This window comes from Hemitrygon akajei, chromosome 10, assembly GCF_048418815.1.
Source record: "Hemitrygon akajei chromosome 10, sHemAka1.3, whole genome shotgun sequence".
NCBI classification, from domain to species: Eukaryota; Metazoa; Chordata; class Chondrichthyes; order Myliobatiformes; family Dasyatidae; genus Hemitrygon; species Hemitrygon akajei.
Window position 1 is genome coordinate 13,011,007 of NC_133133.1, and position 261,593 is coordinate 13,272,599.

Sequence of the window (261,593 nt, forward strand, 5' to 3'; positions counted from 1 at the left end):
GAGGTTAAAAAAATACCAATTTTAATCATAAATGTTCACTTATGACTTGTAGTACAGCTATATTATCAAAACAAATGTAAATAATTACAGGATTAAATTTGTTCCTGCAATAGACATCTCTTCTTTTGCCAGCAGGGGTCAGGGTCAGGAAGCATTGCTGTCATTCACCACACTCAAGTTGACTGTGGGGACCTCAAAAGCAGCTTAAACGAGTAAAAATAGTTACAAGTGAGTCCGAGATGGCGTTTTACAAAATACCATATGTCTCCAATGCTGACAATTGCAAGTACTTAAAACATCAGTGGATCGTCATGTTCGATGCTTGCAAACTCAACTCAAAAAAGTAGAAATCAACAATTGTCCACGTTCTGCCTATTACATCCTTTAGATCAAATTAGGAATAGCTACATTGATTTTTATGTTGTCCTACGTGGCCCCCAAATTAAATCTGGCTCTCTGTCTAAACAATCCAGTCAATCCCATTACCCAAAAGTTCAACTTTTTTTAAATCTCCATTATCTGTATGGTCCACCATTCAATGCCCCAAACAGTCCTTCCAGGTGAGGCAACACTTCACTTGTGAATCTATTTGGGTTATCTATTGCATCCGGTGCTCCTGGTGTGGCCTCCTCCACATTGGCGAGACCCAACGCAGATTGGGGGACCACTTCGTCGAGCACCTCCGCTCCGTCCGCCACAACAGACAGGATCTCCTGGTTGCCACCCACTTCAAATCTGCTTCACATTCCCATTTGGATACGTACATACATGGCCTCCTCTACTGCCATGATGAGGCCAAACTCAGGTTGGAGGAGCAACACCTCATATACCGTCTGGGTAGTCTCCAGCGCCTTGGTATGAACATCGAATTCTCCAGCTTCCGGTAATTCCCTCCCTCTCCCTTCCCCCATCCCGCTTTCACTCTGCCTCCTCTTCCAGCTGCCTATCACCTCTCTCATGATTCTGCCTTCTTCTACTACCCATAGTGCTTTCCCCTTACATTCCATCTTCACCTCTTCTGCCTATCCCCTCCCTGCTTCCCCTCCCCCACCCTTTGATCTTTCCTCTGATTGGTTTTTCACCTGGCACCTTCCACCCTCCCCCCACCTTCTTTATGGGGCCCCTGCCCCCTCCTTCTTCAGTCCTGATGAAGGGTCTCGACCCGAAACGTTGACTGCTCCTTTCAACGGATGCTGCCTGACCCATTGAGTTCATCCAGCTTGTTTGTACATGTTGATTTGTCTGTATGGTCCCATTTGGGAAACAAAAACAAGTGAATCTTTTCTTTCCCACGCCTCTTTAAAGGTATAAATTCTGATCACGATGATCCTTAAATGGATTGCTGTCTCTATATTGGTGACCCCCTGGATCTTCTATGCCTCTGGTTATTAAACATCCTGTCTGTGGGGACAAATTCTTTCGTTGTTGCTCGATATTCCATATTTCTATACTTAGTGGCAAGTTTATTAGGTACAAGAGTAGAACCCGGTTTGGTCCTCTCCTACCTTTGCCTTTCTACCTCAAGGTTCAATGTGCTGTGCATTCAGAGGTGCTCTTCCACACACCACTATTCTACTGCGTGGTTATTTGAGTTACTGTTGCCTTCCTGTCAGCTTGAACCAGTCTGGCCATTCTCCTCTGACCCCTCTCATTAACAAGACATTTTTGCCCACAGAACAGCTGCTTGCTGTTTTTTGTTTTACGCACCATTTTCTGTAAACTCTAGAGAAGGGGTTCCCAACCTTTTTGTGCCAGGGACCAATACCATTAAACAAGGGGTCCGTGAACCACACATTGGGAACTCCAGCACTAGAGACCGTCAAGCATGAAAATCCCAGGAGATCAACAGTTTGTGAAGTACTCAAACCACCAACATTCATTCCACAGTCAGTCACTTCGATCACATTTCACCATTCTGATGTTTGATCTAAGCAACAACTGAACCTCTGACCACCTCTGCATGCTTTTATGCATTGAGTTGCTGTCACATGATTGGCTGATAAGGTATTTGCATTAATGAGCAGGTGTATGGGTGTACCTAATAAAATGGCCGGTGTACTTAACTTAGGAGACTGGCCAGGAGTCTCAAAATATTTATATTCCCCATGAAATTTTCTTATAATCTATTCTTCTCATACTTCCATCAAGTCTCTCCACCCCCCCCCCCCACCCCGGGTCTATATCACATTTCCTGTATATTCAAGAACAATCTGCAGAGGACAATTAATCAAATATACAGAATGTCACAGGAAGAGGAAGCTCATGCAGTCACAGGCAGAAAATCCAAACGCAACACATACAGTGGCAGGTTAGGCCTGAAACTGGATCAGCCCCACTAGCTACATCATTTCCCCTGCTCAACCTTGGCTCCAACCAGGACGGTTCTTGGTTCTCTGCGGACCTGGCCTTGATTCCTTCTAGCTGTTGGAAGGAGTCTGTACGTTCTCCCTATGTCTGCCACTCCACCCCCCCCCCCCCACATTCCAAATATGAATGGGTTAGATTTAGTATGTTGTGGGCACGCTGGAAGCGTGTGACATTTACGGGCTCCCTAGCACAATTGTCACTGATTTGATTTGACACATACAACACACTTCACTGTATGGTTCAATGTACATGTGACACAGTTTGTAGCCAGGGGTGAGTCTGGGGGTGGGGGGGTGGTATTGGAGATAAGCTCTATCTATTAAATGCTCCCACTGGTGTGTGCCTCCAATTGCCTCCTGGCCTTCACGTATGGCTAAGCAACTAAGCCCAGCAGAACCTTTTCCACTGGCAGGAGAAGGGGAAAATATGGGTTACTGGCACCTTAAAACCAGTTGCTCCAGGCAGATAAGGCACATCAGCCATGGTTGGCAGTTCATTGAAGAGGAGGAAGAAAATTCTTGATCTCAAACCTCCACTGTTTTGCAGCAAGAAGGAGGGTTTTGGGAGTAAACATAGAGGGAAAAATCCAGAGCTGGAGTCCATAAGGCAGTCCTACATTGAGTCCAACACTGACTGGCAACTCCTGCAATGCAGCTGGTGCCAAACTTTTTCAATCTCTTGTTACGTACCCGTGGGTATTTTGTACTTGTCACGTGACAGTGGTGTTGAAGCTATACTGGACTTAAGATAGTGGTCTTGTGATGATGGAGTGACATCATTTTCCCACCAGTAGAGGTCATGTGACAGGTTTTCTTTTAATAAACAAGGTATAAAAGGAGGACCCCTCCCTGTGAGGAGGAGCAATTCGTGGCTGGATTTGCCATTTTGACTCCATGCCACTGCGTGATTTAATGTTATGATGCAGTTTAGTTGAAAGATGGAGTTTTATTTAATGCCTAAAGTTTAAAAGGTCATTGCCAGCAGTTTCTTTATAATACAGCTAGTTGAGAATCAGTGGAGAGTGAAGATCGGAGTTCGGGAGTTAAAAGATCGAGGAAAGTCGATTTTGACGGTAAAACAGGTTCGACCTTGTTTGATCCTCAATCGGAAGGAATTTGTTGGCTGTCCCTGTGTTAATCCCTGTGAAATATAGCAGAAAGGATTGGGGTACAGTTTTTTAAAGGAAAGGTCAGTGCCTTTAAGCCGTTTCATTTTCATCTTCGTAAATTCTCCAGGGAAATGTATAGTTCGACTGGGAACTGCAACAACACAACGTGAAAGAGAATTTAAATTGTCTAAAAAGTCTCTCCTTTAATGGACTGTAAGCATTTTGAACTTTTGCAGTACTACTTTGAAGAACTGTTTTTGCAACATCGCTTTAAGAACTGTTCAAGCTGCCGCACAGCAGCTGATTTCCGGTTACGTTAGTGGTTTGTTTACTTTTGGGGGTTTGTTTTTCAGTTTTTAATAAATGTTTTATTTGTTATAAAAACCCCTGCCTCACTTATATATTTGTTGTTGCTGAATCCGTAACATAAATATGGGGGCTGTATCCGGGATGAACAATTTTTGAGTTTAAATGCTTGTTAAATTTTGAATCGGTGTTTTGGAAAAGGGGAATACTCGATTCTTTTGTTTGATTGGCTTGTGAGTGGTATTCCACAGCAATGAATATTGATGAGTTTCTGGCTTCGCCAGACGCGGAGTTGTTAGCGAAGGTGAAAAAACCTGAGGTTTCTGAGATAGCTAGTAGATTGCAACTTAAAGGTATTTCGAAGTCTACATCAAAGGCTCTAATACAGAGAAAAATCGCGTCACACTATGTGGATTCGGGTGATTTTGAAGAATCAATTTTAGAGTCGTTTCCAATAAGTAATCTGGAGATGCAGTTGCAAATCGAACAAATGAAGTTGGAACAAAGTAAAACAGAATTGGAGTGTTGTAGGTTAGAAGCTGATAATTAAAAAAGGGAATTTGAATATGCAATGGCGGAATTAAGGTCTGGGAATCAGTCTTCTGGTTCTAGAAAACCATTTGTTGTTAGTCAAGAAATTAAATTAGTCCCTCCATTTAGTGAAACAGAAGTGGAAAGATATTTCCAATATTTTGAAACAATTGCTCAGATTTCAGAGTGGCCGAAAGATAAATGGTCAGTGTTGTTACAAAGTGTAATTAAAGGCAAAACACAACAAGTTTATACAGCTTTAACTGCTGCGCAAGCACTTGATTATGATATTGTGAAACAGCAGATTTTGAAAGCATACAAATTGGTCCCAGAAGCGTATAGAGAAAGATTCAGAAGTTTGAAGAAGTCTGTGGAAAAAACGTATGTGGAATTTGCCTATGATAAAGCTGTGTGTTTTGAGAGATGGGTTTCCTCTGAAAATATAAATGGGGACTATGATACATTGAAAGAGCTGATTTTAATGGAGGAATTTAACAGAAGCATCCCTGTTGAAGTAAGGACCTACTTAAATGAGAGGGATACTGATACATTGCAGGACTGTGCTAGGTTAGCTGATGAGTATGTTTTAATCCATAAGAATAAATTTCCTCAGGGCAGAATTTTTAAGAGGAAAAATAACACAGAGACTCAAGGTAAATCAGAAATTAAATCAGAAGTTAATGAGAAAGGTAAGGAGGAAGGAAAACCTGTGAAGGAAAGAGAGTTTGGTCCTATTTGTAACTATTGTAAGAAACCTGGCCATGTAATAGCTAACTGTTTCCGATTGAAAAAGAAAGAGAAGGAAGCAGTCCCAGATGCTTGTGTGCAACATACTGAAGCACCTGTAAAATTACAGGGTTCGATAAACAGGTTTTGTTAAGAGTCTGACCAAGTTAAAAAGGGATATGATCATTTTATAACTGAAGGGTTTGTATCCTTGAAAGAAGGATCTACTCCGGTGCCAATAAAAATCCTTAGAGATACTGGAGCTTCTCAATCACTGATGTTAGACAATGTACTGAAGTTTAATGAAGAGTCTGATACTGGTGAGGTAAATTATATACAAGGTGTTGGGAGTGCTTTTATGCCTGTACATTTGCATAAAGTAAATTTAAAGTCAGGGTTAGTTACAGGATTTGTTAAAGTAGGATTACAGCCTAGCTTACCTGTGAAGGATATTTCTTTATTGTTAGGTAATGACTTGGCAGGTGGACAAGTTTTTCCTGAAGTGCATTTGACAGTGGAGTCAGAGGAACCAGAGATGAATTCTAACACAGATTCTTCCTGTGTTGTGATTAGAGCTATGGCTAAAAAGATTGATGCGCAGAATGAGGTTGTTACTCATGACTGTTCAACTCAGGATTCGAGTTTTGAGGATGTGTCAGAGACTTTCTTACCTTCGTTGTTTGAACAAGATTCTTGGAGTAAGTCTGACTATGAAGATTTATCTCTGTCTCGGAAGGAGATGATAGCAGAGCAGAATAGAGACCCTGAGATTATAAAATTAAGAGACCAAGCTCTACTAGATAGTGAAATTGAGAAGGTGCCAGTAGGATATTACTTGGAAAAAGGAGTGCTGATGAGGAAGTGGAGATCACCTACAATTCCTGCAAGTGAGGACTGGAATATTGTTTACCAGGTAGTTGTCTCTAAAGTTTATCAAAATGAGATTTTGACTTTAGCTCATAGTGTGCCCTTAGGTGGACATCAAGGGGTAAGGAAAACTGTGGACAAGATTTTAAAACATTTTTACTGGCCTGGTCTAAGAAAAGATGTGGCGATGTTTTGTGAAACGTGCCATACTTATCAAACTGTGGGTAAACCAAATCAAGTTACACCAGTGGCTCCATTACAACCTATTCCAGCAATTGGTGAACCATTTTCTAAAGTTATTATAGATTGTGTCGGTCCATTACCAAAAACAAAAACTGGTTATCAGTATTTGTTGACTATCATGTGTACTTCGTCTAGGTTTCCAGAGGCAGTACCACTTAGGAATATAACAGCTAAAACTGTGACAAGGCTCTTATAAAATTCTTTAATTATTTTGGATTACCTAAGGAAATTCAAACTGATCAAGGCAGTAATTTTATGTCTGGATTGTTTCAACAGATGGTTTATAAATTGGGAGCTAAGCAAATCACTTTGTCTGCATACCATCCAGAATCGCAAGGTGCCTTGGAGAGGTTTCATTCTACCCTCAAGAATATGAATAGGACATATTGTGTGGAAAATGAAAGTGATTGGGATGAGGGTATAAACTTACTTTTATTTGCAGTAAGGGAATCGGTACAAAAATCTTTAGGTTTCAGTCCATTTGAACTTGTATTTGGGCATAGAATTAGAGGACCTTTAGCTTTATTAAAAGAACAGTGGATTAGTAAGGAAGTACACACTAATTTGTAGGACTATGTTTTGAAATTTAAGGACAGGTTACATAAAGCTTGTAGCTTAGTCAAGGAAAATTTTAAATTGGCTCAGGAGAAAATGAAAACTTGGTATGATAAAGAAGCTAGGATGAGGATGTTTAAGCCTGGAGATAAGGTGCTGGTTTTTCCCCCAGTGCAAACGAATCCTTTACAAGCTAGATTTCATGGTCCTTATGAAATTGTGTCTAAAATCAATGATGTGGATTACGTGATAAAAACTCCAGATCATATAAGGCCAACACAACTTTGCCATATAAATATGATAAAACCATATTATGAGAAACAATCTGATACTGTGACTGTTGTGGTTAATGATAACGAATTTGATTTAGCTAGGAACATGATAGATGATTCATCTGAATTTCATTCTAAATCTAACATTGTTTCTGTCAGGTTACCAAATTCAACCATTCTGGGAAATATTGATGAGAAACTAGCATATTTACAGCTAGAACAGAAACAGCAGATGAAGGAATTAATTTTTAAATATAAGGATTTGTTTCCAGATGTTCCGAGAAGGACTACTATAGCTTCACATGATGTAGATGTTGGAGATGCCAAACCTATTAAACAACATCCATATAGGATGAACATAGAAAAATGTGAACTTGCTGAGAAAGAAATTAAATATATGTCAGAGAATAATATTATTAGACCTTCTAACTCGAATTGGAGTTCACCCTGTGTTATGGTGCCAAAACCAGATGGTAGTATTAGGTTTTGTACGGACTATAGGAAGGTGAATACTGTAATGAGAACAGATGCATATCCAATTCCTAGAGTAGATGATTGTGTAGATAAAGTTGGAAAAGCAAAGTTCCTTACAAAGATTGATTTATTGAAAGGGTATTGGTGTGTTCCACTAACGGACAGAGGTAGAGAGATTTCTGCATTTGTAACTCCATCTGGGTTATATGAATATAATGTTCTTCCATCTGGGATGAAGAATGCCCCAGGTATTTTCCAGAGGATGATTAACTCTGTGATTCAAGGATTGAAAGATACAGATGCTTATATTGATGAATTAGTGACAGGAAATGATACTTGGGAAGCACACATTATTGCGGTGTAGACATTCTTTGAAAGGCTTTCAAAAGTTAACTTAACTATTAATTTAGCTAAGAGTGAATTTGGACATGCCACTGTGACTTACCTTGGTTATGTTGTGGGTCAAGGTAAGGTAGCTCCTGTTCAGGCAAAAGTTCGGGCAATTTTAGAGATTCCCACTCCAACGGGGAAAAAACTCTCAGAAGATTCTTGGGAATGGTAGGATATTATCGAAAATTTTGTAAGAATTTTGCTAATGTTGCCCTTCCATTAACTAACCTTTTGCAGAAGAATGTGAAGTTTGTGTGGACAGTGCCTTGTCAAGAAGCATTTGAAAAATTGAAAACTATGATATGTCAACAACCTGTGCTTAAGGCACCTGACTTTGAAAAACCTTTTTCATTAGCTGTAGATGCTAGTGATGAGGCTGGAGGAGCAGTATTAATGCAAAGGAATGAGGGTGATGAGGTTGATCATCCAGTAGCTTACTTTTCTAAGACATTTAATAAGCATCAAAGAGACTATTCAACAATAGAGAAGGAATTGTTATCTCTTGTTTTAGCTTTAGAATATCTTGACGTATATGTTGGTACAACTCAAAAACCACTTATTGTTTACACTGATCATAATCTGTTAGTGTTTCTGAGTAAGATGGAAAACAAAAACAGAAGGTTATTAAATTGGAATTTGATGTTACAAGAGTACAATATTGTGATAACTCATATTAAAGGTAATGTGGTTGCTGATTGTCTATCTCGATGTTGAATGTACAATGTAATTTTTTTTATGGAGTGATTTTTTTTTACAATTGTAACACTCCTACTGTGTTGTAAGATGTTATATGATGATACTATGTATACTGTGTATGCTATAAAATTTATACATTTGGTTTTTTTTCTTGTAAATAATTGTTAAAATTTTGTTCTTGACAGACCAATTTTTTTTTGGAGGGAGGTGTTACGTACCCATGGGTATTTTGTACTTATGACGTGACAGTGGTGTTGAAGCTATACTAGACTTAAGATAGTGGTCTTGTGATGGTGGAGTGACATCATTTTCCCACCAGTAGAGGTCATGTGACAGGTTTTCTTTTAATAAACAAGGTATAAAAGGAGGACCCCTCCCTGTGAGGAGGAGCAGTTCGTGGCTGGATTTGCCATTTTGACTCCATGCCACTGCGTGGTCCAATATTATGATGCAGTTTGGTTGAAAGGTGGAGTTTTATTTAATGCCTAAAGTTTAAAAGGTCATTGCCAGCAGTTTCTTTATAATACTGCCAGTTAAAAATCAGTGGAGAGTGAAGATCGGAGTTCGGGAGCTAAAAGATCGAGGAAAGTCGATTTCCACTGTGAAACAGGTTCGACCTTGTTTGATCCTCAATCAGAAGGAATTTGTTGGCTGTCCCTGTGTTAATCCCTGTGAAATACAGCAGAAAGGATCGGGGTACAGTTTTTTAAAGGAAAGGTCAGTGCCTTTAAGCCGTTTCATTTTCATTTTCGTAAATTCTCCGGGGAAAAGTATAGTTCGACTGGGAACCGCAGCAACACGACGTGAAAGAGAATTTAAATCGTCTAAAAAATCTCTCCTTTAATGGACTGTAAGCATTTTGAACTTTTGCAGTACTACTTTGAAGAACTGTTTAAGCTTCATTGCTTTAAGAACTGTTTAAGCTGCTGCACAGCAGCTGATTTCCGATGACGTTAGTGATTTGTTTACTTTTGGGGGTTTGTTTCTCAGTGTTTAATAAATGTTTTATTTGTTATAAAAACCCTGCCTCACTTATATATTTGTTGTTGCTGAATCCGTAACACTCTGCCATTCCTTTGGATTCATCGGGGGAGCCTGCTGTATGGGCAACAGCTTGCCCTCCACATCACACTGTCCTGGCTTGCGTATCACTAGGACAGCTAGGACACAACGACCATGCTCGACCCCAACCAACGGATGGCCTTGGGCCTCAACATGTGACAAATAAAGCTATTCTTCATCTTTAGTGTATCCATGTAACTGAAACTGCACAGCGCTTTAAACAATCTGCTTTGCACCATCAGTCCTTCCCAGTCCATTGAGGACATTTGAAAGAAACGTCAGTTTAACCACAAAGAACTTTCCCTTAGTGAAATATTAGGCAGTGCACAGTTCCCAGCTCAGTCACAGTCCTGCTCCTAATGGTCAAGCAACAAACCTTATTCAATAGTCAAGTAACAAACAGTGCGAAGTGAAAATGGTGGATACACCCCAGCCTGTTGCAGGCAAAGCCTGCCCCCTCCTGGACTGCTGCCACAAGAAAGGAGCATCCCTCATCAAGTACACCCACCATCCGAGGCAATGCTACAAGTCAGCAGGAGGCGCAAGAGTCTTAGGTCCCACACTATCAGGTTCAGTCACAGTTATTACCCTTCAACCGTTAGGCTCCTGAACCAGCGTGGATAACTTCAATCACCTAAACTCTAAACTGATTTCACAATTTACAAACTCACTATCAAGGACTCTACAACTCATGTTCTCAGTGTTATTTATTATTTTTATTTGTACCATTTGCCTTCTTTTACACATCGGCTATTTATGTCTAGTTTTTTCCAAAATATCTATTGTATTTATTTATTTTCTTGCAAATGTCTGCAAGAAAATGAATTTCAAAGTAGTATATGGTGACACACTGTACACATACATACGTTGATAATACATTTGCTTTGACTTTGGATCTGTCCTGCACCTCCTCAATGTTCCTCAGTCAGTGCATCTGATCCATCAGCCTGAGAGGAGCTGTAGCTGGACACAAGTCCTCCAGACATGGTCACCAGGGGCACTTGACCACTCCCTGATCAATAGGAGGAGCAAAGTTCAGGAACAGCTATTGCTCCTCAACCATTAGGCTCTTGAACCAGAGGGGATAACTTCACTCAACTCGCCACTGAACTGTTCCTGCAACCGATGGACTCATTGAACATAGAACACAAGAGATCTACAACACATTACAGGCTCTTCAGCCCACAATGTTGTGCCAACCATATAACCCTTTCTAGAAACTGCCTAGAATTGTGTGTAAAATAAAGTGTGCATAATGCCACCATATACTACCCTGAGATTCATTTTCTTGCAGGCATTCACAGTAAATACAAATAAATACAATAGGATCAATGAAAAACTACAAACCAGGCAAAGAACCAAACTGCAAAAGACAACAAACTGTGTAAATACAGAAACAGCGCATAAAATAATAATAAAAATAAAGTAATAAATAATATCAAGAACATGAGATGAAGAGTCCTTGAAAATGACACAGCTATATAGGACTCTGGTCAGCCCCCACTTGGAGTACTGATTTCAGTTCTGATCACATCACTACAGGAAGGATGTGGATACTATAGAAAGAGTGCAGAGGAGTTTTATAAGGATGTTGCTTGGGGGGGGGGGGGCGTCACGTGATGACGTAGGATCGAGACGTTGGGAAATCCAGCTCCCTTGTAAAAAGTAATGAAACAAAGTTTAAGTGAAGAAGAGTTAATAAATACCTACTAGAAACTACTTATAAGCAACTCAGGATTACTTTTAGATATGGCTCCTAAACTGAAAAAGAAGAAAGCTACTACTTTGAAGACTGTGCGAGTCAGTGGGGAAAAAGGCCCAACCGTCTCGGCGAAGCCTCGTACTCAAGTTAGATCTCCTCCCGGCGAAGTACATGACACTTCCGATGATGCAGGACAGGAAGTTGCGGCAATATCAACGGTCTCTAAGAAGAAATGGCAAGAACAACGCATGCACGAAGAAACAAGTATGCATGAACAGGTACAAATAAAACTACAAGTCCCAACTACAACTAGAAGTGAAATTGAAAGTGAACTGGAAGTAGAATCAGATTCTCCGGAAAACACAGATGAAGAAATAGACGAAGAAGAAGAAGAAAAGGAGGAGATTAAAGGAGACATAAAAGAAGTCCTGATATACATGAAGTGCGAATTAAAAGCTATAAGAATAGATATTAGAAAGATACAGGTTATGCTCGCTAATGTGGTGGAAAAACAAAAAAAGACGGATAAGAAAGTTAAAAAGATGGAAGAAAAAATGGGAGAAAACACTAAAAGAATAGATAAGATAGAAGATCATAATCTTGCATGGACAACAGAAAGAAAACAGATGTTGGAAAAAATGGATGTGCTTGAAAATTTTAACAGACGAAATAATATTAAAATTGTTGGTCTTAGAGAAGGTATAGAGGGAGATGATCCAATAAAATTCTTCCAAGAATGGATTCCGAAAACTTTGGAAATGGGAGAGGGAAGTCAGGTAATTGAAATTGAAGGAGCCCACAGAACTTTAAGATCAAAACCTCAACAAGATCAAAATCCAAGATCAATTTTGATAAAATGCTTAAGATACCAAGATAAAGAAAAGATCTTGAAGGCAGCTACTCAGGGTGCCAGAAAGAGAAATGGGCCATTAATGATAGAAGGGAAAGGAGTTTTTTTTTATCCAGACATAAGCTACGATCTTTTGAAGAGGCGGAAGGAATTTAATCCAGTGAAAAAATCCTTATGGGAAAAGGGCTATAATTTTTTATTGAGTTACCCAGCAAAATTGATAATTCTCCTGGATAATGAAGAAAGAAGATTTTTCATTGACCATCAGAAAGCAGAGAAATTTGTACAAGAACTACCTGATACTTGGGAGATGGAGTAAAGAATTGTAGAAATGAAATGGACTAAAGATGAAGATTGAGATAAGGTTAGACTTGACGGACATTTATAAGGAATAAGAAAAAAGAAAATAATTGAGGAATATTAACTGGGAGTAGAGACATTAACTTTTTTTTCTTCACATATATTTTCTTTATTTTTTTTGCGGGGGAGCTGGAGGAGCTTCTGATCGATGGCTGCGAGTTTCACGTGTACAATCATGGCGATTGCCATGACCCATAAAATGGGGGGTGTAATGTTGTGTTTCTTTTTATTCACAACATTAGTGGGGGGGAATTTTGTTATTTTTTTCTTATATATAGTTACCTTTCTTCTATTTTTGCCTGGATGATTGGGGAGAGACACATAGCAACATGCAGAATTTTAAAGAGATTTCCCAAGGTATTATGAATGATTAATTTACTTAATTTTTTAAGTTTTAATGTCAATGGACTTAATGGACCTGTGAAAAGAAAAAGAGTTTTAACATATATTAAGAAAATGAAAGGAGATATAGCTTTTCTTCAAGAAACACATTTAACAGAAATAGAACATAAGAAGAAATTAAAGAGAGATTGGGTTGGAAATGTTATTGCAGCCTCATTTAATTCAAAATCAAGGTGAGTCGCAATTTTGGTTAATAAAACCTTACCAATTAAAATACAAAATGTAGTAATTGATTCTGTGGGGAGATATGTGATTATACATTGCCAATTTTTTTCAGAATTATGGACTCTTATGAACATTTATGCACCAAATAAAAATGATGCAAAATTCATACAAGAAGTTTTTTGAACTTGGCTGATGCACATGATAAAATATTAATAGGTGGAGACTTTAATTTTTGTTTAGACCCAGTTTGAGATAGGTCAACTAAAGTTGTTACAAAATCAAAAGTAATAAAGTTAACTTTATCATTAATGAAAGATTTAAACCTGATTGATATATGGAGAAAAATTAATCCAAGAGAAAGAGACTATTCATTTTATTCAAATAGACATAAAACTTATTCAAGGATTGATTTTTTTTATTATCAAAAAATATTCAGGGTAGAGTGAAAAGTGTGGAATATAAAGCAAGAATACTGTCAGATCATTCCCCCTTGATAATGACAATGATAATGATGGATAAGTTGGAATCGATCTATAGATGGAGATTTAATTCAATTTTATTAAAACGTCAAGATTTTTGTGATTTTATGAAAAAACAGATTCAATTTTTTTTGGCTACAAATTCACACTCAGTTGAGGATAAATTTGTATTATGGGAAGCGATGAAAGCATACTTGAGGGGTCAGATCGTAAGTTATACATCTAAAATTAAGGAATACATGGCAGAAATAGATCAATTAGAAAAAGATATTACAAAGTTAGAAAAAGAATCTCAAAGATATACGACAGAAGAAAAACGAAGACAACTTGTTAATAAAAAATTACAATATAATACTCCAGACATATCGAACAGAAAAAGTAATTATGAGAACTAAACAGAGATATTATGAATTAGGTGAAAGATTACACAAGATTCTTGCTTGGCAGTTGAAAACAGAACAGGCTTCTAAAACAATAAATGCAATTAGAACAAGTGCAAATAAGATTACTTATAAACCTTTAGAAATTAATGAAACTTTAAAAAAAATTATACTGAATTATATCAATCAGAATCACAAAATAAGATTGCTGAGATAGATAAATTTTTATCACAAATAACTCTTCCAAAATTAAATTTGGAAGAAAAGAAAGGATTAGATATGCCCTTTACATTAAAAGAGGTTGAAGAAGCTTTAGGATCACTTCAGAGTAATAAATCCCCAGGAGAAGATGGTTTTCCGCCTGATTTTATAAAAAATTTAAAGATTTACTAATTCCTCCTTTTATGGAATTAATATATCAAGTGGAAAGAATGCACAAACTCCCACAATCTTTTTCAACAGCGATCATAACTGTATTGCCAAAAAAAGATAGAGATCCTTTAAAACCAACATCATATAGGCCTATTTCTTTGTTGGATTATAAAATCTTAGCAAAAATTTTATCTAATAGAATATCTAAATATTTACCAAAATTCATACATATGGATCAAACAGGCTTTATTAAAAATAGACAATCAACGGATAATATAACTCGGTTACTTAGCATAATTCATTTGGCACAAAAAAGAGAGGAAATGAGTGTGGCAGTTACCCAGGCTGCAGAAAAAGCATTTGATAGATTGGAATGGGATTTTTTATTTAAGGTATTGGAAAAATATGAGTTAGGAAAATCTTTTATAAAACGGATTAAAACCTTAAATATTAATCCTCAAGCTAAAGTAGTTACAAATGGTCAGATTTCAACACCATTTCGCTTAACAAGGTCAACTAGACAAGGCTGCCCAATATCACCTGCTTTATTTGCATTGGCGATAGAACCATTAGCGGAAATAATTAGAACAGATTCAGATATTGTCGGCTTTAGAGTTAACCAAGAAGAATATAAGATTAATTTATTTGCTGATGATGTTTTGATTTATTTAACAAACCCTTTGCAATCGCTGCAAAAATTATCTTTTAGATTGTAAGAACATGGGAAAATAGATAGATAGATAGATACTTTATTCATCCCCATGGGGAAATTCAACATTTTTTCCAATGTCCCATACACTTGTTGTAGCAAAACTAATTTCATACAATACTTAACTCAGTAAAAATATGATATGCCTCTAAATCACTCTCTCAAAAAGCATTAATAATAGCTTTTAAAAAGTTCTTAAGTAGTTTACTTAAATACATTAAATACAATCAACCCCGGCACTTTCAATATCAGGGTATAAAGTAAATTGGGTTAAAAGTGAAATTTTACCCCTTACCAACAGAGATTATAATCAATGTCGATTAGTAACTCAATTTCGATGGCCAATAAATGGGATAAAATATTTAGGTATAAGAGTCGATAATGATGTAAAAAATTTATATAAACAAAACTATTTGCCATTATTAAAAAAATAAAAGAAGATCTTGATAAATGGATGATGTTACCAATAACATTACGGTAATAGGTAGAGTTAATGCTGTAAAAATGAATATATTTCCTAGATTGCAATATTTATTCCAAACTTTACTAATACAATTGCCTCAGAAGTTCTTTCAAGAATTGAATAAATATGTGAGGAAATTTCTTTGGAAAGGAAAGAGGTCAAGAATATCATTGGAAAAACTGACATGTAAATTTGATTTAGGAGGGTTACAACTTCCAAATTTTAAGAATTATTATAAAGCAAATCAACTTAGATTTATTGCATCTTTTTTTGATGAAGAAAAACCGGCATGGATTAGAATAGAATTAGATAAGATAGGAGAAAACATACCAGTAGATTTTATATATAAATGGGAATCCAAATGGATACGGGAAAAAAAAGAATCTCTTATATTAAGACATTTGATTGATTTATGGAATAAGGTAAATATGGACGATGAGATAAAGAAATCTTTATTAGCAAGAAGAACTTTAATTCAAAATAGGCTTATTCCTTTTAGAATAGATAATAAACTTTTACATAATTGGTTTCAAAAGGGGATTAAATACATAGGTGATTATTTTGAAGGAGGTATATTGATGTCGTTTGATCAATTAAAAAACAATTATAAAATATCAAATAACATCCTTTTCTGTTATTTTCAATTAAAGGCCTATTTACGATATAAGCTGGGTCAAACAATGTTAATGCCAAAACCTAATGAAATAGAAATATTAATTTAAAAAGGAAAAATTAAAACATTTACATCTTGTATGTACAATTTGATTCAAAAACAGACAATTAAATCAGGAATTCATAAATCAAGACAAAAATGGGAATCTGATTTGAATATTAAAATTGATGGAAAAAATTGGTCAAGATTATGTTTTGATGGCATGATAAATACAATAAATGTCCGACTTAGATTAGTACAATATAATTTTTTGCATCAATTATATATAACACCACAGAAAATAAATAGATTAAATTCAAATATGTCTGACCAATGTTTTCAATGTAATCAAGAAATTGGTACTTTTTTTACATTCTACTTGGTCTTGTTTTAAAATTCAACCATTTTGGATAAATCTAAGACTTTTATTGGAACAAATTACTGGAGTACAACTCCCACATAGTCCAATATTATTTTTATTAGGAGACATTGCAGGGACAATACTGAAACTTAAATTGAATAAGTATCAGAAAAAATTTATAAAAATTGCATTGGCAGTAGCCAAAAAAGTTATCGCAGTTACTTGGAAATCTGACTTATATTTAACTATGGATCGTTGGAATAATGAAATAAATAGCTGTATTCCATTTGAAAAAACTACTTATAATCTAAGAAATGAATATGATATATTTTTGAAAATTTGGCACCCATATCTACAAAAGATAGGACTAAATATATAGGTCCTTTGAAGATAAAATTACAAAGTAATTGGGAAAAATAAAAATAAAAATTATTTTGAACTCCATGGAGCATGTGGGGATCCTCAGATATTCAGGCAATCTTTCTCTCTTTTCTTTCCTTTTTTTCTCTCTTTAGATAAGGGTTTAAGGGGGGGGGGAGGGGGAGGGTCAATATAATTTTTTTTTCATTATTCTAATATTTTCATTTTCTATGTAATTCTCTAAAAATGTAATAAATTGTTTTTAAAAAAGGATGTTGCTTGGATTGGAGGGCGTACCTTACAAGAATGGGTTGAGTGAACTTGGCCTTTTCTCCTTGGAGTGAAGGAGGATGAGAGGTGACCTGATAGAGGTGTACAGGATAATGAGAGACAGTGATCATGTGGTTGGCTAGAGGCTTTTTCCCAGGGCTGAAATGGCTAACACGAGAGGGCACAGTTTTAAGGTGCTACGACGTAGGTACAGAGGGGATGTCAGGGGTTATTTTTTCCACACAGAGAGTGGTGAATGTGTGGAATGCACTGCCAGTGACGGTGGTGGAAGTGGATACAATAGGGTCTTTTAAGAGTCTCTTAGATAGGTACAAGGAGCTTAGAAAAATAGAGGGCTACGCAGTAGGGCAATTCTAGGCAGTTTCTAGAAAAGGTTATATGGTCGGCATAACATTGTGTGCCGAAGAGCCTGTAATGTGCTGTAGATCTCTTATGTTCAATGAGTCCATCGGTTGCAGGAACAGTTCAGTGGCGAGTTGAGTGAAGTTATCCCCTCTGGTTCAAGAGCCTAATGGTTGAGGAGCAATAACTGTTCTTGAACCTGGTGCTGTGGGACCAGAGATCCTGTACCTTCTTCCAGATGGCAGCAGTGAGAAGAAAGTATCGCCTGGATGGTGAGAGTCTTTGATGTTAGATGCTGCTTTCTTGTGGTAGTGCTCTGTGTAGATTTTCTCAAACATGGGGAGAGCTTTTCCTGTGCAAACACTCCATTGATTGTTGTTAATAAACTAACTGACAGGAGGAGGACAAAAATCTAACCCTCTCTTAATGCTGCTCATCCTCCTCACTGAAACCTGATGTCCAATAAAACTCACAGCAGCACTTTGACCTGGAAGTAGTTCTTCTCAGAATGGCCAACAGCTGCTCTACCAAAGAACATCTCCCTTTTATTTTCTGCAAAGCCTGTCGGAAGGAAGGTTCTCAGCAATTCAGTGTTTAAACTCCTGCTATTCATCCTCATCACTTGATGAGCCTGTTGTAATTTTTTTTATATACATCTAGAGATACAACAAAAGACTTTGCTGCCCAACAAGCTCATGTCACTAATTACACCTATGTGACCAATTAACCTACCAGCCAATACATCTTTGAAATATAGGTGGAATCCAAAGCACGTATCGGAATAAAAAATACCAAATTTAATCATAACAGTCCCAAGCCCGGCTGCAAAAGGAGGAGGGTTGGTCATGGGCTGTAAAACCCCATCCCATAAAATCCCAGAGCTGCAGAAAAGCCAACACAGAAGCTGTAAAGGCCTCGGACCTGGGAGCGGAAGGATCTTCGCCTAGAAGACATACAAAGTCGTAGCTGAAAGCACAAGCCACATGGCCGATGAACTTTCTATAGGCCCAGGACAGGGAACTTTGGTGAAATTCTGTTAGTAGCCCACGCCCTTGCAGGGAGGGATGGGCTCAAGCAGTAGCAGCAATCCTCAGGTTTTAATTAAGGCTGAAAATTTGCGGACCACCCCAGCAAATTTTGCATCGTTGTACACGTTGTGGTCTTGTCCAGGGTCAGTTTTATAAAAATAGAGCTCTCCAGCATGAACATCACTGAGATTGGCTCTGAAAGTGGAGGGGTTATAGCTGACCCACAGGGTGTACCTGTAGTCAAGAGAGCGGATGGAGTATCCCATGATTCGAATGTCCTTCAGCAGAGGGAGGTCGGAGTTCAGCTGGGGTTTGTCTGCTGGCCGGGGATATTGGGTGAAGGCAAATGATTCTCCCTTACTTCCAGTGGCCTCAGCGTTTAAACGACTGGCCAGACCCCATCCTTCGGTGCAGAAGTCCACGTGAAAGGAAGACGAAGGACACGCAGGTGGTACAGGTAATCCAAGGAGTTCACAGAGCGTTGGGAAAAGGTCAACCAACTCCACATTGGTTTCCACCATTGAGACTGCAACACAGTTCAAACACTTCAGTTACTCACATTAAAAATGGGTCTTAAAGGAAATGAAACTTTATTCATAATAAAAATTATTTACAAGAATAAACCGTTCAATGCCTTTTCATTCCTTTCATTCATAGTCAAAGCTTTCCGTACCATTCTATTGCACTCATACACATCAACAGCACTGCTGCCATTCAGGTGGCACTCTGAGGTGGTATACTGCTACCAGCCCCTCCTTCTCAAAGTTCAATGTAAATTTATTATCAAAGTACAGAGCAGTGGCTGACTGGCAGGAGGCAAACAGTGAGAACATAGGGAGCCTTTTCAGGTTGGCTTCCAATGACTAGTAGTGCTCTACAGCGGTCTGTGTTGAGACCGCTTTTTACGTTATACGTCACTGACTTGGATGACAGAATTGATGGCTTTGTGGCCAAGTTTGTGAACGATAGGAACGTAGGCAAAAGGCCATGTAGTTTTGAAGAAGTAGAGAGGCTACAGAAAGAGAATGGGCAAAGAAATGGCAAATGGGACAGTGTTGGGAAGTGCACAGTCATGCTCTTTTGGTAGAAGAAATGAAAGGGTAGACTATTTTCTAAATGGAGAGAAAATACAAAAAATTGAGACACAAAGGGACTCGGGAGTCGTTGTGCAGGATTCCCTGAGGTTAATTTACAGGTTCAATTGATGGTGAGGAAGGCAAATGCGATGTTAGCATTCAATTTGAGAAGACTAGAATATAAAAGCAAGGATGTAATGTTGAGGCTTTATAAAGCACTGGTGAGGCCTCACTTGGAGTAGCGTGAGCAGTTTTGGGCTGCTTATCCAAGAAAGGATGTGCTGACATTGGACAGAGCTCAAAGTAGGTTCACAGAAATGATTCTGGGACTGAAAGGCATGTCATATGAGAAGCATTTGATGGCTCTGTCTCCCTACTCACTGGAATTCAGAAGTACGAGGAGAGACCTCATTGAAACCTACCAAATATTGAAAGGCCTCCATCCAGTGGATGTGGAGAGGATGTTTCCTATGATGGGGGGAGTCTAAGATCAGAGGACACAGCCTCAGAATAAAGTGGCGTCCTTTTAAAACAGAGGAATTTCTTTAGCCAGAGAGTGGTGAATCTGTGGAGTTTGTTGCCACAGGGAGCCGCGGAGGCCAAGTCATTGGGTGTATTTACTGGAAAAGAGTCTCGGACCGAAAAGACTGTTCATTCTTTTCCATAGATTCTGCCTGGCCTGCTGAGTTCTTCCAGCATTGAGTGTGTGGTACCTACCTCTTGGCAGCTTCCCCACTTTACTGGTAAGAGGACTGATAAAGGGAAATATCCTTCGCTTCGGTAGAGGTAAAGTTGCAGTCAGCCCCGGGACGTAAAGCATCAAAGGGACGCGAGTTGCCACGTCAAAATTGCTGTACTTGGCCCATTCGCCATGCTCACCCAGTGACCAACCTAATGGAGACGAGAAAAATATCAGAAAGAATTCTAGAACTTATAGGTCTTGAGTAGTGAGCATTGCAAAGTAAATTATCGAAGTATGTATATGTCATTGTATAATACATTGAGATGCATTTTTGCAGGCATTCACAGAGAAAAAACAGAATTTATGAAAAACTAAAGATCAAGTTTAATTATCATTCAATCATCCATTTTCAACCAAATGAAACCGTTTCTCTGGGATCAGGGTGCAAACTACACCATCAGCAGCACACAGCACATATAGTTATGACAACAGAAAAAAATGCAATCACATAAAAAAATGAGATAGCTCAAATCCCAGAATAGCAGGGTATGTAGACTGGTGTTGTCCTGGTCCAGCTTGTTCTTCCACCGAGTGAATGCTGGAGAGCGGCCAACTCCCATCTGAAAAGATTCCTACACACCCAGAGGCCTCTGCTCTCTCCCACACCTCCTCGGCATCTTCTTTTCTGGATGGCTGCAACAGGTGACTCTACAGCATGAGGGCCAGGTGACTGCACAACAACTAAGGCTCTCTCGCCGGCCTCGCCAATGAACCAATGAACTGGACATGCAGTACTCTATATTATCAATGTCCAACAGGGTCTTACAATCACCTGGAAAACATCCAAGACTGGTACCATTTGTTGGAATATGCACTCCCTTGGCACAACCGTACTTAGCAAGTCCAGGAGACAACACAACAACTTGTGCAATAAGTCCAGCTCCACTGTTATCAATGGGGTGGACCTGCAGTACTTAATATTCTTAATATCCAGCAGTGTCTTGTGATCATAAAAAAGGACAAAAGAATGAACAATTACACCTTTGGTTGGATGGGACAGGCCGCTGCAGCCAAGAACGTCACCATCTTCCCAGAGATTCAGAAAGACCGACAAACATCCAACGTGCAAAAGATGACAAACTGTGGTAAGTGGCTAAGTAATCCTTGGCAAGTTAACAAACATAATTCTGAGGAAGTTCTTCCAAGTTGTTTTCCAAATTTCTCTGCTTGATTTGCTTTCCTTTGCCTAAGCTCTCTAATGCCCCTGAGGAATTCCTTCATCACAGGAATTCCATTCACATTCATTCTATCCTCCCTGAGCAGTCTCATACAATTTCTGGAAATCAGAGTTCCTAACCTGATTTCCACTGACCCCTCGGTTAACGGTAGGGGTTTCATAGCATAAAAGAGGTTGGGAACCCCTGGGTCAGACACACTCATCAATTTCACATGCCAGATGTTCCCCTACATCCCATCTCAATCAGATTCTTGTGACATTACAGATGAGACAACCAGGCTCTCTGTCTAGGTACCTCCTTAGTCTGACAAGCATTCAAGCCTGAAGGGTATTACTGAAACACAAAATGAACACAAGTCCCCATTTTTCTAATCTCCAGTATTGTACCTGATATCACATTCTTTCCCACGTCTTAATGCTGGAGCCAGTTTAAGTAAACCCAGATATTTAGATTGTGTTGCAACAAAACTTCAATTAATTATTTCACTATCCAATCTCATAGTGAAGTTTACAAAGACTTGTTTTCACTTCTTTTATATACTGGATGTTGTTAAAGCAAAGTCCTTCCATGTTATATGCCAAGTTCAAGACTCTCCAGGAAATTTGCACTTACCCTGTCTGCGCTCATGATAATTTTATGTCTATCAAATCTCCCCTCATTTTCTTATGCTCCAGGGAATAAAGTCAAAACCGATTTAACCTTTCCCTATCACTCAGATCCTCAAGTTCCGGCAACATCCTTGAAAATTTTCTCCATATTACAGTCACAGAACACTGCAGCACAGAAACAAGCCCTTCTGCCATCTAGTCTGCAGCAAACCATTAACCTGCCTAGTCCCACTGACCTGCAGCCAGACCATCATCCTCCGTACCCCTCCCATCCACGTATCTGTGCCAAATTTCTCTTAAATATTGAAATCGACCCCGCATCCACCACTTCTGCAGGTAGGTCGTTCCACATACTCACCACCTTCTGAGTGAAGAAATTCCCCTCATATTTCCCTTGAACCTTTCATCCTTCACCCTTAACCCATGAACTTTAGCTGTAGTCTCACCCAACCTCAGTGGAAAAAGCTTGCATTTCCCTGTCTGTAAACCTCAATTTTATATATCTCTATCAAATCTCCCCTCATTCTTCCATGATCTGGGGAATAAAGTCTTAACCTATTCAACCTTTCCCTATAACTCACATCCTCAAGTCTAGTCAATATCCTTGTGAATTTTCTCTGCACCCTTTCAACCTTATTTACACCTTTCCTGTAGTTAGGTGAAGGAAACTGCACACAATACTCCAAATTAAGCCTAACAAAAGTCTTATATAAACATAAAATCCCAAATCAACATGACATGCCAACTCCTGTACTCAATACATTGACTTATGAAGGCGAATACGCCAAAATCTTTCTTTACGATCCTATCTACTTGTGAAGACACTTTCAATGAATCATGGATCAGTATTCCCAGGTCACACTGTTCTACTTCATTCCTCAGTGCCCTGCTGCTCACTGTGTAAGACCTACCCTGATTGGTCCCCCCATTTGGCAACACCTCACACTTCTCTGCATTCAATTCCATCTGCCATTTTTCAGCCCATTTTTCCAGCTGGTCTGGATCCCGCAACAAGCTTTGATAATCTTAAATTTGATACTTGGTAGTTAGTCACTCTTGATCGTTTTAACATCTTCCATGCTGGCAGGTGACTAGAACTACACATGATACTCCAAATTAGGTTAGGCCTCATCAACGTCTGATGAAATTATTTAACCTGTATGCAATATCACCAAACATACAAGTGGCTGAGTAGACCCAGTAGCTCCTCACCGTGGTCAGACGTGAACACGATGATTGTATTTTTGGCCAGCCCTTCTTCCTCCAACGCATTCAACAGTCGGCCCACTTCACCGTCCACATAAGAGACTGCAGCAAAGTAACTCTGGCGGATCAGCACCTACGAAATACGGAGGGCACACTGGGGTAAACTTGTGAATGATGCCCAGACTGGAGGACAGCAAGGAAGGATATCAAAACTTCCAGTGGGATCTGGACCGCCTGGGAAAATGGGCTGAAAAATAGCAGTTGGAATTTACTGCAGACAAGTGTGAGGTGTCGCACTTTGGGAGGACAAACTAGGTCTTACACAATGAGCGACAGGGCACTGGGGAATACAGAACAGAAAGATCTGCGAGTGTAGATCCATTATTCTTTACAAGGAGAATGGGGTTGAGAGTGACATGGATCAGCCATGACAAAATGGCGGAGCAGATATGATGGGCCAAATGACCTAATTCAGCTCCTATGTCTTATGAAAAGTGGTATTACAGGTAGATGAGGTTGTAAAGGTAGCTTTTGGCACAGTTGCCTTCATAAATTAAAGTACTGAGATGGCATGTTATGTTGAACTTACAACATACAAGACATTGGTCAGGCCTAATTTGCAGTATTGTGTGCAGTTCTGATCACCTGCCTACAGGAACGGTATTAATAAGATTGAATGAGTGCAAAGAATATTTAGAAGAATGTTGCCAAAACTTGAGGATCTGACTTATAGGGAAAGGCTCAATAGGTTAGGAGTTTATTCCCTCCAAAGTAGAAGATTGAAGAGAGATTTGATAGAGGTAAACAAAATTATTAGGGGTATAGATAGGGTAAAGGGTGACAGGGTGGAGATACGTCTCTACCAAAGGAGGTGCAAGGCACTCATTCCCTCTGCTAGCCTGCAGGTCACCCTTGGGCAAGGTGTGACACCTGCTTAGTCACCCACCACACCCCCATCCGCACCAAACCGATCATGGGTCTCATGAAGCATTGGCAGCTGATGGTCGTATGAGCAGCTGATGCATTTCTCGAGTCCTGGCTATGCGACCACTGATGCCAGGAAGACAATCTCTGAAGAGTATTGATAGTGACTGGGGTCCCTCATCTTGTAAAGACGCTGCCCAGAAGATGGCAATGGTAAATCGCTTCTGTCGAAAAATTTGTCAAGAACAATCACGATCGTGGAAAGACGACGATGGCCTACGTCATACAACGCAGCACGTAACAAGCACAGAGAAGGTAAATGCAAGCAGGCTTTCCCCACTGTGTTTGGGTGGCACTACAACTAGAGGTTATGGGTTAAGGATGCAAGCTGAAATGTTTATGGGCAACATGGAGGGCAGTTTCTTCACTCAGAGTGGTGAGAATGTGGAACAAGCTGCCAGCAAAGTGGTAGATGCAATTTTGATTTCGACATTTGGATAGGTACATGGATGGGACAGGTATGGAAGGGTGCAGCTTGGTAAGACTTGTGATATTAATAGTTTGAGACTGGATGGGCCACAGGGCCTGTTTCTGTGCTGTACTGCTCTCTGACTCAAATGACATGGACTTATAGCCTCACCCTCCCTCCACCACTGATGTGTGGTCACGGGGACCAAATCTTGAATTGCCCACCACACAAGGTGGTGAGTCACCTCTCCTGTCAGACTTTTCCCAAACAATTGAGCAATGTTATAAAAGCAAAGGAAGCAAGTGTTTCTATAAACATTTGACATTTAAGAGGTTCGTTTTCCTCTACTTACTGACTCCAGAAAGAACCAAGCTCAGACAAATGTAAGATGACGTTCTAGAAGCTAGAGAGGAAATGAGCAGATCAGACAGTATCAGTGGAGGAAAATTTACAGCCAACATTTCCTGTAGACTGCAAAGAGGCGAGGTAGCTGGTATCGAAAGGTAGGTGAAGGAGTGGAGGATGTCAGTTGGATCAGGTGAGGGGGCTGATAGGGAGGCAAAGGTGAAGGGAGGGAATTATGTCAGAAGTTTGAAGGTAATGAGTGGAGATCACTGCCACAAACGGCTGTGGTGAGCAAGTCATTGGGTATATTTAATCATAAGTTTATAGAGCACTTTTCATACAGATGATGTAGTTCAAAGTGCTTTACAATAGGATAAAAGTATAAACATGAAAATAAAAATAAGAAATATAAAAATTAACATGAAAATAAAAGACAAGGAGAGGTTAGTTAAAAGCAAGCTTAAGTAAATGGGTTTCAAGCTGGCATTTAAAAGTGTCAAATGAGTCTGCATCTCTTGCAGTTTTGGGTACTGAGTTCCACAGTTCAAAAAAGCTGACCTGCCAATTATCTTTCATGGGAAATAGCTTAAATTTAAGAGACTGGAGGAGGACCTGTGAGCTCCAGTAGGGTTATAAAACAAAAGAGACTCTGTGTTGTACTTTGGTCCCAGACCACTGAGAGCTTTAAAAGCAAGTAAGAGATCATTAAAATCAAATTCTAACAGATACAGGAAGCCAATGCAGAGTAGCTAGCACAGGAGTGATATGTTCCTTAACCTGGTGTTAGTTAGAAGTCTAGTACCGGTGTTCTGAATGAGTTGGTTAGTCAATAGATTGCTTTGGAAGGCCAATAAGAAAGTGCATTGGGGTAATCTCATCTATTCAATCATCATCATCGTAGCTTGTCACACCAGACAGCCAGCCACTCTAGTGTTGTTTGGTTGATGTTGAGCCGATCAGTGTCAGCTAAATCAGGTGAGATTGGGCAGTTGCGCAGAACGTGTTCAATATTCTGCACCCTTTCACCACACTCACAGGATTCGCTGGCCTTTAAACCCCATAAAAAGGCGTGAATTCGTTTTTCAACATCATTATCTGACAGAAAGGGACGCATCTTTGCAATATTTCTCATGTAGAAATGCTGCTCTGGTCACTTTCTTTATGTGGGATTTAAAAATCAAATATGAATGAAGGGTAACACCCTGGTTAGTACCTTCTGATTTTACAAGGGGAGCTAGGTTCCCAAGTTTAACAAGAAGTTTATCTCTTTTGGATTTGGGACCTATCAAAAGGATTTCAGCTTTATCTTCACTTAGTTTTCAGAAATTGTTGCTTATCTAGTTGTTCACTGTAGCCATACCAGAAGTCGAAAAAGATTCTCGTTATAATTCTCGACACAGGAGCAGAATTAGGCCATCGAGTCTGCTCCACCATTCCATAATGGCTGATTATGTCGGGCTTTGTTATAACAACAAAGACAGACAAGTCAGAGCAAGGTGGAAAGGTGAATTAGTGTGGCAGGACCGTACTGGGAAGCTCAGGATCAATGTTTGGTTTCTCCAATGTAGAAAGAGACCGCATGAATGCAGTTCACTGGACTGGAAGATGTGCAAGAGAATCACTGCTTCACCTGATTTTTTGGGGTTCCTGGATGGTGACAAGGAAGCAACAAAAAGGTATTGCATTTGCTGTGGTTATGTATCTGTGGAATGGGAGCAGTGGGTAGACAATGGAAGAGCAGACCAGGGAGTTACGAAAGAAACACTTCCCTCAAAACCCTGAAAGGGAAGGCGAACCCCACCCAAGGCTTTTCTGTTCCTTTGTTCATGTTCGCCCTTTCTAACTGCTCCCATCAACTTACCAACTAGATGATCTTGATTACAGCACATCCTCAGGGCAATGCCGGGCTCAACTCATTAAAGATATTTTCTATCCTTCCCTCACCCAATTTCAACTTAAAACCAACCTATCCTCTCTCTCCCAGCCCTGATAAAGGTTATTTGAACTGAAACATTAAGTACCTATCTTTCCACAGATGCTGCCTGAACTTTTAAGTGCTTCCAGCATTTTCTGTTTATCCATCTCTAACAACATATTGTGGAATTATTTTTCTCCAAAATGAGAGTTTTAAAACTAAAGTAACACACACAAAATGCTGGAGGAACTAAGCCAGTCAGACAATGTCTAGGGAGAGGACTAAACACCAACATTTCAGCTGAACACGTACAAACAAACTGGATGAACTCAGCAGGTCGGGCAGCATCCGTTGAAATGAACAGTCAATGTTTCGGGTCGAGACCCTTCGTCAGGACTGAAGGAGGGGGCGGGGCCCTATAAAGAAGGTGGGGGGAGGGTGGAAAACCAATCAGAGGAAAGAACATCGAACATCGAATTCTCCAACTTCTGGTAATTCCCTCCCTCTCCCTTCCCCCATCCCACTTTCACTCTGTCTCCTCTTCTAGCTGCCTATCACCTCTCACGATTCTGTCTTCTTCTACTACCCATAGTGCTTTCCCCTTAGATTTCTTCTTCACCTTTCCTGCCTATCCCCTCCCCCACCCCTTGATCTTTCCTCTGATTGGTTTTCCACCCTCCCCCCACCTTTTTTATGGGGCCCCTGCCCCCTCCTTCTTCAGTCCTGACGAAGGGTCTCGGCCCAAAATGCTGACTGCTCATTTCAACCTGACCTGCTGAGTTCATCCAGCTTGTTTGTACGTGTTTATTTGACCACAGCATCTGCAGTGTACTTTGTGTTAACACTTCAGCTGAGACTCTTTTCTGGACTGCAAAGGAAGGGGTAAAGTCGCCAGAGTAAAAAGGTGGGGGAGGAGAAGTAGGATAGCTAGAAGGTGATAGGTGGGTGGGAAGATAAAAGGGCTGGAGAGGAAGGAATCTGGTAAGAGAGGAGAGTAGACCATAGGAGAAAGGGAAGGAGGAGGTGATAGGCAAGTGGGAAGAGGCCAGAGACCAGAATGGCAAATAAAAGAAGAGGAGAGGGAGAGGGAAAAAAATTACTGGAAGGAGAAATCGATATTCATCCCATCAAGTTAGAGGATACCCAGATGGAATACAAGGTGCTGGTCCTCCACCCCGAGGATGGTCTCATTTTGGCACAAGAGGAGACCATGGACCAACATGTCGGAATAAGGATCAAAAGTAGAATGTTTGGCTATTGGGAAATACCGCTTCTAGCTGATGGAGTGACCCTCAACAAAGCAGTCCCCCAATTTACGACGGGTCTCACTAGTGTTGTGGAGGCATCATCGGGAACACCGGACAAAATAGACGACCCCGGCAGACTCGCTGGTGAAGTGTTGTTCACCTGGAGGAACCGTTTGCAGCCCTGAATGGAGGAGAGGGAGGAGGGGAATAGGCAGCTGTAGCACTTCGGCTGCTTGCAGGGATAAATGCCGGGAGGGAGATTAGCGGCAAGGGAAGACTGGACAAGGGAATCACAGATGGAGCAATCCCTGCGGAAGGTGGGGGGGGGGGGGGTGGTAAAGTTATGCTTAATGATAGAATCCCTTTGGAGATGGTGGAAGTTGTAGAGGATGATGTGTTGCTGTGGAGGCTCCTGGGTGGTAGGCAGTTAAAAATGTTCAGACATTTCTGCCTTGTTATTCAGAATGTCCCTCCAAATTCTTTCAGATTTAAGATGGGGTGTTATCATCATCAACCCCATCCTAGGTATACAATTGTGTGTTATCTGCATAACTAGAAATCTCTAACGATGTCTCCTAAGGGGAGCACATACAAAGACAAGGGTAAGGGACCGAGGCAGCTTTCCGGAGAAACACCAGAAGATGTATTGTATCTCTTAGAAAACTGGACTCTAAGACAGACAAAAAAAATTCTCCAAGCTGTATGAATGAAATCAATTAAGGGCACCACCAGAAAAGCCAACCCAGTTCTCAAAGCAATCTAGGGTAATGCTGTGATCAATTGTGTCGAAGGTAGCACTTAGATCTAGAAGAATTATTTATACGGTCTCCTTCAGTTTTCTGTGTTTTCTTTCTTGTTGCCAATTGGGGGCTGGGCAATATGTTAGTTTTTGTGCGAGGGAAAGCTGTGAGAGTTTAGAATCTGTAATTTACACTTTACTAGTGTCTTTTTGGACCGATAGAGTGATCCGGTGCTTTGCCATCTCCGAGTGAATTCGGTGAGATTTGGAGCAGAGTGTGCAACATGGAAGCCTGGCAGCCGGAAAAAGACCACCAGCCCATAATCGACTCCTCTCCTTCTCTCCGATTGAGGGATTGAGCTCATAATCGACTCCCCTCTTTCTCTCCGATTGAGGAATTGAGCTCATAATCGACTCCTCTCCTTCTCTCCAATTGAGGGATTGAGCACATAATCGACTCCTCTCCTTCTCTCCGATTGAGGGATTGAGCCCATGATCGACTCCTCTCCTTCTCTCCGATTGAGGGATTGAGCCCATAATCAACTCCTCTCTTTCTCTCCAATTGAGGGATTGAGCCATGATCGGCTCCTCTCTTTCTCTCCGATTGAGGGATTGAGCCTATGATCGACTGCTCTCCTTCTCTCCAATTGAGGGATTGAGCCCATGATCGGCTCCGTTGCTTCTCTCCAACTGAGGCGTTGAGCAAGGTTGGTGTCGATGAGGATGAGGGCGGAGGACAGGCAGGTGTTCGGCGCCGCCTACCCGTGTTGGACTGGTCTTCCTTGCCCTGTCGCTAACTGCTGCCAGAGGGAAGTCTTGGGATCAATGTTGCCAGGATTGATCGTTTTAGGGAGACTCTGAGATTCATGTTGCCTGTGTTCCTGGATTCTGGTTACTCACTTTTTTGCTGTTCTCGAGCGGTTTGATTGGTGTGATTGATGCGGACTGGGGCAATTTGGCAAAGAAGGGCCCCGTGGTCTGCATTGGCTTGTGGTGTGGCAAAGAACTGAACGGAACTGAATACGACTGATTTGATGTTTGATATTGTTATGAAGGATGAACAGCTCTGATGGGCAGAAGGGTGCAGAGTTGCCCATGTTCCCCCCCCCCCCCAGGAGAATCACAAACCATTATTGTTGCTATGCTGCTCATGAGAGAGAGAGAGAAATGGAAAAAGAAAACATGCAAGAACATCTGCAACAGATGAGAGATAAGAGAGGGGAGAGAGTCTTGTTGATTTACCATATTTTGACTTCTGAGAGGGTTATTTATCTTGTACCATTCTGTTCACTAACATTCCTCGGTGGACAGCTGGAGTGGGCTGGTTTGATGGACACAGCCATTCAAAATTGATTGATAGCCAAGACCCCGTGAGTAGGGATAAAAGTGAGGTCTGGGGAGACACCCCTCAGACACACCAGGAGACACACTAGTGGACACTGATTGAGTGTTGGAACCCACGGGAAGGTGTGGGGCATCGGAGACCGGACCAGGAGACCGGTCAGTTAAACTCACAGTGTTATAGCAGGGCCAGTGGGGACGTGTGTGTGTCCACTCATGCCAGAGTGATGAGTCCACCACAGAAGAACGGTCTAACTGAAGGACAGAGGGGTCATAACTGAATGGCCACAACGATACGACGGATCAAGAACGCAAAAGAAGGTTTGCCTGACTGTAGCTGTTACTTCTCGCTCACTCTCTCGCTCTCTCTCCAACAATTACAACACAACAACCAATATCTACCTCAGCACGTATGAACTGAACTGAACTTTATACTTTTATACAACAATTCATTATCCCCTAGACATCAATAGAGCTTGTTTATTATTGCTTATTATTATTCCCACACTTTTAGGTTTATTATTGCCTACGTGTGTTATCTATATATTTGCATTATTGGTATTGATTTGCTTATTTTACTAATAAACACTTTTGAATATAGTACCACCAGACTCCAACGGATTCTTCTTTCTTTGCTAGTTAGACACCCAGTTACGGGGTACATAACAATATTCTATGTGCCGCTCTCTTGCTTTTTGTCACTTGTGCAATTTGTTGTTTTTTTTCCTCCGCATGTTGGGTGTTTGATGTTTTCTTTGAATGGGTTCCATTGTGTTTCTTTGTTTAGTGTCTGCCCACGGGAGGACGAATCTCAGAGTTGTATTCTGTATACATACTTTGATAATAAATGTACTTGAATCCTTGAAACAGCTGTTAAACAACAACAACGGCAGGCTTTCAGTCTCCACTTATGATGCCATGGTTTGATTAAAAGGTTAGAGTATTTTACTTTTTTTTTAAGGTTTATAAAAACAATCAGCTTTGCAAACTTCTTCTGGTGTTAGATTTTCATCAGTGACAATCTTGGCAACCTCAACAACTAATGCCTCTGCTGCTTTGTGTTCAGCAGACACTTTATCACCACAAATCTTTAATAATGTAATGCCGTGCCTTTTCTTAAATTTCTGCAACAAGCCTGCTGCTTATTCACTGTTACCTTCAATTTTCAATTTGTTGTGATAGATCTTTGCTTGTCTCATGATCAGCATACTGTTAAGTGGCATATGTTCACTCCAACGCTTACAAATCCACTCTTTCAGAACACGACTGAGATCTTCATTTTTTTGTCTTGTGCAGTCTTTTTTCTATTTTTCATTAATTTTTGTTAATTCCATTTGAGAGGTCACTTCTAACTGTCTGTGGTGCACAGAGAACTCCACGTCGCCTGAGAACCTTCGAGCGCATTGTGGAATTTTCCATTTGTCAGTGCCGAAAAAAATCTTGATTACACAGGTTTTCGAACTTCGGATTTTCAGGTAGGGGGTATTCAACTTGCACTTGTAGATTTTCACATGGTTGCCATCTTTTTAAAAAGTCGGCTAAAGAGGTATGGAAGTAATTCTGTTGATTTTTAAAAATTGCAGATTCCTCACATATTGTGGAAGATGCTTGACTGAGGACATCATAGGTTGGGGCAGGGTTCCACAGTCGATTTATAGTTGAGAACAGGATTCATGAATGCCTGCTATTCGCTGTAAAAATCAGGGGAAAATGGACTATTCTTGCAGAGCATATAGCAATGTTATAGGAGCCTAGATTTTCCTTAAGAAAATATTACAGTGGACTTTTAGCCCAGTTTCCCTCCATTTTCACTCTGCTATTCTGCATGATCTCAAGTTTGCAGACAGAATTACTTAACCATGGCGAATTTTTACCAAGTGATTTCCTTTAAACAATTAGAAAAGCCACTGCATTTAATATATTTGTCTAGTTATTGTTGAATCAACCATTTCATTTACTGAGCAGTTTCAGTCATATGGGTCGAATAAACAAGCCAGCTTAGAGAACTTAAGTGGTGCTGCAGGACATTGATAGTTTCTTGATTAGTAAGGGCATCAAAGTTTATGGAGAGAAGGCAGGAGAATGGGGTTGAGAAGGAAACAAAAAAAAATCAGCCATGATTGAATGGCAAAGCAGACTCAATGGAACAAATGGCCTAATTCCGCTTAAGACCAAACGTCGTATCAGTAGTGTTACAATAGTGCTAGAAAGTTTGTGAACCCTTTAGGATTTTCTCTATTTCTGCACAATTATGACCTAAAATGTTATCACATCTTCACACAAGTCCTAAAACTAGATAAAGAGAACCCAATTAAATAAATAACATGAAAAATTATACTTGCTCATTTATTTATTGAGAAAAATGATCCAATATTATATGTATTTGTGGAAAAATTGTGTGAACCTTTGCTTTCAGGAGATGGTGTGACCCCCTTGTACAGCAGTAACTTCAACCGAACATTTCCAGTAACTGCTGATCAGTCCGGCACTCAGCTTGGAGGAATTGTAGACCATTCCACCACATAAAATTGTTTCAGTTCATCAATATTTCTGGGGTACTTTGCATGAACAACCCTCATGTCACAGCATCTCAATTGGATTAAGATCCATACTCAACTTGGCCATTTCAAAACACGAATTGTCTTCTTTTTAAACCATTCAGTTGTAGATTTACTCCCGTGTTTTAGATCATTGTCTTTTCTTGATACAATTTTCAATTCATTGTTCCCTCAATGATTGCAAACCATCCGGGACCTGAGGCAGCAAAACAGCTCAAAAACATGATGCTCCTTCCACCATGAGTCACAGTTAGGATGAGGTTTTGGTGTTGGTGTGCAGTGTCCTTTTTCCTCCTAACATAACAATGTGGATTTCTGCCAAAAAGTTCAACTTTTATCTCATCTGCCCACAGAATATTGTCCCAGAAGCACGGTGGAACATCCAGGTGGTCTTTGCAAACTTGAGACACGCAGCAAAGTTTTTTTTTGGAGCAAAAGTTTTCTCCGTGGTGTCCTCCCATGAACACCATTCTTGTTCAGTGTTTTTCTGATAGTAGACACATGAACAGAGACTTTAGTAAATTCTAGAGATTTCTGCAGGTCTTTTGCTGTTACCTTTCTGTTCTTTTTCACCTCCTTCAGCATTGCACATTGTGCTCTTGGTATAATCTTTACAGAATGTCTCCTCCTAGGGAGAGCAGCAACAGTACTGAATTTCCTCCATTTGGAAACAATTTCTCTTACCGTGGACTGAGGAACACTCGGATCTATAGAAATGCTTATGCAGCCTTTTCCAGCTTCATGCATCTCTACGATTCTTCTTCTAAGGTCCTCTGAAAGTTGTTTTGATTGAGGTATGGTGCACATAATGAGATTTCTTGAAAAGCACAGGCTCTGTCAGTAACCTGACCTTGTGTGTCTTTTTAAGGGCAGATCACCTCTAAAAACACACCCCCCCCAATGTCAACTCATTGATTGGAACACCTGACTCCAAATAGCTTTTGTAGAAGGCATTACCCCAGAGATCACATACTTTTTTGAACCGAGACTGTGATTGTTTAAATGGAGTACTCAGTAATGACAAGATGTAGTACAATTGTTTGTGTGCTATTAGTTTAGGCAAACTGTGTTTGTCTATTATTGTGACTTAGATGAAGATCCGACCACATTTTATGAGTAATAAATGCAAAAAAAAAACAGGTAAATAGAAAGGGTTCACAAACTTTTTCTTGCAACTGTAGGCCATTTGGCTCAGAGTCTGCTTCACCATTCAATGGTTATTTATTATCCCCCACTACCCCATTCTCTTGCCTTCTCCCTGTAACCTTTGACACCCATACTAATCAAGAGCCAATCAACTTCCTCCTTAAATATACTCAATGACTTGGCCTCCACAGCCGTCCGTGGCAATAAATTCCACAGATTCACCACCCTCTGTCTCATGAAATTCCTCATCTCTGTTCTAAAGAGACAACCTCGTATTCTGATGCTGCGCTCTCAGATCCTAGACTCTTCCACTACCGTAAATAGCCTTTCCACATCCACTCTATCTAGGTCTTCCAACATTTGATAGGTTTCAACTAGATCCTCCCTCATTCTTCTAAACTCCAGTTAATAAAGACACAGAGCCATAAAACTCTCTTCACACATTAACCCTTTTATTCCTGGGATCGTTCTCGTGAACCTCCTCTAGACCCTCTCTAATGCAAATGGAGATGAAATGTGTACCTGAAAGTCATCAGGAATCGGTCCATATGGAAAACTGATGTTGAGTGCCTGGACATCATGCCTTGATCTCACGTCAGTCCATGGATTATACGCCACTGGAGGTAATTTCAATGGGACTTTAGGATCAGGTGCAAGGTGGATCTCTTCACGTGGATACAATTTTAAAAACTCCTAAACAGAACAAAATCTAGAAATTAAATTCAGAGTTCTAGTGACAGAAAAAAAAAAACTGTCTGGCAAAATACATTTAATGATGCCTGAAAGATGCATATCCTCAAACCCCAGTTCTTTATTCACAGTTTTTAAAAGGTCACATTAATGAACTTCAAGAATTGTTGTAACATAACAAGACTAGCCTGCAAAGTTCCACTAAATTTCTTCTTCTTAAACCCGTCACCTCTACTGGGGCATAGGCCTCCAACAGCAGCTCAACAGAGTCCCGGACCAGAATTTCAAATTGCCAGAGGTGTAGCGTATCTTCTTGGTGTGTTCTTACTCTCCTTTCTTTAAGGAAAATGGAGGAGTCCCACTGATTATTTAATCAACTTTTTATCTTTGATTTTTAAGTTTGCATTTTATCACATTGTAAAGCACTTGGATCTACATCATCTGTATGAAAAATATATACAGTTGACCTTCACTAATCCGACTACCTGTAATCCGGTTCCTTCGATAATCCAGCACAGATTTAAAATTCTCCGCGCAACTGTAATTTCAAATTTTCTGGGCCACCGTACCAATCTGCTGCGCACTGCTTTGGATGCGCTAGACCTGTTCATATTTTGGCGCACTCTTGTAAGCACAGACAGGTGATTCCTGCTTGTTTTCCTGCATTTATTAATATCATTTGCGTGAGGCGCAGCCACCTGGCACCTGCCCGTCTCACCCGCGAGCGGCGGGGGAGCTGCCGTGTGCTGGGTCGGTCTGCCTTCTCGCCCGCCTGCCAGCAGTCGCGCACTGCCCTCCAGTGTCGCCCGGCCGTTGCTCCGTTCTCCTCTGCCTACGACCTCACGTCAGATGTGGCGACCCACTGAATTTAAGTATATTACTAAGCGGAGGAAAAGAATCTAACGAGGACTCCCTCAGTAACTGTGAAGAGGGAAGAGCCCAGTGCCGAATCCCCGGTTCCCTGGCAGTTGCGTGAAATGTGTCGTATAGAAGACCTCCTTTCTCCGACTTCTGCTTCTGCTCACCCAGGTGTGCTGCCACCAACATCAGGAGTTTTTGAAGAAACTGTTGTGCCAGTTTCAGCACCAGTTCTTGATGCTTCACTCAGTTCTCAAGATGAAGATGTTGATGATCCTGACAACCCCACACTTGCAAACATGTAACTTTGCCTGAAGGTATATTAAACGTCTCTCTTTAGAAGCGGAAGTGCTCAACTGCTCTGTATAAGTTAATTCCTGTACATTTACCTGTACCTTTTATTTTATCTGTGCCTGTACAGTATATTATTTTATTAAAATTTCACTTGCTACTCACTTAATATTTGTTTCATTATTATCTAACTTGTACTGATTTACATGATATATTTTAAAGGAATGATGAGGCGGTTAGCTATTGCTTAATGTGATCTTTCTGTAATTCTGCATTTTCACTAATACAGCACTCTTCAGGTCCCAATGGTGCCGGATTAGTGAAGGTCAACCTGTAAACAAATTATTATGTGAAATAAACAAGATCTTAGAAAACATTTTCAAATATTAATACTAATACTAATCTTTTAAGATGATAATTGAAAAATAAAATTCATGGAGGTGCTAAACTACATACAGTGTTTACTGTTATCACTAAATATCCAGTGCTTGCTCACAAATGACAAAAGAATAAATATAAATGATGAAGCTATTGCCAACTGGCCCAACCATTTCTATCTGGCGCGTACACCAGATCTGTGAGGATTTTAAAACGTATCATTCAATGTAACAGGTTCTCACAACTAACTAGCTGGCAGCAAGCCCTATTGATACATTTCCTGTGAAAACACCTCACTGCTCTCACATTGTAAAAAAAAATTTGCTGCTTCATTTGGCAGTGAAGATAATGCCGATGCGGCTTTTTATCATGGGTAGGGCATAAAGATTTAAGGGGCAGCATTGCAGGCTGTGTGCCAACATTTTTGATCGTGCCATCTTAGGCACCTGTGCCATAGATCTGCCACCCCTGTTTTAGGCAATAATGTGCAAACACAACAGTACTTTTAACTTGATACCTGTGGATATTTGAGTGGAATGTGTGGTTTATGATAACCAACGGCTAAAAAGAATGGGCTTCCGGTGTTTTTTGTCTTTTTCAGTAAACGAATTGCTTCATCGGTGCTCTGGATGTCAGGCAGTGTGCGTTCCGGCATCTCCTCCACGTCCACTGGACAGACCAGGTTTGCGTATCTTTTACCATCTGGTCCTCTGCACACCTAATTGGAGATAAACCACAGGTGAAAAAGGTTTGCAGCCCGAAACATTGAACATTTACTCCTTTCCATAGATGATGCCTGATCTGTGGAGGTACAAAAGCCTGAAGACCAACAACAGCTTCTTCCCTGTCAACATCAGGTTCTTGAACTGACCTGTAAAGCCAAAACACTATCTCAAACAATACTTCTTTTCCACCCTCTCAATCTTGTGCCAGTGTCATTATGTTTCTTTTGTTGTTTATTTTTGCACAAGTTTAGTTAATTTGATGTTAATTTATGCTTTGATATACTGTACTGCTACAGCAGTAAGCTGATCTTCATGGCACTTGTAACCGACGTCTGCACATTCAGTGGCCACTTTATTAGGTACAGTTCCTCATTAATGCAAAATACAATCAGCCAATCATGAAGGTCTTCAGACTTTTCTCTGAAGTAAATCACCACAAGCAATGAAGAGTTAAACGAAGGCAAAGCAGACTCGCAAAATGTGCCCTGATGGTACATTTGGAGTTGGAGCCACACTGGTTGGAGTGAACGATTCGGAGAGGAAAAGGTGAGACAGGGGAGTTCCAATGCACGTCCAACTAACCCGGGTGCGAGGGTAGATCGCTCTAAGCACAAAGCTGATTTGGAGGGGGTCAAGAATGGCTCTTCGGCAGCGAAATCTTGACCTGAAACATATCACTGGGTGGCGTGCTCTAATCCTGAAGCAACCCACCAGGGCGGAGTCCAGGTCTTAATGCAAAGCACGATTCTCTGTTTGAACAATTTAAACGCCAGTCCAGATAGACTGGAAAGGCAAAGTGTTGAGTGTTGGGTGAAATCTAGGCCCAGAGCCATTTGCTCTGGCAGAGCTCGGGTCCTAATGCAAGATACGATCTGCTGTTTGGGCAATTTAATCTCCAGCCCAGAGAGTGAGGGGAGCTCTCTCCACGATGCTACGGCAATGAGACTGCCCCCAGCTGCTGTGCTTGCAAACTTTGCAGCGATTTGTCCTGCTAATGTGATTAACTAAATACCAAAGCTTTGGGCCTACTCCAGGCTGTTCCAGGAATTTGAATCTAAGGACTCTATTTGGTTTGAAATGCTGTAATTGCTTAAATTAGTTTTTTTTCCCTCTATCTCTATAAGTACTGGGGTTAGTCTGTTCTTTTTTTTTTTAAATTGGGTTCTTTAAGGTTCCTTGCTTTGCAACTGCCTGTAAGCAAAAAAATTTCAAGGTTGTATAATTTTTACATTCTTTGAAAATAAATGTACTTTGAATCTTTGAATGTGCAGCAAATTAATGCACAAAAGCATGCAGACATAGTCAAGAGGTTCAGTTGTTGCTCAGTCCAAACATCAGAAGAAATGTGATCTAAGTGACTTTGACTATGGGATGATTGTTGGTGCCAGAAAGGGTGGTTAGCATCTCAGAAACTGCTGATCTCCTGGGATTTTCACACACAGCGGGCTTTAGAGTTTACAGAGAATGCTGCAAAAAGCAAAAAAAAAACCTGCGAGTAGCAGTTCTGTGAGTGAAAACACTTTTTTAATGAGAGGTCAAAGGGGAATGGCTGACAGGAAGGCGACTGTAACTCAAACAACCACACGTTACAACACTGATGTACGGAAGAGTAGCTCCAAACGCACAACTTTGAAGTGGATGAGCTACAGCAGCAGAAGACTATGAACATACATTCCAAGTGGCCACTTTTAGGTACTTCCTATCTCCTGTATCTAATAAAGAGGGCACTGAGCGTAGGTCTATGACAATAAGCTTCAACTTGGACTTGCCTTGGCATTTTTATATTTCTGTGTTGAAGGATGAAATGGAGGGAATGACCAGCTGTACGGGTAGTCATCGGTATGATTGGACACAATTCCTAAAAGATGAAGAACACCAGTTAAGCCTCAGTGCCACAGATCACAATCTGGGGTTTATCTCAGACTGAAGTGTTATCAAAAAGGTGTAAACATTGATCAAAGGTTCAAACGTTCTTCACAATCAGAATCAGGTCCACTATTGTTGACACGTCATGAAATTTGCCACTTGCAGCAGCCGCACAGTACAATACCTAAAAATTACTATAAATTAAAATAAACTATAAAATAAATAAATAGTGTGAAAAGAGAGCAATAGAGTGAGGTAGCATTCATGGACCATTCAAAAATCTGACGGCAGAGGGGAAAAACTGTTCCTGAAATGTTGAGTGTGTGCCTTCAGGCTCCTGAATTATGACTAGATAACCACCCAATGATTAGGTCATAGGGCACTACACCACAGACACAGGCTGTCTGTGCTGCAAATGGAGCACAGCCTTCCATACACTTCCCTTCCATGTAGCCATCCAAATTTCTCTTAAACATTGAAATCAAACGCACATCCACCACTTCCACTGGCAGCTTGTTCCACACTCCTACCACCCTGAGTGAATTAGTTGTCTTATTCTGACACATGTAACAAGAATGTTGACCAAAGAATGTGCAAAGGTTTACGGGGTGTAAAATACACAGCAAATTAACAGATAGGACAGTTATCTTCACACAAACTACCATCAGCTTAACTCTGCACCCAACTCAATGCTTCGACCTTCTGGGAGAAGATACAGGAGCTTGAAATCCCCCATGTCTATGGAATAACGGCTTGTTCCCCACTGCTGTCACAGACTCCTCAAGCAACCCCTTTGTCACATTCCCTTTCAGTGGTGCTGCCATGTTGTTGCACTCTATTCGACCTCTCAGTTATTCCGTTGTTGCCACTTCAGCATTTCTTTTTGCACCATTTTACTGCTCTGCATTTGTCACTGCATTTACTCGAACAACGCACACAATGAGCAGAGATTTCAGATTTATCACATGTACATTGAAAACAAACAAACCCATGCCGTTGTTAGAGACCACGCACGGGAAATTATCCTGTATGACCTGCCCGCTGATCCAATCCAGTAATAATGTTCAAAAAGTCAAAAAAAATGTATTGGATCCTTTACTAGTAACCAGCAAAACAAACAATCTTGAAGTGATGAAACTAACAAAACTAAAACCAGCGATATGAAATGTACTTAATCGAAGTTAAATGGTCAGTAAAAGATATCACACCCAGCAGACCCCAGCTCGAAACTCCCCTAGACAAAGTGTGAATATGTAACTAAACCCTCAGCTTCTACCGCGCCCCCCCCCCACCCAAATGACTAGCTACCATAATCAATACACAACAGAGAACACAATGCAGATTGAAAACAGATGCATGGCTCCTACACATGCAGTGAAATGCACCGTTTGTATTAACAACCAACACAATCTAAAGACGTGCTGGGGGCAGCCTGCGGTGTTGAGCAGCAGTTCTGTGGGCGAAAATACCTTGCTAATGAGAGAGGTCAGAGGAGAATGACCAGACTAGTTCAAGCTGCCAGGAAGGCGACAGTAACTTAAATAACCACACATTACAACAGTGGTGTGCAGAAGAGCATAACACATTGAACCTTGAAGTTAGTGGGCCACACCAGAAGACCACATTGAGTTCCACTCCTATGGCCACTTTATTATGCACACTCCTGTACCTAATAAAGCCGCCACTGAATGTAACTGTGATCCTGCAGACAACAGCACGCAAAGAAAGCACAGCAACACCTTTATGTTCTTAGAAGTTGGCGAAGATTTGGCATGACATCTAAAACTTTGACAAACTTCTACAGACGTGTGGTGGTGAAGGTATTAACTGGTTGCATCATGGCCTGGTATGGAAACACCAATGTCCTTGTATGGAAAAGCCTATAAAAAGTAGTGGATACAGCCCAGTCTATCATGAGAAAATCACTCCCCATCACGGAACACATCTGCAAGAAGCACTGTTGCAGGAAAGCAGCATCCATCATCAAGGACTCCCAGCACCTAGGTCATGCTCTCTTCTCGTTGTTGCCATTAGAAAGGAGTTACAGGACCCTCAGGACTCTCACCACCAGGTTCAGGAACAATTATTACCCCTCAACCACCAGGCTCTTGAACCAAAGGGGATAACCTCACTCAACCCCATCAAGGACTCTTCATCTCATGTTCTCTATATTTATTTCTTATTTATTTTTATTTGTTCTTTTTCTGTTTGTATTTGCAGAGTTTGTTGCCTTTTGCATATTAGTCATTTGTCTGTCTGGTTGTGTGCGGTCTTTTATTGGTTATTGTGTTTCGTTTGTATTTACTGTGATGGCCATACCATCTCAGTTTCCTCTTCTTTACTGTGGGACAGTAGATCTTCATAGTGTCTCATGTGTTACTGGGTGATGGTTCTTCATACTTCGTTGTTTGAGACCTGATCTGTATAGGAGATGCTGGGGAGCCTTCTGAAGCATTTCTTCTGTTTCAATCTTCTTTTGCAGTTCTGCTGTCAAAGTCCATGACTCACATACATACAAGAAGATGGAGGGCACAAGTGCATGAAGGAGTTTCAACTTGTATCCGAAAGCAATGTTATTGTCTCTCAGGACTGGTTTCAGCCTTCTTGATTAATGATGCACTAAGATACCTGAAACGTTTGACAGTGACAGTCTCCAGTTCTTGTCCACTGAATCTGATTTTTATCGTGATTGGCTCCTCACTGCTTCTCATCGGTTTGGTTTTCTCTGTGCTGATCCCCATGCCGTATCTGGTAGATGTATCATCCAGATAGTTCACGAGGTTGGCTAATTCACCCTCACTTCCTGCCAGCCTATCGGTGTCATCGGCGAACCTGTGATTGGTTATGATCTCTCCTCCGATGCTGACTGTGTCGATATGGCCTTACAGGGCATCTCTTACTATTTGCTCCAGGAAAATGTTGAACAGCATGAGTGAAAAGAGGCAGCCTTGTTGGGACTCCAACTGATGTGTGGAACGATTCTCCAACTGCGACTTGAATAAGTACCACAATGCTAGCTTTGGTATAGTGCTGTTTGATGGTTTGGAACAGCTTCTGGCCCATGTTGTATCTATTCATCGCGGCCCAGACTGCTTCATGCCACACCTTCTTGAAGTCTATGAACATGTGGACGATGTCCTGTTGATGTGAGTTAATATTTGGAAAACGCCACTGGAAAACCCAACCTTGGGTAACAGGCGAGATCCTGGAAATGTATGACACCAGAAGAGACATGAAGAAAACGAAGAACACAACGACAGGAGCTGTAGTGTACAGAGAGATCAGCAAGACCAGGAAAAACATGGTCAAGACCCAGGAAGAATGGATTGAGAGACAGTGAACAGAGATAAAAGATAGACTGACCAAGAACAGGAGCAGGCGAGCATTTCAAATTGAGAAGGACCTCACTAAACAGAGACAGTCATGAGTCAGCACCATCCAAGACAAAGAAGGAAACTGTCTCACGGAAGATGAAGACATTCTCAACAGATGGACTGAGTATTGTTTGGACCTTTACAATCGTCAGACCCAACGAGACCCCAGCATACTGCAGAATTGGTCTAACGACGACAACTTTCCAATTCTGTGGTAAGAAGTGGAAGCAGCCATAAGATGGCTAAAGAATGAGACAGCTGCAGGAATAGACAACATCTCAACAGAGCTAACAAAAAAATGGAGGAGAAACAGCGATAGACATTCTCACCGATATCTGTACCAAATTCTGGCAGGCCGGGGAATGGCCAACACACTAGACGAAATCACTCATCACTCTCCCCGAGAAAAGCAACTTACAGCAGTGCCAGAATTATAGCCATGCAAGCACAGTGATGTTGAAAGTCATCTTGAACAGACTGAAACCACGGGCAGAAGAAATAATTGCCAAAAAACAGTCTGAATTCAGAAGTGGAAGTAGTACAACATAACCAATATTCAACCTCCAAGTACTGTGCAAACGTATATGTACTTTGAATATAAAGTTACTTTGAACTTTGAATTTAATAAGAAATATACCAAAAAGTAAATCTGGGAATTTCCTCTTGAACTTATGTACTGATCAATTAGTCCAGGGTCCCTATAGCTCTGTTAGAGGTGGTGCCTGTCCCTAACTCTGATAACATTCACCCTATCCCACAGACTCTCTGGACAGAATCACTCTCAGACCTAGTCTTGCAAAATCTTCACTGGAAGGAACATAGTTCAATACAATAGCTCATTGCCCTATCAAAGCCAGTTGGCAAATGTCAACGATTTGGAGCATGTCAGCAATGCCCATAAAGTCGATGCTGCTTTGCCTTACTTCTATAGACTCCGTGTCCATCACCTGAACAAATACAGATGAAAAAAAACATTTAAGATCATCCCCATCTTGCAATCCTTTTGCTCTTAACCCATCTGTATAATCCCTTAGGATTCTCCTTATCTTGTCTGCTAGGGCAACCTCATGCCTTCTTTTAGCCCTCCTCATTTCTTTCTTAAGTGTTCTCTTGCATTTCTTATACTCCATAAGCATCTTAATTGGTCCTACTTGCCTATACCTCCTATGGACCTCATTTTTCTTAACCAGGCCTCAATATCTCTTGAAAACCAAGGTTCCCTAAACCTGTTATCTTTACCTTTTGTTCTGACAGGCACATACAAGCTTTGTGTTCTCAAACCCCCCCCCCCCCCCTTTGACAGCCTCCCCCTTACCAAGTAAACCTTTGGCAGAAAACAGCCTGTCCCAATCCACACTTGCCAGATCCTTTCTGATACCATCTAAATTCACCCTACTTCAACTTAGAATCTTAATCCAAAGCCAGACCCATCTTTTTTCCCCATTTGTACTTTGAAACTAATGGCATTATGATTACTAGATGCAAAATGTTCCACTACACAAACTTCTGTCATCTGCCCTGTCTCATTCCCTAACAGCCAAACAAATAACACATACTCTCTTGTTGGGACTTGTACGTACTGATTAAGTAACTTTTTCTGAACACATTCAACAAACTCTATCCCACTTAGTCCTTTTACAGTATCGGAGTCCCAGTCAATACTATATGAACCCTTATGTTTTTTGCAGCGGTCTGCAATCTTGTTCGTCTAAATCCCACGGACTGTTGGGTGATCTGTAATATAGCCCCATTAATGGGGTCATATCTTTCTTATTCCTCAGTTCCACCCATTACGCCTCAGTGTACAATTCTCGAGTCTGTCCTGACTGAGCACTGCCGTGACATTTTCTCTGACTAGTAACACTATCCCTCCTTTAACCCCTCCCACTCTATTGTGTCTAAAAACAACAGAAACAGAGAATATTGAGCTGCCAGTCCTGCCCCTCCTACAACCATTTGTCATATCTTATTGTATAATACACCATTTTTTTATGTATTGCAATGTACTGCTGCTACAAAACACAAACAAACTTCACACATCAGTGATAATAAACCTGATTCTGAGTGGAGGGTCTAAATGTCATCCTGTGGTTCCTGGACCGGACAGAAACTAAGAGCTTACCTGGATGAAAGACTTTACCCACTGACATGGTCAGGAAGCCATTCATCTTCAGGTACTGAGGCAGCGTAGTGTAGTTCCCTGCGTGAGTCCTCCAGTAGGAATTGTGATCATAAAGACGAGTAGTGTCGGGGCGCCTGCTGGTCAGGAACGAAGTTCTGCTCGGTCCACAGAGGGCTTGCTGCACAAGGAAAGCAACAGTGGTAAATGGCGATCCAAAGGGATCAAACTTTTCCCCAACCTACTATAAAACTCTGTTAGCGTCACAGAGTTTGGTGGTGCTGGATCAACATGTTTTCCAGATGGCCCAGTCCAACACGGGTAAAGCCCTCTCCACTACTGAGCACATCTACAAGGAGAGCAGATGCAGGAAAGCAGCATCCATCATCGGGCACCACCACCATCCAGGCCAAGCTCTCTTTTTGCTGCTGCCATCAGGAAGGTGGTACAGGAGCCTCAGGACTCTCGTCACCAGGTTCAGGAACAATTATAACCCTTCAACCATCAGGCTCTTGAACCAGAGGGGAAAACTTCACTGGCCACATCATTGAACTGCTCCCACAACCTATGCACTCACTTTCAAGGATTCTTCACCTCAGATTCTTGATTTTTTTTTCTTTCTTGTTTGCACAGTTTGTTGACTCTTGCACACTAGCTGTCTGCCCTTTTACGTGTGGTCTTGCATTGATTCTATTATGGTTTTTGGATTTACTGGGTATGTTCACAAGAAAACTAATCTCAGGGATGTATATGGTGACATATATATACTTTGATAATAAATTTGCTTTGGACTTTGGGATTCTTGAATATTATTTTTGTTAAATATGAATACCCATTGACCTTCACCAATTTTTATCCAAGGCACCACAGAAAGCATCCCATCATGGCTTGGTATGACAAGTGCTCTGCCTCTGACTACAAGAAACTGAGACCTTCATCAACACAGATCAGCACATCACAGAAACCAGCCTGTTTTATGGACTCTGTCAACGCTTCTCGCTGCATCGTTGGAGCAGCCAGCATAATCAAATACCCGACCCACCCCATAAAATCGCTCCCCTCTTCCGTCAGGCAAAAGACACAAAAGTCTAAAAGCACATACCACCAGGCTCAAGCACAGCTTCTAACCCACTGTTACCAGACTCTCGAACAGACCTATTGTACAATAAGGTGGACGTTTAGCTTCACAATCTATCTCGCAATGATCTTGCACTTTATCATTCACCTGCACTATATTATTTCTGTAGCTTTTTACACTTTATTCTACATTGTTATTGTTTTACCTTATTCTAGCTCAATGCATTGTGTAATGATTCAATCTGTAAGAACAGTACAAAAGTTCAGTATTGACAGTTTTACCTATCTCTCCAGAGAAGCAGCCTAACCTGCTGATCTTCCAGCATTGTGTGTGTGTGTGTGTTGCTCCAAATTTCCAGCATCTGCGGAATCTCAGGTTTATGTAGATCTCACAGTTCCAGAGACCCAAGTTCAATCCTGACATCTGCTGTCTGTGTGGAGATGGCATGCTCTCCACGACCAGATGGGACTCTCCCGGCTGTCCTGGTTTCCTTCCACATCCTAATTTTCCTTAAGGCTAATTGGCCCCATAAATACACCTCACGTGATTGGCCGTCAGGAGAATCAGGGTGGAACTGATAGGCGAGTGAGGGAGAATACACTCAGTGGCCACTACGTTAGGTAAAACTGCACACTTGCTCATTATTGCATAAATATCATCAGCCAATCATGTGGCAGAGTATCCACATATGGTTAGATGACACATACACTTGAATTATTATCCTTCTCAACTCCATTCTCCTGCCTTCTCCCTGTAACCTTTTGCACCCTGACTAATCAAGAACCTATCAACCTCCTCTTTAAATATACCCAATGACGGCCTCCACAGCCACCTGGGATAATAAATTCCACAGACTCACCATGCACTGGCTACAGAAATTCCTCCTTATCTCTGTTCTAAAGGGCCATGCTTCTATTCTGAGGCTGCGCTCTCTGGTTCTAGACTCCCAGAGTACAGGAAACATCCTCTCCATCTCCACTTTCCCCAGACCATTCATTGAAGTGTAGGTAATACCAATACATCACAGGATTCAGAGGTATATTTTTTATATACTGGAATTATTTAACTTACTTGGGCAAACGCATTTTTGAAAACAAAGCTCTTGGATGCAAGTTGGTCGATGTTTGGTGATATGACAGTAGTGTCTCCATAGCATCCCAGACTGGTGCGCAGATCATCAGCAATGATGAAGAGGACATTCATTTTTCCTGATGGGAGAAATAAAATTATAAATTCTAGAAAAAGAGTGAACTTATGCTTGAATTTAGAAGCACTGAAAATGACAGATTGGATCAGTTAACGTCATTCTATTCGAGAAGGTTCATGAGATGTGTGGCTTTCCCACTCTTGTCGTAGGCAGTACTCTCTTTCCACCAGTGACTAAAGGGGTTGATTCTAAAAAGGTTTAGAGCAGGGGTTCTCAACCTGGGGTCCATGGACCCCTTGATTACCAGCATTGGTTCAAAGTTCAAAGTACAAAGTACATTTACTGTCAATGTATACAACATACAACCTTGATTTATCGTCTAACAGGCAGCCACCAAACAAAAAAACCCAAAAGAACCAATAGAAAAAAAGCGTCAAACACCCAGTGTGCAGACAGAGAAAAAAAAAAACAAATCATGCAAACATTAAATGCAAGCAAACAGCATTCGGAACTGGAGTCCACAAAAGAGAGTCCATCCACAGATCCTTAGATCTGCGCAGGGTAGAGCAGCGAGCTGAACCAAACCATCCCTCGCCTCAGGCCATGACACCCTGACATTTTCAATCTGGCGCTGCGCCTAAATCAGCATCCAAACATCGGGTTCAGTCACTTCGATACTCTCTGGGACACTGCTTCAATTTGGCCTGTACCCAATCTTTCCCATTCAACGCAGCGCTTAAATCGATCAAACCTCAGGTCTTAAAGAATTGCCTCCAAGTCCAAAGGGAAGTTACAGGCTATTGTTTGTGATGATTGTTTTCCAGAAAAAGTGTTTAACAAAGTATTTAGTTGTTTTCTTTGATTCATCGGCCACCAGCCAGAAGTCACTGAGATTCACCAGTGCCATCTTAAACAGGAAACTGGCATAAAAAAAGGAGAGGAACCCTGTCTTAGAGGGATATGCGCCAAACACAGGAAAATAGTGTAACTGTACCAGGCAACCTAGTAGGCATGCAAGGGCTGGTCCAAAGGGCCTTCTTCTGTGCTGTATCACTGTACCCCATATCTGGGCCACCAACGTGTGGTGACACAGGAAACTGTAGATGTTGGAACAAAGAAACAAATTGCTGAAAGAACTGAGCCAGTCAGGCAGTGTCTGTGGACACAGGGGACAGTCAGTGTTTTAGATCAAGGCCCCAAATCAGTAGACTGAGTGCACCCAGTCTTTTGCACAGGATTGGGAAAATCAAACCCTTGAGGCCACAGGCTTAGGGTGAAAGGGAAAGGATTCAATAGGAACTTTTGGCTTTACATAAATGGTGTTTTGTATGTGGAATGAGCTGCCAGAGGAAGTGGTTAAAGCAGGAACATGAAAGGCCTATTCCCATGCTGCATAATTCTGGGACCTCTAAATACAAAGAATGGAGGGTGATCTGTGGTGCATCTTATGGTGTCGTGTCTACAATGGAACTGCTGAAATTCATCATCATTGTGACATACACTCAATGGCCACTTTATTAGGTACACCTAGACATTAACGGAAATATCTAATCAGTCAATCATGAGGAAGCAACCCAGTGCATAAAACTATGCATTCATGGCAAGAGGTTCAGTTGTTGTTCAGACCAAACATCAGAATGGGGAAGAAATATGACCTAAGTAACTTTGACCGTGGAATGACTGTTGGTGCCATAATATGGGGTGGTTTAAGCATCTCAGAAACTACTGATCTGGGATTTTATTGCACAAAAGACTCGAGAGTTTCCAGAGATCAGTGTGAATAATTTTAAAAACAACATCCAATTTCGCCTTCAGTCTGTCAGTAAAACCTGCCAATCAATCGATGGGCTGTATTTACGTACAGGGTTTTCAGCTGTCACAAGCTGTTCGTGTTTAGACAGAAGGAAATGATAGTGAATCCTAATTACACTTCTCAAAATATTAGTACTGATTAATACCGCTAGCTGTTTAGCAGAAGTGAAGCCAGAAATCCAGTCTCGTGGTACCAGATACTTGCCCACATTTCTGGGCCCAGGCCCATTCTGACGTCTAAAACCAGAGGGCATGCATTTAAAGTGAGAGTGGAGAGTTGGAAGATGTGCAGATCAGAATAGTTTTTATTTAAAAACGCAGAGGCTGGTGGGTGCCTGGAATGCATCGGTAAGGGTGGCAGTGGAAGCAGATTCAACAGGGACATTCTTAGATAGGCACATGAAGGTGCTGGAAATGGAGGGATGTGGACATTGTGTAGAGGGAAGGGATTAGTTTACTTGGGCATCTGATTACTAATTTAATTGGTGTGGCACAAGTATGGGACGAAGGACCGGTTCCTGTGCTGTAATGTTCCATGGGCCATGTTCAATCCATCTTCAACTTCCGGTTTAAAATGGTGCTGGTGAGACACAGCGACGCCTTACTGGTGCAAACAAGCCTACTAACTACTTGTTAATCACAGTTTTTCTGGACATAATCACTGCAGTCAATAGCATGTTACCACCTGGCATTCTTGGTGGTGTAAACTGGAGTCTCAAAGATATAAAAGGTTGCAGTGTGGTGGGTATAGATCTAATCCAGGCCCGAGCCCAAGAGCGAGGGATGAGACGATGTTTTGCCATGCTGGAGGGGCCTCGAGACTGAATTGAAGTGGCAGGGCCAGGGGTCCAAGAGTGAAAAAGGAGCCAACACTTGGCTGACTTACCGACTGGGCCGGGTTGTAAAGGTCAGGGTGTCAGGGCTGGAGGTGGGGGACGGGCCAGTGTTCAACTCACTGCTCCACGAGGTTTACTAGTCTCTGTATTGAACTGAGGCTGTGGTCTGCAAAAAGCAGAGTCCCAGACTGGCTACAGTGACAAACAAGCTTCGTGGCTGTGGTCTCACTTTCATGAACTTTAGTCCTGGGTGTTATTTATTTACTTTTTATTGTTAGCACAATTTGTTCTTTTTTATTTTGCACATTGGGTGTTTAGTGATCCTTTTTAATGTGTTCTATTGGATTTTTGGCTGCCTACAAGAAGATGAATCTCAGGGTTGTATGTAGTACATGTACTTTGATAATAAATGTACTTTGAACAGACTCTTCCCTCGTAGAGCTGACACTTTCCACTCCTGACTTTGTGGACTCTGATAGCAATACCACGACCACTTAGACACGACAAAGCCCCAGAGGCACTACCCCACCCTGGATTTTGTTTTGTGTTCTAATCATGCTTTCTTATATAATTTATGTTTACATTTATGTTTTTCTTGTGAACGCTCACTTGAACAATTGGGAGAATGAAGATCATATTGCTCCCAAGCACATCTAACTCAATAAATTATTAACAGGGACTGCACTGCGATGCTGCAAATTAAAGAGGCTCTTTCTAGGCAACTGAAAACCTGGTGTTGGGAAACCAGCCCAAGTAGACATTTAGTTACTACCTTACATTCCATCACCCTCCTCTACTCTCCATCTTGCCCATTCCAACCCATCCCATCCACCTCATACCCTGGTCACATGACCTAAACCAAATACCCTCCATACCAATCTCAGAGCCTCATCCTACTCCATGCACCACCCTCTCACCACTGATCACAGACCTCCTTACACCCAAAACAGACCTGTACATGCCCCTTCCTTTTCAGATCCACAACCAACCCCTATGGCTGGGCTCTCTCTTCCCTGCGACCCTTGAGATGGCAGTAGGTTTACCAAACATATCTTTCTCTCCGCACCGCTGTAGCACACACAGAAAAGGCCTTCTATCACGCCAAGCCATCACCAGTTTTTCAGGAACGTGTTGTGTAGACACCAGTTGTGCTGCACCACAGTGTTTCAGGAAACAGTTTATTGTTGTAGCCCAGCTCAGGCAGACCTGGTGGCAGGTCAATTGTTCAAGAAATAATGAAGCTGCAGAACGCTGTAAACTCCGCCCAACACGGGCACATCCCTCCCCGCCATCGGTAATATCTACAGGAGTTGCTGCCTCTGGAGGCAACATCCATCACTGAAAGTTCATTATAAATTATACTACCTTGAGATTCATCTGCTTACAAGGAGCCAGAAAGCAAGAAATTCGAAAGAACTCAATTTAAAAAAGAACCACCAACACCCAATGTGCAGAGAAAGAGAAAAGAAACACGGATCGTACAAACAAAAGAAGTGAGCAACAGAATTCTGAACCAAATTGAGTCCTCAGATCCGAATCCTGGAGCAGCCGGAGTAGGCCCAAAGCCTCGGTCTCAATTCATCATGTAGCAGGGCAAATCGCCGCGAAGCTCCCAAACACAAGGCGCGTAGTAGCCGGAGCAGTCTCGCAGCCTCAAACAAGTTATGCCACCTCTCACAGCTACCATTACATATGGGATACATGTAGAAATCTAGACTGTCAATAAACTGCACACGCTGGAAATCACAAATTTTAAAAGATTGTGGGCTATGTTGGTGCCAAAATGTGGGAAGACACTAGAGGGCTGCTCCCAGCACATCTTGGGTTATGTTGGTTGTTAACACAAACTTCACACTTCACTCTATGCTTTGATGTACTTGTGGTAAATAAATTAATCTGAAAGCTATCTTCCCTCAACCATTTGGTTCCTGAACAAATCATGATCACTACCTCAGTGTAGCAACACTGTAACAACCTTACACTCTAATGGACTTTTTTTTTGTGTTCTAATAGTAGTTTCTTGTGGGGAGTATGGTGTGACCAGGGAGGGATAGCACCTCTGGTGAAGGGGTCTGTCATGTCTAATCTGAGGCAGCTCACTCACCGTTGATCCACACCGGACACTCAGCTCTCACAGATGGCTCAAATGCGTTTAAACGCGGCAATGGCCACACCCTGGTACACCACTTCGAAGGGCGAGCTAACCAATTGAGGGGAGCTGGTGGCCTCATACCCAGATGAGTTGGAAACATGCCTGTCCAAGAATGCAAGGTCAGCTCCAGTAGACTGGGCGGATGAGATCCAAGTCAGAAAAGTGATATTGCAATGCTTCGTGGAGATTGAAGGGCATGACAAGGCCATCGTCATTCACTGGAACCAAGGAAGACCCCAGGCTGTGACACTTGTTCATACCAGTGGACCCAGACTTCTGAGGTCAAGAGAGTGGAACTGCTCCAGTACAACAGCTTTTCCACTTTAAAAACTCTCCTGCACAGGTTTCCTGTCATCAGCGGACAATCACCACAGTACGTTCTTGTATAATTTATATTTATACTTAACTTGTAAATGTTTAGTCTCCAACGCCTTATGTCTGTTATGTTACTCCAGGTTATGTTTTTCATTCCATCTGTGCATATGCATGTACTTGTGAGATGACAATAAACTCGACTTAAAAAGGCAATATCAGAACCAAAGTCCCTTTTATTTTTGATCTTTCACTCAGTTTTTCATTTTGAATCCCATCTTTTCATCTGTTTCTCTATGAGCTGATCACAGCCTGACACACACTGAACTCTCCGACAGGCATCAAACCATGAAAACGCTGTGTTCTCACCTGTGGGCACAACGTCACAGAGACGGCACAACAAGAACGACATAGCAGTTCTTAGTTCCCTGCAATTCAAAGTACAGGAACAGGCCCTACGGTCCACCACGTTAAGCTAAACTAAGACCATAAGACATAGGAACAAAATTAGGCCATCTGTCCCATCGAGGCTACACCATCATGGCTGATCTATTGTCCCTCTCAACCTCATTCTTCTGCCTTCTCCCTGCAACTTTTGACTAATCAAGAACCTATTTCTGCTTTAAATATACCCAATGACTTTGCCTCACAGCCATCGGTGGCAATGAATTCTACAGATTCATCACCCTCTGACAAAGAAATTCCTCTTCCTCTGTTCTAAAGAAATGCCCTTCTAATCTGAGGCTGTCTCTTCTGGTCCAAGACTCCCCCAATACACGAAACACCCTCTCCACGTCCACTCACAGTTCAAAGTAAATTTTATTGTCAAAGTACATATATGTCACCATATGCAACCCTGAGATTAATTTTCTTGGGGGATACTCAGTAAATCCATAACAATTTAATAACCACAACAGAATCAATGAAAGACTGCACTAGCTTGGATATTCAATCAGTGTGCAAAAGACAACAAACCTGACCACTGTTACATGACCATCAAGAACACTTAACATGCTATCTTACACCCACACTTCGGAAAGTCTGATCACCCAGCTGGACAACTACTCCCTGAGTATAGGCAGAGACTGAAGACTGCAGCACCAGTAGTGAGGACCAAGAAAATATGGACAAGGGAAGCACAGGAGCGCCTACAGGACTGCTTTGAATCGGTGGACTGGATTGTATTCAGGGATTCATCTTCAAGTCTGAAAGCCACAGCTGTCACAGGCTTCATTAAGACCTGTGTGGATGAGTGTGTGTCTATGAGAACTTATTCTACAACCCCAAGTCAAAAGCAGTGGATGAACCAGGAGGTTCATATTCTGCTGAAGGCTAGATCTGTGGCATTCAAGTCCAGCGACCAACGTCGGTACGAGGTATGACCTGTGGAGGGCTAACTCTAGAGCTAAGGAACAATTCTGAATGAGGCTGGAGGTGACACTGGAGGAACTCAGCAGGCCAGCAACATCTATGGAGAGAGTACAGTTGACATTTCAGGCAGAGACACTGCACCAGGACTGGAGAAAAAAAAAGATGCAGAGTTGATTTAAAAGGTGAGGGAGGGTGAAACAAGGTGATCGGTGAAACTGGGAGGGGGAGGGGTGAAGTAAAGAGCTGGGAAGTCAATTGGTGAAAGAGATACAGGGCTGGAGAAAGGGGATTCTAATAGGAGAGGACAGAAGGCCATGGAAGAAAGAAAAGGGGGTAGGAGGAGTACCAAAGGGAGGCGATGAGCAGGCGAGGAGACAAAAGTGAGAGAGGGAAAAGGGAATGGGGAATGGTGCAGGGGCGGGCATTACCAGAAGTTTGAGAAATCGATGCTCATGCCATCAGGTTGGAGGCTACCCAGATGGAACGTAAGGTGTGTTCCTCCAACCTGAATGTGGCCACATCGCAACAGTAGAGGTGGCCATGGACTGGCATATCGGAATGGGAAGTGGAATTAAAATGGGGTTTAACTTCCCAGCTCTTTACTTCATGCCCCCCCCCCCCCCCAGTTTCACCTATCATCTTGTGTTTCTCCCTCCCCTCCCCCACCTTTTAATTTTTGTCTCTGTTGGATTTACAGCATCTGCAGATTTTCTCTTATTTGAGGTTGGAGGTGAAATCGGATGCACATCAACTCTGGCAGGATTTGCAGGCCATTTTTTCCTACAAAGTGAAACCTAACACCATGAGTGACAGTGATGCTTCACTCCCAGATGAGGTCAACACCTTTTATGCTCGCTTTGGATCTAACCTGCTCCTAGCATAATGATGCAGCTATAAAGAAGACAAGACAGCAGCTATATTTCAATTGGAGTTTGAGGAAATTTAGTTTATCACCTAAACCACTCAAAAACTTCTACAGATATACCATGCAGAGCATTCTGACTGGCTACATCACCGTCTGGTATTGGGGGCGGGGGGGGGGGGAATCAAAGTAAGCTGCAGAGAGTTGTAAAATTAGACGACTCCATCACGGACACTAGCCTCTGTAGTACCCATGACACCTTCAAGGAGCAGTGCCTCAGAAAGGCGGTGTCCATTATTAATGACGCCCACCAACCAGGACATGCTCTCTTCTCATTGTTACATCAGGTAGGAGGTACAGAAGCCTGAAGGCACACACTCAGCGATTCAGGAACAGCTTCTTCCCCTCTGCCATCCGATTTATGAATGGACATTGAACCCATGAACACTATTTCATTACTTATTTTTTAGTTCTGTTTTTGCACCACTTATTTTAATTTAACCTTAATGTTCATTTGTATACTTACTTTAACTCAGTTTTTTTCTGTATTTATCCTATATTGCACTGTAGTGCTGCTGCAAAGTCAACAAATATCACGACATAAGCCGGTGGCCGATTCTGATTTGAAAAGGAATACAGATACGAGGATACCTACAGCCCTCGGTGACCCTGTAATCCCTGTCAGGCTGCCTTTTAAGAGGGTGAAGCCCAGCAAGGGGACAAGCCCCGATGGAGTACGTGGTAGGGCTCCTAAAACCGGTGCTAACCAACTGGCGCGTGAGTTTAAAGACATTATCAATCTCTCGTTGCTACAGTGAGAAGTTCTCACCTGCTTCAAAAGGGCAATAATTCTACTAGCGCCCAAGAAGAGCAGGGTGAGCTGCTTTAATGATTATCGTCCAATAGCACTTACATCTATGGTGATAAAGTGCTTTGAGAGGTTGGTTATGGCGAGTATCAACTTCTGCTTCAGCAAGGACCTGGACCCACTGCAATTTGCCTATCACCACAATAAGATGCTCTCCGTTGACTACAGCTCAGCATTTAACACAACCACTCCTACGGTTCTGATCGAAAAGCTCCAGAACCTGGACTTCTGTACCTCACTCTCCAACTGGATCTTTGACGTCCCAACGGGAAGAGCACAATCAGTGCAGAGTGGAAATAACATCTCCACCTCACTGACAATAAACACTGGCACATCGCAGGGATGCATTTTTAGTCCTTTGCAAGACAGATACGTTCCAAATAAGAAGAGATTTTCAAAGGGAAGAAGGACACTACCTTGGGTGACAAGTGAAGTCAAAGGCAAAGTAAAAGCAAAACAGAGGGCATACAAGGAGGCCAGAGTTAGTGGGAAGACAGAGGACTGGCAAAGAAGAACCCTTCTGCAACTGAGTAACAGTATTCCTGCGTCTCCACCAGGGCCCTGCATGACCGACAGTGATGAAAGAAGCCAAGAGGAATCTACTTACGCAATGAAGCCCTGAACACCGCCAGAGATGAAGGACCTTCATTGTTGTCCTAAACACCCACATTGCAACAGGCAGTAGGTAAGTAAACATAGAATGAGACATTAATGTTTATAGATAATTCAAGGGGACATAATTTTAAGGTGATTGGAGGGAAGTGTAAGGGAGAAATCAGAGGGAAAGTTTTTTTTACACAGTGGTGGAACACGTTACCAGGGGTGGTGGTAGAGGCAGATACACCAGCAACACTTAAGGAACTTTTATATAGGCACATTGAAGAAAAAAAACGGAAGGCTACGTGGGAGGGAAGGTTTAGATTATCGGCACCACATTGTGAGCAGCAGGGCCCGTGTTGTGTTGTCCTATGGGTCTAATGTTAATTACAAGTCAGGAGTCAGTTCCCTCTCCATAGATGCTGCCTACTGAGATTCCCTCCCTAAGCACCTTTTGCGTTACTGCGTACAATGAAGGACTTCGTTCCACAAAGTATTGGAGCTCTCTGATTTCTGCTACCAAACGCAGCAGCCAGCGCTTGGGTTCCGCATTCCCCTGCACGGAGGCGCGGTTCCCGCAAAGGCCTTTCCTTACCTCCCTCCCGTGCCAAGTGCGGGGCTGCTTTAGTTCGGGCTTCGCCGTCTCCGATGCAAAGTGCCAGCACCGCTAGGAGCCCCAGCACTGCTCCCGACCCACAACCCCGCTCCATTGTAATGCTCAGCGCCTTGCCTATCCGCAATCTCTCCTTTAAGGCACACCTCATGTGACCCGCGAGGTCCCGCCTCTGAATCAGCGTCAGGTTTAATATCGCTGGCCTGTGACATGAAATATATCGTTTTGCAGCAGCAGTGCATTGCAATACATAATAAAAATATATATTACATTAACATATATATATATATATATAATTAAATTAGCGCAAAAAGAGTGGGGAAAGTGTTGTAGTGTGCATTATCCATTCAGAAATTTGATGGCTGAAGGGGAAAAACACTGTTCATAAAACGTTGAGTGTATATCACCGGACTCCTGTGACGCCTCCTCGATGGTAGCAACGAGAAAGGGCTGATGGGGATCCTTAATGACAGATACCGCCTTTTTGAGGCAAATGCCTTTTGAAGGTGTCCTCAATGCTGGGGAGGCTAGTGCCCATGCTGGAGCTGACTGAGTTTGCAAGTTCCTGGAGCTGTTTCCGAAGATGTGCAGTAGCTGCTCTACACTGTACCGAACAGTGATACAACCAGTTAGCGTGCGCTCCGCAGGTTGCTGCCCAACCCGCTGAGTTCCTCCGGCAGGCTGTTTATTGCTCCAGATTCCAGCATCTGCAGTCACCTGTGTCTCAGTGGATTTGTCCTCTCAGCACCTACAGAGAAGCTGTCACTCAGCTGCGGCTCTTGAGGCCAATGTTGCTTATGTTTTTAAATCAAATTGAACATAACTTCCATCATTTACCCATTTAACTTGAAGGAGGTCTAAGTCATTTAAGTATACTCAGCCACATGGAATGGTGGTCAGCCTCCACGTGGAGTCCTGGGGCAAAACTCATTCCCTTTGTGTTATGGGTGATGAACAGACCTGATGGACAATGGGGTGATGGGGTGAAGAGTTAACCATCCCCCCCCCCCCCGAGAAACACGAAATATTATTGTTGCTATGCTGACCATGAGAAAGAGACGAAAAGCAAGCAAAAACATCGGCGACAGATAAGAGAGAGGGGGAAATTGCTGATTAACTGTATTGTGACTCCTTTTTTTTTGAATTATTTACTGTTTCTCTGCAAGGACAATAGTTTGCTCATAAACATTCCTCAGTGGACTGAAGGAGTGGCCTTATTTGATGGACACAGTCATTCAGGAGTGATGGATAGCTGAGTCCCCGTGAGTAGGGATAAAGGACAAGTCTGGAGAGACACCCTCCAGACACGCCAGTGGACACTGATTGAGTGTTGGATCCCACAAGAAAGGTGGGGGCTTCGGAGACCGAACCAGGAGATCGGTCAGTAAAGCTCACAGTGTTACAGCAGGGCCGGTGGGGACTTGTGTGTGTGTCCACTCATGCCAGAGTGATGTGTCCACCACAGAAGAACAGTCTAGCAGAAGGACGGATAGGTCATAACTGAATGACCACACCGATACGACGGATTAAGAAAGCAAAGGAAGGTTTGTCTGACTGTAGCTGTTACATATCTCTCTCTCTCTCTCTCTCTCTCTCTCTCTCTCTCTCTCTCTCTCTCTCTCTCTCTCTCTCTCTCTCTCGATTACAATACAACAACTATAACTACATCAGCACTTAGGAACTGAACTGAACTTTATATTTTTCTATGACAATTCATTTACCCCTAGACATCGATAGAGCTTGTTTATTATTAATTATTATTATTCCTACACTTTTAGGTTTATTACTGCTAACTTGTTTTATATGTATATTTGCATTATTGATATGGTTTTTGCTTATTTTTATTAATAAACACCTTTAGTTTGGTACCACCAGACTCCAACGAATTCTTCTTTCTCTACTGGTTAGACACCCAGTTACGGGGTACATAACATTTGTCATTTCCCTTTGTTTACCCAGGGGAGAGTCAATCGACAAACACTGGTCCAAGCACAGAATCAATCGACAGACCCTGGTCCAAGCACAGAGTCAAACGACAGACCCTGGACCAAGGTCCACAAGAGGGGATCACAACACAGCAGGAAATAAAACAAAGGAAGGTGAATTCATTTTTAGGAACATAGAACATAGAACATTACAGCACAGCACAGGACCTTCAGCCCACATTGTTTTGCCAACCTTTTAACCTACCCTAAGATCAACCTAACCCTTCCCTCCCACATAGCCCTCCATTTTCCTCAATTCCATTCTATCCCCCTTGTTCAGTCCCTTCCCACCTACATCCATGACACTTCTCATGCCTTCGATCTCCTCAGTAACTTTTATTTCCCTGTCCTGGCTGTCTCATCTTCACCATGGATAGTCAGAGTCCCTATACACTTCTATCCCCCATCAGGAAGGCCTCTAAGCCCTCCGCTTCTTTCTTGGCAAAAGAGCCAACCAATCCCCCTCCACCACCAGCTGGCAGAACTGATCCTCACCCTGAACAATTTTTCCTTCGGTTCCTCGCACTTTCTCCAAACTCATAGAGTAGCAATGGGTGCTCCCATGTGCCCTAGCAATGCCTGCTTCTTCGTCAGTCTATGTTTGAAGCCTTCCTGGTTATACTCCCCAAATCTTCTTCTGCTACATTGCCAACTGCATTGGCACTAACTTATGCAGCCACCCTGAGCTCATTAATTTTATCAACTTTGCCTCTAACTTCCATCTTGCCCTTAAATTCACTTGGGCCATCTCTGACACCTCCCTCCCCTTTCTCGATCTCTCTGTCTCCATCTCACTGGAGACAACTTGTCAGCTGACAACTTTTATAAAACTACTGATTCCCATGGTGAGGCCCATTGAAAACTGAGGGACCGCTTCCCACCCTATCTCCTGTAAAACTGCTATTCACTTTTCTCAGTTACTTTGTCTGTGTCACTGCAGTTCCCAGGACATGGCTTTCAATTCCAGGACATTGGAAATGTCTTCCTTCTTTAAACACTGGGATTTCCCTCCCTCCACTATTGGTGCTGCCCTCACCCCCATCTCCTCCATTTCCCAGACATCCGAGGTCACTCCATTTTCCTGCCACCTTAATAGTGATAAGAGTTTCCCTTGACCTTACCTATCACCCCCGTCAGCCTCTGCAATCAACACTTCATCTCCACAACTTCGGTCATCTCCAAAGGGATCCTACCACAGTTAAGTATCTTTAACTATCACCCCAACCCTGCTTTCCACAGGGACTCCTCCCTCTATGACTCCATTTGCCCCTCCCCACTAATCTCCCTGCAAGCAGCCTAAGTGACCCATCTGCCCATACACTCCTCCCTCACCTCCAATCAGGGCCCCAAACAGTCCTTCCAGGTGAGGCAACACTTCACCTGCAAACATGATGATGTCATCTATTGTGTCCGGTGCTCCCGATGCAGCCTCCTCTACACTGGCGAGACCCGTTGTAGACTGAGGGACCCGCTTTGTCAAGCATCTCTGCACCATCCACCACTAGTGGGACTTCCCGATGCCCAAACATTTTAATTCCGCTTCCCACTCCCTTTCCAACATGTTGGTCATGGCCACCTCTTGTGCCAAGATGAGGCCATTCTCTGGGTGGAGAAGCAACACCTTGCATTCCACCTGGGTAGCCTCCAAACTGATGACATTTCTCCTTCCAGTGAACAAATTCCACCCCCCCTCCATTTCCCCTCTGACCTTTTACTTCTTCTCACCTGCCTATTTCTTCCCCTGTTATGGGTGATGAACAGACCTGATGGACAATGGGGTACAGAGTTAACCATTCCCCTCCTGAGAAACACGAACTATGACTGTTGCTATGCTGACCATGAGAAAGAGAGATGGAAAAACAAGCGAGAACATCGGCGACAGATAAGAGAGAGGGGGAAATTGCTGATTAACCGTATTGTGACTCCTTTTTGAATTATTTTCTGTTTCGCTGCAAGGACAATAGTTTGCTCATAAACATTCCTCAGTGGACTGAAGGAGTGGCCTTATTTGATGGACACAGTCATTCAGGAGTGATGGATAGCTGAGACCCCGTGAGTAGGGATAAAAAGACAGGTCTGGAGAGACACCCTCCAGACACGCCAGTGGACACTGATTGAGTGTTGGAACCCACAAGAAAGGTGGGGGCTTCGGAGACCGAACCAGGAGATCGGTCAGTAAATTAATAAGCACCTTTAGTTTGGTACCAGCAGACTCCAACGGATTCTTCTTTCTCTGCTGGTTAGACACCCAGTTACGGGGTACGTAACAAAATTGAGAAAGCCGTGGAACCACACGTATTTAGAGTTTGCCCGTGAGATGCAAATATATTGTGAGCGTTGGTGCGCCTCAAAAGGGGTTGATGAAGATTATGATAAATTGTTACAGTTAATACTGATGGAGCAATTTAAAAGTTGTATCCCTGAGAGTATGAAGACGTACTTGGATGAGAAGGAGACAGAGACTCTCTCTGCGACTGCCAAGTTAGCAGACAAGTACGCCCTAACCCACAAGTCAAAGTTTTCCTCAAATAAGAGTTACCAGAGAGGCGGTAGGGAGGGTAGAGAAAGCCCACCGGCTAAGGCAGAGAATAAGCCGGGAGCTAGTGGAAAAGGGAAGGATGAGGAAAAGCAGGCTGGCAGGAAGGTTCCTAGCTTTACCTGTTATAATTGTGGGAAAGCTGGTCATATAGCATCTGAGTGCTTTGCTCCGAAGAAGGAGACAGGAAGAGGGAAAACGGCAGTCCCAACAGGTTGCATTGAGTCGGTCAGCAGATCGATGAGGAAGGCAAAGTTAGATAGAGCACAAGAGGGGCGTGAGAAGTTTATCTCGGAAGGGACAGTGTCTGTGAAGGAAGGAGAAACCCCAGTTCCAGTGCGGATCTGGAGAGATACTGGGGATGTGTATTCAGCAGTGAAGCTGACAAGTAAGCCTGTGAGTGCTGAGGACCTGCCCGTAGAGTCCAAGATTTATCCCGCATGCGCAATCACTCGCAGCATGTCTAGAAAGACGGCTGAGAAAGGAGCCAGTTTAAATGAGTCCAGTGTTGATTTGGCGGAGACGTTTTTACCGACCCTGTACCAAGAGGGTGGTAAAACGGAGGATAGTGGGGTGAAAGAGAGTAAAGGAGAGGAGGTAGATCAACCCTTAGCAAGGAGGAAATTTATAGAGGCACAGAGTAAAGATGAGAAACAGATATGGCAGTTAGAAGGTCCAGGGTTGGACATGGATGATCTGTCTGGCTTGACAGAGGTGTTTGCAGTTGAAGAATTTAAATGTGTTCCCGATAATGATGTAAGGGCAGTCCTAGATGAAAAGGATGCCGCTACCTTGAGGGAGTCTGCTGGGCTGGCAGACGAAGTTGTCTTAAAAGGGGACTGGTATTGAAAGCCTGGAAGAGGGAGATGTCCCGTTTGAGTGTGTGAAGGGTGTGAATGCACAGGGTACTGAACCTAGTATTGAAACTCAGGAAAAGTCTGAGGTATCTGATTTAGTTGAAAAGGAATGCAGTCCTTTTGGGTCAGATGGACTTGGTTCAGTGAAGAAAGGGTTAACCTTGGTACCAGTGGAAAGTGAGAATGCTCAGTTGTTTGTGTTAGAAGGTGTGTTAAAAGTTAGTGAGGAGATGAAAGCTGGTGATGTGAATATTATTGAAGGAGAAGGGAAAGGTGTTGTTCCTAAATTGAATAAAGAAAATTTAAAGTTTGAATTGGTTTTAGAAGAATTGACAAAAGGGAAGGGACCGTTAACTGAACAATGGCTTGTTAACAAGGTGCCTGTGAATCAATTACAGTTTGTTTGGAAATTTAAGGATAAACAACTCGCTGATGTTATTCAAGTATGTGATTTGGAGAGGCAGAACTTGAAATGTTGTTTTGACCAAGAGGGATCATCTGCCGCTGTTAAACTGAAAACAAATAGAATGAAAGATCCTGAAGGTAAAATTAATGACTTGCTTAAAATCAACGAATTGTGTGGAAGTTCAGCAAATGGACTTAGTTTGGAAAACATTGGTGAGAAGATAACTCCTGTGAGAGGAGTCTGTGAAGGCCTATTCCACACTGGTGAGCAAGCTAAACATGTGAGAGTTAAGTGGAAAAGGGACAAAGGTTGACCAAATACCACTTTGAATAATAGGATCTGGTTTTGAGGGAATTTGACAAAGCATGTAAATAATAAAGACAACACCATAGAAGATTGAATGTTAAGTTTAAAAGTAAAATAGAGATTAGTATTTGCACTAACTTTTATAATGTACCACAGTATAATCACACATGTATTGGTTCACGCTTTGTAATATACACCTAAGCTAAGAACATAACCCCTTTAGTATTTTTGGCTAACATGAAAAATAAAAATAGGAGGTTACTAAGTTGGAGTCTGTTGTTACAGGAATTTGATATTAAAATACAACTTGTAAAGGGGAGTGATAATGTAATTGCTGATTGTTTATCTAGATGTTAATTTGAACATGTATCTGTATTATTCTTGTAGTTAAGACAACTACTGTATTTTGTTAAATTCTGTAATTCAGTGCTTTATTAGTTAATTTTCCCCTGGTGAAAATTCCCAGAAGGATGGGGGTGTTATGAGTGATGAACAGACCTGATGGACAATGGGGTGAAGAGTTAACCATCCTCCCCCGAGAAACACGAACTATTACTGTTGCTATGCTGACCATGAGAAAGAGAGACGGAAAAACAAGCAAGAACATCAGCGACAGATAAGAGAGTATTGTGACTCCTTTTTGAATTATTTACTGTTTCTCTGCAAGGACAATAGTTTGCTCATAAACATTCCTCAGTGGACTGAAGGAGTGGCCTTATTTGATGGACACAGTCATTCAGGAGTGATGGATAGCTGAGTCCCTGTGAGTAGGGATAAAAACCAGGTCTGGAGAGACACCCTCCAGACACACCAGTGGACACATTGAGTGTTGGAACCCACAAGAAAGGTGGGGGCTTCGGAGACCGAACCAGGAGATCGGTCATTAAAGCTCACAGTGTTAAAGCAGGGCCGGTAGGGACTTGTGTGTGTGTCCACTCATGTCAGAGTGACGAGTCCACCACAGAAGAACGGTCCAGCAGAAGGATGGAGAGGTCATAACTGAATGACCACACCAATACGACAGATTAAGAAAGCAAAGGAAGGTTTGCCTGACTGTAGCTGTTACATCTCGCTCGCTCTCTCTCCAACGATTACAATACAACAACCATAACTACATCAGCACTTAGGAACTGAATTGAACTTTTTATTTTTCTATGACAATTCATTTACCCCTAGACATCGATAGAGCTTGTTTATTATTGATTATTATTATTCCTACACTTTTAGGTTTATTACTGCTAACTTGTTTTATATATATATTTGCATTATTGATATGGTTTTTGCTTACTTTTATTAATAAACACCTTTAGTTTGGTACCACCAGACTCCAACGGATTCTTCTTTCTCTGCTGGTTAGACACCCAGTTATGGGGTACGTAACACCCCCCAGTCCCCTACTTCTTCCCTTTCTCCAATGGTCCACTTTCCTGTCCTATCAGATTCTTTCTTCTCCAACCCTTGACCTTTTCCACCCACCTGGCTTCTCCTATCACCTTCCTGCTAATGATGTTCCCCTCCTCCCACCCTTTTATTCTGGAGTATTCCCCCTTCCTTTCCAGTCTTGATGAAGGGTCTCAGCCTGAAATGTTGACTATATATTCATTTCCAGAGATGCTGACTAACCTGCTGAATTCCTCCAACATTTTGTGTGTGTTGCTCCATATATCTATCTTCCTTGCACTTATCTAAGAGTTTCTTAAATGCATTTGCCTATACGAGCACCCCTTGCTTCACATTCAAGGTACCCACCACTTTCTATATAAAAAAACATACCTCTGGCATCCCCCCCCCCCCCCCCCATACTTTCCACCAATCACTTTAAAATTATACTGTCTGACCATAGCTGCCCTGGGAAAAAAGTCTCTGTTTGTCCTCTTGAACTGTTTTTTTTTTGTCTAGAATTAAGCTTTTCTTATTCATATTTCTGCTTCCCCTACCTCCTGACAAATGTTTCAAAGACTGAGAAGTCAGACGTTCAGTAGTCGATGGAAGGGAAGTTGGTTTCCATTATGTACTGAGCTGTGTCCACAAGTCTCTGCAGTTTCTTGCGGTCATTGGCAGAGCAGTTGAAAGACCAAGCCATGATGGGGGGCAAACAGCCTTGATCTTACAGAATAGTGGGGCAGACATGAAAGGCTGAATAGCCTGCTCCCTCTTTCCTTTTCTTAGAGGTGCTGTTTATTTTGTCTTTAACATCAACTTTAAACATGGTGAAGGAGAACAAGTGTTAAATCCTGTTCTGTACTAAAGAGAGTAACTCTGACCAGAGGCCAAGTCTTACAGTTAAAGGTTCAAAGTTAAAACTTCAAAGTAAATTTATTCCAATATCATGTAGGTATGTGTGACCATATACAACTCTGAGATTCATTTTCTTGCAAACATTCACATTAGAACAAAGAAACACAATAGAATCAATTAAAAACTACACATAAAACAACCAATCTGCAAAAGAAGACAAACTGTGAAAATACAAAAATAAAACAAATAATTAATAAATAAACAAACAAACAAGCAAACAGACAAATAAATAAATTATACTGAGTAAGTGAACCTGTAGGTTGTGGAGTCAGGTCAGTATTGAAGTTAGGTAAGTTATCAATGCTGGATCCAGAGCCTTATGTTTGCAGGGCAAAAGCAGTTCCTGAGCCTGGTGATGTGGGACCTAAGGCTCATGTACTTTCTTCCTGATGGCATCAGTGAGAAGAGAACATGGTCTGGATGGTGGGGGTTCTTGATTATGGATGCTGCTTTCTTGTGTCAGCACTCCCTGTAGATGTGCTCAATGATGCGGAGAGCTGATCCTGTGATGTACTGGGTCATATCCACCAATTTTTGTAGGCTTTTCCATTTTTGGGCATTGGTGTATCCATACCAGGGCATGATTCAACCAGATCTGGTTGGTGTTCAATTTTATAGTTAGCTCATCATTCCTCTTCACAGAGTCTGTCTGTCTGTTTTAGTTAAAATATATGTTCTGGGTTTTTGGTTTGTGGTTGGTTTATCTTCTCTGCATGCTTTCCTAAATTGCCATCTGTGGTTCAGTGGGCAGTACTCATGCATCTGCGATAGAAAAATGTGATGAAGGCAGAGATTTTGTGCAAAATTCCAGGTTTCAATTTCAGCAGAGATGGAATGTGGTCCGATCTGAACTCCAGTCACCTCTGGAAACACATATTGATGTACAACTTCTGCATGTCCAGCTTCTAACTGACTTGCTTATATTATAATCTCAGATGATGAGGAGGAGACATGCAGGAGTGAGATAGATCAGCTGGTCAAGTGGCATCACAACAACAATCTTGCACGCAAAGTCAGTAAGACCAAGGAATTGATTGTGGAGTTCGGGAAGGGGAAGTCGAGGGAAAACTTACCAGTCCTCATTGAGCGACCAGTAGCGAGAAATTTCAAGTTCCTGGGTATCAACAACTCTGAAGATCTATCCTGGGTCCAACATATTGATGCAATTACAAAGAAGGCAAGTCAGCAGCTATATTTCATTAGGAGTTTGAGGACATTTGGTATGTCATAAAGATTCTACAGATGGAAAGCATTCTAACTGGTATGGTAGGGCCACTGCACAGGATCAGGAAAAGCTGCAGAGGGTTACAAATTCCAGAAACTCCATCAAGGGCTTCAACCTCCAAAGCATCGAGAATGTCTTCAGAAGGCGATGACTCAAAGAGGCGGTGTCCATCATTAAGGACCCCCATCACCCAGGCCATGCCCTCTTCTCATTGCTGCCATCAGGGAGAAGGTACAGGAGCCTGAAGATGTACACTCAATGTTTCATGGACAACTTCTTCAGATTTCTGAGTGAACGATGAACCCATGGACTTGACCTCACTATTTTTGCTCTCTTTTTGCACTACCTATTTAATTATGTATACAGTGCCCGAAAAATAATATTCACTCCCCCTTGGAAGGTTTCATGTTTTTTTGTTTTACAACATTAAATCATAGTGAATTTAATTTGGCATTTTTGACACTGATCAACATAAAAATACTCTTGTGTCAAAGTGAAAACAGATTTCTACAATGTGATCTTAATTACAAATATAAAACACAAAACAATTGATTGCATAGGTATTCACCTCCTGCAAGTCAGTATTTAGTAGATGCACCTTTGGAAGCAAATACAGCCTTGAGTTTGTGTGGATAGGTCTCAATCAGCTTTGCACATCTGCACACTGCAGTTTTCCCCATCCTTCTTTACAAATCTGCTCAAGATCTGGGAGATTGCCTGGGGATCATGAGTGAACAATCCTTCTTGAGCCCAGCCACAAATTCTCAATCAGATTGAGGTCTGGACTTGACCACTCCAGGACATTGACTTGGTTGTTTTGGTTATATGCTTGGGGTCATTGTCTTACTGGAAAACAAATCTTCTGCCAAGTCGTAGTTCTGTTGTAGACTGCATCAGGTTTTCCTCCAGGATTTTCCTGTATTTCGATCCATTCATTTTACCCTCTACCTTCTCAAGCCTTCCAGACCCTTCTGCAGTGATGTATCCCCACAACATGATGCAGCCAGAACCATGATTCACAGTAAGGATGGTGGGTTTTTGATAAGTTTGGTGTTTGGCTTTTGCCAAACATAATGTTTAATCTGATGACCAAAAAGCTCAAATCTGGTTTCATCAGACCATAGAAGCTTCTTCCAACTGACTTTAGTTTCCCACATTCCTTCTGGCAAACTCTAGCTGAGATTTCATGTAATTTTTTTTCAACAGCTGCTTTCTCTTTGCTACTCTCCCATAAAGCTGCGACTGGTGAAGCACCCAGGCGACAGTTGTTGTATGTGCAGTCTCTCCCATCTCAGCCACTGAAGTTTGTAACTCATCCAGAGTTGTCATAGGTCTCGGGTGGCATCCTTCATTGGTCCTCTTCTTGCATGGTCACTCAGCTTTTGATGACGGCCTGCTCTAGACAGATTTACAGCTGTTCCATATTCCATCCATTTCTTTGTTGACTTAACTCTCCTCCAAGTGACTTGGAAACTTTCTTGTATCCATCTCCTGACTTGTACTTTCAAATAACCTTTTTGCGGAGTTGATTTGAATGTTTTTTTGTCTTCATGGTGTAGTTTTTACCAGGATACTGTCTCACCAGCAGTTGGACCTTCCAGATACAGGTGTATTTTTAATGCCATCAGTTGAAACACCTTGACTGCACACAGGTCTCCAGAAACAGATCTCCATTTAACTAATTATGTGACTTCTAAAACCATTTGGCTGTACCAGTGATCATTTGGTGTGCCATATTAAAGTTGAAGGGGGTGAATACTTATGCAATCAACTGTTTTGTGTTTTATATTTGTAATTAATTTTGATCACTTTGTAAAGAACTGTTTTTACTTTGACACAAAAAAGTCTTTTTCTGTTGATCAGTGTCAAAAAAGCCAAATTAACTCCACTGTGAATCTATGTGCGAAACAATAAAAGATGTAAACTTCCAAGTGGGGTGAATACTTTTTATAGGCACTGTATATATTCAATTATTGTAATTTTTACTTTGTTATGTATTGCACAGTATTGCAACCACAAAACCACAAATTTCAGTGATATTAAACCTGATTCTGATTCTGATTCATTGATTAAGTGGAAGGAATGGGCAACAGAGGATTGGTATGGCTTTCCAGAGTCATTACCCAGTCCGAGGACTGAGGAAGAGTTGTTCTCCGGGGTCATTTTGTTTCAGCTTTGCTTTAAAAGGCAAATATCCAAATGTTTAAAATGTAATATGGAGGACAAATGTACCAGTTCAGCTGTATATTCATCTCCTGTAAGGTAATGGCGTAGAATTCCCTTTTCCCAATTTCTGCTGACAAATGGAATGTTTAACAAACCACTGGTCAATGACCACACAAACAACTGGAAGAAGTCAACAGGTAAGGCAGCATCTATGGAGGCAGATGGATAGTCGAAGTTTTGGGCCTACATGTCCACGTTAATCTAGAGATCTATCTGAGCAACACCTGTTGCCTTCATTTGGCCCATAACTCTCTAAACCTTTTCTATCCATGTACCTGTCTAAATGCCTTTGGAACAACAAACTCAGAACATAGAACAATAGAGCACAGGATGTTGTGTTGATCCAATCAAATAGGCTTCTCATCTATTCCCCACTGGCTGCACAATATCCATTACAGGATTCCACCGACCCTGCTCATGGACTGTTTATCCCAATCCCATCCGGAAGGATGCTACGTAGCATTCACGCCAAGACCACCAGACTCAAAAACAATTACTTTCCCCAAGCAACATTTCCATCCACTAAACCAGCCCTCCACAATTCCAGCCACCATTGTTTTATCATTTTCTTTCAGAGACCCTTATGTACAGACACTCCTGTGCCTAGCGTCATTGTATGGACAGAAGACCGTTAGGCCATAAGATATAGAAGCAGAATTAGTTCATTTGGCCCATCGAGTCTGTTCTGCCATTTCATCATGGCTGATCCAATTTTCCTCTCAGCCCCAATCTCCTGCCTTCATATCCTTTCATGCCCTGACCAATCACAAATGTATTAACCTGTGCCTCAAATATACGTAAAGACCTGGCCTCCACACCTGCCTATGGCAAAGAATTGCACAGATTTATCACTCTCTAGCTAAAGAAATTCCTCTTCATCTCCATTCTAAAAGGATGCCTCTCTATTTTGAGACTGTGTCCTCTGTTCTTGGGCTCTCCCACCATAGGAAACATCCTCTCACCATCCACTCTGTCAAGGCTTTTCACCATTCAATGACATCACCTTTCATTCTTCTGAATTCTAGTGAATACAGGCCCAGGCCCAGAGCCATGAAAAGCTCTTCATAAGACAAGCTATTCAATATTGGAATCATTTTTGTGAACCTCCTTTGAACTCACTCCAGTTTCAGCACATCCTTTCTAAGATAAGTGGCCCCAAAACTGCTTACAATACTCCAACTGAGACCTCACCAGTGCTATATAAAGTCTCAACATTACATTCTTGTTTTTATATTCTAGTCTTCTTGAAATGAATACTAACATTGCATTTGCTTTCTTCACTACAGACTCAACCTGCAAATTAACCTTTAGGGTATCTTGCACAAGGACTTCCAAGTCCCTTCACAGTTCAGTTGTTTGTATTTTCTCTCCATTTAGAAAATAGTCAATCCTTCTACCCAAGTGCATGATCATACACTTCCCGACACTATATTCCATCTGCCGTTATGATAGGCTAACCCCTATTGACATCAATGGATCTGGGGTTGAGAGGGTGAACAGCTTTAAGTTCCTCGGCATGCACATCACCAACAATCTCACGTGGTCTGTACATACCGGCTGTGTGGTGAAAAAGGCACAACAGCGCCTCTTTCACCTCAGACGGTTGAAGAAGCTTGGTATGGGCCCCCAAATCCTAAGTATTTTCTACAGGGGCACAATTGAGAGCATCCTGACTGTCTGCATCACTGCCTGGTATGGGAACTGTACTTCCCTCGATCGCAGGACTCTGCAAAGAGTGCTGCAGACAGCCCAGAACTTCTGTAGATGTGAACTTTCCACTGTTCAGGACATTTACAATGACAAGTGTGTAAAAAGGACCAGAAGCATCACTGGGGACCTGAGCCACTCCAACCACAAAATGCTCCCACCTGGGTAAAGGCACCGAGCATAAAGGCCAGGACAAGCAGGCTCCTGGAGAGCTTCCTCCACCAGGCCATCAGACTGATTAACTCATGCTGATACAGTTGTATTTCTATGTTATATTGACTGCCCTGTTGTACATACTATTTATTATAAATTACTATAATTTCCACAATGCACATTTAGATGGTGATGTAATGAAAAGATTTTTACTCCTCATGTATATTAAGGCTGTAAGTAATAAAGTCAATTAACTCTTTCTTTTCCCATTCTCCTAATCTGTCCAAGTCCTTCTGTAGCTTCTCTACTTTCTCAAAACTACCTGCCTTTCCACCTATCTTCATATCATCTGCAAACTTTTCAACAAAGCCATCAATTCCATTAGCTAAATCGTTGACATATAACACAAAAAGAACCAGTCCCAACACAGACCCCTGTGGAACACCACCAGTCACTAGCAGCCAGCCAGAAAAGGCTCCTTTTATTCCCACTCTTTGCCTCCTGCCAATCATCCACTGTCTTATCCATGCTAGACTCTATAATGTAACACCATGGGCTCGTAGCTTGATAAGCAGCCTCATGTGTAGCACCTTGTCAAAAGCCTTCTGAAAACCCAAGTACACAATGCCTGTTCTCCTTTGTCAGTCCTGCTTGTTACTTCTTCAAATAATTCCAACAGATTTGTCAGGCAAGATTTTCTCTTGAGGAAACCATGCTAACTATGGCCTATTTTATCATGTGCCCCCAAGTACCTTGACACCTAATCCTCAATAATTGTCTCCAACATCTTCTCAACTATTGACGTCAGACTAACTGGTCTATAGTTTCCTTTTTTACTTCCTCCCTCTCTTCTTGAGGTGTAGACTTATAGTTGGAATTTTACAGTCTTCTGAATCCATTCCAGAATCTAGTGATTCTTGAAAGATCATTGCTAATGATTCCACGATCTCTTCACCCACCTCTTTCAGAACCCTGAGGTGTACACCATCTGGTCCAGGTGACTTATCTACCTCAGACCTTACAGTTTCCCAAGAACCTTCTCTCCAGTTATGGTAACTTCACACACTTCATGACCCCTGACACCTGGAACTTCCACTATACAGGTAGTGTCTTCCGCTGTGAAGATTGAAGCAAAATACTTATTCAGTTCGTCCACCATTTTCTTGTCCCCCATTATTACCTCTCGAGCATCGTTTTCCACCAGTCCAATATGCACTCTCGCCTTTCTTTTACACTTTATATATGTGAAGAAATTTTTGGTATCGTCTTTAATATTATTGGCTAGTATTCTATCTACCTTCTTAAAGACTTTTTCCAGTTGCGTTCTGTTGGTTTTTAAAAACTTCCCAATCCTCCAACTTCCCACTAGATTTTGCTCTGTAATATGCCCTCTCTTTGGCTTATATGCTGACTTTGACCTCTCTTGTTAGTCATGGTGTACCATCTTCCCTTTAGAATACTTGTTGTTCTTTGAGATGTACATATCCTGAGCCTTCTGAATTGCTTCCAGAAATTCCAGCCGTTGCTGTTCTGCCGTCATCCCTGCTAGTGTTCTTTTCCAATCAGTTCTGGTCTACTCCACTCTCATACCTCTGTAATTCCCTTTACTCCACTGTAATACTGATATATCTGACTTTAGCTTCTCCTTATGAACAATCTATGTATATAAGCTCTCTTAGGTATTTATATTTATTGTATTTTTGTATTATTGTGTTCTTTATCTTATTGTTTTTATTTTATGCTACATCGGAACCGAGTAAGAATTATTTTGTTTTCCTTTACACTTGTGTACTGGAAATGACACTAAATGATCTTGAGTGATGAATCTCTTGATTCCATTAGGAATTTGCTGTGGAGTATTGATCACAGTGCAACATGGAACAGCAAAAAAAACTCTAAAATGATAAAGATTAAAGATTTATATAAAACATAAAGTTAGAGTTAAAGACAGATATGGAAAAATGTGCATTATAAAAAGTAGTTACAGGCATTTTACAGTGCAGTGCAGTGACGGGGGTAATAGATGGGGGTGGGTGCGAACTAAAATGTTTGATCAGATTAACTACCTGAAGGAATAAACTTTTTAGATGCTGTGATGTTTTTGTTTTTATAGCTTTACAGCACTTTTCAGAAGGGAGTTTCTGGTGTCAAGCTGTTTTTGCTTTAGCCAAAAATATGATGTCGGTTATGGAGACACAAGAGACCGTAGATTCTGGATTCTAGAACAAATAAACCAAAGTGCTGGAAGAACTGAAAGGGCCAGGCTGTATCTGCAGAGGAAAATGGACTATTGACATTTTGGGTTGGGACACTGAGTTGTAGGGAATGGTTGAATAGGTTAGGACTTTATTCCCTGGAGCATTGGAGAATGAGGAGATATATTATAGAGGTATACAAAGTATGAAGGGTATCATTCATTCATTATGTCCCATGTTGTATGACATGGTTGATCATAGTCTTTCCATGACCATGATTGTTCTTGGCAAATTGTTCTACAGAAGTGGTTTACCATTGCCTTCTCTGGACAGTGTCTTTACAAGACCGGTGACCCCAACCATTATAAATACTCTTCAGACACTGCCTGCCTGGCATCAGTGGTCTCATAACCAGGACTTGTGATATTCACCAGCAGCTCATACAACCATCCGCCACCTGCTCCCATGGCATCTCCTAACACTGATCCAGGGGACAAAGTAGGTGCTACACCTTGCCCAAGTGTGACCTGCAGGCTAGCGGAGGGAATGAGCACCTTACACCTCCTTTGGTAGACACGTAATTCCACCCCGACACCCATTGTGGGCTATAGATACATTAAATACATGAAGGCTTTCTCCCCTGAGGATGAATGAGATGGGAACTAGTGGTCAGATGTTTAGAGTAAAAAATGAATTATTTAAGGGGAAATTTCATTCAGAGGGTGATGCAAGTGGTAGATGCAAGTTCAGTTATAACATTTGAGAGAAGTTTGGATAGGTACATTGAAGAGGAAGGTGTGGAGGGCCATGTCCTGGATGTGAGTAAATGGGACTAAGCAGAGAAGCAGATTGACACAGACTAGATGGGCTGAATAGCCTTTTTATGTGCTGTAATACTCTATGACTCCATGACTTTGTCTAGACTAAAGGAGCAGAGAAGAGATAACCACTATAAATAGGTGAGAGGGTAGGGTGGAGTACGAGCTGGCAGGTGAAGGGTGGATTCATTTGAGGAGCGGTGAAAGGCAGATGGAGGAGGGGAGAATGGGGAGAGCGAAAGAGGCTGGTTGGTGAGAGGTGGGGGCAGCAAATGGCTGTGGATGGTGGAATTTGATGGGAGAGGAAGGTGGAGCATGTACCAAATAAGTGAGGTGAGGAAGGCAGATAGGAAGAGTGGGGAGAGGGCACCCATGGGGAGGAGTGTGTATGTGATATGGGCAGGTGGAGTGGGTGGGAAAGGGGAATGAAACAGCGTGAGAGGGGACTAAATATGTGTGTGTGTGTGTGTGTGTGTGTGTGTGTGTGTGTGTGTGTGTGTGTGTGTGTGTGTGTGTGTGTGTATGAGTGTCTGTGGGTGTGTGTGTGTGTGTGTGTGCGAGAGTGTGCATGTATCTGTGCGTGTGCATCTGTCTGTGTGTGTGTGTGTGTGTGTGTGTGTGTGTGTGTGTGTGTGCGCGTGTGTGTGTGTGTGTGCGTCTGCGTGTGTGTGTTGAGGACCCGGTTATATCTGGGAAAGAAAGAGATAGAGGCAAGCAGGTTATCTGAAATTGAAGAATTCAACGTCTGTGCCAGAGGGTTGTTGACTACAAAGGCAGAGTATGAGGTGCTGTTCATTTAGTTTGGTCTTGGCCTCACCCAGTGGACGAGACCTAAACACAAACTAAAGAATACTTGGGAGTGTGGAGGAGCAGAGGGATCTGGGGGTACACGACCACAGATCCCTGAAAGTTGCCTCACAGGTAGATAGGGTAGTTAAGAAAGCTTTCATAAGTTGAGGGATAGAGTTTAAAAGTCGCGATGTAATGATGCAGCTCTATAAAACTCTAGTTAGGCTACACTTGGAGTACTGTGTCCAGTTCTGGTAGCCTCACTATAGGAAGGATGTGGAAGCATTGGAAAGGGTACAGAGGAGATTTACCAGGATGCTGCCTGGTTTAGAGAGTATGGATTATGATTAGAGATTAAGGGAGCTAGGGCTTTACTCTCTGGAGAGAAGGAGGTTGAGAGGAGACATGATAGAGGTATACAAGATATTAAGAGGAATAGATAGAGTGGACAGCCAGTGCTTCTTTCCCAGGGCACCACTGCTCAGTACAAGAGGACATGGCTTTAAGGTAAGGGGAGGGAAGTTCAAGGGGGATATTAGAGGAAGGTTTTTTACTCAGAGAGTGGTTGGTGCGTGAAATGCACTGCCTGAGTCAGTGGTGGAGGCAGGTACTCTAGTGAAGTTTAAGAGACTACTAGACAGGTATATGGAGGAATTTAAGGTGGGGGTTATCTGGGAGGCAGGGTTTAAGAGTCGGCACCACATTGTGGGCCAAAGGGCCTGTACTGTGCTGTACTTTTCTATGTTCTATGTTCTAAAGGAACAGTACTTCAAGTCTCTCCAGTAGTCTGCAACCCAACAGCATGAGCATTGAATTCTCCATTTTCCATGTGGTGGACTATATGATCTTGTTCCTCAGGGTGGACTATGATCTGGTTTGGAAGAAAAGGCACCCGCTCACCATACAATGAACCTCCTGTTAGCATTCACGACTTGCTGCTTACGTAGTTCTGTGCAGTTTCTATGTAGATTTATGGACTCGGCTTCTCCCCGTATAAGGAAAATGACGCGGGGGCGAGGCTCTCCGAGCAATTTAACTGTGTGATCCCGACGGATAAAAAAAAAGCAGAGGGTGGGAGAAAGCTCCAAACACGAGCAAGGAAAACATTTATGCTAGATTATATTTCTTCAAAGGAAACGAAAATCGCTGAACAGAAGACCCGAGACAGTAAGAATCTCTTGATATACTGTGCTGAATGTTTACTTTGTGTTAAGGGGATTTTGCTGTATCCGAGGAGAGTTTGACTCTGTGAAGATAACGACCTTCGGAAGTCTGAACTTGTGGCTGGGGACTGGGTGGTGGGGGTTGTTCGATGTTCCGTTTTCAATGTTTGCGAGCCGTTATCGACGCGCAGAGATGCAGTTCTGTTTGTGGACATTGGATGCTGAGTGAACAATCGCCGTTCATTAGATTAACAACAACACCCCCCCCCCCCCCCCAAATGAATTCAGGAAACGTTTAAGAAAGGTTAGTGCTGGTGTCTCCTAGTCTGCGTCTACACACTCAGACACAATACTGTAAACAGGACCCGGTCTGGTTTTGGTGAGCAGTCAATAGGCGGCATTGTGTGTGAAAAGACGTGTCACTTTCCCCGAAATTTATGAGCGATGACTTACATTGGGGTGGCCCCCGCTTATAGAGACCTTAGTGAAGATCATTATTACTCACGACCTCTGATTTCCGCTGTGCTCCACACCGACGATACTTTGGGGTAAAGACACTGTTTCCTAAGCTGAACAGATTTCTACCCGTATAGTGTATCTGACTTTACAACCGCTGACTTAGATTTGCTTCAAATCAAAGCTCACTGCTCTAGTCTCTTGCTAGTAAAAACTGCAATGATGGCAAACATCTCAGTGTGCGGATTCCCCTGCTCACCTCTAGCAGGATAGTCCTAAGAGGACCCGGCTCAGCATTGACAGTCCTCGTATGTGAGGTCAGACGGTCAGTGCGAGGGTTCGGCGGTTCAGTAGACACTGGGTGCAGTGGGGGAGAAAAGCAGGAGATAGTTTACCCGCTAACTTACTGCCGTAGTGGCTGGGTTATTAATGGTTTCCAAGGCACCGGTCATAAAAATGACTGGAATTTTGAAGCTCGTCACAGTCAAGAGTTGAAGGAAACTCCGTTCCTTCTTCGCAACTTGAGAAGACAAGAAAATGAGGGCAAAGGTAGACCACTGGGTCCTCATACCTGCCCTGCCAATAAATGCAAGATTGACCATGGCGACCTACAAGGAACTCAGCGGGTCAGGCAGTACCTGGAAGGGAAATGAAGGGTCGCGAAAGGAAACGTCGTCTGTCAATTTAAGACCTCGAGCACAACAGCACAGAAAGAGGCCTTTCGGCCCGTCTGCTCCATACCGAACTGTTAGTCTACCTAGTTCCATGCTGCATGAAACAAAGGGTGACTTTTTTTTGGTGATGATGGCTAAAGGATAAATATTAGGCAGGACGCGAGAATCAGAGTCAGGTTTATCATCACTAACATATATCCTGGAATGTGTTGTTTTGCAGCAGCAGTACAGCGCAAAACATAAAAAAAATATAAATTACAATAAGAAATATATATATTTTAAAAATAATGGAAAAGAAAACAAAAATTGAGAGCAGCACTATTTCGGACCGAAACATCGACTGTACTCTATAGCTTCTGCCTGGCCTGCTGAGTTCCTCCGGCATTTTGTGTGTGTTGCTCGGGTTTTCAGCATCTGATTCAGAAATAGTGAGGTGATGCCCATGGGTTCATGGAACATTTAGAAATAATGTAGCAGTTAGCGTCGGTGTTCAGAGTTCATTTCCCACACAATCCGCAAAAAGCTTACACGCCCTTCCCGTGAAGCACATGGTGCTCCGGTTTCCTCCCACATTCCAAAGTTGTGCCCGTTATATTGTAATTTGTCCTGTGATTGGGGTAGGGGGGTTATATGGGTGGGTTGCTGAGTGGCACGGTTTGTTGGAACAAAAAGACCCATGCAGCACTGTATCCCTAAATAAATCAAAGTTCAAAGTACATTTATTATCGAAGTATGTATACAGTATACAACCTTGACACTCGTCTTCTTGCAGACAGCCACAAAACAATGAAACACCATAGAACCATTAAAGAAAACCCCACATAACAAGACCATCAAAGACACGAAAAAAAAGAACAAGTTGTGCAAACCGCAAAAAAAGACCAAATAACTTACAAAACATTAAACATCAAACTGTAGAGCCCCCAAAGTGAGTCCACAGCCATGAGCTGCCAAGGTGAGTGAAGCCAGTCACTGAGCATCAATAAATAAATAGATGGGTAGTTAGACATAAAGAAGTTTTTTTAAAAAAAATCTGATGGTGGAGGGGAAGAAGCTGTTCCTAAAATATTGTGTATGTCTTCAGGCATACCTCCTCCCCAACAGTAGCAATGAGAATTAATGAGATTATGGTAGTAATGGGATAAATACTTTGCCCTCCTTCTGAATAGTGTGATGGGATGAATCTGGTCTCAGAGAGAGGAGAGAAAGAGCCTTTATTTGACTTTTCCAGGAGTTTCTGGGACAGCGAGGATACATGTTGAGTTTAATTACATACAAAAATAACAAGAGATTTGTTCTCTAATGAGCTAGCAGTAAAGGTTTGAATCTTAAATCTGTTGTTTTTATAAAAAAAAGTTTGGAATTTAATCACAGCCTGGTGCAAAGAGAACAGATATTCCCCACTGCCATCTCCTCCTCGTGTGGGTATAAAGACAGTTGTTAAGATAACTCATGGCAATTATATATATAGCTACCACTTCATAGTGAGTATGTAATCTTCAACAGACTGAGATAGTAATTTTCCCTGACTTTAAATTATACCGTTCTGCAGAACAAAGAAAATAGCTCGGTATCCAGAAATTAACCGCTTGACCTTGGTTGACAAACATGTCCTTGTTATTGGTGGTGGCATAAACTGAAAAATGATATTCAGACTTAAAGCACTAAGTCATAGCCATGGTTCCACGAATCAAGGGAGACAGTTCTCTATCATTATAGGGCTATCATGCTCAATATTTCCTCCTAGATCCCCATGGCTCTGTTCTACAACAGGAGTGTAGCAGATAACGTAATGCTGTACAGCACCAGTGAATGCGATCAGAGGCTCAATACCCTCCACTGACTCTAAGGAGTTTGTGCGTTCTCCCAGTGACCACAGGGGTTTCCACGGAGGAGCTCCAGTTTCCTCCCATGTTCCAAAGATGCACATGTCAGGGTTATTAAGTTGAGGGCATGCAATATTGGTACTGGAAGCATGGTGACACTCTCAAACTACCTCTAGCACACCCTCAGACTGAGTTGGTTCTTAATGCAAATAACGTATTTCACTGTATGTTTCAATGTTTTGATGTACATGTGACAAATACAGCTAATCTGATGCAATCTAGGAACCCTGGGAATCAACTCAGTGGATCGAGAAGCATCAGGACCAATGCAATGTTTCAACCCAGAATGCTGACGTCCTTTCCCTCCCACCGGTGCTGCTCAACTAACTGATATCTTCATGTAGAGTATTTGTTGCTCCATATTCCAGAATCTGTAGTCTCCTGAATTTCCAAACCTGGAATTAATCTGCACCACCTCCAAGGAAGGCAGATATTGTCATGCCCACTGTTGAACTTGAACGCACGCGAGGTCATTACCCATGCAAGGTTGCCTAAACGCAGTGATACCCTCGCGCCAGGGATCATTGGTTGGTCTAGGGTAACCGGCCGTCATGAAGTGCCGTTGCTACAGATAGGCGCCGCCTCTAAACCTGTTTAGCACATCGGATGTTCGTGGGGAACCCGGTGCTAAAATATTCACAGATGACCTAATTCGGGCTCAGGGTTTCGTAAGTAGCAGAGCAGCTACCTCGCTTTGATCTATTGAAGGTCATCCCTCGAGCCAAACTTTTGTCGGCCGATAGATCCTACCAACCTACAAGGGGGGCGGGCACGCACCCTGTTGCACTCCTCCTCACTCTCCGGACTGCGACCGCTGTGGCCTCAGTACGGGGACCTCCGGCCCTTACCTTCTCCTCTCACTGGTGTGTTGCAATAATTTCATATGTTCATACGAGGAAAATATGTGCTGTGTGTTTAATATCTAAACGTTACTTAAAATGTTATGATGCTATTGACTTATAAGTGAGTTATAATTGACTTATCACTATGTTCATACGAGGAAAATATGCGCTGTGTGTTTAATATTAAATTCGTTAGATAAACCCTTTTAGAAATGAAATTGAGTGTATTAGCCATTTATAAGTGACTTATAGTTGACTTATCACCAATATTCTGGTCGATATTAACACCCACACTGCCCCACCGCCCCCGGCAGGTCCGCAAGGATATTGTCAATATTAAACCGGTCCACAGTGCAAAAAAGGTTGGTGACCCCTGGACTACAGCACAGAAACAAGACTTTCAGTTCATCTAGATCATGCTGAGCTATTATTTCTGCTTAATCGTGTCAATCTTCACCTGGAACATAGTTCTCTAATCACCTCTCTTCCATGTACTTATCGAAACCTCTCTTAAATCTGCAAGTGAACCCACATCCATCATTTCCACTGCCAGCACATCCCTCACTCATATCACCCTCTTAGTCAAGAAGTTCCCTTTCAGATTCCACCTAAATATTTTACCTTTCACACCCATGACCCTTAGTTCTAGTTTCACCCAATCTCAGAGGAAAATGTCTGCTTGTGTTTATCTTATATATATCTCTTGTAATTTAGTATAGCTCTAACACCTCCCCCTTCATTCTTCAACGCTCCAGGGATAACTGTCAAAATGCATCCAACCTTTCCCTGTAACTCAGTAACATCCTTTAAACTTTCTCTGTACTGATTCAATCTTTACTGCAGTTAGGTGACCAAAGCACACAATACACCAAATTAGGCCTCAGGAAATTCCTAAACAACGTCCACGTAACAACTCAGTAACAGCCTGATAATATATCAAAGACTCCCATCTGGAAAGTGGTTTAAGATTGTGAAAGTTCAAAGTAAATTCATTATCAAAGTACATTTATGTCACGATATATAACCCCGAGTTTTACTTTCTTGCAGACATACTCAATAAGTCCAATAATAGAATCAATGAAAGACCGCACCAAAAGGGCAGACAATTGGTGTGCAAAAGACACTAAACTGTGCAAATACAAAAAGAAAGAAGATAGAAACATTAAAAAAATACAGCACAATACAGGCCCTTCAGTCCACAATGCTTGCAGAATATGTACTTACTCTCGAAATTACTGAGGGCTATCCATAGCCCTCTATTTTTCTGAGCTCTGTATACCTGTCCAGGAGTCTCTTAAAAGACCCTATCGTATCCACCTTCACCACCGTTGCCGGCAGCTCATTCCATGCACTCACCACTCCCTATGTAAAAAACTTATCCTTGACATCTCCTCTGTACCTACTTCCAAGCACCTCAAAACTGTGCCCTCTGGGGGGGACATCACGTGATGACGTAGGATCGAGACGCAGGGACCCAGCCCTCCCGTAAAAAGTTAATAAATTAATGTTTAAATGAAGAAAAGTTAGGCAATACTTTCTAAAAGTTACTTATAAACGACTCCGGACTGTGTCAAGCTATGCCTCAAGGAAGGAAGATGAAGAAAACTAATACCGGGAAGACTACGCAAGTTGGAACAAGAACAAGGCCCACGTCTACCGAGGAACCGCGGTCTCAGGTACATTATATCACCGGCGATACGGAACAGGAGACTGTGGCAACATTGGCCACAGGAAAAGACCACCGTGAGCTCCGCAAATGCGAAGGATGGAGCATGCGCAAACGGGAGCAACAAGAACTACAAAGCCCAGCTACCACTGCAACTGAAAGTGATAGCGAATCGGAGGGAGAGTTAAATCTCTCGGAAGGATCAGCTGAAGGTGGTAAAAGTCCTTCTAGAAATATAGAAAAGACTTTGAGGCAAATAATGCGTAAATTAGACACATTAAAAGTAATTAAAAATAATCAAAAAAGACTCGAAAAAAAAATGACCAAAATGGAGATTATGCTTGATAAAACGACAAAGAGACAGAAAAAAATGGGAAAAAGAATTAAGGACTTGGAAACTACAACGGAAGACATGGTTGAAAGAATGGACAAAATAGAAAAGGAAAATACTGCTTGGACATCAGAAAGAAAACAATTTATGGAAAAAATTGATAAGCTTGAAAATCTCAGTAGACGAAATAATATTAAAATTGTTGGACTTAAAGAAGATATAGAAGGAGAAGATCCAATAAATTTTTTTCAAAACTGGATCCCTAAAAAATTGAAAATGGAAAGAGAAACTCCAATTGAGATTGAAAGGGCGCATAGATCTTTAAGGTCAAGACCTCGAGCTGATCAAAACCCACGATCAATTTTGATAAAATGCTTACGATACCAAGACAAAGAAAAGATCCTGAAGGCCGCTGCCCAATGTGCCAAAAATAGAAACGGGCCACTGATGATAGCAGGGAAACCAGTTCTATTTTATCCTGATATAAGTTACAACCTGTTGAAGAGAAAGAAGGAATTTAACCCAGTGAAAAAAGCCTTATGGGAAAAGGGTTATAAATTTACAATGCGTCATCCAGCAACACTGATAATTTTTTTGGAGGAGGGAAATTTTTCTTTTTCCGATTATCGAAAAGCGGAGGAGTTTGTACAAGAACTTCCATCTATTCGCTAATTACACATAGAGGCTTCCAAACGTAATGGATTAAAGATGAAGATTGACCCAAGGAACAGAAGGAATGGACATTTATGGATATTATAGAAGAGAAAAGCAAAATTTTAGAAATACTAAATGAGAATAGTATTTTTTTTTCTCTTATACATATACTTTTCTATGTTGCGGGGGGGCTGGGAGGCTGTGGATCGGTTACTGCGGGATTCACGTGTGTAATCATGGCGGTTGCCATGACCCGTACAGCAGAGGGGGGTAATGTTGTGATTTTTCTCCACAACATTAGTAGGGGGGTATTTTGTTTTTTTTTCTTTATATTTTAATTTTTTTCTATCTTTTTGCCTGGATGATTGGTGAGGACACACATAGCAACATGGAGATTTTTATAAAGATTTCCCAGGATACCACAAAAATGGAAAGATTAGGTATTATTATAGATTGGAGTAATATAATAATAAAAAATAATGACTAATCTACTAAATTTTTTAAGTTTTAATGTTAATGGGCTTAATGGGCCAGTAAAAAGAAAAAGGATTTTAACATATATTTTAAAAAAATGAGAACTCCGTGGAGCATGTGGGGATCTTCCAACATCCAGGCATTCCCTTTTATTTTCTTTCTTATTTCTTTAATAGGGATGTTAGGGGGGAGGGGTTAAGGGGAGGGGGGCTGGGTAACATTTTTTTATACACATTTATTCTGTAACTATTTGAAAACAATAAAAAAAATATTTTAAAAAAAAAAAAAAAAAAAACTGTGCCCTCTCATGGTAGCCAATTCCGCCCTGGGAAAAAGCCTCTGACTATCCACACGATAGAGCGAACAGATCAATATGCATGTCATGGTGAAGACGGCCAATCTCACAGGTGTAACAGTATCTGAGAGGGGGCATTTTGAACTTCTTGGCATCCCAAACAGCTTTTGGTCAAGTCTTCAATCTGTCAATCTATTCACAACCACCACACTTAGCTCCGGGCAAGACACTTCATCTTGAATGTACCCAGGAGTCCTTCATCTAGATTCTCTAATGCTCTGGCGCAGAGCTTAGAGGGAACCACAACATGGGATCCACACATCAATGTTCTTTGACATACCAAGAGTCGGTCTTGTCTCGCTGAGAACTTTGGCAACACAGGGCTACCATGAGATGGCCATCCTTGGATGATGATGTCATAGAGTTTTGACAAAATCGGGTCATTCCTTGTTTCTTTTGGTATTTCCAAATTTGTTACCAGCAACTGGTCTGCCAGCATTGTGTGGAACACTTCTGCTGGGTCACAGTATAAAGACTTTTCTCCTTCAGTTGCCAACAGTGGAAGACATGAAAAGCCATCAGCTAACTGTGTTGTTTGGTACCCTTGAACTCTATGTCATAAGAGTAGGCTCCAAGGAACAGTGCCAAACATTGTAACCAGATAGCAGATATCAGGCGAATTCCCTTCCTGGGATTGAAAATGGACACAAGGGGCTGGTGATCTGTCACTAGTGTAAACTTTTGTCCGCAGAGGTAGTGGTGGTTGAGGAGTAATAACTGTTCCTGAATCTGGTGGTATGAGTCAGGAGGCTCCTGTATCTTCTTCCTGATGGCTGCAGCAAGAAGAGATCATGACCTGGGTGGTGGGTGGCCTCGATGATGGATGCAGCTTTCCCGCGACAGCACTACGTGTGGATGTACTCAAAGGTTGGGAGGGCTTTACTCATGATGAACTGGGCCATATTCATTAGTTTTTGTAGGATTTTCTGTTCAGGCTGTGATACAGCCAGTCAATATACTCCCACCACACAAAGAAGTCCCATGCCATCTTTAAGGTTTCTTTCTCCAGACACTTCATATGATCAACCATTCTAGTTAGCATCCTCAGTCCCCTCTATTTGTTACTTCTGTCACTGCACTATACTGTAAACACTTTATACCACTTTTTATGATGTTTGCATTGTAAGAATATTCAAATATATAAGAGTTTATGCACATTTATGCCGCATCTATGACTGTGTTCCTGTACATGGTTCTAACTCCATAATCAAGTTTGCAGACGATACCATGGTGGTTGGCCTGATCAGAGGAGATGACGAGACAGCCTAGAGGGATGAGGTCCAGCATCTGGCCGCGTGGGGTGCCGACAACAACCTGGCCCTCAACACCATTGTGGACTTCAGGCATGCTAGGAGCCACACTCTCACCCCCCATCTACATCAACAGAGCTGTAGTGGAGCGTGTATCAAGCTTTAAATTCCTTGGTGTCCACATTTCTGAGGATCTCACCTGGTCCCTGAACTCCTCCATCCTGATCAAAAAGGCGCAACAGTGCCTTTATTTCCTGCGGAGCATCAAGAAAGCTCACCTCTGTCCCAGGATACTGACGGACTTTTACCGCTGTACCATTGAGAGCATACTCACCAACTGCATCTCAGTGTGGTATGGCAATTGACCCATATCGGACCATAAAGCACTCCAGTGTGTGGTGAAAACTGCCCAGTGGATTATCGGCACCCAATTGCCTACCATTGAGAACATCTACCATAAACGCTGCCTGGGCAGGGTGAAAAACATTATCAAGGATGCATCTCACCCTAACCATGGACTTTTTACTCTCCTCCCATCCGGTAGGTGTTACAGGAGCCTCCCACACCAGCAGGCACAGGAAGAACTTCTTCCCTGAGGCTGTGACCCTGCTGAACCTCACATCACAGCGCTAAGCAGTATTGCACCCACATTGTACTGTCTCAGTACTTTTATATTTGTGTGCGGCAGCACTTACATTTTACTCACAGTTATTTTGTAAATAACACTATTCTTTGCATTTCTGGTTAGATGCTAACTGCATTTCATTGGCTTTGTATCTGTACTCGGCACAATGACAATAAAGTTGAATCTAATCCAATCTAACTCTGTGCTATATGTAATACTTTATTCTTCATAATGGTTGAATGCTGTTGTTTTTTGTTTTATGTTGCACCTTGACCAACACACAACAGCGCATTCCTAATATGCGTAAACGTATGTGGTGAACAAAGTTGATCCTTGTTCCTTGATCGGTGCACAGGCAAAGGTATAGACTTTCATTAATTGTCAAGACAAAGGGCCACATATACAAACGTATATACAATGGCAACAGAAGTCCTCGCTGGAATGGAGATGATTGAATACTTTCCCTGTGTATTCTGGGATTGACGTTGTACAATAGTTCTACTCTACAACTGAATTGGATTTTGATGGGGAGACAATGTTGCTTTTATAATGCAAATTTATGGCTGCTAAACTGGCAAAGTAGAACATTGCAGCACAATACAGGCCCTTCGTACACAATGCTGTGCTAGCCTTTTAACCTACTCCAAGATCAATACACCCGCACAATTCTGGAGGAACCCAGCAGGCCAGTCAGTATCTATGGAAAAGAGTACAGTCGACGTTTTGGGCCACAAACCATTGGCAGGACTCAGGGTTTCGGCTCAAAGCGTCAACAGTACTCTTTTCCATAGATGCTGCCTGGCCTGTGGAGCTCCTTCAGCATTTTGTGTGTGTTGCTCGGACCTCCAGCATCTGCAGATTTTCTATGATTGCCTATCTAAGAGTTTCCTAAATATCCCTAATGTAACTGCCTCTACCTCCATACCCCTAGCAGGACATTTCATGCCCCCATCACTATCTGTGTAAAAAACGTACCTTGGACATCTCCTCCCACACCCAATATACTATTGAGTACTGTTTGCTGTAATTCACAGTTTCTGTTTCAATAGGATTCTGTTTACCAAGCAAATAGACTCTGTTTTCTTCAGTCAAATAAAATCTAGTTGTGAATTTGCCTTCATCTTGAACAGATTAGTGCAATGTGCAGACTTGTTAAATAAACCTAATGTGCAGGCCAGCAAAGTAATACACAGTGGATTATGATTAATTGGGACACATTGGTGCCAGTACATTTTGGCCCAATTAAGCGGCTTCCCCAATTACAACCCACACAAAATGCTGGAGGAACTCAGCAGGCCAGACAGCCTCTGTGCAAAAGAGTAAATAGTTGACATTTTGTGCTGAATCCTTTCATCAGGACCATGTTATATTTGTTCTTAATAAAGACAAACCTGGCATGGGTAACTATTAGAACATTTTTTTACAGAACTCTGTTCAACACTGACTATGTGCAACCTGCTCACCATCAAAGCCTCTGGTCCTTAGCCCGAGATGTTGGCTGTTTATTCATTTCTATGGATGTGGCTTGGCCAATTGAGTTCCTCTTGCATTTATGTGTGTGTTGCTTTGAATTTCCAGCATCTGCAGATTTTCTCTTGTTTATGGGGCTGTCCTAATTAGTCAAAGTTTCATGGAAATAATTAAAAAGGTATAAAAAAAGATGAATTAAGTAACAAATCACATACTTAAATGAAATACAGAAAAAAATCAGAACTACGAATATTACTATAGTATTTTGAAACTGTATATTAGGTCCTAATAGTTACTGATGGAGGAATTCAGTGTACATAATGAATAAAAATCAACGCAGAAACCTTATGCAGATAATGGATGGCCTTCATACAATGCTATTGACAATTACACCCTCCAAATCTTCATTTTCATTGTAACATTCAAGATGATTGTCGATACCTTCAAATTCTTTGTAGTTTCTAACTTGTTGAAGTAGCGAAATCATTTCATTTTCACCCCCAGCTGTTTCTGGCATCTCCAAGTCTGAATGCTTCAAACCACAGTGAGGAAAATAATTTGAAATTGTCTTACCACTTATTTCTCACTATCTGTGATAAAAAAAATCACTGCTTTTTGAATGCAAAAACACACAACCAGTGCTCTTTAAAAACTGTCCACTCTAAAATTAATGTAGCATTAATGGCCACACTGCATGAAAAGTGACCTGGATTTGGTCCAAATTGCCTACTGGCACAAGTCCTTAGCAAATGCCATTTTGTTGGCTCTTCACTCAACCCTAGAACATCTAGACAGCAAAGTTGCAGATCTCATAGTACATCAGGATGTTCTTTATCAACCACAGCTCTGCACTCAATACTATCATCCCCTCAAAACTGATCAATAAGCTTCAAGACTTCAGCTTCAGCACCTCCTTGTGCAATTGGATCTTTGATCTCTTCACTTGCAGACTCCATCAGTTCTGATTGGCAACAACATCTCCTCTACAATCTCCTTCAGCACAGGTGTACCACAGGGCTGTGTGTTTAGCCTCCTGCTCTACTTGCTTTACATTTATGACTGTGTGGCTAAGCACAGCTCAAATGCCATATTTAAATTCTCTGATGACACCATTGTCATTGGCCAAGTCAAAGGTGGTGATGAATCAGCATATAGGAAGGTGATAGAAAGTCTGGCTGAGTGGTGCCTCAACAACAACCTCTCACTCAATGTCAACAAGACCAAGGAACTGATTATTGAGTTCAGGAGGAGAAAACCAGAAGTCCATGATCCAGTCCTCAACGGAGAATTGGAGGTGAAGACGGTTAGCAACTTTAAATTAATTGGTGTTGTCATTTCAGAGAAGCTGTCCTGGACCCAGCACGTCCTTAAAAGTTCACAAAGATTCAGAACGACATCGAAAACTTCTGGTAATGGCTGCCCCGCCATTCCCATTTCCCTTTCTCACCTTATCTCCTTACCTGCTCATCACCTCCCTCTGATCTTCCTCCCCCTTTCACTTTCTTCTATGGCCTTCTGTTCTCTCCTATCAGATTCTCTCTTTTCCAGCCCTTTATCTCTTTCACCAATCGACTTCCCAGGTCTTTACTTCACCCCTCCCCTCCTCCCAGTTTCACATATCACCTACTACCCTGTATTTCTTCCTCCCCTTCCCCCCACCATCTTATTCTGACTTCTCACCTTTTTTTTTCTCCAGTTCTGAAGAAGGCTCTCTGCCTGAAACGTCAACTGTTAATTCCTTTCCATAGATGCAGCCTGGCATGCTGAGTTCCTCCAACATATTCTGTGTGTTGCCAGAGCTTTACCTGTGATGGACTGGGCTGTATCCACTATATTCAAAGAATCTGGTGTTTGCATACCAGGCTGTGATGCAGCTAGTCAATATAATCTCCCCTACACATCAATAGAAGCCTATCAAAGTTTTAGATGTCATGCTGAATCTTCACAAACTCCTAAGGAAGTAGAGGCGCCGCTGTGCTTTCTTTGTAATCGCTGTTATGTGCTGGGCCGAGTACAGCTTCTCCAAGATGACAACACCAAGGAATTTGAAGTTGTGGACCCTCTCCATCTTTGATCCTCTGATGAGGACAGGCTCATTGATTTCTGGTTTCAATTATCAGTTCCTTGGTCTTGCTGACACTGAGCAAGAGGTTGTTTTCAATCTCTCTCCTATGTGCTGATTCATCACCAACTTTGGTTTGGTCTACAACAGTGGTGTCATCAGCATACTTGATTATGGCATTGGAGCTGCGCTTAGACGCACAGTCATAAGTGTAAAGTGAGCAGAGCTGGGGCTAAGCACACAGCCTTGTGGCAGCGGTAAGAAGAGTGCGTGTCCTGAGTGATGGGGGCCCTTAGTGATGAATACTGCCCTTTTGAGGCATCATCTTTTGAAGATGCCCTCAGTACTATGGAGGCTCTTTCTGAGTTTACAGCCCTCTGTAACTTTTTCCCATCTTGTGTGGAGACCCCTCTATATTAGACATGAAAGGCTCAGTGACCTCTTACGATCATGAGTTACAATAGTTTCCTGCACATGACGTCACCTTCCAGTGATCCACCCTCCACACAGACACGCCTCTGAAATCACTGTTTTCCATATACATGATTAAAAGGCAGCTGAAAGATCATAAGAACTCAGTGTAAGCCCAGACTCAGCAGATAACTGCATGTTACAAAGAAGGCTCCATACTGAAATACACGTCAAGTAGTCAGCAAGCTACCAACTCTGGCAACGTTCACTTCCAGACACTGAACGTGTTTGTGCTCTGCCCTGTGTGTATTATTTTGACCCCAGAGGCAGCTGAAAGGATTAGTTATTCCCTCACTTTAGGCTGTGCCAACACTTCAGAATCAGAACCAGAATCAAGTTTAGTATCACTGGCATATGTTGTGAAATTTGTTGTTAACTGGCAGCAGTACTTTGCAATATATAATAATAACAACTGTGAATTATAGTAAGAAAAAATATATATACTTAATAAATGCGTAGTGCAAAAAGAGAATAATAAAGCAGTGAGGTATTTTTTATGGGTTCAATGTCCATTCAGAAATCAGATGGCAGAGGGGAAGAAGCTGTTCCTGAATCATTGAGTGTGTGCCTTCAGGCTTCTGTACCTGCCCCCGATTGTCACAATAGGAAGAGGGTTTTTTCTGGGTGATGGGTGTCCTTAATGGATAATAGACTGGCACTAGTTTTCTGCCAAAGCAGCCCCTCTTTTGGTGGGTAGATTTAGTGGTATGTTCTTGATTAATTCTGTGAACTAATGTACAGTGCATAGGAATGGTGTGACTATCCGGTAAGAATGGAAGGGTATAATAAGAGGGTAAGATATAGATGTGGAATTAAATTGTTGTCCCATCGAGTGTGCTCCACAAATCAGTCATAGTTGAGTTTATCTAATATTCAGTAGCTGATCTTTGTAAGTCCACTGGGGAAGCTGGAGGCCCAATGGCTGCAAGTTCACCATTCCAGTGAAGATTGGAGGCTGGGAGGTGGCCTGTCCTGGGGTTCAAGTTCAAAATAAATTTATTATCAAAGTGCATATATGTTATACTAAGATTCATTTTCTTGTGGGCATTCTCAATAAATCCAAAAACCATAATAGAATCAATGAAAAACCACACCAACAGGGAGGACAACCAGTGTGCAAAGGACAACAAACTCTGCAAATAAAAAAAAGAAAAAAAACCAAATAGTAATAATAAAAAATAAATAAGCCATAACTATTGAGAACATGAGATGAAGAGTCTTTGAAAATGAATCCATGGGTTGTGGGAACAGTTTAGCAAAGGGTCAAGCGAAGTTGAGTGAAGTTATCCCCTCTGGTTCAAGAGCCTGATGGGTGAGGAGTAATAACTGTTCCTGAACCTGGTGGTGTGAGTCCTGAGGCTCCTATATCTCCTACCCGATAGCAGCAGTGAGAAGAGAGCATGGCTTGGAAGGTGGGGATCCCTGATGATGGATGCTGCTTTCCTGCGTCAATGTTCCATGTAGATGTGTTCCATGCTGGGGAAGAATTTACCATGATGGACTCTGCAGTATGCACACCGTTTTGTTGGATTTTCCATTCAAGGGCATTGGTGTTTCCACATCAAGCTGTGATGCAGCCTGTCAATATACTCCCTACCACATATCTATTGAAGTTCATCAAAGTTGATGGGTGATGGATTGATAGATGGTTCTTCTCTCAATTCCCCTCTCTCTGCCATGTCTGCTCTCAGCATGAGGCTTTTCATTCCAGATCTAAGGAGATGTCCTCCTTCAAAGAAAGGGGCTTTCCTTCCTCCACCATCAATGCTGCACTCAACTGCTTCTCTTCTATTTCATGCACATTTGCCTTCACCCCATCCTTCCGCCACCCCAACAGGGATAGGGTTCCTCTTGTCCTCACCGACCACCCCACCAGCCTCCATGTCCAGTTCATAATTCTCCGTAACTTCTGCCGGCTCCAACAGGATTCCACCACCAAGCACATCTTTCCCTCCCTCCCCCTCCCACTTAATGCTTTCCACAGTGATCGCTGCCTACGTGACTCCCTTGTCCATTCGTCCCTCCCCACTGATCTCCCTCCTGGCACTCATCCTTGTAAACAGAACAAGTGCTTTGCCTGCCCCTACACCTCCTCCCCCGCTACCATTCAGGGCCCCAAACAGTTCTTACAGGGTGACACTCTCCTGTGAGTCTCTTGGGGTCATCTACTGTATCCGGTGCTCCCGGTGTGGTCTCCTGTATCTCAGTGAGACCTGATGGAGATTGGGAGACCACTTCGCCAAGCACCTATGCTCAGTCCACCACAAAAAGCAGGATCTCCCGGTGGCCACCCATTTTAATTCCACTTCCCATTCCCATTCCAACATGTCTATCCATGGCCTCCTCTACTGTCGCGATGAAGCCACACTCAGGTTGGAGGAGCAACACCTTATATTCCATCCAGGTAGCCTCCAACCTGACGGCATAAACATTGATTCCTCAATCTTCCAGTAATGGCCACCTCCCCTCTGTGCCTCTTCATTTCCCTCTCTCATCTTATCTTCTTACCTGCCCATCACCTCTCTCTGATTCTCCTCCCCCTTCCCTTTCTTCCATGGTCTTCTGTCCTCATCTATCAGATTCTCTCTCCTCCAGCCCTTTACCTCTTTCACCAATTAACTTCCCAGCTCTTTACTTCACCCCTCCAACACTCCTGGTTTCATCTATCACCTACCACCTTCTTCCTTTCCTCCCGCTATCTTCTTACTCTGATTTTTCATCTTTTTTTTCCAGTCTTGATGAAGGATCTCCACCCAAAACATTGACTGTTTACTCTTTTCCATAGATGCTGCCTGGCTTGCTGAGTTCCTCCAGCATTTTGTGTGTATTGCCTGGGTTTCCAGAACCTGCAGATTTTCTCTTATTTGTGGCAGATAAAGACCTCCCCACTATTGAGCACATCTACATGAAGTGTTGTCACTGGAACGCAGCATCCATCATTAAGGATCCTCACCAACCCTGTCATGCTCACCACCCCTGCAGCTGCCATCGGAGAGAAGGTACAGAAGCCTCAGGACTCACACCACCAGATTCAGGCTCCTGAACCAGAGAAGATAACTACACTCAACTTCACTTGCCCCATCACTCAACTGTTCCCACAACCTATGGACTCACTTTCAAAGACTCTTCGTTGAATTTTCTCAATGATAATTGCTTATTTATTTATTTATTGTTATTTCTTTCCTTTTGTATTTGCACAGTTTGTTGTCCTTTGCACACTGGATGAATGCCCAAGTTGGAGTGGTCTTTCATTGATTCTATTATGGTTATTATTCTATAGATTTATTGAGTATGCCTGCAAGAAAATAAATCTCGGGGTTGTATATGGTGACATATATGTACTTTGGTAACAAATTTACTTAAAACTTTGATTTAAGAGACCCTTAGATAGGCACATGGATGTTAGAAAAATGGAGGATTATTGGCTGTGTAGGAGGGAGGGGTTAGATTGATCATTGAGGAGGTTTATATAGGCTAGCACAACATAGAGAGCCAAAAGGCCAGTACTGTACCATACTGTTCTATGTTTCATGTTTCACCTTATAACTCATAAATTAGGCTAAACACCAATCAAGTCACAAAAGAAACACATTCAGTTTTTCATTATTCCATGTTACTAACGGCAGAAAGGAAATACTGATACACATCACTATGGATTCTGACAAAATGTTACAGACCAAAGCACAGACTTCTCTTCCTCTCTACAAATGTTGTGACTTTCCAGCACTTTCACTTTTTATTTCAGATATCCAGCATCTGCAGCTTTGTTTTTTTATATATATTTCCATTCCACAATAACCATTAACCCAGGCTGTATATTCCAAATGTCTTTATTTGATCAACCACGTCTGAATTCTTAATCAGTGAAGTGTGCTTTTGGCAAATTCATTGTGTCATTTGAGAATGTTTATTTACCTTGAACTTGCTAATGTTTGTCCTTGTATTTGCTAATCTGTTTATTGATTACTCTAAGTGCTAGTGAGGTAATTCTTTTCACTATAGAGAGCTATCTTGGCAGGAGTTCCCAGACATTATGGTGTGCAATTGGACTTTCGACTATACTGACATTTCCGGGTTTGTAATATTTAATGCTGCCACTCAACTTATGTTGTTCTAATCATCACAGAGTTGTTTTTTTGATGGGTCAGCTCTTACATCACTTTATTTTCATTTTCACTTTCATCAAAGCTAAACAGGCCAACTTCTCTTTATAAAGATGGGACAATGGCTGAAAGCACTTCACAGCGAAAGAAAAAGAACAAAATGAACACTAAACTGATCATGAAAGTTTCTGCGGATGCTGGAAATTCTGAGCAACACATACGAAATGCTGGAGGAACTCAGCAGGCCAGTCAGCATCTACTATGAGTGGAATATCCAGCTGACGTTAAGGGTCAAGCCCTGATGAATTCTTTCAGCATTTTGCTCAGAACACCAAAAACTGAAGAAGAAAATGTTGGGAGAGAGGATCAACTGTTTGATCCCAGAGATGGATTTTTAAGGTGAATCCTATTAGAAGAACTTGAAAAACAAAGGTTTGAGGACCTGAGTCATAGGGAAAAGTCGAATCGATTATAACTATATTCCCTGGAGTGCAGGAGAATAAGGGAGATTTGATATACAAAATTATGAGGGGTATAGATAGGGTTAATTCAGGCAGGTTTTTTTTCCACTGAGGTTGGGTGAAACTAGAACTGCAAGTCATAGGTTAAGGGTGAAAGGTGAACTATTTAAAGGAAACTTCCTCACTCAGAGGGTGATGCAAGTGTGGAGTAAGCTGTCAGTGTAAGTGATGGATGTTGGGTGGATTGCAACACTTAAGAGAAGTTTGGATAGGTACATGGATGGGAGAGGTATGGCTGAGGAGCGGGTTGGAAGTACAATAGCAGTTCAGCATGGACTAGATGGGCCAAAGCGCCTATTTCCGTGCTGTTGTGCAGGGATTTGAGATCTTACTCTTTCGTCATCTTAAAAGAAAGGGTGAAAGGGAGGAGGAGCTTCAGGGAGTGAAGTCCAGGCTGCTAAAGGCAAGTTATGATTTATTTATTCATTTTTATTTATTTAGTGATGCATTGTGGAGAAGGCCTTTCTGACTAATTGAGCCACACCACCCCAGCAACCCCCGATGACCCCGATTAACCCTAACCTAATCACAGGACAATTTACAATGGCCATTTAACTTATGGACTGTGGAAGTAAACCGGAGCACCCGGGGAAAAGCCAGGCATTCCACGGAGAGGACGTACAGAGACTTCTTACAGAATGCACCAGAATTGAACTCCAAGCTCTGGATTGCCCAGAGCTGTAATAGCGTCGTGCTAACCACTACGCTACCGTGGGGTGATGAGGAGGGCAGTGGGAACAATGCAACTGGAATTCAAATTAGTTTAATGTTGACACAGATAACATTTGTTCACACAAATCAAATCATTACGTTGTGTGTTGAGGTAGAATAAAGTTAACCAAGGAGTAGTGATTTTCAATGTCAGTAGTGATTGAAGAAGGGTATAGAAATAAGGAAGTGTGAAGCCATGTGGACAGGATCTATAACTTTGAGGCACTGATTCAAGATTCAAAGTACATTTATTATCAAAGTATGTATACAGAATACAACTCTCAGATCCATCCTTCTGCAGGCAGCCAGGAAACAGACTATGGAACCCGTTCAAGAAAAACTTCAAACGCAAAACACGCAAAAATAAATTGGGCAAACAGCAGAAAGCAAGTAGACAACACCTAGAAAATGAAACATCAGACCAGGAGTCCGGTAGTATTCAGTTTAGTTCAGGTCAGCGTCATGCTGTTAGCCCACTGCAGGCCACACTCTTCACTGAAGTGCCCCAGACTGCATTGATCAAAATGCTCAAAATCACCCAAAAAGAGAGTAACCAGAATCCAGGAACACATGCAACATGAACCCCAAAGACCCCCAAAACAAATCCACAGATACAGTTTTAGGTCAGGGAGAAGAAGGGCAAGAGCCAGAATTTTATGGTAGACCTTTGGAAAAAATAGAGGATGAGAAGTCTGAGGTGTTCCCTATTGGCTGTGAAAGCATGACTGGAACTTTAAGGCTGCCTCCTCAAGTTCAGAATCATGATTGACTGCCCTCTGAGCATGCACTGTCGAGGCTTGCAATGCTGTCTTGAGATTGAGAGCCTGTGCAGTTTCACACACACAGGATCCTGGACAGTTCAAATGGGTAACTTGGAGAAGCAAGTTATCAAAACAGCAGAGAAAAGGAAAGCCTGGAGTTTGAACAGAGAGCTGAGATTTCACACAGTTTGGCTCAGTTTGAGCCACACCCAGGTTGTTAGTAATTATAATGACTTAATTTTACCTGTTTGACTGAATGGGAGGGATTTGGAGGGACATGGCCTGCAGAAACAGAATATTGCCTGCTCCTATGCTGTACAGTTCTACACTCAGTAGCCACTTTATTAGGTACTCCTGTATCCAATAAAATGGCCAGTGAGTGTATGTTCATTATCTTCTGTAGCTGCAGTCCCTCCAAGGTTTGACATGTGCATTCAGAGATGCTGTTCTGCACACCACTGTTGTAACATGTGGTTATTTGAGTTACTGTCACCTTCCTGTCAGCTTGAACCAGTCTGGCCACTCTCCTCTGACCTCTCTCAATAACAAGGTGTTTCCGCCCACAGAACTGCCACAAATGTAAATCATTATCACTCACCAGAGTTCTTCAGCAAGATTTTAGTGCAGTTTCATATCAGTTTCCACAATACCTCAGTGGCCACTTTATTAGGTACAAGAGTGGAACTCGTTGTGGTCTTCTGTTGCAGACCGTCACCTTCCTGTCAGCTCGAACCAGTCTGGCCACTCTCCACTGACCTCTCTCATTAACAAGATATTTTTACCCATGGAACTGCCACTGACTGGATGTTTTTCCTTTGTTTTTTTCCCCCATCGTTCTCTGCAATCTCTCGAGACTGTTGTGTGTGAAAGTCCCACAGATCAGCAGTTTCTGAGATACTCAAACCATCCCATCTGTCACCAACAGTCATTCATTGGACAAAGTCACTTAGATCACATTTCCTCCCCATTCTGATGTTTGGTCCGAACAACAACTGAATCTCTTGACCATGTCTGCATGCCTTTTTGCATTGAGTCACTGCCACATGATAGGCTGATTAGATATTTGTATGATATCAGTAGATGAACAGGTGTACCTAATAAAGTGGCCACTGAGTGTATGTTCAGTGTTCCCAGTTCCTTTTCTAGCTGCCTTGCCTAGAGCAGAGGATTAATGAAGGCTCTACTCCTGATGAGCCAGAGTATAAGCTCTCAGTCTAGGTGTGTTATGGGCAATCATCATCTTCATCATTATGCTGTGTCATATGATGTTTTGGGTTGGGACATTGAGTTATAAGGACATAGAAAAATGTGAGGAGATCTTAGAGAGATATACAAATGTATCAACACATACAAAAGCTGGATGAACTTAGCAGGTCAGACAGCATCCGTTGAAAGGAGCAGTCAGCGTTTCGGGCCGAGACGTTAACTGCTCATTTCAACGGATGCTGCCCGACCTGCTGAGTTCATCCAGCTTTTGTACGTGTTGATTTGACCACAGCATCTGCAGTGTACTTTGTATATACAAAAGTATGATGGGTAACCTTCATTTGTTATGTACCATGTTGTATGACATGGTCTATGACTTTTCTAGGCAAACTTTTCTGTAGAATTGGTTTGCCATTGCCTTCTTCTGGGCAGTGTCTTTACAAGACGGGTGACCCCAGCCATTATCAATACTCTTCAGGGATTGTCTGTCGGGCATCAGTGGTCGCATAACCAGAACTTGTGATATGTTCCAGCTGCTTATATTGACTCTCCACTACCTGATCCCATGGCTTCACGTGACCCCGATCGGGGAGAAGAGCTAAGCAGGTGCTACACCTTGAAAAAGGATGACCTGCAGGCTAGCGGAGGGAAGGAGCACCATACACCTCCTTTGATAGAGACATATCCCCAGCCTGCCACCCATCTTGGGTAATATGCCCATAGATACCATCAGCATCCACCTCATAGTCTGGTGTTAAATGTACCGTATATTGGTAAATAAATTGATTCATTATTGTCTCCTATACATTGTTTTAGCCTGCTATCCATGCTGGTCATTTCATTACACAGTGCATTGAGGTATTGTGAGGAAAATTAATAACTGAATGCAAAATAAAGTGGTTATATTTCATGAGGAGCTTGAGAAGATTTGGTATGTCACCAAAAACACTCAAAAATTTCCATGGATGTACCATGGAGAGCATTCTAACTGGCTACATCACCATCTGGTATAGGGGTGGGGTCGGGTACTGCGCTGGATCAAAATAAGCAGCAGAGAGTTGTAAACTCAGTCAGCTCCATCATGAGCACTAGCCTCCCTAGTATTCTCGATATCTTCAAGGAGCGACCCTCAAAAAGGCAACATCCATTATTAAAGACTCCCATCACCCATCACCCAGTTCTCATTGTTACCATCAGGAAGGAGATACAGAAGCCTGAAGGTACACTGCCATCAATCCAGTAACTGCTTCTTCCCTTCTGCCATCCAATTTCAGACTGGACATTGAAACCATGAACACTACTCACTATTTATCTTTTTAATTTCTATTTTTGCACTACTTATTTAATTTTAACTATTATATATACATAATATTTAAAATATTTCCTTTATTCACATTTTTTTCTCTATTATTATGTATAGCATTGTACTGCAGCCTCAAAATCAACAATTATCACAATGTATGCTGGGATATTAAACCTGATTCTGAAAGGTGTCACAAATACAGAGAAAGAGCAGTGTGGATGCACAATACAGTGCAAGATACTAATAAGTTAGATTTGAGTTCAATTGTCCACTGTATTGTATAAGAGGTCTGTTCAATAATCCCACAACATCAAGATAGACGCTGTCCTTGGGTCTAGTGATGTATCTTCTATCCATTTGCAGGGGGGAGAAGAGAGAGTGGCAGCAACAAGTGTAGACAGAGTCCATGGAGGGGAGCCTGGTTTTTGTGATGTGCAGAGCTGCGTCCACGACTCGACCAGCCACAGAACTCCAGCTCATAAATTAATTAATTTCAGTGCAAAAGACCTGGAGGAAAAAAAAACAAAAAATGTTTTTGCTTTCATATCAAGAATGCACACATTAGAATGGTATTCCAACTATTTAGGTCAGCTGTATTTCGGAAGCCACATTAAAGAAAGGAGATGGCCAATGTTACACAGTAAGGAAATGAAACAGCAATTCTTCATTCAGATTACAACTGGCAAATCTGCAAACGAATGCAGCTACATCAACAGAAAAAGGCAAATTTTGATCAAATGCTTCCTGCGTGACTTAGTCAGCATGAGTTACGGAATTAAACTGAGCTCCTTTCTCAAAGGGCAGGCACAGGCATGATGGGTAAAAAAGCCTCCTCCTTTGTCCCTACAATATTTTACACTATCATTTTTCATCACAAACAGAGCCAGAGGAAATCAATTTTGAAACAGCTCCAGCCAGGTAAACTTGGCATTCAGCATCTACAGATAAATACTGCTTAAATAAAACAAGTCCTAACTTTCTTTCCAACAATGTCCAAAACCTGGTTCCAGTGAACATTAGTAGGGAAGTTCCCTAACTCTAAGCATTTTAAAGTACTTGCTGAGTTCATGGAATTCTTTCATGGTCCATGTTAATTCCATTTCTTCAAACTGGCCACTGACAGCTAGGAGTTATTTGTAGGAAGACATTGATAAAAAACAAATTATCTGTTATTTTTTTCACGAACCAGATGGTGGAGTGTAGGACCGGAGAGGTCCTTGCTGCCCAGAAAATAAGGATGTCCCTTTAGGACAGAGTTGAAGAGGAATTTCTTCAGGAAGAGGGTGGCAAAACTATAGTATTTATTGCCACAGATGGCTGTGGAGGTCAAGTCATTGGGTATATTTGAACTAGAGGTTGATAGGTGTTCTTGATTAGTAAGGTTAAGGGGAGAAGGCTAGAGAATGGGTTGAAGGAAATAATAAATCAGCTATGATTGAATGGCAGAGCAGACTCGATAGGCTGTATGCCCTAATTCTGCTGCAATGTCATCTCATCTAATGGTCATAGCTACCAACCTATAGCCAGAGGCAAAGTTTCTTAAAGCAAAAAGAAATGGATGATTCACAACGAGGCTTCTAGCAAACTGCTGCCCAGCCTTCAATGCCAAGCCACCAAATAAGCTCATCTCTAACCTCCTACACCTTGGGCTTGTAGCCCCCATCTACACTGACCTCCAGGCGGCTTGACTGACAGACCTCAGTTGGATAAAATTGATCATTAAGTTTCATCCACCCTGACCCTTTACACTGGTGCTCCCCAGGGTTGTGTGCCCATTCCAATGCCCTGTATGGCCATGACCTTGTGGCCTGTTCCACCACTGGCTTAGTCTCAAAGTTCACCCCTCACCCTACTGTTATCAGCCGGATCAACAACAATGGGATGGAGTATGTGAAAGAGATTGTGAACCTTGTCTCATGGTGCTTGAATAACACCTTCATCATCAAGGACCACACCACCACCCAGGCCATGCTTGCTCCACACTGCTGCCATCAGGGAGGAGATACAGGAGCCTCACGATCCACACCACCAACTTCAGGAACCGTTATTATCCCTCAACCATCAGGCTCTTGAACCAAACTGGATAACTTCACTCACCCCAACACTAAACTGTTCCCATAACCCATGAACTTGCTTTCAAGGGCTCTTCATCTCATGTTCTTGATATTTATTGTTTATTTGTATTTACTGTGAATGCCCACAAGAAAATGAATCTCAGGGATGTATTTGGTGACATATATGTACTTACATAATAAATTTATTTGAAGCTAGTCTTTTTTGTCAATAAGGCTAAAGGGATGATCGTTGACCTAAGAAAAGAGGAGGGTGAACACCACCCTAGTCTCATCAATGCAGGGTTAGGTTCAGGGTTAGTGAGCCAGTGAGGTCACGTCATTCAACAAGCAGCAAAGCTGAGATCAACAAAATCATGATCACATGATTTTTTTTTTTTGCTGCCCTTTGCAGTTTTGGTCCCCGACCTACAGGAAGGATATCAAAAAAGATTGAAAGAATACAAAGAAAATTTACAAGGATCAAACCAAGTCAAATCGAGTTTAATTATCATTCAAACCATGCATTGATACAGCTGACAATGTTCCTCTGTGGCCAAGATGCAAAACATTCAAATAGTAAGCAAACATTCAAAAATAGCAAGTAACATAATTTGAAATATTGAGAAAGAAGCATATTCACTCAGAAAAAACATATGTAGCCCAAGACCCTGAGTGACAACGTCCAGTAATCGATGTAACAGTTTCCCAGCAGTGTACAGTTGCACACAATCCAGCCTGTTATTCCACCGCTGGATCACAGGAGGGCAGCACCAATGGGCAAGGCCAGGCCCCAGCCGAGCTCAACCACATTCTAGCACTTCCACATCTCTCACCTGGTCTGCAGCAGCAGACAAGCCCAAGGCTTGACGCCCAGTTCTCACTATAATTGAGGCTACACGGCTCCTATATTGACTGTCCCTCCACCAGACAAGGGCACAGATCTGTGGCAACTTACATTATCACTGTCTAACAGAGCCTTGTGATCGCAGTGAAGTGTCCGAGGCAACCTCCCACGATTATACTGCATCAGTTCCATTGCTTCCAATTAGCGGGCAGCAACAGAGTCTGCAGCCAGGTTAGCGCCCCCGAACCCAAACCGGCTCCTCCAACTCATCAGCATGCTCCTCCGATATCCCCATAGGCTCCTCCATTATCCCAAAGGGCTCCTCCAATATCACGACCGACTCGTCTGATATCCCAACCAGTTCCTCCAATATCCCAAACAGTTCCTCCGATATCCCAACCAGTTCCTCCAATATCCCAACCAGTTCCTCCGATATCCAAACAGGCTCCTCCAATATCCCAAACAGTTCCTCCGATATCCCAACCAGTTCCTCCAATATCCCAACCAGTTCCTCCAATATCCCAACCAGTTCCTCCGATATCCAAACAGGCTCCTCCAATATCCTAACCAGTTCCTCCGATATCCCAACCAGTTCCTCCGATATCCCAACCAGTTCCTCCGATATCCAAACGGGCTCCTCCAATATCACGACCGGTTTCTCTGATATCCCAACTAGTGCCTTCGACATCTTGGATGACCCCTTCGACAACTCGTCTGGCTCCGCCGCCGACACCAGTCTAGCTAATCCAATCAATGAGCAGCTCACTGATGGGATAGTTCTGCAGTACCTCATGTTCTTGGAGTAGAATTGTCTTTGGATCATTAAACACAAATTTTACAAAGAGAAAAACACCTTTGGTTGGCCCTCATGAGGCCGCCACATTAGCACGCGCCACCATCTTACTGGAAGTCATGCATAATGGACATTGCCAAATCTTGCAGACTTGAATTATAGGGAAAGGTTGAATAGATTAGGACTTTATTCCCTGGAGTGTAAGAGAATGAAGAGAGATTTAATAGAAACATACAAAATTATGAGGGGCATAGATAGTGTATGTGTAAGCTGGGTTTTCACAGTGGGGTCGGATGAGACTAGAACTAAAGGTCATACTGTAGGTTAATAGTGAAAGCTGAAATGGAGAACATGCGGGAGACCTTCTTCACTCAGAGGGTGGTTTCAGTTTGGAAGGAGATGCCAGCAGGAGTGGTGGTTGCAGATTTAAGAGAAGTTTGGACAGGTACGTGGATGAGAGGGGTGAGGTCCAGGCGTGGGTTAATGGGACAGATGCTGTAAGGACAGTAGAGAAATAAGTGGGTTGAGTAAAATCTGAAATAAAAAGCTGATGTCAGTAATGATGATGATTAAACCACTTGATTGTTGTGGAAGCCATCATGTTCTTTTACATCATTAAGGGAAGTAAGTGAGCCAGTGGGAGCTACATGTGCCAGCAGATTCACAGCAATGTGGTCAATCTTTAACCACAACACTTTGTCGTTATTCCTTTATTTTGCATTTGTTATTTTTTTCATAAGTTATTGATTTTTACATCTTTTGCTATAAAACAGCAAATTTCACGTCATATGCCAGTGGCAGGATTCTCATCTCTTGAGTGAATGAATAAATAAATAAATGTGTATTAAATAAGCAAAGCACGTCTGTCTCAGTAACATATAGTATTAATGGTAGGACTCTTGACAGTGTGGAGAATCAGAGGGATCTTGGGGTCCGAGTGCATAGGACACTCAAAGCAGCTGCGCAGGTTGACCCTGTGGTTAAGAAGGCATACTGTGCATTGGCCTTCATCAACTGTGGGACTGACTTTAGGAGTGGAGAGGTAATGTTACAGTTATATAAGACCCTGGTCAGACCCCACTTGGAGTACTGTGCTCAGTTCTGGTCAGATCACTAGAGGAAGGATGTGGAAGCCATAGAAAGGGTGCAGAGGAGATTTACAAGGATGTTGCCTGGATTGGGGAGCATGTCTTATGAGAATAGGTTGAGCGAACTCTGCCTTTTCTTCTTTGAGCAATGAAGGATGAGAGGTGACCTGATAGAGGTGTATAAGATGATGAGAGGCATTGATATATGGATAGTCAGAGGCTTTTTCCCAGGGCTGAAATGGCTAGCACAAGAGGGCACAAATTTAAGGTGCTTGGAAGTAGGTACACAGGAGATGTTGAGGTAAGCTTTTTATGCAGAGAATGGTGAGTGCGTGGGATAGGCTGCTGGCGATGGTGGTGTAGGCAGATACAATAGGGTCTTTTCAGAAACTCCTGGATAGGTACATGGAGCTTAGAAAAATAGAGGGCTATGGGTAACCCTAGGTAATTTCTAAAGTAAGTACATGTTCGGGACAGCATTGTGGGCCAAAGGGCCTGTATTGTGCTGTAGTTTTTCTGTGTTTCTATGTTTCTAAAACACGAACAACGTGAACTGTTTATAGTTACTCACTTACTGCCCGTTACACTGCTGGCATTTAGGGCAGCAGTGAAGTGCCTCTATCTCCGGTTGTCTTTGACCATCTTCTCTGTTGCACCCCAGATGTGGTTCAGTGTCCTCAGTTGCACACAGATACAGCAGGGTTCTTCATTGCTGTTTCCATAACAGTTTTTTTGACCAGTCAGGGTCGATAGCCTTGAGCTGAATCCCCGAACCTGGAGGATTGTTGGAGCACTCTTAGCCTGGCCTGTACCCTTTGACCTGTTTGGCATGAGTGACCCTACCAAGAGACAAAGCACAAGGCTGTGACTCCAGCCAACATAGCTCTCTGAATCACTGAGGCACGCAAGCCTCCAAACCCTGCAACCAGGTTGTGGTACTCTAGGAAGATAAATGTTTATAACTGAGAAATAAGACATAGGAATAGACTTAGGCCATTCAGCCTATCAAGTCTCCTCTGCTGTTCCATCATGGTTGACTTATTAACCCACTCAATTCCATTCCCCTGCCTTCCTTCTGAAATTTTTGACACCCTTAAAATACCAAAATATATTCATTGAATGGTGGTGGGGCTTCGCAGGCCAAGCCAGCATTTAATTTGTTTATCCCCACTCACCCTTTGAAAGTGGTGGTCAGGATCCTTCTTGAACCATTGCAGTCCCTGAGATGTGGGTAGACCCACAATGCCGTTTGAGAGTGAGTTCCAGGATTTTGACCCAGTTTGAAATAAATTACAATAAAGGACACAAAGATGAACTGTGACTACCATGCTTTGCTGGAATGGAGGAGGAGAATTAATGGGCCAAGTGATCTAATTCTACTCCTGTGTCTTATGGTCTAATATTATACTCTTCTTATCCACAACAGAGATGTGACATTTAAACGTATAGCGTTTTATAGTGAGTTATTTTAAAATACAATATTGTGCAAAGTAAGTCAATACTGGATTGACTTTTGTATTCCATTGCTATTCATTTGATATTGTTAAAAGTGAAAATCCGGGGTGAAAGGTTAGAGCAAAGGTCAGGATGTAGTGTCATGTTCTAGAGAAGAAGTTTCTCAAGAGATTTTTCTTCAGTGAGGTTTATTGATGGTTCACTGGCACTTAGTTAGCAATGGGTAAATAGATACAATAGGCAATTTGTCTTGTGTCATTATTAACTATATTTACTTGCCATGGGAAATTGGGATATTGGGAAACTGGGAAATTGGGCTCGGTTCTGTAAAATATCCCCAATAAAATAAAAACAAATTAGAGGTATCACCATTCCATCTCACTGTGTTATAAGTCAGGGTGACTAGCAGGTCTGTTGTTAATAATAGTGAGCCCACAGACGCAAGTCCACCTCCTCAAGATTGAAGATTCAAGTTTATTTATCATGTGTATATCAAAATATACAGTGAACTGTGTCGTTTGCCATAACAACCAACATATTGAGGGTGTGCTGGGGCAGCCCACAAGTGCTGGCACACATTCCGGCACCAACATACCATACTCACAATGCTCGGCAGTAAAACACAGGGCACAACAAGCAGCAGAACAACTACAGCAGAAGCAAGCTCCATTCCTCCATCTTAACCATGACCACGTACAGTTTTTTAACCCCAGGACAGGCCTCCAGCATCCAGAGGACTCAGGCTCAGGCCTGCAGACACCAGGCTTCAATCTCCCCAGTGGGCTCATTGTGATTCACAGACTCGACTCCAGCCAATGGGCCTCAGCTACCAGACTTCTGATTCAACCTTGATCCACAGCATTGGGGTCAGGACATGCCAATCACCAAACACTAGGCCTCAAGCACTGGACTCAATGATGATAGGACCCCTAGCAGTCGGCCTCAAAACTCTGGTTTCACTGATTCATGAAACCAGAAGGTCTTTGGAACTGGCCACTCCTGCCCCCAACCCCAACTGCAAAGGAAAATTACAATTCTCGGAAGTCGATTCCAATCCGAAGGAAAAGGACAGACAGAAATTAAACAACTGTGATGATCTCACATAACTCAATGCATCATGCAGTCAATGAAATGCACGTTTTTAGAAGGGTAGTTACTGCAATTGACAAACAACTACTTCCCAAAAAAAGCTGTGAGATAATGATTAATCCACCTGCTACTTGAGTCATGTTTGGAGAGGGATGAATATTGGTCAGATCTGCAGGATGAACATATCTGTTTTTTGTCCACATGGTGCCATGGGATGGCTCCATTCAACCTATAAGCAGGACATTTAGCTAAGAAATGGCAAAGGTAAAAGGACCCTAAAGGCAGTTGTATACAGGCCTCCAAACAGCAGCCAGGATGTGGATTACAAATTACAGCAGAAGATAGAACAGACGTGTCAGAAAGGCAATGTCATGATAATCGTTGGGGATTTTAATATGAAAGTGGATTGGAAAAGCCAGGTCAGTACTGGACCCCCAAGAGAGAGAATTTGTAAAATGTCTAAGGGATGGCTTTTCAGAACAGGGGATTAAGGGATTGGCTGTGCTGGATTGGGTGTTGTGCAATGATCTGGAGGTGATAAGAGAGCTTAAGGTTAAGGATTCCTTAGGGAACAGTGATCACAATATGATCGAGTTCACATTGAAATTTGAGAGGGAAAAAAATAAATTCCAATATGTCAATATTTCAGTGGAATAGAGGAAATTACAACGGCATGAGAGGGGAACTGGCTGAAGTTGACTGGAAAGGGACATTTGCAAGAAAGACAGCAGAGCAGCAATGGCTGGAGTTCCTGCCAAAAAGGAGGGAAGTGTAAGACAGATATATCCCAAATAAGAAGAAATTTTCAAAGGGACGAAAGACACTACCATGGCTGTCAAGTGAAGTCAGAGCCAAAGTAAAAGCAAAAGAGAGGGCATACAAGGAAGCCAAAGCTATTGGGAAGATAGAGGATTGGGGAGCTTTTAAAAACGTGCAGAAGGAAACTAAGAAGGTCATTCAGAAGGAAAAGATGAATTATGAGAGGAAGCTGGTGACTAATATCAAAGAAGATACTAGAAGATTTTTTAAGTATCTAAAGGGTAGGAGAGAGTTGAGGGTAGATATAGGACCAATACAAAATGATGCTGGAGATATTGTAATGAGAGATGTAGAGATGACAGAGGAACTGAATGCATATTTTGTATCAGTCTTCACAGTGGAAGACATCTGCAGCATACCGGACACTCAAGAGTGTCAGGGAAGTGAAGTTTGTGCAGTGAAAATTATGACTAAGAAGTTGCTCAGGAAGCTTAATGGTCTGAGGGAGGATAAATCTCCTGGACCTGATGGAATGCACCCTCAGGTTCTGAAGGAAGTAGCTGGAGAGATTGCGGAGGCATTAATGATGATCTTTCAAGAATCAATAGATTCTGGCTTTGTACCAGATGACTGGAAAATTGCAAATGTTACTCCACTATTTAAGAAGGGTGGGAGGCAGCAGAAAGGAAACTATAGATCTGTTAGCCTGACATCAGTGGTTGGGAAGCTGTTGGAATTGATTGTTAGGGATGAGATTATGGAGTACCTGGAGGCACATGACAAGAAGGAAAATCCTGCCTGATAAACCTACTGTAATTCTTTGAGGAAATTACAAGCAGGGTAGACAAAGGAGATGAAGTAGACGTGGTGTACTTGGATTTTCAGAAAGCCTTTGACAAGGTGCTGCACATGAAGCCGCTTAGCAAGATAAGAGCCCATGGAATTACAGGGAAGTTACTAGCGTGGGTGAAGCATTGGCTGGTTGGCAGAAAACAGAGAGTTCGAATAAAGGGATCTTATTCTGGCTGGCTGCCAGTTACCAGTGGAGTTCCACAGGGGTCGGTGTTAGGACCGCTGCTTTTTACGATGTATGTCAATGATTTGGACTACGGTATTAATGGATTTGTGGCTAAATTTGCCGATTATACAAAGATAGGTGGAGGAGCAGGTAGTGTTGAGGAAACAGAGAGCCTGCAGAGAGACTTAGATAGTTTAGGGAATGGGCAAAGAAATGGCAAATGAAATACAATGTTGGAAAATGTATGGTCATGCACTTTGGTGAAAGTAATAAACTGGCAGATTATTATTTAGATGGGGAGAGAATTCAAAATGCAGAGATGCAAAGAGACTTGTCAGTCCTTGTACAAAATACTCTAAAGGTTAACCTCCAGGTTGAGTCCGTGGTGAAGAAGGCGAATGCAATGCTGGCATTCATTTCTAGAGGTATAGAATATAAGAGCAGGGATGTGATGCTGAAGCTCTATAAGGCACTCATGAGACCACACGTGGAGTATTGTGTGCTGTTTTGGGCTCCTTATTTTAGAAAGGAAATACTGACATTGGAGAGCGTTCAGAGAAGATTCACGAGAATGATTCCAGGAATGAAAGGGTTACTGTATGAGGAAGGTCTGACAGCTCTTGGGCTGTATTCCCTGGAGTTCAGGAGAATGAGGGGGAATCTCATAGAAACATTCTGAATGTTAAAAAGCTTGAACAGATTAGATATGGCGAAGTTATTTCCCATGGTAGGGGATTCTAGGACAAGAGGGCACGACTTCAGGATTGAAGGATGTCCTTTTAGAACTGAGATGCAGAGAAATTACTTCAATCAGAGGGTGGTAAATCTATGGTATTTGTTGCCACGAATGTCTGTGGAGGCCAAGTAATCGGGTGTTATTTAAGGTAGAGATGGATAGGTTCTTGATTAGCCAGGGCGTCAAAGGGTATGGAGTGAAAGCAGGGGAGTGGGGATGACTGGAAGAATTGGATCAGTCCATGATTGAATGGTGGAGCAGACATGATGGGCTGAATGGCCTCCTTCAGCTCCTATATCTTATGGTCTTATGATCTAGTACCTAAGCTGAACGGTGTATCCAAAATAGCATTCCTTGTGTTCATCAATGTAATCCAACCCCAAAATAAAACTGGACAAAGGTGAGGTATATATTTTCATCCAAATACATTTCTTTGGATTGAACAATGATTCTGTGAGGGAAGTGCTACCCCAATCTCTATGATGACCATCTGATGTGCTATAGTTGCATTGTAGGTAAGTTGCTGGTCCTATGTCAGAGATCCTGGCCATTGATATAGACACGGGAGTGTGACTTTCACTGTTTTCTGTGAGCAATTATAAGTAATAAAATCAATATGGAATTTAAAGAAAAGATAATTCATGGTGACCAATGTTCTATATCAAAAAAATAAACTCTCTGGTTTACCATCATTCTTCGGGAAACAAAATTCATTGCAATGCAGACAAAATGCTGGAGGAGCTCAGCAGGCCAGGCAACACCTAAAGAAATGAATAAACAGTTGATGTTTGGGGCTGTTGGGGCTGAGACCCTTCTTCAAACTTCACTGTTCGCATTTGTTCCATTTGTGACTCCACAGCCATCACTACGTTTGTTCACTCGGTTGTTCAGGGACATTTAAGGACAGACAATAAATTCAGTCATGTGTAAATGAATAAATGTGCCAAAACGTTATTGGCGACAAGAGTCCAACCCCGATTGTGTACTCACCGAGCCACTCATTTATTCAGCACAGAAATAGGCCTTTTGGCCCATCACTTCTGTGCCAAATTTTCTGTAATAGTGTGGGACCTACGGCTCCTTCCTGATGGCAGCAGCGAAAGAAAACATAGCCTGGATGGCAAGTCATCAAAACACCTCACTCAAAGGATATCTTCCTTAAATGGCCTGCATTTTCATTCAAATAAAGCAAGTAACTGTCACATTTCAAATAAGCTGCATTAGTAAGCAACGTAATTTTAAAAATTATGTAATTAGCCTTTTGAAATACTTTAGTTTCGATGAAGTATCGTGAATATTAGCTCAAACAGGAGACGTCCTGCATTTCGAGTAACAGGAAGCATTCATCTTCCTGCTGATAATTCCACATGTTTACACACAGTTGATAGACGACTTCCTTTCATTAGCTTAATGAGTAGCTTCTCTGTGCTCTCGCGACAGACCTTCCTATGAACAATGGAATATTAAAAACAGTTCAACATTCTAATAAGAGCCACATCCATATTAAACCAGGAGATCATTAAAGTAACTCTATAAATTAGATCATCTGCTTATTTTATCCAGTTTCTACTTAGTATTATTTTCTAGAACTCTTAGAAAATTAACATTTCAAAGTAATATGTGAAACTGATATTTTAAAGATATTTATCTTTGTTTTAAGACTGAACTGCAAAGGGGAATCATAGTAAATTTATTATCACAGTACGTATATGTCACCATATAGAACCCAGAGATTCATTTTCTTGCAGGCATACTCAGCAAATCTATAGAATAGTGACTATTAACTAGAGTGCAGAACACAACAAACACTGCAAATGCAAATATAAATAAATAATAATAAATAACGGGAACATGAACACGAAACCACTTCAACTTAAGAATAGTTCTCTCCGTGGGGCACAGTCCTCTATGGTTACATCACACTTGGTACTGTTTAGGTGAGGCCACACTTAGACCATAAAAGTTATAAGACATACGAGCAGAATAAGGCCATTCGGCCCATTGAGTTAGCTCCACCATTATGGTTGGTTTAATATCCCTCTCAACCCCATTCTCCTGCCTTCCCCCTGTCACCATGATATCCTGACTAATTAAGAATCTATCAACCTCCACTTTAAATATACCAAATGACTTGGCCTCCACAGCTGTCTGTGGCCATGAATTCCACAGATTCACTGTTCTCTGGTTAGCACAATGCTTTACAGTACCAGCGACCTGGGTTCAATTCCCGCCCTGCCTGTAAGGAGTTTGTACTTTCTCCCCATAATCGTGTGGGTTTCCTCCCACATTCCAAAGTTGTACCAATTAGTAGGTCAGTTGGTCATTGATTAGGGCAAGGTTAAATCAGGGGTTGCTGGACAGCAAAGCTCAAAAGGCCAGAAGGGCCTACTCCGTGCTGTATCTCTAAATAAAATAAATAAACAAACAAACAAACAGGCCTCCACAGCCACCTGTGGCAATGAATTCCACAATACACTCTGACTAAACAAATTCCTCATCACACCTGTTCTAAAGGGATGTCCTTCTATTCTGAGGTTGTGTCCTCCAGTCCTAGACTCCCCCCCCCCCCCCGAAAGGAAACATTCTCTTCACATCCACTGTATCTGGATATTTCAATAGTCGATTGGTTTCACTGAGACCCCCACTGCCATTCTTCTAAACTCCAGTGAGTACAGCCCCAGAGCTATCAAACACTCCTCATCTGTTAACCCTTCCTTTCCTGGGATCATTCTGGTGAACTTCCTCTGGAACCTCTCCAATGTCAGCACATCCTTTCTTAGATAAGGGGCTCAAGATGACTCACAATACTCCAAGTGTGGTCTGGCCAATGCCTCATAAAACCTCACCTATATATGAAGTATTGTTTTAGCTTCACTTGGATTATTGTTTTAATATTACAATTTTAGTTACAGTTTGGTTTAATTGAGTTACAGTTTTAGTCACCTTGCTATAGGAAAGATGCTATTGGTTTGGAAGGAGTGCAGAGATTATACAGTACAGTACATAGTCGTTGCTGGGATTCAAGGGATTGAGTCTTGGAGAAAGGATCACCAGGTTGGGACATCATTCACTGGTGTGTAGGAAAATGAAGGGTGATCTTAATAGAGTTACATAATACCAAGAGAACCATGGATACGGTAAATGCACGCAGTCTTTTTCCCAGAGTTGGGTATTGAAAAAGTAGAAGATCTAGACTTAAGGTGAGAAAGGAGAGATTTAATAGGAACCTGAGAGGCAATTTTTTGGCCAATATATGGAATATGCTGCCAGAGGAAACCACTGAAGCAGATCCAATACTGTGCAAAAGTCTTAGACACATACTGTATGTATAGCTAATGTGCCTGAGACTTTTGCACAGTACTGTACATTAACAACATTTAAAAGCTATTTTTGACAGGTACATGGGTAGGAAAAGTTTTCAGTGATATGGGCCAAATGTAGACAAACGGATCATGCTTCGATGGAAATCTTGATTGGCATGGACTAGATGGGCCGAGCAGCCTGTTTCTGTGCTATATGACTCTATGCCACTATGCCTCCAATATTTGGCTTCAGAAGTGATCAGTTGGTTGACATGGATAATTAGCTTTTACACAGTGATTTTTTGTGATTCAAAATGTGTCCACACAAGCAGAGAAAGAAAGTACAGACCTGCATTCTCTGAAGTAACTTTGAAACTGTCCTGGACGCCTTACAATCGGTGATGTACTTTTGGGGTGAAGTCATAGTTGAAAGAAAGTTTAGTAGCATAATACTAAAGTAACAATGACACGGACAACCACAGGATCCCAGTAAAACCCAACAATAGAATCAATCTTTCGGCCCATCTCATCCATGCAGATGCCAATACCCATCTAGGCTAATTCCATTTATCTGCAGTAGGCCCTTAGCCCTCTGCATATTTCTTATCCAAGTACCAGCCCAAACACCTGCCTTCACCACCTCCTCTGGCAGCTCCTTCCAGATGCTCGCCACTTCCTGCATGAAAAATTACTCACAGATCTTAGTTGAATTACTCATAGAACACTACAGCACAGAAAGGGGCCTTTCAGCCCATCTAGTCTGCACTGAACCAGTAATCTGCCCAGTCCCATTAACCTGCACCCAGATCATAGCCGTTGGTAGCCATATCTTCCATGTACCTATCCAAACTTCTCTTAAATATGTAAATTAAGTCCACATCCATCAATTGCAGTGGCAGTTTATTCCACATTCTCACCAACCTCTGTGAGAGGAGTTTCCTCTCTTGTTCCCCTTAAACATTTCACCTTTCACCCTTAACCCATGACCTCTGGATGACGTTACCCAACTTCAGTGGAAAAAGCCTGCTTGTATTTACTCTCTCTATACCCCTCATAATTTTGTATACCTCTATCAAATCTCCTCTCAATCTTCCACATTCTAGGGATTAAAGTCCTATCCTTTTCAACCTTTCCCTATAATAGACTTATAATCGATGTAGACTTTCACCCCAAGGTCCCTCTGAACGTTAGTAAATTGGCATCTAATTGGTTGGAAATTCTGATAGTTCAACGTCAGGCTCACTCATTAGTGTGGGATGTGAGTTGGGGTCTAGAGTACCAATGGGCTATGCAACCAGATCCAGGGATCTGGAGTGCAGCTAAGGCTGGGATCTGGACTATGTGCTAGGTGTGCTGCCAGACACCAGTGGTCACAAACACATCTACAGGAGGTACTGCCACAGAAAGGCAACGCCTATCATCAAAGGTCCCCAGCATCTGGGCCATGCTGTCATCTCACAGCTACCATCAGTCAGGAGTTACAGCAGCCGGAGGTCCCATACCACCAGGTTCAAGAACATCTTCCCTTCAATCATTCAGTTCTGGAACCAACCGACACATCCCTAATCATCACCCCAATATAGCAGCACTCTGACCACTTTGAACTGCAATGGACTTTGATTTTTTTCTGTTCTATTTGTGTTCTTTCTTGTAAACTTCTATATAACCGATGTTTAATTTATGTTTTTTTATTTAAGTAAAGGAGAGCAATGCACAGTATCTTCATTTAAAACAGAATATCTGATTATTATTATGTCCTACTGTGGGGACTTTCTAAATGTAAACTGGGTGCTAATTTTATTTTATTTATTTATTCATTTAACGATACAGCACAGGCAGATCCTCCTGGCCTACCAAACTGCACCCACCTCTTTCATCCTAGCCTAATCACAGCATGATTTACAATGTCCAATTAATCTACTAACCAGCATGTACAAAATGCTAGAGGAACTCAGCAGATCAGGCAGCATCTATGGAAAAAAGTAAACAGTGCTTGGATTTCCAGCATATGCTGATTTTCTCTTGTTTGTGATTGGAAACCTACTAACCAGTATGTCTTTGGACTGTGGGAAGAAACCAGAGCACCTGGAGGAAACCCACACAGTCATGGGGAGATATTTCCCACATTACTACTGGATCCATACCTTAACAATATTAAATCATCTGTAAAGTACTTTTAGACATCGTGAGTTCAGAAATGGAAAAGGAAAGATTGTTTTTCTTTATCATTTATCAGAGGATTATGTTGTCCTCAAGGCCCTACAGCGGCAGAGACTCCAATTGGTTAGTAACTATCATTTGACACGCCAATATCCATTTCACGGTAATAGAATGTTGCTGAATTTCAAGAACTGGATATTTTATAAAGATAAAGATATTTATCACACGTACACTGAAATATTGAAACATGCAATGAAATACATCATTTTGCATCAACAGTCACACAGTCTGAGGATTGTGTTGGGTGAAGGATGCAAGTATAGCATGCTTCTGGCACCAACATGGCCATAATTTACCAACCGTATATCCTTGGAATGTTTGTGGGGGAAAAAAAGGAGAGTTTCCTCATGTGCAACACACACAAAATGCTGGAGGAACTCTGCGGGCCAGGCAGCATTTATGGAAAGAAGTACAGTCAACATTTCAGGCTAAAAGCCTTCGACTGTACTTTTTTCCATAGATGCTGCCTAGCCTGCTGAGTTTCTCCAGCATTTTGTGCATGTTGCATGGACTTCCCACACCTGCTTGATTGGAGTTCCCTCATGTGGTTATAAAGACAGCGTACAAACTCCTTACAGACAGTGAGGGGAACTGAAACAAAATCGCCAGTGCGATGAAGCGTTACTCTTACAGCTTCCTCCAGGGAAAGTTGGGGAATGGACTATAGAAACAGGTTTCTGTCAGGGAAGGTACATATCGAGATGTCTATTTGAGGAGCCATAGTGATATGTGGTCACTGAGAAATTTACAGCACCAATAGTAGCTCATATAGTAGGAGGAACTTTTTTGAGGATTGCCACTTTGTCAGGGTGGAGAGACATGTGAGTTTCTGAGATCCCGAGATCGTCTGGAGCTTATAGGGTTACCCAGGGCGGTAAGGTCAAGGGGAAGGTTCCAGCCAAAGAACAATACAAGCAAAACCCCAATGGTGGAGCTGGTGGAAGATGATGACAGATCACTACGACATTGAAGGTACAGGAAGGCTGTAGTAGGGAAGGGTCCCCATTCATTGTGCACTCCACCACTGGACCCTGACCCTGATCTGTCAAGGACCATGTGGTACCTGCCTGTACAACAGCCTCCCCACGTTAAAACAAAGTCACACCCAGGCCTTCTCCATGAAGGGAAGGCAGCACAGTAGCCTAGTGTTTAGCACAATGCATTACAGTACAGGCGACTTGGGTTGAATTCCTGCTGTTGACTGTAAGGAGCTTGTTTGTTCTCCCCTTCACTGTACAGCTTCCTACCGGGTGCTCCGGTTTCCTCCCACAGTCCAGTTATAGGTTAATTGGACATTGTAAATTAGACCATAGCCATTCAATTATGGCTGATCCTTTTATTAATCTCCTCCTCAACCCCAATTCCCGGCCTTCTCTCCGTAACCTTTGATGCCATGTCCAATCAAGAGCCTATCAATCTCTGCCTTAATACACACAACGACCTGCCTCCACAGCTGCATGTGGCAACAAATCCCACAAATTCACACCCTTTGGCTAAAACAGTTTCTCTGCATTTCTGTTTTGAAAGGGCGCCCTTCTATCCTGAGGCTGTGCCCTCTTGTCCTAGACTCTCCCACCATGGGAAACATTCTTTCCTCATTTATTCTGTCTAAGCCTTTCAACATTCAAAAGGTTTCAATGAGATCTCCCCTCATCCTTCTGAATTCCAGCGAGTACAGACCCAGAACCATCAAACATTCCTCATATGATAACCCTGTAATTACTGGAATTATCCTTGTGAACCTCCTCTGGATCCTCTCCAATGCCAGTACATCTTTTCTAAAATGAGGAGCCCAAAACTGTTCACAATACTCAAGGTGAGGCCTCACCAGTGCCTTGTAAAGCCTCAGCATCACATCCTTACTCTTGTATTCTAGACCTCTTGAAATGAATGCTAACATGGCATTTGCCATCCTCACCACCAACTCAACCTACAAGTTAACCTTCAGGGTGTTCTGCACAAGGACTCCCATATCCCTCTGCATCTTAGATTCCTGGATTTTCTCCCCATTTAGAAAATAGTCCGCATAGTTATTTCTACTACCAAAGTGTATGAACATGCATTTTCTAATATTGCAGTTTATTTGCCACTTTCTTGCCCATTTTCCTACTCTGTCTAAGTCCTTCTGCATCCTACCTGTTTCCTCAACACTACCTGCCCCTCCACCAATCTTCCTTTCTTCTGCAAACTTGGCAACAAAGCCATCTATTCCATCATCTAAATCATTTATATAAAGAAGTGATCCCAACACCAACCCTTGTGGAACACCACTAGTCACTGGCAGCCAAGCAGAAAAGGATCCTTTTATTCCCAGTTGCTGCCTCCGAACCAATCAGCCGATGCTCTAACCACATTAGTAACTTTCCTCTAATACCATGGGCTATCCCATAATTAGGCTAGGGTTAAATCAGGGGATTGCTCAAAGGGCTGAAAGTGCCTATTCTGTGCTGTATCCTCAATTTTTAAAAATCCCTTGGGAGAACATTGTGTTTGACCTGAGTAGTCACGCTGCTAGGAATGTATAAATGATATGAACGTCTTTGTTGGTTCCAGTGAACAAAGTGTGACTGTTCTGAATGGGAATGCTGTACATTAAATGACCTGAAGGAGCAAATCTATATGATCCTTTGTTTTCTCCTCAGACATCCAGAAAGAGGATGATTGATAACATCAGGATTCATTTACCAGTGGATCTAACTAGTTTAAAGTCAATAAACAGCCATTCATAACTAATTCAATTGCAAATTAGTAGATAATGAGCTTCAAGAAATAATTAACCTGCCTCGTCAACATGTATATAAGCAGATTTTCACCATTGAGTATCCACTAACAATGCAAATGTGGCTGAGATTAATGTGCCCTGGATCAATTAACGTCAGTAATAAAACCATCAACCAGAAAGAAGAAATTCTGGGAAATAAAACACTGCTTTGTAAATCTTAAACTCCTCCATAGAGGTGCTTTAAATCATATTGCAATAAAATCACTCTGTATGCACTGAATATTCTGGCACACCTCAATATTTTTTCTGCTCAGGAAGTGGCAAACTAAGGAAGTACATGCTGAGGAAGTCGGAAATGAACCAACATTCCATCCATCCCACCAAAATCACAAGTCTTCAGTCTGGGAAAGCACAATTCTTTCCGAGGAATATTGAAGCAAAGGTAGAACAGGGAACATACGTTCAGTAGGTCTCTCGAGAGATTGCTGTGTGTAAAGATCCCAGAAGGTCAGCAATTTCTGAGATGCACAAGCCACCCCATCTGGCACCAATAATTATTTCATGGTCAAAGTCACTTAGGTCACATTTCTTCCCAATTCTGTTGTACAAGAATCTTATTTCCCTCATCACCAGGTTCAGAAAGAATTATTACCCCTCAACCATTAGGCTCCTGAATCGGTGCGGAGAATTTCACTCACGGCAATTCTGAACTGATTCCACAACATATGGACTCAATTTCAAGGGCTCAACAACTCATGATCTTAGCTTTCTTTCTCTCTTTCTTTATTTATTTATTGGCTCTATTAGTCTTTTTACACGGTTTGCATAATGGTCATTTGTCAGTCACTTTCTGTGCAGTTTCTCACTGATTCTATTGTATTTCTTTGTTCTACTGTGAATGCCTGCAAGCAAGTAAATCTCAGGGTAGTACGTGCTGAAATTTTGGTACTTTCATAATAAATCGGTAGCTTTTATACAAAGGTATGTGCCTAAAATGGGCTGCCGGGGTTGTGATGGAAACAGACACAATAATGGCATTGAAGAGGCTTTTACAGGACACGTTGATGTGTATGGGTGTGCACCCTGTATCTGAGTGAAGTGGTCCTGATGAAGGGTCTCAGCCCAAAACATTGATCATAGATGGTGCCTATCCTGCTGAGTTTCTCCAATGTTTGTGTAACGTGGGTCATGTACAGGGCGGAGAGATTTAATATAATCCAGCAGCAACATGCACAAGAGATGGAGAAATTCAGCAGATCAGGCAGAATCCAAGGAGGGAAATGAACAGCTGACATTTCTTACGCTCGAACGCCTCCTCAACCCAGTCTTCCAAGAGAAAATCTGGAGATGCTGGAAATGCAAGCAATGCACACAAAATACTGGAGGAACTCAGCAGGCCAGGCAGCATCTATGGAAAAGAGTGAACAGTCGACTTCGGGCTGAGACCCTTCCTCATGAAAGGTTTTGGCCTGAAACGTCAACTGTTCACTCTATTCCATAGATGCTGCCTAGCCTGCTGAGTTGCTCCAGCATTTTGTGTGTGTTGCTTCCCAAGGCACTGTCAGTTCTACCATGGCCACCTGCTTCGAGGTTTCTGACAGCACGATTATGTCACAAAGCAACTCTAGTTAGTCCAGCCTCTCCTGATTTCTCATACCCTCTAACCCAGGCAGCGTCCTGGTATACCTCTTCTGCATCCTCTCCGAAGCCTCCACAACCTTCCTGTAATGGGGGTGACCAGAACTGTAAGAGGGCGTGGATGAGATTTATTGGGTGGTTGCAGGGATGAAATGTTTGAGCTGTGGAAGATGGCCTGGAGGGACTGGCCTGCTCCCTCTGGAACAGAGGAATGCTGAGTTGAGTTTTGAGGGAGGATGCCTGGTCCAATCAGCCCTCCCCACACACTCTGCCATGACCCTCCATGATCCACCAATCACCTACTGTCTTCTTGTTCATCTCTCTCCCTCTCCTCTTTACACTGGTTGCCTTCCCTCTCCACTCCTGGTCCTGACAGAGGGTTTCAACCTAAAATGTCAGCAATTCCCTCTCTCCCCCACAGATGTTGCTCAACACACTGAGTTCCTCCAGGACCTTGTTGCTCCAGAATTTTTGGAGTTCTTAACTTTACAATTTTCAACTCATCCCCGGTTTTGGGGCTTCTTAACTAAGAAAGTGTCTTTGGAAGGAACCAAGGGAATTTCATGAGAATAATCCCAGGAATGAAAGGGTTAATATATGAGATGTGTTTGATGACTCTGAAGCTATCAATAGACAATAGACAATAGGTGCAGAAGTAGACCATTCGGCCCTTCGAGCCTGCACCGCCATTTTGAGATCATGGCTGATCAACTACTATCAATACCCAGTTCCTGCCTTGTCCCCATATCCCTTGATTCCCCTATCCATAAGATACCTATCTAGCTCCTTCTTGAAAGCATCCAGAGAATTGGCTTCCACTACCTTCCGAGGCAGTGCATTCCAGACCCCCACGACTCTCTGGGAGAAGAAGTTTTTCCTTAACTCTGTCCTAAATGACCTACCCCTTATTCTCAAACCATGCCCTCTGGTACTGGACTCTCCCAGCATCTGGAACATATTTCCTGCCTCTATCTTGTCCAATCCTTTAATAATCTTATATGTTTCAATCAGATCCCCTCTCAATCTCCTTAATTCCAGCGTGTACAAGCCCAGTCTCTCTAACCTCTCTGCGTAAGACAGTCCAGACATCCCAGGAATTAACCTTGTGAATCTACGCTGCACTTACTCTACAGCCAGGATGTCCTTCCTTAACCCTGGAGACCAAAACTGTACACAATACTCCAGGTGTGGTCTCACCAGGGCTCTGTACAAATGCAAGAGGATTTCCTTGCTCTTGTACTCAATTCCCTTTGTAATAAAGGCCAACATTCCATTAGCCTTCTTCACTGCCTGCTGTACTTGCTCATTCACCTTCAGTGACTGATGAACAAGGACTCCTAGATCTCTTTGTATTTCTCCCTTACCTAACTCTACACCATTCAGATAATAATCTGCCTTCCTGTTCTTACTCCCAAAGTGGATAACCTCACACTTATTCATATTAAACGTCATCTGCCAAGTATCTGCCCACTCACCCAGCCTATCCAAGTCACCCTGAATTCTCCTAACATCCTCATCACATGTCACACTGCCACCCAGCTTAGTATCATCAGCAAATTTGCTGATGTTATTTTCAATGCCTTCATCCAAATCGTTGACGTAAATTGTAAACAGCTGTGGTCCCAATACCGAGCCCTGTGGCACCCCACTAGTCACCACCTGCCATTCCAAGAAACACCCATTCACCGCTACCCTTTGCTTTCTATCTGCCAACCAGTTTTCTATCCATGTCAATGTCTTCCCCCCGATGCCCTGAGCTTTGATTTTACCCACCAATCTCCTATGTGGGACCTTATCAAATGCCTTCTGAAAATCGAGGTACACTACATCCACTGGATCTCCCCCATCTAACTTCCTGGTTACATCCTCGAAAAACTCCAACAGATTAGTCAAGCATGATTTACCCTTGGTAAATCCATGCTGGCTCGGCCCAATCCTGTCACTGCTATCTAGATATGCCACCATTTCATCCTTAATAATGGACTCTAGCATCTTCCCCACCACCGATGTCAGGCTGACAGGTCGATAGTTCTCTGTTTTCTCCCTCCTTCCTTTCTTAAAAAGTGGGATAACATTAGCCATTCTCCAATCCTCAGGAAATGATCCTGAATCTAAGGAACATTGGAAAATGATTACCGATGCATCCGCAATTTCCAGGGCCACCATCTAGACCTGGGGATTTGTCAGCCTTCAGTCCCATCAGTCTTCTCATCACCGTTTCCTTCCTAATGTCAATCTGTTTCATTTCCTCTGTTACCCTATGTCCTTGGCCCATCCATACATCTGGGAGATTGAATGTGTCTTCCTTAGTTAAAACAGATCTAAAGTACTCATTAAGTTCTTCTGCCATTTCTCTGTTTCCCATACCAATTTCACCCAATTCATTCTTCAAGGGCCCAACATTGTTCTTAACTATCTTCTTTCGCTTCACGTACCTAAAAAAGCTTTTGCTATCTTCCTTTATATTCCTGGCTAGCTTGCGTTCGTACCTCATTTTTTCTCCCCGTATTGTCTTTTTAGTTAAGTTCTGTTGTTCCTTAAAAACTTCCCAATCATCTGTCCTCCCACTCACCTTAGCTCTGTCATACTTCCTCTTTTTTTAATGCTGTGCAATCTCTGACTTCCTGCATCGTCACCAGAGTTCAGACAAATGAGGGAGATCTCATTGAAAGCTATTGAAAGTTGGAAGATCTGGATTGAGTGGACGTAGAGAGGATGTTTCCAATAGTGGGGGAGTCTAGCACCAGATGGTATTGACTCAGAATAAAAGGTCGTCCCTTTATTTCAGAGATAAAGAGGAATTTCTTTTGGCAGAAGGTGATGAGTCTGTGAAGATCATTGCCACAGATGGCTGTGGAGGCCAACTCATTAGTTATATTTAAAGTGGAGGTTGATTGGTTCTTGATTAGTAAAGGTGTCAATGGTTATGGGGAGAAGGCAGGAGAATGGGGTTGAGAGGGATAATAAATCAGCCATGATGGAATGGTGGAGCAGACTTGATGGGCTGAATGGTCTAATTCTGCTTCTGTATCTTATAGTAACTATCTCATGATGAGTGTTCCTTATTTCCATGGTTTTGCATATGAAGATATATTTCCTAACATGACTGCAGAATGAATATTTAACATTAGCTTTAAGGTTATGCCTCCTTATTTCACCCTCCTAAAACATCAACTGCTGTAAACATCTTGAACAACTCACTTCATCCATTAATCCTTTATATATAATTAAACCAAGTTCATTGTTTATAATACAATGCCTGCTAATTTGAGAGTATGATTTTGTTTTATCAATAGAGCACAGAGTAGGCCCTTCTTCCCTTTGAGCCATGCTATCCCAGCAACCCCCAATAAACCTGATTAATCCTAAACGAATCATGGGACAATTTACAATAACCTATTGACATACCCAGTATGTCTTTGGACTGTGTGAGGAAACTGGAGAACCTGGGGAAAACCCATGCATTCTACGGGGAGGATGTACAGAAACTCCTTACAGAACAGTGCTGGAATTTGACTCCACACGCTGGAATACCCCAAACTGTAATAGTGTTGCATTAACCACTATGCTACCATGGATTGCAGTGAAGTTAGACTGCAATCCCACCAAAACGACTCTATCCTTCCTGAGGTGCGCTGTATATTGTTAGTTGATTGTTTGAAATTGAGTTTATTGTGTTAAGAGATAAGAGATTAGAGATTATTTTATTTGTCACATTACATCAAAGCAGTCAGTGAAATCCGTCATTTTTGCGTCAATGACCGACAAGGTCTAAGTGTGTGTAAAGGGGCAGACTGCAAATGTTGTCATGCTTCCAGTTCCAACATTGCATGCCCACAACCTACTAGCCCTAACCTGAACCATTTGTCTTTACAATGTGGGAGGAAATTGGAGCATTCAGAGAAACCCTATGCAGTCAAGAGGAGACCATTTAATCTCCATATGGACAGTGGAGGGATTCAGACACTGACCACTGATCACTGGCGCCTTAGAACAGAGATGCAGTGGATTATCTTTAGTCAGAGGGTGGTGGATCTATGGAATTCATGGCCACAGATGACTATGGAGGCCAAGTCATTGGGTATATTTAAAGCAGAGGTTGATAGGTTCTTGATAAGTCGAGGTGTCAAAGGTTATGGGGAGAAGGCAGGAGAATGGAGTTGAGAAGGATAATAAATCAGCCATGATGGTATGGTGGAGCAGAGTTGATGGGCCAAATGGCCTATTTCTGCTCCTATGCCTTTTGGTTTTGCAATCATATGGTTATGATTGCACTAACTGCTAGAATACTTTCCCTCAAAAACTGTACCTTTTGCCCAAACTTCTTCCTTTCTGGTTTGTCTAAAGTTATTAATTATTCATTCTTGCTGCTGATGACCTTTACACCCGTAATGGATACATGATCCTGATCATTTTTGCATCAGACATATTGGAGTCACAATCCTCCATTCTGCCGGACAGACTGAAGACATCATGCTGAAGGGATTATTTTTCAGCCTTTGCAATGGGTTTCTGGCTGTTCTCCCATCTGCCACTTAATGTGAACACTTACAGTCAGTAGCCACTTTATTAGGCACCTCCTATACCCAATAAAGTGGCCACTGAGTGTATGTTCAAGATCTCCTGCTGCTCTAGCCCATCCACTTCAATGTCTGATGTGTCGTGCATTCAGAGATGCTCTTCCGCACACCACTGTTGTAACACGTGGTTATTTGAGTTACTGTCACCTTCCTGTCAGTTTGAACCAGACTGGCAATTCTCCTCTGATCTCTTTCATTAACAAGGCATTTTAACCCACAGAACTGCCTCTCAATGGATGTTTTGTGTTTTCACACCATTCTCTGTAAACTCTAGAGACAGCTGTGTGTGAAAATCCCAGGAGATTATCAGTCGCTGAGATAACCAGACCACCCCATCTGGCACCAATAATTATTCCACAGTCAAAGTTACTTAGATCACATTTCTTCCCCATTCTGATGTTTGGTCTGAACAAAGGGGGGGGGGGGGGGGAGAGAGAGAGAGAGAGAGAGAGAGAGAGAGAGAGAGAGAGAGAGAGAGAGAGAGAGAGAGAGAGAGAGAGAGAGAGAGAGAGAGAGAGAGAGAGAGAGAGAGAGAGAGAGAGAGATTAGATTTTTGCATAGTAGGGTAATTAAGATTTATTGGCTAAAGACCATAAGACTATAAGATATAGGAGCAGAATTAGGCTATTTGGCCCTTTGTGTCTGCTCTGCCATTTCATCATGGCTGATCCAATTTTCCTGTCAGCCCCAATCTCCTGCCTTCTCCCCATATCCCTTGCTGTCCTGACCAATCAAGAATCTATCAAACTCTCCCTAAAATAAACATAAAGACTTGGCCTCCACTGCTGCTTGTGGCAAAGAATTCCACAGATTCAGCACTCTCTGGCTAAAGAAATTCCTCCTCATCTCCATTCTAAAAGGCTGTCCCTCTATTTTGAGACTGTGCCCTCTGGTCTTAGACTCTCCCACCATCAGAATCATCCTCGCCACATCCACTCTCTCAAGGCCTTTCACCATTCGATGGATTTCAATGAGGTCACGTTCCTTCTTCTGAATTCTTGTGAATATAGGCTCAGAGCCATTAACTGCTCTTCATGTTTGATGAAGACCAGAAATAAAGTTCTTCAATAAGAGCTTTGATCAGCAGCCAGTCCAGACATCAGAAGTTATGAGAGGAGGGGACTTCAATCAAGTCCACTGCCCAAGGATAAAAGGCAGCAACAGGTCGCTACAGCGAAAAAGAGCCTTGAGCAGTGGCTTATCCGTGTTTGGGATTAATTAGCAAGAGCCAATTAAAGGAAGGCAGGGCAAGCGCAGTGGCCATCGTCTGAGTGGTCATAGTCAGAGCTCTTCAAGGCTTCAGCGAAGAGAGGCTTTGGTCAGAGAAAGCAAAGGAAAGAAAAGTTCAAGCTTTTTCATTCTCTTCTTTATATCTGCTCAGCCAGGACAGTAGAAATGCCAGGCCAGATAGTGGCATGCTCCACTTGCAGGATGTGGGAAGGCAGGGAGACCTCCAGTGTCCCTGATGACTACAACAGCAAGAAGGACATCCAGCTGCAGCTTCTAACAAACCATGTCAAGGACTTGGAGCTGAAACTGAATGAAGTCCAGATCAATGGGGAAGCTGAGAAGGTGATAGATAGGACATATGGGGAGGTCACAGGAAACTTGAGTGATGGTCAAGAAAAGGAAAGGGGTTAAGAAGCCAGTGCAGAGTACCCCTGTGGCCATCCCACTCAAGAATAGGTATATCACTTTGGATACTGTTGGGGGAGGGGGGGGTTTGACCTAACAGAGGAAAGTCACAGAGGTAAGGTCTCTGGCATTGAATCTGCTTCTGTGCCTCAAAAGGGAAAGGGGGAGAGGAGGCATACTGTGATGATACAGGATTTGTTAGTTAGGGGAATGGACAAGAGGTTCTGTGGGCAAGAATGAGATTCTCAATCGGTATGTTGCCTCCTTGGTGCCAGGGCCCAGGACATCTGGAATCTAGTCTTCAGCATTCTTAAGTGGGAGGGTGAACAGCCAGAAGTCATGGTTCATGTAGGTACCAATGGCATGGGTAGGATGAGTGATGAGGTTCTGCATTGAGAGTTCAAGGAGTTAGGTGCTAAGTTAAAGGTCAGGGCATCCAGGGTTATGATCTCAGGATTGCTACCCATGCCACATGCTAATGAAGCCAGCACTAGGAAGGTTATACAGTTTAATACGTGGCTAAGAAGTCATGTAGAAGGGAAGGCATAAGATTTTTGGATCATTGGGCTCTCTTCCAAGGAAGGAGGGGCCTGTACAGAAGGAGTGGTTTGCATCTGAACTGGAGGGGGATTAATATCCTAGTGGGAAGGTTTGCTAATGCTGTACGGTGGGGTTTAAACTAGAGTTGCAGAGGGATGTGTGTACATAATAAAGAACTTCAGTTCCCAGTGTGCAATGTTAGTGGTTCACCCAAAGTGGAAGTGACGTTGGTGAACTGGGAGCATCCACGAAAGTGTGGGGCTGGAAGCCACAACTGTCTCCTGTTAAAAATGTGTTAGGGTTAAAGAACAAACATAGCAGTAGGTAAAGGATCATCTTTGGAAAGATCAATAGGCCGGTGCTGCAGGTATTCCATTTGAGGAGTTATGCCTCTTACTCATTCTGTAGCCTCTGCCTCATCTCCTGGGTGAACCCATATTTTACAAACACAAGAGATTCTGCAGTTGCTGGAAATCCAGAGCAACTCACACAAAATGGTGGAGGAACTCCGCAGATCAGGCAACATCTTTGTAGAGAAATGAACAGTCGATGTTTTGGACAGAGACCCTTCATCAGCATGTGCTGATATACTTCATATCCTCAAAGGTTTTCAGAGTAGGATGGTAAAAAAAACAACCAGAATACTTTCTGTACTTTGTTGCACTCCTAACCTTAAAAAAGAGAACATATGTTGCCTGTTATGGGTGGATTAATCACCAGATGCCATAGATTTATAGATTTAAATTAGTGACCAAAGAAGACCATAAGACATAGAAGCAGAATTAGGCCATTTGTCCCATCAAGTCTACTCCGTCATTCAATCATGGCTGATCATTTTTTCCCCATCCTCAGCCTCACTCACTGGCCTCCTCCTCGTAACCTTTGATACCATGGCCAATCAAGAACCTATCAATCTCCACCTTAACCCAATGACCTGGCATCCACAGCTGCTTCTGGTAACAAATTCCACAAATTCACCACCCTCTAGCTGAAGAAATTTCTACACATCCCTGTTTTAATGGACGCCCCTCTATCCTGAGGCTGTGCCCTCTTATTCTAGACTCCCCCACCATAGGAAACATCCTTTCCACATCTACTCTGTCTGGGACTTTCAACATTCCAAAGACTTCAATGAGATTCTCCCTCATCCTTCTAAATTCCAGAAAGTACAGGCCCAGAGACATCAAACATTCCTCATATGATAACCCTTTCATTCCTGGAATCAATCTTGTGAACCTCCTCTGAACCCTCTCCATACCAGCACATCTTTTCTTAGATAAGGAGCACAAAACTGTTCACAGTACTCAAGGTGAGGCCTCACCAGTGCCTTATAAAGCCTCAGCATCACATCCCTGCTCTTTACTCTAGACCTCTTGCAATGAATGCTAATATTGCTTTGGCCTTCCTCACCACCAGCTCAACCTGCAAGTTAACCTCTTGGGTGTTCTGCACAAGGATTCCTAGGGTGGGGTCAAAAACCTCTCTAAGTTCAAAGTTGAAGTAAATTTTATTATCAGTGTACATATATGTCATCATATGCAAATCTGAGATTGATTTTCCTGTGGGTATACTCAGCAAATCTATAGAATATTAACAATAACAGGATTAATGAAAGATCAAGTAGAGCAGAGAAGACAACAAACTGTGCAAATGCAAATATAAATAAATAGCAATGAATAATGAGAACATGAAATAACAAGATAAAGAGTCCTTAAAGTGAGACCATTGGTTGTGGGAACATCTCAATAAATGGATGGAGTTATCCTCTTTTGTTCAGGAGCCTGATGGTTGAGGAGTAGTAACTGTTCTTGAACCTGATGGTGCAGGTCCTGAGGCTCTTGTAGCTTCAACCTGATGGCAGGAGTGAGAAATGAGCGTGGCCTGGGTGCTGAGGATCTTTGATGATGGATGCTGCTTTCCTACGACAACATTTCATGTAGATGAGCTCAACGGACAGGAAGGCTTTACCCATGATGTACTGGGCCAAATCCACTACCTTCTTTAGGATTTTCCAATCACAAGCATTGGTGTTCATTGATAAGATGAATAGCCAATGTTTTTTTCTCCCCCTAAAATTGTGCTGTTCATAGCCAGAGGGCATAGTTTAATGTGAAGGGGGTTGGGGAAAAGATTTAAAGGGGACTTCAGGGGCAGGTTTTTTTGTAAATGGATTAAGGTGACAGAAGAAGTGGTAGAGGCAGGTAGAATTAAAAGACATTTGGAGGGATACACTGATAGGAAAGATTCAGAAGGAAATGGGACAAACACAGGCAAATGGGACTGGCTCAGTTGGGCAACTTCGTCTCTTTGCCGTTCCACTGTCAGGCTGAAGGTACCACAGTACAAGAACAAGGACTGTTAGGCTGGGTAACAGCTTCTCCACCAGGCTGTGAGACAGCTGAGCACTCTGTTACCACCCAGTATACATTCTTTGTGACAGCGCTGTAAGTTCAAAGTAAATTTATTATCAAAGTACATATATGTTACCATGTACAACCCTGAGATTCATTGTCTTGAATACTCAAAAATCCATCGTGGAGTAACAACTATAACAGAATCAGTGAAAGACCTCACCAGCCTGGGCGTTCAACCATGTGCAAAGAACAACAAATTGTGCAAATACAAAAAGAAAGAAATAACCATAATAAATAAATAAGCATAACCTGGGTGGTGGGGGTCCCTGATAATGAGGCATTATACTGTTGCTTATTTAACTATATACTATACTGTACATGTACTTTATGCCAACATGTCCATCTACAGAACACTTTTTATTTATCTGCTAATATTATTTCAATAATATTAACAGATAAATTTTAATACTATTTTATTGGTTGCATGGGATGTATATATACTGAGTTTTGCACCTTGGTCTCAGAGGAACGTAGTTTCATTGAGCTGTATACATGTGTATGGTTGAATGACAATAAACTTGAACTTAAACTTGAACTTGGTCTACACAGAAAGGTTGGGCCGAGGGGCTTGATTCTTTGCTGAATAGCTCTGACTCTCAGGAGTTATCAGGGCATGGACCGATAGATTTTTCTTACTGAGAACTGCTTTGAAAACAGCACTAAAGCCCCACCACCCTTGGTCAGAGTGCATTCATTTGAAAGTTGTCGGGAGCTGATTATGTGAGGGTTTTTTTTATAATGGATAGTTGGACAGGACCTGAAGAGGTTGCAAACACAAGAGATTCTTCAGATGCTGGAAATCCACAGCAACACATACAAAATGCTGGAGCACCTCAGCAGGTTCAGTAGCACCTATACCTACCTACTGCCTACTATGCCACTGACATTTAGGGCAGCAATGAAAGTCCTCCATCTCTGGTGATGGTCAAGACTTTCTTCATCGCATCAGTAGTTTGGTCTTCACTACTGTCAGTCGTGCAAGTTCTGGGTGGAGACTCAGGAGACTCAGATATAGAAGGAATCTTTGTTGCTGTTTTCATAACAGTTTTGTTTGACTAGTCAGGGTTGTTAGTCTTGAGCTGAAACCTCGAACCTGGAGGACCGGTGGAACACTTCTCGTCTGCCCTCTACCCTTAACTTGTTTGGCATGTGTGACCCCAGCAAGAGCCAAAGCATAAAGCCCTGACTCCAGCCAATATAGCTCTCAGGGTCATTGAGACAGGTAAGCCTCCAAACCAGGACAAGGTTGTGGTCCTCTTATCGAAGGCAGCGTCCATGGAGCGGATTTAAAAAAGTCAGACATTGTGCCAAGACTCAGCCTCTGGAGCAGTTGCAGTTATGAGACTGAAATGTAAGTAATCTGAAGAGCTAGCACAGGTACAACAAGAATACCTATTTCAACAAATCCCACAGAATGGGCAAAGTGCATAACCAAACATTGACAGGAAATACTAAATGCAATTAAAGAAAGATCTTATGCAAACTTTTAAAAATTAGAACAAAGCCAGGAATGGCAGTTTTAAGCCTAGTGAGTGACAAACCCATCCTTGGCAAAAACGCATCGTTTCAACATTTAATCAAACACATCATTTTGCAGAGCAGAATTTGATGGGCCAAATGGCCTGATTCTGCCCCTATATCTTATTCCCTTAAGAGTAACACACACGAAATACTGGAGGAACTCAGCAGGTCAGGCAACATCTATGGAGCGGAATAAAGAGTCGAGGTTTCTGGCCCAGACCTACCATCAGGACTGGAAAAGTTGCACTTGTGAGACCAAAGTGCAAGTAATCTGTCCTGATGAAGGGTCTCAGCCTGAAAAGTAGACTGTTTATCCACTTCTATAGATGCTGCCTAATCTGCCAAGTTCCTCCAGCATTTTGTGCCTGTTCCTCTGGATTTCCAGCATCTGCAGATCCTCTTGTCTCTATCATTTCCTCCATACATTTTCTCCCCTTTTAGCAAGGGAGGGAAGTTATTGACTGTATTGATAAAAAAAAACACGATGTCACGCTACATATTTGGCCTGTTAGATATCATGGGCTTGGAGAGTAGAGTCGCCCGGGAGGAGGTCAGGTCCCTCGGGAGTAGTGACAGTGTTTACATGTGCAGGATATTTTGGAGGCTGCAGCGATCCCGCGAAGGGGGCCTCTTTATTCGTGTCGTTCTTGAGAGTGAACAGTGCCTAGAGTTGGCTTGTGATCAGACACATCGTGGATTCGGGGTGTGGGGCCAGTTTACTCAAGAGAGAACCACTGACCGGGACTCAATGTCTTGGAGAGCGTGAGTGGGGAATGAGCTCTCTCTGACCAGTGATGGCGGGGCTTTATTGCTGCCTTCGAGGCAGTTCGAGGTAAGAAAAAAAAGTTGTTTTATTTTCTTTTAAAGAGGTTGAAAATGTTGTTTATATTGTGCGGGAACAGAAGGTTTCTCCGCAAGTCAGCGTGAGTCACAGATACCCAGTAATAATTTAGTAGCAGAGGAACGACTTTTACAGCACGGAAGATTTCTCTGAACAATGAACTTATTGAAAGAAAATTTTCTGGTTAAAACGTAAAATTTTCTTTTTGTGGATGGTTTTGGGTCATGACAGTGATATTTGAGTTTAATTTGCTTCTGCTGTACCGGGAAGGCGATGGGAAGAGTCGGCGTTGCTTTAAACTTGCGGCCATAATATTCAGACAGTAACAACGAGTGTCCCGTTCACTGGGAATCCTTTATCACCGGCCTCTCGCTGGTCTCACACTTTCTGAAGTTTAAATCAGTAACTCATAATGGACACTGACTTGGATGTGGAACATGGATCACTTTCGAGGCGCCGCTTGTCCTACAGCCCGTCTCACTGACTACTATAATAAAGCGAAGCGTTCAGCGAATTTTTACAGGATAATTATTCACTCAAGGAAGTTTTCGCTGCATATTTTTTTTGTGGCGGGAGAGATAACATTAATTTTAATAAGAACAACCAGCCCTGCAGAGACGATAAACTGCCTGCTCAGATAGAATGCAAAAGCCAAGAATCCTGTTTATTATTAATTAAGAGGATTTAAAAACGAGAACGCTGGCCCTCAGTTATCGATTCACTGGGACAATTAAGAGTTGCTCTCTCAGGAAGTGATGACTTTACAAGCCGACTACTGACCCAGGGTTATCAAGCATCCTGGAGGAGAAGGAGCGTGTGAAGGCGCAGACTGCGTGCTGGTTGCAAAGGGTGAGAAATGCCCAGATACCACCCAGCTAACTACGCCAACAGATCACAATTGAAACTCAAGTCAACGGTTCCTACCGTCTTCCGATCTCACTGGTTATCCTGAATGTTTCTGGAATTCCCCCTCTCAAAGTGTCATTTAGAGCGTAAAAACATAGCAACGGAGTTAGGCCATTCGGCCCGTCGAGTCTGTTCCTGCATTCGATCGTGGATGATTTATTATCCCTCTCATGCATTCATGGTCTTTATTCTTTATGTTTCTGATAGAGAGTTGGATAGGTACATGGATGGGAGGGGTATGGAGGGCTGTGGTCCAAGTGCAGGTAGATGGGACTAGGCGTGGACTAGATGGGCCCATAAGCCTGTTTCTGTTCACTTTCTGACTATGTATTTCTAGCCTCAGTTCACCATGGATTCTACTTATATTTCTTGCTGCCCCAGTACACCTACTTACTACTTACTGCCCAGTACGCCACTGGTGTTTAAGGCAACTTTGGAAGTTCTCTGACATAGCTCTCTGGATCATTGGGGCATGCAAGCCTCCAAACCCAGTGACAAGTTTGGTGTCCTCTTAGAGGTGCCTCAGTACAGTGGCCAACATAATCAAAGACCCCACCCACCTCAGATTTCTCTCCTTTCCCCTCAGGCAGAAGATACCAAAAACCTGAAAGCACATATCACCACACTCAAGGACAGCTTCTACCCGGCTGTTGTAAGGCTACTGAATGGGTTCCCAAGTATCATAAAATGGATTCTTGACCCCACAGTGTATCTTGTTAGGACCTTGCACCTTATCGTTTATCTGCTCTGCATTTTCTAGGTTTGTGCCCCCTTGTACTGCCTCAATGCACTGTTGTAATTAGATAATCCATATGGATAGCATGCAATACCAAGATTTCACTGTCCCTTGGTCCATGTGACAATAATAAACTAATTTACCATAAAGCACATTGCAGTCAATAAAGTATGCCGAACTGGGGTGGCACAGTAGCGTAGTGGTTAGCACAATGCTTTACAGTATCAACAACCTGGGGTTCAATGCCCTCCACTGCCTATAAGGAGTTTATCCATTCTTCCCATAATCATGTGGGTTTCTGTGGGTTGCTCCGGTTTCCTCCCACAATCCAAAGACCCACCATTTGGTAGGTTAATTGGTCATTGTAATTGGTCCTGCGATTAGGCTAGGGTTGCTGGGGCTGCACACCTCAAGGTGCTGGAAGGGCCGAGTCTGTGCTATATCTCAATAAATCACTAAATAGATCATTTAGCTGAAGATACCTAATTCATTCTGCCTGCAAGTGTTCCTCTCCCTCCGCTGCCCGCATATTCTCATGCCTATTTAAGATCCCCTTAAATGCCTCTGTTGTATCTGCCTCCATTACCACCCCTGGCTGCACATTCTAAGCACTTACCACTCTGTGTAAAACAAAACTTGCCCTCACAAATCTCTTTTGAACTTACCCCACTCACCTTAGGTATATACCCTCTAGTTTTAGACATCATGACCCTGGGGAAAAGATACCAGCTGCCTTCTCTGTCTATGAATCCCATGACTTAATAACATTTCTGTCAGGAAGTTGACAACGTTAATGTGGGAGCTGCAGACCCTGCTACATGTGGGGCAGGGGGTAGTTAATGAGTGGGTGGACATCATGTAAAATAAATCCTATGTATCTTTGGCCAACTTTTCGCTTGGTCTATACATCCTCCCCTTGTCAAGATTTGGAGTGTCATTGCCTTTCCGATGCCTCTTCTCCATTTTGAATGATCACAGTCCAGGGGCTCATGTGAGTCAGTACGGATGTTGTATTTATTTCAAGAAAACCTTTGAGAAAATCATAGAACAAAACGTTCAAACATTCAATTATCAAAGTATGTATGCAGTATACAACTTTTAGATTATTCTTCTCCAGATAGCCACGAAACAAAAACAAGATCAGAACTATAGTTTACATGCTAATCGTTAATAAAAAAATTTCATTAAAAGGCTTTGAGTAAAAGCAGACTCCTGAAAGAACATCATTAGTTTCACTACCCCTCCCCGCTTGACCCTGAAGAGAGAGACTGAACTCCAGACAGTTCTTTAGACTATTAAAATTCCTCACCAGAACTTCAATACAATCTTGTTCATTTCAGTTTATCTGGTGGCCAGATGAGTTTCTGTTGGGTGGTTTAGACTTGTTTTCTTATTGGGACAAGGAGATTCCCAAAGTCAACCCAAGAACACAGAGCATCTCCAACTGACAGCAGACTGACCCTGGAGCAGAGCACATGACCTGCCTGTTGGGAGTCAGGCACATAACTGCTTGAATTACCATCTTTCTACTAATTAGTTTTCAATGAACAAACATTTCTTGCCACCAGCACTGAACAGCTGGTGTTCTCTTCCTGGAACTTTCCTGCTGGTTTGATATGAGCAGAATTTCAGAATAAAGATGCTGTTAGGTTTTACAGTGTTTAGTCTGAATCAGAATCTGATTTAATATCACTGACATATAGTATGTTATAAAATTTGTTTTGTAGCAGCAGTACTTTGCAAAACAATATCATAAAATTATAAACTACAGTTTTATATATATGTGTGTGTGAAAATTAAGTAAGTAGTGAAAAAAGAACAAAAAACAGTGAAGTGGTGTCCATGGGTTGATTGGCCATTCAGAAATCTGATGGCAGAGGAAAAAAAGCTGTTCCTGAAACATTGAGTGCATCTTCAGTCTCCTGTTCCTCCTCGTTGATGGTAATAATGATAAGAGGACAAGTCCTGGGTGATGAGATCCTTAATGATGGATGCTGCCTTTTTGAAGCATCATCTTTTGAAGGTGTCCTGGATGCAGGGGAGGCTAGTGTCCATGATGAAGATGGCTGAGTTTACAACTTTCTGCAGTTCTTTATGATCCTGTGCAGTGCCTTCTCCATACCAGATGGTGATGTAGCCAGTCAGAATGGTCTCCACAGTCTGGTTAATGATGATGTAGAGAGGAAGCATTGAAGCTTAATAATAAATGAGACACAGGTAAAGATAATCTTTCAGATTTAATCTTTAACTTGCAAAGTATCTCATCTACAACCAATCCCACTGAAGTAAAAAGAATGAAGTCATATAAATTTATCAGAAATGCATTCAACAGTGAGTGGAGAAAGTTCACTGTGAACACTATCAACAGGGTCGGTTGTGAAGTTAGGAGCTGTGTACTTACTTACTGCTTGTTACGTTACTGGCGTTTAGGGCAGCAATGAAGGTCCGCCATCTCTAGCAGTATTCAAGGTTTCCTTAATCATGTCAATAACTTCCTCATGGTTTTCTCTACTGTCAGTCATGTAAGTCCATTGTGGAGACTCAAGAATACCTTCAAACTCAGATGTAGAAGGATTCTTCATTGCTGTTTCTGTAAAAATTTTGTTTTACCAGTCAATGTTGTTAGCTGAACCCCCGAACCTGGAGGACCAGTGGACCATTCTTAGTGTGGTCTCTACCCTTTGACCTGTTTGGCATGGGTGACCCTACCAAGAGCCAAAGTATAAAGTCCTGACTCCAGTCTACATAGCTCTCTTGGTCATTGAGATATGAAAGCCTCTAAACCACAACAAGGTGTGGTCCTCTTGGAGGAATTCAATATTTAGTGGATGCCTTAAATATTGTCATAAATGTTTGCTGGCCACATGTGAGATGGTTCATAGTAAAAATGGATTCTGTATTTGTGAGCGGATAACTTCATTCACAACAACACTCTTGATTCCACGATCCATGGCCTCACTCTTAAAGACTCTACAGCTCATGTTCTCTATACTTGTTGATATTTTTTTATTATTATTATTATTGTTGTATTTTTATTTTTCTCAACTGAAACTGGTAAACCTGAGGTACAGACTTAGCCAAGCACACTTGTTTCTCAATTACTGTGAACTTTCAGACTAATCTAGTGGTGTTTAATATTGTGGCTTTCTGGAGATTTGCATACCTATTGCTGTGTAGGCCTAATTGTTTAATGCTACTCTGTAGTGACGATGGGATGATGCCAGTTGCAGATATTACAATTGGGACAATGTAAACCATGTTCATATTCCATAGTCTTTCAATTTCCTCTTTTATTTCAGCATATTTCTAGTGATTTTCACTTATTTCTGTATGTTATGTGTGTTTGGAATGGCTATGTCCATTAAGTAAGTTGTTCTTGCTTGTTAGTCTGTAATATTATATCCAGATGGTTATTAAAAATCAAGGGGTTCGCAAACTATGCCATGGACCAATGCTATTAGCAAAGGGTCCATAGACCCTAGGTTGGGAACTCCTGTTGTAGATGATCCTATCTGTAATAGTAGATCGTTCATAATATAATTTGTATGACTCCGACTCTAAAACTGGATCAGGCTTGCATTATAGTAGGGTATTCAAACTTTTATAAGTTTGAATTTTAAAGCATGATTTTAATGAATGAAGTTTGTTACTTGATTATGCGTGTGTAAGTAATCAGATGAAGTTAAACTGTTGCAGGATCCTGAAATGTGTTGGATTGTTTCTGGTTTCTCTTCATATTTTCTGCAATTGTTGTCTGACATTGTTGGCATTTTATTATGTATTTTTGATCATTTTTTTGTGTGAACCACCTGGCCCTGCATTGCCACAAGGAACCCCCCTCTGTTTCTGGGAAGAGTTCTACAACTCTGAGCAGATGTTCAACACTTCCTTGTCAACCTCTAGTCTACTCAAATCGTAAGGATGTCTTCCATGTGGATTCATGCTTCCCCACTGGGTAACTTTTTCTTCTGTAGTGATCATTTCTTCATTTTTCTGGGTTGTGCTTTCTTTTAAGTTTAATGGTACGTTTTTTTTAAAATGAAAATTGCATATGCTTGCATGGAATGCTGCATCCTGTTTTTATTGATAAAAGTATATCTGATTCTGATATCCTTAGTAGTTTTATATGACTGTGTGTAAATGTTTTATGTTTGTTATTCCGTTCCCCCCTTCTGTCTTAGGTAATGTTAATCTAAATACATTTGAATGTACATAATGTTTTCTGAAATTTGTCATTTCAGTTCTTATTTTTCTTTGTGAATTTTCCAGATCGGTTTCAGACCAAGATATTATGCTAAAAGACTATGTTAATATGGGACTAGCGAGTGTTGCATTTCTTATATTTTAACCATTGAGCTCTGTTTGGCAGATATTCTTAAGCCTTGAAGTAAATTGTCAAACTTTTTCCCTTTATCACACTATGATCTATTTTCTTCCTTGTTCATATCCCAGATACTTATATGTATTATATTCATCCACTTGTTGTAATGTATCCTTCTGCACTGTTCTACTAGCACTTTTCTTTGTTTTAACGTTCAGCACTTATCTAGTCCAGAGTTCAGGTTTATATCTTTAGAAAATAGTTCTACTATTTGAATTTATTGTTTTAGCTTTACTGATAAAGGAACGTTCAATTTCAAATCGTCCATGTACTGAAGGTATATCAAGGAGTAATTTGTTTGTGTATCTCTGATATGATCCCTATTTTCATCTGATTCAATAAACTAAAGAGGGAGTTTAAAGCTAGACAAAACCACAGTGTGCTCAGAGAGTCACACTGGAAAATATCTCTGTTTATTTTGAAAATGGTTTTTTTTTTGGTTTTTTTTGGAAGGGGTGACTATATTACTCCAGTACAATGTCATAGGAATTTCACAAGTATTGGGTGTAGTTTATAGATATTCAGAGCTTCTATTAACCATTATTATTATTATTACTATTATTAGTTTCTTTATTTTTGTATTTGCACAGCTTGTAGTCTTTTGCATATTGTTTGTTTGCATTTATTGTGTGTGGTTATTCATTTTTTCTTTCCTGTTTCTTTGTATCTACTGCGAATGCCACAAGAAAATGACATTTTAAATTTGCTTTGAATTTTGAACTTCGAGCATAAGAGCTACAGATACCATTGTTGAGCTTCTGGTCTGCCCCACTGCAGTGAAAGATGTTTTTATCTCATTGATGAACACTGATATGGATTTGAGATAGCGACTTGACTTTGCCTTTTTCCCCTTCGTGGAGAGACCTTGTTCAGATAAACACAGTGAATGTTAGCTAAGAACTTCAGGTTAATTGATAAGTTTCTCAAGAATGCATCTATATATCTATTTCTTTGGCTTTACATCTCGAAGATGGACACCGGGATAAGTCACACAAAATTCCAGTGGAACTCAGCACGTCAGGCTGCGTCAATGGAAAGGAATAAACAGTCGACATTTCAAGCCAAAACCCTTCGTTAGAACTCATTGCAGGGTTTTGGCCCAAAATGTCAACTGTTTATTCCTCTCCATAGATGCTGCCTGAACTGCTGAGTTCCTCCAGCATTTTGTGTGTGCTACTCTGGATTTCGAGCATCTGCAGAATCTCTTGTGTTCTGGAATAATTCATCTTGCTTTCATACATTCAATGAGAATGAAGGGTTCATTTCTTGGCAACCACCAGGTTAAATCATGACACCTACTCCTTCCCACATCTTCTGCCCTTCTGCATCACTGTCTGGTATGGAGGAGCTACTGCACAAGACCGAAAGAAGCTGCAGAAGGTTATAAATCTAGTCAGCTCCATCTTGGGCACTAGCCTACAAAGTACCCAGGACATCTTTAGGGAACGTCGTCTTAGAAAGGCAGCGCCAATTATTAAGGACCTCTAGCACCCAGGGCATGCCCCTTTCTCACTGTTACCATCAGGTAGGAGATACAGAAACCTGAAGGCACACTCTCAGCAGTTCAGGAACAGCTTCTTTCCTTCTGCCATCCGATTCCTAAATGGACATTGAATCTTTGGACACTACCTCACTTTTTTACTATACAGTATTTCTGTTTTTGCACATTTTAAATAATCTATTCAAAATACATAATTTACTTTTTTATTTATTATTATGTTTTATTTATTATTACTTTTTTTTCTGTCTCTGCTAGATTATGTATTGCATTGAACTGCTGCTGTAAGCTAACAAATTTCACGTCACATGCCGGTGATAATAAACCTGATTCTGATTCTGATACACCGATTGACCACATTTGATTCGATCATTTGACCCCTTGAGCCTGCCCTGCCATTTGATCATGGCTGATTTACTTTCCCTGTCAATCACATAGACTGTGACACCCTAACTAATCAAGAATCTATCAATTTCCGATTTAAATACATCCAGTGACTTGTCCTACACAGCCATCTGTGGCAATGAATTTCACAGATTCGCCACCTTCTATCTACAGAAATTGCACCTCATCTCTCTTCTGATTGCTTCCATTTTTGCATATTAGACTGCTTCCATTGCTTTGTGTGTTTGTACAGATAATGCACCTTCAGCTTTTGAAATATGTAAATTCTATATCTTGAGGGAAAGCTGGCCTGAAAGACGGCTCTATCGGGTGCAGTCTTTCATTGATTCTATCATGGTCATTTGATTTATTGAGTATACCTGGTGTCATCTACTGTATCTACTTTGCTGATAAATTAACTTTTGAACTGTATGAAGTTTTTAAGGGGCTTTTAATTCTTTTCTTCCCATTTTGTTTATTATAAATGATAAAACAAAATTTCAGATATCAGCATGTGCTGGACAACAAATGGATGGCTGAGGTCCAGACATAGAATGATCCAGTTCCGGGGAGGTCATAAAGGAGACACAAAGGGGACTACAGATGCTGAATTCTAGAACAATGTACACACAGTAATGGAGGCACTCAGCAGCTTAAGCAGCATCTGTGGACAGGACTGAATTATAACATTTCAGGGCAAGACTCAGCTCCCATTAAATACACATTTCCCTTAATTCCTCATTAATCCCATATATTTGGACCAGGCAGAATAACAGTTTGGCTCAGATTTGATGGGCCGAAGAGCCTGTTTCTGTGCTGCAGTGATCTGTGACTCTTGATGAAGTGAGTTGACCCAAAACATTGACTGTTTATTCCCCTCCATAAATGCTGCCCGTGATGCTGAGTTTTGTGTGTTACTTACAGGAGGTCGAAGTACCTATGAAAAGGACCCAACACACCTCCAAGCATTTATTGAAATGTTTTTTAACCTTCTCCCAGTGACCACATGAGCTTCCCCTGGCTGCTCCAGTTTCCCCCCACATCCCAAAAACTTGTGGACCGAAGGGGCTGCTTCTGGGCCATGTCTCTCTGATTATGACCTAGTCCATCACGGGGAAAGCCCTTCCCACCACTGAGCACATCTACATGAAGCGCTGTCACTGGAAAGCAACATCCGTCATCATTGACCCTCACCACTCAGGACATGCTACTGCCATCAGGAAGAACATACAGGAGCCTCAGGACTCACACCACCATGTTCAGGAACAACCTCACAACCATCAGGCTCTTGAACCAAAGGGGCTAACTTCACTCAACTTCACTTGCCCCATCATTGAAATGTTCCCGCAACCAATTGACTCACTTTCAGGGGCTCTTCATCTCACTTTCTCAATATTCTTTGTTTATTTATTTATTTATTTATGTTTCTTTTTGTATTTTCACATTTTGTTGGCCTCTGCACTCTGGCTGAACACCCTAGTTTGTGTGGTCTTCGTAAATTGATTGAGTTTGCCCACAAGGTAATTAATCACAGGGTTGTATTCGTGACATATATGTACTTTGATAATAAATTACTTTGAACTTTGTGCGTTGTACTTTAATTTCCAAATATAATTAAATTTACTTTGTTACATTTATTGGGATTGAACTGTTTTATATAATTTATATAATCACACTCAAAGCCCAGTTGAAGATATATTTTAACTGATAAACTGAAAAATCACACTCAAAGCTCAGCTGAATATATATTTTTTAAATTATGTTTTTGCTAATAAAACTCCTTCACAATAATACATATCAGGCATGCAAAGTTTACAGCTTTCATTCATATTGCTATGAAAATGCTGCATTTGGCTTTTTAAAATAGTGCAGGCAGCTAATAAACCCTAGTCCTTTGTGGGATGCCCTGCTCAGTGACAGGCTGGTGGTAAATTTGAAAAAAAACATAACATGTTGAATGTACTTATCACCAATTTCAATTCAGTTGCACTTTAAGGGGCTTATAAATTTATTCAGAATTTGATTGTGTTTTTATGTAACAAAATTGCTCATTTAATAAAGATAAACTAAAAATAAAAAAAAAAATACAAACCCAGTGCCTGGCCAAGCACTGATCATTTTCAATGAATCTTCATCTCATGATTTTGATATTTATTGCTTTTATTATTATTATTATTATTTCTTTTTCTCTTTTTTTTGTACTTGAACAACTTACTGTCTTTTACATTGGCTGTTTGTCCATTCTGTTGGGGAGGTTTTCATTGATTCTACTGTGTTTCTTGTATTTACTGTGAATGCCCGCAAAAAATAAATCTCAGTGCTGTGTTTTGTGACATATATGCACTTTGATAATAAATTCACTTTGAACTTTGAATACATAAGGCAACTGATCAGCACTACTTGTAAATATAATTGATTAGATGAAGTTTAAAATCATGCTGGCTGAGTATTCATGAGGATTTTACCGTAATCTTTACTCTGTTTGGAAAGCCTACTCTTAGACAGTGTGACGATCCCTGGAAAGGGCTTAAAGACTTGAGTGCTCTGTGCCACCCTGTGCCTGTAGTATAAACAGGGAGCCTGCACTTTTCTATTTTATTTGAAAGCTATCATAATTCAATTGTGCTTGAGATATTGACGTACAAGAATTGTAATAACTCCGACACTGAGCTAACTTAAATTTCCCATATTTGGGGTTGGAATAGTTGTGGCAGTTTTCCCCCGTAGCTGAGTGCAGGAGTTGAAATATTATACTGCAGTCGTACAAGATGTTGGTGACACTGAACTTGGAGTGGTTGCCCCGTTATAGGAAAGAATCACTTTATAGAAGTGTTTCAGCCCGAAACGTCGTCACTACCTTCTCCCATAGATGCTGTCTGGCCTGCTGAGTTCTGCCAGCATTTTGTGTTTTTTCCCCCACTTTATTATTTATTTATTTAGAGATCCAGCAGATTAACAGGCATTTCAGGTCCAATGAGCCCATGCCACTAGCTACACCCATGTGACTGATTAATCTACCAACCGGTACGTTTGAGGGATATAGACAGGGTGGCTGCATACTGTCTTCTTCCAGGAAGAGGCACTAAAAACTGAAGGACAGAATTGAGAGAGAAAAGATCTAAAAGGGACCAGAGATGTGACTTTTTCATTCAGAGGGAGGTGAATACTGTATGTGGAATGAGCTGCCAGAGAAGGTGATTAAGGTAAGTACAATAATAACATTGGAAAGACTTTACATGAGAAGGAGGGATTTAAAGGGATATGGTACAAATGCAAGCGAAGAGATCATTTCAAACGAGGTTGAAGCAACGTCAGATGCACGATAATTCTGGCAGGGCTTGGAAGACATTACTTACTACAAAATGAAGCACAGTAGTATGAATGGCCGGAAGTTTCACTACCAGATGAGCTCATTGCCTTCTATACCCGCTTTCAAGGGGAGAATACGACTACAGCTGTGAAGATCCCTGCTGCACCTGATGACCCTGTGATCTCTGTCTCAGAGGCCAATGTTAGGCTGTCTTTAAAGAGAGTGAACCCTTGCAAGGCAAAAGGTCCCAATGGAGTACCTGGGGTAAGACTCTGAAAACCTGTGCCAACCAAATAGTGGGAGTATTCAAGGACATTTTCAACCTCCCACTGCTACGGGCAGAAGTTCCCACTTGCTTCAAAAAGGCAACAATTATACCAGTGCCAAAGAAGAATAATGTGAGCTGCCTTAATGACTATCGCCCAGTAGCACTCACATCAACAGTGATGAAATGCTTTGAGAGGTTGTTCATGACTAGACTGAACTCCTGCCTCAGCAAGGACCTGGACCCATTGCAATTTGCCCATCGCCACAATAGGTCAATAACAGATGCAATCTCAATGGCTCCACACGCAGCTTTAGACCACCTGGACAACTGAAACACCTATGTTGTTCATTGACTATAGCTCAGCATTTAATACTATCATTCCTACAATCCTGATTGAGAAGTTGCAGAACCTGGGCCTCTGTATCTCCCTCTACAGTTGGATCCTCAACTTCCTAACCGGAAGACCACAATTTGTGCGGATTGGTGATAACATCTCCTCCTCGCTGACGATCAACACCGGTGCACCTCAGGGGTGTGTGCTTAGCCCACTGCTCTACTCTCTGTATACACATGACTGTGTGGCTAGGATAGCTCAAATACCATCTAAATTTGCTGACGATACAACCATTGTTGGTAGAGCCTCAGGTGGTGACGAGAGGGCGTACAGGAGTGAGGTATGCCAACTAGTGGAGTGGTGCTGCAGCAACAATCTAGCACTCAACGTCAGTAAGACGAAAGAGCTGATTGTGGACTTCGGGAAGGGTAAGACAAAGGAACACATACCAATCCTCATAGAGGGATCAGAAGTGGAGAGAGTGAGCAGTTTCAAGTTCCTGAGTATCAAGATCTCTGAGGATCTAACCTGGTCTCAATATATAGATGCAGTTATAAAGAAGGCAAGACATCAGCTATACTTTATTAGGAGTTTGAAGATATTTGGTTTGTCAACAAGTACACTCGAAAACTTTATAGATGTATCGTGGAGAGCATTCTGAAAGGATGCATCACTGTCTAGTACGAAGGGGCTACTTCACAGGACTGGAAGAAGCTGCAGAGGGTTGTAAATTTAGTCAGCTCCATCTTGGGTACTAGCCTACAAAGTACCCAGGACATCTTCAAGGAGCGGTGTTTCAGAAAGGCAGCATCCATTATTAAGGACCTCCAGCACCCAGGGCATGCCCCTTTCTCAGTGTTACCATCAGTTAGGAGGTACAGAAGCCTGAGAGCACACTCTCAACGATTCAGGAACAGCTTCTTCCCCCTGCCATCTGATTCCCAAATGGACATTGAACCCCTTGGACGCTTTTCTTTTAATGTATAGTATTTCAGTTTTTTGCACTATTTTTAATCTACTCAATATACTTATACTGTATATAGTATACTGAATAAGATTTACTTATTTATTATTATTTTTTCTTCTATTTTACGTATTGCATTGAACTGCTGCTGCTAAGTTAACAAATTACACATCACATGCCGGTGATAATAAACCTGATTCTGATTCTGAAATGGGATTAGCTTGGTGAGCACCATGGATAGCATGGACATGTTGGGCTGAAGGGCTTTTCCACTGCCGTTTTTTTACTTTGATTCTCTAATTGTAATAATGTCACAAATGCTGTGGCTGAATAATCCTTGGCAAGTTAACTAGCATGTAGTTGTGAGGAAGTCCTTCCAAGTTGCTTTCCAAATTTTTCTGCCTGATATACCATACTTTCCTTTGGCTAACCTCTCTAATCTGCTCCTGTGGAATTCCTTCACAGGAATTCCATTTACGTTCATTCTATCCTCCCTGAACAGTCCCGAACATTTTCCAGAAATCGCGGTTTTCAACCTGGTGTTGACTGACCCCTCGGTTAATGGTAGGGGTCCATGGCGTAACAGAGGTTGGGAACCCTTGGGTCAGACACACTCATCAATTTCACATGCCAAATGTTTCCTTACATCCCATCTCATTGTGACATTACAGATGAGACAACCAGGCTCTCTGTCTAAGCACCTCCTCAGTTTTGACAAGCATTCAAACCTGAAGGGTAATATTATAGATAGACCTACAGCACCAGGGTCATAAACAGTTATTACCCCTCAGCCATCAGACTCTTGAACCACAGAGCTTAACATCACTCAACATCACTCACTCTAACACTGAAATGTTCCCACAGCCTATGAACTCACTTTCGATGACTCTTCATCTCATGTTCTCAATATTTATTGCTTATTTATTTATTTTTGTTAACTTGTTTATTTCTCTTTTTGTATTTGCAGTTTGTTGTCCTTTGCACATTGGTTGTTTGTCCGTCTTGTGTGCGATTTTTCATTGATTCTGTTGTTGTATTTACTGTGAATGCTCACAAGAAAATGAACCTCAGGGTTGTATATGGTGATTTATATGCACTTTGATAATGCATTTACTTCGAACTTTCAACACTGAGTCTCCATTTCTCTAATCTCCAGTGTTGTACCTGATATCACATTCTCTCCCATGTTTTAATGTTGGAGTCAGTTTAAGTAAACCCAAACATTTAGATCATGTTGCAACAAAACTTCAATTAATTATTTCAGTATCCAATCCCTCAATGAAGTTCACAAATCTTGCTTTTACTTTTTTTTATATTCTGGAGCATGCTGAGGTAATCTCTGCGTAGGAATTTCCTTTTTCTCTGCACAGCATTTCAGAAGTCAGCCAAGGGTAAACCAGCTGTACTCTATTACACATTTATAAACATTTGATGTACTCAGCCACAGTGTAAAATAAAATAAAGATGTCTACATATATGACATATATCATGTCCTTCACACACACACAAGTATATACATAGAGATTCATGTGCACAAACACATACATACATACATATATATATGTGCATACCCACACAAATACTCACGTATGCATATTCACATACAAACATGTGGCAACACAGCAGAGTTGTGGTTAACACAATGTTTTACAATGCCAGGGATTGCAATCGGGCTTCAATTCCTGCCGCTGTAAGGAGTTTGTACTTTCTCCCCATGACCATGTGAGTTTCCTCCGGGTGCTCTGATTTCCACCCACAGTCCAAAATGTGCAAGTTAGGATTAGTAAGGTGTGGAGATGCTCTGTTGGCAAATACAAATACAAATACTTTATTGTCACCAAACAATTGATACTAGAGCGTACGATCATCACAGTGATATTTGTTTCTGCGCTTCGCACTCCCTGAAGTACAAATCAAAGTAAATATAATAAAAATTTAAAATATAAATCATAATTAGAAAATAGAAAAGGGAAAGTACGGTAGTGCAAGTCAGGTCCAGATATTTGAAAGGTACGGCACCAGAAGAATAGCGATATTTGTGGGCTGCCCCAGCACATCCTCAGACTGTGTTGGCCATAGACGCGAAAGGTGTATTTCACTGTATGTTTTGCTGTACATATATGTGATAAGTAAAACTTATCTTCAGTCTTCACTCACACACCCTCTCTCTCTCTCTCTCTCTCGCTCTCCCTCTCTCTCTCCCCTCCCCCCCTCTCTCTCTCTCTCCCCCCCTCTCGCTCTCTCCCCCTCCCTCCCTCTCTCCCTCCCGGAGCATGTGTCAGAATATAAAAAGTTGTGGATACAGCCCAGCCGGTCCATCTCAGGTAAAGTCCACCCCGCCCACCATTGAGAACATCTACACGGAGTCCTGTCTCAGGAAAGCAGGACTCCCACCAACCAGCTCATGCTCTCTTCCCACTGCTGCCATCAAGAAGAAGACAATGGAGCCACAGGATGCACACCACCAGGTTCAGAAACAGTTACTATCCCCCAGCCATTAGGCTCTTGAACCCGAGTGGATAACTTCACTCAATGTCATTCAGCACAATACTGAATTGTTCACACAACCAATGGACTCACTTTCAAAAACTCTTCACCTCATGATCTCATTATCTATTGCTTATTATTTATTATTTTTTTCTTTTGTATTTGTAGTTTGTTGCCTGTCCACTGTTTATGCAGTTTTTCAGTGATTGGATTGTGTTTCTTTGCATTAACTGTGAATGCCCGCTAAAAATGAATCTCAGTGTTCCATGTGGTGACATACAAGTACTTTGATAAGTTTACTTTGAACTTTGTACATGCTCAACCATGTAATATTGAGACTTTCCCCCTCTGCCAAAGGATTGTGAATTTTTGGAATTCTCTACTCCAAAGAGCTGTGGAGGAGGAGTCAATGAATGGATTTAAGGCTCAGAACGATATCAGAGCAATTAAGGTTTATGGGCATCAAAGAGGAAAATGGGATCAATAACAATGTTCAGATCAACCACAATTAAAGTTCAAAGTTCAAAGTAAATTTATTATCGAAGTACATATATATCACCATGTACTGTAGTATATATCACAGTAAATACAAAGATACACAATAGAATCAATGAAAAAATGCATGTAACAAGACAAACAACCAATATGCAAAAGACAATGAACTGTGCAAATACAAAAATAACTAAAGAATTAAATAATAACAATAATGATTATGATGATGATATTAATAATAATAAGCAATAAATATTGAGAACCTGAGATGAGGAATCCATAGAAGTGTGTATAGGTTGTGGGAACAGTTCAGTGATGGAGTGAGTGAAATTGAGTAAAGTTGTCCCTTCTGGTAAAGAGCCTGGTGATTGAGGGGTGATAACTGCTCTTGCAGTGGGACAGCATGGCCAAATTCTTCGGCTTGTGTTCCTTAGTCTGTATTGTATGTACAAAGACACGGTACTATATTACAATAGTTATTAAACTTCATAAGTAATCTGCTGTCTGTAGAGGTGACCTGAGATCTTAAAAGACTCTTTATAAATGTGATTTTCTTCCTTTCTCACAAAGAGACAATGAAACATTCAAAGCAAAACTACTTCAGACAGTGAAACGTTCAGTTCAGAATCAGGTTTAATATTACTGGCATATGTCGTGAAATTTGCTGTTTTGCAGCAGCAGTACATTGCAATATAGAGTTAATATATTAAAAATAAATTAAATTAGTGCAAAAAGAGAGGGGAAAAATAGTGAGATAGTGTTCAAGGGTTTATTGTCTGTTCAGAAATCCAATGTTGGAGGGAAGACACAGTTCCTGTCTGTTGAGTGTGTGTTTTCAGGCTCCTGTACCTCTTCCTTGAGGTTAGCAATGAGAAGAGGGCATGTCCTGGGTGATTGGCATCTTTAATGATGTATTCCGCCTTTTTGAGGCATCACCTTTTAAAGATGACCTGGCTGAGGAGGCAAGTGCCCGTGATGGGTCCTAGGATATAGGAGCAGAATTAGGCCATTTGGTCCATCGAGTCTGCTCTATAATTTTGTCACGGCTGATCCACTTTTCTATTCAGCCCCAATCTCCTGCCTTCTCCTTGTGTCCCTTCATGCCCTGACCAATCAAAAATATATCAAGCTCTGCCTTAAAAATACATAAAGACTTGGCTTCCACAGCTGCCTGTGGCAATAAATTCCACAGATTCACCACTCTTTGCATAAAGAAATTCTTCCTCATCTCTGTTTTGTAAGGACTCCCCTCTATTTGAGGCTCCCTCCATAGGAAACTTCCCTTCCACATCCACTCTGTCAAGATATTTGCCATTCGACAGGTCACCTCTCATTCTTCAAATTTCCAGTGAATACAGGACCTGAGCCATCAATCAGCCTTCATATGACAAATCGTTTAATCCTGCTATCAGTTTTGTGAACTTCCTTTAAACCCTGTCCAGTTTCAGCACATGCTTTCTAAGATAAGAGGCCTAAGCTGCACATAGTACTCTGAGTGAGGCCTTACCAGTGCTTTATAAAGTCTCAACCTTACATCCTTGCTTTTATATTTTAGTCCTCCTGAAATGAAAGCTAGCATCGCATTTTCCTCCCCCCTCCCCCCCCCCCCTCCACAGACTCAACCTGGAAGTTAACCTTTGGGGATCCCTGTAGAAGGACTCCTAAATCTCTTTGCACCTCAGATTTCCGTACTTTTTCTCCATTTAGAAAATAGTCAACCTTTTCATTTTTTTGCCAAGGTGCATGACCATACATTTCCCAAAACTGTATTCCATCTGCCACTTCTTTGCCCATTCTCCTAATCTAAGTCCTTCTATAGCTTCCTTTTTTCTCAAAACTACCTGCCTCTCCACCTATCCTTGTATTGACTGCAAACTTTGCAACAAAGCCTACAATTTCATCATCCAAGTTATTGACATATAACGTAAAATGAACCAGTCCCAAGACAGACCCTTGTGGAACACCACTAGTCACTGGCAGCCAACCAGAAAAGGCATTGTTTATCCCCACACTTTGCCTCCTGCCAATCAGTCACCTCTTTATCCATGGTAGAATATTTGCTGTAATGCCATGCGCTTGTAACTTGTTAAGCAGCCTCATGTGTGGCACCTTTTCAAGGGCCTTCTGAAAATCCAAGTACACAACATCAACTGATTCTGCTTTGTCTATCCTGCTTGTTATTTTTTCAAAGGATTTGTCAGGCAAGATTTTCCCTTGAGGAAAACATGCTGACAATGGCCTATTTTATCATGTGCCTCCAAGTACTCTGAAACTACATTCTTAACAATCGACTCCAACACCTTCCCAACCACTGAGGTCAGACTAACTGGCCTTTCTTCTGCCTCTCTTCCTTCTTGAAGTGTAGAGTGACATTTGCAATTTCCCAGTCTTCCAGAACCGTTCCAGAATCTGGTAATCCTTGTAAGATCATTATTAATGCCTCCATTATCTCTTCAGCAGCCTCTTTCAGAACCCTGGGGTGTACACCATCTGGTTCAGGTGACTTATCTACCATCAGACTTTTCTGTTTCGCAAGAAGCTTCTCTCTAGTAATGGTAATTTCATACACTTCATGACCCCTGACACCTGGACCTTCCACCATACTGCTGGTGTCTTCCACAGTGAACACTGATGCAAAATACTTCTTCAGTTCATCCGTCATTTCCTTGTTCCCCCAGTTACTATGTCTGATGTTCTTGATTAGTCAGAGCATCAAAGATTACAGGAAGAAGGCAGGAGAATGGGGTTGAGAGGGATAATAAATCAGCCATGATGGAATGGCAGAGCAGTCTCCATAGGGTGAATTGCTTAATTCTGCCCATGTCTTATGGTCTTATTTTCTTAATTCCAAAGGACATGAGTGAACCAGTTGAGTTTTATATGACAAAGTAACTTCTTTCTGACAGCAACTATCTGTATTTATACAGCACACTTAACTATCCTTAGGTACAATTAGACAAAACTCTCTGAACTGGATATTGAGATTGGAGGTTAAAGACTTTAATGAGCGTTATAAAGGAGATGATAGCCCTTTTCTCGCCTTGTTTGTGCAGCTTCAGAGCTGTGTGTCAGACATGGCTAGAAGCAGCACTGTATTGGCTCTCTTCCTGTTTACCCTGTATACTTCGGACTTTAGATATAACACTGAGTCATGTCATCTGCAGAAATTCTCTAATGACTCAGCAATAGTTAGGAGGATGAAGGGAGAGCATGAGGATAAATACAGGGCCCTGGTGGAGGATTTGTCCAATGGTGCAAGCTGAATCATCTGCAGCTCATCATCAGTAAGACAAAGGAGATGGTGATGGACTTTAGGAAAACTAAGCCTGCACAGCTCCCTGTTACTATTGATGGTGAGTACCTGGGAGGGGAAAAGGATGACAGTCTTGAGTGGAGCATGAACACAGAGGCTGTGTACAAGAAGGGCCAGAGTCACCTCTACAACCTGAGGATACCGATCTCTTTGGAGTTTGCAGGCCACTCCTTCACATATTCTACCTGTCTGTTGTCACCAGTACAGTCTTCTATGTGGTGGTGTGCTGGGGCAATGGCATTAGCACGGGTGATGCCAATAGGCTCAATAAACTGATTAGAGAGGCTGGCTGTTATAGGAGTCAAACTGGACACACTGGTGGAGGCTGTGATAGAACAAAGGAGCCTACAGAAAATCCTGGCAATTCTGGACAATGTTTCTCACTCTCTGCATGCCAGCTTGGCTGAACAGAGGAGCACTTCTAGTAATAGATTAAGACAACGGCGCTGCTCCAAAGAGAGCTACATGGGGTCATTCTTACCCTCAGCCATTAGGCTCTATAATGAATCAACCCATCTTGTGGCACAATGGGTGGCATTTTTACCATTTCCATAGCATTTGACCGTTTTTTACAAGGCTGGGTTGCTAGCTCAACACAGATGGGAAGTGCGCAAGGAGCCAGCCGAATTCGAACTCTGGGCCATTCGCCTTGAAGTCCGGTGCTGATGCCACTACACTACCAGCCAGCTAAATGTTTTAAATTTAGCTGAATTTAAATTTCCAAGCGATGACAATGAGAATTGAATGTATATTGCTGGCTACTCGATCACTACCCTATTAACCTCAGGCACAATTTTATCACAGCAGGAGGCACAGACCCCAGCCTGGCCAAGATTTAAATTAACAGAGAGTGACACACACAGAATGCTGCAGGAACTCAGCAGGTCAGGCAGCATCTTTGGAAATGAATAAAATGTTGACATTTCAGGCCAAGTCCCTTCATTGGGACTGGAAAGGAATGGAGAAGAAGCCAGAATAAGAGGAGGGAAGGGGAAGGTGCTAGGTGAAGCCAGGTGAGGGGGAAAGTAGGTGGGTGGGGAAGGGGGAATGAAGTGAGAAGCTGGGAGGTGATAAGTCAAAGATGTGAAGAGCTGGAGAAGAAGAAATCTGATAGGAGAAAAGAGAGTGGACTTTGGGAGAAAGGGAAGGCAGAGGGGCACCAGAGGTAGACAATAAGCAGTTGAGGAGAAGAGAAGGGGTAAGAGGGGAGCCAGAACGGGGAATGGAAAAAGCGAGGAGGAGGAGGAGGGTGGAGAAATTATAGAATGTTAGAAAAGTTAATAAACATTCCATCGGGTTGGAGGCTACCCAGACGGAATATGTGATATTTCTCCTCCAACCTGAGAGTGGCCTTACTGTAGCAATTGAAGACAATTCATGGACAGACATGTAACAGTAACGTGGAGTAGAATTAACATGATTGGCCGCCGAGGCACTGAGTGAACAGGGAACACCCAGACACTCACCCTGTTAAGACTTCATATTGCATCACAAAATCAGCAATAAAGTAATGTATTTGAATTGAGATTGCAAGCTCTGTTACTGCCAAATAATGAATCTTGTTCACACCTTCTTATCATTTAGCACAGAGCTGCTGTTATTGATAGCTTGCTAAGTCCACTTCTTGCCTGGATCCACAATCTACTTCTGGATGAAGTAGGCTTCATTGTTAAAGTGTGTTTTCTTAATAAAATTAATTAACAAAGGAAGCAGTTATCACTGGAAAGGAGTTCTCCCACAATACAGTTATGTTTATTTTGGTACTGTTTTGTTCCTCTTTCACGATGTAATAATTCAAAAGAGAGTGTTGAAAGAATGGTAATAGATTTTGTTCTGAACAAAAACAATTAGCAGATCAAACCATGATGTATTTAGTTTCCAAATCGGATTTTTTCTGACTGCTGGTTAATGGAGAATATATTCTACCATGTATTTATTTCTAATCCGACAAGGTATAATTTTAAGGTGATTGGAGGAAGTATAATTCAAAGTAGATTTATTATCAAAGTACATTTATGTCACCGTGTGCAACCCTGAGATTCCTTCCCTTGCAGTTGCGAGTCTGAACTCTACAAGTGAGGAGTGGATGTCAGAGACATGTTCTTACACAGAAAGTGGTGGGTGCATGGAACACCCTGCTGGGGGTGGTGGTGGAGGCACATAGCTTAGGGACATTTACGTTCTCTACAATGGGTCTATTATGAAGGTGCAGCAGTGACAAAGCCAAGGGAATGACCCTTGAGTGCACATTGTGAAAAATGATATAGTCTGCTGTTATAAGACCATTAATGGCAGATACCTTGGACGCATTTAAGAAAATCTTCCGTAGTCACATGGATGATAGGAAGATGCAGGGTTATGAGGAAGGAAAGAGTTAGACTGATCTTAGAGTAGGTTAAAAGGTTGGCACAAATTTGTGGGCTGAAGGGCCTGTATGGTTCTGTAATATTTTATGTACTTCATTGTAATGCAAGGGTTAAGCTAGAACAACAGAAGAAAACAATAACGGTAAAACAAGCCCCTTTCCTTTCGCACACTTACCCAATCACTCACATATACAGTCTTCCATCCCCAGAAGTTACTACCACCAGGCCTCCTGTGGACTCACAGACATCAGACCTCTGTCTTCCCCAGTGGACTTGCACAATGAGGGCTTTGGTGTTGGACATCAACTTCCCGACTTCCCATCAACCTTTGGGCGTCAGCCTCCAGTATTGACCTCAGCGCTCCCCAATGACAGGACCACGAACTCAGACCTTGAATTCTGGACTCCCCAATTTACATATCTAAGTCCTCTGTGCCTCCTGCCCAATCCTAGGACCCACCAACATGGGAGGACTCACTACCCTGGGAGGACTCACTACCCTGGGAGGACTCACTACCTTGGGAGGACTCACTACCCTGGGAGGACTCACTACCCTGGGAGGCCTGCAGCCCTTGTCATCACTTGTCTTTGTCCTTGTTGTTGATTCCTCAACACTGGAAGATAGGGTGTGCACAATGACCAGACGAAAATGCTCAGACCTGAAGACTCTGAGATTCCCTGACCTTTGCAAAAGGCTGTGTACAATGATCCTCAGGCCTAAAGACTGATCTACTTTTCAATTACATTGTGATTAACATCCCTGCTCCATTTTATAGATAGATAGATAGATACTTTATTCATCCCCATGGGGAAATTCAACTTTTTTCCAATGTCCCATACACTTGTTGTAGCAAAACTAATTACATACAATACTTAACTCAGTAAAAAAAAATATATGATATGCATCTAAATCACTATCTCAAAAAGCATTAATAATAGCTTTTAAAAAGTTCTTAAGTCCTGGCGGTTGAATTGTAAAGCCTAATGGCATTGGGGACTATTGACCTCTTCATCCTGTCTGAGGAGCATTGCATCGATAGTAACCTGTCGCTGAAACTGCTTCTCTGTCTCTGGATGGTGCTATGTAGAGGATGTTCAGAGTTATCCATAACTGACCGTAGCCTACTCAGCGACCTTCGCTCAGCTACCGATGTTAAACTCTCCAGTACTTTGCCCACAACAGAGCCCGCCTTCCTTACCAGCTTATTAAGACGTGAGGCGTCCCTCTTCTTAATGCTTCCTCCCCAACACGCCACCACAAAGAAGAGGGCGCTCTCCACAACTGACCTATAGAACATCTTCAGCATCTCACTACATATACTCTTTGTTTGTCATCTCATGATATTTTTATGTTAAACAAAACATCATTCTTAGCCTTGAAAGCACTCATCTTCCTATAGTATCTCCAGTTCTTTACAGAATGAGAGTGCAAGATACCTATTAACTCGTAACAACACGCAACACAAAATGCTGGAAACGACCCTTCCTCAGGACTGAAACATCAACTGTTTACTCTTTACCCCTGTTGAGTTCTTCCAGCACTTTGTGTGTGTTACTTTGGATTTCTAAATCGTGGGCATTATATGTTGGCAGCTGAAGCACGGTGACACCTTGACCATAAGACACAGGGGCGGAATGAGGCCATTCAGCCCATCGGGTTTATTCTGCCATTCCATCGTGTCCGAACTTGCCCCCAGTACAATCCTCGAAAAGCATCGATGCAAAAATGACACATTTCACTGTATGTTTTCATGTTTCAGTATGCATGCGAGAAAATAAGCTTATCTTTAATCTTCGAAGTGATTAGTCTAATTAGGCATCATTAGCTTAATTAATTTGGCCTAAAGTTGTGTGCTGAAGGGGCTGTTCCTGTGCTGTACAGTTCTAAGTCCTATAACTCTGTTCTGCTTGCAGAGAAGATCATCACTTCATCTCTAGTATATTCACAGTCACCAAAGTCCAGGACATAATGCCTATCTAATTAGCAAAAGCAATTCCATTGAAGAGATTGTGTTTCTCCAGCACCTGTCACATCCCCCAAAGCACCTCACATCCGATTCAGCATTTTTCTGAAGTGTGCACAGAGTTCTAATATGGAAAATAAAAGCACGGCAAACTCCCACAGACAACGTGATGCAACCAGACGGATTGGTTCTGCATGTTTTGAGCTAACTATTGGCCAAATTGTAGGGGATACGTGTTTTCAAGATACTATTATGGTGTTTTTTAAAGCAGCGTAGCAGTTAGTGTGACATGATTACAGTTCAGGATGCCAGAGTTCAGAGTTCAATTCCAGCACCTCTGTAAGGAGTAGTACATCCTTCCTGTGAGCTCGTGGGTTTCCTCCGGGTGATCCAGTTTCCTCCAGCTGATCGGGTTTCCTTCCACAGTCCAAAGGCAAATGGGTTAGTATATTGAATGGTTATTGTCAATTGTCCGGTGACTAGACCAGGATGAAATCGGTGGGCTGATGGGTGGTACAGCTCATTGGGCCAGAGAGCCCGTTCCACAGTGTGTCTCTGAATAACTAAATGCAGCAAATTGGGGTCTGTTTTAACGAGCACCTCCACTCCATCTGCCATAAGCAGACCTTCCCGGTGACCAAACATTTTAATTCCCATTCCCATTCCTACTTTGACATGTCGGTTTGGCCTCCTCTTCTGCCAAGATGAGGCCACCATTGGAGTGAAGATGTGACTCCTAATATTCCGTCTCGATAGCCTCCAACCTGATGGCATGAATATCGATTACTCCTTCCAGTAAAAAAATTCCCTCCCCCACCCCTCTTCCTCTTTTCCTCAATGTCACCTCTTACCTCTTCTCATCTGCGTATCTCCTCCCCTGGGTTCCCTCCTCCTTCCCTTTCTCCTGTGGTCCACTGTCAACTCCTATCAGATTCCTTCTTCTCCAGCCTTTACCTTTCCCACTCACCTGGCTTCACCTATCACCTTCTAGCTACCCTCCTTCCCCTCCCCCCACCTTTATATTCTGGTGTTTTCCCCCTTCCTTCTCAGTCCTGAAGGAGTGTCTCAGCCCGTAACGTCGACTGTTTATTAATTTCCATCGATGCTGCCTGACCTGCTGAGATCTTCCAGCGTTTTGTGTGGTGAGACTGAGAATGTAATTGGCACCATGAAAAGTTAGCTGCAATGTTTGGTACATTGCAAACACGACTGGCTTTCAGTCAGTACATTTGGCATTGAGGAGATATGACACATTCTGAGGTTATGAGAGATGCAGAAAGAAAAGATACAGATTTATTTGCCATAATGTCATACATTTTGAGACCAACAGTGGTGGGCAGGGGAATGTGGAGGGCAAGGAAGGAGGAGTTCCTGGGCCTCAGAACATCAAGTATTTGTTGCCCTGAAATTAATCTTGGAAAATTTCTGTGCTTTTTGATTCATAAGCACAGCATGGTCAGAGCTCAATTAGTAAATATTTTTATGTATTCGTCATAAACCACAGAAGCTATAAAAGACAGTAATTAGATGCTGCCCGACCTGCTGAGTTCCTCTGGCACTTTGTATGTAATGCTTTCCAGCATCTGCACAATCCCTTGTGTCCAAGACAATAGTTATATTTCACAATAGTATCAATATGTGAAGGAAATTATCATGAGTCCACTAACATTCTCAGAGAATTCCTTGGAATTAAGAAGTATATCATGCTAACAAAGAATCCCCAAGAGTGCATCATAACTTATAAGTGAATCCAAAGACCATATGGGTATTTACAGAGATTTGCAAAGATCCCCAGAGGTATAAGATCAGACATAGAATTAGGCCACTCAGCCCTTCACATCTGCTCTGCCATTCCATCACGGCTGATTTATTATCCCTCTCAACCCCATTCTCTTGTCTTCTCCCTGTAACCTTTGATGCCTCAACTAACAAAGAACCTATCAACCTCCACTTTAAATATAGCTAATGACTTGGCCTGCACAGCTGTCTGTGGCAATGAATTCTACAGATTCAACACCCTCTGGCTAAAGAATTTCTTCTCATCTCTGTTCTAAATAAGCATTCCTCTGTTCTGAGGCTGTATCATCTGGACCTAGACTCCCACACTATAGGAAACATCCACTCCTGATCCCCTCTATATAGGCATTTCAATATTTGATAGATTTCAATGGGATCCCCTTTCAATCTTCTGAACTCCAGCGAGTACGGGCCCAGAGACATCAAATGGTGCTCATACTTCAACCCTTTCATTCCCAGAATTATTCTGATGAAACTACTCTGAACCCTCTCCAATACCAGCATATCTTTTCCATTTAAAACACATATATGTGTTTTAAACAGAATTCCTGGGAATGATTCAGCTTTTCTGGCAAATTTAGGCATCCAATTTTTACAAGATTGCATAAACAGGAAAGTGAGCAATGTGCAAATAATGTTGTTGGAATGGCAATGGGGGAGAAGATTTCTGCTTCAGTACGCTGTGACCTCTGGCAAATGTTGGAGAAACTCAGCAGGTCAGGCAGCATCCGCAGAAGAACACTTGGTATTTCAGGCCAAGACCCTTCATCAGTACTGAACAGGAAAGAGAAGAAGCTAGAATAAGAAAGTGGGTGGAGGTAAGGAGTACAAGATGGAAGGGGAGAAAGAAGGTAGGGGGGGTCTCCCAAACAGTACTTCTAGGTGAGGCAACACTTCACCTGTGAGCCTGTTGTGGTATTGTGTCCAGTGCTCCTGATGTTTCCCTCCATTGGTGAGACCTGAAGCAGATTGGAGGACCGCTTCGTTGAACATCTTTGCTCTGCCCTCACAAAATAACAGGATCACTCATTTAAATTTGACTTCCTCTTCCCATGTCTGTCCGTGGCCTCCTCTACTGCCACAATGAGGCCAAACTCAGGCTGGATGAACAACACTTCATTTTCCGTGTCGGTAGCCTCCATCCTGATTACATGAACATCAGTTTCTCTAACCTGATTATTTTCCCCCTTCACCTTCTCTCTTTTTGCATTCCCCATTCTGGCTCTCCTTCTCACCCCTTCTGTTCCACTCAACCCCAATCACCTCCCTCCGGTACCCCTCCTCTTTCTCTTTCTCCCCGATCCACTGTCCTTTCCTATCAGATTCCCTCTCCTTTACCTCTTCCAGCTATCACCTCCTAGCTTCTCACTTCATTCCCATTCCCCACCCAGCCATGTTCCCTTTCACCCAGTCTCGCATCTCACCCGCCAGCTTGTACTCCTTCCCACTCCCCCTCCCGTCACCTTTTTTATTCTGGTTTCTGCCCCTTCCTCTCTAGTTCTGATGAAGGGTCTCAACCTGAAATACAGACTGCTTATTTTGCTCCATATATGCTGCATGAATGTTCCTCCAGCATTTTGTGCATTTTGCTCTGGATTTCCAACATCTTGTGCCCCATTTAAGAAAGACCTTTTTGCCTTCATTTGTCCCATATCCCTCTAAATCTGTCCTATTCCACGTACCTATCCCAATTTCTTTTAAATGCTGTAAATGGGCCTGCTACGATCTCTTCTTCTGGCAGTTCATTCTATGCTCAGACCACCCTTTGGGTGAAAAGCTACCTTTCAGATTCCTATTAAATCTCTTCCCTCTCACCCTAAACCTATAGCCTGTAGTTCTTGATTCCCCAATGACTGAATGTATTTACTCTATCTATGCTCCTCATGGTTTTATTAAGCTCTATAAGACCATTCCTCATTCTCCTACACACCCCGAATAAAGTTCCAACCTGCACAACGTCTCTCCATAACTCAGTCCCTTGTGTCCTAGAAACATCTTTGTCGATCTCCTTTTCACTCTTGCCAGTTTAGTGGCATTTTCAGTTCAGTGTTTAGGTGAATGAAGTTGTCCACACTGTGGGTGGTGTTCTGTTGTGATTTAAATGAATCTCGAGGTTGTATATGCTGACATTATATGTGCTTTGTTAATAAATTTACTGTGAACTTTGAATCATTGGATTGGATTTTTATATGTGGATTTTTCTGTTTCTCTTTCCATGGATACTCCCCGAAGTGCTTAATGTTTACAGCATATTCTGCTTTGGAAGAATCTAGTCATCTAAGTGGGGGATTAAAATTTTTGCCTATGTTAAATTGATTATTTCCTATTAGGGAATCTCAGTGCATAGCAGCAGTGCTGTTTTGCCAACACTCACAACTTGTAGGTTATTTGGAAGTATCTTTGAGTCAAATGGGAAATTTAAAGCCTTACTTGACTGTTTAAATTTCTTGTGCAAAGCACATATGGTAAATAAACATAACTGATCTGTCACTGGTGAATAGCAATGTGAAGTCAGTAATGATTGAGTTTATTAATTGCAGAAAGTGTGGTTTTCCCCAAGTTAAGCATCACTTCTTTCTAAATCATGCACAGCCCGAACATTGGCTTCACCTTCAAAGTTCAAAGTAAAACTTACTACCAAAGTGCATATAGTACTGTGCAAAAGTCTTAGGCACACTTATGAAGCTAGGGTGCCCAAGACTATTGCACAGTACTCTATTTGTCAACATGGAGCAGAGAGTGAGTTTGTAAATCTGGTGGGAATAAAGGATGGTGGGAATGGCGAGGGTGGAGCACCATGGGAGGGGTGTGGGAAAGATGGCAGAGAAGGAGTGCCAGAGTAGGGTGCCGGCATGGGTGCAGACACACCCAGCATTCAGACACCAAGCAAGGTCATTTGATTCCAAACAAATGGTTTGTTGATAATTTCAGAAAGCGTCTCTGGTGCTTCCCATATATATGTGCCTAAGACTTTTGCATAGTACTGTATTAAAGTTTATTTGATTTGACCTTTAAAATAAACCAAGCCCGGTATGTTTTCACAGTAATGATAGATGAACTCTCTCCAAATGTAAAATCTACTCATAACCGTACCTGCACATATGGTCGTTATTGTCTCACTGAGAGATGGAAGGCTGAGAAAGTTGCTCTGGGCAGTAACACGTTGATGTCAGTATCTTTGCAACATTTGTGCACATAGAAGCAGAATTAGGCTATTCGGCTCATTGAGTCTGCCCCACCATTCAATCATGGCTGACTTATTATCCCTCTCAACCCCATTCTCCTGCCTTCTCCCCATAACTATTGATGCCCTGACTAATCAAGAACCTATCAACTTTAACTTTAAATTTACCCAATGACCTGCCTACACAGACAATCCATGGAGTTTAATGACTTTATAATTGCCTCTAAATGGATTTATTCTGCTTAGCTAAGCCTTTGCTCGAACAATATCGCAGTCTATATCTGTTTAACTCACCTTTTCAATCATCTTACAGTGGCACAATTGAACATCAAGTGATAGATCCACTTGGAATGTAGATTATCAGTATATGATGTCCTCTGATTCTATTGATTATAAATCTGTTCTGTTATGCCTAGTGATCAGTACCACATTAATTCAGCTTGGTTACAGTGCAGATGGTGCGGTGGTTAAATTACAAGCCTAGTAACTAAAGACATGGACCATTAATTCAGAAACAAGAGTTCAAATCCCACTGTGGTAGCCAGGGAAGTTAAACCTAACTACTTAAATAAATCATTAATATGATCTCTGCCAAGATAACAATGAAGAATTCAGATTAAGATTTATTTATCGAAACACACAGTGAAATGTGACATTGGTGTTAACAGCCAACGCACCCAACGATGTGCTGGGGGTGCGCAAGTGTCAGCACACATTCCGTCACCAACAACGCATGCCCACAATGCTCAGCAGAGCAATTCAAGCAGCAGCAGCAACACCAACAACAGCACCCTTGCCAGCCTTCCATCCACTCACTTACACACAGTGTGAGCGTGTGCATGAACGCGTGGACAGGAAGGAGAGAGTGCCACAGTAGTATAGTCACTGTCTCTATGGAGTTTATACATTCTCCCCATGATCTTCTCAATTTCCTCAGTGTGCTCTGGTTTCTGCCCACATTTCCAAAGACGTGCAGTTAGGGTTAGTGTTAGGTTGGCACTGGAAGTATGGCAACACTTGTGGTTGCTCCCCAGACAACCCTCGCTGATTTGATTGGCTGCAATTCACTGTATGTTTTCATGTTTCGATTATAGGACATGGAACAGTACAGCATAGGAAGAGGCCCTTTGGCCCACAACGTTGTGCTGCACCAGCTAAAAAGTAAATCAAAATTATTTGTGTCAAATAAAGTTAATCTTTATTTTTGAAAACTGAACACAATAAAGAAAAAGAGTTATCAGTGCAAAAAATAATATTCCCCCAACCCACTATTGAAACTTAAAAGGAAGCAGTGATATAATGGGAGTAAAAGTTTCACAGCCCAAAGAGCAAAGAGCACCACAATTCTGATTGGTGATAAATGTTTACATGATAAAAAACCAAATGTATGTTATCTTGCCACAGTTCTACTGCTGAGGGCAGTAACTTGAGGCTGATTAATTGCAGTGGGAAATTCTCCTGAGAATGAGAGTCTAAGTTAAGAACAATGATGCACTGTAAATCAAGAGGCTTTGAAGGTCTAACAGTATCTGGAATTCAATAGAAATTTCAGAAGACTAATTTATATTTTTATTTTGTTAACATCCTTCATTTCACAGAGTTGAAGCATGATCTTCTTGGTGGGGTATTTTCCTGATTGGAAGAGTCATTCATTCTTATATCATTCTACCATTCACCTGATGATAAATGAGCCCAAATGTTCTGATGGAATGTGCAAAGCTTTTCTTCTCTCATTCTCCTATGTGCCAATGAAAAAAGACCCAACCTGACAAATCTCACTTCATAATTCAATCCCTCGTCCTGGAAATGTCCTCATAATATCTCCTCTGCACTCTTTCCAGGTTCTTCTCCCACTTCGAAAGTACATTTATTATCAAAGTATGTACACATTTTTCACCCTTGAGATTTGTCTCCTTACTGACAGCCACAAAACAAAGAAACCCAATAGAACCCATTAAAAAAAGACCTTCAAATACCCAAAGTGCTGAAAAGAAAGACAAATTGAGCAAGAAATAAAAGTAAGCAAACAACTGAAATTTAGGAAAGTGAGTCTACAGCCACAAAGCAGTCATCATTGCAGCCATTCCAGTTGCCTGTTAGTTGTAGGCCAGAGCCTCAGTTCAGCGCAGGGATGTTAAACCTTATGGAGCTTCCTGCGGTGAGCGAGTCTAGGACCAGAGGGCACAGCGTCAGAATAGAAAGGCATTTCTTTAGAACAGAGAGGAGGACGAATTTCTTTAGCTAGAGTATGATGAGTTTATGAAATTGCCACGATGGCTATGGAGGTCAAGTCATTGGGTATAGTTAAAGTGGAGCTTGATCAGTTCTTGATTAGTAAGGATGTCAAAGATTATGGGGAGAAGGCATGAGAATAAGGTTGAGATAGATAATAAATCAGATGTGACTGAATGACATTTGATGGGTTGAATTACCTAATTCTGTTCCTATGTTTTATGATCTTATGATCTTCCATCATCCTAGGGATCACCAGAAACTCAACAGAACCAATCACAATAAATTCAGTCATTCATTATGTGCCATGTTGTATGATGTGGGCGACCATGGTCTTTCCATGATCATGATTGTTCTTGGCAAATTTTTCTACAGAAGTGGCTTGTCATTGCCTTCTTCTGACAGTGTCATTACAAGACGGGTGACCCCAGCCATTATCAATACTCTTCAGAGATTGTCTGCCTGGCGGCAGTGGTCACATAACCAGAAATTATGATATGCACCAGCTGCTCATACAACCATCCACCACCTGCTCCCATGGCTTCATGTGACCCTGAGCAGGTGTTACACCTCGCCCAAGGGTGATCTGAAGGCTAGCGGAGGGAAGGAGCACATTACATCTGCTTTGGTAGAGATGTAGCTCCACCCCACTTCCCTAATCACATATAAACTGTAGCTAAAGATGCAGGTTATTCTTTCCATCTCTAGTACAGAAAATTTGAAAAAGTTTCATATCATATATCAGTGATAATAAATGTGATTCTAAGCAATCGAGTATTCCATCTGGGTACCCAACAACACCTTATATTCTGGCTGGGCAGCCTCCACCTGATGGTAAAAACATTGATTTCTTCAACTTTCAGTAATGGCCCCCCACCCTCTCCTTCACCATTCCTCAAGCCCTTTTCTCTCTCTCACCTCATCTCCTTGCCTGCCCATCACCTCCCTCTGGTACTCCCCCCTTTCTTTCTTCCATGGCTTCTGTCTTCTCCTATTAGATTCCCCCTTCTCCAGCCCTGTATCTCTTTCACCAATCAACTTCCCAGCTGTTTGCTTCACTCCTCCCCCCAGTTTCACTTACCTCCCTGTGTTTCTCCCACCCCTCCCTCCACCTTCTAATTCTACTCCTCATCTTTCTTTCTCCGGTCCTGCTGAAGGATCTCAGCCCGAAACGTCAACTGTACTCTTTTCCATAGATGCTGTCTGGCCTGCTGAGTTCCTTCAGTATTTTATATGGATAGGTTTCTATCAGCTTTGCACATCTGGATACTGCAATTTTTCCCTATCCTTTACAAAACTGCTCAAGCATGGGGATTGTGAGTGAACAGTCCTTTTCAAACCCAGCCACAAATTCTCAATTGGATTGAGGTTTGGACTTTGACTTGGCTACTCCAGGACATTAACTTTGTTGTTTTTAAGCTATTCCTGTGCAGCTTTGGCTTTATGCTTGGGGTCATTGTCTTGCTGGAAAACAAATCTTCTCCAAGCATACAGCTTTCTTACAGACTGCATCAGGTTTTCCTCCAGGATTTCCCTCTATTTTGCTGCATTCATTTTACTCTCTACGTTCACAAGCCTTCCAGGGCCTGCTGCAGTGAAGCAGCCCCACATCATGTTTCATGGTAGGAATGGTGTGTTTTTGATGATGTGTAACGTTTGGCTTACATCAAACATAGCATTTAGTCTGATTGCTAAAAAGCTCAATTTTGGTTTCATCTGACCGTAGAACCTTCTTCCAGCTGACTTCAGTTTCCCACATGCCTTCTGGCAAACTCTAGCTGAGATTTCATGTGGGTGTTTTTCAACAGTAGCTTTGCTACTCTCCCATCAAGCTGTGACTGGTGAAGCACACAGTCAACAGTTGTATGTGCAGTCTCTCCCATCTCAGCCACTGAAGCTTGTAACTCATCCAGAGTTGTCATAGGTCTCTTGGTGACCTCCCTCTTTAGACCTCTTCTTGCACGGTCACTCAGTTTTAGAGGACAGCCTGCTCTAGGCAGATTTACAGCTGTGTCATATCCTTTCCATTTCTTGATAATTGACTTAACTCTACGCCAAGAGATATTCAGTGACTTGGAAATTTTCTTGTATTCATCTCCTGACTTGTGCTTTTCAATAACCTTTTCATGGAGTTGCTTGGAGTGTTCTTTTGATTTCAAGGTGTAGTTTTTGGCAAGATACTGACTCACCAGCAATTGGACCTCCCAGATTTGCCTTGACTGCACACAGGTGACCTCCATTTAACTAATTATGTGACTTCTGAAACCAATCGGCTGCACAAGTGGTGATTATGTGTGTCAAATTAAAGGGGGTGAATACTTAATGCAATCAATTATTTTCGGTTTCATATTCGTAATTAATTTAGATCTGTTTTTGTTTTGACACGGAAGAGTCTTTTTTCTGTTGAATAGTGTCCAAAAAAAAGCCAAATTAAATCCATTGTGATTCAATGTTGTAAAACAATAAAACATGAAAACTTCCAAAGGGCTTGCAGGAACTGTGTGTATAAGTGATGCAAGAATGGGTGTCGGGTGGACATACGTCTCTAACCAAGGATATGTAAGGCACTCCTTCCCTCCACTAGCCTGGGCAAGGTGTAGCACCTACTTAGCCCCCCCAGTCATGGTCACCTGAAGCCATGGGAGAAAGTATGGATGATTGTCTGAGCAGCTGGTGCATATCACAAGTCCTGGTTATGCAACCACTGACACCAGGTAGACAATCTCTGGAGTATTGAGAATGGGTGGGTCACCCATCTTGTAAAGACACTGCCCAGAAGAAGGCAATAGCAAACCTCTTCTGAAGAAAAATTTGCCAAGAACAATCACAGTCATGGATAGAAAAATGAATTAAGACTAACAGTGTGAAGAGGGTGTTCCTCACAGGCAATGATCAGATTAATGAAAGGCCAAGATAACCCCCATCCTACGAGATGGCACATGATGATGAGTGCAAAAAGAGAAAAAAAAGAAACAGTAGTGAAGTATTGTTCATGGGTTCACTATCCATTCAGAAATCTGATGATGGAGGGGAAGAAGGTGTTCCTGAATCATTGAGTGTGTGTCTGCAGGCATCTTTACCTCCTCCATAATGACAGCAATAAGAAGAGCGCACGTCCTAGGTGATGGGGTCCGTGATGATGCTTGCCACCTTTTTGAGGCATCGATTCCTGAAGATCTCCTTGAAGATATCTTGAAGATGTCTTAAAGAAGATAAAACCAAAATAATTTGTGTTAGTTCATTTGGAGGTGGGCAGTAAAACAAAAAGAGATTGCAGATGCTGAAAATGTGGACCCACTTCCTCCTCCCACTGCTCTTCTATTCTGGCTTCTACCACCTCCCTTCCAGTCCTGATGAAGGGTCTTTTCATCCATAGATGCTGCCTGACCCCCTGAGTTCTTCCAGCTGTGTGTGTTGAGGAGGTAAAACAGAAAATGATGGATAATTTGTGGGGAGGGAACATCAAAGGAAAACCAGCAGATGTTGGAAGTCTAAATAAAACAGAAGATGGTGGAAACATTCGGCAGGTCAGGTGGTGTCTGGGGAAAGAGAAACATTGTGAATGATTCAGATCAAAGATCATTCATCAATCAGAATCTGTACCGAGTCTTAAGGAATGGAATTAGTCTCTAATACATTGGGAAAAAAAGTCAGGTTGGAAGCACTCCATGGAATGTCTGCTTTCTATACAACCCAAGTTCCCAGCTCCGTGACTGCATTATTGCAAGAACAAGGGACAGACAGTGTGAGGGGGAGGAGAGCAAGTTAGATTAACACCAATCACATACCAAAGTAAACCAAGTGAATATTCGATGACTAGGTCTGCTGCAATACTTAGAATTCGGTAACTTAAAGTAATAAAAGTCCTTTTTTTTCTGTTGGGAAGTCATGCAACACAAAACAGCTATAAACAATCAGTGGGATATTATAAAGGAGAGATGTAGGAGAGACTGAAATACCTCCCAAATACACACCTTTTAGATTGTCATTTTTCCCATGCTTTCGTTCATTAGACCATAAAACATAGGAGCAGAGTTAGGCCATTGAGCCTGCTCTGCTATTCCTCATGGCTGATTTATTATCTCTCTCAACCCCATTCTCCTGCCTTCTCCCCATAACCTTTCATGCCTTTACTAATCAAGAACCAATCAACCTCTGCTTTAATACCCAAATACAGTCAGTCGTCTGCAGCAATGATTCCACAGACTGACCACCTCTGGCTAAAGAAATTCCTCCTCTTCCCTGCTCTAAGCTGATGTTGTTCCATTCTGAGGCTGTGCCCTCTGGTCCTAGAATCCCCCATTGTAGGGAACATCCTCTCCATGTCCACTCAATCTGGGTCTTTCTATATTCGATAGCTTTCAATGAGATTCCGCTCCCCCCCCCCCCCCCCCCACATTCTTATATGTGGACATGTTCTTATATGTATCCATTAAATACTTCACTTAGAGTAATAGAGTCAAAGAGTAATACACCATGGAACCAGGCCCTTCGGCCCATTTCATGCATGGGCTAGTTTCAATTCCTCATGTTTGACCCACTTTTCAAGTTCCTGTGTGTCAAGATCTCTAAAGACCTAACCTAGTCCCAAAATATCAATGCAGCTATAAAGAAGGCAAGACAGTGATTATACTTCATTAGGAGTTTGAAGAGATTTGGTATGTCAACTAAAACACTCAGAAACTTGTATAGATTTACCCTGGAGAGCATTCTGACAGAATACATTGTACGTCTTGATACATCACCGTCTGATATGAGAGGGCTACTGCACAGGACCAAAAGAAGCTGCAGAGGGTCGTAAATTTAGTCGGCTCCATCTTGGGTACTAGCCTACAAAGCACCCAGGACACCTTCAGGAACGGTGTCTCAGAAAGGCAGCACCCAGGGCATGCCCTTTTCTCACTGTTACCATCAGCAGCCTGAAGGCACAAACTCAGCTTCTTTCCCTCTGCCATCCAATTCCTAAATGGACATTGAACCCATGAACACTAACTCAGTTTTTAAATATATATTATTTCTGTTTTCGCACAATTTTTAATCTATAATCTGTATTTATTTATTTATTTAAGTTTACTCTTTTTCTTCTATATTATGTATTGCATTGAACTGCTGCTGCTAAGTTAACAAGTTTCATGACACCAGATGGTGATAATAAACCTGATTCTGATTCTCTAAACCTGTCCTGTCCATGCACTTATCTGAACATTTTAAAATTATTGTTAATGTAATTTGCTCAAATACTTTCTTTAGCTACTCATTTCCATCTGCCACTTCTTTACCCATTCTCCTACTCTGTACTGCAGACTCTCTGCTTCCTCAACACTACCTGCCCCTCCACTTATTTTTGTATCAACCCCACAGTTAGCCACAAAGCCATCAATTCCATCATCCTGATCAAATGAAAAGAAACCAGCTCTGCAGAACATCTCTAGTCACCAGCATTCCATATAGAGACCACCTTCTATGGAAAGAATTTGCACCTCAGTCCCTTTTTTAATCTTTCCCCTCCTAACTTAAACCTTTGCCCTCTCGATTTTGGTTAAATCTTCCTTTGATAAAAAGACTCACCCTCTCGTTTTACACACACCTTAAGTAGTACTCCATTTCAAATCCTTCTGTTGCCTTGCTCTTCCCATACTCCATAAGACTCCACTAATCATTCCCCCTTCACATTTCTCCAAATTCTAGCTCTTGGACACTTTGCTTCACCATTGAGAATCATATCTTCAACAAAATTTCAGTCCCATCTTCACCACTCTCCTTATTTATAATGTCCCTTAACACTGGCCTTTTAAAATTATCTTTGGGTTAGCTGATCTTCCGTCTGGTAAATTCACCTCCATTTTATTCAGGTAAGTGCAAGGGTTTGCATTTTGGGAAACTTTTAAGAATTCTACAACTCATATTATCAGTACACCTGGGAGGTTATGTACAAGATGTTGATGAGGAATACTGTGTTCGGTTTGGTCACCCTGCTGAAGGAAAGATGCCATTTAAGCTGAAAAGAATGCAGGAACCATTTATGAGAATATTGCCAGGACTCGAAGGGGTGTCAAGAGGATGTTTCCTACAATGAAGGATTTAAACCAACAGAACTGCTGTTCATTAAATGTTTCTTGTGTTTTGCGCCATTCTCTGTCAACTCTAGAGACTGATGTGCATGAAAATCCCACGAGATCAACAGTTTCTGAGATACTCAAACCACCCTGTCTGGCACCAACAATCACAGTCAAAGTCACTTAGGTCATATTTCTTCTTGGCACAGTAGTGTAGTGGTTAGAACAACAGTTTACAGTACAGGCAACATGGGATAAATTCCTGCCACTGCCTGTAAGGAATTTGTACAATTTTCCCGTGAACATGTGGGTTTCCACCGAGTGCTCCGGTTTTCTCCCACAGTCCAAACATATATTGGTTGGTAGGTTGATTGATTATTATAAATTGTTCCGTGATTAAGGTTAAATTGTGGGTTGCTGGGCAGTGTGGCTCGAAGGGTCTATTTCATTCTTTATCTCAATAAATAAATAAATACATGATATTTGGTCTGAACAACAACTGAACCTCTTGACCATGTCTACATGCTTTTATGCATTGAGTTGATGCCACATGATTGGCCAATTAGATATTTGCATTAACAAGTGTACCAGTGTACCTAATAAACTGGCCACTGAGTGTATGTGCAAGTTATCTCTCTTGGTTTTATCTGTGTTATTGAACAGGCTGACAGAATCTGTAATTTGAGGTTTATAATTATATGGAATGACTTAATTCTCTAACTTTCTTTCCTCCTGCCTATATCACAGAGACCATATCATGGCCACGGCATTGCCGGACACGAGACAGACATCAGAGATGGAAGAATTGAATGATGAATATTCAGGTAAATATTTTCATGTGGCCCATTTAACATAATTCTAAAGGTTGAAAAAGCTTGATATTGAGATTAGTTTGATAGTTTCTTGTCACTGGGTAATGGACACCTTGGCAAGATGATGTTCTGATTATCATTAGCAATAAGAGATTAGATACAATACCACACAGTTCTCACAAAACTAGAATTGAACTGCCAGTGTTCACCATGTTCCTTTACCTCGATGGTCGATAGTGTTGGGATTTGGTGTCTGTTGTTATGTGCATTAGAACATCAGAAATCAAAATAATCTTCTTAATGAAAAATGACATGTTCTAAACATTTCAAACTGAAGAGCTGATTATTGACTACAGAAGGAATGTCGGGGGTCCATAAGCCACCAAAAAGTTTGACAAACATTTTTCCATTGGTTAATATTTTGCACAGGCTTAATGAAACGAAGGGCTTGTTCCTGTGTTGTATCTCCCTCTGACCCTATGACCCTATTAACAGTAGGCCCAGGCACCTCCACGCTGTACTGGTAGTTAAAAGTGTTATTCCTATGCCACTCAGTTAGACACGTCCACATGGGAGAAGTCCACATACTGTACAAGCAGGGCTATCAATAAAGTTTAGTTGAGTATCCTGCATGCTGGTATTCTGGTATGCTCTGCTCTATCCTTCCATAATGAGTACAACATGGTGTCAGAAGCGGTTGATTGTTGATGAATTGGTCTACAGACCAAGTGAGATCCCCAACAAGAAAGAATTTACAGTAAGACTGTTCTTATTTGCATACATCTATGAAAAATATCCAGAGACTTATCAACCTAAACTGTCTATGCTAGTTTGCTATCTGTATGCACCATGAGGGATGAGCTGGAAAAGGGGCAGGATAGCAAGGCAACACCTTTGAGATACAACCAATAGTGGATACATTGTAATAATCTGTGGGCCACTAGCCTGGGGAAGTGCACAGAGACACAGCCACAGCAGAGAAGTCAGTCAGACACTTAGGGAGAGAAAAGGAGACATTTGTAGTCCAAATAAATAAAACAGTAAATAAATAAACTGGAAAGTGGAGTAAATATCTGCTGTACCTAGACCTACTTACCTAACAAAGCTCCCTGACACATTTGATTTTTCTAAACCAGGGGACTTCGAGAGATTTAGGGTTGCAAGCAATCTCACTCAGGCTTCAGATGATCATTAAGTAAGCACATTGATCTACCTCGTGCGTGACAAAGCAGATGACATCATGGATGGATTAGGACTGACAGGTGCTCAGAAAAAGGAGTTGAGAATAAATTCAAAGAATACTTCACAGGAAAATGAAATGTGATGTACGAGAGTGCAAAGTTCAACTCCAGAAAGCAGGAGCCAGGTGAAAGTGTAAGTGACTTCATCACAGCACTGTATGTGTTGTCAGACAACTGTGCATATGGAAATCTGAGCAATGAGCTCATCAGAGACAGGATTATTGTCAGGCTACTAGACACCAAATTGTCAGAGAGATTTCAGTTGCAGGCAAATCTCACAGAAAGCTATTACTATGGTCAGACCGAGTGAGAATGTTCATCAGCAACAAGCAGAACTCGGGCAGGAAAATGATTCTAGAGTAGGTTACATGGTCGGCACAATATTGTGGGCCTGTAATGTGCTGTAGATTTTCTATATTTTATGTTCTAAAGCTGGAAGCTATAAAAAAAGGCAACAAACAAGGTGCAGTCAGAAAGAGGTGACAGTAGAACTCAGCTTAAACAAAACAGACAAGCGAAGCAAACAGCAGGCAAAATCTCCAGCTGAAGGAGATGCTGCAAGTCTCCAATCCATGTTAAAGAGTTCCGTCCAGCAATAGAGGTGAAATGCTACCAACGCAGTAGAGTTGGCCAGAAAAAAAGTTGGTGTCATACAAAAACAATTGTTCAGGAGGTCAAAGAAGACCAGGTGGCGAGAACTTTCCTTGGGGCTCCAGATTCAAATCGACAAGATTGGTGGACTACGCTTCAGTTACAAAATGAGGCAGTGACCTTCAAAATGGACGCTGGGGCAGGGAAATGGATGTTGATGTTTCAGGTTGAGACCCTTCACCTGGACTGCGGAGGTCTGTGTGAGCATATGGTTGAAAAATCAGCAGAAGAGATCAATGGGGGGAGCAGTGAGAGAGAGTCTTGCTGAATTCCTGTTGAAGAGAGCACCAAAAGACCCTTTTCAACTTCATCAGAGACCCAGCTTTGTCCACTGCTAAATCCATGAGCAGAAATTTTAATTACTGGAGACTTTTGGGAATCCCCTTGAAAGCCAAAAATCAGGTCTGCTCCAACAATGTGTCCCACTCCTGACTTTAAAGATCACCAGTAAAACACTCCCAGTAACAACTTCTTTCTGAGCACAAGCTTTGAAAAACTTTAGTGCTGGAGGAGCCATCTATCAGGAACTTGGATGGTTTTGAACAAAACCTATTTACCATCAGATTTCATACAGAGTGCAGATAAGATTCAAACATGAGCCCGACTGTGTTGGCCACCTATCCTCCTCCATTGTACTCCAATTTACTCTGATATAAAGTGCTAGCTGCAAATTTTCACAGGATACATGAAAATGGGAGCAGGAGCAGGTCACCTGGCCTTTCAATCCTGTCCTGCCTTTCGATATGATTATCATTTGTTGTAATGCACTGCGTTGTATGACATGAACGATTATGGTCTTTCCATGACCATGATTGTTCTTGGCAAATTTTTCTACAGAAGTGGTTTGCCATTGCCTTCTTCTGCGCAGTGTCTTTACAAGATGGGTGCCCCCAGCCATTATCAATACCCTTCAGAGATTGTCTGCCTGGTGTCAGTGATCACATAACCAGGACTTGTGATATGTTTCAGTAAGATTATCCCTCATTCTGAACTCAAAACCAAACTGTTCAAACTGTTCAACATCTTTTAAAGATAAAGATGAGCTTCCTTTGTCACATACACTACATTGAAATGGAATGAACTGCACTGTTTTGCATCAATGACCAACACAGTCCGAGGGGCAGCCCGCAGTATCTCAGCACTTTGGGCGCCAACATAGCATGCCCACAACTTACTAACTCAAAGCTGTACATTTTTAGAATATGGGAGGAAACTTGAGCACCTGGAGGAAACTCATGCACTCATAGGGAGAATGTACAAACTCCTTACAGGCAGCGGCAGGGAATTGAACCCCGATATTCCAATTGCTGCCGCTGTAAAGCATCACGCTAACTGCTACGCTACCATACTTCCCATCACGCTACCTTGCCATCCACAACCAATGCTCGCATCCCAGAAATTTTCTCCTCAGATTGAACAGTAAGACATGCAGCAGAGTACCCAGCTGAAACAGAAGTTTAGTAAAACGTGTTCGTCTCTTCACTGAGTATACTCATGAGTATATGACTTACCTGGGTGGTGGCTGAGTGGAACTCATGCCAAAGAAAACAACCACTCATATAAATAATTATGATTTTATTTAAACTTTTTTTAAATAAAGTTGCAGCTTTACATGAGTTATGAAGCAACCACGTGTTTGTATTTGGTGAATCCTGATGAAAGGTCTTGGCCCAAAACATTGACTGATTATTATTCCTTTCTATAGATGCTGCCTGACCCACTGAGTTCCTCCAGCATTTTGTGTGTGTAGCTCTGGATTTTCAGCATCTGCAGGCTCTCTTGTGTTTATGTGTTTGTATTTGGCAATTTTCTGAGTAAAATGTTGTGTGCTATTAGGACAAGAAGTTTCTTCAAACTAATTACAAGCAAAAATCAATACAATTAGCAATGCAGTGTTGGTATGAGACATCTCTAGCACAAAGACTTTGCTGACTAGTACAATAGTTTTCTTTGCAACATGTTACGAATAACCAGATTAGATTCTGTCTAAACTCAATATCAGCCTTCTGCAAGAGAATTTCTCTTTTCCAAGGTAATCGAACGGCGCTTCGATCCACATTGGATCCTGATGCCAACAGAGTCTGATTCAGAGCATCAAGGTACTTTTCAGTGCCTGATGAAGGGTGTTGACCCGAAAAATCCACTGGACTCTTTCCCATGGATGCTTCCTGGCCTGCTGAGTTCCTCTAGCATTTTGTGTGTGTTGCTTGGATTTCCAGTATCTGCAGATTTTCTCCTGTTTGTGATAAGACCATAAGATCTAGGAGCAGATTTAGGCCATTTAGCCCATTGAGTCTGCTCTACCATTCCATCATGGCTGGTTTATTATCTCTCTCAACCCTTCTAACCTCTCAAATCTTCTAACCATTCTATCCATTCTAGTACCTTTCCCATAATACCATGGGCTTTTAATTTGTTAAGCAGCCTCATATGCGGAACCTTGTCAAAGGCCTCTGAAAATCCAACTAAACATCCACTGACTCTCATTTGTCCATCCTACCTATTACTTCCTCAAAGAATTCCAACAGATTTGTCAGGCAAGATTTAGCCTTTAGAAAACCATGCTGATTTTATTCTATTTTATCAAGTGCTTCCAAGTACCCTGAACCCCATTCTTAATAATGCTCTTCTATCCTGAGATTGTGCCCTCTGGTCCTAGACTCTTTCAATATATGAAACATCCTCTCAACATCTATTCTATCTAGGCCTTTCAATACGTTTCAGTGAGATCGCCCCTCTCATTCTTCTAAAATCCAGCAAGTATAGGCCCAAAGCCATCAAATGTTTCCTCACATGTTAACCCTTTCATTCCCAGGATCGTTCTGGTGAACCTCCTCTGGACTCTGTCCAATGTCAGCACATCCTTTCTTAGATAACGGGTCCAAAACTGCTCCCAAATTCATTCTGACCAAAGCTTTATAAAAGCTCAGTCTACATACACATCAACAGAATAAAAACTCGAACCACTGAAACTGATCTGATGATTGTTTTAGGATTAGATCTGCTGACAGTCAAAATGTGACCCTTCATTTGGTAACGCTCTTGGCTGTTCTGAACTGGTAGGACTAAGTCAAGTAACGATCAGCATAACAATGACTAATGGGATTAGCCTTGCTGGTTCACCTTTCAAGCCGTTTATTTTGTTGCAGCTCCTTGACCGTGGCTTGCAGTTAGAAGAATCTCTTGTGATGGGTGAAACTCTCCAGCATCATTGATTCCATATGCACTGACACAACACTTATTACATGAGTTCAAATGGGCAGCGCAGTGGCAAAGCTGTTAGGGTGATGCTTTACAGTGCCAGCAACCGGGGTTCAATTCCACCACTGTCTCTAAGGAGCTTGGGTCCGTTCTCCCCGTGATCGCATGGATATCCTCCGGTTTCCTCCCACATTCTAAAGATGTACATGTTAGGATTAGTAAACTGTTTGCATGATATGCTGGCGCCAAAAGCCCGGTGACACTTGTGAGCTGCCTCCAGTACACTCTCTAATTGTGTTGGCCGTAGACACAAACAAGACATTTTGCTGTATGTTTCAATGTACGTGTGACAAATAAAACTAATTTTTTATCTTAAACACGAAAAACTCCTGCAGATGCTGGCAATCCAAAGCAACACGCATAAAATACTGGAGGAACTCAGCCGTCAGTCAGCACCTATGGAAATGAATAAACAGTCAGCATTTCAGGCGGAGACCTGAAGCCTGTTCTGAAGAAGGGTCGCAGCCCAAGACTTTGACTGTTTGTTCATTTCCACAGATGTTACCTGACCTGCTGAATTTCACCAGCATTTTGTTTGTGGAATCTTTTCTCTGTACTGGGTTTTGTGTGCTCAACAGATTTGGTCAAATTCATTCATTTATACAAAATTAATTAATCTCCACATACTCTCTACTCAAACTTACTGCATAATGTGTGATCTAAAAAGGGATCAAGGTTGCAATGCAAGATATGTTCTTCAGTAAAATAATACATTCTCTGTCTTACTCTGAGGCTTCTCATTCCACGATCATTGCACTATTTCTATTGACCTTAGATCAAAATGATCTTACAGTCTCTGTATGGCATCTTCAACCAAGATATCTTCCACCCTGCAGTGGGTGAGAAGATTTGCCAGTAGGCCATGTACTTCTAGGTATAAAACCACCATGAAGACTGTAATGCCCTTCCATAAGACCATAAGGCATAAGAGCAAAATTAGGCCATTCAGCCCATTGAGTCAGCTCTGCCATTCCATCATGAGAACCTCCACTGGTCGCGGTCAAACCTGGATGCTTTGTCCTAGCTGTCTACGTGACGTGCAATAGGATTTGGAGAGCACGCTGTTGTCCGTGCAGCAGGCTCCCCCTTTCCATGCAACTGATATATCCAAAGGAACATCAGAGACACCAGCAGCGTCACAGCAGTTGTCAGTCAGAGTTGAACTGAATGTAGGACTGCCTTGGGGACTCCTGTTCTGGATGTTTCCTTGGGGTTTACTCCTTTAGCCTTCTCCTTAAGTGAATATAGCCGCAAGTTAGCCGAGTTTTGAGATCGAAGTTTTCCTTCTCCTAAATGAGTTGCAACCACAGCTGATGAGCCCCATTTGCCCAAATCCTGTCGTGATTTTTTATTAGCCCCCCCCCCAATCCCATTCCTCTGCCTTCACGCTGTAAAATTTTGACACCCTGACTAACCAAGAATTAATCAAACTCTGCTTTGAATATATCCAATGTTTCGGCCTCTACAGCCATCTGCAACAATGGTTCATTTTAACTGAAGAAGTTCATTGTTATCTCTGTCCCTCTAATCTGAGTCTGTGCCCTCTGATCCTAGATACACCTACTATAGGAAAGATCTTCTCCACGTCCCCTCTATCCAGGCCTGTCACAGTTCTCTATCCTTCAGGATATTATTTGATTGAGAAGGCATAGCATGGTTTTGATATAGTAGCTGAATGGTTCTGAAACTCCATTGCATGTGCTGTGGATCCCAATTACAGCTTGTTGCCCTCTTCCCATTCAGCGAAGCTGGCACAGTAGCACAGTGATAAGCTCAAGCTCAATTACTTTACAGTGCCAGCTGCCAGATTGTGGTTCAATTCCTGCCTCTGCCTGTAAGGAGTTTCTACGCTCTCTCTGTGACCACGCATATTTCCTCTAGGTGCTTTAGCATCCTCCCACGTTCCAAAGGTGTACAAGTTAGGGTTGATAACTTGCGGGCATGCTATATTGGCGCTGGAATATGGTGGCTCTTGTGCGCTGCTCCCAGCACATGTTGGGACTATGCTGGTTGTTGACGTAAATTATACATTTCACTGTATTTTTCAATGTTTCAATGTGCATGTAACAAATAAAACTAATCTTTATCATTCCCTTGAAAACTGTGACAGCCTCCAGTATCACAGTGTTACACATGATCTCACATTACTCTAATGCCTCCCCTCCCCCAGTTCCCCTGACGTTGAGAGATCACAGCTGCCGACATAAATCAGCCTTTTAGAAAGCAGATGTGTGGAACAGGCTTTCATCTCTTTTACAAATATCTTCATCCGCCCTCACCTCTCTGTCACTTTTACTCCCAAAGAAGAATCATGGTATTTAGGGCTTTTATCGTGAGTAATAATCTCTGTAGTTGAACCGTTCACAAGGAAACCCCCTGCCTGAGTAACCCTGGTATCCTCCAGAACATTGATTAATTCAGATTGATTCTTAGAACCCCAGACTTTAAATTCCACTCCTTGACAATTTCATCTTTCTTTTATCCCTGTATAAACATTCCCTTAGATACCCACTTTGAATAATCTACTTGTCACCTGTATAAATATCTCCTCCTGTGGTTCAGATGTAACCAGTTAGTGCATCTGTGGAGCATTTCAACACCATCTACTCTGATGAGTGTATTAGACAAATAGTGCCTGTAAATTGTGCCTTAAATGCTTCACATAGATATCAAAGGCATCTAAATCAGATTTAATTAAATGATGCTGGTGGAGAAAACTGGATAAGGATTAAAGGTGAATTCTGTGTTGTCAGACAAAAGTCTCAAGATTAAATGGGTTATCCCAAGAAGTGTCAAACAAACCACTTATGTTTGATCCAATGCAGAAGATCACTGGTTTTATTCTTTCATGACCAGCCTCAAACAGCAGACACACAAGCTGCGGGAGAAGTTGAGAAGTTTATGAGGTTTCTCCAACATGGTTCTGGCAAGACACAGTGACATTTTGCAGGCAGCTAACAAAACTACTGTCTATTTTACTATATTCTTTTTCTGGACTATGATCACTGCAATCTGCAGCGTGTAATTTCCCTTTGAGAGTTGTGCTTTTGAGCCATCTGAACGATCTGTTTTTGCGGTGTCCTGAAGGATTCTGAGAATTGGACTCTGGAGAATGTAGGTATGGCTGTGGTAGTCATTGCGGGAGTGGACTTCAGGCCAGATTGATACTTTGGGCTGGAGTGAAGCAGCATGGCCCGGCCTGAGAGTGAGAAAGAAGCCAATGTGTAGCTGATTTAAGTGCCGATCCAGATTAAAAAGATTAAGGGTCCAGCCCCAGGGTGGAGGATGAACTGGTGTTCAGCTCATTACTCTGCACCAACCAGGGTCACCTGGCTTTCCTTGTCTCAGCGCTGAACTGACTTAGTCAGAATCAGGTTTATTATCACCGGCATGATAACTTAGCAGCAGCAATTCAATGCAATAAATGATATAGAAGAAAAAAAAAGTAAAAATAAATAAATAAATAAATGGATTACAGTGTATGTATATTGAATAGATTAGAAGTTGTGCAAAAACAGAAATAATATATATTAAAAAAGTGAGGTAGTGTCCAAGGGTTCAATGTCCATTTAGGAATCGGGTGGCAGAGGGGAAGAAGCTGTTCCTGAATCGCTGAGTGTGTGCCTTCAGGCTTCTGTACCTCCTACCTGATGGTAACAGTGAGAAAAGGGCATGTCCTGGGTGCTGGAGGTCCTTAATAATGGACGCTGCCTTTCTGAGACACCGCTCCTTGAAGATGTCCTGGGTACTTTGTAGGCTAGTACCCAAGATGGAGCTGACTAGATTTACAACCCGCTGTAACTTCTTTTGGTCCTTTGCAGTATGCCCCCCCCCCCCCCCACCCCCATACCAGACAGTGATGCAGCCTGTCAGAATACTCTCCACGGTACAACTATAGAAATTTTTGAATGCTTTGTTGACATATCAAATCTCTAATGAAGCATAGTCACTGTCTTGCCTTCTTTATAGTTATATGAATATGTTGGGGCCAAATTAGGTCCTAAAGATCTTGACATTCAGGAACATGAAGCTGCTCACTCTCTCCACCTCTGATTCCTCTATGAGGATTGGTTTGTGCTCCTTCATCTTATCCTTCCTTAGGTCAACAATCAGCTCTTTCGTCTTACTGATGTTGAGTGCAAGGTTGTTGCTGTGACTCCACTCCACTAGCTGGTATAGCTCACTCCTGTATGCCCAGCAGCTGTGGCCTGGATTAGTTTCACTCACCCGAGTGCTGAACTGGCACCGAGGCAGGGACTCACATTCAGGGACTCTGCGGTTCATGTTCTTTTTTACTTTTTTATTGCTTACACGATTTGTTCTTTTCTCGATCATTGGGTCTTTGTTGTGTGGAGTTTTCCATGGATTCTACTGTGTTTCTTTGTTTTGTGCCTGCCTGCAAGAAGGTGAATGTCAAGGTTGCATATGGTATACATACTTAGTTAATAAATGAACTTTGAACTTTGAGTGAGGGCAGACCCTTGGAATATTTAACAAGTCATAGTCAAAGTGGAGTTCATTGTCATATAGACAACTACATGTATGCACAAGTACAATGAAACACTTAAATTATATTTATTTATTTTATTTTAGTGATACAGCAGGGAGTAGGCCCTTCACCCTTTCGAGCCATGCTGCCCCAGCAACCCCCTACAAATCCGATTAATTCTAACCTAAACAGGGGACAATTTACAATGACCAATGAACCTTTGGACTGTTGAAGGAAACTGGAGTTCCTGGGCACGTTCCACAGGGAGGACATACAGACGTTCCTGCAGATGGTGCTGGAATTGAACTCCGAAGTCCAGAACCCCTCGAGCTGAAGTAGCATCGCGCTAACCGCTACGCTACCGTAGTACCTCACTTGCAGCAACATGAAGGGCAGAGCATCCTATAAGCAGTATCCCTAAGAAAAATATAAACACAGTTTTTATAAGGAAGTATACAGTTTAAACAAAGTCTGTTTCAGTTCAAGGTGATCGAATTGTTGTACCAAATGGCTCAAGAACTGAAGAATTGAAGGAAAGTAACTGTTCTTGACCCTGGTGGAGTGCGATTTAAAGCTTCCGTACCTCCTGCCTGATGGTTTCCACTGTCCCATCCTGTTTACAATCAAATTCCCATTCTTACTTAGAGCAAGACCTTCATCTTTGTTAAACCTCTTTTCCTCTAGTTTTATTTCAATGGCTTCCTTCACCAGACAGTCCCAAAAGCCACTGGTGTGGCACAGAAGTTTTGTGCCATCAAAGTCAATCGTATGGCCATTGCAAACACAATGTGGGACAAAGTGGGACAGTGGAATCCTGATTGGATGAGGGATAACCAATCAGGAGGGATGGACGATGGGGATATAAATACCACCAGACTAGATAAGCCCAAGCATTATCCCTGATGAATTGGCAGAGTTTTTCATTGAAACATTGGTTAAAATCGATAGCTATATCCGACTGGAAGCCGAGAAGAGTTTATTCATCATATATGCCAGGAAAGCACTAGATCCTTCTTCATTTAATTACTCGTTCAAGGCTCAGGAATTATTAGTTTATCAGGTTCAAGAACAGCTACTTCCCTTCAACCATTCGGTTCTTGAACCAACCAGCAAAACCCTAACCACGGTTTAATAACACTATGACCACTTTGATCACTGCATTAAAACTGACTTAGTTTTATTGTTCAAATTGTATTTTCCCGTACAAATCCTGTATAATTTATGTTTAATTTATTTTTCTCTAGCGAATGTTGTGTACCTGATGCTCTGTGCCTAAGTTTTCCATTGTACCTGTCAAGACATGTACTTGTGAATATGACAATAAACTCAATTTTGACTTAATTAGCTGAGTTTTGGGTGGTGGGATGGAGATACGTCTCTACCAAAGGAGGTGTTAGGCTTTCCTTCACTCTGCTAGCCTGTAGGTCACCCTTGGGCAATGTATGGCACCTGCTTAACCACACCCCCCTCCCCCTGATCAGGGTCACGTGAAGCCATCAGAGCAGCCGGTGCACGTCACATCCTAGTTATGCGACCACTGACACCAGTCAGACAATCTCCGAAGAGTATTGATAATGGCTGGGGTCACCCATTTTTAAGGACACTGCCCAGAAGAAGGCAATGGCAAACTACTTCTGTAGAAAAATTTGCCAAGAACAATCAAGGTCCTAAGACCGTGATCACCCACATCATATGAAATGGCACAACATCTTGGGCTGAGGGGTCTTTTCCTGAGCTGTGCTGTACCGTTCCCTGTCTGAGGCTGACCACGGAGCCCATCAAGTGAATCCAGTTTTCCCGCATTTGTCCGACTAAACTCCCCCGTACCCACGTCTGAATGTCTAGCCAAGCCTGAACCCATCCTACCAAATCCGGAATGTCTTACCACTCTAAGGGTTTCATTTGTTTTCAACAGGTAAGAAGAAATCAAAGTTTAAAACTTTCAAGAACTTTTTCGCCAAGAAGAAAAGGAAAGTGACAGCAGCACCCAAAGGAGAAACCAACCTGAAGCCAAGCCAGTCAAGTACGGACGTCAGCACGGCTGAACCTTCTGAAGCACAGCCGGACTCTGAGACAGGGTAAGAGTTGTTAGGGATCTAGTGAAACGGGGCACTAACTTCCAAAAGCACAATGGGGCCGAACCTTCTATCCCACTCTTGAAAGGAGCCCTCATACGCTAAAAGATGCACTTGATCTCCCAATCTACCTCACCGCCATTGCACTGGGACAGTTCCACTCTTGCTCACTGGGGTATGAGGCCCGCTGACTACCCTCACCTGATTTAGCCTGGCCGTTGAAGCAGGAAACCAGGGTGTGGCCGCTGTCACATGCAAACAGCTACTTGGGGCCGCAGGTGAGAACTGAGTGCCTGGTGGGGACCAAAGGTGAGTGAGCTGCCCTGAAATACACTTTACATGCCCCTTCACAAGAGGTGCTACCCCTCCCTGGACTCCCCATACACTCTATACGTGGCAATAATAATTATCATTATCTCCTATTGGTAACATTGATGAACCTGTGATGTGAACCCCAAGTTCTCTGTGTTCCCCCACACTTCCAAGAATCCTGACATTAACCCTGTACTCTGCCTTCAAGTTTGATCTTCCAAAGTGAATCACTTCACATTTTTCCAGATTGAAATCCATCTGCTACTTAGCCTGGTTCTGTATCCTATCAATGTCCCAGTGTAACCAATGACAACCTTGTACACTATCCACAACACCAACCTTCCTTCATGTCATCTGCAAACTTATTCCAGTAAACCCTTTAGAATTCCATCCCTTTTCCATGTCCAGCAATGTAATTTCATTAAATTCAATATAGATTTAAGAGAATTGTATATTAACCATCAAATTAAGTGGAAGCAATGAGTGCATCAGATATTTTCCTCATTATTCTATGGACCATTTAACATGACCAATGAAATATCATTAATGTTGTAAATATTGATATATTAGATCGATAAACGGCAGCTCCTTTTCCATTTCATACTGATAGATCCATTAAAAGCCCATTGTATTGAAGTTACCTGTCCCAATTCTATAAGAACAGAAGACCATAAAACATTGTTCGTTCATTATGTGCCATGTCATATGATATAGGCTATCTTGGTCTTCCTATGACCGTGATTGTCTGGGCAAATTTTTCTACAGAAGTGGTTTGCCATTTCCTTCTTCTGGGCAGTGATGGGTGACCACAGCCATTATCAATACCCTTCAAAGATTGTCTGCCTGGCATCAGTGGTCACATAACCAGGACTTGTAATATGCACCAGCTGCTCATACGACCATCCATCACTTGCTCCCATGGCTTCATGTGAGCCTGATCGGGGGGGCTGCTAAGCAGGTGCCACACTTGCCCAAGGGTGATCCACAGGTTAGTGGAGGGAAGGAGCAGCTTACCTCTCCTGTGATAGAGACGTATTTCCACCCCAGCATCCAAAACATAAAACATAGGAGCAGAATTAGGCCATTTAGTCCATCAAGTCTGCTCCGACATTCCATCATGGCTGATTTATTATCTCTCTGAACCTCATTCTCCTGCCTTCTCCCCATAATCTTTTACATCCTGATCAATCAAGAACCTCTCAACATCCACTTTAAACATACCCAATGACTTGACCTCCGTAGCCAACTGTAGTGATGAATTCCACAGCTTCACCACCCTCTAGCTAAAGTAATTTTATTATTTAGTAGAATATGGCGGCGCGACGCAGCTTGCAGCGGCCACTCCGGAGCTGATTATCTGTTATTTGTGAAGTGGGGTGCCGTGCGCAATCATAATCGATTGAAAACGGACGTGGGAGCACGGAGGAACATCGGGAAATCTCCAGGAAGACCTTCTTTGTTGCTGCTGCTGCTGTGAGGTCCGGGACTCTGCTGGGAAGAACAGGCCCCCAGTCCTTGGGGTCGCGTTGCCGGTGGCCATTGGCGGGGGTGTCTTAATACGCTCGGCAGAGGATGGTGCTCAGAGAAGCTGTGCCGGAGGGGATGGTCGTCGGCTCGGAGGTTCGATGGACTCGGAGTCCGCTGCGGTCAGGTCACTGTCGGTGTGTGCTGTGTCTACGAGGCTGGTTTCGACGGAGCTTTCATTGTGTGCTGCGTCTGCGAGGCTGAGTCGGGCGGCGCGTGGAAGTCCATAGCGGGGGTACTCCCTTCTGCCACCGGCGTGGGATGGCAAATCTGTCGGGACCCTGGGGACTTGTGGAAACTGTGTGGTGATTTCTTTTAAACTTATAGTCCTTTAACATCTTTGGACCATTTTTACTGTGCCCATAGTCTGTTTTTTATCAAATATGCTATTGTTTGCACTGTTGTAACTATATATTGTAACTATGTGGTTCTGTGCAGGTCTTGTAGCTTTAGTTTTTGGTCTTGTTTGTCTGGTGGATTTGGAGCTCCTTTCCAGGGAACGTGCTAGACAGTAGCGCGATATTAATACGCAGCAGCCTCTCCGGACTCTGGATTGGGGATTGTCCAAACATTATGTGGATTTTCTAGTGTAGTCTGTTTTGTCATATGCTTTTGTGATATCATTCTGGAGGAACGTTGTCTCGTTTTTTAACTGCATTGCAGTTGTGGTTTCTAAATGACAATAAACTGAATCAGAATCTGAATCTGAATATAAAAGACATGGAGAATGCTGTGAGATATTGTAGTTTCATTTGTGGTAAAATAAAGCACTGTAAATATTTGGCAAATTGAAATCAAAACTGAAGAAGCTATGATTATTCAACAGGTCAGTCAGCCTCTGGGGATGAGAAATGCTGAATTTAATTTTTATTTATTTATTGAGCTACACCACAGAAAAGGCCCTTCTGGCCCTTTGAGCCACTTCTCTCAGGAACCCCTGAATTAACCCGAGCCTAATTATAGGACAATTGACAATGACCAATTAACATATCAACTGGTACGTCTTTGGACTGTGGGAGGAAATCCACACGGTCACTGGGAGAACGTACAACTCCTTACAGGCAGCGGCAGGAATTGAACCTGGGTCACTGATACTGTAAAGCATTGTGCTAACCACCCTGCTACTGTGCTGCCCTGGTTTCAGGTCAGGTGAACCATTTCCCATGAAAGGTCGTTAAACTTATGGACTTAGTTTCTCCCTTACTCTCTAACGAACTGCCCATGCACACTTTTTCAACTTGAGAGTCCGGGCCAATACATGCCAATCAGATTACTTTATGATACACGCTCTTGCAAAATGATAATGTGACATGACACAGAAGACAGTTTTTGTGCTAACAACAGTTCATTTAAAGAGCTAAGCACTCACTTCCACACCTGAAAATGTGACCATCTCAGCCAAGGTGAAGATCATGAAATTACCAAATGGATGAGCTTAAGATTATGATTGAAAATAGGAAAATATTTCCACTTCTATCTACATCGAGATAGTGCAAAAAGAAAAAGAATAATAGAATGCAGAATGCTGTTATGGAGAAAGCAGCTAGACAAAGTAGCTTCACGAGGAAATCTGCAGATGCTGGAAATTCAAACAACAACCCACACAAAATGCTGGTGGAACGCAACAGGCCAGGCAGCATCTATAGGGCACACACAAAATGCTGGTGACAAAGACAAAGTAGCTTGTTTCTCAGCTAGGCAAACAAGGTAAGGGCTATAATGAGGTAGATTGAGGTATAGAGAGTTCATCTTTATCATCCAAGAAGTGTGTTAAGGAGTCTTGTAACATCAGGGTAGAAGCTGTCCTTGAGCGTGATGGTGCCTGTTTGGAACGCAATCTGCAACTCAGAAGGAATAAACAGAAGAGGTACTGTAGATGCTGAAGTTCTGGAAAAGACTGTAAAACATGCAAAGTGCTGGAGGAGTTCAACAGCTCAGGCAGCATCTATAGGGTTGACTGTTTATTCCTCTCCATAGATGCTGCCTGACCTACCCTGAGTTCCTCCAGCATTTTGACTCTGTTATTCAGAAGTTTTGTTGACCAGAGGGAGGTGAACTCAGGGAATGTTGGAGAAGAATAATTTAAAGCTGTGAATTTCCTGCTGAATTTTACAGTGGTTTAGCGGAGGGTTAAACCCATACAGAGTGGGTGACCCTGTGAAATACAGCAATAATACTTCACAGCCTGATGGTACATTTAAGATGTATTTTCTGACTCCTCTCCGAAGATCACCACCTTGTTGTGGTATGGAGGCCTGTGAGTTCCTGAGATCCCAAGAGTGACGCCATCTGTAATTTAACTCCTGGTTGGGTCAACCACGGTGGGTGAAGGTTCCACAAACGGAGCGATCCAACCAAGGCCTCAAAAATGGAGCTGGGGGAAGATGATCACAACAGCAGTGAAGATGAAGGAAGGAAGACTGCAGCAGTGAAGAGTCCCCAGTCATCTTGCCACTGGACCCTGACTCTGATCTGTCAAGGACAGTGTGGTGGCTTCCTATACATCAGTCTTCCCACATTAAACAAAGTCACGCACAGGCATTCTCCATTAAAGGAATAACCCCTTGGGAGAACATCATACTCGACTCGAGTGATCACACTTCTATGACTATTTTCTGTTGCAAGACCATTAGGCCTGTTCTTGAAATGTTGGTCTCAGTCCCTGGTCTTGTCCGTGGGATTGTGAGTGTCAGCTGCACCTTGTGGATGGCATTCTTGTACCTGACTCAGAGGACAGTTTAGTTCCCAAGACTCACATCTGCAACACAGTCATTACTAGCAAAGCCACCATTAGACATGGGGCTAGAGATTGCTTGTGGTGAAGAAGAGAAAATCTGTTGGACTGGTGCATTGTTCAGTGCATGGATCATAGAAGCACAATAAAAGCATAGACTATTTTCCAAGTAGAGAGAAAATAGAAAAAGCTGAGGTGCAAAGGGACTTGCTAGACCTTGTGCAGGATCCCCTAAAGTTTAATTTGCATGTTGAGTCTGTGGAAAATGTGATGTTAGCATTCATTTTGAGAGGACTAGAATATAAAAGCAAGGATGTAACACTGAGGCTTTATTAAGCACTGGTGAGGCCTCACCTGGAGTATTGTGAGCAGGTCTGTTCCCCTCATCTTAGGAAGGATGTGCTGACATTGGAGAGCGTTCAAAGGAGGTTCGCGAAAATGATTCCAGGATTGAGTGGCTTGTCATATGAAGACCGTCTAATGGCTCTGAGCCTGTACTCAGTGGAACTCAGAAGAATGAGGAGCGACCTCATTGAAACGTCTCGAATGTTGGAAGGCCTCAATAGAGTGGATGTGGAGAGGATGTTTCTTATGGAGGTGGAATCCAAGACCAAAGGATACAGCCTCAGAATAGAGGGGCATCCTGGTAGAATGTTGATGAGGAGGAATTTCTTTAGTTAGAGAATGATGACTCTGTGGAATTCTTCGCACAAGCAGCTGTGGAGGCCAAGTTATTGGGTATACTTAAGGCAGAGGTTGATAGACTCTTGATTAATCAGGGCATGAAGGGATACAGGGCTATATCTTATGGTCTTATATACAGTGGATTCTGGTTCTTTGGGCCATCAGTTAATCAGGACAGCTCCTTATTAGGGACAACACTTAAAGAACACAAACTAATTGAGAAAATAGCTGGAATTCCCTCATTTATTTGGGACACTCTGCCACTTAATTGGAGTAGGAAACTGTTTCTAACTTGTGTCAGTTGTGTACACTTGCTACGCCATTCTTTGAGTGAACAGTTTTTAAATAGTGTCAGTGTCATGTGCTTGTGGTCAAAAAGCAGTGATTTTTGTCACTGATAGTTGGTGAAAAATAAGTCTTAAGACCACTCAGAACTGTTTTGCTCAATGCAGTTTCAAGCACTCGGGCTTAGAGATGCCAGAAAAGGCCAGAAGGGAAAATGAAATGATTTCACTACTTCAACAAGTTAGAATTTGATGGTCCCAATAATCATCTTAAGTGTTACAATTAAAATGAATATTTGGAGGATGCAATTGTCAACAGTATTTAATGAAGGCAGTCCATTATCTAGAGTAGGTGACTGCAGATTTTGTTCATTTACAATCAGAAGAACACAACGCGGATGAATTCTTCCATCAATAAGCATTAGGAACAAATAAACAGTTTTCTACTACTGGTACTGGTAGTGCTTTAACTTGTTCTGTATTTCATTTAAATACTTAATTTGGTACTCGGCTCGTCTTTATGTAACTTTTTAGTTATTTCCATGGAAGTTTAGCTAATTAGAGAAGCCACTTAATTGGGCCAAAATGTACTGTCCTGATGTGTCCAATTAACTGGAATCCACTGTAATACAACATAAAGAGGGCAACATACAGTACTGTGCAGAAGTCATAGACACATACAGTCGGCCCTCCTTATCCGCAGATTCCGCATGCACGGATTCAACCAACCGCGGATCGGGAAAACCCGGAAGTTCTCTCTCCAGCACTCGTTGTTTGAGCATGTACAGACTATTTTTTCTTGTCATTATTCCCTAAACAGTACAGTATAACAACTATTTACATAAAATTTACATTGTATTAGGTACTATAAGTAATCTACAGATGATTTAAAAGTACAGGCAGTCCCTAGGTTATGAAGGAGTTCCGTTCCTGAGTCTGTCTTTAAGTCAGATTTGAAGTCGGAACAGGTACATCCGGTATTATTTAGCATCAGTTAGTCAAACGTTTTTCTTAGTATATAGTATATATTTTACATTTCTCTGCATATAAAACTTAAGAAACATACGTATTTCAATAATTAAACCACTGCGTTGCTTAGTAATAATTGTAGCTTTCATTGGGGCAGGGCCTTTCACATGCTCCATTAAAATTGTTCCAATCGTTGACCGGCTGTAGCCTAATGCTTTTCCAGTGACTGATGGTGTTTCACCTCTTTCTGATCGCTTTATTACTTCCACCTTATTTTCAATCGTGATCGTGATTATTTTCGTGAACAGAAACACTGCGGATTCAGAGCTGCGCCAGGTCCTAATGTCCACCGCATTGAGCCATGTTAAATAAAGTCTGGGGTTCCGCTGGGTCCTAAAGACCACAGCACTGAGACAGGTTAAATAAGGGACTTGAGCATCCGCTATTTTTGGTATCCGTGGGGGGTCCCTGAACCAATCCCCCACGGATAAGGAGGGCTGACTGTATACAGTATATAGCTAGGGTGCCTAAGACTTTTGCACAGTACTGTATATGTTGCCGTGGAGTGGAGAGCAAGTTTGTAAATCTGGCAGGAGCCAAGGATATTGGGAATGGAGAGGGTGGGGTGCCGCAGGAGGAACAGAGAAGGAGTGCCATGGAAGGGGATGGTGCGGGTGTAGACACCAGCCCTAAAGACACCAGGTAAGGTAATTAGATTCCAAACAATTGGTTTATTGATCATTACAGTTGGTCTTTCTGGTGCTTCCTGCTCTCCCTTCCTCTTTTCCCAACCATGATTCCCCTCTCCCTGCCCCCTTCCCACTCTCATTCCACAACAGAGACCCATATCAAAGTCAGGTTTATCATCACTCACATCTGTCATGAAATTTGTTTCTTTTCCATGGTAGTTGTGCAGTGCAATACATAAAATTACTACAGTACTGTACAAAAGTCATGAGAAGGGGTAATCCATTGTTGGATCCTGATGTTTTTATGATCCAAAGTTCTTCAGAAGTCAATAAGGAGTCATAAAACATTTTGCTTATGACCATTTTATTGTGTTACAAGAGAGGAAAGTGAACAAGAAAGAGCTGAGAAAACAAAGAGGAGAAGGCAAAGGGAAAAGTAGCTGCGGTCTTTCCATACTCAGACTAGAGATGACCAAACTTTCAATGATAACGATTCGCCGATAAAACAGCCAGATTCAAGTAGCATGACACCTGCAACTATAAACTTAGAGGCTTTTAGGAAAATACAAATGCAGCTGTACCATAATTATTGGAAAATTCACTGAACAATTACCTTTATACAGATGATTGTACAAAAATACTAGCAGGCTTTGGAAAGTTAAACTACAAGAAAGATAACAATTCTACACCCCAGTCCAACAATATGTATGTATTATTATTCATCTAATATAACAAATGACAGTTACCAACGTTAGATTAAAAAAAAGAAATGTTTTTAATTAGTCCATTATTGGCATGTGTACCGAGATACAGTGACAATCTTTGCTCTGAATGCAATCTAGACACGTAATTCCATACAGATAGCAAAAAGGGAAAAGTAATAACAGAATGTAAAATATAGTTACAGGAAAGTGCAGTGCGGGTAGACAATGAGATGCAGGGGCCATGATAAGGTAGACTGAGCGATCAAGCGTTCATCTTTATAACATCATTCAAGAGTTTTATAACAGTGCATTGCAACTGTCTTTGAGTTAGGTTGTGTGAGCTTTCAGGCTTTTGTATCTTCTGCCTGATGGAAGAGTACTGACTTCAAGCATATTTGTGATTTAGTGAAAATTTGAACAATTTTCTTTCCTCAGAAGTATTATCTAATAAACTATGAAGTTAAATTCATTAGTATTTATTATTTCAGCTCCCAAAGTAATATCGGAAGCAGAGCTTTCTCACATGACAGTATTTTCATCCCTGAACTATCCATCTCGGAGTCAGTGTCAGTTCGAGGAGCATCCCAGGAAAATGTGGCTGGCAGGGTGAAAGCTTTACAGGTGAGTTTTGAGAAAGTACAGAAGGAGACAATTTAGTCCATCATGTTATTTATTGCCAGTTTCCAATCAATTCCCAGGTAATTCTACCTCTTAGCACTTTACATCATAGTCGATTCCAGATGCTCAGGGAAATGTGAAAAAGTATCATCAGTTTTAAATGATGATTTGAGAAATTAATGACAGAGTGGACAGAGATGAATAACTGGTCATGAGCAGGTCAAATACAGTGGGGTATAACATTCAAAATGGAGCTTGGCTGATCTTTGTTTACTGCACAAAGATGGGGGAAGTTTTAGACATCTCCGCCTCCTGAACAATGTTGAGGTCCTGAATCAATCGAAAATTTCCACAACTTGTTGGATAAAGCAATTCCATAAAACCATAAGACATGGGAGCAGAATTAGGCCCATCGAGTGTGTCCACCATTCCATCATGGCTGTTTTATTATCCCTCTCAACTCCATTCTCCCAACTTTTCCCCACAACCTTTCATGCCCTGACTAATCAAGAAGCTATCAACCTCCACTTTAACCCAATGACTTGGCCTCCACAGCTGTCGGCGACAATGAATTCCACAGATTCACCACCCTCTGGCTAAAGAAGTTCCTCTTCATCTCTGCTTAAATTGTGGCTTCTGTATTCCGAGACTCCCACACCATAGGAAACATCCTCTCCGAATCAATTCTATTTAGGCCTTTCAATATTCACTAGGTTTCAATGAGATTCCCCCCTCATTCTTCGAAACCCCAGCAAGTACAGGCCCAGAGCCATCAAATGCTCCCCATATGTTAACCCTTTCATTCCTGGGATCACTCTCATGAACCTTCTCTGGATCCTCTGCAATGTCAGCACGTCCTTTCTTAGCTAAGGGGCCCAGAACTCCTCTCAACACACAAGTGCATTTATACAATACTCACTATTCAAAGTCAATGTCAAACTATTATCAAAGTACACATGTCTCATCATATACTACCTTGAGATTTATTTTCTTGCTGGCATTTTCAGGAAAATACAATGCAATAGAATTATTAAAACTATGCACAAGCAAATCAATGAAGAATTTTAAACCCAAAGTGAGAATGAAGGTTTGGAGTAGTCATTGCCTAATTGAATGTCTCAGGGATCCAAGTGGCTTTAATCTTGTACCAAAGTTCCTAATTTCTCAGCTAGAAGAGCCTGCAAGAGGGAAGGAGACCAAAGTGGGAGATAGAACTGCCCACTTATCCAGCAGATTGGATAACTTCCGATTTTCAATCCCCGGAGTTCTATTTTTTATCTTTTTAATTGAGATACAGCATGGAATAGGTTCTTTGAGTCACATTGCCCAGAAATCCCCTAATATCATCCTGGTCTAATCAGGGGACAATTTACAATGGCTAATTAACCTATCAACCAGTGCCTCTTTGGACTGTGGGAGGAAACTGGAGCATGTGGAGGAAAGCCACATGGTCATGAAGAAAAAGTACAAACGCAGAGGCAGGAATTGAACCCGGTTCGCCTGTACTGTAAAGCGCTGTGCTAACCACTACGCTATCAACAAGACTATCATACCACAGGACTGAAAAATTAAAGAAATAATGCATTCTGTGCTGCCTTCTTCCACCTCAACAACTGATTTACTTACAGTCAAACAAGAGAAAATCTGCAGATGCTGCAAATCTGAGCAACACACACAAAATGCTGGAGGAACTCAGCAGGCCAGGCAGCATCTATGAAAAAAAGTACAGTCGGCATTTCAGGTCCTGCCGAAAGGTCTCGGCCTGAAGCATCGATTTTACTCTTTTCCATAGATGCTGCCTGGCCTGCTGAGTTCCTCCAGCATTTTGTGTGATTTACTTTCAGTGACCATTTTTTATCAGAATCAGCTGCCCACAAAGTGTTAAAGGGTCAACATGTTAAACTGGTAAATTGTAAATTGGTAAATCATTTTGTTAATGTCATATGTAGCAAAGTTCAGTGAAAAATTTTGTTTCACATGCAGATCATTTCATCATACTGGGGTATTGAGGTAGTACTAAGGAAATGCAATAACAGAATGCAGAATAAAGTGTTACAGTTGGAGAAAGTGCACTGTAAGGTAGACAATAAACCCAAGGCCATAATGAGGTAAATTGTAAAGTCAAGAGAATCATGTGTTATGTTTGACATATGTCGTGAAGTTTGTTGCATTGCAGCAGCAGTACAGTGCAATATATAAAAAACTATAAATTACAGTAAGAATATATAATAAATAAGTAAATAGATAAATAGTGCGAAAAGAGGCAAAATACTGAGGGAGCATTCACTGTTTAGAGATCTGATGGTGGAGGAGAAGAAGCTGATGCTAAAATAGATAGATAGATAGATAGATAGATAGATAGATAGATAGATAGATAGATAGATACTTTATTCATCCCCATGGGGAAATTCAACTTTTTTCCAATGTCCCATACACTTGTTGTAGCAAAACTAATTACATACAATACTTAACTCAGTAAAAAAATATGATATGCATCTAAATCACCATCTCAAAAAGCATTAATAATAGCTTTAAAAAGTTCTTAAGTCCTGGTGGTAGAATTGTAAAGCCTAATGGCATTGGGGAGTATTGACCTCTTCATCCTGTCTGAGGAGCATTGCATCGATAGTAACCTGTCGCTGAAACTGCTTCTCTGTCTCTGGATGGTGCTATGTAGAGGATGTTCAGAGTTATCCATAATTGACCGTAGCCTACTCAGCGCCCTTCGCTCAGCTACCGATGTTAAACTCTCCAGTACTTTGCCCACGACAGAGCCCGCCTTCCTTACCAGCTTATTAAGACGTGAGGCGTCCCTCTTCTTAATGCTTCCTCCCCAACACGCCACCACAAAGAAGAGGGCGCTCTCCACAACTGACCTATAGAACATCTTTAGCATCTCACTACAGACATTGAATGACGCCAACCTTCTTAGGAAGTACATTCGACTCTGTGCCTTCCTGCACAAGGCATCTGTGTTGGCAGTCCAGTCTAGCTTCTCGTCTAACTGTACTCCCAGATACTTGTAGGTCTTAACCTGCTCCACACATTCTCCATTAATGATCACTGGCTCCATATGAGGCCTAGATCTCCTAAAGTCCACCACCATCTCCTTGGTCTTGGTGATATTGAGACGCAGGTAGTTTGAGTTGCACCATATCACAAAGTCCTGTATCAGTTTCCTATACTCCTCCTCCTGTCCATTCCTGACACACCCCACTATGGCCGTGTCATCAGCGAACTTCTGCACATGGCAGGACTCTGAGTTATATTGGAAGTCTGATGTGTACAGGGTGAACAGGACCGGAGAGAGTACGGTTCCCTGCGGCGCCCCTGTGCTGCTGACCACCGTGTCAGACCTACAGTCTCCCAACCGCACATACTGAGGTCTATCTGTCAAGTAGTCCACTATCCAATCCACCATGTGAGAGTCTACTCCCATCTCCGTTAGTTTGTGCCTTAAGATCTTGGGCTGGATGGTGTTAAAGGCACTAGAGAAGTCAAGGAATGTAATCCTCACAGCACAACTGACCCCCTCTAGGTGAGAGAGTGATTTGTGCAGCAAATACGTGATAGCATCCTCCACTCCCACCTTCTCCTTATACGCAAACTGAAGAGGATCCTGGGCGTGCCTGGTTTGTGGCCTCAGATTCTGTATTATCAGCCGCTCCATGGTCTTCATCACGTGCGACGTCAAGGCAACAGGTCTGAAGTCATTCAACTCCTTTGGTTGTGGTTTCTTCGGTACCGGGACAATACAGGATGTTTTCCACTGTCTGGGTACTCTTCTCTGCTCCAGGCTCATGTTGAAGAAGGAATGCTCCTGTACCTCCTCTGGATGATAGAAATGAGAAGAGGACATGTACTGGATGGTGAGGGTGCTTCATGACAGATGCCACCTTCTTGAGACACTCTCTACTGAAGATGTCCTGGATGCTGGGGAGGCCAGTGTCTATGATGGAGCTAACTGGCTTTACAACCCTTTGCAGCCTTTTCCAATCATGTGTGATATTTGCGAACTGAGCTAATTTGAGCTAATCCCATTTGCCAACATCTCGTCCATATCCCTCTCAACCTTTCCTATCCATCACCTTTAAGATATTGTTAGTATATCGCCTTAACCATTTCCTCTGTTGGCTTTTCATATACTGACTGCAATCAAGCTAAAATCAAACTGAGAGCATCGAACTAAAATCAAACTGAGTACAATCGAACTAAAATCAAACTGAGTGTAATCGAACTAAAATCAGACTGAGTGTAATCGAACTAAAATCAGACTGAGTGTAATCGAACTAAAATCAAGCTGAGTGTAATTGAACTAAAATCAGACTGAGTGTAATCGAACTAAAATCAGACTGAGTGTAATCGAACTAAAATCAAACTGAGTGTAATCGAACTAAAATCAGACTGAGTGTAATTGAACTAAAATCAGACTGAGTGTAATCGAACTAAAATCAGACTGAGTGTAATCGAACTAAAATCAAACTGAGTGTAATCGAACTAAAATCAGACTGAGTGTAATCGAACTAAAATCAAACTAAGTACAATCAAGCTGAGTGCAATCGAACTAAAGCTGTCACTCAGTCAAGATTCAAGTACATTTATTATCAAAGAATGTATAAATTATACAACATTAAGACGTGTCTGCTTACAGGCAGCCACAAAGCAAGAAACCCAAAAGAACCCAATAAAAATAAAATGAAGTGGTGGTGGCATCCGTCGGTCTCGAGAGACCATGGATCTGCGCCTGGAGTTTCCAGGGTGCAGGCCTGGGCAGGGTTGTATGGGAGACTGGCAGTTGCCCAAGCTGCAGGCCTTCCCCTCTCCACGCCACCGATGTTGCCCAAGGGAAGGGCACTAGGACCCATGCAGCTTGGCACCGGTGACGTCGCAGAGCAATGTGTTGTTAAGTGCCTTGCTCAAGGATACAACGCGCTGCCTCAGCTGAGGCTCGAACCAGTGACCTTCAGGTTACTAGTCTGATGCCTTGCCCACTAGGCCACGCACCAACACAAAAATAAAATGAAGACCAACATACAATATGCAGGGAAAGAGAAAAAAAACAAATTGTACAAACAATAGGAGCGAACACAGCATTCTGAACCAAATTGAGTTCCACCCCAGAGCTGCCCAAAGTAGGCCCAAATCCTTGGTCTCAGTCATCATATTAGCAGGGCAAATGGCTGTGAAGCTCATAGACACAAAGCTCAGCAGCTGGGCAGTCTCACAAGCTCAATGTCGCAGAGAAGAGTGAGCATTGTAGGAAAGTAAGCGGAACCAGCCCAACTCTCGCCTCTGGTCCTGACACCCTGCCTTTCCAGTCTATTTGGGCTGGCGTTTAATTAGCCAAACAGTGGGATCATGCCTCTCATTAGAACCCAGGCCCTGCCACTGTGAAATGCTGTTCAACAGCTAAAGCAGCAGACTAAAGCATCGAGTCTAGCAAGAAGAGTGGCTTTTCCTCAAACTGTAAGATTAATGTATGGTAACTGCTGATTATTCACCTGAATCACAATTTGAGTCCATGAGTCCACCTGTTAACCTACTAACCTGTCTTACGCAGAGAGGTTAGAGAGACTGGGCTTGTACACGCTGGAATTAAGGAGATTGCGAGGGGATCTGATTGCAACATATAAGATTATTAAGGGATTGGACAAGATAGAGGCAGGAAATATGTTCCAGATGCTGAGAGAGTCCAGTACCAGAGGGCATGGTTTGAGAATAAGGGGTAGGTCATTTAGGACAGAGTAAAGGAAAAACTTCTTCTCCCAAAGAGTTGTGGGGGTCTGGAATGCACTGCCTCGGAAGGCAGTGGAGGCCAATTCTCTGGATGCTTTCAAGAAGGAGCTAGATAGGTATCTTATGGATAGGGGAATCAAGGGATATGGGGACAAGGCAGGAACCGGGTATTGATAGTAGATGATCAGCCATGATCTCAAAATGGCGGTGCAGGCTCGAAGGGCCAAATGGTCTACTTCTGCACCTATTGTCTATTACCGATACGTCTTTGGACTGTGGGAGGAAACCGAAGCACCCAGAGGAAACCCATGCATTCCACGAGGAGGATGTACAAATTCTTTACAGAGCATTGAACTCTGAACTCTGACGCCCTGAGTTGTAATAGTGTCACACTGACCACTTTGCTACCGTGGCGCCCAAATATTCCTGTAAGGATTCATGGTCCAGCTGTTGCTAGTAAAAATTAGCACCTCAGGTGAACCAGTTGTTAACTTGAGTCCGGAGGAAGCAGGAACGGTACAACTTTTCTGACATTTAGATTCAAGATTCAATATTCAAAGTAGTTTCAGGAATGAAGAAGAATGAAATGATTATTACTCCAATCTGATGCAGCATAAAAAAACACAAAAGCATAAAAAATACAAATTTAAATAAACATAATAAATATAAATATAAAATCAATCCTATAAAACACAGTATACAGTAAATGTTATGTACACAGACTGATTGTATGTGCCTAACATGACGCCAGGTGACGTGTATGTGGGGTAGGTTACTGGGTGGAGGTGTTGATCGGCCTGACGACTTCGGGGAAGTAACTGCTTTTGTGTTCGGTGGTCCTGGCGTGTATGCTACGTGTAGCCTCCTCCCTGATGGGAGTGGGACAAACAGTCCATGAGCTGGGTGGGAGAGATCCTTCATGATATTGCTGGCCTTTTTCTAACACCTTTCTGTATATTTTTCTTTGATGGTGGGTTGGTGGTAGGCTGGGGCTGGTGAAGCACTGGGAAATTGAGAGTACGATGGTATGAAAACTTACGTTCAGTGATAAGCTTTTGCCTTCTCTCAGCTACAACTTGAACAGAACATCCGACTGTCATCCCCCGGCGTGTTGATCCCTTCCGTAAAGAACGAGGATGCGGGCACGATGTCTGAGGATGACGGGCTGCCCAGGAGCCCTCCAGAAATGTCTTCTCTTCATGCAGTCTTGAGGTGTTCAACGCCGAAGGTAGAGCAGGGTCCTCTGGTTAATGGAGAGGGTGTGAGAGGGCGGGGTGAGCCCATCAAGGCCAAACCTGTCTGCTTGCTTCATAAAGTTGCTGCGTTGATTCTTTTTGCCAGCCAAGTGGACTGGCCATCCAGAAATGGCCAATTTCTCTTCATAAATCTTGTGTGGACCTTAGAACTTTGATCCAGTCTGTCCAGTAATTTGTGGTTTTAAAGGAACATTGGAAAAATTCCATGTCAAAGAATCATACAACATGGAAACAGGCTTTTGGCCCAGCTCAACCTTGCTAGTTAGGTTGCTCAGTTGATACTCCCATTTACCTGTAGGCTAAAGCCCCTTGCCCTATAATCCTCTCCTATCCTATCAGTTATCTAAGTGGCTTTTAAATGTTGCTAATATTCCTGCCTCAAGCACTATTTCTGGCAGCTCTTTCCAAATACATGCCACGCTTTGTGTGTGGAAGCTGCCCCAATGTCCCTGTTTAGTCTTGTACCTTCAATCATAAACCTATGCCCCCTTGTTCTCAACACATCCACCCTGGGAAAAAGACTATGTACTTTCACCCTGCCTATGCCCCTCGTGACCATATATACCTGTGTCAGGTCACCCCTCATCTCCTACATTCCAGGGAACAAAATCTTAGTCTGCACAACCTCTCCTAGTAACCCAGGCCCACAGGTCCAGGTATCATCCTGACAAATCTTCTTTGCATTCTTCTAGTTCGGTGACATCTTTCCCATAACAGGGTGACGAAAGTTGTACGCAATACTCCCAAGTGCAGCCTCACCAACCCCTTATAAGTTCACAGCAGCCTGGGAAATCTGATCCCAGCAAAGGTTTTGCATGTACCAAGTTAAATACTGGCACAAGTGAATGTTTGCATGTACGTACCTAGTTAGACATTGGCACAAACAAGAGAAAATCTGCAGATGCTGGAACCCCAGGCAACAAAATGCTGGAGGAACTCGGCAAGTCAGGCAGCATCTATGGAGGGGAATAAACAGTTGACATTTCAGGTCAAGCCTTTCTCTGTATGAGACATTGACTGTTTATTCCTCTCTATAGATGCTGCTTTGTTGAGCTCCTCCAGTATTTTGTGTCTGATATTCAAGATTCCCAGCATCTGCAGACTCTCTTGTGTTAGCCAACCTTTTCCCTCGATTGACTCTCTTTCTGTTTCCATCCCACAGTGTGCTGTCCTTGCTGAGCGGCACAATTCTTTAAGTTTAGGTGGAACTGAGAGTGAAGATGAAGAACTGGTGAGTATTCAACCTGTTTGGTGATGATATTTAATGTCTGTTCATTCATTATGTACCCAGTCATATGACATGGGCGATCGTGATCTTTCCATGATCATGATTGTTCTTGGCAATTTTTTCTACAGAAGTGGTTTGCCATTGCCTTCTTCTGGGCAGTGTCTTTACAAGCCGGGTGACCCCAGCCATTATCAATACTCTTCAGAGATTGTCTGCCTGGCGTCAGTGGTCACATAACCAGGATGTGTGATATGCACCGGCTGCTCATATGACCATCCATCACCTGCACCCATGGCTTCACTTGACCCTGATCGGGGGTGGGGAGCTAAGCAGATGCTACATCTTGCACAAGGGTGACCTGGAGGCTAGCGGGGGGGAAGGAGCGACTTGCGTCTCATTTGGTAGAGACATATCTCCACCCCACCATCCAGATATTTAATATCATATATACAGTATAGTTCCAAACAATGACACCACAAAACTGTTTAAATTATTGATGAGAGAAGCACTTCAGAAGGCAATTTGACCCATTTTGTCAGTGTTGCTTCTTTTACCTCCACCATTAACCTGTCATTACAAAAATCAGAAAATGCTGAAAGCACTCAGCAGGTTCCCACCTACCCAGGCCATGCTCCTTTTTTGCTGCTATGATCGGAAAGGAGGTACAAGAATCTTAGGAGGTCCCACACCCCCAGGTTCTGGAACATTTATTCCCATATAACCATTAGGCTCCTGAACCAGCATGATAACTTCATTCACCTTGAACTAAACTAGCTCCACAGCCTATTGACTCACTTACAAGATGTCTACAACTCATATTCTCAGTATTATGTATTTATTGATTTTTTAATTATTATTATTATTTTGTATTTGCACAGTTTGTATTCTTTTGCACATTGGTTGTCTTTGTTTATATATGGTTTTCATTGATTCTACTGTATTTCTTTGTTCCATTGCGAATGCCTGCAAGAAATTGAATCTCAGGATAGTATGTGGTGAGATATACATACTTTGATAATAAATTTACTTTGAGGTTGTCCCACTCCCATCATAGAGGAGGCTACGTTGCATCTAGGCCAGGAACACCAGACTCAAAATCAGTTACTTTCCCCAAGCTGTCATGCTGATCAACCCCTCTACCCACTTCCACTACTTTATCATTTCCCGTCAGTCACCTTATGTACAGACACTCCTGTGCCTAGCATTACTTTATGGACATGCAGTCAATCTATGTATAAGGTCTTTGGCACATGCAACAAAATCTGTAAAGCGAAGATGCTTTCAACAATAATGAATTGAAAAATTTATAAGTATCAAAAAAACTTGCTAAGCATTAAAAATTAAATCAAATCAATATTTGCCTTTAAAACTGCATCAGTTCTCTTAAACAAACTGTCGTGCAGTTTTATTAAGAAAGTCAGCTGGTAGGTTGTTCCAAGCATCTTAGAGAACTTGCTACGGTTCTTCTGCAGACTTAGGCTGTCTCATTTGATTCTGTATCTCCAGATAATCCAGACAGCCTCAATGATGTTGAGATCAGGGCTCTGTGGAGGCCATACCATTTGAAACCATATAAAAAATCTAGAGTGCCCAATACTTCTGCATAGTATTGTATATAAGCTATTTTATATTTATTTATTGTGTTTTCTTAATTATTATTGTGTTTTTTAATCTTATTGTATTTTTTGTGCTGCATTGGATTCAGAGTAACAATTACTTTGTTCTCCTTTACACTTGTGTACTGGAAATGACATTAAACAATCTTGAATCGTGAAGGTTAGGCAGCATTTGTGCAACAAAAAGAGCATTAATTATTCAGGTCTTTATTCGAATCTTTTGAGAAATGTTAAGTGACAAATGTTAAACCTGTCTCTCCCTCCACAGATGCTACCTGATTTGTTAAGTGTTTATATTGCAACTATTAGTGTTTCATTGCCAGTAAGGCACTTGGGATGTCGTGAAGTTGTGGATGTTACTACATACAGTACTGTGCAAAAGTATTAGGCACATATATGTAGCTACGGTGCCTAAGATTTTATACATTACTGTGCTTGTAGAGAGGAGAGCGAGTTTGTAAATCTGGTGGGAGCAAAGGATGTTGGGAATGGTGAGGGTGGAGCTCTGTGGGAGGGGTGTGGGACATGTGGCAGAGAAGGAGAGCCAGGGGCGGGGAGTGGTGTGGGTGCAGATGTACCAAGCCCTGAGACCCCAGGCAAAGTCATTTGAATCAAAATGATTGGTTTATTGATCATTGCAGAAGGTCTTTCTGGTGCTTCCCACTCCTTCCTCTCTTCTCATCCATGATTCCCCTCCTCCTGCCCCTTCCCTCTCTCAGTCCAGAATAAAGACCTAAATCCAAATTAGCTTGTTGATATGTCTTGAAATGTCATGATTTTTTTTTGCGGCAGCAGTACAGTACAATACATAAAATTATTACAGTACTGTGCGTTCAGTGGCCAGTTTGTTAGGTACAGGAGTAGAGCCCAGTGTGGTCTTCTGCTGTTGTTGCCCATCCACTTCAAGGTTTCTTGTGGGCAGAGATGCTCTTCTGCACACCACTGTTGTGACACATGGTTATTTGAGCTACTGTGAACCAGTATGGCAATTCCCCTCTAACCTTTCTCATTAACAAGACAATTACACCCACAAACCTACTGCTTGCTGGATGTTTTATTGTTTCTCGCACCATCCTCTGTAAACTCTAGAGACTGTCGTCTGTGAAAATCCCAAGAGATCAACTGTTTCTGAGATGCACAAACCACCCCATCTGGCACCAACAATTAATCCACGATCAAAGTCACTGAGATCACATTTCTTTCCCCATTCTGTTGTTTGGTCTGAACAACAACTGAACATCTTTTATGCATTGAGTTGCCGCCACATGACTGGCTGTTGAGATATTTGCATTAATGAGCAGGTGTACACGTCTTCCTAGTAGTCACTGAGTGTAGCACATGTCATCCCAACGTGTGTCACTGTTAGTGGAACTCCTATAGTTGCAATAAATACAGAAAATGCTGGCAGTACTCCGTGGGTCAGGTAGCATCTGGGGAGAGAGTGACAGACTGAACATTTGTCAAAAAACTCCAATAAAGAGTTCTTGACCTAAAACATTACATATTCTGCCCAAGACCTCAAGAAACTTCAGAGTTATGGACACAGCTCAGCACATCACAGAGACCAGCCTCCCCTGTATGGACTCTATCCATACTTCTTGCTGCCTCAGTGAATCAGTCAACGTAATCATAGACCCCACCCACCCAGAGCATTCGCTCTTCTTCCCTCTCCCATCGGGCAGAAGCTGCAAAAGCACGTATCAGCAAGCTCAAAGAATGCTTCTGTCCTGCTGTAATCAAACCCTTGACTAGTCCCCTAGCTGCATTATCCCCAGTATTTTACACTTTGTCTTAAGCTGCATCAGCAGGAACAGTTACATGTCAGGTCAACAATTCCTTGTCTGAACTAGGGGTAATAAATCAGTACTGATCTCAAAGGAATGTGGAGGAGGGATGGAGAGGGTAAAAAGAAGGCGGAGCCAGTTTTCCGAGGGATAAGCTGTAAATGATGTAATTTGGTGGGTGGGGGAGTAAGGAAGAGAAAACGTAGTACTTTGTTCCCTGGTATGGACTGTTAACCTCACAATCTACCTGGTTATGACCTTGCACCTTATTGTCTGCTGCACCGCACTTTCTCTGTAACTGTAACACTTTATTCTTTTATTGTTTTACCTTGTACTGCATCGATGCAATGTGTAATGAAATTATCTATATTGACAAGATGGAAGATAGTTTTCTCACTACCTTGGCGCATAGGACAATAATAAACCAGTATGCCAACTTAATTTACAAATTCAGTGAAACTTCAATATACAATATTCTACAACTGGACTGAAAAGAACAAATAACCCCACAAACATACACTTTATCAGGTACAGAAAGTATGTAGGATTCTTTATTCTTTGGTTCTCATTTGTAGAAGTTCAAAGTACACTTATTATCAAAATATGTATACATTATACAAACTTGAGTTTCATCTCCTTGCAGGCAGCTACAAAACAAAGAAGTCCTAAAGAACCCATAAAAAAAGACTGTCAGACACCCGATGTGCAGAGAGATATATTAAAAAAATCCTGCAAGCAATAAAAGTAAGCAAGTAGCATTCAGAACAAAAGTGAGTCCATAGACACGAAGTCTGGAGCAGCCAGAGCAGGCCACATCCTCAGCCTCAGTTCAGCGCAGAGCTGAGGAAACATTGCGTACCCTCCGACACAGAGCCCGCAGCAGAAAATTGTACCATTGAAGTTTCACTCAATTTGTGATATCTAATTCAAAAGGAAAAAGTGAAGTGATTCCATGGAAGTGCAGGAGTGGGACACACCCATGAGACATATGAAGTGCACATATTGAATGATTCAAACAATTACAGAAAAGCGATAAAATGTCTTTCAGTGACATTTGGCACAAGAGCTCTGATTTAGAATGAACTGTTGTTATAGTAGTCCAAACTGGTTTCTATATTTTTATTTTACAGATATCCTTGATGCCTTCTTCCAGACCCCTCTCTCCACTGGTTCTCATGACGACCAGCTATGACTCACTTCCTGTTGACTTCAGCTCCCCAGCCAGTTCACACATTTGTCTGAACAACACCGCAGCTAAGCACAAGATTGCTGTTAACCCTCGTAGACAGAAGACCTATGGCAAGCAGATGAAGTCGATGATTGTAAGAATGTAGTTTCCATGAACAGACGCAAAACAAAAAGCAGAAGCATGTGAAACACTTTGACATAATTATCTATATATTGCACTGCAATCCAAACAATGGTGCTTGATAACTCTAAATCGGCATTATCAAATGCATTCAAAAAGAAAAAAATCAAAATAGGTTTTGAAGTGTATATTTAACTCAAATAAAACAACTATAATAAGTAATAGGGTACAGAAAAGTACAGCACAGAAACAGGCCCTTCTAGTCCATGCTGAACATTTAAACTGGCTACTCCCTGATGCTTAATGCAGACTGTGAGGCACTCTATAATGAACCAATTTTGAGTCATGGACTAATGCAACATGGAAACACACCCTTCAGCCCAACTGCTCCATGCTGATCAAGGTGCCCACCTGAGCAAGTTCTATTTGCCTCTGTATAGCCCATATCCCTCTAAACCAGGGGTTCCCAACCTGTAGTCCACAGACCCCTTGGTTAATGGTAGAGTCCATGACATAAAAACGATTGGGAATCCCTGCTCTAAACCTTTCCTATCCATGAACTTATCCAACTGTCTTTCAAATGTTGTTATTTAACTCGCCTCAACAACTTTCCCTGGCAGCTCGTTCCATGTACGCACCACCCTCTGTCATAGGGTCATAGAAAAGTACCTCATGGAAACAAGCCATTCAGTCCATCTAGTCCATGCCAAAACCACTTAAACTGCCTATTCCCATCAACCTGCACTAGGACAATAGCCCTCCATACCCCTACTATCCATGTACCTATCTAAACTTCTCCTAACTGTTGAAATTGAGCTTGTATGTACCACTTGCACCACAGCTCGTTCCACACTCTCATGACCCTCTGGGTGAAGAGGTTTCCCCTCATGTTCCCCTTAAACTTTTCACCTTTTACCCTTAACCCATGACCTCTGGTTGTAGTCCCACCCAACATCAATGGAAAAAGCCTGCTTGCATTTACTCTATCTATTCCCCTCATAATTTTGTTACCTCTATCAAATCTCCTCTCAATCTTTTACATTCCAAGGAATAAAGTCCTAACCTATTCAATCTTTCCTTACAGATCAGGCCCTCCAGGCCTGGCAGCACCCTCGTAAGTTTTCTCTGAACTCTTTCAACCTTATTTACATCTTTCCTGTAGGTAGGTGGCCAAAACTGCACACAAATTAAGCCTCACCAATGTCTTATACAGCTTCAACCTAACATCCCATCTCCTGACTTAATACTTCAATTTATGAGGATCAATGTGTCAAAAGCTTTCGTTACCTGTAACATACTTTCAACGAATTATGGACCTGTATTTTCAGATCCCACACTCCTCAGTGTCCTACCATTCACTGTGTAAGACCTACCCTGGTTTATCCTACCAACAAAAAATGGCTTTCCCCTCTCACTTTAAACCTGTGCTAAAGTCATAGAACACTGCAGCACAGAAACAGGCCTTTCAGCCCTTTTAGTCTATGCTGGACTATTATTCTGCCTAGTTCCACATGGACCATAACCCTCCATACCCCTCCCATCCATATCATTATCCAAACCTTAAATGCCACCTAATTTTTGGTTCAATTTCCCTGAAAATTAGGAAAACTTAAATTTTATCCAGGATTTAGCATTTTGTTAAATCTAAGTGGGAGAAGAGGAATGAAAATAATACTTAGACTCACAATATTTTTCATCAACTGTTCAGAATCTGTGTCCATACAGTCGGTTTCCTCCGTATGTATCTGGTTATTTTCGTAGCTGAATGTGTTTATGTGTTTAAAGTGACAGACTGTCTAGGAATTGGAACTCAGTCTTCAAGTTCAAGGTTATTGTCATTCAACCATACACATGCATACAGTTAAATGAAGCATCATTCCTCGGAGGCCAAGGTATAAAGCACGGTACATACGGTCACACACGGCACATATGGTTATGATCCAGCACACACAGACACAAAATAACAACCAGCACAAGTCACTGAGTGACACAGCCTGAAGATTTGACTGGTTGACATAAAGTGTGAGTGTGAGGTTCATGTTTCTGTAAGATAGTGTAATGGTACCGACACTATTACAGTAAAACAAACCATAGTGTAAGTATGTGAAACAGCAGCAATAAAAGATGAAAAGTGATCAGTGCAGGATGAGAGTGTGTCTGTGAGCTGGGAAGTGGTGGTGGTGTTGGGGATAGGAAGGGTGACAGGTTCTAGATGAGCACTGGGTTGGCAGCAGGGTGTTAGCAGTCTAAACACAAAATTACAAATGTAGATGCTGTGGATCAAAGCATACGTACACAACGCTGGAAGAACTCAGCAGGTCAGGCAGCATCCGTGAGAAAAGAGTAGTCAATGTTTCAGGCCGAGACCCTTCATCAGGAATGGGTTCAACGTTTCGGGCCGAGAAGGGTCTCGGCCCAAAACGTTGGCTACTCTTTTCTCACGGATGCTGCCTGACCTGCTGAGTTCTTCCAGCATTATGTCCGTATTCTCTGTTAGCAGTCTAACTGTCTAATCTTATTTCAGGAGCTAAACAAATTTTGTTAGCCATAACGTCCCCCCCAAAAAAAATCACTCTTTGGTAAAATTCACTCTTTAAGATTATCAGATTGGTTTTCTACTTGTGATATGAAGAATAAAATATAATCAATGTTGTATCCACAGCAGCTGCTTCTACAGATTGTAGCTGCCACTTCCTGGCTGTAGGAAACATGGGGAATGGGTCATGAACTTAAAGACCTCTTTCTTTGAGGGTCACTGGAGGTTGCCATGGAGGTGAGGGAACCCATGGGGTAGAGTCATGGAGTCATCAGCATAGAAGAGGTTTCTTCAGCCAAGTAACTCATGGAACTGGAACCTGGAAATGGTTTATTATTGTCACATGTACCAAGGTACAGTGAAAACTTTGTCTTGCATATTGTTAATACAGATCAATTCATCACACAGTACATTGAGGTAGCACAAGGTAAAACAATAACAGAACACAGAATACAATGCAATGGCTGCAGAGAAAGTGAGGCGTCCCTGGTATGTGTGGTGGAATGGAGGGAGGGTGAATATTGGTGGGAGTGTGGGTAGAATAATAAAAGGAATTAATGTTGGATTAGTGTAAATGGGTGGTGGATGGGCTCAGCATAAGCTAGCTGGACCTCCTTGCTGTATGTCTCATGGCTCTGTGTGGAGAAGGTTCTCCACACTAGTTCCAAAATGAGCAGGTCAACATGCACTGATCCAACAGGCAGAACAATGGGAATTCTTGTATAGTTCCATTACTGGCTCAGTAAGATCAGTAATTCTAAGCCAGTGTCCTTTCATGACTGCCATCAAACGTACTGAGTTGTGGCATGGTAACGGAGCGATTAGCATAACACCAATACAGCACCAGCAGTACAGGTTTAATTCTGTCACTGTCTCTCAGGAGTTAATAAGTTCCCCTGTGACCACTTTAGTTTCTCTGGTCTCCCCCCACATTCTAGAGATGTATGCATTAGATTAAATGGTCACATGGGTGTGATAGGGTGGCACAGGTTCATTAGGCCAGAAAGGGCCTGTAACTGCAAATTAGAACTTAAATAAATAACGAGAAAAAGCTGGGAGAATTCAGATCTCAGTGTAAGCCTTCAGTTGTGGTTAACGCTAGGGAACATAGTTAATCATGATCATGCCACGTAAATTGATCGAGATGGTTAAGAAGGCATTTGGTGTGTTGCCCTTCATTAGTTAGGAGAATGAGTTCAAGAGGCATGAAGTAATGGTGAAGCTCTACAAAACCCTGGGGTTAGACCACACTTGCGAAATTGTGTTTGGGTTGCCTCATTATAGGAAAAATCTTAGGCACATCTTTATAACTAAACTTTTGCACGATACTATATTTGTCAACGTGGAGCAGAGAGTGGGTTTGTAACTCTGGTAGGAGCAAAGGATGGCGAGGGTTAAGTGTTGCAAGAGGGGTGTGGGACAGGTGGCAAAGAAGGAGTGCCAGGGGCAAAGGGTGAGGCAGGTGCAGGCACACCCAGCCCTGAGACACCAGGCAAGGTCATTTGATTCCAAGCATGTCTTACGAGGATAAGTAAAACGAGCTGGGGCTTTTCTCTTTGGAATGAAGATAAAGGATGAGAGGTTACTTGATAGGGGTGTACAAGATGATAAGAGGCACAGATGGAGTGGACTTTTTTCCCAGGGTTGAAATGGCTCATATGAGAGGGCATAATTTTAAGGAATTTCTAGCAAAGTAAGGGGGATGTTTTTAACTCAGAGAGTGGTGAGTGCCTGGGAAGCCCCACGAGGGATAGTAGCAGAGTCATATACATTAGGGACACTTAGATCGGCACATGGATGATGGAAAACTGGAGGTCTATGGAAGTGGGAAGGGACTGATTGACCTCGGAGTACGTCAAGGGGCAAGCATAGCATCATGAGCTGAAAGGCCTGTACTGTGCTGTACTATGTTTTATATTCTTTATATTATGATGTTTAAAATATTTATAAACTAACATAATATTACAATCCCTTAGAAAGAAAAATCTGGTGGTTCGGAAGATAAAGGGAAAGATGAAAGGAATCAGTTTGGAGCTACTCTAAGTCAGCTACCAAATGAATGTCAACAGGAAAATGGTACGTCCTTTACAACTTCAGTACAAATATCCAATGAAACAATAGACAGACTGGAAATAACTGATTAAAGAGAAATAAGCTATCAATATGTTCTGATAGCCCAATGCTCCCATGTAGTAGTTAGGGTTGGTCAATGAAAGACCCATTTAAATTCCTTGTTCCTCTCCAAAGGAGGGAAGTCACAAGGAGTTGGTGAGCAGTCCAGAGAACATTTCTCTCATTGTTTGTTCTGGGATCTTTCTCTGCATGAAAGAGCTGCACAGCAGTAATCCCCACCTCCGCCCCACCCCCACCCCCAGTTCATTTATCCTGTTTATTCTTTTCTTTGGATGCAGCTCTTGCAGGCAAAGCCAGCATCCATTTTCCAAAGCATTGCAGGAAAGAAACAGAAATATAGGAGAAAAGACGAAGTCCTATCTCTCACTCAATGATGACGAGCCATTCCAAAAGCCAATCAAATCCTCTGTGAAACTGTTTTAAAGTAGCTTTGGTTGATTATAGAATGACAGAATCATAGAGATCATTTTCCACGCCACCAACGAGTGAGATAAACACCAATTCTATCACTTTGTAGAGAAGAATCCGTCAAGTTTATTGTACATCAGGCATTTTCTGGTACTTTGTGTTCTCACTGCCCTTTCAGGCAAAGTTCCAGATCCCCAAGCCTTTAGATGAAGAAAAAAGTCAACCCTCTCTAATTCTGTTATCTTAAAACCCTTGTTTTCTAGTTATCAGCCTCTCCACTAAGGGAAACAACACCTTCCCGTTTTTTTTCATAAGTTTATTCACTAACAAAAACACTATATAATAATCAAACCATCATAACTATCTACTGTTTCAAATTAAAATGTGATTATTATTATCTGCAGTGCACTATAGCCACAAGAGGCCCACTGTTGTGGAGGGAATGTTTCCTATAGTGGGGGAGTCTAGGGCCTGAGCAGAGGGCACAGCCTGAGAATATAAGATATCTCTTTAAAACAGAGATGAGGAGGAACCTCTTTAGCCAAAGGGTAGTGAATCTGTGGAATTAATTGCCACTGATGGCTCTGGAGACCAGGTCATTGGGTATATTTAAAGCAGAGGTTGATAGATTCTTGATTAGCCAGGGTGTCAAAGTTTACGGGGAGAGGGTAGGAGAATGGGGTTGAAATGGAAAGTAAATCAGCCATAATGGAATGGGAGAGAAAAATCGATAGATAGGCTGAATGACATATGCTTCTTTGTCTGATGGTCTTATGGTCTAAATCTCCTCTCAGCCTCTTACACCTTAGAAAGGTCACCCTAGCCCTGGCCACATTTTCTTCATGATGAAACCTTTTCATCCTTGTAAATCTCCGTACCCATTCTATAGTGTGACAAATGAAACTGCATCTTGCTTTAGCTGTGGTCTAAATAAACTTTGCCCTGTGCTGACATGATTTTCCTGCTCTTGTACATTTTAGTTTTTCTGAACACTTTTTAAGCACCTTATCTGCATGTCCTGTGTGAATGTCTACCCCAAGGCCCTTTGTTTTCTTTATATTCTAAACATTTCCTGCAATCCCTTGCGTTGTTTAAATTCCCATAATAAATTAGCTGAAACTTCATTATTCAAAATAGATGAATAAACTGCTATGTGGATATAACAGTTGAATCAATCCTGCACTATATTTCTTCCTATGTCTGGATAGAATGTGCCTACTGTGAGCATCTTAACTAGACTACAACAAACATTTTTTTCAGCTGCATAGTATCGCTAAATATCCCCTTGAAATACTGTTATATCCTCAATAATAAAACTTTAAAACTTCAGAGCAAGTATCTCTTCTATAGCATCATAGGGCTATTAAAACAAAACTTCATGACCTCTGAAAATTTCTTCCTCCAGGCAGTTAATCTGATCGACCATTCCGGGTACCCATGACCCTCACCCCCTCTGTCTATTTCTCCTGTCACTGCATTGCACTGTAAACAGTAAACCATGCTTTATAATGCTGTTTACATTGTAAGTGCACGGTGGCATCTTTTGTATTTCTGCACATTTTATTCATACTTTAACCTCTAACTTTATTTTGTTAACTTTTAAAAATTCTTTGTATTTGTTGAATGATTTTTCTTGTATGTTGTGGCCTGACCAGCACACTGCAGCAAATTTCTAATACATGTAAGTATGTAAAGTGAATACAGTTGATCCTCCTTGTTACAGATGTTGTTTCCCACTGTTGATACTGTCATTAGTGTAGCATCTCACAAAAGGTTACACATGTAACTGCATACCAAAAGAAATATTTAATGTTTATTAAAAGGATGAAGTACAAAGTTCTGGCCACCTACCTACAGGAAAGAAGTTAATAACCATATAACCATATAACAATTACAGCACAGAAACAGGCCATCTCGGCCCTTCTAGTCCGTGCTGAACGCTTACTCTTACTTAGTCACACCGACTTGCACTCAGCCCATAACCCTCCATTCCTTTCCTGTCCATATACCTATCGAGTATTTTTTTTAACAATTGATGGTAAGGATGTGGATGTGGTGAGGACCTACAAGCAATAAGATTGAAAGAGTGCAGAAACAATTTACAAGGATGGTGCCATGACTTCAGGACCTGAGTTATAGGGAAAGGCTGAAAAAGTAAGGACTTTATTCCCTAGAGCATAGGAGAATGAGGGGAGATTTGCTAGATGTATACAAAATTATGTGGTGTATTGATAGATAGACAGACAGGCAGATACTTTATTGATCTCCAAGGAAATTCCAATGTCACAGCAACATTACAGATTTCCCCCGCTATCTGAAAGTAGAGCATTCCTATGAAACCGTTTGTAAGCCGAAATGCTGTAAAGCGAGGAAGTAATTACCATTAATTTATATGGGAAAAATTTTTGTGCGTTCCCAGACCCAAAAAAAACCTACCAAATCATACCAAATAACACATAAAACCTGAAATAACACGAACATATAGTAAAAGCAGGAACGATACGATAATTATACAGCCTATATAAAGTAGAAATATTGCATGTATGGTGTAGTTTCACTTATCAGAATCGGGAAGACAGCGAGCCAAAATCGATTTGGAGAAAAAAATCGGCATGTACACGCCTACGCATGTACACGCATACGCATTCACACACAACTACCCGCACAAGGCTTCATAGTCATGGTCATCGTTCTCAGAGTAAACACATGTATAAAGTGGGCGTCTTTTTTTCGTAAAAGCAAAAATCCTCTTTGGTTAGCGGAAACAGGTACTAATGTAGGTCTTTCGTAACAGCGAGCTGTCGTAAAGCGAACATTCGAAAAACAGGGGCCACCTGTACAAGTGCACAGATATACAAATGTTTGGAGAGAAGTAAGAAAGAGTAAGAAATAAGTTACCTCAAACAGTCCAGCAGGAGAGGGTTCATCACTTCCCCGCTATAGGTTATCACACTAATGGCCGAGGGAAATAATGACCTCATATAGTGCTCCTTGAAGAAGTGCAGTTGTCTCAGTCTATTATTAAAAGTGCCCCTCTGTTCAGCCAAGGTAGCATGCAGAGGGAAAGAAACGTTGTCCAGAATTGCCTGGATTCTCTCCGTTTATTGAGCCTGTTGGCATCACCCGTATTGATACCATTGCCCCAGCACACCGCCATATAGAAGATTGTACTGGCAACAACAGACTGGGAGAACATGTGAATGAGAAGCCTGCATTCTCCAAGGGCCTCAGTCTCTCGGGAAGTAAAGGCAACTCTGGCCCTTCTTGTACACAGCCTCTGTGTTGGTGCTCGCTCAAGTTTGTCATCCAGGTGCACCCCCAGGTACTTGTAGGTCCTCACCACATCCACATCCTCACCATCAATAGTAACAGGAAGCATTGCAGGCTTAGTCTTCCTAAAAGTCTTTTACCATCTCCCTTGTCTTACTGATGTTGAGCAGCAGATGATTCAGCTTGCACTATTTGACATAGTCCTCCACTGAGGCCCTGTATTCATCCTCCCATTCTCTCTTTATACACCCACCTATTGCTGAGACATCAGAGAATTTCTGAGGATGACATGACTCAGTGTTGTATCTAAAGTCCGAGGTATACAGGGTGAACAAGAAGGGAGCCAATACAGTCCCCTGTGGGGCCCCAGTGCTGCTTATAGCCATGTCAGACACACAGTTCTGAAGCCACACAAACTGTGGTCTGCCAGTCAGGTAGGATAAATGCAAGCAGTTTTCTTCCACTAAGGTTCAGTAAGACTGCAACTAGAGGTCATGGGTTAAGGGTGAAAGGTAAAATGTTTAAGGGGAACATGAGGGGGAAATTCTTCTCTCAGAAAGGTACTCAGAGTGTGGAACAAGCTGCCAGTGAAAGTGGTGGATGCTGGTCTGATTTCAATATTTAAAAGAAATCTGGATAGGTACATGGATGGGAGGGGTATGGAGGGCTACGGTGCAGGTGCAGGTCGATGGGACTAGACAGATTATTAGTGCAGGACAGACTATGTGGGCTGAAGGGCTATTTTCTGTGCTATAGAGTTCTATAATTCTAAAACTAGCATTGCAATTAAAGCCACATAGGAGCAATAAAATTGACTATTAGACAAGTCTGAGATTTGAAGTTTAATGTTGTTGTTCATCATTTTGACTATTGTAGAATGATATTAAATTATACATCTCCTCTGGTTTTCCCTATGTAACAGATCCATTGGTGGATGGTAACATTGATGTTCATTTTAATAAAATGCCTTGTCCAAAGATTCCTGAAGCGAATAATGAGGAATGTGCAGAAAAAGTTCCAGACGTTTCCAGAACACTTGCCACCTCTGATAGTCGCACTGCAGAGCCTGAAGATGCATCCGATGGTGAATTCACCAATCTGAGTACAGATACATCGCTGACCACTACAAATCAAGAGGTACTTCCTTCAGAACCAGTCTTTCCTTCTGAGGGCGTGCCTGACACTGAGAAGAATCCTATTGCTGGGCAGTTGGGACAAGAAACTGTTCCGGCTCATGAAGAGGATTCCAAGTTATCTTCAACAAAAGCGGTCATTGACATAAAGGCAAATGATGCGTTGCCCTCTGGTACCACACCAGAGGCTGTCGCGGATTCACTGGACTGTCTTGAGAATAGAGTTCAGGAGGCAGACAAATCCACGACTGGTGAAGATCTCCTGTTGGGGGACATTGAGGGAGATTTGGTTTCCCCGAGTGCAGTCACAATTCCATCTTTGAAATGCAACCTGGCTGCCCAGCTTCGGGAAGAAGGACAAGGGGGAACAATTTTAAATATATTGAGTGCACCAGAACATAGTTTGACATCTGAACAAGCAAAGGGAGTGACACCTAATGAGAAGTTGGGTTCATGTAAAGAGTGCCATGAAGGTGTGGAAAGTAGCCTGACAGATCAGTCAGTCGTGGAAGTGACAGATGTTGAGAGCTTATTGAATCACAGACCGGAACATGTTCCAAAGCCATGCAATGAGTTGACAGACAGTGTTGGCATTCTATCTGAAGATTTGGTAAAACAATCTGAGCGATCTACCTCAGAATTCACCCACAGTCAGGCACAGCCTGAGCTTTCAGTTCCAGATGAGCTGTCACAGGAACATCTCAGGCCTAGTAATCAAGGCTCTATCAAGTTCTCAATCGCATCTGCTTGGCAGAGATCCATAATGGATACCAGGAGAAGGAATGTGGATGGGAATCTTCAGACAGTGCCAAAATTGGGGTGTTGTGAAGATAGATCAGAAGACAGTGCCAAACAAGAATCAACAGATCAACAGATTCTTAATCTGCCATTGAAAGTGAAAGCTGATGAAAAAGAACAAGCATCTATGGACAACAATCTCCAAGATATAGAACGACAAGCAGAAACTGAACAGGATACCAAGGGAAGTCCATTTGGTGTCAGGCTGAGAAGAACTTCACCTCTTTACAAATATTCGACAGAAGGTAGCGTTGAACATACGGCAGAGAGAAAAGACCCTGCAGGAGAGACATCGCGGTTAGCAACACAAACCCCAGCACTCCAGAAAGGAGATAGCGCCACAGGTGGGCAAGCAGGGGCTTCTTTGTCAACTGGGACTGAAAAAGACATTGGTAAAAATGCAGCCAAATCACTGCCAGAGGATCTGAGGGCTCAGTGTCCAATGCCTGGGATACGTGATTCACTGGAGACCTTGACAGAAACTGCTATGCAAGAAAAACGTCATGTTTCTCGAGGAAGTAATGAGAGAAAGAATAGTGAAACCTACCTGGAATTCGGTAAAACATCAGGTGTGGAATTTTAGTTTACTTTGACCCATGACTTGATCTATACTTCCATCAGCAGTTAACAATGATGTTGAGATGTGGTGATGGAGACTATTTCACACCATTACTAATGGTAGTAGACAACATTGTGGCAACATGATACAGTTTCTCTAAGGTTTTGCCAACATTATTTTCTATTGTATAACTGTATATGCTCTGTTTATGAATCCTCCCCCTCCTCTTCATTTAACACTGCTATCTACCCCTGCTCCTTGAAGTGTTTAACTAACTTACGCTTGAATACTTTCAGACTTAGAATACGGATCAGGTTTTTATCACTGACTTATGTTGTGAAATTTGTTCTTTTGTGAGGGCAGAATGTAACGCATAAAAGATATACATTATATAACCACATAACAATTACAATTATGAGAAATATATTAAAAAATAAAATAGTGAGGTAGTGTTCACGGTTTCATTGTCCATTCAGAAATCCAATGGTGGAGGGGAAGGAGCTGTTGCCAAAATGTTGAGTATGCATCCTCAGGCTCCTTGATGGCAGCAATGAGAAGAGGGTATGTCCTGGGTGCTGGGGGTCCTCATTGATGGATGTCACCTTTCAGAGGCACCATCATTAAGGACCCCTTAACGCTCTCCACTTTAGCTATTCAATTTGGGATGGAGTTCCATATTCTGACCACCCTCTCGATAAAGAAACCTCCCATTATTAATACCTCTCATATTTTTATGATCTCCAGCTTTGGTGTCCTTACGTTATTCAACCACTTCAAGGCTGTGTCTACCTCAGAGAGTGGTAAATCTGTGAAATTCATTGCCACAGACAGCTGTGGAGGCCAAGTCACTTGGCATATTTAAAGTGGAGGTTGTTAGGTTCTTCGTTAGGAAGGACATCAAAGATTACAGGAAAAAGGAAGGAAAATGGGGCTGAGAGGGATATTAAATCAGCCATGATAGAATGCTGGAGCAGACCCGATGGGAAAAATGGCCTGTTTCAGTTCCTATGTTTTATGGTCTTATAGCCTCACCTTTGGAGACAATTGATACTTAAACAATTATTTTAACATAAAATTATTATATATGCTCCTGCAGTAACTTACAGCTATTAATTATGCATTGCCTTCTCAAAGTTACCTTCAAGTGCCCTTGTAAGTAAAAGGAATATTTTACATAACCTGGTGGATCTAAGCAGATGATCAGATCGGTACTTGTTTCCTTTCACTGGAAAGTGTGTTTTATTTCCCAAATCTATTACACAGAGAGGAACTCTACTCCAGCCAAACCCGAACCAGCAGACAGTCCAAGAGTCAACTCTTCAGAGCCAGCCTGGGTCTCTTTGGCAAGACAGAAACAGAAAGGCTTTCAAGACCAGTATGCAGGGATGCAGGAAAAAGCCCAGCTTCTGGGGGAACAATCCCTGATTCAACCAGACACCGAAACGGTAACATTTATCAAATAATATTCATATTAAAAACTTAATTGCAAACTCTTACCTCTTCTCGTCTGCCCATCACCTCCCTCTGATGCTCCTCCTTCTTCCACTCTCCTCTCCTATCAGATTCCTTCTTCTTCAGTACTTTCCCACTTCCACCAATCACATCCCAGGTTCTCACTTCATCCACCCTCTCCCACTCATCTTTTCTCAGCTTGTACTCCTTCCCCTCCCCGCACCTTCTTATTCTGGCTTCTGTCTCCTTCCTTCCCAACCCTGAAGAAGGGTCTCAGACCAAAACCTTGACTGTTTATTCATTTCCATAGATGCTGCCTACCCTGCTGAGTTTCTCCACCATATTGTGTGTGTAGCTTTGATTTCCAGTATCTGCAGAATCTCTTCAGATTCCGATTGTTTATTGTCATTTAGAAACCACAAATGCAATGCAGTTAAAAAATGAGACAACGTACCTCCAGAATGATATCACAAAAGCACATGACAAAACAGACTACACCAGAAAATCCACATAACGTTTGGCAATCCCCAATCCAGAGTCCGGAGAGGCTGCTGCGTATTAATATCGCGCTACCATCTTAGCATGTTCCCCGGAAAGGAGCTCCAAATCCACCAGACAAAACAAGACCAAAAACTAAAGCTACAAGACCTGCACAAAACCACATAGTTACAACATATAGTTACAACAGTGCAAACAATGGTATAATTGATAAAAAAAACAAACCATGGGCACAGTAAAAATAGTCCAAAGATGTTAAAAGACTATAAGTTGTTGTGTTTGTAATTGAGAAAATTACTTGAACGCCAAATCCATGCCTTTAACAGTTAGCAAACTGAATGATGTAACTCAATTAATATGTTATGAGTCAATTAACTATAATTTCTTTTGCCTATAAGGAAGTGACAAAGCACCTGATGAAAAAGATTGCAGATAAGGAGCCTCCCTCTGGCATACAGAGCAAGGAAATGAAAACAAATGTGAAGGAGGACTACCTGTCCAGGGTAACCACTCAAGGTATGGTACAGCACAGTAGCATAGTGGTTAGTGCAATTGCTTTACAGCGCCAGCCTGCAGGATCAGGGTGCAGTTTCTGCTGCTGTCTGCAAAGAATTTGTACATTCTCTTCATGACCAAAAAGGTTTCCTCCAAGTACTCCAGTTTCCTCCCACATTCTTCCCAGTGAGTCTTACTTCAGTGGTTGGTAAGTTGATGGAGAAGATCCTGAGAGGCAGGATTTCTAAACATTTGGAGAGGCATAATATGATTACAAATGGTCAGCATGGCTTTGTCAAAGGCAGGTCATGCCTTATGAGCCTGATTGAATTTTTTAAGGATGTGACTAAACACATTGATGAAGGTAGAGCCATAGATGTAGTGTATACGGATTTCAGCAAAGCATTTGATAAGCTACCCCATGCAAGGCTTATTGAGAAAGTAAGGAGGCATGGGATCCAAGGGGACATTGCTTTGTGGATCCAGAACTGGCTTGCCCACAGAAAGCAAAGAGTGGTTGTGGATGGGTCATATTCTACATGGAGGCTGGTGACCAGTTGTGTGCCTCAGGGATCTGTTCTGGGACCCCTACTCTTGGTGATTTTTATAAATGACCTGGATGAGGAAGTGGAGGGATGAGTTAGTAAATTTGCTGATGACACAAAGGTTGGGGGTGTTGTGGATAGTATGGAGGGCTGTAAGAGGTTACAGCGGGACATTGATAGGATGCAAAACTGGGCTGAGAAGTGGCAGATGGAGTTTTGCCCAGATAAGTGTGAGCTGGTTCATTTTGGTAGGTCAAATATGATGACAGAATATAGCATTAATGGTAAGACTCTTGGCAGTGTGGAGGATCAGAGGGATCTCCGGGTTCGAGTCCATGGGACACTCAAAGGTTGACTCTGTGGTTAAGAAGGCATATGGTGCATTGCCCTTCATCAATCATGGGGTTGAGTTTAAGAGCCAAGAGGTAACTTTGCAGCTATATAGGTCCCTGGTCAGACCCCACTTAGAGTACTGTGCTCAATTCTGGTTGCCTCACTACAGGAAGGATGTGGAAACCATAGAAAGGGTGCAGAGGAGATTTACATGGATGTTGCCTGTATTGGGGAGCATGCCTTATGAGAATCGGTTGAGTGAACTTGGCCTTTTCTCCTTGGAGCAACGGAGGATGAGAAGTGACCTGGTAGAAGTGCCAAGATAATGAGAGGCATTGATCATGTGGATAGTCAGAGGCTTTTTCCCAGGGCTGAAATGGCTAGCAAAAGAGGGCATAGTTTTAAGGTGCTTGGAAGTAGGCACAGAGGAGATGTCAGGGGTATTTTTTTTAATGCAGAGAGTGGTGAGTGTGTGGAATGGGCTGCCAGCGGCGGTGGTGAAGGCGGAAATGATAGGGTCTTTAAGAGCCTCCTGGATGGCTACATGGAGCTTAGAAAAATAGAAGGTTATGGGTAAAGCCTAGGTAGTTCTAAGGTAGAAACATGTTTGGCACAGCTTTGTGGGCCGAAGGGCCTGTATTGTGCTGTATGTTTTCTATGTTTCTATGTTTCTATTCCAAAGCCAACATAGAAACATAAAACATAGAAAACCTACAGCACAATACTGGCCCTTCGGCCCACAAAGCTGTGCTGAACATGTCCTTACTTTATTAATTACCTATGGTTACCCATAGCCCTCTATTTTTCTAAGCTCCATGTACCTGTCCAGGAGTCTCTTAAAACACCCTATCATATCCACCTCCACCACCATCGCCGGCAGCCCATTCCACACACTCACCACTCTCTGCATACAAAACTTACCCCTGATATCTCCTCTGTACCTTCTTCCAAGCAACATAAAACTATGCCCTCTCGTGCTAGACATTTCAGCCCTGGGAAAAAGCCTCTGACTATCCACACGATCAGTGCTTCTCATCATCTTATCACCTCCATAAGGTCACCTCTCATCCTCCATTGCTCCAAGGAAAAAAGCCCAAGTTCATTCAACCTATTCTCATAAGGCATGCTCCCCAATCAAAGCAACATCCTTGTAAATCTCCTCTGCACCCTTTCTATGGTTTCCACATCCTTCCTGTAGTGATGTGACCAGAACTAAGCACAGTACTCCAAGTGGGGTCTGACCAGGGTCCTATATAGCTGCAACATTAGCTCTTGGAGTTAAGGAAGTTGTGGGCATGCTAAGCCCTACACCAGGTGACAAATAAAGCTAATCCTTTTTGATTAAAGCTGACACCAGAAGCATGGAGACATTTGGGTCTGTTCCCCTCATACCCTTGGCCTGTGTTGGTCATTGATGGAAACTATGAATGTCACTGTATGTTTTGATGTACAGGTGACAAATAAAGCTAATCCTTTTTGAATAAAGTAACAGTTGCCCAGCTTATTTCAATGCAGACTTATGAAAGCTCAAGCCTAGATTCTGGGGTTTGCTTTGTTGTTGAGATGATTGAGACGACTTTTTTTTGTTCTTTCAGCAGGTTCACACCTACCGCCAAAGACACAAGCCTGTGGAATGGGAATGAGGGAGAAGCGGCCAATGCCCAACACAAAGCTTGCCCCACTGGCTACAGTCGAGCCTCCATGGCTGGCCATTGCCAAGAAGAAGGCCAAGGCTTGGAGCGACATGCCACAGACTGTTCAATAAGATCTGCTTCGAAATAGGACTGCAAGACAATATTGTTCCTCAACTCGCCTCAGAGATCCATATTGACCAGTTTGGTTGTTTATACTGAGACTGCTGGGGAATAGAGTCCAGCCAGGAAGAAATTAAAGGATACAAGAGGGTAGAAAGATATGTTGGGTAACGTTACAAAGCAGGAACTTCTTATAGACCGATCATTATATCATACTCCCCTGTATGGTAGCAGACCCCTATTTACAGGAATACGAGTTACAGGAAGAGGCAGATACTCATAACCAAAAGACACAAGTTCAAATCCCACCACGACTGGAGGGGAACTTTAGTAAATGATTCATTGCATAGATTCCCAACTTCGAGTGGTGGATGTGAAAGCATTCAATTGTTGTGAAACCCCAGTGCTGATGACCTTTGAGGTGGCCTAATCTGCTTGTCAAATATACACGCCTCTAGACCCACTGCAGGATGTGGGATCTAAGGATGGCATTCTGAAATGAAAGTGATGTCAAGGGTAAATAGGGATGTGCAATAAAGTGCTGTCCTTGTAACTATATAAATTAATAAATAAGGTGTTCAGGTCTGTTAGTATCAATAGAACTAAGTTTTGGCAGGGTATGGAACAGGTGGCCCATTTCAATTCCACAGTGTGTTTTTCTGTTCTGTGTTTTATATATACTTGCAATGATCTGTTTTAAATACCTTAATGCCTCTGCTAAAGTAACAGCAGGGAAATGAAATATTTACTAATATCGCCAACAATAGTGTCTTCGCTAATAACTTTCGTTGTCAGTTTTTATATCTAAGCAGTTTCTAGCTTTGAAGTTAGTTTAAACTTCTCTGTTCAAGTGATTTAAAGATGTAATTTATTGGAACGGCTGGGTAACACCACAATAAATGTTCAACAGTAAACTCAATTTGCTTCTGGAATGAATATCAGAAGAAAATAACTGCATTTCCAATCACACAAGCAGCTAATGTTACTTGAATAATGTTCAATCTATCTTTAGCTGAAACCCAGCTAAGCTATTTTTAGTTGGAACCCAAAGCGTAGAACAGTACAGCACAAGAACAGACCCTTCAACCCACAATGCTGTGCCAAGATAATTAAATGGCTATTTAAACTAATCCCTTCTGACTGCACAATGTCTATATCCCACTCTGCACATTCACAAGAATCTCGTAAACCTCTCTGATGTATTTACCTACTGGCAGAATATTCCGGGCACCCACCACTCTCTCACCTTGCACATCTCCTTCAAGCTTACCTTAACTGCATGCCCTCTAGTGTTAGACAACTTGACATAAAGGTAATCTGTTAACTACTCTATCTATGACTTTCATAACCTTATAAACCTCTATCAGACCTCCGCCCATCTTCTGCTACTCAAGAGAAAAGAACCCAAGTTTGTCCAACCTCTCCCCACAGCACATGCCCTCTAATCCAGGCAGTGTGCAGGTAAACATCTTCAGCACCTCTCCAAAACCTCAGCATCCTTCCTTTAATGGGGTGACCGGAATTGAATGCAATAATCCTAGCCAGATTTTATAAAGCTGCCACATAACTTCATGAAATTTAAACTCAGTGTCTCCACTACTAAAGACAAACATATGCCATATGGCTTTCTTGCTACGTTGTACTTGATTGGCCATTTCTGGGGAGCTATGGACCTGGACCCAAGTTTGCTCTGTACATTAAGACCACAAGACATAGGAGCAGAAATAAGCCGTTCATCCCTTTGAGTCTGCTCTGCCATTAGAACATGGTTGATATATTATCCTTCCCAATCCCATTCGCCTGCCTTCTCCTTGTAACCTTTAACCCCTAGAACTTATTAATCTCGGCTTTAAATGTAGGTTTAATGCAATGGACAGATCCTTCACCTCAACAACCTAAGTCTATCCTAAGGCAATACTGATGAAAAGAAAACTCCCTCTTTTCAATAACTGTATTTCATTTGGCCCTTGTTTCACAGCACTGGTGAACTGGTGGGCGGAACTTGAATGGATACACATTGGCGGGACAAAGTAAATAAAGACTTGGCCAACCCCCAAATGAAGTTTTCACACTGTCGTTTCTTGTCTGAGAGATTTGCAGCAGGAATTTCCACTAGTTAAAAATCTAATCATAGTAAAAATAAACATGTTTGCTCAAGAAATCCAAAACAAGTTCCACTGCCTTAAACGCTGCCAAAACTCTTGCATCTTTTTCCACTTCAAATACTTACCCGATATCCATTTAAGTAATTATCAAATACTATTCAGCCATTCCCTTTGAAACATGCTTCAGCAAAACCTTATGGAAAATCATTTGTGAGAAATATAATCTCAGAATCAGAATCAGGTTTAATATCATTGGCGTATTTTGTGAAATTTGTTGTTTTGTAGCTGCAGTTCAATGCAATGCATATAATAAAACAATTAATCACAATAACTATATATAAAAAAGCAAATTAAATTAAATAAGTCGTACAAAAGGAGAGGGAAAAATACTAAGGTAGTGTTCAGGGGTTCATTGTCCATTTAGAAATCTGACGGAGGAGGGGAAAAAGCTGTTCCTAAAACATTCAAGTAGGTGTTTTTAGGCTCCTGTTCCTCCTCCTTGATAGTAGCAATGAGAAGAGGTCTTGTCCTGGATGATGGAGACCTTAATGTTGGATGCCACCTTTTTGAGGCATCATATTTTGAAGATGTTCTCAATATTGAGGAGGTTAGATCCCATGATGGAGCTGCCTCCGTCTGCAATCCAGTCCCGTACAATGGTCCCTCCATACTAAATGGTGATGCAACCAGTTAGAATGGTTGCATTCTCCACTGTACATCTGAAGAAACTTGTGAGAGTCTTTGGTAACATACAAATTCTCCTCAAACTCTTCATGAAATATAGCCCTTACCTTCGCAATTGCATCAATATGTTGGGCCCAGGATAGATCCTCGGGGGTGTTGACACCCAGGAACTTGAAACTGTTCACCCTTTCCACTGCTGATCCCTCAATGAGGACTGGTGTGTGTTGCCTTGACTTCCCCTTGCTGAGTCCACAATCAATTCCTTGGTCTTACTGACATTGCTAGTTGTGATTTATAGTTGTGACAAAAAGCTGTACTCCATCTCTAGAATTTATTCCTTCAGCTACATCCTTCAACCACGTCAGGGTAGTGTATCGTTATTACAGCCACATGAGTTCAATTCCCACTGTTGTCTGGAAGGAGTTCACACATTCTTCCTGTGACACTTTCAGTTTTCTCCGGGGGCCCTGGTTTCACCCCTCGAGACAAAGATATACAGGTTAATAAGTCAAAAGGTCACATTGATTTATTAGGGCTTGTTAGGACTGAAGGACCTGTTTCCCTGCTGTGTTACTAAATAAAATAAAATAATTCCATTTACAGCCTAGGCAATAATAACACTCTCACACTTTTAGTATCAGCTTGATGAAGATAGTTGTGAGGACTCAATGGATCAGAGGCTGGTTTCTATGACTGTAAACTCCGTGACTGGCATGCAAATTGCATAACCGGTTCTTCCTTATTAAAAACTGTTCAGCACGGACTAGATGGGCTGTAGGGCCTGTCTCTCTGCTGCAGTGCTCTATGACTCTGAGAACAGCACAGTACAGGCCCTTTGACCCACAATATTGTGCCAATCTTTTAACCTAATTCAAAATCAATCGAACCCTTCCCTGCCACATAGCCCTCCATTTTTCTATTATCCAAGAGCTTCCTAAATTTCCCTAGTGTATCACTACCCTTGGCACTGCGTTCCATGCACCTACCCTGCTCTGCGTAATAAAACCTATCTCTGACATCCACCCTATACTTTCCTCTTGTGTTAATGTTATAAACACAAGAGAGTCTGCAGACACAAAATCCAGAGCAACACACACAAAATGCCAAGACTGAAACATGTTCTGATGGAGGGTCTCAGCCCAAAATGTCAGCCGGTTATTTCTCACTCTAGATGCTGCCTGACTCGTGGGATTCCTCCAGCAATTTAAGTGTGTTGCTCCACCTTTAAGTTTTGCCTACTTGTACTAGTTGTTTCCGCCCTGGGAATAAGTCTCTGGCTGTCCACTCGATCTATGCCTCTTTTACAACTGTAGCAATTCACGTCTCGTCCTCCTTCACACCAAAGAGAAAAGGCGTAGCTCGCTCAACCTTCCCCTATAAGACATGCAATTCACTTTGTTGACTGTTTCTCAGCAACGCTTGCAGAAACCAGGGGGCTTGAATGCACCCAGCACTGATAATTTCGGTGATACATCAAGCCAGGTAGTTGGATTGATTCAGACGATTTGGCTCTTACTTTGAAGTTGGGTTCGTTCCATATTCACACCCTCAACACATGGTCAGGGTGTGGTCAAACTCACCTCATGTTTAAAGTAAATTTATTATCTACGTACACATATGTCATCAGATAGAACCCTGAGATTCATTTTCTTGTGGGCATTCACAGTAAATACAAAGAACGCAGTAGAAACAGTGAAAAACTATACACAACAACATGGACAAACAACCAAACGTGCAAAAAACAACAAACTCTGCAAGTACAAAAAATTAAGTAAATAAGCAATAAACATTGAGAACATGAGATGAAGAGTCCTTGAAAGTGAGTCCATGGGTTGTGGGAAGAGTTTAGATTTAAGGTGAGTGAAGTTGATTGAAGTTGTCCCCTGCAGCTGTAGAGCCTGATGATTGAAGATACACTTGAAGTTAAAGACACCTAAAGAGCTTCATTACCCAACACACGGTGATGATTCCATGAACAAAGTCTATCAAAAAATATTAAGACAGTAAGGGCTGGTGTTTCAATCAGCTCTTGAGAAAAATGAAGCTAAAGTTTCATATGTTAACAGTTGCTTGAAAGATCAATGTCAGTTAGTAAAGAAAGTCATTGTCTCTTAGTACCAAGGACACAGGCTCAGTCCAGACTTCAGGTGTTTAGTTTGCACCTTCTTGCTGTGACCATGTGGGTTTTCCCAGCTCTCGTTTCCTCCCACATCCCAAAGATGTGCTGGTTGGTAGGTTTAATAGCCTTTGTCCTTATTTCCCAGGAGAGGGGGGAGCGCTGCAGGGAATGTCGGGGCAATGTGAAAAATGGGACGAATGCAGTGGTTGATGGTCAGTGTGGAGTTGATAAGCCAAAATGGTCTGCTCTTAAACAACATCTTCCTACGACTTTAACTCTGTACAGGTCTGTTGTTGACAAAGAGGAATGGCGGGCAACACAGATGCTTTAAACTGCCACAGAAATTGGTTAAGTGTATTCTGACAGCCTCAGACCCCAGCACACTCTTAGCTTGTGTTGATTGTTAACACAAATGACACATCTCACTCTGCATTTCAGTGTACGTGTGATAAATCAGTGCATCTGAAACTGCAACACTTCACGGTAGCCATGTACTGTAGGGGTTAGCGCAATGCTATTACAGCTTGGGGTGTCGGAGTTCAGAGTTCAATTCCAATGCTGCCTGTAAAGAGTTTGTACGTTCTCCCCGTGACCACATGGGATTCCTCCCACAGTCCAAAGACGTACTGGTTAGTAGGTTAATTGGTCATTGTAAAAGTCCTTTTCTTGCCACCCATTTCCATTCTACTTCTCGTTCCTGTTCCGGCATGTCAGTCCATGTCCTCCTCTACTGGGGCGATGAGGCCCCACACTGGGTGGAGGAGCAACACAATATCTTCCTTCTGGGTAGCCTCCAACCCGATGGTATGAACATCAATTTCTCAAACTTCTGGTAATTGCCCCTCTCTCTCATTCATCATTTCCTATTCCTGTTTCCCTCTCTCACCCTTTCTCATTACCTGCCCATCACCTCCCTCTGGTACTCCTCCTTCCTTTTCTTCTTTGGCTTTCTGTCCTCTCCTGTTAGATTCCCCCTTCTCCAGCCCTGTATCTCTTTCACCAATCAACCTTTCTGCTATTTACTTCAACCCCTCCCCCTCTCCCAGTTTCACTGTCACCTACCACCTTGTACTTCTCTTCCTCTCCCCCTCCTTCTTACTCTGACTTCTCATTTTCCTTTCCAGTCCTGAGGAAGGGTCTCGGCCCAAAACGTCGACTGTTTACCCTTTTCCATAGATGCTGCCTGTGTACGTTTCTGGTTGGTTGTTGGGTGGCAGGGCTCGTTGGGCCAGAAGGGCTCGTTCCATGCTGTATGTCTAATAAAAAATTTTAAATGTGAAGAATTTATCTATACGGACCCAGATTTTCATTTGGATGACACAGTTTTGTGTCTGCACACCATGATGAGCAAACCTTTTCCTGTTGCCTTGTAACATCACAATCTCAATTTCTTTAACTTAGATTTAATAGCTTTAAGGTTGTCAAAGGGAAAAGTTAGGAATTTACTTTGCAGTCAGAGGTTGAGGAACTTTGAAGGATTAAGAACAACCGTTTTGCTCCTTGAGCCTGTCATGTGTCTAATCCAGATCTCACTTTTGTTTATCAGTTTAAGCTCCCTTTAGTCTGCTGACCAGAGGTGCAGAGATCTAGGAAGCTTCTATAGACCCTGCGAACACATAACTTTCTAAGAGTAAGAGATTCAGCATTTTAAATAACTTTTCTTATATTTCAAAACTAACTTTATTCATAATAATAAACAGGGTCTGTTCAGACATCTGATGGTGGAGTGGAATAAGCTGTTCCTAAATCATTGAGTGTGGGTTTTCAGGCTCCTACATCTCCTTCCTGATGGTAGTAAGAGGGAACATCCTGGATGGTGAGAACCAGAATTTCCTGGTCAACACATTCAGTAGTGCTAACTTTTAAAAGGTTGCACTAATGCCACTCATAGACCTGTCGGCTAACCCATCCTTTCATTGTTTGAGGAGCATTCCCTCCCAACTCAGCCCCTCTAAATCCTGTAGCGGATTGAGGCCAGACTGTAGTCCTCCCCCACAGAGCCTTGGTGTTGGCAGCACTGAGTTTCAGTGTGACCATCAGCACATCCTCCTGCAGCCTGGATTAACTCGTGTGTGGGAAGTGTCCCTGCAGGTATCACTCCCAGAATGCTCTGAATTCAGTTTATGTCTCCTGGTTTTGATTCACATGTTACAGGCTGTCAGGGTGCAGGAAATGGAAACAGGATTAGAAGCAGAGTGGATAAATATTGAAAAGGGCAACATTTGTAAAAAAAAAGGGTTGGATGAGCTGGAATCAATCACCAAATGAACATCATTTCTAGAGTGTTGACATGACAGTACAAGTAAAAGGATCAATTTTGCCAACTGCCAGTAATTTTTTCTCTAACCCCCCCCCCCCCCCAATGCCCCGTTCTGGACTCTTACTTCCTCCTTACCTGCCCATCATCTCCCCCAATGCTCCTCCTTCTTCTATTTCTCCCAGGGTTCACCCTATCAGATTATTTCCTCTCCTACCCTTTACCTTCTCCACCTATCACCTCCCAGCTTCTTACTTCAACTCCCTCCCCCACTCACCTAGCTTCAGTTATCACCTTCTATTTTGTTCCCTTTCCCCTCCCCCCAACTTCTTATTCTGGCATCTTCCCCCTTCCTTTCAAGTCCTGATGAAGGGTCCAAAACTTTGACTGCTTATCATTTCCACAGATGCTGCCCGACCTGCTAAGTTACTCCAGCATTTTGTGTGTGTTGCTTTGGATTTCCAACATCTGCAGCAACTCTTGTGTTTATTACTAGTAAAAGGACTTCTTTTTCCAGTTTAGGTTGACACAGTAGCGTTGTGGTTAGCGTAAAACCGTCAGAGAGCCAGCAACCCAGGTTCCATACCAAACTCTGTCTGTAAGGACTTTGTATGTTCTCTCTGTGATGACGTGTGTTTCCTCCCACTGTCCAATGAGAGAGTAATCATGGCAGAGGAATCCTGAAATACAGGTTCATAATTCATTGAAAAGTGTGTCACAGGTACATAGGGTCAAAACGAGAGATTTCATAAATCAGACTTTTGAGTGCAAGAGTTGGGATGCTTTGTCGAAGTTGTAAAAGACTTTGGTGTGGCCAAATTTGGAGTATTGTGTGCATTCCTGGACACTTACTTACAGTAAAGTTAACATGATTAAGAAATTACAGAGAAAATTACAAGAATGCTGCCAGGACTTGGTGATCTGAGTTATAGGAAAAGCTTGAATAGGTTAGGACTTTTTACCCTGGAACGTCGAATGAGGGGAAGAGGGATAAGGAGGGCTATGGTCCAGGTGTGGGTCGATAGAACTAGGCGGAATAACAGTTCAGCGTGGACTAGATGGGTCTAAGAATCTGTTTCTGTACCGCAGCACTCTCTGACTTGTTCAGGACTGAACCCCAGGCACAGACCTGTAAGACAGCAGCTCTCCCAAATGGGTCACTGGGCAACCCAGAATACAACAATAACTGGAACTGCAACCCATCCAGACTTAACCACATTTCATGGCAATTTTGTTTCCAAAGTACGAATCTCTGCCTTCATAGTCTGTTTCATAGTCTGTTTCATAGTCTCACCCTGGCAGCATTATAGCAACGATATGACTATTGTACCAGGAAAGGCCTAAGGAATTGTGAAAGATGAGCTACAGCAGATCATTGTCTAAACAGGCAGTTTTATACAAAGCGCAAGTTCTACTTGTCTGACATCGCCCTCATGTGGAAACAAATATAATTACATCGTTTTCTCCAACTTGGGTAATTCCCACTTCCATCTTTTCAATTCTCCACTCCTGCTCCCCTCTTACCTCTTCTCTTCTCCTCACTTGCCGATCACCTCCCCCTGGTGCCCTTCCTTCTTCCCTTTCTGCCGTGGTCCACTCTTCTCCTGTCAAGTCCTTCTTTCCTGTCCTTTATTTTTCCACCTATCACTTACCAGCTTCTTATTTCACTCCCCCTCCGCCATCTTCACCACCAATTCCCCTCCTCTTCCAATCTGGCCTCACCTATAAACCACTAGCTTGTACTCCTTCCCCTCTCCAACCTTCTTATTCTGGCTTCTTCCCCCTTCTTTTCCAATCCTGATAAAGTGTCTCAGCTCAAAGCATTCATTGTTTACTCATTTCTATAGATGCTGCCTGACTTCTTGAGGTTCCTCCGGCATTTTGTGTGTCTTGCTTATAATGACTTATATCCTATTACCAGCAGATACAAAACATCTATTATAGCAAAATATTATTATCTTATCAAAGAAAGGATGTGCTGATATTGGAGGCTCAGAGGAGATTCACAACAACCATTCCAGAAATGAAAGTGTTTACATCAATTGATGGCTCTGGGTCTGTACTCACTGTACACCAAATGGCACAGCCTCTGAACAGAGGGATCAGAGGAATTTCTTCAGACAAAGAGTGGTGAACATTTGGAATTCGCTGTCATAGGCGGTCATGGATGCTAAGTCATTCCGTATACTTAAGACAAAGTTTGATATGTTCTTGATCAGCCAGGGCATGAATGGTTACAGGAAGAAGGCAGGAGATAAGGGCTGAGAAGGAAATGCATCAGCCATGATGAAATGGTGGAACAAACTCAATGGGCCAAATGATATAATTCTATTCCTATATCTTATGGTCTTACCATCATTATATTTCATAGCAAGTGGTTAGAGATTTCACAGGATCTCCTGAAATGGTGTTGGGAATAGTGATGTATTTATTGAAGGGCAGCACAAAAGAATAGAGTTAAGTTGGAAACTTGGCTGAAGTGATGATGCAACAACTGTGTGGGTTGTAATTGAAATGCAATCAGTGCTCACTTTTTTAGGTACACCTGTACACCTGCTCACTAATGCAAATACTGTATCTAATTATCCAATCATGTGGCAGCAACTCAATGCATAAAAGCATGCAGACATGGTCAAGCGGTTTAGTTGTTGTTCAGATCAAACATCAGAATGGGGAAGAAATGTGATCTAAGTGACCTTGATTGTGGAATGATGGTTGGTGCCAGACAGGGTGGTTTGAGTATGCCGGAAATGACTGAGCTCCCAGGATTTTCATGCACAACAGTCATGAGTTTACAGAGAATGGTGGGAAAAACAAAAAAGAAACATTCACTGTGAGTGAAAGATCTTGTTAGTGAGGGAGGGCAGAGGAGAATGGCCAGACTGGTTCAAGCTGACAGGAAGTTGACAGTAACTCAGATAATCACACATTACAAGTGGTGTGCAGAAGAGCATCTCTGAGTGCACAACACATCGAACCTTGAATTGGGTGTGTTACAATAGCAGAAGACCACAAATGTGGATCAGCCATGATGAAATGGTGGAGCAGACGTGATAGGTCAAATGGCCCTATACTGCTTCTATATCTTATGTGCTATGGTTGTACACTCAGTGGCCATTTTATTAGGTATTACCTGTGATCCTGATTATGGAATTTAAATTACATCTGGAAATTTTTTCAAAGAAGGGGAGTGCAGCTGTAAGCTGGCAGTAGAGACTATAAATTCGTATACTCTTGTCTACTAGAAGCCCATCTCTGTTTCAGAGCTTCTTGCCATTCATTGAATTATGCAAGTCGAAATCATTGTCACTCACCAGAGTTCTTCAGCAAGACCAGTGCAGTTTCATATCAGTTTCCACAATACCTCAGTGGCCACTTTATTAGGTACAGGAGTGGAACTCGTTGTGGTCTTCTGTTGCAGACCGTCACCTTCCTGTCAGCTCGAACCAGTCTGGCCACTCTCCACTGACCACTCTCATTAACAAGGTATTTTTGCTCACAAAGCTGCCACTCACTGGATGTTTTTTGGTTTATCACACTGTTCTCTGGAAATTCTGGAGATTGTTGAGTGTGAAAACCCCAACCCATCTAGTACCAACCATGGTCAAAGTCACATTTCTTCCCTCATTCTGATGTTTGTTCAAAATAATAACTGAACTTGTTGACCATGTCAGCATGCTTTTATGCATTGAGTTCCTGCCACATGATTAGCTGATTAGATATTTGCATTAATGAATAAGTGTACAGATGTACCTAATAAAGTGGCCACTGAACGTAAATTTGAAAAGGATTTGGGTTTTTAACCAGAAGGGGGAGAACTCAGCTGCACATGGAGTATTGATTGCTTATGTTTCAGTGTTACTGAGCAGAATGTACACTGAGGATCAAAGAACATTATAGCGCAGCACAGGCCCTTCGGCCCATAATATTGTGCTAGCCTTTAAATTTACTCTAAGATCAATTGATCCCTTCCCTTCTAGATAGCCCTCCGTTTTTCTACCATTATGTGCCTATCTTAGAGTCTTTTAAATGTCTGTAATGTATCTGCCTCTACGACCACCTCTGGCCAAGCATGCCACACACCCACCATTCTCTGTGTTAAATACTATCAATAGGTTTCAATAGGTACATTTAATGTCAGAGAAATGTATACAACTTGCATCCTGAAATTCTTTTTCTTCACAAACATCCAAGAAAGCAGAGCAGCGCCCCAAAGAACGAATGACAGTTAAATGTTAGAACCAAAAAATACCCCCCAGCTCCCCCAATGCATAAGCAACAGCAAAGCAATGAGCCCCCCACCAGCAAAAAAGCATAAGCACCCTCCACCGGGCACTCAAGCGTGCAGCAAAGCATCAATAAAGACACAGACTTGCAGTACCCCAAAGACTACTCGTTCACCTGGTAATTCGACATACCACAGGCTCTCTCTCTCTCCCTAATAAGGGAAAAAGGTGTCTCCGTTTCACAGCGAGAGGGGAGACATAACAAGCAACTCGCTGATTTATGATGTTAAAACTCTGTTGTGTCATTTCTTCTGAGCTCTGTGCCCAAAGAACTCGGGTCTCTGAACCCAACACAAACTACTGGAACAAAATCTCTACTGGGATCTCTGCCTGTCACAATAAAACATTACCAAGGAGAGATAAAACATTACCAAGGAGAGAGAGTGATTTCAAGGATTCATTGAAGACAATTAACGTGCCAGCTAGTTTTTTGGGATGTGGAAACTAGATTATCTGGAGGCAACCCACAAAGTCAATATACAAGATTCAAGATGAATTATGTCAATGTATGTTTTGATATACATGTGAGAAATAAATCAGAATCTTGGATCTTGAATCTTGTATCTTGATCTTCTGGGTATTAAAGGGGGTGCTTTTGTAGTGTGTCAGACTGACCTCTACCTTGCTGAGGCCAAGTGGCAACTCTCAAACATCTTCTCATATCTACCCCTTGAAAGGGATCCACTCTGGATCATCAGGAAACTGTCTCCGATACCATCACTGACCTCATCAACTCTGGAGAACTCCCATCCACTGCCACCAAGCTCCTAGTCCCCTTACACCACACTGATCGCTTCCACCTCCTACCCAAGATCCACAGACCTTACAGTCCGGGCAGGACCACTGTCTCTGCCTGCTCCTGCCCCACTGAACTCGTGTCCTCATACCTTGACTCCATTCTTTCCCGCTTGGGTCAGTCTCTTCCCACCTACATCTGTGATACTTCTCATGCTCTCGATCTCCTCACTAACTTCCAGTTCACTGGCCCTGATCGCCGCATTCTTACTATGGATGTCCGGTCCCTAAACTCTTCTATCGCTCTTCAAGAAGGCCTTCAAGCTCTTCACTTCTTTGTCAATAAAAGAACCAATCAGTTTCCCATTACCACTATCCTCCTCCGTCTGGCAGAACTGGTCCTCACCCTTAACAATTTTTCCTTCAGCTCCTCCCACTTGAGGGGTAACCATGGGCACCTGCATGGGCCCCAGCTATGCCTGTCTTTTCATTGGCTACATAGAACAGTCCATGTTCCAAGGCTTCACCATTAATGCTCCCCAGCTCTTCATCTGTTACATTGGAAACTATACTGGTGCTGCTTCATGCACCCATACTGAGCTTATCAATTTCCTCAACTTTAGTACCAACTTAAATTCACTTCGTCCATTGCTGACACCTCCCTCCCCTTTCTCGATCTCTCTGTCTCCATCTCTGGAGACAAATTGTCAACCGACATCTTTTATAAACCTACTGATTCTCATGGTTATCTTGACTACACCTGTAGAAATGCTATTCCCTTTTCTCAGTTCCATCATCACCACTGTATCTATTCCCAGCATGAGGTTTTCCTTCCCAGGACATCAGAGATGTCCCCCTTTTTCAAAGAAGGGGGTTTCCCTTCCTTCACTACTGTTGCTGCCCTCATTCGCATCTCCTTCATTTCTTGGACATCCGCACTCACACCATCTTCCCATCACCTTAACGATGATAGAGTGCCTCTTGTCCTTGCCTACCACCACATGAGCCTTCGCATCCAACACACCATTCTCCACAACTTCCGCCATCTCCAAAGGGATCCTACCAAGAAACATATCTTTACCTTCCCCCGTCCCGCCCCGCTCTCCACTTTCCGCAGGGATCGCTCCATCCATGATTCCTTTGTCCATTTTTCTTTCCCCACTAATCTCCCTCCCAGCACTTATCCCTAAAAGCAGCCAAAGTGCTATACCTGCCCATTCATCTCCTCCTGCATCTCCATTTAGGGCCATAAACAGTCCTAGGCCAGGCAACTCTTCACCTGCAGTTTTGCTGGGGTCATCTATTGTACTTGGTGCTCCCAGAGTGGCCTCCACTAAATTGGCAAGATCCATTGTAAATTGGGGGACCTCTTCATCAGGCACCTCCACTTCATCCACCAAAAGTGGATTCCTGGTGGCCCAACATTTTAATTCCAATTCCCATTCCCATCCTGACATGTCGGTCCGTGGCCTCCTCTTGTGCCACGATGAGGCCACTCTCAGGGTGGAGAAGCAACTCCTTATATTCTGTCTGAGTAGCCTCGAACCCGAAGGCATGAATTTCGATTTCTCTTTCCAGTAAAAAAATTTCCCTCCCCCTCACCTTCTGTTCCCCACTCAGGCCTCTTACCCCTTCTCACCTGCCTGTCACCTCCCCCTCCCCCAGAGGCTTTCCTCCTTCTCTTCCTTATCTCCAGCCGTTTACTTTTCCTAAGACTTCTGCACACTACTGTAGTAATTTTATTTATTACACGGTACTGCAAAAAAAAATCATGACATATGTGAGTGATGATAAACCTGATTCTGATACGGGTCTCTATTGAGGACTGGGGGTGTGGAGGGGGCAGGGTGAAGGGAATCATGGTTGGGGAAAGGGGAAGGGAGAGGGGAGGGAGCAGGAAGCACCAGAGAGACATTCTGTAATGGTCAATAAACCAATTGTTTGGAATCAAATGACCTTGCCTGGTGTCTCAGGGCTGGGTGAGAATGCACTCGCACCACCTCCCTGCCCCTGGCTCTCCTTCTCTGCCACCAGTCTCATACCCTACCACAGCGCTCCTTCCTCACTCTTCCCTACATCGTTTGCTTCTTTTTTTCTCCATTTCTGCCGAAGGGTTTCAGCCCAAAACATCGACTGTACTCTTTTCCATAGACGCTGCCTGGCCTGCTGAGTTCAACCGGCAGGAGTGTGATCCTTTGCTCCTGCCAGATCTACAAACTCACTCTCTGCTCCACATTGACAAATCCAGTATTTTGCAGAAGTCTTAGGCACCCTAGTTACATATGCATTTGTATCCAAGTCTTTTGCATAATTCCTTTCATAGGACAGCTTATATAAATAGATTGATTGCATGCCCTTAAAGCGATGCAAGGCTTTACATGAGGTGGCTGATGAGAAATGATAAGGTACTGGTGGAGTTAGTGTTCAGAGATGATGATCAGCTTTACTGGGTGGGGAAGTAACTGTTTTCAAGTCTTTGGACCTGTCGAGGATACTAATTACCCTCCTCCCTGTTGGGAGTGGGACAAACCTTCCATGAGCAGGGTGGTTGGGGGTCTTCATGCAGTTACTGGCCCATTTTGGGCACCTTTCTGTATATAGATCCTTGATGGCGGGTAAGATGGTGCCAGCGATGTATTGGGCAGTTTTGACCGCCCTATTTTAGAACCTTCCTGTCTGTCGCAGTGCAAGTTTCCACACCAAGCAGTGAGGCAGCTTGTTAGGATTGCTCACCACTGGGCATCTGTAGAATGAAGTGAGTATGGATGTGCAAAGTCCTGCGCTCTTCGGTCTCCTCAGAAAAAAAGAGGCATCCGTAAGCTTTCTTGACTGTGTAGGATGTGTTCTAGGACCATGTGAGGGTATGCATGATGTGCACTCCCAGAGGTTTGAAACTGCATGCAGTCCACTTCTGGGCTGCCAACGTGAATGGGGGGGTGTAAGTTGTTGTTCAGATTAAGCATCAGAATGGGAAAGAAATGTGATCTAAGTGACTTTGACCATGTAATGATTGTTGGTGCCAGACAGGGCGGTTTGAGTATCTTAGATACCGCTGATCTTCTGGAATTTTCACACACAGCAGTCTCTAGAGTTTGGCATGGAAAACAAAAAAAAAATCCAGTGAGCTGCAGTTCTGAGGGCAAAAATGTCTTGTAAACAAGAGAGGTCAGAGGAGAATGACCAGGCTGGTTCAAGCTGCCAGGAAGGCAACAGTGACTCAGATAACCATCAATGCAACAGTAATGTGCAGAACATTCTGAATGCACAGCACATCGAACCTTGAAGTAGTTGGACTACAGCAGCAGAAGACCATAAACATGTACTCAGTGTATTTACCTAATAAAGTTGCCACTGGGTGTATTTCAGGGATGAATGTTAGCAAGGATACCAGAGAGAATTCCATTGTCTTTTGTATAGACCCTTGAGATAATTTGCATCCATTTTAGCAGTTTCACAGTTCATTTGAATGTTGATTTTTTTGTGGGTTCCAATGCAAAGTAGCTCACAGGTATCTATATAATTCTTAGAGTTTTACTGAAGGATTATTTGGAGAAGGTAGAACAGTTTATTTTATTGAAAGGAAATTCTGTTCTGAATAACAAAGAAGACAAAATTGTGATACTAAATTCAGGAGATTAGGTGAAGCAAACCTTTTTTATGTTCTCCTTGGCTCATTATCTCTTTCGTAGCAGAAACTGAACAGGAGCAAATTCTATTTACATCAAATGCAGCTCATCAGCATTGGAGAGATGGAAATGTGTTCTGTGGCAGAGTTCATGCCTCTTACATGAAGCTATAATCAGAAGATGCAGTATCTCATCTCCGTGTTCCAATGCTAGGAAAACTCACTTTGATTTGTAATGTCTTTTAAGTCAATTCACTATCCCAAGTGCCGTTGTGCTTCAACATGGCATTGCCAGAGAGAAAATACGCAAATCACTGACACAGAAGCATAGTCTTTAGAGCAGAGGTGCTACATCTTAAAGATATATCTTGAGGAAGCTAATGTTTAGTTGGATATTGGTTCAAATTATATTACAAATCCATTTGCATTTATATAGCATCTTTCAAAAATTCAGTTTGTTACAAAGCACCTTACAGCAGTTCGATTAGGATGCAGAATTGTTAGTTTTTCAAGTATTTTCCTTGTAGTTTAACTTTTCTATGCTTGCATATAATTGTTATATAATAAACCATAAGACATAGGAGCAGAATTGGGACATCTGACCCATCGAGTCTGCTCAGCTATTCAATCATGGCTGATCCTTATTTTTTCTCCTCCTCAACCCCAGTTCCCCGCCTTCTCCCCGTAACCTTTGATGCCGTGTCCAATGAAGAACCTATCAATCTCTGCCTAAGTACACCCAATGACCTAGCCTTCACAGCTGCATGTGGCAACCTCATCCTTCTGAATGCCAGTGAGTACAGACCCAGAGTCAACAAATGTTCCTTGTATAATAACACTTTCATTCCTAGAATCATCCTTCTGAACCTCTTCTGGACCCTCTCCAATGCCAGCACATCTTTGCTAAGATGAGGGGCCCAAAACTGTTCACAATACTCAAGGTGAGGCCTCACCAGTGCTTGATAAAGCCTCCACATCACATTCTTGTTCTTGTATTCTAGACCTCTTGAAAAGAATGCTAACATGGCATTTGCCTTCTTCACCACCGACTCAATCTACAAGTTAACCTTTATTGAATTGAATTGAATTGACTTTGTTACTTACATCCTTCATATACACGAGGAGTAAATATCTTTATGTTGTATCTCCATTCAAAGGTGCAATGTGCAATTAGAGTAATTTATAATAAATATTATGTACAACAGGATAGTCAATATAAGATAGAAATACAGTTGCGTCAGCATGAATTAAGCAATTTGAAGGCCTGGTGGAAGAAGCTGTCCTAGAGCCTGTTGGTCCTGGTTTTTATGTTGTGGTACCGTTTCCCGGATGCTAGCAGCTGGAGTAGTTTGTGGTTGGGGTGACTCGGGTCTCCAATGATCCTTTGGGCCTGTTTTACTCACCTGTCTTTGTAAATGTCCTAAATAGTGGGACTGCGCTGGGCTGTCCACACCACTCACAACAGAGTCCTGCGATTGAGGGAAATACAGTTCCCATATCAGATAGTAATGCAGCCAGTCAGGATGCTCGCAATCATGCCCCTATAGAAAGTTCTTAGAACTTTGGGGGCTATACCAAACTTCTTCAACCGTCTGAGGTGAAAGAGGCGCTGTTGTGCCTTTTTCACCACACAGCCAGTATGTACAGACCACGTGAGATCCTCGGTGATGTTTATGCCAAAGAACTTAAAGGTGTTCACTCTCTCAACCCCAGATACACTGATTAACCATATAACATATAACAATCACAGCACGGAAACAGGCCATCTCGGCCCTCCTAGTCCGTGCCGAACTCTTAATCTCACCTAGTCCCACCTACCCGCACTCAGCCCATAACCCTCCATTCCTTTCCTGTCCATATACCTATCCAATTTTACCTTAAATGACACAACTGAACTGGCCTCTACTACTTCTACAGGAAGCTCATTCCACACAGCTATCACTCTCTGAGTAAAGAAATACCCCCTCGTGTTTCCCTTAAACTTTTGCCCCCTAACTCTCAAATCATGTCCTCTCGTTTGAATGTAGGGGGTAATATATTAATATAGGGGTTAGCCTGTCTCCATTTCTCCTGTAGTTCACAACCAACACCTTTGCTTTTGCGACGTTGAGGGAGAGGTTGTTTTCTTGACACCACTGTGCCAGGGTGATGACTTCCTCTCTATAGGCTGCCTCGTTATTACTTGAGATTAGGCCAAACAGTGTAGTGTCATCAGCAAATTTAATTAGCAGATTGGAGCTGAGGGTGGTGACACAGTCAGGGTATACAGAGAGTAAAGGAAGGGGCTTAGTACACAGCTCTGAAGAGCACCTGTGTTGAGGATCAGAGGGTGTTCTGCACAAGGACTCCCAAGTCCCTTTGCATCTCTGAATTTTAGATTTTCTCCCCATTTAGATAACAGTCCGCACATTTATTTCTACTACAAAAGTGCATGACCGTGCATTTTCCAACATTGTATTTCATTTGCCACTTTCTTGCCCATTCTCCTAATTTTTCTAAGTCCTTTTGCATCCTACCTGTTTCCTCGACACTATCTGCCCCTCCATCAATCTTTGTATCATCTGCAAACTTGGCAACAAAGTCATCTATTCCATCATCTAAATCATTTATATACATCATAAAAAGCAGTCCCAACACTGACCCCTGTGGAACACCACTGCTCACTTGCAGCCAACCAGAAAAGGATCCTTTTGTTCCCACTTTCTGCCTCCTACCAATCAGGCAATGCTCTAACCATGTTAGTAACGTTCCTGGTGTAACACTTACCCAACAGGCTGGTATATGTCTAGGGGAAAAGGAGATCCAGCCTTTTTTGCTTTGTTATATGCTCTTTCTTTTGTTTTTGCAATAGTTTTGACTTCCCTAATCAGCCACAGTTGTACTATTTTACCATCTGAGTATTTCTTCATTTTTGGAATACCTATGTCCTGCACCTTCCTCATTTTTCCCAGAAACGCACACCATTGCTGCTCTGCTGACATCCCTGCCAGCAGCAACTTCCAATTTACTTTGGCCAACTCTCCTCTCATACCATCTCCCCTCTCTTACTCCACTGAAATACTGCTACATCAGACTTTACTTTCTCCCTATCCAATTTCCAGTTGAACGCAATCATATTGTGATCACTGGTTCCTAAGGGTTCTTTTACCTTAAGCTCCCTAATCACCTCTGGTTCATTACATAACACCCAATCCAGTTTAGCTGATCCTCTAGTAGGCTCAACGACAAACTGCTCTAAAAAGCCATCTGATAGGCATTCAACACTCACTCTCTTGAGATCCATTACCAACCTGATTTTCCCAATCGACCTGCATGTTAAAATCTTCCATGACTACCATAACATTGCCCTTTTGACTCGCCTTTTCTGTTGTAATCTATAGTCCACATCACAGCCACTTTTGGAAGGCCTGTATATAATTGCTATCAATGTCCTTTTCCCCTTGCAGCTTCTTAACCCAACCCACAAGGATTCAACATCTTCTGATCCTATGTCACATCTTTCTACTGATTTAATGCCATTCTTTACTAGTAGAGCCACACCACCCCCTCTGCCTACCTTCCTAACCCTCCGATATAACATGTGATCTTGGACATTCAGCTCCCAACTACATCCATCATTCAGCCACGATTCAATGATGGCTGTAATATTGCAACGAGATCACCCATCTTATTTCTTATACTACGCGCATTACGCTTGTATAATCTCCTAAATGCATGTAATTGTGCAGTAAACTTTCAAGTAATTGCAGTATAGCTGATTTGGGATTTTTCTGGAAGCTTCTCTTTTTTTTTCTGCAGGAGGTGTCACTTGAATCTGGCCTTGTCATAGGTTAGTTGTTATCACTGGGATGTTGTTTATCTCTAGTCTGAGTACAAGACCACCACAACTTTCTTTTGTTGTCTCTTCATAGTTTTAATCAAGTTTAACATCATTGGCCTATGTCATGAAATCTGATGTTATGCAGCAACAGTACAATGCAATACATTGATGAGAGGCATTGATCATGTGGATAGTCAGAGGCTTTTTTTCCCCCTGGGCTGAAATAGCTAACACAAGAGGGCACAGTTTTAAGGTGCTTGGAAGCAGGTACAGAGGAGATGTCAGGGCTAAGTTTTTTATGCAGAGAGTGGTTAGTGTGTGGAATAGGCTGCCAGTGATGTTGGTGGAGGCGGATACGATAGAATCTTTTAAGAGACTCCTGGATAGGTACATGGAGCTCAGAAAAATAGAGGGCTATGAGTAACCCTAGGTAATTTCTAAAGTAAGTACATGCTCAACACAGTGTGGGCCAAAGGGCCTGTATTGTGTTGCAGTTTTTCTATGTTTCTACATAATAATAAAAACTGTGAATTATAATAAGCATATATATATATATTTAAAAAGTTAAATAAGTAGTGCAAAAAGAGAAAAAAAAGTAGTGAGGTAGTGTTCATGGGTTCAACGTCCATTCTATTATGGTGTAACATCTTGCATAGCCAGCTTAAGATCGGAGTTCAATTCTTGCCGCTGTTTGTAAGCAGTTCATATATTCTCCCTGTGAGCATGCAGGTTTCCTCCAGGTGCTCAGATTTCCTCCCACATTCCAAAAAGAGATACAAACATAGAAACATAGAAAACCTACAGCACAATACAGGCCCCGTGGCCCACAAAGCTGTGCCGAACATATCCTTACCTGAGAAATTACCTAAGGTTACCCATAGTCCTCTAGTGGTGTATCTGTCTAGGAGTCTCTTAAAAGACCCTATTGTATCCGCGTCCACCACTGTCGCCGGCAGCCCATTCCATGCACTCACCACTCTCTGCATAAAAAAACTTACCCCGATATCTCCTTTGTACCTACTTCCAAGCACCTTAAAACTGTGCCCTCTCGTGCTAGCCATTTGAGCCCTAGGAAAAAGCCTCTGACTACCCACACAAGCAATGCCTCTCATCATCTTATACACATCAGGGTTAGGGTTAGGATGTTTTGTTCATGCTGTGCTGATGTTGGAAGCATAGCACGTCCCAGCACATCCTTGGATCATGATGGAGGTTGACAGAAATTACGCATTTCATGATATGATTTGATATTTCAATGTACATCTGACAAATACAGCTGATCTTTGATTTATTTTCCTTTCTTTTTTCTTTGTTCATTCTTTGTAACACTTAATAAAAAGGCCATAACCACCAAGTGTTATGCCTTGTTTTTGCCTTCTGAAGAATGTTGGATCAATCTCACTAGATCCAATAGGTTTCAAAGGTACATTTAATGTCAGAGAAGTGTATACAATATATATCCTGAAATACTTCTACTTCACAAACATCCATGAAATCAGAGGAGTGCCCCAAACAAAGACTGACAGTTAAATATTAGAACCCCAAAGCCACCCCCTCCCATACACATTAGCAGCAGGGCAACAACTCCCCCCTCCCCCACTAGCAAAAAATCATCAGCAGGCATCAAAGGTTATGGAGAGTAGGCAGGAGAATAGGGTTGAGAGGGATAATCAATCAGACATGATTAAATGGCTGGCCAGACTCGATGGGCCAAATGGTCTAATTCTGGTCCTATATCCTATGGTCTTATGAATTAATATGAGCTGAGGTCTTTGCTTTCTCATATTGCAAACAGATGGCTCTTTGAAAGCCAGCTGGACAGGAAAGATTTAGAAAGTTAAGTACCAAACATGGGCGAATAGGACTAGCTTCGATGGGGATCTTGGTTGCATGGACCAGTCCTGGTTCTGTGCTATATGTCCTTATGCCTGTGTGACTCTCTTGCATATCTCCTGAGTTATAGGAACTGACACTTAGAACATTGAACATTACAACACAGAACCGGCCCTTCAGCCCATGATGTTGTGCTGATTCTTTATCCTAATCCAGAGTTCAATCTAACCCTTCCCTCCCACTTAGCCTGGAGTTTTTCTTTCTTCCATGTGCCTGTCTCAGAGTCTCCTAAATCTCCCTAATGCTTCTGCCTCTAACACCACCCCCAGCATCATGTTCCACTCACCCACAACCCACTATTTAAAAAACTTACCTCTGATATACCCTTATATTTTCTTCCAATTGCCTTAAAACAATGCCCTCTCATATTAGCCATTTCCAGCCTGGGAAAAAGATATCTGCTGTCCACTCCAGCTATGCCTCTTATCATCTCACCACTTCTATCAAATCACTTCTCATCCTCCTTAGATCCGAGAGAAAAGCCAAGCTCACTCAACCTATCCTAATCAAAAATACTGTCTAATCAAGGCAGCATCCTGGTAAATCTCCATTTAACCTTCTCCAAGGCTTCCATATCCTTCCTATTATGAGGTGACAAGAACTGAGCACAAAGCTCTAAGTGTAATCTGACCAGATTTTTTATAGAACCACAACATTATCTCAATCCCCTTACTAATGAAGGCCAACATACCATGCATCTTCACAATCACCCTATTAACTTGTGTGAAAACTTTGAGGGATCCCTATAAAAGGTCAAGAGTTTGATGTTTTACAGAAGGCCTTGTCAACAACTTTGTCTGAAATCTGGGAGTGAAGAAGGCCAGGACATATTTAAATATGTCCAAAATAGTCTAACATGGACAAAGATAGTTCTCAGATTCACTTGCTACCACATCTATGGTATTGTAAAACTTAGTTATCGAGTAATACAGCAAAGTAACAGGCCCTTTGACCCAAGTGATCTATGCAAATTAGAGTATCTTCCCTGCTAGTACCCAATGCTCATGCCTGGCCCATGACCCTCTAAGCCACAGTATGGAGACTCTTCTCCTCTTCCTGCTGCCGTACAGGACACAGGAGCCTCAGGAACAATCTGCCTTCAACCTCAATGTGCATTCAAATAATTACCTTTCGGCTGATAGGTTCCTGAACCAATGTGGATAATTTCAACTCTGAACTGACTCCACAACTTACAAACTCACTTTCAAGGACTCTGTAATTTTTGTTCTCAATACCACCCATTCTTTCATTGATTGATTCATTCATGTATCTATCTATTTATCTATCTATCTACCTATCTATTTATCTATCTATTTATTTATTTATTTATTTTTCCTGTTTGTATATTTTGTCTTCTTTTGCACCTTGGTTGTTTGTGAGTCTTTGTGCATAGTTTTTCATTGATTATATTCTATTTCTTTGCTCTGTTGTGAATGTCCACAAGAAAATAAATCTGAAAGTTGTATATGGTGACATATGTGTACTTATGTGTGACATATGTGTAATAAATTTACTTTGAATGATGAATTTTGAACTTTGAACTTTTTACTCAGAGAATGGTGGATGCCTGGAATGCACTGCCTGGTATGATGGTAGAGGCAAGTACATTAGAGGCATTTGAGAGACATTTGGATAGGTGCATGGATGTGAGGAAGATGGAGGGATATGAACGTGGTGTAGGTGGGAGGAATTAGTATTTGAATATTTTTGATTTGCTGTTTAGCTGGTTTGGCATAACATTGTGGACCAAATGGCCTGTTCCTGTGCTGTACTGTTCTATGTTCCATGTTTTTTGAAGCTCCTCCCTTCCATGTATCTATCCAAATGCCTCAAATGTTGTGATTGTACCACTTCCTCTGGCACTCCTTCCAAGTACCTACGACCCTTTGTGTAAAAAAGTTATTTCTTAGGTCTCTTTTAAATCGCTCCCTTCTCTTCTTGTATCTATGACCTCCAATAGAAGAAAAAAATGCCTGAAAATTGCATAAGTACATATAATTGAGATGATAGCTGAGAATTTCCTATTATTGATACACTTCCAACACAATTTAAATGACTTGCACGAAAATGTCTGGCTCTACATCACAAAATCAATGGCTACTATCTTAAGACTTCCCTTTGTACTTACTTTCCTGACTCAGAAACCTTTAATTTGATTTGCTGCTGAGAAATTAGAAATGGAGAGATTCTTGCAAAGTGGATGACTTTGATGGGAAGAGATGCTGACAGCAAATTTGAACCCAAATGCAGAAGGTCTGGGCCTACACAGAGACTCAATGGGTACAACAACTAATTGGTACATTTAGACCATAAGACATTGGAGCAGAATTAGGCTATTTGGCTCCACCATTTGATTGTGGCTGATTTATTATCCCCCTCAACCCCATTCTCATGCCTTCTCCTTGTAACCTTTCACACCTCATGAACCTATCAACCTCTGCTTTAAACATGCCCAATATTAAACACAAGAGATTCTGCAAGTCCTGAAACTCCAGAGTAACACACACAAAAAGCTGGAGGAACTCAGCAAATCAGGCAGCATCAATGGATAGGAAATTTTTGACTGAGACCCTTCATCAGGATGTCTTGGTCTGAAACGTCAACCCTTTATCCCTTTCCATAGATGCTGCCTGATTTGCTGAGATCTTCCAGCATTCAAAATGAAGAAGCTGGTCACTTGTGTGAAAAAACATATAGTAGGCTCACACACATGCAGATGGAATATGAAAGAGAAGGAATTAGATCATGCGGGTGTATGAAAAGTGAGATAAAAGTTGATGCCTTCTCACCACTTCATTGGCTTATCATAGAGTCATACAGCGCTGCAGCATAGAAACAGGCCATTTGCCCCATCTAGTCCATACCAAACTATTATTCTGCCTAGCCCCAACAAATTGCACCTGGACCATAGTTCTCCACACCACTCTCACCCATGTACTTATCAAAACCTCTCTTAAATGGTGAAATTGAACCCGCATCCACCACGTCTGCTGGCAGCTCATTCCGCACACTCACCACCCTCTGAGTGAAGGTCTCCCTCAGGTTTCCCTTAAACATTTCACCTTTCACCCTTAATTCATGACCTCTAGTTCTAGTCTCACCCAACCTCAGTGGAAAAAGCCTGCTTGTATTTACCCTATCTATACCCTTCATCATTTTGAATACCTCTGTCAAATCTTCCCTCTTCCAACTACGCTATTATTGTGGAACACCACTAGTCACTGGCAGCCAACCAGAAAAGGATACTTTTATTCCCACTCATTGCCTCCTACCAATTAGCCAATGCTCTAACCATGTTAGTAACTATGGAGGGGTAGTTAGTGTTGAGAAAACAGATAAGATGCAGAAGGGCTTAGACAGATTAGGAGAATGGGCAAGAAAGTGGCAAATGAAATACAATGTTGGAAAATGCATGGTCATGCACTTTGGTAGTAGAAATAAATGTGTAGACTATTTTCTAAACGGGGAGAAAATCCAGGAATCTGAGATGCAGAGAGACTTGGGAGTCCTTGTGCAGAACACCCTGAAGTTCAACTTGCAGGTTGAGTTGGTGGTGAGGAATGCAAATGCCATGTTAGCATTCATTTCAAGAAGTCTAAAATAGAAGAGCAAGGATGTGATGCTGAGGCTTTATAAGGCACTAGTGGGGCCTCACCTTCAGTATTGTGAACAGTTTTGGGCCCCTCATCTTAGAAAAGATGTGCTGCCATTGGAGAGGGTCCAGAGGAGGTTCACAAGGATGATTCCAGGAATGAAAGGATTATCATACGAGGAACATTTGATGGCTCTGGGTCTGTACTTGCTGGCATTCAGAAGGATGAGGGGGGATCTCATTGAAACCTTTTGACTGTTGAAAGGCCTAGACAGAGTAGATGTGGAAAGAATGTTTTCCATGGTGGGACAATCTAGGACACGGGGGTACTGCCTCAGGATAGAAGGGCGCCCTTTCAAAACAGAGATGCTGAGAAATTTCTTTAGCAAGAGGGTGGTGGATTTGTGAAATTTGTTGCCACACACAGCTGTAGAGGTCAGGTCATTGAATGTATTTAAGGCAGAGATTGATAGGTTCTTGATTGGACATGGCATCAAAGGTTACAGGGAGAAGGCCAGGAACTGGAGTTGAGATAGAAAAAAATGACTAGTCTTGATTGAATGGCGGAGCAGACTTGATGGGCCAGATGGTTTAATTCTGCTCTTATGTCTTATAGTCTTTGGGTCTATTCAATCTTTCTCTATAACTCTTGTCCTCAAGCCACAAAGTCATAGAATCAGGCCCTTCAGCCCATCTAGTCTATGCCAAAGTCGTGGCAACATCTTTGTAAATTTTCTCTACACTCTTTCAATCTTACTAATATTCTTCTTGTTGGTAGGTGACCAGAACTGCACACAATGCTCCAAATAATGCCCCAGTCACTTTGACTACTGTGAGGTGCAGCTGCAGAAGGTCTAATGGAGAGATTGAATATGTGGGTAATCAGATTTAAAATCCAAGCTTTAAATATGACATGTACTGAATAACACTCCATTAAATCAGTTCTTTAATCCCCTCATCCTGCAATGATTGTTCAACATCCTGTTATCTAACACAGATAAAGATAACATACACAAAATGCTGAAAGAACTCAGCACACCAGGCAGCATCTATGGAGAGAAATAAACAGCTGATATTTCAGGCCAAGACCCTTCTTCAGTCCTGATGAAGGGTCTCAACCTGGAACATCTTGTACTTCTTCCTCTCCCGCATTCTGCCCCCCACCTTCTTATTCTGGCTTCTTCACCATCCTTTCCTGTCCTGAAGAAGGGCCTCTGCCGGAAACATCAACTGTTAATTCTTCTCCATACATACTGCCTGACCTGCTGAGTTCCTCCAACATCTTGTGCATGCTACTCTGGAATTGTCAAATGTGTTCCGGAAAATTTCCTTCATCAGCATGTAGAAGTCTCAATGAAAGAATGTGTAATATTCGATCTGCTGTTAGGGAATGAGACAGGGCAGGTGACAGAAGTTTGTGTAGGGGAACACTTTGCATCCAGTGACCACAATGCCACTAGTTTCAAAGTAAATATGCAAGGAAGGTCTGGTCTGCGGGTTGAGACTCTAAATCAGAGAAAGGCCAATTTTCATGCTATCAGAAATTATCTAGCAGGTGTGAATTGGGACAGGCTGTTTTCTGGCAAAGGTGTACTTGGAAGTGGAAGGCCTTCAAAAACAAAACTTTCAGAGTACAAAGCTTGTATGTGGTTGTCATAATAAAAGGTAAAAATAACAAGTGTAGGAACCTTGGTTTTCAAGAGATATGGAGGACCAGGTTAAAAGAAATAAGGAGGTGCATAGCAGGTATAGACAAGTAGGAACAAATGAAGTGCTTATGGAGTACAAATAATGCTAGAGAACACTTCAGAAAGAAATCAGAAGGACTAAAAGAAGGCATGAAGTTGCTCTAGCAGACAAGGAGAATCCTAAAGGATTCTACAGGTATGTTAAGAGCAAAAGGATTGCAAGGGGCAAAACTTGTCCTCTAGAAGACCAGAATGGTAAGCCACGTGTGAAGCCAAAGTAGATGGGGGGGAGGGACGGACATCCCAAATGAAGTCTTTGCATCTGTATTTACTTGTGAGATGGATACAGAATCAATAGAAGTGAGGCAAAGTGGTATCAACTTCATGGACCCCGCACAGATTACAGAAGAGGAGGTGTTTGCTACACTGAGGCAAACCAGGGTGGATAAATCCCCAGTGCCCAACAAGATGTTCCCTTGGACCCTACGGGAGGCAAGAGCAGAAATTGCCAGGGCCCTAGCAGAGATATTTAAAACATCCTCAGTGACAGGAGAGGTATCAGAGGATTGGAGAATAGCCAGTGTTGTTCCGCTGTTTAAAAAAGGATCTAAACAGAAACTAGGAAATGAAAGACTGGTGAGTCTGACGTCAGTTGAGGAAAAGTGATCGGAAGGTATTCTAAGTGACCAGATATATAAGTATTTGGATTGACATGCACTGATTAAGGATAGTCAGTATGGCTTTGCATGTGGTAAGTCACATCTAATCTATCTTATAGAACTTTTCAAGGAAATTACCAGAAAAGTGGATAAAGGCAAGGCAATGGATAAGGTCTACGTGTAAGGCATATGACAAGGTCAGTAAGGCCTATGACGTCAGTAAGGCATATGACAAGGTCCGGCATGGGAGGCTGGTCAAGAAGGTCCAGTCACTCAGCATTCAGGATGAGGTAGCAAATTGGATTAGACATTTTCTTTGTGGGAAAAGCCAGTGAGTGGTGGTAGATAGTTGCCCCTCTGACTGGAGGCCTGTGACTAGTAGCGAGTCGCAGGAATCTGTGCTGGGTCCTTTGTTGTTTGTCATCTATATCAGTGCTCTGCATGATAATATGGTAAAAGGGATTAGCAAATTTGCAGATGACTCCAAGATTGGGGGTATAGTGGTTAGTGAGGAAGGTTATCATGGCTTGCAGAGGGATCTACATCAGCTGTGAAAACGGGCTGAGAAATGGCAGATGGAATCTAAAACAGACAAGGGTGAGGTTTTGCACTTTGGTAGGGCCATCCAGATTGGTCTTACACAGTGAATGGTAGGGCACTGAGGAGTATGGTTGAACAAAAGGATCAGGGAATACAGGTACATAATTTGTTGGAAGTGGTGTCACAGGTAGATTGGGTCAAAAAGAAAGCTTTTGACGCATTGGCCTTCATAAATCAATGTACTGAGTACAGAAGATGGGATGTTATGTTGACGTTGTATAAGACATTGGTGAGGCCTAATGTGGAGTATTATGTGCAGTTTTGGTCATCTACCTACAGGAAAAATGTAATCAAGGTTAAAAGAGTACAGAGAAAATTTACAAGGATATTGCCGGGTCTGGAGTACCTGGGTTATAAGGAAAGCTTGAATGGGTTAGAACTGTATTCTTTATAACGTAGAAGATAGAGAGGAGATTTGATAGAGGTATATAAAATTATGAGGTGGATGGATAGGGTAAATGCAAACAGGCTTTTTCCAATGAGGTAGGTTTGGACTATAAGCAGAGGTCATGGTTTAAGGGTGAAAGGTGAGAAGTTTAAGGGGAACATGAAGAGAAACTTCTTCACTCAGGGGTCATGAGAGTGAGGAATGAGCTGCCAGCTTGAGTGGTCCATGCACGCTCGATTTCAATGTTTAAGAGCAGTTTAGATAGGTTCATGGGTAGTAGGGATATGGAGGGTTACTGCCCTGGTCCAGGTTGTTGGGAGTAGGCAGTTTAAATGGTTTTGCCATGGACTAGATGGGCTGAAGGGTCTGTTTCTGAACTGTATTTCTCAGTGATTCTGTGACTCTATTTAACATCTGCAGAATATGTGGTATTGAAGATTAAAACAGCAACTTGCCCAGTCTACTACTGAACGTTTGAAGTTACAGATGCATTACAGATGCATAAATCGGTAAAATATTAAAATTCGTATTAAGTATCAGGGCAAGATCAGTCTTGCCAATGCAATTATGAAATCACTTTGCATTGTTTTAGCCTCCCTCAGTATGTGGCCAGTGCTAACAACACTGACATATTTTTGGCTAATGCTAGTTTCCCTTGAACTATTAGCTGTGGAGGAAAAAGGAATGTATTTGACTTGCATTTTACACAACGGCCGGTGTCAGTTTTCACTGACAGATGCAGTTTAATTGTTATCACTCTTGGCATGTGGAAAAGTGTGTTCATTGCAAACTCTTGATGATGGCTGTTGTGTATTTATTATTTCAATAATATTTGAATAATCTTGCACTGTATATATTGCTTGATTAAGGATTCTTGTTTGTTTAAAAAATTCATTATGGGTTATATGTATAAATATGTGAATCACATATGTTTTCATGCTATCATGTGATACGTGCATGCTTTTTGCTTAAAGTAAACTTGAAGTTAGACCTGCGCTTCAGACACCCGGGTCTTGCTTTGAATTGGTTTAATATTTTGAAGCTACAAAGCGTAACAATGGCTATGCGATTAAGACGAATATTTAAATGGAAAATCGGCACTTCTTCACGCATTGAAGTTCAGAGCTAGCATACAATGTGCAGGCAGAAGGGATCTACTCCATAGCCACTCTAGCTAGACCTTCAGGGGTCAGTATTGGGACCATTGCTTTTCACATTGTTTGTCAATGATTTAGATAGTGGAATTGATGGCTTTGTGCCAAAGTTTGCTGAAGGCACAAAGGTAGGTGGAAGGGTAGGTAGTGCCGAGGAAGCAATGCGATTGCAGAAGGACTTCAACAAATTGGAAGAATGGGCAAAAATGTGGCAGATGGAATACAGTGTTGGGAAATGTATGATAATACATTTTGGTAAAAGGAACAATAGTGCGGACTATCTAAATGGGAAGATGGTTCAAACATCAGAGGTGCAGAGGGACTTAGGAGTCCTCGTGCAAGACTCCCAGAAGATTAATTTACAGGTTGAGTCTGTGGCAAAGAAGGCAAATGCAATGTTGGCATTTATTTGAAGGGGAATAGAACATAAAAGCAAGGAGATAATGCTGAGCCTTTATAAGATGCTAGCCAGGCTGCACTTAGAGTATTGTCAACAATTTTGGACCCCATATCTCAGAACTGAGACAGAGGCTACAGCCCGACTACAATAGTCCAAATGGCCTGACTAGTGTTTTATAAAGGCTTAGCATTATCTCCTTGCTTTTTTATTATATTCCCATTGAAATAAATGCCAGCATAGAACCTTGAACATTAAACAGAGAAAATAGAATACAGAGCATAGAACACGGAACATAGAACATAGAATATAGACCATGGAATATAAAACACAGAAGAGCACAACATAGTAATGAATACTTTGCTCAGCATTCACTATGGAAAAGGACCTTGGAGATTGTAGGGATGACTTACAATGGATTGAAAAGCTTGAGCATATAAACATTAAGAAGGAGGATGTGCTGAAGCTTTTGGAAAGCATCAGGTTGAATACATCTCTGGGACCAGATGAGATGTACCCCAGGCTACTGTGGGAGGTAAGAGAAGAGATTGCTGAGCCTCTGGCAATGAGCTTTGCATCTTTAAATGGGACGGGGGAGGTTCCAGAGGATTGGAGGGTTGCGGATGTTGTTCCTTTATTCAAGAAAGGGAGTAGAGATAGCCCAGGAAAGTATAGACCAGTGAGACTTACCTCAGAGGTTGGTAAGTTGATGGAAAAGATCCTGAGAGGCAGGATTTATGAACATTTGGAGAGGCATAATATGATTACAAATGGTCAGCATGGCTTTGCCAAAGGCAGGTCATGCCTTACGAGCTGGATTGAATTTGTTGAGGATGTGACTAAACACGTTGATGAAGGTAGAGCAGTAGATGTAGTGTATATGGATTTCAGCAAGACATTTGAGTAAGGTACCCCATGCAAGGCTTATTCAGAAAGTAAGGAGGCATGGGATCCAAGGGGACATTGCTTTGTGAATCTAGAAATGGCTTGCCCACAGAAGGCAAAAAGTGGTTGTAGATGGGTCATATTCTGCATGGAGGTCAGTGACCAGTGGTGTGCCTCAGGGATCTGTTCTGGGACCACTTCTCTTCATGATTTTTATAGATGACCTGGGTGAGAAAGTGGAGGGATGGGTTAGTAAATTTGCTGATGACACAAAGGTTGGGAGTGTTGTGGATAGTGTTAAGGGCTGTCAGGGGTTACAGAGGGACATTGATAGGATGCAGAACTGGGCTGAGAAGTGGCAGATGGAGTTCAATCCAGATAAGTGTGAGATGGTTCAGTTTGGTAGGTCAAATATAATGGCAGAATATAGTATTAATGGTAAGACTCTTGGCAGTGTGGACAATCAGAGGGATCTTGAGGTCCGAGTCCATAGGATGCTCAAAGCTGCTGCGCAGGTTGACTCTGTGGTTAAGAAAGTATATGGTGCATTGGCCTTCATCAACCGTGGGATTGAGTTTAAGAGCCAAGAGGTAAAATTGCAATTATATAAGACCCTGGTCAGAACCCACTTGGAGTACTGTGCTCAGTTCTGGTTACCTCACTACAGGAAGGATGTCTAAACTATAGAAAGGGTGCTGAGGAGATTTACAAGGATGTTGCCTGGATTAGGGAGCATGTCTTATGAGAATAGGTTGAGTGAACTTGGCCTTTTCTCCTTGGAGCGAAGAAGGATGAGAGGTGACCTGATAGAGGCGCATAAGATGATGAGAGGCACTGAATGTTTGGATAGTCAGAGGCTTTTCCCCAGGGCGGAAATGGCTATCATGAGAGGGCACAGTTTTAAGGTGCTTGTAAGAAGGTACAGAGAAGATGTCAAGGGTAAGTTTTTTACACAAAGAGTGGTGAGTGCATGGAATGGGCTGCCGCCAATGGTGGTGGAGGTGGATACGATAGGGTCTTTTAAGAGACTCCTGGATAGGTACATGGAGCTTAGCAAAATAGAGGGCTATGAGTAACCCTAGGTAATTTCTAAAGTAAGTACGTGTTCGGCACAGCATTGTGGGCCGAAGGGCCTGTATTGTGCTGTAGGTTTTTTGTGTTCCTATAATACAGGCCCTTCAGCCCACAGTGCTATGCTGATCTATCAACCTACTACAAGATCAATCTGACTCTTCTCTCCCACATATTTCTCCATCCTTCTTTCATCTCGGTGCCTATCTAAGAGTCTCTTAACTCTCTCCAATGTTTTTGCCTATACCACTACCTGGCAGGGCTTTCCACACATTCTATCACCCTCTGTGACAGAAAAACCCTACCTTTGTCATCCAACCTATATGTTCTCCATCACCTTGAAGTTATAGCCTCTTGCATTTGTCTCTATTTATGCATCTTGGCATCTTTTACACTTCTATCAAGTCACTTCTCAACCTCCTTCACTCCAAAGAGAAAAGCCCTACCTCACTCAACCTACCTCCATAAGACATGCTCTCTAATCTAGGCAGCATTCTGGTAAATCTCCTCTAAAGCTTCCTCAGCTTTCCTGTAATCGGTCTTGACGAATAGTGGAGAGGGCTCAAAGTGAGAGGAGTAAATGGGCCTTCTGGGCTTGGGATCAAGGTGGGTGGAGGGGGTAAGGAAGCGACCTGAGGAAAAGTATTTATGTCCCTGCTGAGTGAGTGATTAGAATATATCTGTGTGTCTTTAATGATTATGGATGTTTTCATGCATGTGTTTACAGTTGTATATTGCGTGTATGGGTGATTCCATGTGTGCACACGTACCTGCGCATGTTCCAATTATTCTTGGACCTCGTTGCCATTGGGCCAAAACCCCACTTCATTAACACCACCTGTTAGCTGGTGTGCAACGTGCACCCCACATTGACAGAGATCACAGGCAGACACTTCCCACTCCCCAGTGGAGGCATGCCATCCTCAGTCCAGTGAGCAGTGAGCACAAGCTATTACAGAGTTCAGAGTTCAGTTCCCATGCCCCCGTAAGGAAGCTTGTACTTTCTTCCCGTGAGCCTGTGGCTTTCCTCCAGGTGCTCTGCTTTCCTCCCACAGTCCAAAGACATACCGGTTAGTAGGTCCATTGTAAATTGTTGTGTGATTAGGCTGGGGTTAAGTCGTTGGACTGCTGGGCGGTGAGCCAGAAGGGCTTGTTCCACGTTGTCTGTTTAAATAAAATAAAATAAATAAAACTGTGTAAGTAAGAAGGGAACCCTTATCACCCTCAGAACACTGAGTCCAAATTTCAGAGGCAGTGTGTGGGAGACTGCTGCTTCAACCCACTAACAGAGAGCTGAGTTCTAATAAACATCAAAATCTGCCCAGCAAGACCTACATTATCCCTCGGAAACAGTCCAAAGCATCGACTGAGATTACAAGTATCCTACACTTGACATCCAAGTCATTTCAGTCTGCCAGTAATTGTCCTTTGTTGTACAATAAATATCACTGAGGTAATACTTAAAAAAAAAGCAATAGACAGATTTAGGATGCAGGCTTTGCATAATTCCTGTATAAATCACAGGAAGCTGCATAATAAGAGCAAAGTTTGATTGATGTTATGAAACAATGGGCCTGCACCTAATGAATAATTAGAGCCCAAGGCAGCAAACCTGAAGATTATATATACAGTAAATAATAACTGCCTGAACAATGTGACAGGTGGCTACAAACAATCTGAGAGCACATGCGGTTTGTTAAAGCCTTCAATTATATCGGCTTTCAAGTCAGTTTAAATTATACGCCTCGGCATGAGCTGTTTCTGGGCCTTTTCAGCTTTGCCGTCGAACCGCTCCCACAATTCAGTTCTCCCTTTGAATATCAGGACCTGATGTTCTAACGGGTAATGATATCTGTCCTGTTACTACGGTGACATTACTCCATGATGTCAAACAAAATTGTATAATCAGCTATTTGCTGGCATATCTATTTGCTTTCTTCCTTTCGCTTCACAACACAATAACACCTGTCGTGCGCCTCTTAAATAGGAGCAGAGTTATATAACACTGGCAGGTGTTCCACTTTGTAATTGCTTTTAACTTAGAAAATCTACTTGTTCATTCTAGACAGAGTGCATTTCCCTCTCAGTCTCCATTTCCATCTTTCCAGGACTGATGCGTCATTTATGTGTAGAGTCATAGAACACTACAGGGATGTATCAGGACCTTCGACCCATCTAGTCCATGCCTAACTATTATTCTGCCTAGTATAATTGATCTACATGCAGACCATAGCTTTCCATACCTCTCCCACCTATGTAGCTATCCAAATTTCTTCCAAAAAAGTGCTGGATGTCCACTCGATCTATGCCCCTCATAATCTGATACACCTCTATCAAATTACATCTTGCCCTCCTACATTCCAAAGAGAAAAACTGTAGCTCGCCCCCCCCCCCACATCCCCCATCTATCACTTCCACTGGCAGCTCACTTCACACTCTCATCACCCTCCGAGTTAAGTTCTCCCTCCAATTCCCTTGAAACATATCACCTTCCATCCTTACCCATGACCTCCAGTTCTTTCCTCACCCAAATTCAGTGGGAGAAGCCTGATTACATTTACCCTGTCTATATCCCACATAATTTTGTAAACCTCTATCAAATCTCCGCTCTAGGGAATGAAGTCCTATCTTAGTGAACTTTCACTGTTTCTTTACTGCAGAGATCAAAGACACAGGGCAAGTGATTTAGATTAGGGGAGGAGAGGGATTAAGGAGTATTTTTGAGCTGTGTTTTGAACTGACTCACAGGTTTTTAAATGCATCAGAGTGAAGCCTCTAAGCTGGTCAGGACAGATTCCGTGGCAGTGATTCAAAGAGAATTGGAAATATCTCGAGAAACACATACACAATATGCTGGAGGAACTCCAGAGGTCAGCAACACCGATGGAGGGGAATAATCAAAGTTCAAAGTACATTTATTATTAAATCACGTATGCTTTATGCAACCTTGATACCCGCCTTCTTACAGGCAGCTACAAAACAAAGAAACCCGATAGAACTCGTTAAAACAAATGAAGACTACCAAACACACAATGTGCAGAGAAAACGAGATGTGCAGACAACAAAAGTAAGCAAATGGCTTCCCGAAGTGAAGTTCACAAAAGTGAGTCCACACTGTGATAGATGCAGGCCACAGCCACTGCTCGGTGCAGAGGTGAGTAAACCTCGCAAATCAGTGAGCTGAAGTTCAGTGCAGAGTCGAGTAAAACTGATGGAGCAGTACTGTGAACCAGCCTGTACCTCGCCTCCAGCCCTGACACCCTGACCTTTTCAATCTGGCCTGGTACTTAAACAGCTCAAACCTCAGGTCATTCCTTGCTTTCGGACCCAGACCCTGCCACTGTGATATGCTCTCAGGCCAGTGGCCCACCACCTCAGTTTGGCCCATACCCAAATCTTCCAATTCAGCTTGGCGTTAAATCAATTAAATCTCGGGCCTTTCCTCACTCTAAGGCCTGGGTTCGGGCCCTGCAGCTTTGACTCTGCACCACCTCTGTTCTTCTTGCCTCCGTTCTGCAGAATCAAATTGCCTCCATGCCCACACCAGCCAAACTGGCTCATTCCCCACCTTCTGGCCTAGATCCCGCCGCCTCGATTCAGACTGTAAACCCCACACTGAAACCATCCTACAGCCGAGACTTTGGTTCCCACTACAAAATAGTACAGGCAGTTCAAAAGCTCAACTCCGATAGGGAAGTTACAATCTAACGTGTGCAATGACCTTTTATCAGAAAAAGAAGAATCAACGTTTCAGGCCGAGACCATTCATCAGGAATCAGGAAGCCTTCTCCAGTATTTTGCGTGTGTGTGGGTCAAGATTTCCAGCATCTGTAGAATCTCTTGTGTTTATATTTTTACAGTGTCTTGACTAAAGTTTATACCCCAACCATTATCACACAAGTACAGGCAGTCCCCAGAGAATGCCATGGTGAAAGGTTAGATGATATTTAATTATACTAGTTTTATTTGTCACATTCCCATCGAAACATACAGTGAAAAGCCTTGTTTGTGTCAACAACCAACACTGTCTGAGAAAGTTCTGGTGACAGACAGCAAGTATTGCCATGCTTCCAACTCCAAAATCCTAATCCTAATCTTTGGAACTTGGAAGGAAACCCTGAGAACCATGGGGAGAATTGCCAAAATCCATATAGACAGTGGTGGGAATTGAAACCTGATCTTCCGATCGTTGGCACTGTTTGGCATTGCGCCATTGTGCCACCATGCTGCCGCGAGCTCCCCTCCTGAGAACTTCCCAGAAACGGAATTATTCATAAATTGGAAATGAACAGAGGCAGAGTGGGGGAGAGGGTCAGAGGAACAGCAGATACGGGAGAGTGAGCAGCCACCGGCCAGTTAGTGAATCTGCTCAAACATCCCATCTCTGCTCGGCTCCATCCAATCACTGACTGTTGGGGCGTGAGGGGGTTCAGGAGTGTGGAGAGAAGGAAGGTGGAAGAGCCCTATTCCCAAACACAAGAGATTCTGCACATGCTGAGAATCTTGAGCAATCCACAGGAAATGCTGCTGGAAGACAGCATCAGTCAATGTTTCGGGCCTAAACTCCATCATGGATGATCCCAAGCCGGGCTATAAAAGGAGGAGGGTTGGGTATGGGGCTACCAAACCATCCCAGAGCTACAGAAATGCCCACAGAAGTTCCAAAGACTTCATCCTTGGGAGAGGAAGGATCTTCGGCTAGAATATGTATAGATAAACTGTCCCTGGACTTGAAAGACTGGCCGAGGATGAAGAGCTCTGGTGAGCTGCTGTTAGCAGCACATGCCCCAGTACGGATGACAGATTTAAGAAGAAGAAGAAGAAGTTTCGGGCCGAGACGCTTCATCTGTACTGTTTTGGGCAAAGATCCTTCAACAGGACTGTTTCAAGCTGAGACCCTTCCTCAGTCTTGATGAAGGATCTTGGCCGGAAATGTCAAATTCAGTTTCATTTATTGATCACATATACAATGAAACATACAGTGAAATGAGCATTTACATTAACAACCAACACATCTAGGATATGCTGGGGGTCACCACCCATTCCAGTGCCAACATAGCATTCCCACCACGCTCATCAGAACAACACAGGGCACAACAAGCAACAAAACATCAACAGAATAAACAGTCCTGCCCAAGGGTTTCAGCCTGAAACGCCAACTGTCTTTTTTTCCATAGATGCTACTGGCCTGCTGAGTTCCTCCAGAGTTTTGTGTCGACTTTTATTTTCCTGACCTGCTGTTCTGTTCCTACCTGCAGAAAATTAATACAGCCTGGATGCAGGGGGCAAATCTGCCCCCATCCAAACCATCGGTCTCCCTGACTCTTGTGCAAAGTTCAAAGTAAATTTATTATCAAGGTACGTATGTGTCACCACATACACTCAGTGGCCACTTTATTAGGTACACTGGTACACCTGCTCGTTAATGCAGGTATCTAATCAGCCAATCATGTGGCAGCAGCTCAATGCTTAAAAGCATACAGACATGGTCAAGAGGTTCAGTTGTTGCTCAGACCAAACATCAGAATGGAGAAGTCGCCTTGATCATGGAATGATTGTTGGTGCTAGACAGAGTGGTTTGAGTATCTCAGAAAATGCTGATCTCCTGGGATTTTCACAGACAACAGTCTCTAGAGTTACACACACACAATGCTAGAGGAACTCAGCAGGTGAGGCAGCATCAGTGGAAATCAATAAACAGTCAACATTTTGGGCCAGGAGCCTTCTTCAGCACTGAAAAGAAAGCGGGAAGGTGCCAGAGTACAAAGGAGGTGGGGAGAGGAAGAAGAGTAGTTAGAAGGTGATAGCTGATGCCAGGCTGATGGGAAAGATAAAAGGATGGAGAACAAAGGAATTTGATAGGAGAGAAGAATGGACCATAGGAGAAAGGGAAGGAGGAGTGGAACCAGGGGAGGTGATAGACAGGTGAAAAGAGGTAAGAGGCTAGATTGGGGAAAAGAAGAAGAAGGGAGGGCAAGGGAAAATGAAAATCAATATTCATGCCATCAAGTTGGAGGCTACCCAAATGGAATATAAGGTGTTTCTCCTTCATCCTGAGTGTGGTCTCTTCTTGGCACAAGAGGAGGCCATGGACCAACATGTTGAAATGGGAATGGGAATCAGATTTAAAATCTTTTGACACCGCTAAGTTCCACTTTTGACGGATGGAGCGGAGGTGCTTGACAAAACAGTCCTCAATTTATGACAGGTCTCACCAATGTAAAGGAGGTCGCATCTGCAGCACCACATACAATAGACAACCCCAGCAGATCCGCAGGTTAAGTGTTGCCTCACCTGGAAGGACTGTTTGGGGCCCTGAATAGAGGTGAGGGAGGAGGTGAATGGGCTGTTGTAGCAATTAGGCCGCTTGCTGGGATAAGTGTCAGGAGGGAGATTAGTGGGGAGGGATGAATGAATAGTATGTGAAGGAAGTGAAATGGGTGCAGTTACTGTTACAAGAGAGAAGGTACTCAAAAAGCTGAAAGACCTAAAGGTACATAAATCACCTGGATCAGTGGAACTTCACCCTAGTGTTCTGAAACAGGTAGCGTTAGAGATTGTGGTGGCATTAGAAATGATCTTTTAAAAATCATTGGACTCTGGCATGGTTACTCCACTCTTTAAGAAAGGAAATTATAGACCAGTTAACCTGACCTCAGTGGTTGGGAAGGTGTTCGAGTCAATTGTTAAAGATGAGGTAATGAAGTAGTTGGTGACACAGGACAAGATAGTAGAAAGTCAGCATGGTTTCTTTCAGGGAAAAATCAGCTTGATGAACCTATTGGAATTCTTTGAGGAGATTACAAGTAGGATAGATAAAGGGGATGTAGTAGATGTTGTATATTTAGACATTCAGAAGGCCTTTGACAAGGTACCACACATGAGGCTGCTTACCAAGTTAAGAGCCCATGGCATTACAGGAACATTACTAACATGATTAGAGCATTGGCTGATTGGTAGGAGGCAGCGAGTGGGAATAAAAGGATCCTTTTCTGGTTGGCTGCCTGAGACTAGTGGTGAACCGCAGGGGTTGGTGTTGAGACTACTTCTTTTTATGCTGTATATAAATGATTTAGATGATGGAACAGATGGCTTTGTTGCCAAGTTTGAAAATGATACGAAGATTGGTGGAGGGGCAGGTGGTGTTGAGGAAAAAGGTAGGACGCAGAAGGACTTAGACAGATTAGGAGAATGGGCAAGAAAGCGGCAAATGAAATACAATGTTAGAAAATGCATGGTCACGCACTTTGGTAGTAGAAATAAATGTGCCAACTATTTTCTAAATGGGGAAAAATCCAGGAATCTGAAACGCAGAGGGACTTGGAAGTCCTTGTGCAGAACACCCTAAAGGTTAATTTGCAGTTTGAATTGGTGGTGTGGAAGGCAAATGTCATGTTAGCATTCATTTCAAGAGGTCTAGAATACAAGAGCAAGGATGTGATGCTGAGGCTTTATAAGGCACTAGTGAGGCCTCACCTTGAGTACTGTGAACAGTTTTGGGCCCCTCATCTTAGAAAAGATGTGCTGGCATTGGAGAGGGTCCAGAGGAGGTTCACAAGGATGATTCCAGGAATGGAAGGGTTATCATATGAGGAACTTTTAATGTCTCTGGGTCTCTACTCACTGGAATTCAGAAGGATGAGGGGGGATCTCATTGAAACCATTCAAATGTTAAAACATCTAGACAGAATAAATGTGGAAAGGATGTTTCTCATGGTGGGAGAGTCTAGGACAAGAGGGCACAGCCTCAGGATAGAGGGGTGCCCTTTCAAAACAAAGACACTGAGAAATTTCTTTAGCCAAAGGATGGTGAATTTGTGGAGTTTGTTGCCACATGCATCTGTGAAGGCCAGGTTGTTGGCAGTATTTAACCATAGAACCATAGGACACAACAGCACAGTACTGGCCTTTCAGCCCTCCATGTTGTGCCGACGCATATAATCCTTAACAAAAAAGTACTAAACCCACACTACCCCATAACCCTCCATTTTTCTTTCATCCATGTGCCTGTCCAAGAGGCTCTTAAATACTCCTAATGTTTTAGCTTCCACCACCATCCCTGGCAAGTCATTCCAGGCACTCACAACCCTCTGTGTAAAAAATTTACCCCTGATGTCTCCCCTAAACTTCCCTCCATTAATTTTGTACATATTCCCTCTGGTGTTTGCTATTGGTGCCCTGGGAAACAGGTACTGACTATCTGCCCTAGCTATGCCTCTCATAATCTTGTAGACCTCTATCATGTCCACTCTCATTCTTCTACGCTCCAAAGAGAAAAGTCCCAGCTCTGCTAACCTTGCTTCATATGACTTGTTCTCCAAACCAGGCAACATCCTGGTAAATCTCCTCTGCACCCTCTCCATAGCTTCCACATCATTCCTATAATGAGGTGACCAGAATTGAACACAATACTCTAAATGCGGTCTCACCAGAAATTTGTAGAGTTGCAACATGACCTCTCTAGTCTTGAACTCAATCCCCCTGTTTATGAAGCCTAGTATCCCATAGGCCTTCTTAACTACCCTATCAACATGCTCAGCAACCTTGAGGGATGTATGGATTTGAACCCCAAGGTCCCTTTGTTCATCCACACTCTTAAGTAAATGACCATTAATCCTGTACTCAGTCTTCTGGTTTGTCCTTCCAAAATGCATCACCTCATTGTCCAGATTGAACTCCATCTGCCATTTTTCTGCCCAACTGTGCAGCCTGTCTATATCCTCTTGTAACCTTCAACAACCTACAGCTCCATCCACAACTCCTCCAATCTTCGTGTCATTCGCAAACTTACTCACCCATCCTTCCACCTCTACATCCATGTGTAAAAATTTATAAAAACCATAAATAGCAGGGGTCCCAGGTAGATCCCTGTGGCACTCCACTAGTCACTGACCTCCAGACAGAATACTTTCCTTCCACAACTACCCTCTGCTTTCTTCCTTTAAGCCAATTTTTTATCCAAACAGCCAAGGTTCCACTTATCCCATGCCTCATGACTTTCTAAATGAGTCTCTCGTGAGGGACCTTGTCAAATGCCTTGCTAAAGTCCATGTAGACCACAACCACTGCCCTACCCTCATCAATTTATTTTGTTACCTCTTCAAAAAACTCAATCAGGCTCATGAGGCATGATCTTCCCTTCACAAAGCCATGTTGACTATCCATGAGTAGACTGTACTTCTCCAAATGCTCGTAGATCCCATCCTTAAGAATCCTTTCCAGTAGGTGCAGACCACCGACATAAGACTCACTGGTCTATAGTTCCCAGGTTTCTCCCTATTACCTTTTTTAAACAAGGGAACTACATTTGCCATTCTCCAGTCCTCCGGCACTTCCCCTGCAGCCAAAGATCATCGCTAATGCTCCTGTGATCTCTTCTCTCAATTCCCACAACAACCTGGGGTGTATCATATCCGGCCCTGGGGATTTATCAATCTTAATGTTTTTAAGAAGATCCAGCACTTAAGGCAGAGATAGATAGGTTCTTGATTGAACACGGCATCAAAGGATACGGGGAGAAGGCCAGGAACTGCAGTTGAGGAGGGATAAAAAAGGATCAGCCTTGATTGAATGGTGGAGCAGACTCTATGTGCCAGATGGCTTAATTCTGCTTATGGTCTAAGATCATGAACATACACTTAGTAGCCACCTTATTAGAGTATCCTACCCTGAGATTCATTTCCTTGCAGGTATTTATAGTAGAACAATGAAATATAATAGAATCAGTGAAAAACTTCACACAGAAATGGACAAACAATGTGCAAAAGAAGCTAAACCAAGCAGATACAAATAAATAAATAATCCGGAGATCATGAGCTGTATAAGATCAAGTGAACAATGTGTTCATAAGTGGGCATTCACAACCCAAGGTGGACTTTGTTCATTGTTGTCTGTGAGGTCCTCCACTGAGAACCTCGCTCCTCCAATTATACCAGTGAGTGCACTTGTCAGAACAGTCTCATTCGCCATACAACCGTTTGCAATGTTTTGATGTAAAAAAACATTATAAAAATGCCAATTTCATTTTGAGAGCATGTTAAACACTGACCCTAGCCTCCCTGAATGACAGAGCTGTCATGGTGATTGAATATCTGGAGGAGCTCTGACATTCAAAAACACTCAAACTTTCAAAATAAAAATGTTATAGTGTCTTTATTTATTAATGACAATGCCTGGATCTAAAAATCTAGTAATCAATTTTATTTGTCAAATGTACTTTGAAACATCAAAACCTACAGTGAAATATGTATTTGCATCAATGGCCAACACAGTCCGGGGATGTGCTGGGGCCAGCCCAAAAGGCCTTTGTCAAGGTCATGCAAGGCAGGCAGGTCCAGAAGATTAGATCACAGGTGATGCACAGTGACCTAGCCAATTGGGTACTTAGCGACACACACTAAATCCTGGAGGAACTCAGCAGGCCAGGCAGCACCTATGGAAAGACAGACAGTTAACGTTTTGGGCCATAACCCTTTGGCAGGACCAAAACGTCCAGTTTCTTGACAAAACGTCTTCAGCGTGTGTGCGTGACTGGAAAAAGCTCTGAATAGTGTCTTAGTGCTGGGCCCCCATTTGTTTTTACTTTATATTAATGACATCCACGAAAAAGTCACAAGCACCAGAGACTGTTTGCTGATGACTGTTTAAGTCAGCTGATGATGAAGATGCTCTCCAAAAAGATCTTGATAGTATGGTTGAGTGGTCACAACAATGGGACATGCAGTTCAATCCTTCCAAATGTGAAACCATGTGTGTCACCAGGAAGAGAAAACCTAGGTATAAATTCCTGGGTGTCTCCCTTGAAGAAACCAAACAGGTCAAGTATCTTGGTATCAAATTCCAGAATGATCTGTGCTGGAATGGTCAGACGCATCATGCTACAGTGAATGCAACAGGAGTCCTAAATTCTCTGAGACGCAATTTTCAACTTCTGTCAAGGAGAAGTTGTACCTCACTCTTGTTAGGCCACATCTGGAATATGCAGCTGCTGCATGGGACCCATACACAAACAAAAACACTACTTCCATCGAGCGAGTCCAAAGACAGGCAGCCCGATTTGTTACAAATACCTATGAGAGAGAAGCGAGTGTTACTCAACTTTTGAAATCATTAAAGTGGAACTCTCTCCAAGACAGACGTGAAGCACACTGTCTGACCTGTTTTCACAAAATGTTAAATGGACAGTTTGACATAGACTACCAATCCTACACCAAACCCAAACCTATTAGGAGCAGACGTGGGCACTCATTTCAATTTGAAATACTAACTACCAAATCAGATGTATACAGCAATTCATTCTTCCCCCGCACAATTAAAGCATGGAATAATCTTCATCCTACCATAGTCACACAATCAAACCCAATTAAATTTAAGATAGCTCTTTTTCTTCAAAAATCTCCTTCTTAAGTCCACCCTCCGCCACCTCCAGTTTAAATTCCATGCGGAATGTTTTGGAGAACCAAGAACCAAGAACGTCGTCTGTACTTTTTTCCATAGATGCTGCCTGGCCTGCTAAGTTCCTCCAGCATTTTGTGTGCATTGCTCGGATTTCCAGCATCTGCAGATTTTCTCTTGTTTGCAACGGGATTCTTAATTGTCTTGGTGGAAGAAGTCAGAGGGTGGTCAGAGGATCGTCTTGATTGTTTTTCAGATTAGAGCTTGTGATTAGTGGTTTACCACAGCAATCAGTGCTGGGACCTCCCACAGAGTGACACTTCCTAGATACTGCCCTTCCCAGTTTGGCCCTCTCTCAGTACTGCCTCTATCACTGTGTGAAGCTCCCTCAGTACTACCCATCCCACAATGTGGAACTCCCCAGATGTCTATCATATATCAGAAACCTCCTGCATGTAATCAAGTGGCCACTGAGTGTATGTTTGTCATCTTCTGCTGCTGTAGCACATCCACTTCAAAATTCGATGTGTTGTGCATAGAGATGCTCTTCTGCACACCGCTGTTGTAACACCAACAGTAACGCTGAGTTACTGTCACCTTCCTGTCAGCTTGAACCAGTCTGGCCATTTTACTCTGACCTCTCTCATTAATAAGGCATTTTCACCCACAGAACTGCTACTTACTGGAAGGTTTTGTTCTTTGTATCATTCTCTGTAAACTGTTTTTAACCATATAACATATAACCATATAACAATTACAGCATGGAAACAGGCCTTTCTAGTCCGTGCCAAACGCTTACCCTCACCTAGTCCCACTGGTCTGCACTCAGCCCATAACCCTCTATTCCTTTCCTGTCCATATACCTATCCAATTTTACTTTAAATGACAATACCGAACCTGCCTCTACCACTTCTACTGGAAGCTCGTTCCACACAGCTACCACTCTCTGAGTAAAGAAATTCCCCCCCCCCCCATTACCCTTAAACTTTTGCCCCCTAACTTTCAACTCATGTCCTCTTGTTTGAATCTCCCCTACTCTCAATGGAAAAAGTCTATCCATGTCAACTTTATCTATCCCCCTCATAATTTTAAATACCTCTATCAAGTTCCCCCTCAACCTTCTACGCTCCAAAGAATAAAGACCTAACTTGTTCAATCTTTCCCTGTAACTTAGGTGCTGAAACCCAGGTAACATTCTAGTAAATCTTCTCTGTACTCTCTCAATTTTGTTGACATCTTTCCTATAATTTGGTGACCAGAACTGTACACAATACTCCAAATTTGGCCTTACCAATGCCTTGTACAATTTTAACATTACATCCCAACTCCTATACTCAATGCTCTGATTTATAAAGGCCAACATACCAAAAGCTTTCTTCACCATCCTATCCACATGAGATTCCACCTTCAGGGAACTATGCACCATTATTCCTAGATCACTCTGTTCTACTGCATTCTTCAATGCCTATCATTTACCATGTATGTCCTATTTGGATTATTCCTACCAAAATGTAGCACCTCACACTTATCAGCATTAAACTCCATCTGCCATCATTCAGCCCACTCTTCTAACTGGCCTAAATCTCGCTGCAAACTTTGAAAACCTATTTCATTATCCACAACGTCACCTACCTTAGTATCATCTGCATACTTACTAATCCAATTTTTTGCATGAAAATCCCAGAAGATCAGCAGTTTCATAGTCAAACCACCCCCTCCAGCACCAACAATCATTCCACTGTCAAAGTCACTTAGATCGCATTTCTTCCCCATTCTGATTTTTGGTCTGAACAACAACTAACCTAATGACCATGTCTATGTGCTTTTATGTATTGAGTTGCTGCCACGAGGGGCTAATTAGATATTTGCATTTATGAGCAGATGTACAGGTGTACCTAATAAAATGGCCACTGAGTGTATATTTTAGAGATCTGGATGAGAATATAGGTGGTGTGATAAGTTTGTGAACTTTACCAAATCAATGACATAGTGAGCATTGAACATGACTGGGAAGTGTAATCAAACAAAGAGACCTAGGGATAAAAAGTACACTTTCCCTGAAGTTGTCAATATAGTTAGACAGGGCAGTGAAGAAAGACTATGGCATGCTTGGCTTCATCAGTCAGGATGTTGAGTAAGAGTTAGGACATCATGTTACAGATGTACAAGATGTTGGTGAGACCCCTTGGAGCACTGTTCTCTGTCCTGTTCACCGTACTGATGATTAAACAAGAGAGGGTGCAGAAAAGATTCATAATTATGTTGCCTGGACTGGAAGGCTTGAGTTACAAGGAGAGATTGGACCGAAGCAAAGGAGAATGACAGATGACCTTAAAGAGGTTCATAAATGTCCTTATGAGGCATGGATAAGGTGAATGGACTCAAGTCTCCTTAATATCGAGGACATCTTTTGAAGGCAATGCCTCAAGGAGGCGGCTTCCATTGTGAAGGACCCTCACCATCAAGGACATGCAGTCTACTTATCGCTACCATCAATAAGGAAGTACAGACAGACAGACATACTTTATTGATCTCAAGGGAAATTGGTTTTCGTTACAATCGTAGCAACTAAGAATAGTGTAGAAATATAGCAATATAAAACCATAAATAATTAAATAATAAGTAAATTATTCCAAGTGGAAATAAGTCCAGGACCAGCCTATTGGCTGAAGTCACGCAGTCAATACTTTAGGAACAGCTTCTTCCCCTCTATCATCAGATTTGTGAACAGTCCATGAACCCTCATTATTTTGTCCTCTATTTGCACTACTTATTTTTTTAAATATATTCTTATCGTACAGCTATTTGATGTACTGCACTGAAGTGCTGCAGCAAAACAACAGATTTCACGACATATGTCAGTGATAATAAACCTGATTCTGAATGGTCAGTCTTTGTCCCCAGCAGGAAAGTCTAAAACGAGAGAGCACAGGTTAAAGGTGAGATGGGTTAAGATTTAAAGGGGGTCTGAGTAACCTCACTCACAATTTTGAACTGATTCCACAACCTACATTCACTTCCAAGGACTCTACAACTCGTGTTCTCAGTATTATTTTTAAAATTTGCATAATTTATCTTCTTTTGCATAGTTTGTCCATCTTTAAGTTTAGTTTTTCATAAATTCTATTGAACTTCTCTATCGTTCTTACACGTCTGCAAGAAAATGAATCTCAGTAAAATATGGTACATGTAAATATTAGCGAAGTACATTTATGTCTTCATATACAACCCTGAGATTCATTTTCCTGTGGGCATGCCCAGCAAATCCAAAAAACACAAAGGAATCAACGGAAGACCGCATCCACCAGGCCAAGCAACTAATGTGAAAAAGACAATAAATTGTGCAAAAAGAAATAATAATAAGCAAAATTGAGAGATGAAATGAAGAGTCCTTGAAAGTGACATATACAACATTCACTTTGATAATAATCTTTAGTTCGACTTTGATTTTTTTTCTTTTTGCACTTGCAGTTTGTTGTCTTCTGCATATTGGTTGTTTGTCCATCTGGTGTGTGGTCTTTCATTGACTCTATCGTGTTTCTTTGTATTTCCTCTGAATGCTCACAAGAAAATGAATCTCAGGGTGTAAATGATGAGATGGGCAGTATATACGTTGATGATAACATATTGGCAATACTCAGTAGACCAGGTCACATTCATGAAGCAAGAAACAGAGGATTTTTAGGTTAATATTTTACCAGAAAAACACTTTTTCAGACTTGGTGTCAGGCCAAAATAACTGCAGCAGAAGTATTGAATATGTCAATGTCAGGGGTGGCACAGTATCATAGTGTTTGACATAACACTGTTATAGTGCCAGCAACTTGGGTTGTTCCCACCACTGCCTATAAGGGATTTGTATGCCCTCTTTTCTGCATGTGTTTCCTCCCACATTACACATACATATGGGTTAACAGGTTAATAGGTCACCTGGGTGTAATTGGGCTCATTGAGATGCAAGGGCCTATTAAAACACTGTATCTTTAATTA

General features: G+C 42.2%; 2 protein-coding genes across 5 annotated transcripts; one reads left to right on the forward strand and one right to left on the reverse strand.

Annotated features, from left to right (window-relative positions):
• Nucleotides 1-13,614: 13,614 nt before the first annotated feature.
• On the reverse strand, nt 13,615-56,102 carry ids (iduronate 2-sulfatase). The gene is made up of 9 exons (XM_073057795.1): nt 55,939-56,102; nt 46,458-46,594; nt 44,312-44,489; nt 38,719-38,807; nt 36,742-36,942; nt 34,530-34,700; nt 23,330-23,456; nt 20,307-20,480; nt 13,615-19,039 (listed from the first exon to the last, which is right to left on the reverse strand). Exons 1-9 carry the CDS (start codon nt 56,051-56,053, stop codon nt 18,576-18,578), a joined length of 1,656 nt encoding a protein of 551 aa, XP_072913896.1. The 5' UTR covers nt 56,054-56,102; the 3' UTR covers nt 13,615-18,575.
• Nucleotides 56,103-74,511: 18,409 nt separating this feature from the next.
• Nucleotides 74,512-215,170, forward strand: LOC140734164 (uncharacterized). Of its 4 annotated transcripts, none has more exons than XM_073057793.1 (12): nt 74,512-74,624; nt 165,109-165,185; nt 176,731-176,893; nt 185,279-185,411; nt 192,214-192,372; nt 193,563-193,631; nt 198,159-198,350; nt 202,850-202,949; nt 207,607-209,184; nt 210,438-210,619; nt 211,523-211,640; nt 214,093-215,170. In XM_073057793.1, the coding sequence occupies exons 2-12, from the start codon at nt 165,119-165,121 to the stop codon at nt 214,260-214,262; spliced, it is 2,931 nt and encodes a 976-aa protein (XP_072913894.1). In that variant the 5' UTR covers nt 74,512-74,624; nt 165,109-165,118; the 3' UTR covers nt 214,263-215,170. The 4 variants fall into 4 exon arrangements, with proteins under 4 accessions (XP_072913894.1, XP_072913893.1, XP_072913892.1 ...); XM_073057792.1 differs by lacking the exon at nt 74,512-74,624 and adding an exon at nt 127,465-127,681 and having other exon boundaries at nt 214,096-215,170; XM_073057791.1 differs by lacking the exon at nt 74,512-74,624 and adding an exon at nt 127,469-127,681.
• The last annotated feature ends 46,423 nt before the right edge of the window (nt 215,171-261,593 follow it).

Excerpts from the sequence above, each read along its gene's own strand:
- ids (XM_073057795.1), bottom strand. The coding sequence starts at position 56,053 with ATGGAGCGGGGTTGTGGGTCGGGAGCAGTGCTGGGGCTCCTAGCGGTG. Across the intron at positions 46,595-55,938 it reads GCACTTGGCACGGGAGGGAG|GAAAAATGAATGTCCTCTTC; the intron begins GTAAGGAAAGGC and ends TTCTCCCATCAG. Across the intron at positions 19,040-20,306 it reads AGTGGGGAAGCTGCCAAGAG|TCTCAATGGTGGAAACCAAT; the intron begins GTAGGTACCACA and ends ACTGTGTTGCAG.
- LOC140734164 (XM_073057791.1), top strand. The coding sequence starts at position 127,644 with ATGGCGGGGCTTTATTGCTGCCTTCGAGGCAGTTCGAG. Across the intron at positions 127,682-165,108 it reads TGCCTTCGAGGCAGTTCGAG|AGACCATATCATGGCCACGG; the intron begins GTAAGAAAAAAA and ends CCTATATCACAG. Across the intron at positions 209,185-210,437 it reads GGAATTCGGTAAAACATCAG|AGAGGAACTCTACTCCAGCC; the intron begins GTGTGGAATTTT and ends TCTATTACACAG.